The 237,000-nt window shown below is 55.8% G+C and overlaps 78 protein-coding genes and 2 non-coding genes across 80 annotated transcripts; 38 read left to right on the top strand and 42 right to left on the bottom strand.

The window, feature by feature from the left end:
- Window positions 1–5,075: 5,075 nt before the first annotated feature.
- On the bottom strand, window positions 5,076–6,074 carry BDP81DRAFT_1625 (uncharacterized protein). The gene has a single exon (XM_060582054.1). It carries the CDS (start codon window positions 5,916–5,918, stop codon window positions 5,223–5,225), a length of 696 nt encoding a protein of 231 aa, XP_060451314.1. The 5' UTR covers window positions 5,919–6,074; the 3' UTR covers window positions 5,076–5,222.
- Window positions 6,075–6,920: 846 nt separating this feature from the next.
- BDP81DRAFT_306181 (cutinase transcription factor 1 beta) lies at window positions 6,921–9,052 on the top strand (the record flags this gene model as incomplete). The annotated part of the gene is made up of 2 exons (XM_060583251.1): window positions 6,921–7,337; window positions 7,436–9,052. The coding sequence occupies 2 exons, from the start codon at window positions 6,921–6,923 to the stop codon at window positions 9,050–9,052; spliced, it is 2,034 nt and encodes a 677-aa protein (XP_060451313.1).
- A 254-nt stretch (window positions 9,053–9,306) lies between these two features.
- On the bottom strand, window positions 9,307–10,760 carry BDP81DRAFT_1621 (S-adenosyl-L-methionine-dependent methyltransferase). The gene is made up of 5 exons (XM_060582048.1): window positions 10,714–10,760; window positions 10,295–10,647; window positions 10,105–10,242; window positions 9,611–10,030; window positions 9,307–9,546 (listed from the first exon to the last, which is right to left on the bottom strand). Exons 2-5 carry the CDS (start codon window positions 10,552–10,554, stop codon window positions 9,528–9,530), a joined length of 837 nt encoding a protein of 278 aa, XP_060451312.1. The 5' UTR covers window positions 10,555–10,647; window positions 10,714–10,760; the 3' UTR covers window positions 9,307–9,527.
- A 479-nt stretch (window positions 10,761–11,239) lies between these two features.
- Window positions 11,240–12,941, top strand: BDP81DRAFT_401390 (fungal-specific transcription factor domain-containing protein; the record flags this gene model as incomplete). The annotated part of the gene is made up of 2 exons (XM_060588806.1): window positions 11,240–11,801; window positions 11,848–12,941. The coding sequence occupies exons 1-2, from the start codon at window positions 11,729–11,731 to the stop codon at window positions 12,939–12,941; spliced, it is 1,167 nt and encodes a 388-aa protein (XP_060451311.1). The 5' UTR covers window positions 11,240–11,728.
- BDP81DRAFT_412339 (uncharacterized protein) lies at window positions 12,941–14,416 on the top strand. The gene is made up of 2 exons (XM_060589210.1): window positions 12,941–13,292; window positions 13,342–14,416. The coding sequence occupies exon 2, from the start codon at window positions 13,395–13,397 to the stop codon at window positions 14,058–14,060; it is 666 nt and encodes a 221-aa protein (XP_060451310.1). The 5' UTR covers window positions 12,941–13,292; window positions 13,342–13,394; the 3' UTR covers window positions 14,061–14,416.
- Window positions 14,417–17,497: 3,081 nt separating this feature from the next.
- Window positions 17,498–18,714, bottom strand: BDP81DRAFT_444039 (uncharacterized protein; the record flags this gene model as incomplete). The annotated part of the gene is made up of 4 exons (XM_060591777.1): window positions 17,498–17,697; window positions 17,760–18,228; window positions 18,410–18,580; window positions 18,691–18,714. 4 exons carry the CDS (start codon window positions 18,712–18,714, stop codon window positions 17,498–17,500), a joined length of 864 nt encoding a protein of 287 aa, XP_060451309.1.
- Window positions 18,715–19,054: 340 nt separating this feature from the next.
- On the bottom strand, window positions 19,055–20,999 carry BDP81DRAFT_388212 (uncharacterized protein; the record flags this gene model as incomplete). The annotated part of the gene is made up of 4 exons (XM_060587070.1): window positions 19,055–19,568; window positions 19,652–20,099; window positions 20,190–20,902; window positions 20,959–20,999. 4 exons carry the CDS (start codon window positions 20,997–20,999, stop codon window positions 19,055–19,057), a joined length of 1,716 nt encoding a protein of 571 aa, XP_060451308.1.
- Window positions 21,000–21,772: 773 nt separating this feature from the next.
- BDP81DRAFT_388211 (uncharacterized protein) lies at window positions 21,773–23,367 on the bottom strand (the record flags this gene model as incomplete). The annotated part of the gene is made up of 3 exons (XM_060587069.1): window positions 21,773–22,302; window positions 22,479–23,029; window positions 23,081–23,367. 3 exons carry the CDS (start codon window positions 23,365–23,367, stop codon window positions 21,773–21,775), a joined length of 1,368 nt encoding a protein of 455 aa, XP_060451307.1.
- Window positions 23,368–25,029: 1,662 nt separating this feature from the next.
- On the bottom strand, window positions 25,030–26,439 carry BDP81DRAFT_412337 (Alpha/Beta hydrolase protein). The gene has a single exon (XM_060589209.1). It carries the CDS (start codon window positions 26,233–26,235, stop codon window positions 25,273–25,275), a length of 963 nt encoding a protein of 320 aa, XP_060451306.1. The 5' UTR covers window positions 26,236–26,439; the 3' UTR covers window positions 25,030–25,272.
- Window positions 26,440–27,073: 634 nt separating this feature from the next.
- Window positions 27,074–27,553, bottom strand: BDP81DRAFT_412336 (uncharacterized protein). The gene has a single exon (XM_060589208.1). It carries the CDS (start codon window positions 27,536–27,538, stop codon window positions 27,086–27,088), a length of 453 nt encoding a protein of 150 aa, XP_060451305.1. The 5' UTR covers window positions 27,539–27,553; the 3' UTR covers window positions 27,074–27,085.
- A 1,672-nt stretch (window positions 27,554–29,225) lies between these two features.
- Window positions 29,226–31,992, bottom strand: BDP81DRAFT_388208 (uncharacterized protein; the record flags this gene model as incomplete). Its single annotated transcript, XM_060587068.1, has 4 exons — window positions 29,226–29,285; window positions 29,355–30,111; window positions 30,163–31,114; window positions 31,173–31,992. 4 exons carry the CDS (start codon window positions 31,990–31,992, stop codon window positions 29,226–29,228), a joined length of 2,589 nt encoding a protein of 862 aa, XP_060451304.1.
- A 1,231-nt stretch (window positions 31,993–33,223) lies between these two features.
- Window positions 33,224–35,929, top strand: BDP81DRAFT_412334 (acetoacetate-CoA ligase). The gene is made up of 5 exons (XM_060589207.1): window positions 33,224–33,411; window positions 33,468–33,983; window positions 34,028–34,741; window positions 34,786–35,418; window positions 35,464–35,929. Exons 1-5 carry the CDS (start codon window positions 33,301–33,303, stop codon window positions 35,620–35,622), a joined length of 2,133 nt encoding a protein of 710 aa, XP_060451303.1. The 5' UTR covers window positions 33,224–33,300; the 3' UTR covers window positions 35,623–35,929.
- On the bottom strand, window positions 35,725–39,178 carry BDP81DRAFT_401384 (heterokaryon incompatibility protein-domain-containing protein; the record flags this gene model as incomplete). The annotated part of the gene is made up of 4 exons (XM_060588805.1): window positions 38,499–39,178; window positions 36,844–37,872; window positions 36,646–36,771; window positions 35,725–36,359 (listed from the first exon to the last, which is right to left on the bottom strand). The coding sequence occupies exons 1-4, from the start codon at window positions 38,956–38,958 to the stop codon at window positions 35,725–35,727; spliced, it is 2,250 nt and encodes a 749-aa protein (XP_060451302.1). The 5' UTR covers window positions 38,959–39,178.
- A 256-nt stretch (window positions 39,179–39,434) lies between these two features.
- Window positions 39,435–41,827, bottom strand: BDP81DRAFT_412331 (tetratricopeptide). Its single transcript, XM_060589206.1, has 2 exons — window positions 41,335–41,827; window positions 39,435–41,287 (listed from the first exon to the last, which is right to left on the bottom strand). Exons 1-2 carry the CDS (start codon window positions 41,429–41,431, stop codon window positions 39,519–39,521), a joined length of 1,866 nt encoding a protein of 621 aa, XP_060451301.1. The 5' UTR covers window positions 41,432–41,827; the 3' UTR covers window positions 39,435–39,518.
- Window positions 41,828–42,998: 1,171 nt separating this feature from the next.
- Window positions 42,999–44,468, top strand: BDP81DRAFT_486249 (eukaryotic initiation factor 4E). The gene is made up of 3 exons (XM_060595201.1): window positions 42,999–43,086; window positions 43,136–43,972; window positions 44,019–44,468. Exons 1-3 carry the CDS (start codon window positions 43,055–43,057, stop codon window positions 44,188–44,190), a joined length of 1,041 nt encoding a protein of 346 aa, XP_060451300.1. The 5' UTR covers window positions 42,999–43,054; the 3' UTR covers window positions 44,191–44,468.
- Window positions 44,469–44,902: 434 nt separating this feature from the next.
- On the bottom strand, window positions 44,903–46,540 carry BDP81DRAFT_305869 (ubiquitin carboxyl-terminal hydrolase; the record flags this gene model as incomplete). The annotated part of the gene is made up of 1 exon (XM_060583216.1): window positions 44,903–46,540. The coding sequence occupies one exon, from the start codon at window positions 46,538–46,540 to the stop codon at window positions 44,903–44,905; it is 1,638 nt and encodes a 545-aa protein (XP_060451299.1).
- A 521-nt stretch (window positions 46,541–47,061) lies between these two features.
- BDP81DRAFT_456348 (uncharacterized protein) lies at window positions 47,062–50,881 on the top strand (the record flags this gene model as incomplete). The annotated part of the gene is made up of 9 exons (XM_060593156.1): window positions 47,062–47,456; window positions 47,498–48,171; window positions 48,223–48,292; window positions 48,337–48,366; window positions 48,414–49,212; window positions 49,375–49,635; window positions 49,669–49,942; window positions 50,085–50,172; window positions 50,212–50,881. 9 exons carry the CDS (start codon window positions 47,062–47,064, stop codon window positions 50,879–50,881), a joined length of 3,261 nt encoding a protein of 1,086 aa, XP_060451298.1.
- A 118-nt stretch (window positions 50,882–50,999) lies between these two features.
- On the bottom strand, window positions 51,000–53,867 carry BDP81DRAFT_362880 (WD repeat domain-containing protein). The gene is made up of 3 exons (XM_060586455.1): window positions 53,649–53,867; window positions 53,571–53,598; window positions 51,000–53,524 (listed from the first exon to the last, which is right to left on the bottom strand). The coding sequence occupies exons 1-3, from the start codon at window positions 53,823–53,825 to the stop codon at window positions 51,051–51,053; spliced, it is 2,679 nt and encodes an 892-aa protein (XP_060451297.1). The 5' UTR covers window positions 53,826–53,867; the 3' UTR covers window positions 51,000–51,050.
- A 249-nt stretch (window positions 53,868–54,116) lies between these two features.
- Window positions 54,117–55,742, top strand: BDP81DRAFT_307008 (uncharacterized protein; the record flags this gene model as incomplete). The annotated part of the gene is made up of 2 exons (XM_060583328.1): window positions 54,117–54,152; window positions 54,198–55,742. 2 exons carry the CDS (start codon window positions 54,117–54,119, stop codon window positions 55,740–55,742), a joined length of 1,581 nt encoding a protein of 526 aa, XP_060451296.1.
- Window positions 55,743–55,831: 89 nt separating this feature from the next.
- BDP81DRAFT_1508 (kinetochore component CENP-S-domain-containing protein) lies at window positions 55,832–56,523 on the bottom strand. The gene is made up of 3 exons (XM_060581906.1): window positions 56,354–56,523; window positions 56,179–56,302; window positions 55,832–56,100 (listed from the first exon to the last, which is right to left on the bottom strand). The coding sequence occupies exons 1-3, from the start codon at window positions 56,384–56,386 to the stop codon at window positions 55,922–55,924; spliced, it is 336 nt and encodes a 111-aa protein (XP_060451295.1). The 5' UTR covers window positions 56,387–56,523; the 3' UTR covers window positions 55,832–55,921.
- Window positions 56,524–56,810: 287 nt separating this feature from the next.
- BDP81DRAFT_412319 (trafficking PGA2) lies at window positions 56,811–58,144 on the top strand. The gene has a single exon (XM_060589205.1). It carries the CDS (start codon window positions 57,277–57,279, stop codon window positions 57,727–57,729), a length of 453 nt encoding a protein of 150 aa, XP_060451294.1. The 5' UTR covers window positions 56,811–57,276; the 3' UTR covers window positions 57,730–58,144.
- Window positions 58,145–58,571: 427 nt separating this feature from the next.
- Window positions 58,572–61,006, top strand: BDP81DRAFT_444026 (complex proteins associated with Set1p component shg1-domain-containing protein; the record flags this gene model as incomplete). Its single annotated transcript, XM_060591776.1, has 2 exons — window positions 58,572–58,769; window positions 58,820–61,006. The coding sequence occupies 2 exons, from the start codon at window positions 58,572–58,574 to the stop codon at window positions 61,004–61,006; spliced, it is 2,385 nt and encodes a 794-aa protein (XP_060451293.1).
- Window positions 61,007–62,915: 1,909 nt separating this feature from the next.
- BDP81DRAFT_444025 (family 17 glycosyltransferase) lies at window positions 62,916–64,081 on the bottom strand (the record flags this gene model as incomplete). Its single annotated transcript, XM_060591775.1, has 2 exons — window positions 62,916–63,081; window positions 63,132–64,081. The coding sequence occupies 2 exons, from the start codon at window positions 64,079–64,081 to the stop codon at window positions 62,916–62,918; spliced, it is 1,116 nt and encodes a 371-aa protein (XP_060451292.1).
- A 2,743-nt stretch (window positions 64,082–66,824) lies between these two features.
- On the top strand, window positions 66,825–68,720 carry BDP81DRAFT_1455 (triose-phosphate transporter). Its single transcript, XM_060581887.1, has 5 exons — window positions 66,825–67,330; window positions 67,384–67,451; window positions 67,500–67,505; window positions 67,553–68,184; window positions 68,234–68,720. The coding sequence occupies exons 1-5, from the start codon at window positions 67,263–67,265 to the stop codon at window positions 68,612–68,614; spliced, it is 1,155 nt and encodes a 384-aa protein (XP_060451291.1). The 5' UTR covers window positions 66,825–67,262; the 3' UTR covers window positions 68,615–68,720.
- Window positions 68,721–69,003: 283 nt separating this feature from the next.
- On the top strand, window positions 69,004–70,249 carry BDP81DRAFT_1437 (uncharacterized protein). Its single transcript, XM_060581863.1, has one exon. The coding sequence runs from the start codon at window positions 69,236–69,238 to the stop codon at window positions 70,139–70,141; it is 906 nt and encodes a 301-aa protein (XP_060451290.1). The 5' UTR covers window positions 69,004–69,235; the 3' UTR covers window positions 70,142–70,249.
- A 108-nt stretch (window positions 70,250–70,357) lies between these two features.
- BDP81DRAFT_305705 (ubiquitin carboxyl-terminal hydrolase) lies at window positions 70,358–72,490 on the bottom strand (the record flags this gene model as incomplete). The annotated part of the gene is made up of 1 exon (XM_060583195.1): window positions 70,358–72,490. One exon carries the CDS (start codon window positions 72,488–72,490, stop codon window positions 70,358–70,360), a length of 2,133 nt encoding a protein of 710 aa, XP_060451289.1.
- A 455-nt stretch (window positions 72,491–72,945) lies between these two features.
- On the top strand, window positions 72,946–73,667 carry BDP81DRAFT_486237 (Alb1-domain-containing protein; the record flags this gene model as incomplete). The annotated part of the gene is made up of 2 exons (XM_060595200.1): window positions 72,946–72,979; window positions 73,030–73,667. 2 exons carry the CDS (start codon window positions 72,946–72,948, stop codon window positions 73,566–73,568), a joined length of 573 nt encoding a protein of 190 aa, XP_060451288.1. The 3' UTR covers window positions 73,569–73,667.
- A 311-nt stretch (window positions 73,668–73,978) lies between these two features.
- On the top strand, window positions 73,979–75,391 carry BDP81DRAFT_444020 (splicing factor, Prp19-binding domain-containing protein; the record flags this gene model as incomplete). Its single annotated transcript, XM_060591774.1, has 1 exon — window positions 73,979–75,391. One exon carries the CDS (start codon window positions 73,979–73,981, stop codon window positions 75,389–75,391), a length of 1,413 nt encoding a protein of 470 aa, XP_060451287.1.
- Window positions 75,392–75,528: 137 nt separating this feature from the next.
- On the bottom strand, window positions 75,529–77,603 carry BDP81DRAFT_456334 (DNA polymerase alpha/epsilon subunit B; the record flags this gene model as incomplete). Its single annotated transcript, XM_060593155.1, has 3 exons — window positions 75,529–75,699; window positions 75,746–77,066; window positions 77,113–77,603. The coding sequence occupies 3 exons, from the start codon at window positions 77,601–77,603 to the stop codon at window positions 75,529–75,531; spliced, it is 1,983 nt and encodes a 660-aa protein (XP_060451286.1).
- Window positions 77,604–77,884: 281 nt separating this feature from the next.
- Window positions 77,885–79,114, bottom strand: BDP81DRAFT_388189 (C2H2 type zinc finger protein; the record flags this gene model as incomplete). Its single annotated transcript, XM_060587066.1, has 3 exons — window positions 77,885–78,263; window positions 78,315–78,835; window positions 78,884–79,114. The coding sequence occupies 3 exons, from the start codon at window positions 79,112–79,114 to the stop codon at window positions 77,885–77,887; spliced, it is 1,131 nt and encodes a 376-aa protein (XP_060451285.1).
- A 2,405-nt stretch (window positions 79,115–81,519) lies between these two features.
- On the top strand, window positions 81,520–82,429 carry BDP81DRAFT_1411 (uncharacterized protein). Its single transcript, XM_060581833.1, has one exon. The coding sequence runs from the start codon at window positions 81,614–81,616 to the stop codon at window positions 82,367–82,369; it is 756 nt and encodes a 251-aa protein (XP_060451284.1). The 5' UTR covers window positions 81,520–81,613; the 3' UTR covers window positions 82,370–82,429.
- On the bottom strand, window positions 82,303–83,814 carry BDP81DRAFT_412305 (2-nitropropane dioxygenase). The gene has a single exon (XM_060589204.1). It carries the CDS (start codon window positions 83,544–83,546, stop codon window positions 82,491–82,493), a length of 1,056 nt encoding a protein of 351 aa, XP_060451283.1. The 5' UTR covers window positions 83,547–83,814; the 3' UTR covers window positions 82,303–82,490.
- Window positions 83,815–84,027: 213 nt separating this feature from the next.
- On the bottom strand, window positions 84,028–85,928 carry BDP81DRAFT_412303 (uncharacterized protein). Its single transcript, XM_060589203.1, has one exon. It carries the CDS (start codon window positions 85,524–85,526, stop codon window positions 84,195–84,197), a length of 1,332 nt encoding a protein of 443 aa, XP_060451282.1. The 5' UTR covers window positions 85,527–85,928; the 3' UTR covers window positions 84,028–84,194.
- Window positions 85,929–86,545: 617 nt separating this feature from the next.
- Window positions 86,546–88,407, bottom strand: BDP81DRAFT_388185 (myosin-like coiled-coil protein; the record flags this gene model as incomplete). The annotated part of the gene is made up of 6 exons (XM_060587065.1): window positions 86,546–86,701; window positions 86,789–87,235; window positions 87,301–87,544; window positions 87,591–87,739; window positions 87,788–88,059; window positions 88,242–88,407. The coding sequence occupies 6 exons, from the start codon at window positions 88,405–88,407 to the stop codon at window positions 86,546–86,548; spliced, it is 1,434 nt and encodes a 477-aa protein (XP_060451281.1).
- Window positions 88,408–89,442: 1,035 nt separating this feature from the next.
- Window positions 89,443–92,504, top strand: BDP81DRAFT_306729 (peptidase M16C associated; the record flags this gene model as incomplete). Its single annotated transcript, XM_060583301.1, has 2 exons — window positions 89,443–89,729; window positions 89,777–92,504. The coding sequence occupies 2 exons, from the start codon at window positions 89,443–89,445 to the stop codon at window positions 92,502–92,504; spliced, it is 3,015 nt and encodes a 1,004-aa protein (XP_060451280.1).
- A 1,231-nt stretch (window positions 92,505–93,735) lies between these two features.
- BDP81DRAFT_1339 (uncharacterized protein) lies at window positions 93,736–94,531 on the bottom strand. The gene has a single exon (XM_060581772.1). It carries the CDS (start codon window positions 94,301–94,303, stop codon window positions 93,830–93,832), a length of 474 nt encoding a protein of 157 aa, XP_060451279.1. The 5' UTR covers window positions 94,304–94,531; the 3' UTR covers window positions 93,736–93,829.
- Window positions 94,532–96,212: 1,681 nt separating this feature from the next.
- Window positions 96,213–97,623, top strand: BDP81DRAFT_456331 (ornithine decarboxylase; the record flags this gene model as incomplete). The annotated part of the gene is made up of 2 exons (XM_060593154.1): window positions 96,213–96,507; window positions 96,557–97,623. The coding sequence occupies 2 exons, from the start codon at window positions 96,213–96,215 to the stop codon at window positions 97,621–97,623; spliced, it is 1,362 nt and encodes a 453-aa protein (XP_060451278.1).
- Window positions 97,624–98,659: 1,036 nt separating this feature from the next.
- Window positions 98,660–102,725, bottom strand: BDP81DRAFT_1316 (endonuclease/Exonuclease/phosphatase). The gene is made up of 4 exons (XM_060581746.1): window positions 102,538–102,725; window positions 99,900–102,486; window positions 98,930–99,854; window positions 98,660–98,880 (listed from the first exon to the last, which is right to left on the bottom strand). The coding sequence occupies exons 1-4, from the start codon at window positions 102,577–102,579 to the stop codon at window positions 98,802–98,804; spliced, it is 3,633 nt and encodes a 1,210-aa protein (XP_060451277.1). The 5' UTR covers window positions 102,580–102,725; the 3' UTR covers window positions 98,660–98,801.
- Window positions 102,726–104,495: 1,770 nt separating this feature from the next.
- On the top strand, window positions 104,496–105,073 carry BDP81DRAFT_388181 (uncharacterized protein; the record flags this gene model as incomplete). The annotated part of the gene is made up of 4 exons (XM_060587064.1): window positions 104,496–104,504; window positions 104,570–104,583; window positions 104,666–104,691; window positions 104,757–105,073. 4 exons carry the CDS (start codon window positions 104,496–104,498, stop codon window positions 105,071–105,073), a joined length of 366 nt encoding a protein of 121 aa, XP_060451276.1.
- Window positions 105,074–106,735: 1,662 nt separating this feature from the next.
- On the top strand, window positions 106,736–107,784 carry BDP81DRAFT_412289 (uncharacterized protein). The gene has a single exon (XM_060589202.1). It carries the CDS (start codon window positions 106,770–106,772, stop codon window positions 107,712–107,714), a length of 945 nt encoding a protein of 314 aa, XP_060451275.1. The 5' UTR covers window positions 106,736–106,769; the 3' UTR covers window positions 107,715–107,784.
- Window positions 107,785–108,608: 824 nt separating this feature from the next.
- Window positions 108,609–110,790, bottom strand: BDP81DRAFT_307434 (protein phosphatase 2A regulatory B subunit; the record flags this gene model as incomplete). Its single annotated transcript, XM_060583366.1, has 5 exons — window positions 108,609–108,942; window positions 108,991–109,289; window positions 109,338–110,294; window positions 110,346–110,696; window positions 110,767–110,790. The coding sequence occupies 5 exons, from the start codon at window positions 110,788–110,790 to the stop codon at window positions 108,609–108,611; spliced, it is 1,965 nt and encodes a 654-aa protein (XP_060451274.1).
- A 2,345-nt stretch (window positions 110,791–113,135) lies between these two features.
- BDP81DRAFT_337151 (RNA polymerase III transcription factor IIIC subunit-domain-containing protein) lies at window positions 113,136–115,650 on the top strand. Its single transcript, XM_060585969.1, has 4 exons — window positions 113,136–113,519; window positions 113,574–113,910; window positions 113,958–114,035; window positions 114,083–115,650. The coding sequence occupies exons 1-4, from the start codon at window positions 113,271–113,273 to the stop codon at window positions 115,495–115,497; spliced, it is 2,079 nt and encodes a 692-aa protein (XP_060451273.1). The 5' UTR covers window positions 113,136–113,270; the 3' UTR covers window positions 115,498–115,650.
- Window positions 115,651–115,845: 195 nt separating this feature from the next.
- On the bottom strand, window positions 115,846–117,934 carry BDP81DRAFT_456326 (BCS1 N terminal-domain-containing protein; the record flags this gene model as incomplete). The annotated part of the gene is made up of 2 exons (XM_060593153.1): window positions 115,846–117,336; window positions 117,413–117,934. 2 exons carry the CDS (start codon window positions 117,932–117,934, stop codon window positions 115,846–115,848), a joined length of 2,013 nt encoding a protein of 670 aa, XP_060451272.1.
- Window positions 117,935–120,466: 2,532 nt separating this feature from the next.
- On the bottom strand, window positions 120,467–123,741 carry BDP81DRAFT_444006 (peptidase M16 inactive domain-containing protein; the record flags this gene model as incomplete). The annotated part of the gene is made up of 3 exons (XM_060591773.1): window positions 120,467–120,655; window positions 120,711–122,925; window positions 122,975–123,741. 3 exons carry the CDS (start codon window positions 123,739–123,741, stop codon window positions 120,467–120,469), a joined length of 3,171 nt encoding a protein of 1,056 aa, XP_060451271.1.
- Window positions 123,742–123,995: 254 nt separating this feature from the next.
- On the bottom strand, window positions 123,996–124,254 carry BDP81DRAFT_412277 (uncharacterized protein). The gene has a single exon (XM_060589201.1). It carries the CDS (start codon window positions 124,221–124,223, stop codon window positions 124,002–124,004), a length of 222 nt encoding a protein of 73 aa, XP_060451270.1. The 5' UTR covers window positions 124,224–124,254; the 3' UTR covers window positions 123,996–124,001.
- Window positions 124,255–125,290: 1,036 nt separating this feature from the next.
- On the top strand, window positions 125,291–128,308 carry BDP81DRAFT_456324 (uncharacterized protein; the record flags this gene model as incomplete). Its single annotated transcript, XM_060593152.1, has 9 exons — window positions 125,291–125,458; window positions 125,511–125,829; window positions 125,882–126,064; window positions 126,113–126,270; window positions 126,318–126,690; window positions 126,740–127,259; window positions 127,307–127,426; window positions 127,478–127,680; window positions 127,767–128,308. The coding sequence occupies 9 exons, from the start codon at window positions 125,291–125,293 to the stop codon at window positions 128,306–128,308; spliced, it is 2,586 nt and encodes an 861-aa protein (XP_060451269.1).
- A 4,188-nt stretch (window positions 128,309–132,496) lies between these two features.
- Window positions 132,497–136,542, bottom strand: BDP81DRAFT_412270 (phosphatidylinositol-specific phospholipase C). Its single transcript, XM_060589200.1, has one exon. The coding sequence runs from the start codon at window positions 136,308–136,310 to the stop codon at window positions 132,897–132,899; it is 3,414 nt and encodes a 1,137-aa protein (XP_060451268.1). The 5' UTR covers window positions 136,311–136,542; the 3' UTR covers window positions 132,497–132,896.
- A 4,140-nt stretch (window positions 136,543–140,682) lies between these two features.
- BDP81DRAFT_412266 (uncharacterized protein) lies at window positions 140,683–141,191 on the bottom strand. Its single transcript, XM_060589199.1, has one exon. The coding sequence runs from the start codon at window positions 141,181–141,183 to the stop codon at window positions 140,698–140,700; it is 486 nt and encodes a 161-aa protein (XP_060451267.1). The 5' UTR covers window positions 141,184–141,191; the 3' UTR covers window positions 140,683–140,697.
- An 8,609-nt stretch (window positions 141,192–149,800) lies between these two features.
- On the bottom strand, window positions 149,801–150,321 carry BDP81DRAFT_401352 (uncharacterized protein; the record flags this gene model as incomplete). The annotated part of the gene is made up of 2 exons (XM_060588804.1): window positions 149,947–150,321; window positions 149,801–149,891 (listed from the first exon to the last, which is right to left on the bottom strand). Exons 1-2 carry the CDS (start codon window positions 150,087–150,089, stop codon window positions 149,801–149,803), a joined length of 234 nt encoding a protein of 77 aa, XP_060451266.1. The 5' UTR covers window positions 150,090–150,321.
- Window positions 150,322–151,893: 1,572 nt separating this feature from the next.
- BDP81DRAFT_1064 (uncharacterized protein) lies at window positions 151,894–152,782 on the bottom strand. Its single transcript, XM_060581429.1, has one exon. The coding sequence runs from the start codon at window positions 152,593–152,595 to the stop codon at window positions 152,056–152,058; it is 540 nt and encodes a 179-aa protein (XP_060451265.1). The 5' UTR covers window positions 152,596–152,782; the 3' UTR covers window positions 151,894–152,055.
- Window positions 152,783–153,690: 908 nt separating this feature from the next.
- Window positions 153,691–154,595, top strand: BDP81DRAFT_1052 (uncharacterized protein). Its single transcript, XM_060581417.1, has one exon. The coding sequence runs from the start codon at window positions 153,770–153,772 to the stop codon at window positions 154,406–154,408; it is 639 nt and encodes a 212-aa protein (XP_060451264.1). The 5' UTR covers window positions 153,691–153,769; the 3' UTR covers window positions 154,409–154,595.
- Window positions 154,596–159,212: 4,617 nt separating this feature from the next.
- On the top strand, window positions 159,213–160,152 carry BDP81DRAFT_1043 (uncharacterized protein). Its single transcript, XM_060581406.1, has one exon. It carries the CDS (start codon window positions 159,507–159,509, stop codon window positions 160,029–160,031), a length of 525 nt encoding a protein of 174 aa, XP_060451263.1. The 5' UTR covers window positions 159,213–159,506; the 3' UTR covers window positions 160,032–160,152.
- Window positions 160,132–161,127, top strand: BDP81DRAFT_412250 (uncharacterized protein). The gene has a single exon (XM_060589198.1). It carries the CDS (start codon window positions 160,470–160,472, stop codon window positions 161,049–161,051), a length of 582 nt encoding a protein of 193 aa, XP_060451262.1. The 5' UTR covers window positions 160,132–160,469; the 3' UTR covers window positions 161,052–161,127.
- Window positions 161,128–172,194: 11,067 nt separating this feature from the next.
- BDP81DRAFT_456322 (palmitoyltransferase PFA3) lies at window positions 172,195–173,877 on the bottom strand (the record flags this gene model as incomplete). Its single annotated transcript, XM_060593151.1, has 3 exons — window positions 172,195–172,485; window positions 172,587–173,644; window positions 173,730–173,877. The coding sequence occupies 3 exons, from the start codon at window positions 173,875–173,877 to the stop codon at window positions 172,195–172,197; spliced, it is 1,497 nt and encodes a 498-aa protein (XP_060451261.1).
- Window positions 173,878–174,449: 572 nt separating this feature from the next.
- Window positions 174,450–176,743, bottom strand: BDP81DRAFT_412242 (uncharacterized protein). The gene is made up of 3 exons (XM_060589197.1): window positions 176,604–176,743; window positions 176,527–176,554; window positions 174,450–176,471 (listed from the first exon to the last, which is right to left on the bottom strand). Exon 3 carries the CDS (start codon window positions 176,271–176,273, stop codon window positions 174,726–174,728), a length of 1,548 nt encoding a protein of 515 aa, XP_060451260.1. The 5' UTR covers window positions 176,274–176,471; window positions 176,527–176,554; window positions 176,604–176,743; the 3' UTR covers window positions 174,450–174,725.
- A 1,687-nt stretch (window positions 176,744–178,430) lies between these two features.
- Window positions 178,431–181,801, top strand: BDP81DRAFT_456320 (SNF2 family domain-containing protein; the record flags this gene model as incomplete). Its single annotated transcript, XM_060593150.1, has 3 exons — window positions 178,431–178,494; window positions 178,605–181,509; window positions 181,573–181,801. The coding sequence occupies 3 exons, from the start codon at window positions 178,431–178,433 to the stop codon at window positions 181,799–181,801; spliced, it is 3,198 nt and encodes a 1,065-aa protein (XP_060451259.1).
- A 1,162-nt stretch (window positions 181,802–182,963) lies between these two features.
- On the bottom strand, window positions 182,964–184,325 carry BDP81DRAFT_968 (lipase). The gene is made up of 3 exons (XM_060596537.1): window positions 184,005–184,325; window positions 183,835–183,950; window positions 182,964–183,784 (listed from the first exon to the last, which is right to left on the bottom strand). Exons 1-3 carry the CDS (start codon window positions 184,152–184,154, stop codon window positions 183,034–183,036), a joined length of 1,017 nt encoding a protein of 338 aa, XP_060451258.1. The 5' UTR covers window positions 184,155–184,325; the 3' UTR covers window positions 182,964–183,033.
- Window positions 184,326–185,960: 1,635 nt separating this feature from the next.
- BDP81DRAFT_935 (uncharacterized protein) lies at window positions 185,961–186,683 on the top strand. The gene has a single exon (XM_060596509.1). The coding sequence runs from the start codon at window positions 186,058–186,060 to the stop codon at window positions 186,508–186,510; it is 453 nt and encodes a 150-aa protein (XP_060451257.1). The 5' UTR covers window positions 185,961–186,057; the 3' UTR covers window positions 186,511–186,683.
- Window positions 186,684–187,354: 671 nt separating this feature from the next.
- BDP81DRAFT_486217 (glycosyl hydrolase family 3 N terminal domain-containing protein) lies at window positions 187,355–190,991 on the top strand. The gene is made up of 5 exons (XM_060595199.1): window positions 187,355–188,000; window positions 188,106–188,339; window positions 188,395–188,588; window positions 188,644–188,732; window positions 188,780–190,991. Exons 1-5 carry the CDS (start codon window positions 187,744–187,746, stop codon window positions 190,643–190,645), a joined length of 2,640 nt encoding a protein of 879 aa, XP_060451256.1. The 5' UTR covers window positions 187,355–187,743; the 3' UTR covers window positions 190,646–190,991.
- BDP81DRAFT_388164 (uncharacterized protein) lies at window positions 190,923–192,435 on the bottom strand (the record flags this gene model as incomplete). Its single annotated transcript, XM_060587063.1, has 2 exons — window positions 190,923–191,478; window positions 191,555–192,435. 2 exons carry the CDS (start codon window positions 192,433–192,435, stop codon window positions 190,923–190,925), a joined length of 1,437 nt encoding a protein of 478 aa, XP_060451255.1.
- A 1,219-nt stretch (window positions 192,436–193,654) lies between these two features.
- BDP81DRAFT_443997 (ribosomal protein L34) lies at window positions 193,655–194,122 on the bottom strand (the record flags this gene model as incomplete). Its single annotated transcript, XM_060591772.1, has 2 exons — window positions 193,655–193,970; window positions 194,028–194,122. 2 exons carry the CDS (start codon window positions 194,120–194,122, stop codon window positions 193,655–193,657), a joined length of 411 nt encoding a protein of 136 aa, XP_060451254.1.
- Window positions 194,123–194,620: 498 nt separating this feature from the next.
- Window positions 194,621–196,036, top strand: BDP81DRAFT_443996 (peptidase family M48; the record flags this gene model as incomplete). The annotated part of the gene is made up of 2 exons (XM_060591771.1): window positions 194,621–195,565; window positions 195,617–196,036. 2 exons carry the CDS (start codon window positions 194,621–194,623, stop codon window positions 196,034–196,036), a joined length of 1,365 nt encoding a protein of 454 aa, XP_060451253.1.
- Window positions 196,037–196,235: 199 nt separating this feature from the next.
- Window positions 196,236–196,661, bottom strand: BDP81DRAFT_388161 (uncharacterized protein; the record flags this gene model as incomplete). Its single annotated transcript, XM_060587062.1, has 4 exons — window positions 196,236–196,319; window positions 196,374–196,504; window positions 196,560–196,572; window positions 196,626–196,661. The coding sequence occupies 4 exons, from the start codon at window positions 196,659–196,661 to the stop codon at window positions 196,236–196,238; spliced, it is 264 nt and encodes an 87-aa protein (XP_060451252.1).
- A 665-nt stretch (window positions 196,662–197,326) lies between these two features.
- Window positions 197,327–198,022, top strand: BDP81DRAFT_388160 (60S ribosomal protein L38; the record flags this gene model as incomplete). Its single annotated transcript, XM_060587061.1, has 4 exons — window positions 197,327–197,356; window positions 197,434–197,467; window positions 197,649–197,777; window positions 197,967–198,022. The coding sequence occupies 4 exons, from the start codon at window positions 197,327–197,329 to the stop codon at window positions 198,020–198,022; spliced, it is 249 nt and encodes an 82-aa protein (XP_060451251.1).
- A 583-nt stretch (window positions 198,023–198,605) lies between these two features.
- BDP81DRAFT_443995 (uncharacterized protein) lies at window positions 198,606–199,394 on the bottom strand (the record flags this gene model as incomplete). The annotated part of the gene is made up of 1 exon (XM_060591770.1): window positions 198,606–199,394. The coding sequence occupies one exon, from the start codon at window positions 199,392–199,394 to the stop codon at window positions 198,606–198,608; it is 789 nt and encodes a 262-aa protein (XP_060451250.1).
- Window positions 199,395–203,327: 3,933 nt separating this feature from the next.
- On the top strand, window positions 203,328–204,893 carry BDP81DRAFT_307175 (mevalonate kinase; the record flags this gene model as incomplete). The annotated part of the gene is made up of 2 exons (XM_060583341.1): window positions 203,328–203,537; window positions 203,610–204,893. The coding sequence occupies 2 exons, from the start codon at window positions 203,328–203,330 to the stop codon at window positions 204,891–204,893; spliced, it is 1,494 nt and encodes a 497-aa protein (XP_060451249.1).
- A 457-nt stretch (window positions 204,894–205,350) lies between these two features.
- On the top strand, window positions 205,351–207,222 carry BDP81DRAFT_307190 (prenyltransferase alpha subunit; the record flags this gene model as incomplete). Its single annotated transcript, XM_060583343.1, has 3 exons — window positions 205,351–205,402; window positions 205,544–206,242; window positions 206,339–207,222. The coding sequence occupies 3 exons, from the start codon at window positions 205,351–205,353 to the stop codon at window positions 207,220–207,222; spliced, it is 1,635 nt and encodes a 544-aa protein (XP_060451248.1).
- Window positions 207,223–207,543: 321 nt separating this feature from the next.
- BDP81DRAFT_388156 (nuclear transport factor 2 domain-containing protein) lies at window positions 207,544–208,147 on the bottom strand (the record flags this gene model as incomplete). The annotated part of the gene is made up of 2 exons (XM_060587060.1): window positions 207,544–208,010; window positions 208,102–208,147. The coding sequence occupies 2 exons, from the start codon at window positions 208,145–208,147 to the stop codon at window positions 207,544–207,546; spliced, it is 513 nt and encodes a 170-aa protein (XP_060451247.1).
- Window positions 208,148–208,456: 309 nt separating this feature from the next.
- On the top strand, window positions 208,457–210,357 carry BDP81DRAFT_307388 (methionyl-tRNA synthetase; the record flags this gene model as incomplete). The annotated part of the gene is made up of 3 exons (XM_060583361.1): window positions 208,457–208,643; window positions 208,709–209,976; window positions 210,049–210,357. 3 exons carry the CDS (start codon window positions 208,457–208,459, stop codon window positions 210,355–210,357), a joined length of 1,764 nt encoding a protein of 587 aa, XP_060451246.1.
- Window positions 210,358–210,695: 338 nt separating this feature from the next.
- On the top strand, window positions 210,696–210,796 carry BDP81DRAFT_t27. Its single transcript has one exon. It is a non-coding gene; the product is annotated as a tRNA-Ser (tRNA).
- Window positions 210,797–211,102: 306 nt separating this feature from the next.
- Window positions 211,103–211,218, bottom strand: BDP81DRAFT_t1. The gene has a single exon. It is a non-coding gene; the product is annotated as a tRNA-Ser (tRNA).
- A 122-nt stretch (window positions 211,219–211,340) lies between these two features.
- BDP81DRAFT_836 (N-acetyltransferase) lies at window positions 211,341–212,550 on the top strand. Its single transcript, XM_060596364.1, has 3 exons — window positions 211,341–211,517; window positions 211,620–211,699; window positions 211,816–212,550. The coding sequence occupies exons 1-3, from the start codon at window positions 211,496–211,498 to the stop codon at window positions 212,455–212,457; spliced, it is 744 nt and encodes a 247-aa protein (XP_060451245.1). The 5' UTR covers window positions 211,341–211,495; the 3' UTR covers window positions 212,458–212,550.
- A 93-nt stretch (window positions 212,551–212,643) lies between these two features.
- On the bottom strand, window positions 212,644–214,172 carry BDP81DRAFT_477123 (pyridoxal-phosphate dependent enzyme; the record flags this gene model as incomplete). The annotated part of the gene is made up of 3 exons (XM_060594806.1): window positions 213,896–214,172; window positions 213,665–213,821; window positions 212,644–213,610 (listed from the first exon to the last, which is right to left on the bottom strand). Exons 2-3 carry the CDS (start codon window positions 213,748–213,750, stop codon window positions 212,644–212,646), a joined length of 1,053 nt encoding a protein of 350 aa, XP_060451244.1. The 5' UTR covers window positions 213,751–213,821; window positions 213,896–214,172.
- A 478-nt stretch (window positions 214,173–214,650) lies between these two features.
- Window positions 214,651–217,575, top strand: BDP81DRAFT_401333 (uncharacterized protein; the record flags this gene model as incomplete). Its single annotated transcript, XM_060588803.1, has 2 exons — window positions 214,651–214,662; window positions 215,863–217,575. The coding sequence occupies 2 exons, from the start codon at window positions 214,651–214,653 to the stop codon at window positions 217,573–217,575; spliced, it is 1,725 nt and encodes a 574-aa protein (XP_060451243.1).
- A 317-nt stretch (window positions 217,576–217,892) lies between these two features.
- BDP81DRAFT_362819 (DNA polymerase alpha/epsilon subunit B) lies at window positions 217,893–219,876 on the bottom strand. Its single transcript, XM_060586454.1, has 4 exons — window positions 219,687–219,876; window positions 219,305–219,620; window positions 218,280–219,228; window positions 217,893–218,212 (listed from the first exon to the last, which is right to left on the bottom strand). Exons 1-4 carry the CDS (start codon window positions 219,728–219,730, stop codon window positions 217,971–217,973), a joined length of 1,551 nt encoding a protein of 516 aa, XP_060451242.1. The 5' UTR covers window positions 219,731–219,876; the 3' UTR covers window positions 217,893–217,970.
- Window positions 219,877–220,147: 271 nt separating this feature from the next.
- On the top strand, window positions 220,148–221,374 carry BDP81DRAFT_401331 (ABC transporter; the record flags this gene model as incomplete). The annotated part of the gene is made up of 1 exon (XM_060588802.1): window positions 220,148–221,374. Exon 1 carries the CDS (start codon window positions 220,535–220,537, stop codon window positions 221,372–221,374), a length of 840 nt encoding a protein of 279 aa, XP_060451241.1. The 5' UTR covers window positions 220,148–220,534.
- Window positions 221,375–222,052: 678 nt separating this feature from the next.
- BDP81DRAFT_456312 (Mis6-domain-containing protein) lies at window positions 222,053–224,550 on the bottom strand (the record flags this gene model as incomplete). Its single annotated transcript, XM_060593148.1, has 8 exons — window positions 222,053–222,969; window positions 223,020–223,137; window positions 223,183–223,446; window positions 223,506–223,682; window positions 223,730–223,853; window positions 223,909–223,980; window positions 224,032–224,407; window positions 224,469–224,550. The coding sequence occupies 8 exons, from the start codon at window positions 224,548–224,550 to the stop codon at window positions 222,053–222,055; spliced, it is 2,130 nt and encodes a 709-aa protein (XP_060451240.1).
- Window positions 224,551–225,214: 664 nt separating this feature from the next.
- Window positions 225,215–225,959, top strand: BDP81DRAFT_412213 (uncharacterized protein; the record flags this gene model as incomplete). Its single annotated transcript, XM_060589196.1, has 1 exon — window positions 225,215–225,959. A coding segment is annotated over exon 1 (418 nt), but the record flags the coding sequence as incomplete, so codon positions are not given.
- Window positions 225,960–226,390: 431 nt separating this feature from the next.
- On the top strand, window positions 226,391–227,642 carry BDP81DRAFT_412211 (uncharacterized protein). Its single transcript, XM_060589195.1, has one exon. The coding sequence runs from the start codon at window positions 226,848–226,850 to the stop codon at window positions 227,196–227,198; it is 351 nt and encodes a 116-aa protein (XP_060451238.1). The 5' UTR covers window positions 226,391–226,847; the 3' UTR covers window positions 227,199–227,642.
- A 1,334-nt stretch (window positions 227,643–228,976) lies between these two features.
- BDP81DRAFT_388148 (acetyltransferase) lies at window positions 228,977–230,673 on the top strand (the record flags this gene model as incomplete). The annotated part of the gene is made up of 3 exons (XM_060587059.1): window positions 228,977–230,378; window positions 230,433–230,576; window positions 230,627–230,673. 3 exons carry the CDS (start codon window positions 228,977–228,979, stop codon window positions 230,671–230,673), a joined length of 1,593 nt encoding a protein of 530 aa, XP_060451237.1.
- Between the last annotated feature and the right edge of the window lie 6,327 nt (window positions 230,674–237,000).

The following is a 237,000-nucleotide window of genomic DNA, read 5'->3' as shown; positions in this document are numbered from 1 at the left end:
GGAGATTTTGACAAGCGATGGTGGGTGAGCTTTGCTGCTTGGTGGAGGAGGGGCGTGCCGCGTGAGAGGGCTGCAAGCAAGGGCGAATTCGGACATCAGGATCGGAGCAGGTCGGCGACCCCACCCTTCGCCGGCCGGGTGGAGATTTCGCAACGAAGTGGGCCAATCTACCGGCGTCGTCGTTGATTGGCCGGCTATGCTGTCCCACGGTTTCCCTCCACCTTGTGTGGGGGAGCTGCTTGCTTGCTCCTCGTGTCCTAGCTCCTGTATTCGTACAGCGTGACGGCTTGCCCCTGGAGTTGTCAGCGGAGGCTAGATTTTGTGCCGAATGTATTTTCGTGATGGCAGTGCCTCGAATGCTCCGTGGGAAGGCTGCCGATCCGGCTGCGTGCCGTGGCGATGGTAGGCACAGTATCTGGCGGAACTCTGACGGCGGCCGTTGTTTGCCGTTGCATTATCGTGAAGTCATGGATGACCAACTGGCAATGCCGTCCTGTTACAAGTGCGGTGAGTGAGGCTCAGAAGCGCCCCTAATTTTGGGTCAACATCCAGGATGGTCTGGCCGGCTGGTACGGAGGCAGTCTGAACCATTGGATACGGCATTCGTCATACCAAGAGGCACGCACGCCCGGCAAGTGGCATCGGAGCAAAGGGAGTGCGTGTTTCGTCAGGTGGATTTACTGGGGCTCCTGGGTCTAGCTGACAATGGATATTGGGACCTGCGACGGTGAAGAAGAGTGCCAGACACAATAACAACTAAACCAGACGAGACGGCGCGATGCAGATCTTCTGCGAAACGCCCATTGGATCCGTTGGTCTTTTTGGCTTAATCTTGATGCGTTACATCTGTTGGACATTTTTACTTGCCGTCAAGGTTTGGACGGAGTCAGTCAGGACAGGCTTTTTTTGAGATGGATGGCCGGGATGTAGGGACGGGAATTGCACGGTTGTACAGTACGTACTGACATCGGCATGCGCGGACGCGGTGCTGTCGAGTCGGCGCCAGGGACCTTCGGCCGGGAGAAGGTTTTGGACGGACAGGACGCAGGGGTGGAACGTTGACCGAAACATTGCGCCCACCGGGGTCAGGGCTGCACTTGGGTGAATATTCCACCAGTGTTTCCCATTCATTCAAACCGTCTTGACATTTGGGCCAGTTGGTGCTGCTGCTCGCAGTTCGAGACGTGGAAACGGGATCGTGATCGCGTCCTGTATCTTGTGTGTCAAGAGTGGATGGACGAAGAGAGCAGCTACCTTTGCAACAGGGGTAATCCACTCCGCAGTCCCGACTGTTGCCGAATCCAGCTGGGCGAATGGAGATATTTCCAGGTGTGCAATGGGACGTGATTGGGCGCCCGCCGGTGCAAGGGCATCGATTTTGATTACGGGAGCGGTTGAATCGGGAATTGTGCATCTTGTTCTTTCGGATTAAAGGGCGTGTGTCGTGTGTCGATCCAACGAGACGACGGCAGGACGAAACCCTGATGGATTGGGGCAAGCGAGAGCGAGGGTGTGGGCATTCGAGAAGCCGACTTGGTTGAAGAAGCCGACTTGAGCACGGCCGGCTTCTGGGCTTCTGCGGCCACCTTCTGGTTAATTAACGTGACGGCACTGACCAGTGATTCATGATGCTGCCGTTGTGCAGAATTATGACAGAACAATGAGGCTGGAGTGGTGTCCTCAGACGCCGGAAAGACGCCAGACACGCCGCCCATCGCTTGAGGCTGGAGGCGCTTGACTGGCTTGGGACACTTTTTCCAGAATTCTGCATCGGACACGGTCCTTTGGTAGTAACTGGCGAGTGACGAGTGGTGACTAAAGGCAGGCGCAATTGACCCAATGGCACGGGTGCAGTTTGAGATGAGGTGTGAAAAATTGCAGAGCGGCTCGTGATGCTTTAAAGTTGGAGGGGGCCACTGGGGGAATGAGGTTTACGATAGGCTAAGGATTATGTAGGCGTCTCTGTGGTTGGATGCTGCGGTGAGCGGAGGTGGACTGCTTGTGTCTGGGCGTGATCCTGGGAGCCCACACCGGAGCTGACTCGATTGGACCTGACTCGCGAGGCTGGCGCTGGTTAGTGATATTACTACGTAGACTCTGGTAAATAGTGACCCGGGAGGTGTTGGTACCTACTGATGAGGGAGAAGCCTCAAGGAGTACTTCTTCCAGCCTCCGAGGGCAGCCAACGGCACGGCTGCAGGTTCGTGATTGGCCGTTCCCACAAGGTGTGAGTGACGATGGAGAGAATGGGGGGTCAAGGGCCTGGGTTGCTGCGTTCAGCTGGAGGCCGTGGAGGAAAAGGTCATGATCCCTGGACGGCGATTCGTCCTCCTGAACCCTTGGGTTCCAGGAACTCTGGAGACTGGAGTAACAAGGTTCCCAAGAACCCAAGCCTCATCAAGCCAAGGCTTTGCCTTTTTCCTGCTGTCGTCCGGGCCTCGTCTTGACACATACGGAATTGGGAGAAATGGATCTGGCGGAGAAGTTCTGTCGGATACGGGGCCGCGGGAGGTGGACTAGGAAGCTAGCGGGTAGCGATAACAAAGGTCGGTGTTTTGCGGTGAAGAAGATCGGTCTGCTGGTCTGCTTGTTGTTTTTGGGGCCGGGTCTTCTTTCTGGAGAAGGTCAAGTTCTAGGCTGTGGTATGGAGGACCATGGTGGTATGGCGGCATGGCAAGGAGGCTAGCGTCGATGCGGCAAGGTCGACGTGTTGCTGAGACACATCACACTATCCGTGGATAGATAGGTACGGCAGGCATGGGTTTTATGGGACCCTCATTGATAACACGAAATGGTAGGAGGCAACTGGAGACTCTGGACCCTGGAGGCAAGTGGTAACGACGGGAGACAAAGAGGCCGCCTTCCCATCTTGTCTGGGCCCAGGAAGGAAGGAAGCAACAAATGTCATTTGTTTAAAGCAAGTGCGGGTGGATTCGAGAGTAACGGGAAAGGACGACGTACCTAGGTACTGTGTAGACACAGGGCATCTAGGGCAGGAGGGGGATCGGGGGCAGGATCGGCCGGGGTGCGGCGCCAGACTGCCAGTTGCATACGGGCGGGAAAATCAGGTATTGCGCTCATGTACGAGACCGCAAACTGCAAGTCGACACCAATCTTTAATGCAGACCGGCGGCTGTTGCCACGATGGGGACTTGATAGTTGACGGGCGCAGTAGAGTTTTGGGTTCTTAGGGATGACTTGCCTCGACGATCTGTGACAACCTGCCCGGTGAGAGAGAGGTAAGGCACCCACCCCACTATGGGAAGCCGCGGCGCCCCTCATGTTCAACCCCCTTCCCGAGCGAGCCCCCCCCAGAGATTCGCAACTGCCAAACGGCCAACCCCAAAGATGCAAGCTTGGCTGGAAAGGGGGCAGGGATGGTGGGAGTTGTGATTACGACATCTGCAGTTAGACTTCACATGCGATGATGCCGAAGCAAAGACAGCGGGCGCGGCGGCTGTTTTCGGTTGTCGATTGTCTGCTGATGCGCTGGACGTGGACGGGTGTCGAAAGATGAGGTCAGGTTGCGTTTGTGAAAATGATAGAGTTGGAGGTTATGATGTTCGGCGCAAGTGGTTGGCTAAACCGGCCGGATGGATGCAACACCAACACCACCATCAGGAGAAGCACACGCGAGCTTCGCCGTGGCGGACAGGGAGGCGCTGGATGAAGAATCCCCATGGCGTCCGTCAGTCTGTAGGCAGTGGTACCGTGAGGTAAGCAGTCACCAATGGAAGACTGCAAAATGCAGACCTGCTCATGTAAGAGCGCCCTGACATTGCGCAGCGATTGCGCAGTGCGGCTTGGTTCCACGCTTCCCTCTCTTGGCCAATCTCGGTCCAGGTCCAACGGCAGGCCTGGAAAACACAACGACGTCCCGTGGTCTCTGTGTCACTGCGCTCGATGCAGGTCACGGGTCATCGGACAGACAGATTTGACAGCTCTCGGGGACCCGGGGTCAAGGCGTGGAATGGGAGAGAATGGCAAGCACAAAATTCGGTGGAAAACAGCATCGTGGCATCGTGAGCAGTCGAAGAACTTGAGGTGAGGGAAGGTGAGGTACTTCGTGGGGAGTACGTACTATCTCCCCGATACGTACTCCGTACTCTGCACCAAAGGTAAGTAGGTACTCCGTACCAAAGTCAGACGCTCCGTCTCATCCAGCATCCTTGTCTCATGCCTGACTAACTCTTTCCCACTTGTTTCTCCATATTTTGCTGCTTTGCACTTGTTCCTCGTTAGCTTCGTTTCCCCATAATTCGGGGTACGTACAAGATCCACGTCGTGCTGGTCGCTGGTGATCCTGCTCTAATTATTACCCTCCTGCCTTTTTCCTGACCTTGCCAGGTGTAGAATGGTGCAGCTGGGCAGCTGGGGAGGAGCAGGGTTGTTCCGCCTCCCTCGTTTCTTCGCCCGGCCTAGTCTCGTCAATGGATCGGAGAGTGAAAGGAGCCAAAAAGAGGAGGAGGAGGGGAAATGGACAATGGGGCCGCCGACCAGGGCCGCAGGGGGGGGTGTAGACACAGTAAAGCTACGGATACCTCGTGGGAATTCCAGACGAAAGAAAGAGAGTCCGTTCCCAGTTTCTTACTTTCCCAAGGTGTGTCAAGCTCAGCCTGCCACTTCGTAGCAAAAAGATTGATCCCAATGGAATAATATAATACCTCGCCCATCCCCTTCGCACCCTTGGACCCCACATTCCCGCTTCTCCTTTGCTGCTCTTTTTCCACCTTTTTGCCCGTAGCTCCGGCTTTTCTAAACATTTCGAGCTTGAAGTTGCCTCCTCCTTTGCATCTCCAATTCCAGACCATCCCCAAGACAGCATCGACCGTCAAATCACGAGACACACGCCCCAGACACACCACACTCCAATCTCTAACCAAGAGTCGTCCGCACTCCATTCCGCGCGGATCGAATAGCAGCAGCATTTAGTATCAGGCTTGGAAACATTCAATGCTCATCTCAACGCAACCTCGTTCCGCCTTGTTCTGTTGTTTACGTTTGTGTCCCACGCCTCGACGAGGATCTATCGCCCCAGCTTTGACAACTTGTACGCAGAGCTCACCTTTGACGCCTGGTGCCCGTATATGCGAGCCCCTTACATCTGCAAGTCGCTTCCATACGTATTAAGTCCTTTTGCCGGAGCAACATAACGATTCTTCATCTTTAAACTCGGCCCATTTCCCGAGACTGACGACGACACCCCCTCGTCTACTTTACCCCTAAGCAACCGGCCTGAACAACGAGCAGTCTCTAAATAGGAGAGACTGCTTGCGTGCCGCGACAATGGCGACCGAAACTACCACCACCACCACCGCGCCCGCCCTCGAGGCAACGCCCGCCCCCGAGCCGGCCACCGATCTATCGGCGCTGACGATGGCGACCACGGAAGAGCCTGCCGAGGCTGCCGAGGACCCGAAAAACGACGACGCCAACGACACCTCGGACCAGGAGCAGAGCAAGAAGCGCTCTTCATCGGATGCGGACCTGAAGGACGGAGCTCCCCCAACCAAGATCACGAAACGCAGAGCCGCCCGCGCTTGTGTGAGCTGTCGCGCGCGCAAAGTCCGCTGCGACGTGGTTGAAGGCGCGCCCTGCGGCAACTGCAGATGGGACAATGTCGAGTGCGTTGTCCAGGAGAGCCGCCGACGAAAGTAAGTTTGACCCGGCCGTCTCAGTTCCCCCGTGTGTCCGTGGCGGAACCTTCGGCGAGCCGTATCTTGCAGGCCGCAAACCCGCATCCTCGCGCTCACCACGGTGCCTCGGTACAATGCCGAGGCACAATGCAGGCGGACAATTGGGGATGCACGACATGACGCCCATGGGGAAATCCCCAAACCCGCAAAGTTGACCCCCCGCTGACTTCTTGGCGCGTTTGTAGGAAGAACTTGTTGACTGCCAGCACGGCGGGGCACCATGTTGTGGGAGCCGAGGCACAGTTGCGCTCCAAAGGCGCGAACCCAATCAACATTCACAGCAGCGCGGAACTGCGCCGACCCAGCAATGCCTCGGTGGCCTCGGTCAACGGTTCCATCGCCGCGAACCCCGTCCCCGCATCCTCCGGCCTGCCCTTGAATGCGACGTCTGGCCTTGGTGCCGGCGCTGGAGCAGGATCTGCTACTGCTGCTGCTGCTGCAATTGGAACCGGAATTGGAATTGGCCCAGGTGTTCTTGGGGGCCTGTCGGTTCCCGGCGGCTCTTCAGACGGAATTGAGGGTCACGTTCCGCACATGATCTGTAAGCTTTTTTTTCTTCGCCTTTCGTCTCTGTGTCGCACAATTCTTTTTCTTGGCCCTGCAACACTTGTTTTTTTGTTTTTTTGGAACACCTTTTTAGCGTGGGAATCTTTGTCAATTCCGCACCGCACATTCAAATTGCGCCCCCTGTTTGTCTGTCTTCTGCCCGTCGTATTTTTTTGTGTTCCTGGTTTTGCCCATCGCTGCCCAGTCCGGGGGGCTCAGACTGGGGGAGGGGACGGAACGGGGTAAAGTATGGAGGGGCGTCTTGGGACTTTTCCTACCCCGTGACCTGGGGCCTTTCTCCGCCTTTCCTCGTCAAGTCATGGCGGTTTCTCCTGATTTCTTCAGCGTACCCCTCCCCCTCCGTTCCGCACTCCGTCCGCCGCCCCAGCTCCGTCCCTCCCACGTCCCCTTAGCCTCTCACACGTAATCCACATTCACATGCCAGCCCTCTCCAGTCATTATCATCACATCCAACCCACCCAGACCAAAGCGGTCAGTGTTTTGGGACGACTCGCTGACCACGGGACCTTGTGAATCTTAGATCAACGATCGGGTTACCGTCATGACAGCGCAGCGCTGCTCACCAAGCTGCAGTCTGCTGCGGCCGCAGCGTCAGCAGATGGCAACTCTCGTCGCCTGTTGTCGAACCTGCTCGCCCAGGCCTCTCTCTTTGGCGGCATGGGCGGTGCAGGCGGCGCTGGCGACGGCCGAACGAGTCAATTTCTCGCCTCCCTCGAGGAGCCCGACCTCCACGGCCAGCTCCCGGCCTATGTGAAACCACTACCCGCCAAGATCGCCCAGGAGGATGTCACCTACCTGCACGCAAAGGGTGCCCTGACTCTGCCTGCGCTGCCGTTGCAGAACGCTCTGCTCCAGGCCTACGTCGAATACGTTCATCCGTACATGCCGCTGCTCGAGCTGTACGACTTTTTGGCCATCATCAACGCTCAGGATGGGCTGTGCGGTCAGATCAGCCTGTTCCTCTACCAGGCAGTCATGTTTGCCGCCACGGCCTTTGTCGACATGAAGGTCCTTCGCGAGGCGGGATACCCGACGCGGAAAGCCGCCAGGAAGGCCTTCTTCCAGAAGACGAGGGTAAGTGGCCCGTCCCTGAACTCTCTTTGACACCGCACTAGCGGCACGGGGGTCACCCCCACGCCCACCATCTTCACATGCTAAACATTCGTGTGTAGTTGCTCTACGACTTTGACTACGAGTCGGATCGCCTCGTCCTCGTGCAGGCTCTTCTCTTGATGACGTACTGGTACGAGACCCCCGACGATCAAAAGGACACATGGCACTGGATGGGCGTTGCCATTTCGCTGGCCCACACCATTGGCCTGCACCGCGACCCGGCCGCGACGAGCATGCCGGTTCGCAAACAGAGGCTGTGGAAGCGCATCTGGTGGTCCTGTTTCATGCGCGACCGCCTCATCGCCCTGGGCATGCGCAGGCCCACCCGCATCAAGGATGAGGACTTTGACGTGCCGATGCTGCAGGAGAACGATTTTGAGCTGGAGATCCTGTCCGAGGAGAACAAGGTCATCCCCGCCGAATGCATGCTGCTCCGCGACGTCTCGATGCAGCGGGAGTTGGCCGCGTTGTGCATCTCCAAAGCTCAGCTGTGCATCTGCATCAGCCACATGCTCAAGGCGCAGTACTCTGTCCTTATCCGGGATAAGATGCGCCCGGAGAACACCGTCAACAGCACCATGATGCTGTTCCCGAATAAGAAGCTCGATAACGTCGAGAGTGTCACTTCGGTGGACCTGGAGCTCATGGCTTGGGCCGACACTTTGCCCGCCATCTGCCAGTACAGGCCCCTGACGCCCCTCGATGTCAAGAACGGGCGGTCGACCGTCGCAGTTCAGCGCACCTTGCTGCACATGGTGTACTACACGACGATCTCGGCCCTGCATCGCCCGCAGTTCCTGCCGTCGTCCCCGGTCCATGCACCGACAACCTCCCGGCAGGTGCAGGAGATGTCCCGGCTCCGCGTCCGCGACGCCGCGATGCACGTCACCCGGATGGCGGCAGAGCTCCACCAGCTCCGCCTCGAGAGGTATCTCCCCACCACCGGCGTTACCGTCATCCTGCCGGCCATGATCATTCATCTTCTGGAAATGAAGAATCCCGTCTCGCAGTCCAGAGACCGCGCCACTCGCGGCTTCCGCCAGTGCATGCGCGTCATGGAGAAGCTGCGCGAGATCTACGCCGCCGCCGACTACGCTACCGGGTTCCTCGATGCGGCCCTCCGCAAGGCCGCCATTGACATTAACCTCCAGCAGACCACCGCGCCCATGACGCAGCAGAACCTCAAGCTCGCCGAACCGACCTTTGGCGCGCAGACGCCCCCGCCCGATAACCTGCCGTACATGACGACCGGCGAGGCCCTCTTTGCCAACAAGCCGAATCCCCAGCGCGAGTTCCTCCCGCAGACCATCAACGCCGCAGCGCTCGACTTGTCGGCCCAGAGCCCGCCGCCGACGGAGAAGGATCACGAGTCTTCGCTTGAGGCCATGACGCCCAGCGCCAACGGCAGCTTCGGCAGCACTGAGGAGCCCGGCCCGCTCGACCTCGAGTTCTTGCAGACGCAAGAGGAGATTGACTGGAATGCCATGACGGGGACAGAGTTTGATGTTGATCAATGGCTCCAGTTCCCGCCAGAGGGCGTCAACAACACAGATGACGGGTTCATGGCGAACGTCTTTGGGGAGGACGGCATGAATGACGCCATGAACTGGGCGGCGGCTGGTGTGGACACGACTACAAAGGACGACGGTGTAGCTGAAACTGCCACTCTCGCCTAATGCGTATGAACTCACGTTTTGCGCTCTTTGCATTTTTACATTTTCGGTTCAACACTCGCATATAGACTCCTTTGGGAGCATCTTTGCAGATTCACGATGGGATTTTCTGGTTGGAAGCATACTTGCACTACATGGAGTCGGGATAGAGCAAAAAAAGGGAAGCTCGATTTTCCTGGATGGGTTTCGTGTGTGTTAATGAAACGGCGTTTTCGGCCGGAAGGATTTTCTCAGACTGGGAGGGGCTCATTGGAGTAGGGGGGTTTGCTTGGATACCCTCATGCGGCGCCTGGTATTTGTTCAACTATGTAGTCGTGTAATGATGGCTTTGAATGAGAACATGAGTTGAAAGAAGTGTGCGTGGCGTTTGCATGTGACTGGCATTGTTCATGGTTGTGGCGCGTGGGGGTCGATTCGGTCTGGGAATGACCGAAGCATGGATGTTGCGGGGGCTGTGTCACTGGGACGCCTCAGGCTTTCAAGCCCAAATAGCACGACTACCGCACGTCAGTCTTGCTGCTGCCACCTCTTCAACATCATCAACACAGTCAGTCAACTCACAGTGGCCAGTACGCGTGATTCCCACGATCAGCGAGATCTCTTCGCACCTCGGCGGCAAAGACGTGCAACTCCTCCTCCCTCCACCCGTGTACCCGCGTCATGGGCGCCATAATCATGCCGGCCGTATTGCAGGCGAGGTTCTCGCGAGTCCAGGACCCGAGCTCTTTGAGGTGTGGATCGCGGGGCCAGCTTTTGAGGGGCCAGATGAAGCGGCGGTCTTGGATGTCTACGAAGCCCGTGTCCCTTACGAGCGTCGTGAGGTCGTCGAGAGGGATGAAGGGGCACCCAAAGACTTTGAGGGCCGAGGAGACGTAGGCGAGGGATCGGGAAAAGGCGTCGCTTGTGGATGTCGAGCTGTCTGCGCGAACTATTGTCTCTTCTACTTCTTGGAGCTCAATGTAGCCGCCGGGGTTGAGGTTGCTGCGCTGCTGTCAGTACAAGATCGATGTTGATTTGGTAGGATCGGCGGGTTAACGGGATGAAAGGCGGCGTACTCGTAGCACTTCTTAAGGAGTTCGGTCCAGTTGCGCACGCTTCCCGACATGCCGCGGATGTGGATGTAGTCGAAATGCCGAGCGTAGATCCACTCGTTGTCGAGGTCGTCTACTTCGGATTGAACGTTGGGCGGGACGCTGTTACCGTAGTGTCAGTACACTTCATCTCGGTGGTCCTCATGAAACGCACAACTCTGGTTGCGTGGCCGATAGATCAAAACCGAGGACATCCGCGTTGGGGTGCTCGTCGCCAAAGTCAATACACCAAATACCGGTACCCGTCCCAACGTCGAGCACACGGCCGCCCTTCCACTCCGGATTATTCGGAGGCGCGAATCCCAGCCTGTTGTCGAATGTGAGGAGGAATAGGTGGTGCTGGAGGTCTAGCCGGTTGACTTCCAGCTCGTCATTTGGCGAAAAGTATTCTGAGGGATGTTTAGGGCGGGACATCAGAGGGCATGGGTTTGCGACTCACTGTCTTCCTTGTAGCGATGGTATGTTCTGCCGTTTTCGACACGATAGTCTATAATGGAGCTTCGGAGACTTGTCGTAGCAGAGAAATCGTCCCAAGGTGAGCAGAAGGACGACCCGGTGTATGGCTCAACTCACATTCCCAATGGTCGAATCCGTGTCGCCCTAGTCAGTCATGTCACGCAGTCTCGGATGTGATCTCCGGCATCGCCCAGAGACCCCCAAGGCACGCACCGGCACGTCAGGCTCAGGGACGAGGTCATCTTGTACATTCTCTTCAGACATGCTCGCTTTCTCATCGTGAGAATAGAAGCGTGGTGTTTCTCTCATCCCGGAGACGCTGGCCCCTCATCTGAAAGTCCGCGTCGCCTCGGATTCGGAAAGCATGTTAGTTGGGGGATGCGACCAATACGACGCGGCGAGTCAAGGCACCCTAGCGGGGCGGGTCCGGAGTCCTAAACTTGCCGCAAGACGGTTGAGATGACAGCTAATCAGATGTGTACCCCCTCTTGACACTCTGTTTTGGCTGACGAACCTGCCGGCATATCGTTGGTGGTTTTGTCGCGTCGCCCAGAGTCAAACGCCTTCAGAAGTCGAGCTCACATCCCTGCACCATCGTCGGTCTGCTTATCTAATCTCGGTGAGCATCCCCGCATCTCCAACGGAGCCCCCCTTATCTCTCCCGATAATGCGGACCGGGGTCTTCGGCGGCGAGTCGGAGGACACTTTTGTTGGAACCTGCATCTACCATCACATCAGTCACCCGAGCATGATCTCATGGCTTTCCCACCAGACCATGACCGCGACGTAGACCCACAAATCAAGCAACATGGCCGGCAACGGGACCCGGAGCCGAACCGGATGTCTAGACTGTCGGCGGCGGAAGCGAAGGTGCGATGAAGGGAAGCCAAAGTGCGCGAGCTGTCGCAAGCACGGCGTCGCGTGTGTGTACGTCAAGTCGAGCCAGTCTTCGCCATCCAAGTTTCTTCTCTCCGTGGCATCTGGCCGCTTTATCGCGCCGTTGGAATCGCCGGCGAGCGATTCCTTTGTGAACCTTCGAAGCGATGAGCTGGCTCTCGTTTGTCAGCAGTACGCGGACGGTCCTAGAGGATAGTTGGTGGACTTGCCATTGTCTCAGGGGCAACCTCGACTCATGCCGGCTCTGAGTTGGCTGCCAAAGTCAGGCACGCTCGCCGGTGGACGAGAAAGCATGATGGTTCAGTACTGTAAGTAGTCGAGGTCTACACCAGACAGCCGCTCTGACAAGATAAGACTTTGAGGTCATTAGCAACAGCCGGGTATACGTCCCTAGCGAGAGAAACCTCTTCAGGACGTCCATCATGCCCATCCTCCTCAGCAGCAGCGGCCCTCTCTTTTCTACCGTCCTGGCATTGAGTGCGGCGGAAATGGTCCGGAGGACCCCGCAAGATGGGGTGGACTATGCCGGTGCAGCCATTCGATACAAGATCAACGCCTTGACACAGCTGCAGTCGAAGCTTGACACCGCTATCGAGGCAGAGGAGAATCTCCTGACGTGCGTGCTCCAGGCCTCCTTGGAGATAGCTGAAGGGTCTCGTCCGTCGTGGTTGAGGCATCTACGGGGTGCTCTGGCCATCATGGACGCCCACGGCGACTGGATCACGCCCGAGTGTGCCGCGCTCGTTCTTCAGTATTTTCGGTTTCGATACATCTTGATGAAGACGACCGGATGCAAAGCGCCGCATCTTGATGGACAGACCGACGACTGTGACGAGGCCATCGGACGTCTCGAGCGGCTCTTGCCAGGTCAAGGGACGTTCCAGACGATTGACCCTCAGATCGGCTGTTCGATGGAGCTGGTTCAACTAATCAGCATGGTCTCGGCAGCGGCTCGGAAGGATGATGGATACTCGGAAGAGGGATCACGCCTCGAGAGACGTATTCGGGAGTTGGACTTCTCTGCTGAGAGCACGCACGACGACTACCTCGTCAAAAGCGCCGAGTGCTTTAGGTTCGCTGCTCTGATATACCTCCAGTTGATAGTTTATGGAGCTACTGTACGGACTCGGGCGATCCCGCAGTTATTGCAGACGCTGCTGGATCGTCTTGGCGAGGTGATTGTCGAGGATCAACCCCAGCGATCATTCCCCATGTGGCCGCTGTTCATCGCTGGGTGTGTCAGTTCTAGTGACGCACATCGCAAGGCTGTGCTTGACCTGTTCAATCTGCTGGACAGCAAGTGGCCCATCAGTAACATATCGACGGTGAAGAGGGTCGTCTGGACAATCTGGCAGACGCGGGATTTTGACAGCGGTGGTGCAACGTCCGCAGATCAAGACTGGCAGGAGATTATTGACAAGTTTGGGTGGAAGCTTTCTTTGTCGTAGGGGGGGCGGGGGGCGGTGAAGAGTAAGATCTCGGTTGAACGTTGACGAGGTGAGGTTGAGACTGGGAGGTAGAGCACGTGGAAAACAATTGTGGCTGTTTTGTGCAGCCGAGGAAAATAGGAATCTGAGGTAGAGTCGTGCCTTCCCAAGCAGTTCGACGAGACCCAGGTGTTTCTTTCTCCCCCCCCCTCCTCCCCCTCACTCCTCGGACAGCTTCTTTCCCACACACCTTACGTTTTCGCACGACTTTTTCGCTTCTTCTCACTCTATACCTGGCACCCATACCCCTCCATCAACATCAAGCATTTCGATATTAACCGCCGAGGAGAGGACTCCGCGTCGGAAACACAGGTCGGTTCGTGAACTGGGGTTGATCGGACACTACTGACTCTGATGGCAGGACCAAGTCAGATCAACGAGCGCATTCCAGCCAAACTATTTCACCCGGTCAACATGGACGCTTTAGAAGCCGCTTTAGAAGCCGAACTCGAATCTGACAACCGGCGAACCAATATCATGCCACGGCGCTGGAGGTTGCCGGCCGATCAGAGACGAGTTCGGCCCAGCAGATCAGAGGACGTGGATATGAGCGAACTAGCACAGGCTCGCAGGGCAAAATATAAAGAGTTGATGCGAAAGAAGAAAGAGGAAGCAGAGGCAACAGCGGCATCATCATCCCGCGCCCGAGTCGACAACATCGATGATCCCACCCAAACCTCCAACAACGCCCCAGGCGCCACTGCTGCACACAACGGCCAGCAAGCCACCGGTAGTCACAACAACAAGCGCAAGCACGACGAGCCTTCCGAGCGGTCGCGAAAGAGGAGAGGCGCGCCAGCTGCCGCCAGCGCGGAGCCGATCGGAGGAGGGCCGGCCGAATCTCTAAAGGCTAGATTCACGACAGCTACAGATCAGTTCTGGAAAGCAGAAGAGGAGAGGAACCAAGCGAATGCAGACAAGCTAGAGGCGTCTGAGCGGAAGTGCGAAGAGCTTCTTCAGAAAATCGCGGAGATGACCCAGGACAGGGCGACGCAAGCCCGGAGGATCGCAGAGATGGCACAGGAAAACGCAAGGCTGGCGCAGGAAGTCGCGACGCTCAAAGCCAACCCACGCATCTGAACGCAGTGAGGACGCGTCGGGATAAGTATTCTCGACACATGTGGGCTGTACAGTTGGACGAGTTCGATTTCGGCGTACATACAATATGCCATCAAGATCAGAAACACATACAGTGTATCCACAGGAGGCTCACCTAGCATCGCATCGCAATCTTCACACAGAAGATTAAATAGAGATGTGCATGATGGCTGAGCTGTACATAGCTTGACTATGTGATATCTGACGAGTTACAAACAGTGGCTTTTCGACGAATGGGGCATTGGAAAGGGAAGTGGTCTTCAAACAGTAGTCCACGGAGCCCGGTACGCCTCATGGCAGTATTTCCTAGCCTAATCAATGAGATGGATGTCAACGGCGTTTTCTGGAAATGCAACTTGTCCCAGTGCTACCATGATTGTGATCTCTCACGTGCTGCAGTAGACTATCTGGGGACTTGAACCCGTGGAATGATATCGTAACACTGATGATGATGGAATGTCACAATAGCCTCGCTCGACATACCGCCAAGCTAACTACTCTCGTCGACTTTCCAAGCATCCTTGCCCCCTCCGTGTCCAGGTCTACGGAAAGGCTGAGTCTATCAAAAGACAACTAAGGTCTAGGCCCCTGCGGTCCATTCAAAACTTTAGGGCAAATGAAGTAACTACAAGTTTCGATCCGGTTTGGCTTGTTGTGCGATGGCTGCGTTTAGATGCGCGAGGAGGCTTTGCGTTATTTTCTCCTAATCCTGACCTTCATTGCGCCTAGCGATGTTGACCAAGTAGTCGTTTTGAGCGGTGAGCGTTGAGTCTGGGAGAGGTCATTCCATCTGAATGTCAAGTGATATTTGTCCCCGATTGAGGAAGCGTGTATGGAGCTTACCGAAGGACTGAATCGGCCTCAGTTTTACTTTTGCTTCTATTCCATTTCTTTCTTTAGGGAGACTGAGGTCGCGCCATGTGATGAGTCGAGCCCCTCCCCGCCGACTGTTGAAGAGGTGCGGATACCCAAGAGCTTTGCGTACAATCCTTCCCACATCTTGCCAGATCACACACAAGACGAGAGGCCAGCTTGGGAACAGCGCTGTCTGTATCGCATCGCCCAACCTCGTAATAATTTACATCACCTTCGATGAGTCGCACATGTCTCCAAGTCATCCGCCTTGGCCTATTTCGTTAACCTCATTTCTGCTAAATCAAGCTTGGCCATCTGGAGCCCCGTTCCCTGACATCCTTGGACCGGAACATGGAAGCAAGGCAATTACAGCGCTTGGTGACATGGCACCGAGGGGTAGGTATCTGTCTTGGAAGTCCTTGGTCACCAAGACCATGCCTCGTGAGTTGGCTAGCGACAGCCTGTGGAGTTTTCTAGAAAACTCGTGCGCAACGCTCGTCCGCGGAAAAGACGCTGGTAGTGATGACGGGAACCCTGAAGAAAGTCAAACCATGGAGATATCTTGAGCGATATTGTCTGACCAAGAGCTTCAGGGCATGCGTCACAAGGTTGTTTGACTTTACAGTGAGGGACTAGCTAACATCGAAATGTGCGGGCTCTTCTCCGAGTCTCGACAGAAGTTTTATGGAACTGGACATTGACGGCACAGCACTTCTACAAATGCAGACACTCATCAGTCACTTTTTCCCTCTCTACGGCCAGGGTGTTCACGGTATGTCGATACTTTGCGTGTGATGTGAGGTCAAGATGGTCAAAGTGTCTAGTTCACGATTACCTATCTGAGAAGTCATAGCATCTCCGTTCCCGGTGGCTCATCACGACGCCCATCGACTCCAGCTTACACAGATCTTCATCGAGTGATGGATACCTCCACACACATGCTGGGCCATGACATTTCCGCCCCGTCTAGTCAATTGGATCATCTCTGGTGTGGGTTTTGCAGTCTGAATCTAGACAGCCGAGGAAGGGCACCCTGTTGGGTCACGTGAAAGGCGGTGAGGCCTTGAGTGATTGAGGCCATCACGACACGTGAGGTAGGCTAACAAAAACAAAGCCTGGGACCCTTCCCTGCCTGGAAACTTCTCTCTCACACAACCCTTATCAAACAAGCTCATCTCTCCACCTTCATCGGCCCAATCACTCCACATTCAACAACTACATTCTCAAGCACCTCAAGATGGCGGAAGATAACGACAAAACGCACAACGCAGTCGGTGACACTGCGTCGGGCTTCATTCCGCGCCCAGGATCGCCCGTAACCTTCGTGAAAACCGAGCCACACCGTCTCTACGTCAATGGACGCTACAGATATATTCAGCGCTTCGTGAGCCTGAATGCCCCTCCCAGTCCCGACGCCCGCCTCAACGCCACTGTGGAATACGAGGACCATCAGACGACCGCAGACAAACTCGAAGCGATGGGTCAATTGTGCGATGAGCTCCACAGAGAGAACCAGGAGCAGGCCGAAGAGATCGCAAAGCTAGCTCGGGACAAGGCCGAGTCGGCCAAGGAGATCGCGAAGAAGTCTCAGAAGCTCGCAGCGCTGGCCCAAGAGTTCGCACAGCTGGTCTAGAAGTTGGTGGACAAGGAGACCCTCCCACGCAACATTCGTCTGGTCAATCAGGTCATCATTAAGGGGTTCCACTCCAAGTTCAGGCAGCCGGGGCATTCCATTCAAATTGGGATAACTTGTTGAGGTCGGAGTGTCAAGGAACGCAGTCGTGGAGTGGGATGGGTCAAGGAGAGAGGGCACGGCCAAGTGGCAATCAACTCAGATCAAACAATAGAGCAGGCATGCCTTCAACTACTCAGTAAATTAGAACCGACGTGCTCCCTGAGGAGATCCTGGTCACGAAATTGATACCCCTGACGGCCTTCCCGTGACCCTGCGCTTTTTCTCGGGAACTGACCTCTCTGTGTGTCAAGTTCGGAGCTTCCCGTGTAATTCCTCGAGGTGACGCTACACGAGATAAAGACATTCCATCCACCACTCTTGTATTCACCGTAGCATTTGGATCGAAGACAATCAGGACGGCAGACCCGTAATGGGAGGGACCGCGCATATGCATACGAGCTCGCTGAAAACAGTTCCCTTGCCTGGAGGCAGGGGCTGACAATGCGCCTCGCCACTTGCATAGGTAGGATGATAGTACAGTCTCCGGCCAAATTGAGACTTGTCTCACGGAATCAACCTTCATCTAGATCACGAGGCGCAAGAGAAGCCAGTGTTGGTGGAAAATAAAGGTCGATTAAACGGCTCTTGCTATCTACTATCTAGGGCAACGAGCGAATGAAGAACTGCGTGTGTCTGTGCGTGCTCGAATGTGTCGTTCCCATCCCGATGTAGCTCTCATGATGAAGAAGCGTTTGACCCTTCGCCATGATTCCTCCATCTTGTCCTGATCGCAATAGCATGCCATGCGTCCACCGCCGAAACCTGAATGACCCATCTGGAGTAGCCACCAAGTGTCGAGTCCGTTTGACACCATGAGTGGCCGCTGTGTCTAGATACGCGAAGAGGCTCTGAGCATCGCGAACTCTTGCTCTAGATCCACGAGTAACAGGGCTTGCTTCACGACGAGCTTTTCAAGTCTCGCCTTTTCCTGAGCATGCTCCTCGATCTTCTTCTGAAACTCCTCACGCTCCCGCTCCAGCTGTTTCTGGGCGGTATGTACTACCGCCGCCGTGTGGGCTGCAATCTCCTCTAACAACGGTTAGTTTTCTCTTTCAATGCTTCTCGGAAGATTAAAGGCTCGCTATATTTACGCTCATCATGTTCGAAACCATCGTTTGCAGTAGCGGCGTCCGACTTCATGTAGAGCGCGGGGTCCACTCTAATAAGAACGAAAGCGCAGTATTCGGCTCTGTCTCCGGTTCTGTCGCGACTGGTCTGCTGGTTGACGAAGGCCATTTCTGCTTCCTTTGCCTTGATCGCATTGTTTGTTTCGATAGGCAATCGCTGAGAGCCCCAGACAACGTAATCGGTATGACCGAATCCAGCGAGCATCTGACGGACTAGCTCGTCGAACATCTCGATTCGGAAGATGAAGACGCCGTCATCAGTCGTGTAGTACCCCTCATCGTTGGCTTCCAGAGAAGAGGGGAATGACGAGTTTCCCCAGTGGTTGTGAAGTCTCTCGAACTTTTTCCGAACCGCTTCTTCGGTATCCGCGATGACCCTGTCCCTGTTCTCCGAGGCCGCCTGTGGGCGCTCTTGCTGGTGGGATTGCTCCATCTGCAAACTTTTTTAGGTGAATTCGTGCGACGGATAGTCAGGTGGTTCGTTGAAGTGCTGTGTTGGGTATTTGGATTTTCGTGTCGCAGACGTGGCGTAGGCAGGAAGGGCGATGGTCGAGAAGGAATGCCAGAAATCGTCCAACTCGGAGAAAAATTGCAACTTTTTCCTCGCCTCCTACAGGGAAACAACGAAAGTTTGGGTTAGGGGGAGGGATGTTGTGAGTTGGAGGTGAGAGGTCGAGGGCATAGAAGGTGGTAAGGTAGGAGATCTGGTGAGATGGGACGCCCTGTGGTGCCTTGGACAAACCCACGCCGGAAAATCCCACTGGTTCGAGCGTGAAGAAGCATTTCTTAGGTGCGTGTATTTACCTTGGGTGCTTTGATAAGGTATCAGTCGTTTTTGTTGGATTCAATGGCAGTCTAAAAAAAAAAAGCAACTATCATCACTCATCGCACATACACGGTAGATTTGACAGCTGGACATTTTGGATTTGCATTGTGAGGCTTCTAATCGCAATCGTACTCCATTGAACCCCAACTCTATTGAATTGAGAGGACATGGTTAGAATCAATCGGAAGGCTGCACGCCTGTCCGCTTTATCATGCCTAACTCGCCAATGCGCCCGTCGACAATCGAACAGCTGCTTGCTGTCCGTGGAGGGTTAAGCCAACCATTCCCAGAATTTTGCTCCGCTACCAGAGACGAAAGGATGCTTCCAATTGCCGAAGCCAGAATGACACTCTTCCCAACAGGTAAAGAAATGCTGCACGCAATTTCCAGCATATTTCAAACATGCGCCTATTCCTCATAGATCATGCATAGATCACGGTGAATAGATGTCCTCCCCCTCAAGATGTGTGTAGCGGCTTTCATCCTCGGTTTTGATGTTGCCGACAGAATCCTCCTCATTGATATCGCTCTTGACGTGGTTCGCTGGGCGTTGTGGGACGTCGTCGGAGTCATCAGAGGAGCTTTGCGAAGAACTGTCGGAGTCTTCCGAGGTTTCCTCCATGCCTGGGACGGGGATCATATCCGAGGTGGCTCGAGAAGTTGCTGCCAACGTCGCCGTAGCATTACCCCGAATATCGCTGCCGATGCCATGATCAACTACAGGCGGGGGGCTGATGTGACTTTCCGTAGCTCGCGTGACCTTCAGGTCCCGCAGCCCTGCCTCGAGTTCTGCTATCCTTGCGTCATCACGAGCGCTTTTCGCCTCGGCAGCTTCGAGTTCTGCGATTCTTACGTCATCACGAGCGCTCTTTGCCTCGGCTGCCTTGAGTCTCTCTCGCAAGATATCGACCGCGACATCCGAATCCGACTCTCCATTTTCCTGGTCACTGTCTGTGCCCAGTCGCTGCGCCCTTCTCTTGCTCTTTTCTCTCTGTGTCGCCGAACTGCAATGAGCGACCGTCTCAAGTACAGTGACAGATCCGCCTTTTTCGGAGGATTCTTGTGGTCGCGTGAGTCGCGGGCGATTGTGTATGACTTGTACATGGGAGCGTTACGAAACACTGGCATCCCTGTTGTAGATACCAGGTTCACAGCCCTCACGAGGAGGTTGGCCTCGTCGTTGCTCACCATGTACACCACGGGCTGAACATTGTTGGAGATGATGCGTTTGGCTGACGTATGGCCCCGGAGCAACTCAATCCTTAACATAAACTCGGAGAACAGTGGGATTGCGTGGCCGCTATCCTTGAGTCGTTTCCGGACCGCCTTGTGTATCTTTGCCGGGTCTCTGTCTATGCCCTTGTACTCTTTGACGACCTGCCCGAGTACCACAAAGAATGGATCTTTGTTGGGGAGCGAGATCTGCCAAGTCCTGCGGTCGTTTCTCAGCATCATGCTTGAGTACTGCAACGCCAGGACTAGCAGCTTGTAATTCTTGTCGAAGAGTGGATGGGTTGTCAATTCGGCCATTCTTTTGCAAAAGACGGCAGTCCATCGGTGTCTCTTACCAGCGTCACCGCCTCGGTTCTGATCCCATTCGAGGTGGTGGATAGATGAAATGAATTCCATCGGTGACCTGCGAAAAAATCCGAATGCAACCCTTACTAATGCCGGGAAAGCTGAAGGGTCTTGGTCGAGTAGAAGTTGCTGACTGCTGCCCTTTTCCCAATCCTGTGTAAGCTTCACTTCATCTTCGGCGGCCCAGTCCTCGTCATATTCGGGCTCTTCTGGAAGAATTTGATTAATCTCTTCTATTGTGACGGGCAAAACGTCCCTGTCGAGCTCCTCGAAGACTTCTTTGGGTGTTCTGCTGTGGACCTCTTCATGAAAACTCTTCTCGTCATCTATCCATTGCAGGTCTGTGGTCATGAACAAGGACTCTTTGGCCTCGGAGGCCTTCGCTTTGCCTTTGCCCCTGCCCGGACCCTTGCTCTTTCCGGTTGGTCTGGTTGCGGTTGTGTTTGCCTTGGCATTCGTACGAGCCTTCTCACGCGGCGGGGGCTCCTTGCCTCCATCAGACTCTTCGCTTCCATCAGACTCTTCGCTTCCATCAGACTCGTAGCGTCCATCGTACTCGTCACTGTCAGGCGTCCAGTCTTTGTGTTTTCTTGTCGGCCTCGTACCGGCAGATGCCTTGCGCTTGTTGGCCCTCTTGGCTGTTTGGAGATGTTTTCTAGGAGGCTGGTTGCTCTCCTCTTCTCCTGAGCTGCTGCTGCCCTCGCTGGAGGACACATTGGCGGGCGTTTCTTTTCGGGAACCCTTGCGTGCGTTTGGCACCTTCGTGCCACCTTCGTGCCACCTTCCCTTGCGCGCGGCATGTTGATGTTCGATGGTGGTCGATAATTGGAACAGTATGAAATTGGCTGTGATGTGAACAAAGGTAAGGTAGGGAGCAATTGGTCATGGAGTGAGGAGGTAGGTGAATTGTGCCCGAGAAGGTGATGGTGGAGCATGGACTGGAGAAAGTCAACTTGGCTACAATCCCAAGTCATTTTTTTACACACCGCCCTCAGTCCTAATTAGGCAGCCTAAAGAGGATACTGTAATTGGAGTCAGGAGTCTCGCGCCTCTAGCAATCGGTACGGAATATTTTCTAGGGCGAAGAGGCCCCCTTTAGGACGAGAATCTCATCACCTGTCGTTAAACTTGACCCCAAGGTTTGGGCAGCAGCGCCTTTAGAGTCCGTGCGGGGAGAATTGGATCGTCCAGTCGGATGCACTCCGGCCTTGCGAAATTGCCTCTTTAGGGAAATGGGGCTGCCCTAACGCAGGTACCTACAGTACCTCGGAAAGTGGCACCTTGATCAGCATGGACTGAGACCTCAAAGCAACATAGCGACCAGGCCCTTCAAGAATGAAGAAGATACCGACACGTCACAGGGATTCAGTTTGTAATGCACAGTGTCATCATATTACTATCTCGTCTACAAGAAAACTCTATCCTGGGGCCGGAGGACAACGCAGGATTTGCCAACACCATCGGCCATTTTGACATTCTGTAGTGATGCGCGATATGGAACCGTGGTTCACCGACAGCATGCTTCCATCTTCGTGCAGGACGTCGAAGGCGGAGAGGTTTTGCACGACCATTCTCACTGGTGGAGATCATGACGTGGAGCGTCGTGATCGGATGTGTGGAAGGCGCCCTGAGAATTGGAACGCGCTCTCTTCCGTGACGGCTCGGCATGAGTTTGCCGTAGTTCAGAGATTGACTTCATGATCTCTTGATGTCTTCTCTCGTTGGCCTCGTCCACATCCTTGATGGCATCCTTGAAGAGGTTCTTGACACTCTCATCCACTGCCGTGGTAGACTCAGCTTCCGGAAGCGCAGCCTCTTGCTTGATGATCTGAGGCTGACTGTGTTGTTTCTGAAGCTGTAGTTTGTCTTTCAAGCGTCCATTCTCCTTCAGCTGGCGTTTTTTCTGCCGTTTATATTTCCGAAGTTTGTGCTCATTCTTCTTCTGTTGTCGCCGAAGTTGTCGGTTTTCTTCTTCGAGCTGTTGAACCTTTGCCTCGAGTCCTGCGTTCTCTTGATCTTGATTGATCTGCTCGTTTTCTGTGACTTCAAGTGCGGGCTGCGCTTCGACTTCGGGTCGGAATTCGGCTGAAGTGTAGACTTCAACTGCAGGACGAGATTGAGACCCGCCTGCCTGCCTGCTCAGCCTTCATGAACTGCGCCTCGATCCTCCGATATCCCAGCCATGCTCGCTTCATATACTCTGGCAATTCCTTGGCCGACGGAGGGTCAATGTCAGAGCGGATGCGATGATCCAGAATCTTGCTGGCCGTATGTTCGACTGGAAGGAAGGCCGCGTAACCCCAAATCGTCTGTCGCATCAAGGGCATCGATGACGGCCTTGGCGTCGACAACTCCCACGGGATACACCCTCTTTGACCGATCTTGGATGGTCGTGTTCGGGCTAGACTCTTGTATAGTCTCGAGACTGAGGAGGAACTCGGAAAAGATTGGGATCACTTGACGATCCCTTTTGAGCCGACTTCTGACTTCTTCGTGGACCTCCGCAATTGGCGTGTCTCTCATCTCTCCAATGACTTTTTCAAAGGTTTTGAAGAATAGGGTGTCGTCAGGTCTACTGAACAGCCAGGGGAGAGTGTCCTGAGTGCGCAGAATGACGGCGTATTGGAGGGCCAAAGTGAGGAGCTTGACGTCCCTCTGCCAGAGGGGATGGATCGCGATGGTGGCGATTCTCGAAGTGAATTTGACCGACCAGTGAGGTCCGACTGCGTCTTTTGCATTCGTTTCCCACTCAAGGCGGTACTTTGGCGATATGATTTCAAACGGCGACGCGTTGAAGAGTCGCACGAGAACCTTGAAGTTCTTCGGCATACTGCTATCGCCTCCTCTCATCGCGTCATTGTAGCGAGGATCGCTCAGTCACGCTTGCTGCAAGGCTGCCTCCTCATCTCTGGTCCAGTCACTGGTGAATGCAGAGTCTGGGAGAGTCTCGGGTAGAATGGCGTCAAGCTCCTCCTTGGTGAGCGGAGGGACCGCGTTGTCGAGTCCCGCAGCAATGGTCTGCTTTGTGATCGCTTCGATGCGATCCTCAAACTTGTTCCAAGTGTCGCCCTTCTTTCCGGCGATACAGGGAACTACCGCTGCTGTTGCTTCTGCTGCTGCTATCTCTGCCGCAGTGGGTGGCTTTGCTGTTCCCTTTTTGGGTGGCATCTTGGGAGTGAGGTGTTGAGGATGGCTTGGTCGTTTGCTCTCGACAGCGACCGGAGGTTGCCAAGTTCACTTGGAGGATGCGTCGGTGGTAGATTACTTGGATCCAAATCAGACAGGCGGGGCAGTGATAGAAAGCATCCGACTGGACCCTACTATAACCTTAGAACGCCGCACAGCATAGTACATGTACCCTGAATACTAATGTACGCTTTTACTACAGTAGACTAGAATCCATTCGACCTAATAACTTAGAGTGGATAAAAAGAAAAAAGCCGTCTTTTTTTAGTTAAGCTGAACCCCCTTTTACCCATGTCCATGTCGTGATGGCTTCAACCATCTGTGGCCTCACCGCCCATCACGTGACCTCGGTTACATACTCACCGAGACCCATAAGTATCTGCATGCATCCCCGAGCGCGACCATGTCGAAGCTCGCATGTATCTGTTCGTAATTGGACTACACTACCTAGCCATAATGCGCCTTGGCCAGCACACCTCTAGAGACACCCCCTCAATACCGAGACCGTCTCGCTCCTGTCTATTATGGACTGGACGTTGACAGACGGGTTGAGCTATCGCTGCTTCTCTACTCTCAAAGTCACAACAATAGAATATCACGTAGGGACAGGTCGGCTCACGACCGGGTGTGTCAGTCGTGGTCAATTGCGCTCCCATGTATCACAGTCACTTCGGCATGGCACGTTGACATTGTTCAGCTGTATTGTATTCAGTCTACGGGATTTTTACAGCCTCCCGAGTCGCTTGACAGCGAGCCCCCTTACGATAGCTCGATTGATTCGAGACTGCGTTTCCTCCCTTAGGACTCGATTGAGACGAGCCTACAGTTCCTTGTGACGTCTATTCCGCCGGCACCAATCTTCCCATGATCTTGGAGCCCAGCATATCGTCAATTTCACCCTCTTTGAAGTTGTTCATGATCTTCCATGCCCAGTCCCCTGCTTCTTGGCGATTATACTCCGTCAGACCATCGCCGTTGCATTCAGACCATCCCTTTTGGACGGCCACCGCTGTAAAACTGGCTTGTAAGATAGACTTGCCAAGCAACTAACAAGACATAGTAGGAATCAAGAGATGCTTGATCAGGAGAGATGTCTATCCGGCTATAAAAGATTGATAATTAGTAATTAGTAGGACCCAACTTGCCTAAGTTACTCGGAGATATCCCTAACTCGACCTTGTGCCTGGTCCGATGCAGGCGGTCTTAGAGGAATGTTTTGGTGTGTCCGACAACGTCATTCCCACAGGAGCCATATGGCTCTTGTTGGGTATCTATCGTCGACATTGCCGCACATTCAAGCAGGGCGGCCAGCCGGTGACTACTCGCGCTCAAGGTCTCATGCAAATCAGTCTCACGAGATGCACTGATATTGAGAACAAGGCCCAAGAGATTCAATCTGCTTTGGGACTTCAGGTACCAATGTTTCCGATGCTCTTCCAAAAGGATGTGGAATCCATTCAACTTTACATGGTCCGCGCCTGGTTCCAAAACTTATGCCACAGTCCCGTGAAGCATAAGCCAGTCAACATCTGGTCTGAGTGTCGCGTCTCGATAGACAATACACATGGCACAGTCAGGGTGACGTTTGGCCATGATGTTCCCTTTCTCGCTTTCAAGATGGAAAAGACAGGCGGAACAGTGTTTGGTTGCTTTGCGACTACGGTTCCTTGGACAATCTTGAGGATTGCTCTCGAGGCCTCGGTGATTTCGTTGTGTGACCTCGAGGCATACTAGGGTTTCAGTTTAGGAGAACCGACAGGATCGTCTACCAAGAATGATAGAAATGAAGATAGTCTCATCGATAAATTCGTATTAAAAAAGTCTGCGTTCCGTTCACCGTGAAAGAAACAAGACGCCGTTGTCAGAGCTCCTAGATAGCACATCTTTTCAAAACCAATCCTCATTCAACCAACTCCTAAACATGTATACCGCTGCTAGCCACTCTCTTGAGAACAATGGGAGCCAGTGAGATATCTCACGGCTGATGGCACGAGGATGATCCTCTTGCACAAAGTGAACTCCAGGGCCCAGGTAGACGCTCCGAGTGTTTCGCAACTTCTTCATCAACTCCACTGCCTTTTCTTCACCAATCGTGCCGCCAGGAGTGACCCAGAAAAATAATTTGGGCAGCTCTGCCTGAAAAAGCCAAGCCATGTACTTCTCCGCCATCTCTGCTACGTCATCAGGCTGCCCTCCGATGGGAATCTCGTTAGGAAACCGCCAAAGTGGCTCGCGGGAAGCTGGGTCAAGGAACGGACGACGGTACTCCGTCATCTCTTGTTCAGAAAGCGGACGAACGAAACTCCCCGGCAGGATCCTCTCAATGAAAACGTTTTGGTCGATAATCAATTCGCGTCCAATCTTGGGTTCTCGGAATGGCTTGAAGTTGTCGGCCATGGCTTTGGGCGCCGTTTCCCAGCTGGAGGAAGGGTGCATGAACTCCATCAGGGTCAGTCCAGCAACACGATTCTCGTGACGCCGGGCCCAGTCGAAGCCGATAGCGGAACCCCAATCATGTAGGACGAGTGTGGTCTTCTCTGTTGGCAACACCGCATCCAGGAAGGCGTCGAGGCATTTCTGGTGGTCGGCGACGCGGTACTCGAGCCCGGGGACCTTGCCGGAGTCTCCGAAACCGATTAGATCCGGTGCGATGTAGCGGTTTTTCCCATAGACGTGCGGAATGATGTTGCGCCAAAGATAGGACGATGTTGGATTGCCGTGAAGGAAGATGGTCGCCGACCCGGGCGAGGAGCCGGTGTCTACGTAGGCCATGTCGCTTCCGAGAACATGAAGTATGCGTTTCTCGAACGGTAAATCGGCTGAAATATCGTTTTCGGGAGTAAGAGCCATCTTTGCGTTGGCGTAACGAGGCAATGGAGCAACTGAGAGAATCTTGGGTGGATTTGATGAGAATCAAGTACAAGCTCCTTGGGTTGATATCCCGATATCGCCATGCAGTGGACTTCCTTCCTATAAGTACTTTTCCAAAAGAAGATGACCAAGTCAGCACCCATGAATTTCTCTTCTAATTGAAATGCGCTGAAGAACCGTCCGGTCCGGGCGGGCTTGTGGTCGGGTCAGCACAACATCCCGAATGCGCTAGCTCCCGTGCCTTGGGCTCCATGACAGACATGAGAAACAGCAGCCCCGAGCAACAAGTAGTAGCTTTTGGTCGTTATATCGGGCGCGAAGGCATTATTAAACAAGAGAGAGGGAGTGGGGACATCTCCGAGTGACTCACACAAGTTGGGTCTCACAGATTACTCATCAATAGTCCTCTGTGGCCCGATGAGCATCTCTCCTGATCGAGTAGCTCTTGATACCCATCATTTCAACCAAAACTTTTCAAAGTTCCATCTGCTGGATCAAATTTACAAGCTTTAGCGGCTCCATGGATCTTTGTCTATCCCTGTGTGTCAAAACGAAATCCCATTTGGCCATCTTTTGAGCTGCCCTCTATAGTAACACTGTGATGAAAACCCAGACTCCTGCGTGGCTGGGGCTTCCCCTAACTACCTCATGCCGCGCTTGAACTCCACGACCTAGTTGATCTAATAGTCGAGGCCGTCAGCTCCGCCGCTGTCATGTCTAAGGCTGCTGCGTCGAGAGTAGCCGCGACCACCTCGGTCCGGAGGGGAGCCTCCACGACCACCGCGGCCACGCATAGTAATATGGCTCTCTTGAGATAGACCGCCACGATTCATTGGGGAAAGACCACCACGGGTCGTCGGGGATGAATTTCCACAACCGCCTCGGCCACCGTGTTCACGAGAGAGTCCGCCCCGAGCACCGCGATTATCAGGGGAGCCACCGCGTCCACCGCGTCCGTGTGTGTAGTTGTCATCGTCGTGAATTTTGTTGATCTGCGATGAGTCGACGCAACTATCTCGACCTTGTTAGTTTGCATGGCTTGGGCTGCCGACAACGATGTGACCACCACCAGTGTCTGCTTTTCCGGTGGTTCCTTGGGAGACGATCTCGCCCTCGACGAGTTGTGTCCTCCTTCCATCGGGGTAACAGTACCGAAAAGTACGGGCTTCGTAACAGTTTGTGCCTGCTCAAGGCTTCGGGGCTTCCCTTGTGCAAGCGCCACGTTCTTCTCAACCGCCGGCACAGCAGCTTCGGGTAAGCAGCTGAATGGGTTCACAAGCATAGGGGTGGCTGCCACATGCTTTCTGTTGCCGGTAGTAGAAGAAGAGTTGACAGTGTCCTCTGACGATGCAAACGCGTCGTGAGATCTCTTCTCGGTCTCCGTTTGGACCCACTGGCAGGTGATGAGGGCGCGCATGTTGCCGTTGCCAGGGCACTGGATTTTATATTGCGACAGAAATACATCGAGGGCTTTAGCGACGCTGTTCTGGATGTGTAGCCCGTCGTTGGTAATCAATACCATGTCGTGGTTTGGACTGAGTCCTGCCGCTATCTTTTGTATCTCCGACATGGCTGTGGAGGATGGAGTTGGTATCATTTGCGCAGTGGGCATCTTTGAATGGACCGGGCGCACCTAGTTGGACCCTGTTTTGTTTGCCGGGCGGCTCGATTGAGGACATTTCGTTGCGATTTTGGCAGTAGGATGTTTGTTGTTTCGGGTGAGGTGAAGTGAGAAAGAGGAAAGAAGACGTCGAACGCAGTTTAGTGGACCGAAGGCACTCAGGCGGCTCAAAGGTGAAGCTACACTATGGTACTGAATATTCACCCGCGAAAACAGTGAAGACGGTGTTGTGACAAAAAGAGCCACATCGAGCCTCTCGCTTTACATAGGTAGCCCGAATAGGAATCGAGGAGAATGCCCGAGAAGCAACAAGTCGGGAGGTAAGATAATGAAAGGATCCGAAGAGATTGACATCTCCAACACGAGCGCCGTGTGGCTGCAACTATATAACCGGAAAAACAAGGCGGGCACATACCCCATAACACAGACGGAGCGAAGTCTGCGATCGCATTTCTCAAGCGTTGAGCCTCTGCGAAACAGGCGGGTATGTTTGCGCAGGCTGCCCTTGGACTTGTGGGCGAAACCGTCCCTTGCGAAGCTGCCGTATCCTTATTATTTCTCCGCCAGAGACAAGACCCTTGGACGTATTGAGCTGCCTTGGTGTTCCATGTTCACGGCGACAGAGGCATCCAACTTTTGCCAGCAGCCGATTAGCATGCGGAACTTCGCCAGAGAATGAGTTCACTGGCAAAGGAGAGTGCCAGATGACTATTGTGTTTTTCCCCATTGTGCCTACGCTGGAGTGGAGAACCTGCCGCTGGAGCGTTGAGTTAGCGGTGCCACATAAGGTACCTATGCCGAAAGAGGCATTCTCAGGAATGAATCCGACTGGACACGCATCCGGCCCCACACGGGCTTCAACGGCGCGGTCTGAACCGGAACTTACAGACAAATTCGACGACACCCGATCATTGCCAAATACTTTTGGTGGCGGCATTACAACGATCCCACATTCCCTTGTACTCTCCCAGGCTTACAAGGTAGCCTAACGGGTTTGAGGGGTTGTCTCAAGTCCCATTCGCACCACGAATAGTGTTGCCTGTAGTCAGTAGACTTGATCTAGGTATCCAACGAGGAAAGTCTATGGATGCCTAGGTTGGAGAAGGAATCTAGACTCCCTTTGAACCAGACGTACACAGCCAAGGTCATTGCGGACCCCCTTACTTGAGTATTCGGCTAGCCCTTTTGAGAGGAGGGACCCGACGGAGTACGGTTACGATTAGAAGCCTCACAATACAAATCCCACGTGTTCCGTATTCAGAAATCGTGACTACCGTGCATGTGTGATGAGTGATGACATTATGGAATGTCTGTTTAGTTAGAATGGCTGAGGAGATGTACATTCACTTCACGGGTGCATCAAACTGTAGAGAAACGTATTCATGTTGACAGTGCCATTGATCCACGACTACTATTCAATCAGAACATTCAGCCAGGCCCGAGCTCGGAACAAAATTGCTCTACCCTCCATCGCCACCATGGTAATCGTCCTTGATGGACCACGGAATGACCACTGTAGCAGAGTAAGCTTGCAGCAGTCTGGGTTGACGAACCAGCAGACCTTTTTGGCCGTGTTAAACATGACGCACAGGGGCCATCCTTGCCTCCTGACAATCTCGCATTCGCCGCTGTAATCGCCATCTTCCGCTGGGATTGTCAACGTCAGGTACTCCGGATAAGTGGGATCTACGTCATCCACGGCCGCGATCTGACGCGCCTCGTCCAGGTACCGGTGACTCTGAACCTGACCGACTCCCCAACGAGTGTGGAAGACTTCCGAGACTGCCCATATCGCTGCTTCCACAGGAATGGCACCCGTCATGGGAAGTTCGGCGACTCGGACGCGAGAGGCATCGATGACCCAGCTGACGAGACGGACGTTGACATAAGGCGCTTGCGCGAGGCGCATTGTCAGTCCCCGCATCAGGGCGATGCACTCATTCTCAAGCCATACTTCTTGATGAACGGAGATGATGAGACGCCGCAGGAGCTCGTTGGCACCCAGGTCATCAAAGTTGTAGTCTGGTTTGTTCGAGGCCCAAGTGCCATTGACCACCCAGAGATGAGTCTCCGCATGATTAGCTGCAACATCGCCTTCGACGATGGCAGACATGATGCCCTGAATGACCGAGCCAAAGAAGAAGCTTGTGCACCGGGTCTCAAACGTCTGGAGACGTTCTTCGAGATCGCTTTTGCCCATTACAACCTCTGACTGAAGCGACTCGACATTTCCTCTGAGTTCAGTATTCGAGGCCCTTGAAATGCCGAGGCGAACACCCTCTTACCTGAGCTCCCCGACCTTGGCATCATACTGGGTCGTCTTTGTGACGAGCTCTGCTCTCGCGGTCTGGAGATTGGCTACCGTGATATTGTGCTGTGCCCTTTCCGCTTCCAGGTCCGATCGCATGCGCTCCAGTTTCTCGGATGCGGTGTGAAACCACACATCGTATTCTCTGACTTTTTCCTCGTGCTGTTGCGCCACATTCACCAGCTCAACACCATGGGAATTCTTCAGAGACGTAGTGGCCTCTGTATGACTGGAGGACACGGCATCGGTCATCCTAGTCTCAATCTCCTTGATTGCCTCTTCGTGAGAGGTCGCATCATCGGACAGCCTCTTCTCCGTGCCCTTGACGGCATTCTTGTGAGCGGACTTGACCTTGCCATGGTTGGAATGGGCCTCCTTCAACTTCAAATCCAAGTCTTTGACGGTAGATTCGGCCTTGCTCAACCTCAGCTGCATATCCCTGATGGCATTCCCATGAGCAGAGTTGGCCTCCCGGTGACTCGAGACGAGGCCTTTGTGATCCGCCTCGAGCTTTGCGTATTCACTCTTGAGAATGTCGTGAAATGACTTGAGATCTAGATACTTGCCGCCATTGGTCGTTTCCAGTGTACTCTCGTGAGCATAGTCCTCTCCAAGTTCCCTCAGCTTCATCTTGACCTTCTTATTGTCATCTAAGAGATCCATAACCCTCTGTTGTTCTGTACCGAGGCTGTCTTGAAGATGCTTGATGTTGCTCTTGAGTCCCTCAGTAGCGCGTTCGTTCCGCTCACACTTTGGCTTTTCTTTTCTGAGGTTCGCCTCAGCAGTATCTGCTCGCAGCTCGAGTACTGCCTTGTGTTCCTTGAGGGAAGCTATCTGCGTCTTCAGACCAGTGACGCATTTCTTGAACTCGTTGCACATATCCTCTTGCGATTGGCCCTGGTCCATCTTACTGTCGTCTTGGTCTATCTCTGGCTCGCCTTGTGTATTCTCCGAGAAACTCTGCAGGGCCGACTGAAGGCTCTTGACTGAGCTCTCTCTGCCTTGCGGAGCCGAGCTTCAGTGTTGCGGTGGCCTTTTCCTGGGCCTCGCATAGCTCGAAGGAAAGAGTCGAGTTCTCGACTTCCAGATGGGTGAGCTTCCCTTTCACCTTGATCACCTCGGAGTTCTTTTCACGCATCTCAGCCACGTGCCTAGCCTCGGCGTCCTGCGCGTCGTCTGACGCGAGAGTAAGCCGATCGACAAGTGACCTGAGCTGCTCCGTCAACACTGGACCGTTTTCGCCTTGGCTTTGATAGCTCTCAGATGTCTCCGGCCGCCTCTTTCTCTTGCCATGCATCGCTGCCATGGCGTTGCCCTCGAGTCGTTCGAAAAGAGATTGCGTGCTCCGGAGATTGACGCTTCGTATCTGATCGCGATCCTCATCGGAAAGGTCCTTCGCCTTGTCCAACTCTTTGATGTAGGGATACGCAAACGCCGATATCTCGATAATGATCTCCATGGGTATCGCGCCCCCGAGTAGGTCATCGTCGTCGCCCTTGAGGGGCAACTCCTTCCACATCGACCTGGTCGCTTCTCCCAGCTTCCCGACTCGCCTTTTATTTTGCTCGTACGCTGCCGCTTGCTCGTTGAACGCCGCCACTGTCTCGACGCGGGTGAGGTCGTCGAGACCATTGAAGGTGATGGGCTCATCTCTGGCGAATCCCAAATCGGTTGCGGTATCGTCGAATCCACCCCGGACCACCTTGAGGCGAACCTTGACGTCAGCCAGGTAGTCGGTGCCGTCGGCTAACACCTGCTTATGTTGGGCCCCGAACACATTGAGGGGCAGGCTCGGTATGCCAGCCATGTTTTCGGACTCGCTGGTGTGGCTTTTCGTGTGGCTGCTGCTGCTATTTCTTGTGAGACGGGTTCAAATTCGGGCATGAGAAGACGGTACCTTGAAAAGTGCTGGATGTAAAATTTTCCTGTAGAGGTGACAAGTATGACAGAGTTGGAAGGGACGGTAGGGAATACAGGGACGATAGGGCCTACAGGGCCTACAGTGGCATCAACTTTGAACTTGAACTGATCCTCCTTCCTTACCTTATGGAAATTGAATCGAACCTTCCCTCTTCATGATCGCCGACTGTTTGCATTTTTTTTCTACAAGCTCCAAGTACAACACGCCCATCATTTCAGCCTCAAGCTGGAAATGAGATTCCAACATGAGCGCAAGCAAACCAGTTACCCAAGCGCTTCCTTCAAAGGAGATACCATTCTTCGACGGCTACAGGGCCAGCCTCGTCAAGGTACTGGATGCAGGGGACAGTGTTCAAGGTTTCTGCCCTTGGAACTGAAGCTTATCGAGTCGCGCGGCAATGGTCTGCTTTGTGGTCGCATCGATGCGATGCTCAAACTGGTTCCAGGTGTAATACAGGGGACTATCACTGCTGCCGATAGGAAGACTGACAAGTAGCCGTAGCACCTCGCCAGGTAATTCGAAGATCCATCTTCCAGATCCGTCTCTCATCTTGTGTGTATTTACTCTGAATACATTGGTGATGAAACCGGACTCTGGATAGTGGGCTCCAAGTTTGATGAATGCGAACTTGTCACATTCATCGAAGCCCCCTATGACAAGAAGAGCTCTTGGATGTACCAAGGTCTTGTGGAAGAACTTACCCTATATGGCCGCATTCGAGTCTCTGAAAGGCTACTGCCGTGAGCTGAAGCGTGGGAGCAAATCGCTTCGACGTGGAGCTCCCGATTGTGCAGTAGACGTCGTCGTGGCAATCGCACCACTTCATAGTGACGGGCATCGACGTGTTTCCTGCCCAAGGCTTAATGCAGCTTCCCAGTACTGCTGGAGTACGTGACACGAGAACGGTGACTGCTGAATGCGACGACGTTGATCGGCATCCCGTCGCATTCTCGTTTTGGAGCCGCGCCAAGCGGGCCGGATCGGCCCCTCTCGGCATGTTAGCTCGGGCCGCCAACCCCGCATTCCCCGTGGTCCACAACCCGAGGCAAGTCAACGTTGGGGAAGCGCGCCAAACTCCCCGATATGCCCCAACCTCCCCACGGACCCATCTTACCTGGTCGTCCCTCCCTCATCTCATCCACCCAACTCCGAACGACAGCTCTTGTCCCAACATCACACCTTCAATTCAACGACATGGACACCCACGAGATCCCCCGCAAGCTCTGGGAGCACCCGGACCCCAAGAGCACGCAAATGTACCAATACCTGCAATCGGTCAATTCCAAGTTCAAGCTCCAGCTCAAAGTCAGTATCCCCCGAATTCCCCCAAATAGTAGTCCGTCTGCTTACACGATTCCCAGACTTTTGACGACCTCCACAACTGGACTGTCGCTAACCGCGCCACATTCTACGGCCATCTCTTTGACTACGCCAATCTAATTCACCAAGGGCGTCCAACTTCGGTAGTGGACGAATCCCTCCCGATAGACGCCATCCCCAAGTGGTTCCCGGGGGTGCGTCTCAATTGGGCAGAGAACCTGCTCTTCACAAGAGGTTCGTCCGATGCAATTGACCATCATGGCACCGAGGGTAAGGAAGACGACAAAGTTGCTGTCACCGAGATCCGAGAAGGCAACCGCGGCGATGTGCGAAATCTCACCTGGGGCGAGCTACGTCGCGATGCAAGTCGTCTGGCAGCAGCCTTGAAGGCCAGGGGCGTCAAGGAGGGCGACCGCATCGTCCTTGTCGGTGCCAACTCTATCGAAACACTACTGGTGTTTGCAGCAACCACATGGTTGGGTGGAATCTTCAGCAGCTCATCTACGGATATGGGCGTGAAGGGTATCCTGCAGAGGACCACGCAGGTCGATCCCAAAGTACGTCAATCCCCACTTCCAAGAACCACACTCACACATGCCAGTTCATTTTCTTTGACGACGCCACGGTGTACAACGGCAAAACGGCCGACCTTCGAGATAAGATGACCGAGGTCGTCTCCGGCATGGGCTCGTGTCCTTCATTCTCCGGTCTCGTCTCGATCCCGCGCTTCTCCAAGCCCTACGATGTTTCCTCGATCTCCAAGACCGAGACGTGGTCCAAGTTTCTTAGCTCCTCAACCTCGGCAGCACCGTCATTCACACGCATTCCATTCCACGCACCGTTCCTCATCTACTACTCGTCTGGGACCACGGGTATCCCCAAGGCAATCGTGCACACCGTCGGTGGCGTCATGCTCAACAGCTTCAAAGAAGGCCGCTTACACGAGTCAATGTCCCCTGAGTCCGTCACTCTGCAGTACACCACGACCGGATGGATCATGTACCTTGCCAACGTGGCCGCCCTATTATCGGGTGCACGTGTCGTCATGTACGATGGCTCGCCTTTCGTCCCCGATCTTAAGTCGTTCATCCGCATCCTCGGCGAGCAGCGTGTGACGAAACTGGGCATTAGCCCGAGGTGGATGTTTGAGGTTGCCAAGAACAAGATTAGCCCGCGGGAGGTGACGGATCTCAGCTCGCTGAAGATTGTGACTAGCACAGGCATGGTTCTTTCTGACCAATTGTTCGAATGGTTCTACGACGCAGGGTTCCCGAAACATGTCCATCTTGCTAATATCTCTGGTGGCACCGACATTGTAAGTCTCACAGACCAGTCAAACTTCTTTTCTAATGCTTGCAGGCCGGCTGCTTCGGTATGGAGAACCCCCTTGACTTTGTCTACGTAGGAGGAACGCAGGGCCCATCACTTGGCGTCCCCATCGCCATCTACGACGCCCAGTTGCCCGATGGACCTGGCGAGGCCGTACCAAATGGCACACCTGGTGAACTCGTCGCTACCGCCGCTTTCCCCAACATCCCGTGCTTCCTCTGGGGCGACTCGGCACCCCCGAAACTGTCATCGAGCTCGCCCAACTTCGCTTCTGCCGCCCCCGGTTCCAAGTACCACTCGGCATACTTTGCTCGCTTTGATAACGTCTGGGCACACGGCGACTTCTGCTCCATCCACCCAAAGACGGGCAACATTTCCTTCATGGGACGTGCCGACGGCGTGCTGAACCCTAGCGGTGTTCGTTTCGGAAGTGCCGAGATTTACGCCGTCATTGAGCGGAACTTTTCGAACAAGGTCGTTGACAGCTTGTGTGTTGGGCAAAGACGTCCCACCGATAACGACGAGAGCGTCATGCTCTTCCTGATGATGCGCGAGGGTGAGAAGTTTGACCGTCAGCTGGTGGCCGAGGTCAAGGACAAGATCCAGAGAGAGTTGACAAAGAGGCATGTGCCCAAGTACATCTTCCAGACGCCCGAAATACCGGTGAGTACTATCAAACCTCGTCTCTGGATCATACTAACAAAACAGACGACGGTCAACCTTAAAAAGGTCGAACTTCCGGTGAAGCAAATTGTCTCAGGCCGGACCATCAAGCCAAGTGGCACGCTTCTTAACCCGCAGAGCCTAGACTTTTACTACCAGTTCGCCAAGATCGAGGAGCTGCTCGCCGGTAAGGAGAAGCTGTAAGATGACATGTACAGAAGACATTGGATCTAGAGCGATATAGGATACCAGATAGAGTACAGCTCACCCCAGAATCAAAGATACATCCTCTAGAGGCAGCCCCTCTCACGCCGCCTTGTCGACACGTCCACTTGCGAGGCGGTACGCAACCCCATCGATCCACTCCGCCCATAGCACATTATACACCTCTGTGGTCGGAAAGGGGCGCGAGAATAATCCGGTAGTCTTATCATAGGACCTTTCGTAGTTTCGCACGCGGCAGATGGCGACCAGCTCGACCTCCTTCGCAGAAGCCCAGCCGGCATCTAGCTGGGAGAAGTCTTCAAGTTGATCCTTATTGTGCAACCGCAGAACCCCGATCTTTTTCTTGTCACTATAGAGTGAGACGTCATTCTTTTCGCCTGTCTGAAAAGCAGAGACGGCCGCGCGCCGGGTATCGCAGCTAATGTACAGAGTCTGCTCTGGCATGAACGGCTGAGTCGATTCCTGAATGTCTGGCACGGGGAAAGGCCAGTGCCAAGGATGCTCGTGTTCATGTTTAGGCTGGCTGCTGTGTCTAAAGCTGTACATGTGGCACCCATCGGGATAAAGCAGTACATTCTGGTCTCCTCCCTCGCTCAATTCAGGATCGGCCACCTCGGCAATGTCTTGTCGAGTCCATCCTGGTGGCAGAGGCCGAGTAAAGTCCTTGTACGATTGGCGATTCTCGAACCAGGAGGGTCGAATTCTTCGTTTCTGCGCTGATTCCGGTGTGGCACAGGCATACCATGTCGTGATTCGTCTCTTCGATCGAGTGAGCCCACGAACTCGCTGAACCGGCTTCGTTGCATCCGATGGAGACCAAGCCCTTCCATCCCACCCAGGACCAGGATGGAAGACCGCATGGGCCAAGCTGGCTTGCAGTGGTGCGATCAGAGAGAGTTCGTCGTTGGAGATCAATTTCGTTCCAGCATGGCGTCCAACTGAGTGCCGCTTCAAAGTGCATTTCCGGGATTCCGTATAGAAACCCTCCGGGTAAGCACCGACTGATGACGTTCAAAAAGCCGCTGATACTGGGCAGGGCATCCTCCTCATACGTAAGGTCTCTCGGGTTGTAGTCTTGAATCAGGTTGGAGAAGGAGCCGAGATTTGGCATCCCGCGCATGATCTCGTCTAAGCGGAAATCAATTTACTTGCCAGCCTCGACGCCATGGTGAAGTTGCTCCTCCCACACGCTGCACCGACACATCCAGTGCAAAGAGTTGTGACTAATGATGAGGCGCCGTGGGGACATGTTGAACTCTTGGTATGTCCACGCGCGCTTGTGATAGGCTCCCCAGCTGGCAAGGCCAAAATAGTCGTGCTTATCGCGGATGAAGTGTTCGTCGCCGAAGGGCACGAACCCGTAGTTGTCATCATCTTGGTTTTTGGGGGTTGATATACCCTGTAAACCCGGGAAGCCATCCTCGGCGTCACCATCAAGTGCGACGATGGTGAGCGAAGCGTTTGCAAATATGGCGGCCATAAGCTGGAGCTGCTGGGTGCTCTCGGCTTCACGCGCGTGATCGATACAGAGAGTGGCAACCCAGAGGTACCGCTCGCCAATGGCAGACGTCAAGTGCACGGCGTGACACACCATGGGTGCAAGCTGGGAAGCGATGGTAAGGTCGTCAATGGCAACGGGCGTCTGGAGCTTGGAGATTGTGTCGGGGAGGATGCGCAAGCCGGGAGCCTTGCCCCAGCGGTAGCTCAGCGTGACGTAAGATTCGCACCTGGCTCCTGGGACGAGGCATCGCTGCTCAGTGTCCACCACCCAGGCTGGACGTATCAGCCAGATCTTGACGGGATTGGCGCATTTGGGGCCGTGGGAGGAAGCGCACTGCTTCTTCCAAGATGCCACGACGCTGGTATCGATCCACTCTGGGTCCAGGATGCGGGCGATCCCTGGGTGGTTTGGAATGGACTCCCTTTTCAGGAGCAAGAAATTGGCATATTGCACGCCGGTGCTGGTGGATTCTTCAAAGGTGAGCACGCCTGGTCGCTGGAATTTGATGTCTATGTCGGCTGGGTTGCGGCCAAAGAGTGGCCTTCGTTGATTGCAAAAGTTGTGGAACGATTTGACGAGTGGCAGGTGTCTGCTACATTTTGAGGAGAGTGCCTCCTCGAAGGAGCCTAGGTTGACGTAATCGAAGGGGCCTAGGGTGACAGGATCGCGGTCTCCGTTGCTGGGAGACGTCTCGAGAAAGGTCCAGATTCGGTGGCAGATATTGCAGTCTGACGTGTCATTAGAGTGCGCGGTGGTTGGCACAGCCTGCAAGGAACTTGAGTCGGAAACGTCAGTCCTTATGTTCAGCGACGTTCGAGGTATACTGACCTTTCAGTAATCATGTCACAAGCTCAAGATTTCTGGTCGGCGTAGCTCAGACATGTAAAGGAGCTACGAAATGCTAGGCAAGGGGAATCGAATCGTCCCTTAGCCGCTGGGGACCCCACCGAACCCCTCATCAGGAGGCATCCTCCAAGTTCCAACCTACTTTAAGTCGAAGTCTTCCAGGACGAAAACATGCACGTCGACAGCGAACCAATCGAAGTTGTCCGCCATATCACAAAGTCAGGCGGCCGCCCTTCAAACGGCAACATGCATTGCCAAGACGTTGCGGCGCAGTCCAGGTAAGCAAAATCTTCGGGGTATTGATCTATCTTAAGTACAGGCCTCACGGCAATCTTCAAACCACGAGCACATCAAACCCTCGACAGCGCAACCTCCGGACCAACATACTCGGGATATTTTCCCCCATGCGCGCCATACCTCCAAACCATATACCCAACCGTCCCCGCAAGACTACCCAGCCCAGCCGCACCACCAACAACCCTCACACCAAGCGCACTCCCCTTCATACCCGCCGCCCTCGCAATCCCAAGCGCCGCAACGCCCGCCGCAGCACCACTGTACGTCCAGTCATCCACTTCCAGCTGGCTCCGGCTCTCCATCAGCCTCCACGCGCGATCGCGCCACTCGATGTCTTCGCGGCCGTACATCCTCGCCAGCATGGTGACGCCGGTGAAGCCTATACTGATCGCGCTGGCTGTGCCTGATTTACGGAGGAAGGTGTGCAGTCCTGACGATCGGAGCGCTGCCGTTGCCGTTGATGTTGTTGTTGCTGATGTGGGGAACGGAGCGGCGGCGGCTGGCACGGGCGTTGTGCCGCGGATTCGGCTGGCGACTCCACTCGCGGCCGCGATGCCGAGACCCACTACGGTGCCGGTTGTGTAGCCGCGCGTGAGAACGTGGACTGTGAGGATTGTGCCGGCGAGGGGCTGGTCTTCTGCGTAGGCCGTGTGGGGGAAGTAGCGAGACATGGTTTTTCGTCCTCCTTTCTTTTTTGCTTTTTGGGAAGATGGTTTGTTGGAGCTGACAGAGCCGACAGCTGACTGATGGACAGTTTAGGAGGAAAGGATTTGCCGACGCGCAACACAATCGTGAGATGCAGACTGATGGTCAATTGAAAGTGACAATCTTCATACCTCAACCTCCAGACCCAAGGCACCTTATATCACAGCTCGCGCAAGCCACCAGCCCACATGCGGCCGCATGCCCCCCAATCTAGCGGGACGCGGTCGGCGCAATCCCTCCGACTTTGTCAGGCTGTCAGCACGCCGGGGTATTGTCCCGCCGCGGAATCCCACACTAGCGAGCGAATGCGAGGCACCACACCCCCGACGAATGGGGTCAATCGCATTCATCACGGAACCAGACTAACCCACAGTGGCATGACTCCCAAAGCCACGTTGCTTAACTGAACTCACCACCAAAAGCTTCACCACCGCAGAGCTGATCGAGATTCATAGGTTTTTATTATTCATTAACTGATATCTATGCTGGCGGCTGCCTTCAGATAACAGTACTGTGCCGCGTCGGGCTAATCATCATCAGTCATCTCCATCAAGCTTTCGCCTTTTTCGTCCTCGTCCACGAGCACCCTCGGCCGGCCGACCTTGGCCTTTCCTTTGGCATCGCGCCGCAGCTTCGGGAGCTTGTTGGATATACGCTCCCTGGCGGCCGCCTTGCCCATCTCGAGCTCCTGCTCAAACGCCTCCAGCTCGTCGCCCTCGGCAACGTCAATCGTGGACGTCTCTTCCAGGGCCTTGTTTAGCAGCTCCGTCGCTATGCTGTCCTGTGGGTTAATCGCGAGCGCCTCATGCAGCGGCACAACGGCCTTTTCTGGACGTCCCTCTTCAAGATAGATGAGCGCTTTCGCGCAGAATATCGTCGCGTCCTTGCCGCCTTGTCGCAGGACCTCGTCAAACTCCATGTGTGCGTCCTTCCACAGTCGCAGGCGACGGTATGCATGTGCCAGGTTCGTCCTCGGCGCCAGCCACGCTTGCGGGTCAGAGTCAATGTCGGCGGCAATCTTCAGCGCCGCCCGGAAAAATTGTACAGCATCTTGCGGCTTATCTTGGTGATATTTGACGACGCCCATCTCGTTCAAAAGGAGGGGGTCCGTCTTGCACAGACCGTAGGCCGTCTTGAGGAACTCTTCCGCCAATGTCATATTGTTGAGTGCGTGGTTCTGCATGCCTAAGAACACCTGCGGCAAATGCGTCCCCATGAAGAGCCTCGCTGCTGTGGAGTATGCCGAGATGGCCTGGTCGTGCTCACCCTCGGCGGCAAACGTGTGTGCGAAGCCGATCCACGCAGGGCCAAAATGCGCATCCATCATGCTGGCCTTGCTGAAATACCGACGGGCCTCCGCAATCTTGTCGATTGAAAAGTAGTATATGCCCACGGCCAACCACGAGCAGGGCTCTTCGGGGTGGTTGTCCGCCAGGTCGTGCGAGACCAAAAACAGCGCATTCTTCATCTTGAGCTGATACAGACATGCTAGATGCAGAGGGTGGACGCTAAAGTTGTACTTGTCGTCCTGCAGAATGGACTCGGTAATGGCGAGGGCGTCTCTATACCGACACTGCGTGTAGAGGAGATCTGCCTTGGCGAGGAGTAGGTCTGGGTTGTCCGCAAGACGGTAGTGCGTCGACAGAGAGTCGCATGCCGCGGTGAATGCCGAAGGTTCCCTATACTTTGACAGCCGCGTTGTGTAGAGCATCTTTGTGAACTCTGCCGCCTCCTGTGACGATGACACATCCCCAGAGACGCTGATGGCGTCAAAGTCGAGCGACTCGAGAAATGCCCACTCCTCGTCGGGCGACAGCAGAGCGTTAGTCATGAGCTGCTGGAACGCCTCAAAGCACTGCACGTCGATCCGCACGGCATCCTTGTAGCACTCCTTGGCTCGGTCAAAGGCGTTCTGCTTGGCGTAGCAGATGCCTCGCAGGTAGCACATGGCGGCTTCGTATTTCCGGTTCGTCGCTTCCTCCTCTGCAGCCTCGTCGCGGGCATGTCTATCCCTCGAGCTTCCCTTGGGGTGGCCGACCGCCCTACCCAGGGGCGCCGTATTCTGTTGCTTCCGCTTGTTGCTCGCATTGTTGATGAGGTGCGTCGGGTTCCGCTCGCCAAGGATGGCCAGGGCTTCGTCGAATCTCGACTGCTTGACGAGGCAGTGGGCCGCTAGGTATCGACAGGAGACATTGCGGGCGACGAGGTCCTGTTTTGCGAGAAAAGTCTGGGCTCGTGTGTAGTTGCCGGTAGCAAAGTGGACTTGAGCCAGCCAAAAGGCGTCCTTATCGTCGTCTGTCCACGTTAGACAGGGCAGAGCGGGCGCCGGGAACCTCACATACTGGTCAAGGCTAGCAGCTTGTCGCCGATGAAGATGGCGGAATCGTATTGGGCCTTGTTCAGGGCATCCTGTCTCCATTCCCGCAGGAACTTTTCCATGGCGAGGCGGCGAGGCGGCGAAGCAACGAGGGAGGTGGCTAGATCGTGGGCATGACCGAGTGGTGTATGTGACAGAAGTGTGGCGGGTTCGAGGTTGACGTCGGGATGCCGATCAACGGGGTGAGGTAAGCGCGTCGTGGGCTCAGGCGCGACGGGAATCTGCACTTTCTTTTCTTTGGATGACGGGCAGGAATTGGAGGGGACGTGGATGCACTGTGCACCGGGCGCCGCCAGGGGTGTGGGCCGAGTAAATGGCGGGGTAGGCCAACCAGAGGGCGTCTTTGGGTCTCTCCCAGGCACACCACGTGGTTGCCGTTGATGTTCAGCTGTTGCGTCTTACAGCGTTGATCTGGCTTACCTAGGTATCTTATGGCATCAAGTATTGCCCAGGTGTCTGTAGATGGAGTATCTGTAGATGGCGTCTTGCATCTTGTCGCCAGGTCGAATGTTGTCGTGAGGCTCTGGCGCTTAGACGGCACGACGCTGCAAAAATAGCACGTCAACCGCCACCAAAGCTTGAGCTGAGGTGCGTGGGTGCCCTCACTGACAGCACTGCAACTCTATCATCTATGACTCCATTGTGGCCAATGCTAGCTGGGTAAGCCGGCAATTGTTTCAGGCCATGCACGCTCTGCACTTCCCCATCCGACCGTTGAGGTGCTTTTGACGACAAGACGCCGCCATCCCAAGTGCCGGGGGCAGACTACTGCTCGTCAGTGATGAGTGTCTAGACGGGTATGCGAGTAAAGGCATGTCCGCCCAATCCGAGAAATGCAAGTGGTGAAATAAGATGGTTGGGTGTTTTTGCTGGCGCTGCCCTACCAAAAGCTACCCGCGCCCAATGCTTGGTACAAAGTACGGACGGCGGGCGTCTCCAGCCCCGAGCCTTCAAGAACACCTCGCTGTGACCTCACTGTGGTGCGCCGTTCCAGCGTGCCCGCGTGCCCCCTCGCCCCCTCTCATTGGCCCAGGATCTCCCAGTGGACCCATCAGGGGTAAGGCTAACCTGGGCTAAGCGAGGCGCTATCGCTCAATCCGCCATCGATAACAAGGTGACGACTAAGGTCGAGGAGGATGGGGCATCAGTATCCGTACTCCGTATTATTTTTTTCTCTTCAAGCTGTTCATTGTTCCCCATCAGTCGATAATTCGCCTTTCTCACTCCCGCCTCACAACATCGCTCAAACACTGCAAAAAATCAACAACGTCTGTAATACCCACACACACGCACACGCAAACTCCCCTCGAGATACCACCGACGCTACCTTGCTCTCCAACCGAAAGAACTCCCTCCCCGCCCCTTGGTCATACCTCACCCCCGCCGAAGCTCTCGCACGCCGCTGTCTCTCTCCAACTGCCATCGTCTCCTCTCTCCTCTCTGTGCCTCCGTCTCCAACCCGCCCCTGCAGCAGGCCCTCGTCGACCGCCAACGCCCGCCAACGCCCGCCAACGCCGCCATCCCGACCTCATCGCATCCCAACTCCTATCCGCCCTGTCCCAGCCGCCACAACTGCGACCATTAACCGCAAACCGAGGTGCCGCCGCCCTTGACGTTTTGAGGGATTGACGAGACCAAGCCAAATTCACCCCTCCTCCCCCCGGAAGCCGTCGAAAGCAGTCCTCATGGATAACAACCTATGGACCCGCCGCACAAAGTAAGACTTTCCTTCGTCCTCCCTGCACCACCCACACTAACACCTCCAGCTCTGGCAAGCTTTCACTCTCGACAAATGGTAGTCCCGCGCCGGGCGGTGACGCCAACCGAAACGGCTCCTTTGCCAAACGATTCGGCGGCGATACGTCCTCACACGGCGGCAAATCAAATCCATTCAACAACGTAACGACCCCCGGCGCAGGCGGCATGGCGTCCCCCACCGCCGCCGGTGCGGCCAACGCCTTTGGCCTGGGCTCCGGCGCCTTCGCCTCCTTCGGCTCCGCCAAGACCCCCAAGTCCCCCGGCAACCCGTTCGACCTCGCCATGGGCAAGATGGGCGCCAAGGCGGCGACGTCGCACGACCCGGCGGCCAAGGTGCCCTCCATCGCCCCGATCCCCGAGAGGAAGGCCCTGGGCTCGCAGCCCGCCTCGGCCCGGACGTCCTCGGAGCAGCTCCGCGTCCACCCCCTCAAGTACGAGTGGGTGACGTGGTGCCGGCCGCCCCAGCCAAAGGGGCAGCCGTACCAGGAGTACGCCAAGTCGCTGACGCCAATGATCCACTGCAACACCGTGGAGGAGTTCTGGGTCGGCTACCCTCATTTGAAGCGGCCCTCTGAGCTGTCCGTGGGCTGGGAATACCACTTCTTCAAGCGGGGCATCCGCCCAATCTGGGAGGACGAGGAGAACAGAAGCGGCGGCAAGTGGGTGCTTCGTCTGAAGAAGGGCATCGTCGACCGGTACTGGGAGGATACCGTGTTTGCGCTCCTCGGCGAGGCCTTTATCGACGCCAGCGAGGAGGTCTGTGGCGGTGTGGTGAGCGTCCGCAACGGCGAGGATATCATCAGTATCTGGACCCGCTCGACCGGCGGACGCGTGCTGAGGATTCGGTAAGCATCCCGGCACTGAGGACCTATGTCAAGCTAACAGCCGCAGTGAAACGTGGAAGTCGTACCTCAAGTGCCCGCCCAACACGCAGTTCGAGTTCAAGTCCCACGACGAGAGCATCCAGCACCGAGCCGCCATCGAGGAGTCCCGTCGCGAGAAGCAGCACGACAAACGCGGCAACAAACAGACTACCGAAGAGCAGAAGCCCGCCGCTTCGTGATCGGAGCATTCACACCCCGAAAAGCAACGACCCCTTCTCGCCGGGAAACGCCACACCCAACACCTCGTTGCATTTTGTTTTGTTCTCTCTCCAAAGCCATCTTTGATGTTTATTTGTACACTATTGGATCCACTACCCCCCCCCTTACGACGGATCTTCATAGCATTCGGGTTTGTGAAACTCCGACAAAAAATACACCTATATGGGGGAAAAATGAGGAAGCAGGTTTGGAAACATTGGAGACGGTGTGCTGTTTTTATCACCACTTGACGAGGGACTCCTGGATGAAGGGCTCGCTGATGAAGGGGGGAGATCGAAAGGTGTCCCCCTTTTGGATTTTTATCGATCTCGGAAACGGGAATCGGCAAAGCGGTCTGTGAGGAGGAGGAGGGAAATGGAACGGGGGGTTAGCGGTCAAACGTTTAGCGGTCACGTTTGTTTTATGGGTTGCGACCACGCGGGCAGGTCATGGATCATTCCCAATCTTCATCATCTTTTTCGGGAGGTGTACACTACTTGCGATCAAAGTGTCGCATGCTTCGGTATGCTTTTGTTGGCTGCTGGATGCGCGGTCCGAAAGGCATGGGCCGTATGGATAGTCCCAAATGACTACGAAATGAGCTCACTTTGGACGTTCCAATGACATGACGTGAACTGGATGACATGGCATTGATGACGGGACGGACGCCCGCGGTATCATTAATCGTACAATCTACGCTTTCCTGGGCGTCCTCCGCCTCTCCCACACCTGCAAATACGTCTCGCCCAAATATAACAGCTCGCTCTGCACCTTCTCCACAAACAAATCCTGACAAGACACCCACTCGTCGCGGCTCTTATCCTTCAATTGCACCTTCCACGTCTTGCGCTCCTCTCCGCTGTCCGCGACGTCCTCCTTGGCGCGCACGGCCTCGTGGACGACGTTGGCGACGAGTTCGTACCAGATGGGTTCGCCGGGGGGCCACTCGCCCGGGTTCGGCTCGACGTACGGACTCACGTCGAGGCCGCGCGGGTCAAACGTGACAATCGTGGGGTTCCGCTCTGAAACGAACTTGTTCTGGCTGAAGCGCTTGACGTGGAGGACGAGGTAGGGGGGTAAGGGGTGCAGCAGGCGGTACCGCTTGCGCTGGGCGAGGTGTTCTTGCGCGTGGATGCCGTCGTACTTTGAGAGGATGGTTGTGAGGGGCACTTGCGGGATGATGTTCTTTTCGAGCTCGTCTTGGAAGAGGGGTGCTGCGGGGAGGTCGAGGGTGAGGAACATGAAGCGGGACGACGTCACTGAGACAGCGGCGTCTTCAAAGCGCAGACGGTCGCCTGCGTCGGCGCGCGCTGTGATGGCTTGCGATTCGACCTTGAGCTTCCCCTGGAAGATGCGCTGCACGACGGAGCTGCCGGGCTTTGTCTTGGACCCGCCGAGGCCCAGGTGCAGATTATTCAGGAACCATGACAGGAACTCAACGGGGTCGGACTGCGCCGTCAGGGTGTAGCGCTTATTCGATAGCAGAGAAATCTCCTGGAGCAGCTCGTGGGGGGAGACGTGGGCCTTGAAAGCGCGCGGGTTCCAGATCTTGCGGACGAGGATGCCGAAGCGCTTGGCGAGCTCGGAGCGGGATGAGAGGTCCTCCAGGAGGCAATAGTTGCGCAGCGGCGCGACGTGCGCGAGGGCCTGGACCACGACGTTGAGGTAGTCGTTTTCTTTCAGGTTGTTCATGCCAACAAAGCCGGGTGCGTATTCCCTCCCTGCGAGCGTAAAGGACGCGCGCAAGGGCGTGCGGTCGAGGGCAGCGACTTCGGGCTTCGTGTAGCGCGGGTCCGAGACGAACTTGATGTCGTCGAGGGACTTGGACTTGACCTCGTAGCCTTCGGGGAGGACGTAGACCTTCTGCGTCTGCATGTTGATGAAGACGTGGTGATTCTCGTCGAGGGCGTGGAAGTAGGCGTGAGATTTGGGGCCGCGGCCTTGATAGTAGCGGCCGCAGACCAGACACGCGTAGACGTTGATGTTGGACAGGCTGACGGAGCAGAGCTTTTCGAAATCAAAGTCGAGGACGTTACGGTCTATCGTGTCGAGGTAGAGGTCGTCGTAGCCGTCTGTCGGCGCCGATTGGCGGATCGGCACCGGTACCGGCGCGTCTTCCTCTATGTCGCTGTCATCGTCGTCGTCTTGTGGTATTTCGGCGGCGCCATTTGCGGGTGTTGCGCCGTCCGTCGTCGTCGCTGTGTCGTGCCCGTTTTCGAGTGAGCCGTTGGAGATGAGGGAGTCGACGGTTCGTGAGCGTTTCGACGCGGGTGAATCGATCCCTGCGATTTCGTCGAGGGGGTCCTCGGCGTGACGTTTTCTGTGCGCCATGCTGTGTGTGTGGTTTCTGAAGGGGGTATCGAGTGTTGTTGGTGGCTTCCTTGCGGGTGCGAGGCTGAGGTCGCAGGCGTGGATTGGTGGTTGCCGTTCAGGCGTGGAAAAAAGTCGCCAGTCTATCGCTCTAGGTGCACGCCCCCACCGTCGGAAGCCACGCCCTGAGCTTCAACGACCTCAACCAGACATCACCCGTTACTACACGGCCATAGACGACGAAAAGCTATGTGCGATGGAATATACACCAATCCCAGCTACACTGGGTTGCCGAATCGCCAGAAGAACGTCTCGGAGGATGCTAGCGCATGCAGCGGATGCATGATGGCCCTATCAGTGTCGCTGCGTTATCATTCAATGGCATCATCCTCGGAAGCGCCTGACCAGATGTAAGCCGCAGCCTGATCTTGAAGCGGGGGGCTTCTGCACTTTTCCCCTCAGGATATTAGGACTGGGTGGTTTCCACTCGAGCAACGCTTTGCGAAAACGAATCTTAGGCGTTCGAACGGCAGCAACTCACCATGGCCGCTTCTCCGCCACGCCGTCGTGAAGACTTCACTGTAGCAGTGATATGCGCCCTTCCCCTCGAGTTCGACGCTGTGGAGTTGGCCTTCGATGAGCTATGGGAGGAATCCGACCTTGGTCTCGGCAAGGCTGCTGATGACGAAAATAACTACATGCTGGGTCGAATCGGCAAGCATAACGCTGTTCTTGTCGTTTGTGGTATGGGAAAAGTGAACGCAGCGAACGCGACTGCGCGCCTTCGGTCCAGTTTCGGGCATCTCAAGTTAGCCCTCTTATGTGGCATATGCGGTGGGGTGCCCAGTGCAAACGGCGATGGGAATAAGCAGCTGGGAGACGTCGTCATCAGCAAGAGTTTATTCCAGTACGATCTGGGACGACTCTTCCCAGGCCGGTTCGAGCCAAAAAAAACACCATACAAGACGCCTTGGGCAGGCCACCCAGAGAGATTCGGTCCCTGCTTACTGTATTCGAAACTCATAGGCAAAAACATCGCCTACGACAAGAAATATTTAAAGGTCTGACAGAAATCCAAAACAAAGCAGTCAAGGAGAATTACGATGTCGACTACCATCGACCAACATACGGAGACGTGCTCTTCCAACCCGACTACATGCACAGGCATCGGAAACACACACAGTGCTGCTGCAACGAGACCCTGGCCTGTGAGCAGGCAACGATAGCTACCTGTGATGACCTCGGCTGTGACACCGAATGCCGAGTGCCTCGAAGACATCTTGAGAGTCAGTCTGGAATTCAAACTGGGCAAGAGAAAGCTCCTGTTGAGCATCAACAGCCTCTTACATTTATTGGTTCGGTTGGAACAGGGGACACCGTCGTGAAGTCTGGCAAGGACCGAGACCGGATTGCGAGAGAACACAGCCTCGTCGCCTTTGAAATGAAAGGGGCTGGAGTTTGGGATCAATTGCCCTGCATCATCGTCAAGGGGGTATGTGACTATGCCGACAGTCACAAGAACAAGACTTGGCAACACTATGCCGCGGCAACAGCTGCTGCGGCGGCGAAGGCCCTGCTCCATCGCTATGCTCCAACAGTGGCACCGGTTGAGCAGGCTACACGAATTGAGACGCCTGGCTTCTCACCAAAGTGTAAGCCGTCAGTCTCCTACGCTCCCGTGCGATCATACTGAGAGAATACAGTTGAAATGACACGTGTCAAAAATCCCGGATTTGTTGGCCGAGAAGAGATACTCAACCGTATCAAACAGCTGTTCGGCACACAGACTGGCCTGGTCACTCGAAATTGTGTTCAAGAGTGGCACTCAATGGGCTTGGTGGTGTAGGGTAAGAGCAACTCTCTATCACTCTGAAGCAAGGCTAACATCAAGAAGCAAGACGCAAATTGCATTGGCGTATGCCTACTGGGTACATGAGACTTTCCCTGAAGCTTCCGTCTTTTGGGTTCACGCTAGCAACCATCAACGATTTCGCCAGGCTTTCACATCGATCGCTCAAGTATGCGGCATCACGGGCTACGACGAAAATAAGGCCGATACCCTTCTTCTGGTGAAGCAGTGGCTTGAGAGTAAAAAAAGCGGTCGCTGGCTACTAATCATCGACAATGCCGACGACAAGGAGACTTTCTTCACGGACTCTGGGCAAGACGGCATTAGCACAGATGTGTCAGCACTTACATCGGAAGGGGGACTAGGTCGCTTCATCCCTGAGTGTCTCCACGGATCCGTCCTCATAACGACAAGGGACATGCAGACAGGCCTAAGGATGGCCGCGGGAGTTCCTCCAATCAAAGTCAATGAGATGATCGGTGCTGAGGCTGTTGAGCAGCTGCGGTCCTTGCTCCCGAACCAAAACATCTTTTCATCGGAAGCAATCGCGTTGGCATCTCGACTTGAGTACTTGCCATTAGTACTAGCGCAGGCAGCCTGCTTCATCTTCAAAAACTCCATGTCCATCAACGACTATGTTCAACTACTGGACAAGAGCGACTCTAGATTGGTACGTCAGCTGAGCGAGCCTTTCGCGTCAGTAGGGCGAGACTCGGAGACTCCCCATGCGCTGACGGCCACCTGGTTGATTTCCTTCCGTCAAGTCGAAGAACGGTATCCTTTGGCGGGCAACTTGCTTTCTTTCATGAGCATGTTTGATCGCCAGGCTATTCCCAAAGCCTTCGTCGAAAACTACTGCTATGAGCAGCTACGCAAGAGATCGAAATCTAACGACGACGCGGACGATCCTTTTGAGGGGGATTCCGGCATTGGCTCCGACTATAGTTCTACCGCCGCCACAGGGTCTAGTGCCGGTTCTGAGGCCGGTTCTGATGCCGGCTCTGAGGACGACTCCGAGACGACTTTGGAAGTCGCAAACGCTTTGGGGATTCTCCAAGCGTTTTCCTTCATTTCTCAAGCGAGTAATGGAACTTACGACATGCATCGACTCGTGCATTTAGTCACGCGCAAACGTCTTTTGAAGGAGAAGAAGATGCCGCAACTTTCAAGCGAGGCTCTTGGAATGATGGCTCGTGCTTTTCCCTATGGATGCTTTGAGAATCGAGTAACATGTCTTGCATATCTACCCCATGCCCTCGCCCTTCTGGTACGCTGAGATCCTCAATCTGACGAGGTAAAGATCCAAACCGGAGAGCTACTGTACAATGTGGCCGGTTACTTTGACTACCTAGGGCAAGATTCGGAGGCAGACACGTATTTGACACGAGCATTGGAACTACGGAGACAAGCACTTGGGCAGGAGCATCCTAAGACTCTTAAGACGATGGGCAACTTGGCATTGTCTCACATAAATCAAGACCATCTAGAGGTGGCTGTTGAGTTGCTTCTGTCTACACTGGAAGCCCAGAAGAGGCTGCTGGCAGAGAGCGATAAAGACGTACTATACACGCGCCGTAGACTTGCACGTGCGTATTTACGACAAGATCGCCTTAAAGAGGCAAAGAAGTAATATTTGGAAGCACTCGAGCTCTGTAAAGGAGCCGGGGGGGGGGGGGGGGGTGTGGGGGGGTAAGGAAAGCATGTCACACATCTTAGCCGAGCTTTCGACTTTGTACTTTAAGCAGGGGCAGTATGAGGAGGCAGAGAAGCTGCAACTGCAGGTACTAGAGAGAGATAGAGAGATGTTCGGGGATGACCCTGGGACTACACTTTGGACCATGAGGGAGCTAGGGAGGACGTATACAGAGCAAGGCCGTCTAACAGAGGCAGAGCAAATGTTCTCTCAGGCGCTCGCTCGAAGCAGGGCATTGGTGGGCGAGGAGCACGATGAAACGGTACGGACCACGTTAGATCTAGGAAGACTCTATAGAAGTCAAGGTCGTCTAGTAGAGGCAGAGGAGCTTTTCCTGAAGATGCTAGAACTACGGAGAATTACGTTAGGCGAGGAGCATAAGAACACAGCATGGATCATGGGAGAATTGGGATTCTTATATTCTCACCAACTCCGGCTGGCAGAAGCGGAGAAGTTACAACTACGAACGTTGGAAGTAGACAGAAAGGTTTTACGGGAAGGACATGTTGAAACTTTAATACAAGAGAACAACCTCGCCTGGACATGGTGGGATCAAGGTCGGAAAGAGGAAGCGATTCAGCTGATGCGTAAGTGCGCCAAGGCTCGAGAACGCGTTCTTGGTCGACATCACGAACACACAAAAGGCTCCCTCGAATCATTGTCACACTGGGAGAAAGAGATGGACACGGAGCACAGCAGCGACAATGAGTCGGGGCACGGAAGCGAAGACTCTAGCGAGGACGAGGAGGAAGACACGTATGCACGTTCATACGTAGGCTCCGATGACGACTCGGATGATGGCGAAGGAGCACGCCTATAGAAACTCGTCACTCAGAGCCATAGCGAACATCGAATTGCAAAGCCCGCTCTACCCAAGTCAATTGTCAAACGCTAAAGGCGTAATCAAATCAAACCAGATCACCAACACAAACCAACGTAAAACCAATAAAATCATTCTCTATTTTGAACTCCTACATCTACTCCTCACATCACATTATTATGACATCCGCCGCCGCATCCTCCATGGCCACATCCTCTATCGCGGGGGGCGCGAGACTGTCCATCTCCCGCAGGGTATATTCCACCAGGTAACTCTCGTCCACGAGCTCGTCCGTCCGCCTGTAGTGCCGCTCGGTGTACACCCGCAGCGCGTTGAGCACCTCCTTGAGGCTCCGCTGGCCCCGCGCGCCCTTGACCGAGAGGTTGGAGAACTTTGACGCCGGGTAGCTGCGGACGAGCGTCCAGAGGATGCGCTGCGCGACGGCGGTCGTCCGCGCGTTGGTGTTCCAGTCGCGGAGGCGGAGGAGCAGGGTGAAGAGTTGTTCGTCGGAGAGGGTGGCGAGGACCTGGTCGACGGCTTTGAGGCCGCAGAGACTGCCGGGTTCCGGGGCCGAGGTGACGACTGACGTGAAGAGGCTGAGGAGGCGGCCGGGGTGGTTGAGCTGGAGGGCGAGGACGATGGCCTCGCGGTAGGAGCCGTGGTGGATGTGGTTCTGGAGTTCCTGCTCCTGCTCGATGAGCTTCTGGGCGGCTTCGGTTGCGGCGGCCTGGGATTCCGTGGTGGTGTCCTTCCAGAAGGTGACGAGGGCGTCGCCGTCACCCGAGACGATGGTGTTGTCTTCCGGGTGAACGGCGAGAGCCCAGATGCGGTCCTCATGGTTGTCGAGCGTGGTCTCGCCCTCGCCCGAGTTGGCGTCCCAGACCTTGACGAGGCCGTCGCTGCCGGCGCTGGCGAACTGGAGCTGCTTCTTGCCCTTGCCCTCGGACTTGGGCATGTTGAGCCAGGCGACCTTGAGGACGCTGTTGGAGTGGCCTTCGAACGTGCGGATGCACGAGTAGTCGTTGAGGCTCCAGAGCTTGACCGTCTTGTCGGCGCTGCCGGTGAGGACGACGCCCTTGCCGGCGACCTGGCCCTCGTCGCCTTGGACGGCGGGGCATCCGGCGGGGGCGAATTTGACGGACCACACGCCGCGCCTGTGGCCGCGGAGGATGCCCTGGACTTCACCTTCGGCCACGGACCAGATCTTGACCATTTTGTCCTGGGAGGAGGAGGCGAAGAGCTGGCTGGCGGGGTGGACGTCCATGGCGTTGATGTCCTTGTCGTGGGATTTCCGGGTGAAGACGGCGCGGGAGCCGCCCTTGCGGGTTTGCTGGGGTTCCCTCGGAATCTCCCACTTCTTGACGGTCTGGTCCTGGGATCCGGTGAAGAGGAAGGGCGGGGGGTGGCTCAGGGGGTCCTTGAATTGTGCTGATGCTTCTTGCGGGGGCTGCTTCGGGAGTGCCACGGCGCCGACTGATTCCGTGTGGCCAGTGAAGGTGGCGTAGCATGTGTAAGAGTTGTTTGCCGGGTCAACGCGCCAGAGACGAGCGGTGTTGTCCTTTGCGCCGGTGGCGATCCAGTGTCCGGACCAGTCGACGTCCAAAGAGACAATGATGTCGTCGTGGCCCTTGAGCAGCGCGATATCCTGGCCAAAGTACGTCTCATCTTCTGACGAGTCCTTGACGGAAACGATGCGAATGTCCTCGGCGTTGGTCGCCAGCGCAAGCAGGGAGCGATCGGGCAAAAGGTAGTTGAGATCGATGATGGAGTCGTGGGTTCCGGAAATCCGTCTAAACGGCTCCATAACTGACCCTTCAACGGCATCCTTCTCCGGCACCTTGTACAGCGCCAGGGTGTGGTCGACCTGGACGCACAGGATAAAGGGGAGCTCGGGGTGCGAAACGGCACTGACGACGCCCTCCGCCTCGGCCTTATCCGGCTGGTCCTTCGTGAGCTCGCGGCCCGTGTCGGTGTCCCAGATGCGGAGGCAGCCCTTTGCGCCGGCGGAGTATGTCAGACGGCCACCATCGACGAAGCCGACGGCCTCGACGAGCTCCAGACACGGCACGACCTTTCTAATCTTCCACGACCGCGCATCCCACCAGATGATTGTCTTGTCTCTGCTGGCTGTGACGATGGCTTGCTGTTCGGGGGAGTAGTCGATGCCCTGGACGTTGGAGACGTGGGAATCAAGGCTCGCGACGGCAGCGCGCTTGTGAAGATCCCATACCCGCACCTTGCCGTCCTGGCTACCGGATACGAGGCGCCAGTTTGTCGTCGTTGTCGTAGTCTCTTCCTCCTCGGCCTGCTTCGCTTTCTTTCCCTTCTTGCTTGCGTCTCCCTCGTTTGACCGCGCAGCGACCTCGAAGAAGTGCAGAGCCGAGACCAGAACGCTCGGCCCGCGGAAGGTGTGCGTGACGTATCCGCCGGCAATGTCCCAGACCTTGATCGCTCCGTCGGTGCCTCCGGTCGCCAGGAGGGTGCTCGTTCGGTCGACGGCGAGGACGACGACGGGGGTTCCGTGGGGCTTCAGCGAGCGGGTCAGCTTCGCCTCGATTGTTCCATCTTCGGTGGTCTTGAGGGCGTATATCTTCATCGCGAGCGATCGGGAGCAGATGATGAGATGGGAGCCGGAGGGGGTCACTGCGGCTGTTAGATCGGGGGTCGGTCAGGTAGAGATCGTACATACAGGTCAGCGTCGAGATTGTTTCGCCATCCTGGGAACACTGTCAGCCGTGCATCTCTATGAAAGACTCGGGGCGCATACTCCTTCAATCTTTGCCAGATGCTTCCCGTTGGAGGGGTTGGTGAGGATGGCGTCCTCGCCGAGGGGGGTTGCGAGAATCTTGGCGCCATTGTCCAATGCAACGGAGCCGCCGGTGAAAATGGGCCGAATGGCTCGTTCAGGCTCGAACGTCGTCTTGAGGGGCTGTTTGCTCGCCATCTTGTCGGTCTATCGAAGCGGTGCAATCGGTCGCGACATGCGGCAAGCAGCGGTTCGTCCCAGATTATTTTTTTTTCGTCTGGCGGGATGACGGCTTATCGATAGCGTTATCTTATCGGACCCGCTCACCTGCAGGAGCTCTCCAACACCACCATGGAGCTTGGTATGATCAACTGCGTTTACAGACATCCATCTTCAAACCTGTGAATTGATCCGACGTACCAAGACGATCTTGACCACTTCTGCAGCACGTAATAAGCTGCACATGTGGTCGCCCATCCACCTCACAACATGACGAGACTCGGTCCATTGACCGCGCAGGCCCTAGTCAGTTCTCCCCAACTCACCACACGACCCAACTAACCCCCCCAGGGCCGCTCGCCATTTGACGATGTGGTCGACGGCGAAGGCGAAGATGACCCACATGCGCCGACCCAGCAGTACGATAACCGCGGACGGCCGGTCAACCCCGAGACGAAACGGATGAACCGCGACATGGTGCGATCCCACAACGAGGTGATGCAGGTCATTGGCGTCGCCGAGCCGGACAACACGCCCACCACCGCCGAGGTCGACTCCGTGCGACGATACTTCAACTACGAGGATGCGGTGGGCACGCGGCTGCTGCGGTTCGGGCGCGCGCTGGAGATTGCCGGTGTCTGGGGTATTAACGGCATGCGACTGCGCATTCTCCTGTACAGGCGGTACGCCGACATTTCCTTCTTCGAGCTCTTCCAGCACGAGCGGAGCCAGCGGTCGATATCGTCCGCTCTCATGACGGGTCTGCCGACGTTCCTCAGCGGCCATGTCTTTAAGATGGCCACTTACTGGTTCTACCCCTACCCGAGGAAGAACAAGTTTGTCAACACCGCCCTGTCGTACATCAGGGTGCACCTGCAGCTGTATGTCTTTCTCCAGAGGCTGGACATCATTCCCTCTGCGAGATGGTTCCCTTCTTTGAGCTTCTTCATCCCGGGCTCGCCCTCGTCACCCATTGCAGCGCCGGCGCCGCCAAAGGACTTTAGCCCATCATCGCTGGTGCAATACGCCGGCGCGTGGTGTGTGAACTCGATCCCCTTTATTTCGTACGTCATCTGGGGTCAGATCTGGACCGAAGTCACGGGTCACCTGTGGCAGGAGTTCTACGGACGACTGCCGAATACCGTCCACCACCGGAAACCTCCACCGCCGCCGCCTCCACTACCGCCGGTGACGATTCCGGAGACGCCGGAGCCGGTTCCCGACGTAGACCGTCAACAGCCCGAACCTCTCTCTGAGCTGAGGGGTGAGGACATCCTCGAGGACATTCCCCCGGAAGCGGAACCTAGCGACACACCGCCCGTCCAGGCAGTTCGCCGACCAAGCGCCTTCTCAGCTAGGGGCGACGACTACGGCAGTGACGACGAAGAGGACGGCGGCGTCAGTGCAACGCTCATCAGTTTCGACGTGGAAGCAACTGACTCAACCGATGCGCCTCCCGGGCTTTGGTCCGCCGAGTTGCGACCAAGCACGGGGCCGGATTCTGGGTACGGCGCCTCCATCCAGTACATGGACACCATGTTGACCAGACTGCCGGCGTGTCTTGCGTCGGACATCTTCACCGTGATCTCGGGCTACGTCCTGGTCTCGCCGTACGAAGCCGTCGCGCTGCGTCTGGTGGCGAGGTCCTACCGCGAGAGGATGGGCCTGCCCACCTTTGACATCCACGATACCAACATCTTTAGCGGCATGACGCTGCGGGGCGTGACCAACTTCCTCGGGCTGGAATTTTTGCACTTGGTGATTGCGGGTGAGCTGTGGGCTCTCATCACGGGCCTCGCGCAGTGGTTCCACATCACGGAGGAGGAGTGGAAGCTGTGGAATGAGATTGAGGAGGCCGAGGCTGCGGAGGAACGGAGGCGTCGGGGGCAGATTTAAGTGTGTGGGTTGGCGTTTGGGTGTAAAGTCACCGGGATAGTTCGGCGTCTGGCGTATGCATCACGAGATACCTCAAGCACAATAGTCTTTTTCAACTCCTTCAACTGAAGTGTTCGTAACGTTCGTTAATTTGGGGGTATCAACAGTGCACCGGTGGTTCATTCCGTCCCACAGCTAGATCATCTCTTCTGCTTGCCTTTCCCCTTTCTGAGCTTCTCCGCCTTTTGCTCCTCGACGAAGCCTCGGACAATGTCGAGCAGGTCCGGGTTCTTGCGGGCTAGCAGGACGACGTCCTCCGTGTGGACCGTCGATCTCCGCGCGTGCCGACTGAAGCTCTCAAGGTCGGTGGCGACTGACTCTGTGGAATGGTTAGCATCGCGGGGTTCCAGATGGACAAACTGGTCAAGAGGGAAGAGACGAGAGAGCTCAGGCTCACCAATCTGTGCCCAGACCATTTCGGTCAGCGCGGCAATGTACTGCGGTGTGGCGTTGCAGTTCTGCTTGATTGACTCCTCGTCGACGATCTTGCCGACTGCGAACCAGAGCGCGGCCTTGAGACGCTGGGCATGTGTTAGCTATGCTTTGTGTCCTTAGGTGTTAGTGTGATTTACCTCGCGCTCGTCTTCGTTGGACATGTCTGCCATCTTGACGACTTCTGATGGGAGTCTGGATGTCTTTCCCACTTTACGCGACAGACGCGTCGCGGGGATTTAGTAGGAGGATGCTGGACTGCGTAGGTTGGTACAAGTGGTGTCGTCCGTTTGCTAATGCCACAACAGATCGAGATGCCGTTCTAATCTCGATGTTCCAAGGGATCCAGGCTATTCCTCGATAGTCACACTGGCGATCGACTGTTCGAAAGGTTGACCATGTCGTCGAGAGCGGAAGGGTCACATGATGTCGCGCCCCTTTCGTGAAGATGATGACTAAGCTTCACAGGCCTGAAGCTCCAGCAAAGGCTTACACATCAGTCCAGAGGGGCAATGCAAGGCTGCTATTCACGATTTCTCGCCAACAGGCACCTCATACATCAAGTCCAACATGGACAATTCAGATTTTAAAAGAAAGGCTCCTTAGTCACCGGTGGATTGGCGCTGACAGAGTGCTCTGAAGCCGTTGCCCATCAGCGGGTGCTTGGGGGGATCACAAAAGAAAACGCGCTGTGACATCACTGGACGAACCCCCTGTAGGACCCTGGGCCGGCCGCTGAGCCTCCACCGTCCAGCGAGGTTCTCCATTGCCGTGCCGTCAATTGGCCAAAGTTAGCGGGCTCCCTCAGGTGGGGCCTTCTGCGCAATTTTGACCGCGCGGGCCGGCTCTTCAACGTCGCGATATTTTCTCTCGGCCATGGCTTACCATCTTCTCGTCTCTATTTCCTTCTGTCGTCGTCCCTTCGAAGCCGCACCTCATCGGAGCCAAACTACCCTACGCTCTCAGTCAACAATCCCACGATCATCCATCCGAGCGCACCTCGCGCAACCTCCAACCAACCATCAAACAACCAACCTACGGAAACCACCCCACCACCGCCAAGATGTCCGCCGTCATCAACCTCCTCAACACAATCTGGACGCGCTTCAGCACCAACCTGCGCGGCACCCTCGAGGGCATGTCCACAGAGAAGTGGATCCGCCTCGTCATCATCGTCGGCGCCTACTGCCTGCTCCGCCCTTACCTGATGAAGCTGGCCGGCAGCTCGCAGATGAAGCAGCACGAGACCAAGCCCGAGGACGAGTTTGACGGCCCCAAAGCAAAAGTGCAACCCAACACGCTGCGCGGGCAGGTCGATATCCCCGAGGATAGCGACGATGAAGGCACGACCCAGGCCACGGGCGCGACATCGACGTCTACCGACTGGGGAAAGAAGGCGCGCAAGAGGCAGCGCGACGTGCTCAAGAAGATGATTGATGTCGAGGAAAAGAGGCTTGCTGAGCTGCAGGAGGACGATGAGGATAAGGACATTGAGGAGTTCTTGGTAAAGGAGTAGGGAGGTGTGGTTTGTTTGGAGCGGGCTGTTGGATGGCGTTTTGGGCTCTTGACGGTTGATTAGCATCATTAATACCAATGTCGGTGCTCGGCTCTGTCTATCTGGTTGTTTGTGCCGTCGTGATGGGGCATTTGGAGTGGCGGTTGATGACGTCCATCGTCTGTGGGCAATCCTGGAGCATGAAAACGAGTTGATGCGATACCTCAGGACGTGTCTCGCACTTTATGGCCCGTCGGTTGGACTACTCGGGTCTAGAAACCCCAAAGGATTGTGCCCGAGGATGAACTCCTGTCGGACCTCTAAGTGCCATCTGATTCCACGCCTTCGCCAGTGACACCGTACCCGATGACTCCTCGGTGCTTCAGTCCCTGTCTTCTAAATCCATGCCCGGCTGCCAAATCATCGGAGATTCAAGCCTCTGGTCGGATTCAAGACCAGCACCCATCTCCGCTCCGAGCAGAGCCTCACCATCAATCTGGCGACCTTGCTGACCACCAACGCTAGGACCAGCAGCACAAGACAGGGATGGGAGTTCTACTAAACTTTCCCCTGTGGCCTCCACTTGACCAATGCACCTCGCTGAACTGCACTTGCTCCGAGAACTCGACTTTCCAAACGCGTCCCACGGATCAAGACCTAAGAATCTTTCTTGTTCACCAGCATTTTCCAGCCCAGTCTTGCCCATTCAATGGCAATTGCGCCACTGGCGACAGTCTCTGATTGATTGCTCGTCGCTGAGCACTTACTACACCGGCTCGACAGACGCATGTGACGAACCGATTGCGACACCCGCTACAAACGCCAGGCGCAACTGCGAGATGGCTTCCGCACTCCCAGCCGTCATGGCTACTGCCTCATCCATCGACCCGGCCGCGTCGACGTCGACCGACTCCCCTCCTGCCTCCAAGAAGTTCAAGGCATCCGACCTCCCTCTACCATCCGCGACCAGAGCCGCCATCGAATCCCTGGCGCACAGCTTCAAGAAGAAGGGCGGATACGACGCCATTCGCAAGGAGGTCTGGGACAAGTTTGCAGCGAGCGTGAGTCTTGATTGAAATTTCATCGCACGACAAACAACTAACCCGCGCAGGACTATGAGGCCCAAGTCACGAAAGCCATCCTCGAGGTAGCCGAACAGGAAGTCGAACGCAACCCCGGCCAGCTCCTTACCCTCGACCGAGGCAAAGCCGCCGCTCTGATTGACGGCGCCCTCGAGCGCTCTGGCGTGTACCAAAAGGCAGAGCGGGTCATCACGCAACTCATCGATAGGGCGTCAATCGAAGAACGCATGCGACAGCTGCGCCGCGTTGACATTGGCGAAGACGAGGCTGCCGCAGAACAAGAGCGGGGAGCCAAGACGGACGAAGACTACCACGCAGAGACGTTGGCGAAACAAGCCGAGCGTGAAAGGGTGCGCGAAGAACTGAGACAAAAGGAGGCCGCCATCGAAGAAGAGAAACGCAAGATTGCACGGGAAGAGCGCAAAAAGGTCGAAAAGGAACGCGAAAAGGCCGAGGAGAAACGCAAGGCCGAAAGAGACGCCAGGCGTGCTGCCAGAGAGAAGCTCCAAGCAGAGCGTGAGGCCGAAAGACAGGAGCGCCGCCGCCAACGAGACAAGGAGCGGAGCCGGGACAGAGACCGCGACCGTGACCGAAGCCGGAGCCGCAGCCGCAGCCGCCGCAGGGATAGAGATCGCGATAGAGACCGTGATCGGGACCGCGACGACCGCGACCGCGACCGCCGGGAAGAGCGAGATCGCAAGCGCAAGGAGCGTCACGAAGAGACCGAGGAGGCCAAGCAGAAGCTCTCCCAGGAGCAACTCGAACGACTCGAACAGGAAGCCCTTGCGGATCTCCTCCGAGAGAGCAAGCGAAGCACGGCAAAGCAACCCGAGTTGGAGATTGACGAAGCGCTGGCACCACCTCCTAGGAAACTGGCTCCCGCGTCTGCAATCATGCCCTTCAAGAAAGTTGCGTCCTCGCGAGACTCGCAAAAAGCCTCAGAGTCGAAGAAGGCTGTAGAGGTGAAGAAGGAAGCTCGGGATGCCAGCGTCGCTGCGACACCAAAAGCCGACGCACCGGTTGTCAAGGCTAGAAGCCGCAGCCGGTCACAGGCGACTGGAAAAGACCGTGAGAAGGACAAGGACGGTGATGACGATAGACGACGGACTAGAGACGACGACGACCGCCGTAGACGTGATCGTCGGTCTAGATCTCCCAGACCGCGTGATCGATCCCGCGACAGGCGTGACAGGTCGCGCTCAAGACCCCGACGCGATCGCAGCAGGTCTCGTCGACCCGAAAGGCGGGAGAGAACCCCCTCGCGCACTCAATCCAAGACTCGCCGTGACCGAAGCAGATCTCGCACACGCCACGACCGCCGCGATAGGAGTCGATCTAGATCTCGCGACCGGAGAGACCGTCTTCGTACCGACAGGCGAGACCGCAGTCGCTCACGCCGCCGCGAGAGGAGCCGCACTCGGGTACGCAACGATCGCAGAGACCGCAGCCGTTCTCGTGTGAGGGCCGACCGCCGAGACAAGTCACGCTCCCGCTCCCGGACCCGCAACGAAAGGAGAGACCGAAGTAGGTCTCCACGACCTGACCGGCGCGAGTCCATCCGCCGTGACCGCAGCCGCTCTCGCCCTCGCCGGGATCGCTCTTCCGACCGGAAGCCCTCTGAGCGCGATCGCAAGAGTCGGTCTCGCTCGAGGCAGCCTTCTCCGGCCGTGCGATCTACTCCCAGGCTGGAGCGAGACAAGGACGAAAAGGAGGCTACTAAGATGGTCGAGGTCCGCAAGCGCGAAAAGGAAGCCAAGGCGTACCTTGCCGCGCAGCGTGAGGCTCGAGAGAAGGGCATGCCGGTCCCTGGGATCGACGATAAGAGAAGCACGGGGGATCGCTCGCCTGAAGCAAAACGCAGGCGCGACTTGGATGAAATTGATCGGTATGTGCCTCCCGGCAGAGACAGAGAGCGACCTCACGACCTGGCCCGGGATGACGAGCGTCGTCGGAGTCGCTCGCGCAGCAAAGATCGCGAGCGGGACAAGGACAGAGATCGCGTCAGGGACAGGGATCGCGACAAGAGAGACAGAGACCGCTCTGGAGATCGACGGGACCGAGAGAGGGCTAGATCAAGAGATAGAGATCGGGATAGGGACCGCGATCGTGATCGTGACCGTGACCGCCGCAGCCGGAGAGACCGCAGCGTCTCGTCGCGGAGGGATAGACGCGACCGAGACCGGAGCCGGAGCCGCCGAAGGAGTAGGAGTCGCTAGTTGCCTCTGCGCCCGGCGGGTTTGGTTTGTCTGGCCAAGGAGGGTTAATGGGAGTGCCGGCCTAGGGTGCGGGTACGGGTACGGGATGACGTTGGGTCGTCTCGGGCGTGAATAGGGGTTATGGAACATCATCACATGGCTCACTATGGCATAGAGCTGGGACTGTGGCATCGGTAGTATCAGTAGCATCAATCGCGCACGATAGCCCGCAGGATAAGCATCACAAAGTGAAGTTCGATTCTGCTGCGGAAGCTTGCTCTTGGCTGTCGTTTGAGATGAGGCTGGACAAGAGGCAAGTCTGTCGTCTCTTGTGCGACCCGCCGCTCATCCCGCTCCGACCTAACGCAACGGTACGGCGGCTAGCGTCCCGATCGGAAACACCGCGCCGAACATACCCCACAAAAGCGGCCTCGGCCCGGACAAGCGACCGGAAACCCGGAAGTACAGGGGTTGGTTCAGACCCGACCGCCCGCACGGCGCAAGCTGTCATGGGGATGGAAACGCGGCAGGGTGAAGGAGACTGTTGCGGGCGGGCGGCGTATCCGAGAGACCTAGAACCCTGCATGGCATCCTGCCTATGTCCGTGCCCACGCCACGCCACGCCAACGCTTACACTGCACAGTAAGCCAAACAGTGATGTTCCTCGGGATGATGGGCACGAAAGACCTTTCAACTTTCCGCCCATTTCGCCTCATGCAGACAGTCCAGCGAGCACAATCCATCCCTTGAATTCATTTTCCACTTCCAGAATACAGTAATGGAAAGACGAGGCGTTCGGATGACTGCGAAGAAAAAGAGAGAGCCCCACTAGCATGACTCAAAAGACTCGAACGCACAGTCTGGCCCCATCAGTTGCAAGTGCGAGATTCGGGGCAGAACTTTTCGGTTTCGCGAAGCCATTGGCAGTGGCACAAGCTCTGAGGCGTCGAAAAATCAAAGTTTCCCTACAATACAGCAAATTGGACCCCCCCAATTTCCTGTAAACCCCGTCGGAAACCTTACGCCGTACATTAGCCTTGCCTTCAATCAGTCTTGGTCTTGAGACGATGACAAGTTGACCAGGGTTGAGGCCATTCCCCAAACGCCTTCATCCGTGGCTGTTTCGAATAACCGTAAGTTTGTAGCTCCCTTTAGACAACGTCGCAATGCCTTTATGTCTCTATGCTACACAAGAAAGAATGAACACAAAATAAACTCTGACACGGTAAACCAGCTTCCCAATCGGTTCGGTATAGTAATCATTTCCCGGGTCCACTCGCCCTCTCTATCCTCTCAAGTCTCACCGCAACCTCACTTTAAGGTTTCCCAAACACACTATAGCGAAATCGAATCTTCCCTGAAAATAGCTGCGCATCCCAATGACACGGTCCAGGTTCCAGCCCTGCTACCGTTGGATCAAATAGTGTGCCGGTGGGCGGCCCTACAAAGATTGCAAAGATCTGTATGGGCCAAATCCCCAAAACGTCGTCTCAGCCTCTCAGGAAAGGTCCCGGCGGTTCCGTCTGGGGAAACTCTATTCTGGCTTCTTGGAACATCATCTGGACTTTCTTCTACGGAGGGCTCCGTTCAATTTCCCAACGTTGCCGGCGGACGCGCAATTTTGCTATACAGTCCGCTTGCACGCGCGCGCGCAGTCCTCTGATCAAGCTTGGCACTGTCGCCGCGCATCACACAGATGGGGGCAAGCCGAGGATGGCGCCATTCATAGACAAGCCATGACGGCTTCATAGCTAAGATGAAGATGAGCGGCCGAATAGATTGGAATGCCGCGAAATCAAATAGTACAAGATGAAGTAGACAGAAGGAAAAATGTCTCTGTAGGTCCCTTCCCACGGGCCACAGGTTATCCAACGCCCCCAAACGCCTGTAGTCCAAGTCTTCCCACCCAGCCACACGCCTCGAGCAGCAATCAAGCTGAGGAAGTTGAAGTGTCCTTGGGAGTGTAGTCCCTAAAGTTACCATTGAGCGGATCGCGGTCCAGCAGGTACTTGAACTTTTCCGAGTTGCGCTTGACGTAGTCCGGCACATCGTGGTTCTCCTCGATGCGGTCAAAGTTGGACTCGCCTCGGCCGAAGCTGCCATGTGTTAGTTTATTCTTCCAAGGTCAAGGGACAATAGCACTTACATGTCGTGACCGCGGCGGGCCACGGAAACAATCCAGTCAGGGTCCTTGAACTCGGGCTTGTTGAGCTCTGCGTGGGAAAAGGAGTTGATCTTCTGAGCCATCTCCTCGACGGTGCTGAAGCAGTAGCTGCAGTGCCAGCCGCCCTGGTTGAAGTGGTGGTCTTGGGCGTTGTGGCGGAGGTCGTGGGGGAGGACGGTGTCGACGCCGCGGTAGACGGTGGCCTGGGGGTGGTTCCAGTCGTTGCGGGAGAGCCACTGGTACGAGTAGTAGTATATCTTGGAGTGGATGGAGACACGGGGCGGGATCTCGCAGTTGCGCAGGGCGCGGAGGACCTCGGGCTTGGGGATCTCGTCCACGTCGGAGACGATGAGGATGTCATCAATGGAAGCCTGCTGCGCGCCTTCGAGAGTGGGAATGACCTGCTCGTACATGGCGTTGCGGCTCTTGGCCTCGCGGTCCCATGTGCTGCTCTCCTTGAGGGCCTCGAGGTCCATCTGACGGAGAATCATCTTGTCGTGCCACGGCTTGAAGAGGTCCCAGTTCTCCTTGATGTACAGCGGCTTCTGGTTGTCGGTGAAGGTCAAGGCCGACTCGAGAATGACAAAGTAGTCGACGTAGGGAGCCATCTGGCCCAGACGGACCTCGAGCATCTCGACCTCGGTGTTGATGAGGAGCAGGTCGTACACCTTGCGCTTGCGGACCAACTCAGTGTTGGCCGGCTTCAGGCGGAAGTGGTCACAGTACTCGGCGGCCTTTGCGGGAGGGAGGACCTCGCTGTTGCCGGCTTTGGCGAGGCCATCGTACGGCGTGCTATTTGGGTGTGTGATCTTGCGGGCATGCTCGGCAACCTCTGTGTGAAGATCGAGGCGCCAGACAAGCCAGATGAAAACGAGGGAAGCAATCACGGCCAGATACTTGATCTGGTGACTTGATGTTGGTTTGCTCAACATGGCTGCGGTGGGTATAAGCAAGGTGACCGGGAAGAAGGTGGAACGGAAAGGATGCCCCGTGAGAAAACCGCTCAAAACCTTGAGCTCAAAGATGAACAAGACCACAGAGAAGAGAAGACCAATTGGGGAACAGCAAACTACCGGCCAACTCGTGCGAGCAGTGAAATAGAAAATGAGCGAGGTGAGGGGTACAAGCTGAACTTGTTGAACTCTGCGAGGGACACACGTTCGGTTGGCCTGAGCTCCTTCAAAGTTCAGACCTGGCGCCGTGTCTGAGTCGTCGGTCTCGAACATTTCAGAGGTCGATCCTATAAGTGCCTTCGTCCGTCATGCTTGTACATTTCTAAGCCCGCCGAGCTGAGGCCCCCCCCCCCCCCCCCCACCTTGAGTCTGGACAGGGGTCACGCCGCTGTGTTGGAGCCCTTTGGGGGCCATGCCATTCGAGAACGTGATAGCGAGAACGTGATAGCGGGAATGTAATCACCGAATGCAGTACCCGTGGCGGAGAGGGCGATGCCGCGATTGACGCCAAGTTGAACCAACATACAGCCGCAGGAACGTGTAGACCCGCGATGGTACGGGGCTATCATCCACTCGTACGAAGTAGACGGGACGAGCGGACGGCTCAAGGGAGAAGGTTGACGTGCATCAGACCCTGGATCGGTGTTGGGATGAGCATCTCAGGCGGCACTGGCACGCAGATGCTATTCGCACGCATACTTCCGGCAGGGAGGCCGCGCCGCTGCAGTGTGAATGTCCTCATTCAGAGCCGATGCAGGGGGCGGCCATACCATCTTGGCGCGTAGATAACGACACTCGGTAGGCGACACTTGTCAAGACTCAAAGACTGTCCCTTGATCTGCCCTAGCACCCTTAGCCTCTCCGTTCGTCTGGGTATGGTTGTGGTCCTGTGGTCCATGGACTCTAAGTCTACGGAGTAGAGACGAGCCTGTGGTTGCAAGCGGGACGGTGCGGGATCCTCGGGGGCGCGCTTTGTGATGATTGTGGTGTTGTGTTCTAAACACATTTCGGTGGTGGCCCGAAGATGTCTCGATTAAGGTTCCGCTAGTCTTGTGATGGACATGGGTTGAGCCTCACCACCTTGGTGATGATGGTCGGCCCATCTAGACGGCCAACGCGCTGGACATGTACCACGCGACGACAGCCCAGGGCCCAGAACAGTATCGCGAACAAGGACAGTCTGAAAAAGAGAAGATGAGCTGTGGTGCAAAGCAATCGAAAGCGTCGTCGGCATTGGGTTTCCCTTGGAGTTACACAGCACGAGCTGGATGTCTGTCATCCCAACGCTGGCCACAATGTCTTGGATCCGAGAACCGGGTCGAATTTGTGGTGGCAGCCAAGGGAGCTTGCTTTCTCCCGCATTCCGGCAATGGCGAAATGGTGTTGGAATGCGGATACCGAGCTATGAAGCATTACATCGTGGTCGATGATGGTGCCTGTAGTGTTGATGGCGACGATGGCCGTGGGTGATGCAAGGGAGCGTGGGGGAGATGAGGCCACTAGACGGCTTGGCGGACGGTGGCACAAGCCACAGGCGATCCCTCCGTTACACAAAATCGGTTATGCAGAAGGTGGGCACTGGGGCACAAGACACTGGCGGTGCTTGTGCAACCTCGCCAACTCGCTTCCAACGACGTGGTTACCTAAGCTTACCTAAGGGCCTTACATAAGATCCTTACCTAAGCGGTGTACTTGTGCCATGTACGAGGTACTTGTGCCGATGATGATCTAAGGATGCAGGAGATGAGTGCGCTAAGTTTAATGCTTCCTTCCCCCTGGCCTCTGAGCTTGATTAAAACATGACAGGTGATGGACGGCCAACGGCACAGACAGCGAGCGCCCCAGCACCAAGTCGTCAATCCGCTGCATCGCGGGGCCGAGCCAACAAACTCTCAGGAATTGGGACTGATTCCATTCCGTGTAGGGAGTAGAAGTGGTGTTTCCCCTTCCCTCGCGTTACACGTACCCCCTTGGCTCAGCCGTTGTGTCTTGCATTGTGCCTTTGTCTCGCCTTGCAAGTCCCAAGCCCGTCGGCACTCATCTCAAGCTTTCAAGCGCTCCTTGACTTCTTTCCCCCTTCCTTCTGATCATCACCACTCTGTTGTCTGTACTGCAACTCCCGCTGTTCTTTCCCTTCCTCATCCGAACACTTCCACTCTCCCTTGGTCCCCTGAAAGCCTCGAGGTAAATTGCCTGCCACAAGGTTCATTGGCAAATTCCATCGCTATTGCACGACACGTTGCTCTTCTGAGCCTTCTCTACCTCTACAGTCTGAGCCTCTGAGGACCCGACCACAGTCCGGACGCAACCCATCTCTCCGGACAATCACCAACTCTTCAGAACCGTGTCGTGATCGTAGCATCTACCGCTTCATCAACTCTATAGACTGCCGGGCTGCAACCAACATCAACTCTCTTGCAACACTCCAACCATCCAACCACAACCACAACCACAACCAAAGACTGGACAGACTAGAGACGACCAGGGTCTCACTTCGCTCCCTCCACGTGCCGGCCGCCCGACTTTAGCGCCCCCCAAAGTCTTCCCCCCTTCTCCGCCAGCCTTTTTCAGGCCCAGTGGTCAGCCCAGTCCAATAAGGTGCCCCGTCCTATTTCGTACCATCGCCAGGTACATTGCAGCCAGCAGAAAACACGAGAAAATCCACGCTGCAAAGGGGGCTCATTCGGGTCCCTAAGGTTCCTTTCCTCCTTCGTGCAAAGGTACCTTACCGTACTGCAGGCACCAGTCCAACAAACGGCGCAGCGCTTCAAACATCCGCCTGCCGCCACACACCTTGCAGTCTTCACCCTCTTCTGTTCCTCTGTTCATCATCCGTGCCTCTCTCACCCTTTTGTCGCCTTCTTGACCTGCAAGGTGGTTCGCACTTTGCATCCTCTCCTCCATCTTTTCTTCTCGTCTTTCCCTGTCGCTTTCTGTCGCGTCGCTGCTGCACTCCATCTCATGCCTTCCGTCTGACGCAACAACCCCATCCTTTCCTTCCCACCCGACGCACCCGGCCCACCACCGACTCCAGTCCCGTTGTCTACCGCCGTCTCCGCCGCCGTACCCTCCGATCACCCGCCGTCGCTTGGCCTTCTTGGACTTCATTGCTTGTTTCTATCCCTGTCACAACACCTGACCATCACCGCGCAACGCAACCATGAGTACGCTGCCGACCACCGAGAAGCCTGTGGGCTTCAAGGCTCTTCACCCGGCCTTCTTCATCGCGTGCGTATTCATCGTCAGCCTCGCCGGGTTCTTACTAACTAACACTTTCACAGGAGCTGGATCTTCTTCTCAAACTTGACCATTCTCTTCAACAAATGGCTACTTGACACAGCCGGCTTCAGTAAGCACCCTTTCGTCCCTCTCGTTGACCATCGCTAACCACCCGCAGAATACCGTACGTCTCTCCACCAGACCCTCATTGCTCCCACTAACATACCCCAGCCGTGATCCTCACATTCTGCCATCTCGTCTTCTCCACCCTGGCAACACAGGTGCTGGCCCGCTTCACCTCCCTCCTCGATGGCCGCCACAAGATCAAGATGACGGGCCGCGTCTACCTGCGCGCCATCATGCCCATCGGCGTCCTCTACTCGGGCTCCCTCGTCTGCTCCAACCTGGTGTACCTCTACCTCTCCGTCTCCTTTATCCAGATGCTCAAGGCCGCCGCCCCCGTCGCCGTCCTCTTCACCAGCTGGTTCTGGGGCGTCGCCGACCCCTCCATGAAGACCTTTTACAACATCCTGCTCATCGTCGGCGGTGTCGGCCTCGCCTCCTTTGGCGAAATCGAGTTCTCCTGGATCGGCTTCATTTTCCAGATGGGCGGCATCATCTTCGAGGCCATCCGTCTCGTCATGATCCAGGTCCTCCTCAAGGGCGACGAGAACGCCCAAAAGATGGACCCCCTCGTCAGTCTCTACTACTACGCCCCCGTCTGCGCCGTCATGAACTTCTTTGTCGCCTGGTTCAGCGAGTTTAGCAAGTTCAACGTCGAGGACTTCAACAAAGTCGGCTTCACCATGCTGCTCCTCAACGCCAGCGTCGCCTTTGCCCTCAACATCTCCAGCGTCTTCCTCGTGAGTGCCCCTTGGCTGTTCACAGACAGACTATTGCTAACACCCCCAGATCGGCAAGACGTCAGGCCTCGTCATGACCCTCACCGGCATCCTCAAGAACATCCTCCTCATCGTCGTCTCCGTCCTCATCTGGCACACCAGCATCACCGCCCTGCAGTTCGTCGGCTACGCCGTCGCCCTCTTCGGCCTCGTCATCTACTCCAACGGCTGGGACCAGCTCAAGGCCTCAGGCGCCGGCGCCGTCACCTGGTCCCGCAACGTCTGGAACTCGCACGCCCTCGACGAGGGCCGCCTCTCGCCCCTCCTCCGCCGCGCCATCTTTTTTGGCCTGCTTACGCTGATCACCCTCATGGTCGTCATGGGCTTCGCCTACAAGGGCGCCGCGGCGCCGGCCGACTGGTTTGCCAAGGTCAGCACCGCCAGCACGTAGATGCCTTACTTTTTTCCTTTTTTCCCAATCATCAAAGCCTGGAGTTTTGGGACAGCGCGTTGTGTACAAAGAGAAGACATTTGGAGTCTGAAAAATGCGCGACATTGGACGGGAGGGGGGGAGTGTTGGCTGGCTTTTCAAACGCGCGGGGTTTTGGGTGGTCTTTGGGTCTAGACCACTCTTGTAATATTGTATATCATGAGCAGCAGGCATCACATGCACAGCTTTAGAATACATGATCTGAATGAAGTGTCCTCCCCGTCTCTCTGAACCCTCGAGTCTCTAAACCCGCAAGACGAAGTAGCGTTTGGAGATGGGCAGAAGATCAACATCGCAATCCATTGGCCTATCACAAGGTTCGTAACCTGCAGCCAAGGCTTACTAAACTATGGAAATTCAGCCCAACGACTCGCAGATCGCGTGCCATTGAATTCGTGCGCAGCGTACGCAGCGAGGAAGCCCCTTTTCTTTCCGACATCCAGGGACGACCCGAAGTGAACGAAACCAACTGGTGCCGCACAGCCTCAGCTGTACATCTCAAATCTCAAGACCAGTCTCTTCCATCGCAACACCTTTCCAAGAACCTACCTACATACACCAGTCCCCCCCAAAGGAAAAAAAATGAACTTCACAACCCACCTCCTAACCACCACCCAACCCCTCTACCTCTCCTCCACAACCTCCGCCTTCCTCGCCGCCGCCGCCCGCGGACAAGTCCCAAAACCCATCCTCGGCCGCTGGCTCGCAAACGACAGGCTCTACATCCACGCCTACATCAAAGGCGCAAGCCGGCTCCTCGCGCTGCTGGACCTCCCCGACGTCGTCGCCACTGCTCCCGAAGCAGGAGGTCAAGATGCCTCCGAGCTTGACGCTGGCTCTGTCCCCGTGACGGAGAGACTCCTCGCCTGGCTGATCAAAGCCCTCGTCAACGTCCGCCGCGAAGAGAAATTCTTCATCGACGTTGCTTCGCGCTTCGGTGTCGATGTCAACTTGCCTACTGCGCACACGTCCGAGAGTGGTAGTGCTGGTAGTGACCGGCGGGTAAGCAGCGAAGACAAGAACGCAGGCCTACGCGCCTTTGAAAGACTCTTCAGCGCCATCGACATCACACCTTCTCAAAGTGCACTTCTCCCCTGGCTCGCTCCCGCTGTCCTCTTCTGGGCAACAGAGAAATGCTATCTCGAAGCCTGGTCCGGCGCAAAGGCCATGATTCCTTCGTCTGCCTATGATACCTCTACCTCTGCCTCTGACGCAGACCGAGCAACCAACACAGACCTAGACGGCGGCGCCCTAAGAACAGAATTCATCCCCAACTGGTCCAGCCCCGAATTCAGAGCCTTTGTAGACCAACTCGCTGCCATCATCGACGACGGCGTAAACGAAGCCATCCGGCAGCACGGCGAGGCAGCAATCAAGCCCGAGCTGGAGCGAGCTTCGGCGACGTGGAGGGAGGTCTTGTTAGCGGAGAACAACTTTTGGCCTGAAGAGATGGAGGAGGGTGGGTCGAGGGAGGTTCCCTCTGATTAAAGCTCACGTTCATCAGACCCTCACTTTCAACTGTGTACTGAATTAAGCTATGTCATTACCCGATCCCATGACCTTAGTAGCCAGAGCAATCCCCAGAGCTCAGTATCCGCGTCGCGAGCGCATGGTATTACCGCGGAGTCCCAACGCCATTCGCTATGCTGTAAAAACGACCAAAAAAGCAACCATGTGCCCCTCTCTACATGCAGAACCGAGCACTCAGACGACAATCATCTGCGGTCCTCGCTCGGTCTGGTTCTCTGCCAATTCATCGTCTCCGTCCCCCGGCAACGGCACAGACCGCGCCTGCGAGACGTCTCCCTCGGCAACAGCCACCACAGTATCGGCCGCCGGCATCTCGTCATCGTCTTCATCTTCCGAAACCTCCTTCACCGTGCAGGTAAAGGCGGGCTTCTCCACCTTTGGCGTCTCCTCGTCCTCTGCGTCCATCGCGTCTACGTCCTGAGCCGTCACAGCCTCTACGGCAGCAACCTCGGACGAAGGAATAATATTGGGATCGACACAGTCGTAGAATAGCATGAAAACGTTGCCCTGCGCCAACAGCTCTTCTTCGTCAACCTTGCGGAGCGTGTCGTCGCTGAGGCGCCACCAGTCCATCTCCGCATCGGGGTCGTCGTCCAGAGTCTCCGACTTGGGCGAGGTAACCTCGTCGCCATCGCTCGGCGGCGAGTGTCGAGGGAACTTGCGGTAGCAGACGTAGTGCCCATTCTCGTGACGACCATAGTGCGTGACGACAGCCCGCAGCTCGTAAATCGGGCCGGTAATGTACGACTTGCGCTTGTCGCCGGCAATCATGGAGGACCGCGGATCCAACAGCCACTGCTCCTCTTCCTCCTCCAAGACCGGCGAAGCGGATCCGTCAGTGGGACTTCGGCCACCCGTTTTGCTGGCACTACCCAAACACCACGGACCGAGGTCCAACGTCAGGGGGAACCGGATTCCCGACGAGTTCTTGTACATCATGCCAGTGTTCTCGTCAAACACGGACCTGTTCATGTGGACGGCGAGACTCTGCGGCGGGCGAGCAATGACGGCCTGTTTCGTCTTTGTTGACGAGACTTTGAAGTTGGAAGGAAACTTGCACTTTCCCGTGAGCGTCTTGTCCTCGAAATCGTCCTCTTCCAGCGCCTCTTCAACTGCCGCCAGTCGCAACTTTGGCTCCTTGAGCTTCTGCTCGTCAGTGTACGATGCTTCCGCTCTCTCGACGAGAAGGGTCAGCAGTCTCTTTGCTTTCAGGAGCGTGCATTTGCCACACTCGACGCCCTCGATCGACTCGATATGGGCGTACGCGTCCAGTAGCTCGTACAGATCGTGATCGTTGCCGCCCACATCCAAACTGAGAGTGAGGCAGTTGAAGGGGATCATGGAGAGCCCATCAGAGTGCCCGCACTCCACGCAGGCCACCCGTTGAGCGATGAGCCCCTCGAGGGGGTTTCTCAGGGACTTGGAAGCCGCGCTAATCTTGGACGCCGTCGACAGACTCTGGTAGCCGCTGTCATCGCTGTGCTGGCTCGTCGCAGTGTCGTCGTTGGCGCAATCCGATTCGAATCCCGATGACTTGACCGTCGCCTTGGCCACCTTTGCAATCTCTCCGTCTACCTCGTCGAGCAGCTTTGAAAAGTATTCCTGCGCATCCTGCTGTTGCCACGTGCTCATGTTCTTGAGCGAGCCTGGCGTCCACAACGTCTTGCCGTAGTTTCGAGCGCTGTTGAGGTCCTCAATCAGGTTGCGCAGGGTGTCGACGGCCTCGACTTTGCGGCGGTCAATCTCGGGGTCCTGGACTGGATCGGCCAGGTATTTCGGAAAGGGTTTCAGCGAGGCGAGCCCTTGGAGAATGCTATTCTGGTAGCACGAGTTGTCGAGGTTCCCCAGGCCCGGCGGGTAGTTGCTGGAGCCCTTGAGGCTCATCATGGCCCCGGAGACGGACGACAGCCCTCGAATGCCGGCTTGCGAGACCGTCCCCATGATGCCTCCCTGTCTGTCCATGCCGAGAATCTTTTTCAGGAGCGCACTCTTGGCCGCATGTGTTCTGGCTTGGTTCTGGAGCATCGGTCGCGGAACGAGCGGCGGGTGCAGCCAGGCTTCCAGAAGGGTCAAGGCGTCGTGGGGGATGAGCCAGACGATTACGTGCCAGAGGGTCCGAGAGGCGTGGGAGAGTAGGGTGGTCGGAAGGGAAGCGCCGAAAACAGAGACGAGCGCTGTGAGGACGAGTGCAAAGAGGGACACGACGACGCTCGGCTCCGTCAGCCTCGTCCAAATGGTCTCGTCGACGTGAAGTCGTCGGTGGTAGTCGGGTCCGCCGTAGGAGTGCTTGGTCGGGGGGGAATTCATAGTCGGGGTTGTGTGCTGGTGCTGGTGGGATTTCGAAAGGGACAGCTTCAGGCGAGCTTCTGCAATGCAATATCGGAGAGGCCACGCGCTGCCATAGCGAGGAGGGTGATCGAAAGGTGTCCAGTCGTGGCGATACTCGCTGATTAAGTGGTTGTGGGTGAGTAAGGCCCTAGAATGTCTGCAAGGATGGTGTTGAGGTGTCGCACGGCAGTGCAGCGCTCGAGACGGAAAGTAAAGACAGCAAAGAAAGATGAGCGGGACCGGGGGTTCCACAGGGGCAAACGCTGCGACAAGGATTGGTCAGAGAGCGGGTGGCCCCAAGGCTTGTGATCGTCCCCGCTGTTATCGCGATAAGATAGCATGCATGTCGATAAGGAATTTTATATCCCCCACACCGCGGGCGAGTCTTGAGATGCAGTCTACACCACCCAGAACTCGACAAAACGATTGCAAAGATGGCGAAACCGGGCGTTTCGAAGAAGAACAGACGTGAGCATTGTCTATTCACATAAAATGATGTCGTACTAACACAATGGCAGAACCCTCGGTCCACTCGAGAGCCGCGAGGCGCGCGACGGACATCGACATCGACACCGACAAGTCTCTCAAGGAAGTCAAGGCCCCGGCCGCCGCGACCGACTTGCGGCCGTCGGTCCTCAACGCCCAGCACAACTCTGGCGTGTCCAAGAAGAGCAAGAACCGCAAGGCGCAGATGAGCGCCAAGGCCAAGGAGAGGAAAGAAAAGGCGGCCGACCGCGCCGAGGCCATCATGGGGCGGACCTCGGAAAAGACGGAGAAGAGCAAGACCAAGGCGCGGAGTATTCAGACGCGGAGCAAGCAGTGGGAGGACATCAACAAGGCGTCCATCGTGGCCAAGAAGTTTCCCGATGAGGAGGATCTCGAGGTGGAGCAGAGGCAGACGAAGAGCAGGACCGTCGAGGTGCCTGCTGGCAAGGACTGGGAGACGGACGAGGAGATGGACGGCGCTGCTGATGATATCGCTGCGTCTGCGCCTGCTGCTGCTGCTGTGTCGGCGCCTCCCCCGGCAAACGACGATTTCGACGAGGAGATTTTGTAGTCCGTTGTCAGTTTCTGTTCAGGTTGCCCCGAGAGGTGGTCCTCGGGCTATGAGACTCATGATAGATACCCAATGATGTTGACCATTCTGCCACACATATGCAGGCCCTTAAACTCTTCGAAAGCCTTCATGCTTTTGTCCACGCCCATCTATTTTTTCACGCCTCCGGTCGTCACACACTTTGACGTCCAGGTTGGAGGGGTCAAAAGCTCTGCGGCGGCGCCAGGTCCACTAAAAACGCTAAACTTACAGGGCCACCCAGCGGGGAAACACTTGTGCAGTTCCGTCCCCAATCCGCCAGGGGACCTGAGGTACACCGTACCTGAGCTGAAAACGCTACCTTGCGGCCTCGATTTTCAACCGGACGTCATCAACCCAATTCACCAGCCGCGACATCCACAAACCCCAAGATGCCACCCAAGCGCATGACCGCGAACCCGGTCAAGCCGGGACGCTACTTCCCCGGCAAGGCCGTCCCCCAAGAGGACTCATCAGATTCAGACGCGAGCGACGATGAGAAGGCAGACGACGACACAACCAAAACCCGCGCGATCCCGCCGCCGCCAAAGGCATCGAGCGCCGCCAAGATCGCCAGCAACCTCAGCAAAGTCAACCTCGACGAACGGAGGCGCGAGGCGCAGGAGAAGGAGAACCAGAGGATAGCGCGCGAAAAGGCGGAGCGGCTCGCGGCGGAAGAGGGTTTCGTCACGGAAGAGGAAGACGAAGCCGACGAAGAGGGAGACGAAGAAGAAGAAGAGAGCTCCAGCGAGGAGGAAAGCAGCAGCGAAGAAGAAGCCCCCCGCAGACTCATGATCCGCCCCAAATTCGTCCCAAAGAACCAGCGCAACGCCGCCAAGGGGGGACAGTCCTCCGCGCCAAAGGACGACGAGACGCGCCAAGCAGAAGAAGAAGCCCGCCGCAAAGCCGCCGCCGACGCCCTCGTCGAAGAACAAATCGCAAAAGACCTCGCCGCCCGCGCCGCCGGCAAGAAGCACTGGGACGACGACGAGGCATCGGGCTCCGACGTCGACACGACAGACGATCTCGACCCGGAGGCCGAGATTGCGGCCTGGCGCCTCCGCGAGCTCAAACGCGTGAAGCGCGAGCGCGACCGCATTGCCGAGCAGGAGGCCGAGTACGCTGAGCGCGAGAGGCGTCAGAACTTGACGCAAGAGGAGCGCGACGCCGAGGACGCGGATAAGATTGCTGCGCAGCAGGACGAGAAGGACGCCAAGGGCAAGATGTCGTATTTGCAAAAGTACTACCACAAGGGCGCATTTTACAGCGAGGAGGCGAAAGCGTACGGGCTTGATAAGCGTGATCTCATGGGCATGCGCATCGCGGATGATGTCAAGGACCGGAGCGTGCTGCCGGAGTACCTCCAGAAGCGCGACATGACGAAGCTGGGCAGGAAGGGCGGGACGAAGTACAAGGATCTCAAGAGCGAGGATACAGGCCGATGGGGCGAGTTCGATGACCGGCGTGGTGGCGGGGGTGGTGATCGGAGGAGAGGCGGCTTCGACAGGCACGATGTCGACGAGCGGTTCCGGCCGGATAACGACCGCGAGGTCAACGGTGCCAACGCTATTCCCTTGGGTGACCGCAAGGCGCCTCCAGGTGGTGGCAGAGGTGACCGCGACAGGTACCGCGACGATGACCGGCGCGGGGGAGACAGGGACGACTACCGCCGTCGCCATCGGTCACGCTCGAGGTCACCGCGCCGCGACTCGCGAGACGACTACAGGGACAGACGGAAGCGCAGCCCCTCCCGCGAGAGGGAACGCTACGACAGCGACAAGCGGAGGCGCGTGGACCCTAGATAACTTTATCGTCATGTAAAATGTATTAAGAAGCGTATCCTAACCAGGCTCACTACGAGCGCATGCTGAATATACCCCCCCCCCAAACTCCGAGGCCCTAGAGGAAAACCCTGCCGTCATACACGTCGTATAGGTGCGCTTTAAATCTTCTTGATCTCCACCCTTGCGCGCTCAAACACGCCGTGGCTCGCCATTGCCCCCGACTGGCCCGCGTCGGCCTTGGGGGGGAACAGCGTCAGGCGGGCGTACGTGCCGGCGCCGCGTCTCTTCGACAAAGAGCCCGGGTTGATCACGAGGACACTCTCGACGACCTTCTTCTGTCAGTGTAATTCCACAGTCAAGAGTCACAAGATTCACCTTGGCAAACGGGGGCAAGAAGCTAGGCGCCACAAGCACATCAGGGCGAACATTGACCATCTCGCCCAACTTCAAATAACTAAGATCCAGCATGGCACCGGGCGGGATCCCCTCCTCGGTTCCCGTCTTGGGCAGCTTCTGGCGGTCCGTCGGCGGGAAAAGGGGGAAGAAGTGCCTCTGCTCCAACAGGTACCTACTCAGCCTCGACAACAAGGACGGATCTGACGGACGACCGCCGACGAGCTCCTCGTGCCGCAGCTGCCAGAGGACATCCTGCGACGAGATCCCCATAACCATCTCGTTGACGGACAGCGTCATCGGGTTGGTGACGATCCGCGCTGTCTTGGGGAGGCCGAGCTCCTTCTTCAGGACCGAGTCCTGCGGCCACGAGACGTGCTTGTCGATGACGTCGCGCACCGACGGCACGAGGAGGATTGTGATGCTGGGGTTGGCGGACACGAGACGGTTCAGGGCCGGGGAGAACATGTACTTGAAGACTGTCGACATTGTTGCCGTGTCCGGGTCGATGACGGCCTCCTCTGGGAGGTCAAAGTCGCCAGTTGCAATCAAGGGGTGCTCGCTGTCGATGAACGGACCCGTCATCACAAGCGCATCCGCATACGTATCGGCGGCTTGGTCGCACAAGGCGTGCAGCGGTTCAAAGTCTAGGTTGTCGTCCGCCGTGTACGGCCCGGAAGCGTAAAGAACATTCAGGGGCGCCGGGTCCGAGTCGGTGTCCATGGCATCGGGATCGCCTCGCAGTTTCTCGCGGTGGGCAGCCAACGCAGCCGGCGTCGAAGCCGCGTTCGGCAGTAGCGGCACCTCGAGCACGTCCTCCACGACAAACTCGTTGCCCGAGGTGTTGATGCCCCTGAGGGCCACAATCTGGCCGGGGAAAAAGCTGAACCCCTTGTTGCGCATGTTCAGGGGCGCCCGCAGACCACCGCCCACCCGCCTCGACATCTCGAGCACCAGCGACGCCGCATTCAGCTTCCCCTCGGGCGCGTCCGAGGCGATGCGTCCGACCGCAATCACCTCTGTCGTGCTCTGGCTCGCTGCGTTGCCGAATTCTGAATAGTCCAGCTTGTGGTGTTCCTGGACGATGTGCATGAACTCGTCTATCCTGTCATCGAGGATCTCGGATGCCTCTGACAGCTTCATCGCCAGGGGTTTGTACGCCAGCTTCTTTTGGTCTGATGCCGCCGTCAACTTGATGCGGGGTTCGGGGTACGGGCAGATTGGCGGCTCGGGAGCGTCGAGGTGGTCGTTGAGCACTTCCACCGTCTCGCCGGCGTTCTGTCGTTCGTTGAAGGAGCTGGGTCTGCGGTGGTCAGCATCTGTAGGAAGAATGGGGCCAGCGTCCTTACAGTGACATTGCGTTCAATTGCTCCTCCATCTTGGTAGCCCCCTTGTAGTCTGGCGAGCTCGAGGGGATCTCGGCCTTGACTCGTGACATTGTCGGCGTCTCGTGCGTCTTCTTCCGCAGACTGCTCGGCTTGTTCAGCCTTCCTGACGCCGGCGTGCTGGGCACCAGTCCATCCAGTATGCCAAAGACGTCGCCGCCGCCCCTGCCGGCTCGCGGGGTGCCATGACTGCGCTTCTCCGTCTTGATGTGCGTCTGCTGTCGGTTGCTCTTTTCCAGTGCATCCTGAATGTCCTTTTTGAAGTTTCGCACGTGCACAATGTCGGGATTCATGGCGTCCATGTCCATCTTGATGCAAAAGGACTCCCATTTGTAGAAAAGGTCCTCGGCGGACAGGTCGTGCAGGCGCAATAGGGACTGCAGCTCGGTGAGAACTTCAGGCTCAAGGGCCTTGTCTCCCGAGGTGAAGAACTCCTTCAATTCCGCTTCCGCCATTGTTTCGTCGGTTGGTGCTGTTGTACGTGCCTTGGAGTTGAGCGCCGGGAAGTTTGACGACGGAACATTTAGGTGGGACGCGACGAACGCGTCTTGGTGGGATGGCGCGTAAAGTGATGGCGGGGCATACAGTGTGTCGTCAGTTTGCACGGTCTTTCAACGACACGCCCTGATCGATGTCACTGGACGCTTGATCAATCCCTGAATTCGATTCTTCTACGGAGTACTTTGCTATGAAACCATGCTTCGCTATCCTCGCTCGTGCAAATCACGCAACTTGACTACCACACAATATTATTGCGAGCCCAGTTCTCCTGACGGCCGGCCTCCTGCTTCGCCATGTAATTCTCAGTGGCCGTCTTGGCCATCCGAGACGGAGCGAACTTGATGACGGCCTCCGTGCTGACCTCATACTTAATAGTACCGTCCTCGTGCTTAACGCCGAGGTCCGCCATGCCTCCGGTGAGCTGGTCGAGGTAGGAGCGGTAGTTCTCAGATTTGCGGATGCTGCACCGGGTCGACTCCGACTCGGAGTGGGCGGTCAAGGACGACGCATCCCTGAAGTAGCGCAGACAGCCGGGGCACTGCAGCTTGGCGTTGTAGTGCGAGGCCGCCGACTTCATGTGGGTGATGAGGGCGCCGCTGCTGGGGAAGGTCTTCCTGTTTTGGGGTCAGCACTGTTTTCTCGCTAGGCAGGCAGGGGCCACGAACTTGCAGGACGGCTGAGGACACTTGTACTTGCGCGTGAGGGTGTTGTAGTACTTTCTGGGGTCGAAGAGTCGGTGGGATGGGTCGTTGATGTCGTCCACGGCCGGCTCGCGCGGCTTCTCGCTGCCAGCGTCCGACTGCGCTCGCTGGATACTCTCCAGGCTTTCCTTGGCGTCCTTCAGGTGGGGAAAGTCCTTGGGCCTGAAGAAGGACGGATGCGCCATGTAGGCCTTGTCGTCGAACTCGGACTGCGCGTCCACGGTGGACATGGCATCGAGGTTGGACTGAGCCTCAAAGGCGGACTGGACGCTGGGGTGGGACACGGGGAAGTAGTCGCCGAACTGGGAGCCGCTGCGCTTCTCGAGCTCATGGGAAAAGGTGAGCTTCTCTGCCCGGTTCTGGTCAACATCCCCGCGGCGAATGCCAGGACACTCGTTGTGCTCAAGGTGTCTCATCCATCCAGCCAACCGGACAAACGTCTTTTGACAGCCGGGGCAGGTGAGGTTCTGCTCCTGCGGGTGGGCCTGTTGTCTTTAGTCCATGTTCGGTGCTGTAGGTTTGGTTGCACTCACCTCCAGAATATGCTTGTTCAAAGCATCCTTGCTGTTGAAGTCGCGGTTGCATACGGAGCAGTGGATGTGAGTTCCCTCGGTTAGCATCGCCATGCGCTTGTGTCCCATCAGCTCCTCGAAGCTGGGAAACTTTCTGTCGCAGACGTCACAGAAGACGGCCTCATGGGGGGCCGGCTTGCGAATCAGAGGCCTGCTGGACGTGGCGCTGGTGACGGACTGGCTGACAGACATGGTGGTGATTTGAACGGTTAAGTATTCCGAACGATTGCAAGGTTGCTGAGAGGGCCGGAGACTGGCTGGTCTTGAGGTATTGTGACGAAGGTTGGAGCCTTTGAATATCTGTGTGGCCGAGGGAGAAGAAGAGAGGCGATTCTGAGGACCCTGGTAGGCTTTATAAGCGAGAGGGTTTGGACTGCACGACGAGGAGGAAGGAGGGACGTAGGCAAAGGGAAGGAACGAGTCACTCTCGGCCCCTTTTCAACGACGGATGCGAAGTTTATTCCGTCTCCTTCGGTTGCGTCTACTTGTATCGCCACGGCCAAATGCAACTGGTCTCGCCAGACATCAAAACCGGTTGCAATTCGTTGGAAAGGCGCATTGCGGTTGCCAAAATCTTCCGCCTGGACTTCTCAAGGTTTGCTTTTCGAATCTCGGAGTTTCGCCCTTGTTCAGCTGCAATCCTCTCTGCTTCCTCTTTGATGCGCCGTCGATCATCGGCAAGTGCAGGAACAAGACACTCACAGTTAGGATGAACCGGTATCGTTTGGCTATTTATATGTTAACTCTGCTCAAACGCTGATTCCTCGGGCGTAAGGCGGTGATCCTTTGGCTATTCTCTTACGAATAAGCCAGGAACATGGCCATCCAGAACCGGGCGGTGCTATAATAGCGGTTTACGCCTTGGGATCAACAAACATCAAACAAATCTTGGCTGTAAGGAGACCGTCGAAGACCGACCCGGAATTCATCACAAGACGAAGATCTCATAGATTTCACTCCGCCCGGGTGTGTTTGGGGTAAGGGCTCAAGCGATCAGCAGTGCTCCCATTGTATAGAAGTCTCGTCCGAGCCCCATGGGGCTTCCTCCTTCGAACTCACGTCTCGTTCCGAGAGCCAAGACCTACGAGGGAACCAATTCCAGATGGAGAGAAGCAGTCCACAAGAACCATCAAAGAGGTCACAGTTTTTTGGAACAAGCTGAGGTGCGCACAATCCTGAAGCCCCTCTTCTGCGTCTCGTTCCGGCCAAACTTAGTGGGCAACTCCAGATCAGCAGAGACCAAACATGAACCACAAAATCTACGTTGGCTGACCCATCTCTTGGAAATAATCCCTCCAAACAGTTCAGGAGAAAGTCGACTGCAGGACAAGTTGAAAGGCACGGCGCGTGGTGCGTCCAACGAGCCTCAGCCGGTTGATCACCCACTCGAGCATTGTGTGGTCTGACGGACATCAAGAAATCTGAGACGTCCTCATCCAAGAGCATCCAGTCACATCTTTCATCAGGCACATCTGCCCCTTTTCACACCTCGGCCAAGTCCCACGGTCCAAAAGCCTTGAAAATCCACGCCTTCACATGCTTCGTGGCATCGAAACCGAAGATGCGATCCCAGTGCCACATTGTCTCGAACAGCCAAGCTTTGGAATCGCCATGTGTCGTCCGACTGGAATGCTGATGATGCTGACCCTGTCTCGGGTGACTCGGATACAGGCCGTTTGAACCGCTCCCTGGGGACTGCGTTCCCAGCTTGCCAACCTCCCGACATCCGGTCAGGTGCAACGGCGAGACAGAAATGTCTAAGACAGTCTGACGTTTCTTTGGCGTGACATTCGATATCCAGGCAATTGAACCCCTCCACCTCGCCCAAAGTTCCATGGCCATCATCGAATACAGGGTTGCCGCGGCTGGCGCAGAAGTTCTTCAGGATGGCGGCAACTCTGGTGCGGACCTTTCATGCCGGACGCAGGCAGAGTGGCAGCAAAATCCTCCATATATCGGCGCATACATCGAGAAACGCCACACTGATGGCGTAAGTTGACGTGTAACCAAGCCTTCCGCGCCTCGCCGTGTATGTGGCCCAGATCACATCGATCTACTACGACACCATCCGAGACACAGCAGCACCATCACATCAAGTGAGAATATACAAATAGGACACTCAGAGCACCTTGGTATCGCTCACCACAGCGAGCGCCTCATCCATCGACCAAAGATTGAGAAAAATCTCTGTTGCCGCCCAGTGTCCCTCTTCACCAGAACAAAGAACACTCGCCCACCAGCCCCCTGCACTAAACTTCGTCTGGACATACTTCATCAAAGAGACGAGCCCACCAGCCACTCGCTCCCACAGTCTCCGCGGAACGACGACGACCGGGCTGCCCAGATCTAGACCGGAACCCGCCAAGGCAGCGTATCGCCGTTTGGCTAATCCTACTTTGTGGCTTGATTCCGCGCCGGTGGCACCGCAGCCCCGGGTCTCGCAAACAAAGCCATCTTGAAGTTCAGCGACCTCTCTACCCGCCCTGCCGCCCGAAGATCTCATTCCCGCTGGCCATTGAAGATTTGATCTGCCGAATTGAAATAGTCTTAAGGCGAAGGTCCGCCCCCTTTTCGCGCTGACGACCTAGTTGCGAGATCCGCGCAAGAAAATAGGAGAGGTCGGAAAGAAAGAGCCCCTATTCCAACATACAAATACCAACTTCACACGCAAACCCGCACTCTCCCTTCGCAATGTTCGCCCACAAGCTCAAACGGGATGCACCAACCCGTCCCACCTCCGAAATGCCCCTCCCCTTCCTCCCCTTCGTCTTCCTCGCCCACTTCACCCAAACAGTAACCTCCGTCCTCACAACCGAAGCTCACCGCACAACCGCAACCCTCACCTCCCACCTCGAAGGGCTCCGCCTCCAGGCCCGCGGGCCCGAACACTCCTTCCACCACTTCCCCCTCCTCCCCGCCGAGCTCCGCCTCAAAATCTGGCAACACGCCTGCGACCACCCGCGGACCCTCCTCGCAACCCACGCCCCGAACCCGGCCTTGCTCGCCGTGAACCGCGAGGCGAGGTACGAGGCCCTACGGCGGTACACCCTCGTGAGGCTAAACACTTGGGGCGACAGGCGGATCTACATTGACTTTTTGCGGGACAGCATCGCCGTGGTGGAGGGCAAGGGGGGTGGCGGGTTCCCCATCCGCGGGGCGAGGCATGTCATCGTCGTGTGCGAGGAGCCGTTTCGAAACCCGGGGTCGTGGTTGAAGTGTCGGTATCGTGCTGGGCTGGAGACGTTGACGCTGGTGTTGAGCGGGACGAAGACGGGCGGCGGCAGGGTTCTTGCGCCGCTTCCTGAGATTCGGGAGTTGTGTACGCCCGAGGAGGTTCAGGCGAGGCTTGGGTACGAGAAGGAGGAGGCGGAGAGGATAGGGGAGGAGGTCAGGACGTTGGCGGAGGGGTGGGGGAACACGCGGATCCGTGTGGGGGAGTTTGTCTAGGTTTCCCAGAGACGGAGACGGAGGACGAGGATGAAGCGTAATGATCTTATCCGACACGACATCACAATACCCATTTCATATGTAGTCAATTCTCAACTCGTACAACATCGTACACCACATCTCAAAGCCTACTCCGTCCCCCAAGATAAACCTCCCCAAGCCGCAACTGCTCAACCGCCTCCGTGACCATCTCCTCCACAATCTCCCCCGCCGGCTGAATCCTGTCAATCGCACCAGCAACCTGCCCCATCAAATGCGGAATCTCAATATCCTCCCTCCCCTGCTCAAAATCAAACTCAATCGGCACCGTCCCGCCCTCCGTCAACCTCCTAATCTCCTCCGGCCGCGCATGCCACCCCCGGATATACTCATTCGTCTTCATCCTCAACGGCCGCCCACTAATCACAAGCGTCCTCTCCGTCCCCTCAAACCCGCACGACACAACTTCCTCCTTGTGCTCCTCGCTACAACCCGCCTCCACGCTCGCCACGAACCGCGTGCCAACCCACACGCCCACGGCCCCCTGCATCAACGAACTCGCCAGACTCCTCCCGTTATACATCCCGCCCGCGGCAACGACAAGCGCCGTCGACCCCTTGAGCATCGGTGGGCGATACCGCCTCGCGACGTCCACCACCGCGGGGATCAGCACCGAATTCGCCACGTCCCCCGTGTGGCCCCCTCCCTCCCCGCCCTGCGCACACACGATATCAACCCCCAACTCGAGCGCCTTCACCGCATGCTTTGGATGTCCCACCATGTTCATGACATAGATCCCCGCCCCGTGCAACCTCTCAATCACGTCTTTGGGGGGCACCCCGACCGCGCTCACAAACAGCCGCGCGCCCGAGGCGATGGTGATGTCAATCAGCTCGTCGAGCTTGCCGCCCGTGTAATCGTGGTTCGTCTTGCGCGCGTTCCCGCCGACCTGCGGCAGCGCGAGGTCTACGCCAAAGGGGAGATCGGGGGCCTTGAAATTGGCCTTCATCTCGGCGATGATCTCGCGGAGTTGGTCGGGGGTGTACTGGAAGCCGCCGATGACGCCTAGGCCGCCTGCGTTGGAGACGGCTGCGGCCAAGGGACCGCCCGAGGTGCGGGCCATGCCGGCGAGGAGGATTGGGTGTTTGATGCCCAGGAGTTGGGTTATGGGTGTTGTGATGGGGCCGGAGGGTGCCATCTTGTCTTGGTGTCTGTTGTCTTACACTGGTCTTGGTGTGTTGTGCTGGCAGTCGTGCTCAATCTGGTATCCTACAGTGTCAGGCGAGGAAGTGTACAAAACAAGCGTATGGTGATGAACAAGGCAAGAAACGCAACGAGAAGCCAAGGATAAAAAAAGCTTTAATGACACGCTTGGAGCTAGTCGTCGAGAGTCGTGCCGAAGCACCTGGGTAAATCCGGGGTGAAGAGTGTGGGGTTGGGGGGAGCTCTGTTGCGGGGAATTCACACCGAGGCAATTGCCTTGTTGGGACAGCAGCTCGCCCGCCCGTGACCCCGACCTCCTCCCCCAGTTTGCCCCAGCTCCGGCCCCGAGCGGCACTGAAACGGGCAACCACAGCGGCATGTGAGTCGGCCATTCTCTGTCCCGTCCGTCCGTCCTCCGTCACAGACAACAGACCCGACATTCACACGGGCTGTCAAGCAGTCACAACATCACGACACCCAGGAAAAAAAGTCATCAACTGACATGCGCCGCGCCATGCGCCGCTCTATTTGAAATGCTGCCCTCATCTCCCTGCATTGGTATCGTTATGACATGATTATCTTTGGCGTCGTCCAACTATTATACAACACACTTCACAAGGTACACGTCCACCACGCACTCCGTCTATCGAAAGCTCGGTAGACGCGCCGGGACGAACTCCTCGGTCCGTATGTACTGCTCTTGCGTGGTGGACCGAATGACCGGCGCGTCGTCGCCGTGCGTAGACCTCGGCGGCGATCTTTGACTCGGCGAGTCTGACACGTAATCCACCTCGTCGGCTTTGGCGTCTGAGTCCGCCTCGGACGTTGTTGGCCCCTCGGAGCCGGCATCGTGCAGGCCCCGTTCCGACGCGAGCTGCAGCGCCGCCTGTCGCTTGCGTTCGACCTCGTCGTCTTCCTCCCTCCTGATGCGCTCCTCTTCCATCTGTAGTTCCTCCATCGAGGCCTCCTCCATTGATGGTGCAACTGGTGTATCCGGCGTCGTGGGCCCGCTCGTTGAGCTCCTCCGTACGCTGGGACTGAGCATGGAATGGCTAGAATCAATCGTCGCTCTCGACACCGTTCGAGACATGGGCCGTCCGTCGGCCCGCCGTTTACTCTTGCTCGCCTTTGTCCTGCTGCTGCTGCGATCGTCCCGGACCTTGTCCAGGACCATAAACTCGTCATCAAACGGCACGGCGTCTTCTTCGCCTTCGCCGTCGCTGGGAAACAAGTCGCCCCGAGACCGGTATGAATCCGACGAGACCCCGGACCCCGTCGTCCCGCTGCGATTTCTAGTCTTGGCGGTCCGGCTCTGAAAGACATCATCGTCATCGCCGTCGTCCGAGTCGTGTGTAAGCAGAGGCTCCGTCTCGCCCATGCCCATCTCGCCGTGCTGTCGCGGGTGATCCTGCAAGTCCGCCGCGCTCGGCTTGTAGCGGAGCGTCTTGCCCAGCTTCCACGGCAGCTTACCCAGGAACCCAATCGGTTGCGTGCTGGGGATGACGGTCGGATCCGACTCGAGCGCCTTGCTCCCTCTGCCCCGCGTGCCGTAACTCATGCCGCGTTTCCTCTTGGGCTGGTCCTGCTGCACCTCGCCGCCTCCGCTCCCCGTGTTGTTCTTTTGATGTTGCGACCCTGTGCCCGCGAGCAGGCGGTCCCAGTCGTCGTTGCCCCAGCCACCCAGGAACCCTCCGCCCTCGTCCTCGGCGTACCAATCGTCGTAAAAGTCGAAGCTGTATTCCGCCCGTCCGCCCGCGCGATCTCGTTCTCGTCGCCTTCTCGCCCGCTCCTCGCGGTCGCCGAGACACGGGTTGGCGCATTGCTCGAGCGAGGCGGCGAGGGAGGCGAGACACGGATTGATGTAGTGGTGCTGGAAGCTCCAGATGCCGGCGGCCGCGTTCTCCGTCACCTCGCCGGCGTTGTGTGAGATTTGGTTCCATCGCTGGCGCAGCCGCGGGTCCTCCAAGAAGGCCATATTGGGTGATGGCGCTGCTGCAGGGTCTTGAGGGATGACGTCGCGGGCATCAAGAAGGGAGGGAGGAGTGAAGTTGGGGATTGTTTTCAAACCGATCGGTGGCGGCCTCGACCTAGGGCTGCAGCAAAAGGGAAAATTGTCGAGGCCCTCGTATCGAATGGCCGGTGATGGAAAAATACAATCAAGGGCGGGCGAAAAGTCCAAAGGTGAAGGGAGCCATGGGACGTGGATTGGGCGAGTAACGGTTGGTTTCAAGTGCGCCGGAAACAAACGCAGCCTCACCTCAGCTGTCAAAAGTTGGGCTCAACATTCCACTGGTTGCAGCAGGCAGGCAGGCGCAGGCAGTCAGGGTGTCAGGGTGTTGGTGGGTGGCAGGCAGGCGGCACTCCATCCCTTTGGGGGGGCCCTTGGGGGTTCGCTGCAGCTGCGGGTGCGGGTGCGGGTGCGGGTGCTGATGCGAGTTGGACTTTCGGATTGTCAAGGTCCAAGGCACGTGCGTCGGCACTGTCTGTGGCTGGTGGCGCCTTATCTCAGGACCTTCGGGACGGATAAGGCACCTTTAGGTGGCATTGACTTTGTGGATCCGGGGAAATTGCAGACATCCCGCCAGGTTGCTGACCAACTGTGGCTTAGCCTCTGGAGCGAACCCCTGGAGATCGACGTCACTCCTTCAAGGTATCGGAATGCATCGTCATTTATAAACTTTGGTTCTCGCAACGTCCATCTATGTTTTGACTTTGGGTACAGTTCCCGAGACTCGGTAAACTTTACGAAACACGGGACAGAGAAGGCACGTGGAGATGTTATATTCCGAACCACTACAGACGCCAAAACGCTGCTACTCTAGACAGAGCTTGCCAAGGACCATGATCATCTCAACCCCTGTGCTTGTTCGCTCGTAGAAATCATGACGGCAATGCTCATTTCCTCATGCCTGCAACAATCCCGTGTACCCATCGAGAGAAGTCAATGAGTGCCAGGCCGTGGCCAAAGAATGCGTGAAGTCGCACAAAGGTGTCCTAAGTGAATGCCCACACCAGCGCATTCAACTTTGCCTGACAGAACTTCCCAACACGTGAAAGAACACGGCCAGTCTTCTGCTTGAGCGTCACCTGCTTCTTCTTCTTCTTCCTATGATGCCACATGGGCAAGATGGCAGCCGTCTCGCTGGTGGACTGAGCATCATCTGCATCGTATGCAGGCGTAGCCCCCGAATTGCTCCGTCCGGATTCCTAATGGCCGTTTGTTGCAGCTTGGGGTACTGGTGGCCTCTCTGGACCGTAGGGCCTGGGTGGTTCTGGCTCTCCAGGTTGGGGCTCCTCCTCCGTGTCGTCGTCAAACTCGCTCGGATCCTCTTCGCCCTCCTCCTCGTCCGAGTAGTCGCTGCCGTCGCCGTCCATGTGGCCGTTGCTGTCCGAGTAGCAGCTCTCCAGCGTCGCCGCCATTCCAGGCGGAACCTTGCGGCCCTGCTGCTGCATCTGCTCGATGATACTCCTAAGCTTCTCGGCTCTCTTGGTCGCCTCGGCAGCCTTCTTGCGCCAGTCCTCGCGCTCCTCGGCCATGCGAATGATGTTGGCATTCGTCGCCTCGTGCTTGCGCTTCATTGTCTCGTTCTCCTTCTCCAGACGCTTCGTCTTCTTGGACATGTCCTCCATCTCCTTCCGAAACGTCAAAAAGAGGTCGTTGCTGTTGTTGAGCGTGTCCTCAACCTTGATCTGTCAGCAAAAAAAGCTCAGCCTAACCTCTGCAACCAGCGTTTTGTTAGTCATCATACCTGCTTGAACTTATCAACGTAGACGTTGAGCTGATTCCGAAGCTCCGTCTCCGTCTTGGTAAAGGTCTGGACCTGCGCCTGAAGATTCCGCGCTCTCGTCGACTCGGCTTCCGCGAGCTTCTTCTCTCGTTCGTAGCGCGCCATGTTGTATTGCACCTCCAGCTCCTTGGTGCGCATCGTGGAGTGGAAGTGCAACTCACGCAACTCGTACTGCTCAATGAACGACTTGAACCGGTTCTTGAATCTGCAGGGTGTTAGACGTGTGACTGTGACTGCAGACAAAAACATACAAGGTGTCGACGCTCATGTCCACAACCTGCTTCCGCGGATGGTCCTTTTCTTCTTGGATCCCCTCCAGCTTGGCAAGCAGGGCCGCATGCTTCTCGTCGTATGCTGAGCTGTTGTGCTTCAGGTTGTCCTGGAGGGTCTTGTTCTCGTTCTACACAAGGTCAGCCGTGCCCCGTCTGCCGGTCAGGGGACCGCAAACCTTGTACTTGTTGTTGTCCCGTTGCAGTTCGCGGCAGAGCTTCTCAAGCTTCTCCTTCAGGCCGACCGTTTTGCTGAGCTCGGTGCGATTCGCATCCTTTTCCTTTTGCAGGGCATCCCCGCGTTTCTTGTTCTTCTGGTTCTCTCGCTCAACACGGCGCATGTCGGCTAACAGTTCGCTGGACCGACGGGTGAGGTGCTCAATCTTTTGCAGATCGCTCATCTTTGCCACCTGTTGGGCCAAATCGCGGTTCGCACGCTTGACCTCGCGCTCTGTTGCCGTTAGCCCTGTCGCCCAAGACATGGACCCGAACGAATCCCCAGCACGGAGAGGCTCCTGCCCTGCGTCTAGTCATCACCACAACCCTCGCAGGCTTGGGCAATAACCATTGCACAAACGCACGCGACATGATTCGGCCCCTCCGGGAGGGGTAAGGATGGGAGGCGGTACGCACCAATCTCAGCTTCCTGATCCTTCTCTCCAGCTGATTCTTGCTCTAGCTGCGAGATGCGTTGCGCGAGTAGCTTTGCAGACTCATTCGAGTCGACAGCCTTCTTCTGCTTTCCCTTCTTCAGAGACGCCGCCGGCGGGTGGGCGTGACCATCTTGACCGTTGGACATGTCGGCGTCGGCCTGGCTGAGGGGCATCTACTCGGCGGGCAAGAGGGGCAGTGGTTGTGTGTGGGTGTATGTTCCTTGCAGCCTTGTCGTCACCGACGAATTCGCATCCGTGTTCGATCGATCGAGCGGGTCGGTGTGTGTCGCAAAATCGAGCGGGCGTCGAGTCCCTGTTTCCCCGCGGTAGTCTCAACCGCGATGTTCGGAGGCAGCAGTCGGTTCGTGTGCTCTCGTCGCTTTCCCCCTCATTGACCTCCTTTGCAGATTTTCGACGTTGGCACGGGACGAGGAACGACGGGCTAGGGTGAGGTGTAGCGTGTGTCTGCGTGTGTCTGCGTGTGTCTGCGTGTGTCTGCGTGGTTCAGGCGTGCGCATTAGAAATGCCACTGTACTCGAGAAAAACGGGTGGAGGAGAGACTTGCTGCAGGGCCTCGTACCCGAACTTGTCGAGTACTTCTTTGGGTCCGGGCCGACCAAGCCAAGCAGACTCACTTTGGTATGCCTAGCGAATAATCGATACGGATGACGATATTGAGTAGGGTAAAAATGACCAATTGCCCACGATCCCACTGGTCGCCTTTGGTTTCGCGATTTCCCGATTTCCGTCCGTTGGCAGCGTGGAAGGGAGGAGAATAAAGTGCAGCTGGAGAAGGGCGAACGAAGGTACTTGCCTAGCGGACAGCGTCCCAATCTACCGGGCGGCGTCGCTGTTGTTGGTTGCACCGTGTTAGCTGCTCGTTAATGCGTTACGCAGGCCCAGGCCCACTGACCCGGTAGTGCCTCAGAGAGCGTTTTGATGAATATGGGACCCCACATGCCCTGTGTGATGACGAATAGCGGCGGACCAGCGCCGACCACGCCTAAAAATTTCCAGCACAAGTCAGCCGGGAGCTGCGAATCGCCTCCTGCGCTCCACAGTGGTTCCTGTTGTATCCGTAGGCCGGCCAGTCACTCTCAGAACGAAGCTTCCTTCTCTTCCGCCTCTCCCTCTGGACCATGAGGCTCTGACCCTCTGCATTCAACTCACACCCGTCCAACATGTTGCGCAACGCCGTCAACACGGCCAAGAAAGCCGTGACTGAGCTCTCTCAGTATCCCAAGCCTGGCGACAAGCTCCATGGCTTCACACTGCTGAGGACGAAGCACGTGCCCGAGCTGGAACTGACTGCTCTTCACCTGCAACACGACAAGACCGGCGCAGACTACCTACACATTGCCCGCGACGACAGCAACAATGTCTTCTCCATCGGCTTCAAGACGAATCCCCCCGACGACACGGGTGTGCCCCATATCCTGGAGCACACCACGCTGTGTGGTAGTCAGAGGTGCGTTCCGTGGTCCCCATGCTTTGCATGCCATACTGACCATCCAGATACCCCATCCGCGACCCCTTCTTCAAGATGCTGCCGAGAACGCTGTCCAACTTTATGAACGCCTTCACGGCATCGGACCACACCTTTTACCCATTTGCGACGACCAACTCCCAGGACTTCAAGAACCTCATGTCGGTATACATGGATGCGACGCTGCACCCTCTGCTCAAGGAGTCCGACTATACCCAGGAGGGATGGCGCATCGGACCGGAGAACCCGCAGGCGGCCAACGGCGAGGAGAGCGACCTGGTCTTCAAGGGCGTCGTGTACAACGAGATGAAGGGCCAAATGTCGGACGCCGGCTACCTCTTCTACATTCGGTTCCAGGACCACATCTTCCCCGACATCAACAACTCTGGCGGTGACCCGCAAAAGATCACCGACCTGACGTACGAGCAGCTGCGCAAGTTCCACGCGGAGCACTACCACCCGAGCAACGCAAAGCTCTTCACGTACGGAGACATGCCCCTGTCGGACCACCTGCAGGAGGTCAACGCCCAGCTCAGCGCGTTCGAGAGGATACAAGAGGACAAGACGATTCACCAGCCGATCAACCTGGCTTCTGGGCCCAGAGAGGTCAGCGTGGAGGGCCCCCTCGATCCCTTGGTGGACCCCGACAGGCAGTACAAGACGTCCGTCTCCTGGATCATGGGAGACTCCTCCGACGTCGTCGAGTCCTTTTCCCTGGCGCTGCTCTCTACTCTGTTGATGGACGGCTACGGATCTCCTTTGTACCGCGGGCTGATCGAGGCCGGTCTTGGAACAGACTTTAGCCCCAACGCCGGCTACGACAGTTCTGCAAAGCTGGGCATCTTCTCCATCGGTTTGACTGGCGTCCAGGAGGCCGACGTGCCCTTGCTCAAGTCCGAGGTCCAGCGCATCCTTCAGGAGGTCCGGCAAAAGGGGTTCGACAGAACAAAGATTGACGGATCCCTTCACCAGCTGGAGCTGGCGCTGAAGCACAAGACGGCCAACTTTGGCATGTCCATGCTCCACAGACTCAAGCCCAAGTGGTTCACGGGTGTCGACCCCTTTGACTCGCTGGCGTGGAACGACACCATCTCGGCCTTTGAGACCGCGCTCGCCAAGGGAGGGTACTTGGAAAGCCTGATTGACAAGTACCTGTTGAACGACAACACTCTGTCCTTCACCATGTCGCCGTCAACCACCTTTAGCGAAGACCTCGCTCGCGAGGAAAAGGAGAGGCTAGCCTCCAAGATCAAGCAGGCATCTCAGGACGCCGGCGGTGACGAGGCGGCCCGCAAGAAGTTTGAGCAGCGCGAGCTGGACCTTCTCGTCGAGCAGGGCAAGTCGAACACGGAAGACCTGAGCTGCCTGCCGACGGTTCACGTCAAGGACATTCCCCGGAGCAAGGAGCCCGTGGTTGTCCGCGACGAGACGGCCAACGGCGTCAAGATCCAGTGGCGCGAGGCCCCGACCAACGGCCTGACCTACTTCAGGGCCATCAACACCCTAGAGAATCTGCCGGATGAGCTGAGAGAGTTGATCCCCCTCTTCTCCGACAGCATCATGCGCCTCGGCACCAAGGACATGTCCATGGAGCAGCTCGAGGACCTGATCAAGCTCAAGACGGGGGGCGTGTCTGTGGGGTACCACTCGACGCCCTCGCCCACCGACTTCCACCAAGCGAGTGAGGGTTTAATGTTTACGGGCATGGCGCTGGACAGAAACGTCCCCGTCATGTTTGACATTCTGCGCAAGCTCGTGCAAGACACGGATTTCGACAGCCCGGAGGCCGCCCTGCGCATCAGACAGCTCCTCCAGGCGTCTGCCGACGGCGTGGTCAACGATATTGCCTCATCGGGCCACCAGTACGCCCGCGGCTTCGCGGAAGCTGGGCTTACCCGGAGCGCCTGGTTCAGACAGCAGATTGGCGGCCTCTCGCAGGTCAAGCTCGTCACGTCGCTTGCCAATCGGCCCGAAACGGATGGTCTGGTGGACGTCATTGACAAGCTCAAGCAAATCCAGAAAATCGCGCTCGCCGGTGGTAACTTCCGCACCGCTCTCACCTGCGGGGCAGAGAGCACGGGCGCCAACCTCAACGCCCTGACTAGCTTCATGTCAACTCTCCCCAAGGATCTGCCCCTGCCGTCGACCTCCCAGCCCGCGACGCTGCAGAAGAACATCAAGTCCTTCTTCCCGTTGCCGTACCAGGTCTATTACGGTTCGTTGGCGGTACCCACCGCTTCGTACACGTCTGCGGACGGCGCGCCGCTGCAGATCCTGGCGCAGCTCCTCACCCACAAGCACCTCCACCACGAGATTCGCGAAAAGGGGGGTGCCTACGGCGGCGGAGCGTACTCGAGGGGATTAGACGGCCTCTTTGGGTTCTACTCGTACCGTGACCCCAACCCGCAAAACACGCTCTCCATCATGCGCAATGCCGGCCAGTGGGCCACGGACAAGGCGTGGGCGGACCGCGACCTCGAGGAGGCCAAGATCTCCGTGTTCCAGGGCGTCGACGCGCCTCAGTCGGTCAACTCGGAGGGCATGGGCCGGTTCCTGTCCGGCATCACGGAGGAGATGAAGCAGACGCGCCGCGAGCAGCTGCTCGACGTGTCCAAGGACCAGGTGCGCGAGGTGGCTCAAAAGTACATTGTCGACGCTCTCGCCAAGGAGGAGGAGAGAGTCGCCTTCTTGGGCGAGAAGCGCCCGTGGGTGGACGGCGCCTGGAAGATTCACGAGATGGACATTGGTTCCGAGTAAGCCACGAGGCCCGCCGGCTTGTATAATAACGACCGCAGGAAGGTGTACTTTCCGGTCAAGATCTGTAACCATATCTGTACAGCACCCATGTGTAACATTATACCCACCTCCTGAATAGAAGCCAACTGCATGAGGTCCTTTCTTCTTTTGGGTCTTTGTTCTGCTATACTTTGAGACCGCGTTCAGATACGATACGTCTTCCTGCCACTCTCAATGGCTTGGAGACCACTAGACAACGCAAGATGAAGAAAGATTGAGCCAGGGTAGCCTGTTTGCAACTTTGTTGTAGACGGGATAACCGGCCAGAGGCTCGTGCTATCAGACCCGACATCCTCAGCTTTGGATCGTTGGACTAAGGCGCAGAGTACATGCGACGTTGACTTGACGTGCTGGTGAAGGCCGGTGGTGGACGGGTGAGAAGCGGGAGACGGAACAGAAAGCCAATCAGGTGCGGCCAATTACAAGTCGGCAAATCTTGGCTGGGTGACCTGAAAGGGAGATGCTCGGATGGAATGTGGAAAAAAAAAACGAGGCAGAAGAATAGAAGAGAAGCCAATTGGCTCCAGAGAACAATGCCCCGCATACGTCACCCTTAAGACACAGCGCCACAACTTGTTATTCTTGCAAAGTTGAGGTTCTGGGCGGCGGGCTCAAGGCGGCTTGTGAAGAGGCTTGGGGCCTTGGGAACTTGGGGACGCCGCGAGGGCATCCCGAGTGGATGTTTGATGGGAGGCAGCCCAGAGACAACTCGGGATTTGGGGGGTTTCTGGGCAAGGGGAGAGCAGTGCCGTGACTATCCGTATGCGCGGTGAGATCTAGAATGTGGTGGTGTGGTGAGAAAGGCACATGCTTCTTCTACCTGGGCCAACGTTGCCGACTGGGCCGTCTTTCACGTCCTTCGTCTTAAGTGATGCGGCCGTTGGGAGACGGACAGAGTGCCATCGACAGTCAGCGATTTGTGACAGAAGCTAGAGCCATCCCATCCCATCCATCACGGAGAGCGTACGGATACCACGCAGAAGCTTCCCAGTTGAGCTGGTTGCCTTTGAACGAGGTCAAGTGGCATGGGAAAAACCAGGCTAATTGTGGTAACTGTCCGAGTGGAACATTGCGTTGAGGGAATTTTTCTTCCCCTCTGTGAGGACACAAGCGAGGTATACAGTAGGCGACGGCGGCAGCACAGGTCTCGTTGCTTTTGCCAACACGGGTGAGATGTTCCGTTTGTCACGGAAACTGCCAACCGGCGTCGTTGTCCTTTTCAATGTTGGACTCTGCGATGGAGAACGCGGCGTTTGAAACGGACAGTTAGGGTTGGACATTCTCCATCACAACCCACAACCACAACCAACTCCGAGGTGTTCAACGCTCCGGGAAACTTGGAAGAAACACCGGGTACCTAGCGAACTAGATCCGTCAAGTTTGACAGCAGCGTCAAAGGCTAAAAAGCTAGTGAAAAGCTGGGGCAAGGGAAAATGGAACCGGAGGGGCGGGCGAGGATGACAGCAAGACCAGTGCTTCTGGAAGACTGGGACTGCCAAATTGGAATTGGAGCTGGGAAGACGCGTAAAGTTGCGGTCTGGGAAGTTTACCGATGGGGCAGCGCGATCGTGATGGGCAATCGAGGGGCATTGTACACTCCATAGCATACGGCACCTACACGGTAGGAGCACGCGAGAAGTGGTGGCTGGAAGCAAGTTTGGAAGTTGCAACGCGGTCCTGCATGAGATTGACGGGGAGAGAAGAAGATCAGAGACGGTCAAACAGGCACTGAGCCATTTGGCACATGGGATATGGCACATGGGGGGGGGGCTGCGGTGAATCGTGATGCATGGCAGATGGAGCTGCAAGCAAGCACAGACGGCAAGCAAGCAGCAGTTGTAGGTCTAGGAAGTACCAGGTCTCGCGACTGGACGATTCGTAATGGTGGATGAATTTCCCAGCCATAGCCAACCCTCCAAGTTGAGGCCTTCCACATCCACACCCGCTGGGGAGGGATCCATTGACTTTGTACTTTGTAGTCTCCCCCGATGGAGGCACTGCAGAGCGATGGGCTTGCCCTTCACAGGGAGAGAGAGACATCCACTGCGGTACCTCATTCTGCATGTTCCGGTGTCTGAGCTGCAGGGGTGACAGACCGATGTACTCCATACATGACCTCACGCTGAAGAATAGGCAAACAGAGGCTGGAAACAAAGTATCCAGACTCTGGAGGGCTGGAGCTTCAAAGGCGGACAGCATCCATACCGGGCCTCTCCTGCTGATTCCTATCCCCTGGACAGTTGGACTCGGGTGGGCCGGGTACAAGTTGGAACCAGAGCCTCTACTTCGTACTGCGGTGCTTGGAAGTTGAGACTTGACTTTCTCGGACCGTTGTTTGCCAATTGTTGGGTACGGAGAGAGAGACTTGAGATTGCCAGCTTCAGGCTTCAGGCGATATTGAAACTGGGTACGACGGGTACTTGGCGGGCGAGCATCATTATGGAGACGGCTTGAACCTTGCCGCGAGGTACCTTGCCTTACATCAGCATATCAGCACTGGGACTTTCCAGACAGCATGGCTGTGTGAGTGCACTGATGAAGCCGGGTAGGGGAAAATTTTGAAAATTTGTGGGCAGCATGGCAGGTTGTGGTTGTGTGTGGCATCCCGGGATCCACTATTAAGGTACCAAAAAGAACCTGGAAGACAGACGAAACCTGAACCCTCCTCCGGGACCTCCACGCCGTCACAATAAAAAACAAGTCCCCCCCGCCACACACTTACCTCCCGGAACACCAACTCAAAGGTTCATCGTCAACCCGCAACACGCAACAGCTCCCGCTACTCGCAACATTGCAATTGTTATCCAGATACAGCTGCCTGGACCTTTTGGTTTCGACCCTTTCGTCCGGTATCATTTGTCTCTTGGTGAGTCAACTCCCGACTGTTTTAAACGGAACCACACGCTGGTGGCGCATCCTCCCGAGCAATCACATGGCATCATCATCGCCAGCTTTTGCACCGCCAGCTTTTTTGTAACCTACACGCATTTGGCCCAAACCACCACAAAAAAATAAAACCGCTCTCGCAACAAACCACTTGTTCCTTTTCCCCCTTTCAGCATCACAACCACCACGCCCGCATACCGCATAAACCGCTTATACAAGGAATCCTTTGCTAACCCGTTGTCTCTACTTTGGTAGATCTTTATAAAGATCAACCCCCCCCCCCTTTCACCGCCAGACTTAGCCTTTGGTCAACTCAAAGGCACCACAGCCCAACACGGCTTCTCTGGCCGTGAGCTTCGTCAGTGACCAAGATTTCAGCGTACGAAAGACTCGACACATCGTCAACGCCATCCCCCCTCCACCGCCTGCAGTCGTCTAAGCAGAAGCTCGAGTTCTTTCTTCTCGACGGTTTGCTTCACCAGACGCCCCCGTCCAACCCCACCCCCAACCAGCTGCCGCATAAGACGGGCTCTGCAGCTCTTCCTCTCGCCGAGGGGGAGTCGAGAAGACCTCGTCAGATCACTGAGGGATCTGTCTGCTACCGCTTTCGACCACCCTAGAACTCTCGTGTTCTAGCTTTTTTCCATTCATCAACCCACTAGTGACAGACAGCATCAAGACAACTTACTTCTGCCCACGCGTCGAAACACCAGACCGACCACCACCCCACAAATCTCCATCTCTTCACACCACCACCACCATCACGCCGTCAACCGCTTGGATATGGTTATGGCAACAGCCGCGATCGAGCACTTTGTACCAGCTACTATCAATTATGCTAGTACCTACCACCAACCGATCCTCAAAACATCGCACTTTGCCAATCACCACGTCAAACATGGCGTGATCAACCCCAAGCAGCTGATTAGCGATGCTCTCCGCCAGCGTGTCGAGAGCATCGACCATGAGATTTGTGAACCAGGCGACGAAGACACCTTCTTCGTCGGTGATCTCGGCGAGGTCTACCGCCAGCACATGCGCTGGAAGCTCAACCTGCCGCGCGTCAAGCCCTTTTATGGTGAGTTCCCATACAAGCTGCCTGAGGAGTCTTCACTAACCCCGCCCAGCCGTCAAGTGCAACCCGGACCCCAAGGTCCTGCAGCTCCTCGCTGCCCTCGGCACCGGCTTCGACTGCGCCTCCAAGACGGAGATTGACCAGGTCCTCGACATGGGCACCGCCCCCGAGCGCATCATCTACGCCCAGCCCTGCAAGACCAGCTCGTACGTCCGCCACGTCAAGGCCATGGGCGTCAAGCAAATGACGTTCGACAACGCCGACGAGCTCCGCAAGATCGCCAAGCTCTTCCCCGAGGCCGAGCTGTACCTCCGCATCATGACCGACGACGAGTCGAGCCTGTGCCGCCTGAGCATGAAGTTCGGCGCCGCAAAGGAGGCCACCAACGAGCTCCTCGGCGTCGCAAAGGACCTCGGCCTCAACGTCGTCGGCGTCAGCTTCCACGTCGGCTCGGGCGCCTCCGACCCCATGGCCTTTTACAAGGCCGTCTACGACGCCTACGAGGTCTTTGAGCAGGCCCGCGCCTACGGCTTCGAGATGAAGACGCTCGATATCGGCGGCGGCTTCTGCGGCGACACCTTTGAGGACATGGCCGCCGTCCTGCGCGGCGCCCTCGACGAGTACTTCCCCGCCAGCAGCAACGTCAACATCATTGCCGAGCCGGGCCGCTACTACGTCTCGGCCGCCTTCACCATTGCCTGCAACATCATTGCCCGCCGCACCGTCGACGACCCCAACCTCGGCGAGAAGCGCTACATGGTCTACGTCAACGACGGCCTGTACGGCAACTTTTCCAGCATCATGTTTGACCACCAGCACCCCGTCGCCAAGGTCCTCCGCACCGGGTCCCTGACCATGTACGACACCAGCGCCGCCAACGCCTGCCCGGACGGCGAGGGTATCCGCTACTCCGTCTGGGGCCCCACCTGCGACGGCATCGACCGCATCACCGAGACCATCTCGTTTGAGCACGAGCTCGACGTCGGCGACTGGCTCTACTTTGAGGACATGGGCGCCTACACAAAGTGCTCCGCTACCAAGTTCAACGGCTTCCCCGACTCGCACGACGTTCTGTACGTCTGCAGCGAGCCTGGCGCCAAGGCCCTGCTCAACATGTGAACCTTGCGTGGTGCATCTTCAATATTTTGTCGTCTACTTCATTTTGGAATTTCGAGACTGGGGACATTTGGAAAAAGGGGGTGAGAAAAAGGGAACAAAAAATTTTCATAGACATGGAGGGAAAAAAGAACTCCGGCCCAACAGCACGCATTGTAGAAATGTAGTCATTCACTTCAGAGGTTGCTATCAGAGGTAGTCCTCGTCTTCAGCTTGATAGAAAACATGATTGGAAATAATACAGTATTCAAGGGCCAAAATCCGCTGCAAGCTATCCCTCTCTGTGCCATGTGTCTGTGTCACTCGTCCATGTGTTACTGAAGTTGAACGTCGTGACCGGCAATACAATCCGAAAGCCCCTGACTCGTTCCGCCACGCCCACGAACAGCACTCGTGCAGCACTCATGCAACTTCGACGTCCAGGACGAAGGATCGAGGGGGTTCACCCTTCATGCAAGGTACGGAAACACCACTGTCACTTTTGCTCGTACCTCAGCTGCAGGCTGCAGCAGTGATCGGGTCTAAATATGCATGGGGGGAGGGGAGGGAGTCGCGGCCCCCAAATGTCTTGGCCACAAGTCACAATCTACACCATCATCATCAATCACACAATCTTGGATCAATCTTTTTCTTCTTTTCTCATTACCCCTTTTCAACTTATTCCATGTCCGTCGCCGGTTGAATCTCCTCCCCTACCCCCCCCCTTTTCTACTCGGTGGCCAGCACACGCAACGCAACAAATCCGCATCAAAAAAGAGGGCTCTGACTCTCCATGATAGCCTCTTCAGTTGCCAGCTTGCATACGTTCGTATCGTGATTGAGCCATTGATAAGTGCCATGGAAACTCCCCAAAAGCTTCTCTTGCTCTCCCTGTCTCTGTCTAAGCTGCGCCATTAAATGCCAAAATTAAAATAAAAAAGTCGTGAGACGCTTTCAAGAGTTAGGTTTTTTGTTGTTTTGCAATCATGCATTCCGTCCGCTCCCCCCCTTTCGTGATTCCCTTTTTTCCGGCCTCCAGGCCAAATTCGTTACGTTAAGAGATAATCCTCTAAACCCCCCGCCAACCATTCATCATGAACCATTGTGCATCATCCGACTTCATGCTGATCCCGTCATCTAAATTAACCCCCCTTTGGCCCAGAGTAGTCGTCTGTACGTTCGTGTGTGTGGTCCGCAGCAGCTCACGCGGCCGCTTCAGGATGGATGATGCTCCGCGCCGTGGCTTCGTCATAACCAATGACATTTGTCAGGTATGCCATCCTAGACCTAGTCAGTACGTCGTCTCATCCCGCAGCTTCTGGAAACTCACTTGTCATTGTCAACCTCGGTCCATTTGAGGTCCTCAAATCTCTGCTGGCAGTCCATCCACGCCATTGCCCGCGCCTTGGGTTGGATCTTCTTGACCGTAAACTTGAATCTGCCCGTGACGGGTCGGTGGTCGGAGACGCGCACTTCGTGTCGTTTGTAATCCACCTGCTTGATCCTGCCGCCGCCGCGGTAGAGCAGCCGGTCGCACCACGCCGGCGAGCGCTTCTTCTCGCTCGTGTCGTAATTATCCGTGCCGACGTCGTACTTGTACGTCGGCGCAAAGGTGATGGGCATTTCTTCAAACGCACGCAGCTTAAAGGCAGGGTTGCGCCGTCTGGCCACCAAAAGTTGGTCTCGCTCGAGAAGCTTGGCGAGATTGTTCTGCTTCACTGCGATGACGACCGTGTCGCGCGACATGGTGTCGATGCGGTAGTTCAGGTCGCCGTTGAGCAGACACAGCTCGTGGTCCAAGATCATGGTGCCGTCTCCTCCGCCGACGTAGCTATCGAGTCGAGCGCTAGGATCTCGCTCCGGCGGCAGGATTTGCGCTTCGAGAATCGCGGCAATGTCGTTGTGGCGACTGTTGGCCTGCGACTGGCCCGCTGCCAAGTGACAGTTGATGAAGCACATTGACGTGTCGTCCACCATGAACCGCACGACGATTGCGCCCTTGTTGCCGTGAAGGCCTCCCATGCCTCGCTTAACTTCTGCTGCGCTCAGATTCTGGATCCGATCTCTAAGCGTCGACTTGACAAAGATGCAAGTGAACAACCCAACCAGCGTGGCAGTGTGGAGCAGATGATACAGACAGTCCGGGGGCATGTAGTCGTCGAGGCTCTTGAGGAGGAAGTCTCTCCAGTCGCGATACTGATGGCTCATGCGCTCCTGGTCCGAGCCCTCCTTCTTCTTCACCTTGAGGAAGCGTTCTTCTACCGTTAGCTTGGTTTTCGATGGGGGAACGGGAAACTTACTAGCTGTCGCCGTCTTGTCTTCCAGGTCCACCAGCTCCTGGAACCCAAAGATCAAAATGTCTGGCGAACTGTTGGACGTGAGCAGGCTCTTGATGAACTCGGCATCTTCTTGTGCGTATCGCAGACTGTGAGGCGTTGAAGCACCCGCGTTCCACGTCATGCACAGCACCTTGAGATCTTGGAACTCGCAGTACTGCGTGTCCATGGCCTTCATCTCCGCCTCGTGCCAGTCGTCCTGCAGCAGGCCGTCCCAAACGCGGACCATGTTGTCGGCGCCAAGGGAGATGACCTGGTGGCGATCCAGCCTGTAACAACTCGATACGTCCGAGACGAGCTTCACGACGGGGTTCTTCTCGTGAGCCTGCCAATCCTTCTTCTGTGCCCAGGGCGTGGGCTCCATGTCATAGACACCAATCTTGCCAGTGTTGAAGCCTGCCCAGAGGTGATCGCCAACACCCGCAAGAGAGTTAATCTTCCACGAACTCAAGTTGACGAGGCCTTGGCATGAAAAGTCCTGGGTGTTGTAGATGGACACCTTGCCATCGGCGTGACCGAAGAATACCTTGTTCGGTTGTGACCGCACTTGGGTTCCCGAAGTCACCTCGCCCGCCGTGTCCTGGGCCAGAGCGCGGACCAACACTTGGAATTGGGTTTGTCCGTCTGACGATGGCGCAAAGACACGAATATCTTTTCCCGTCGCGTGCCATAGCTCGTCCCCAACAACCATGGAGAACGAATGGCCCTTGGGTAGGCGGAAAGCTTGGTGGGCGTTGTTGGTCAGATCCGGCGTCCCAGTCTCTTCGTCCGGGGCCCAGACGAGTAAGCCGCCATTCTCATCCAACGACCACATCTCGTTGAAGTGGCGGTAAATCTTGGCAACCTCGTGACGGCTGTGAGCTCCTGGCTTGTTCGCAACCACGCTTTGCGTCGCAATGTCAGCTTCCATCAGCTCGCCAAAGTTGTTTCCAATCCACAGTCTCTTTCCTTCCTCGTCCACATTCAAGCCGGGCTTGAAGGCCACAGCCGTAGCCTTGATACCTTCGCCGTGGGCAAAACTCATCAACAACTCGCCGTCCCGCAGGTTCCACACCCGTGTCAGGTGGCCAGTCGTGCAGATGAGATCGCCGCACACGTCGAACGTCCGCGGGTCGTATTTGGTCTGGATTTCGTGCATGCCATGTTTTATGTAGGGCGGTCGTCGGTTGACGTTTGCGGGGTCCGGGAAGTTTGGTATGTTGCCGTTGATCTCGACCTTTGACGTGTTGCTGGAGGGAATCAGAGACACAGTCGGCTCGGGCGGTGGTGGTGGTTGCGCAGGCTGTACGTGGGCGGGCTGAACGTGCTGAACGTGCTGAACGTGCTGAACGTGCTGGACAGGCTGGGGTGGTTGAGGAGGCGGCGGCCTTGGTGACGTTCGGTCTGTCACCGTATTGGCACGCCCCGGTAGCCGTGATGGGGGCGGAAGATGTGTTGTTGTCGGGGTCGAGACGATTCGCTTGGGCGGTGGCTGGAAGTCGACCGAATGGCTGACGGAGTGGCTGACGACATGGGTGTTGATGCCTGCCCTCGGAGGCCGCGGAGGCGGTTTCATCGTCACGGGCGGCCGCGGCGGGGGCTCCGCAACGGTCTGCGGCCTCGCGGGAAGAGCGGGTACACTGGGCCGGTCACCCGTAATCTGCGGTGTGATCTGACCCTTGATGAACCCATTCGTATCCTGCTCCCGCTGGTTTCTCTTCGTCATGATCGAATGATGAACGGGCGGCGGCGCGAATCCGACATCTAGGGGTCTACCTCTCTGGGGCGGTGGTGGTTCCGTCTGCGCTGCGAGCGCCTTTGGCCTGGTGGGGAGCGTTGGAGGGGCCGGTTCGTGAACACTATCCGGGCTCCCAGGCGGGCTATTAAAGGGAGACGTCTCTTCCCTGAGCTTGCCCCTGATATCAACAGCCCCGATTTGATGGTCTGCGTAGTAGGGGGCTTTTGGCTGGTCTCGCATCGACGGCTTTTCGGCACGGTTGATTGGCGGGGGCACGGCGGGCTTGTTGTCCCTTCGTATCTCGCCAGATCGTCTCGGGGGCGGTGGTGAAGGCGGCTGTGAAGCAGATAGTCTCGGCGAACGTCGCGGATCGAGCGAAGGGGTGTGCGGCCGACTTGGGATCTTGAAGGCTCGCGAAGTGGTTGGCGTGGTGGGGGTGGAAGAGCCGGAGTCGGCAGCGTTTAGAAAGGCTGGCGCCTCGGCGATGGAGAACCTCGAGATGGAGTTCTTGGGCGGTGACTGAGGCGGTTCTACCAGGACCGAAGGAGCTTTCACCGGCTCGGGTTTCAAAGTAGGAGGAACACCCAGGGAGCGGCCGGGGGAGCGAGGGACGGGCTCGTGCAGAGGAGGCGGGAGTGACGGTGACGAGATGCTCGCGCGCTCACGGGGTCTCGGGGGGATCGGGAGGCTTTCGGAGGAGGCTTTCGCATCTCGAAGGAATTCTGGCTTCGGGGCCGGAGAGATTGTTCGGGGTGGGGAGGGACCAGGCGCAGCGGCAGATTCGCCATTCTTGTTCATGTTCTCGAACTTGGCCCTCAGCGACGAGACGGGTTTCTGGGGGTCTGGTCAGCATGGCAGCATGGCGGGGGGTCACGGGCAGCGTACAAGTGATGAGCCATCAGGCCCATTCTGAGCGGGAGGAGCCATGGTTGTAGCAGAAACGACAGCGGGAGCCCAGGGTGCCGATACCCATTACACCCACGCCTGCAAGTGTATCCTCATGAGCCCTTCAGCGGCGTGTGGTCTGTCGGCGGCTTAGCCAAGCAGAATGTGTTGGTGGTTATGGATTGACGAGGTCGTCGAGTGTCGCAAGGATGCGTAAGCGGGCGTGAGAGCGAGAGTTTGTTGCGCGCGTGTGGTCGGAGAGATTCTGACAAGTGGGATGGACGGCCGTGCAAGAGGGCTGAGGAGCATAATGATGCTGGGCGGATGTTTCGAAGCTAGTGAGATGCGAATGGGAGCATGGCCAGGTTGAGGCAGCGGTCGTCACGATGGGCGCGTTGGAGGTGAGAGGGAAAGTTGAGATTCGGGTGTTTTTCTGGAGCGGTGGTGGCAGTAAGGAACGGGAGGTTGTGATTGACGACGAAGTGGCATTGCAATGGCCCCTTGGAGCAATAAGATTCCCAGCCGTAGCCCGTACGGAGTAAGGTACTGCGTCGCCGTTTTGCTGGGACGGCAGTGTGTGGATGGTGTACCTGATTCGCCGGTACCTGGGTTGGCTGCCAGTCTGGGGGATGAAGGGAAGTACCCTTCTCCGAGATGAGGCAGGGCAGGTGGGCAGGCACGGCAGGGAAGGGGAGGGGAGGGAAAAGGGAAACGTATGCTAGGCACGTAGGCCGCAGTAGTGCTTTGCGGCGCCGTGCACACCTCAGGACCTGATGCCACTGGATGGAGTGTGAGATGAAGTGGTGGGTGGTAACCGACACTGACAGACTCCAAGTCACTTCACCCAAGAGTGCCAAAGTACTCCATAGACAGAGGGGGAGGGGGGGGGGTAGCGGTACGTGGTGGGATGTACGTAAGGATTGAGGGGACTCGCCATCCAAACACTGCCGTCAATTACGACTTGCGCTGCGACGTGCCGTCGTGCCTGTCCCGCCGCAGCATTATGGCCCGTCTGGGCTTAGCAGTCCCCGTAATGACATATGACCCTGCCAAGGCCCAGGTAAGTGTCTCCATCTCTGCCAGCCTCACCAGTTGTGCCCAGGGTTGAGAGCCCAAGAGGAGACTCAAGAGAAGTCGAGGTACGGATTACGGAGGCCCTCAGCCACAAGTGGAGGAGAGGCACTTTGTCGCATGTACCTTGCTTGCGGCTCGGGATACAAGGGCCGCCGCCGTTGGCCTTGGTTCCTGAGGAACTTCAAGGTTGGACACTAGTCGTTCCGTAATTAGGCGAATCCACAGCCTGATCTGCCGCTGGACACCCCCTGTGAAATACGTCCCTCGCAGGCGTGGCAGGCAGGCACAGCACAGCACCTGTCCCGTGCCTGGGGTCTGGGACTACGTACCTGCTTACCTCAGCTTGAAGCCGTGAGCCGACGAAGCTGGTACCTTGGGTTGAAGGATCTCTGTTGTCCCTCCACCCTGGATTACAGAATCTGGATGGGAATTGTTTCAACCGCCATAACGGGGTACACGGCACGGCTTGGGTCTCTCTGATGTCTCCTTTCGAGTTTTAAGCATTGCCATATCATTAATTCGGTCCAAGATATTCTGTCGAGTGTCTCTGTCTGGTCAGTGTCAGCGACCGTCGCTAACCTCTTTCATCTTTCGGGGTCCACAGCTCGTGTGCACGGTGCAGAAGGCCAAGCAAATCGGGGATTCTCAAGCTCTATCATCAGACCATCCCACTTTCTACAGTGCGTCCTCATTGCTCAGTGGCAGCTTGCGCTCCGATCGACCGGGTTCACAACGTCCTTGAGCCAGCTCAGCTACCTTACCCGACAGGGCTACTTTTTTTTTCTTTCTTTCCTTTGCAGTCTTGTTCAGACCAAACAACACAACTCTCGACTGCTACAAACCCGTCTGTCCAAATCCTCAAATCCTCACATCCCACCGCAAACATGAACACCGTAAGTTCCTCCTCGGCCGTCGCACATGGTTTCAAGTTCTTGGCTGACATCAAGCCTAATCCTAGGTCAAATCATTCTGGTAGGCTTGACTCGTCGTCTCTCGTCGCAAACCGCTCTCCTCGTCGATCAACACCACTGACTGACACCCTCTCGTCTCGCAGGCTTGGATGGGGCTCCCTCTGCGCAGGTACGTCGTCACCTGAGCTTTTTGACTCTTGTTCCAGAACCGCAGCTAACGTGTCGCACTTACAGCCGGCGGAGCTGCCTACTACTTTGCCAAGCAGAGCATCAACGCCGATCGTGCAGCCCGCTTCGAGGAGCAGCGCCAGAAGAAGATGATGGTCCAGTCTCTTGAGTACGGCGACAACGGTCCCTCCCAGCCCGGCTCCGCGTCCGCCATGGCCGGAGCTGCGCGCACCGATACCGCCGGCTCCCCTAGCCAGGAGTCCAGCTCCGATCCCGCCCCGACCCGCCACGCCCCGGCGACCGAAGCGCAGCGAGTGACGGAGAAGAGCAAATACGAAAGTAGTACGCCGTTTAGGAGTACAAAGGGAGATCGATTCTCATAGTTACGGGACCAAGACGGTGGATGGACCTCGACCAGCCCCCGAGCTCGTGTAGTATAATTGTTTGCTCGGCTGGTTTTTGGCTGTACATTGTATCATTGAGGACGACACGAAGAGACGATGTCCTATTTCTCGCGTTTGAACTTGTCGGGATGCTTCGCGTTGGTGATTTGGAACCTCAATGTCTAGAGCGTGGGAGGCAGCTTGTCAATGATTCATTACATCGACGACTCCGTTATTGAATCCAAACACGCATCACCCTCGACGGCGAAAGAAGAACACTCTAATCACTCAACGAGCCCCTCAATTACCAGCCTACGATTGGTCGTTCTGCATCGGCGAGGTGTGCGCAATTGCCTCAACCACCAACACCTGAATCCCGTTGGCTTCACGCATGAGGTGGCCGATCGGCGCAAACCGCTAAGACACGAGCCACTGTTCGCACTGGGCAGATGGGTCCTTCCGGAAGATGCCGCAGAACCCCCGATTCGAACAGACATCCAGCCTCAATCCGAGCTAAGCCACATTGGCCGTAAGCACCCAGCTGTCGCGGCCGTTGTAGCTTGTGGCTTTTTTGCTCCTCGCAGCTTTAGCTTCGACCTCGACATCCCACTTCAACCTCACCTGTCACTTGTCTGCCTGCTCTCCCAGATCCAATCCCAACCAGCAGGCATGCGACCGGGTCACAATGGCGAACCCTGAGCTAGCAATAGCCAAGGCCTCCTTCAGCGCCATCCTCTTCCGCAAAGAGCCCGTCTCGCTCACCAGGCCCGAGATCGAGAGCTTCCACACCCTCCTCCACGACGCGATACACCAGTGCTCGCCCGCCAACGTTCAGGTTTGACGCCCTCCAACGGCCTCTACTATTGCCGCTGTCCTTTTTCTATCCACCTTTTCCATCTGCCATGTGCGCTCCTTTGTGTGGTTGCAGGTCGACTAAACTCCCGCCGCCTCTCTTTAGAAATGCAAGCGCTGGATCCTCAAGAACCTGGTCCCCTCGCCGGCGCGCGTCACCGCCGTCGGCAAATACCTGGCCGCCCTCTCCAACTCCTTTCCCGATGACGGCAAGACGAAGCCCTCCACACGGAGGAAGCGTCTGCACATCCTCTACGTCATCAACGACGTCCTCTACCATGTCGCCGTGCGCGATCGGGACGCACGCTTCGCGACAGCCCTGGAAGCCAGCCTGACGCCCCTCCTCCACGGCGCCGCCAAGTTTCCAAACTGCCCCAAACACGCGAAGAAGCTCGAGAATCTGCTGGCGCTATGGGAGAAGCATATGTACTTTTCCGCGACCGTCATCGACGACCTGCGCGAGACCGTCAAAGAAGCACCTCACGGCGGCAAGGTGTCAAAGGGAGGAGGACAGGGCCAGACGGGGTCGAGTCTCGGCGCGAGACCAACCAAAGATGCACCCTACACGATCCCCTCGATCCACGGCGATCCCAACGCGCCTTGGTTCGATCTCCCAGCCGCGAATTGGCTGCCGCACCTTACGCCCAACTCGACGAAACCCATGAACCCAGACATGATCAAGCCGCTGCAGCTCGCCCCAGGACCGGCGGACAAGGCCCTCGCCAAGGCGGTCAAGGACTTGCTCGCGGACGTCGAAAGGCTCTACAACCCAGGCGCGCCCCCGCAGGACGATCAGCAGCAGCAGCAGCAGCAGCAGCAGCAGCAGCACGCCGACCTCAGCGAGATGGGCGAGCGCATCGTTCTCGACGAGATCACGGGCGAGGTCGTCGACGGGGAGACGTACTACGGGTGGTCCCGCAGGTTCTGCGAGAAGATGAAGCAGCGAAGGAAGAAGACCAAAGGCGGAGCAGCAGACCGCGGCCGTGGGCGGTCCGACTCCAGGAGCCGTTCTCGGAGCTCCTCCCGCAGCCGATCCAGCAGAAGCGATTCCCCCCCGGCCTTTAAACGACGCAGACTGTCGCCGGACTCGCGGACTCCTAGCCGCAGTCGGAGCCGTGACCGTCGACACAGTCCTCGGCGGGGCAACCGTTACGACTCGAGAGACTATAGCAGGTCCATGTCCCGGTCAAGATCCAGGTCGAGGTCGCGTCCTCGGTACAGATCAAGATCAACCTCGCGCGATCGTGGCCCAGCAAGAGATGGCGATAGGAATAAGGGCCGCGCCAGTGCGAGCAGGTCACCACTACCACCACCCGACCGCAACCGGCACCACAACCCTCCAGAGTTTGGGGCAGGAGGCCACACCACCGGCTGGGGACAACCGCAACATCACCATCTTCAGCCTCCTCCGCCGCCCCCTCCCTCAAGCTACAACCCCCCGCAACCTCAAGCCTTCCCGCCGTACCCCCCGCCACTACCACAAGCGGCCGGCGGCTTCGGTCACTTCCCACCGCCTCCGCCACCGCCTCCGCAAGGCTACAATGGTCAGTGGCCGCCGCCGCCGCCACCGCCTCACCTCGGCGGCCCCCCTCCACAGCACGGCTGGGCTCCTCCGCCGCCGGGCCCAGGGGTTCCGCATATGGGTGGCGGGTGGGCGGCACCTCCGCCTCCACCGCAGCAGCAACAGCAGCAGAATCAGTATCAGCAGTACGGACGAGGTAATGGCGGAGGCTACCGTGGACGAGGGGGCAGGGGTGGAGGCTTCGATCGCGGCAGAGGCGGGTGGTAGTCAAGAAGACAGAGAGAGAAACCTGTAGATTAGCAAAATACACGCCATCAAACATGACACGAATACCGCAGAGACAACGCTTCAAAGCGCATTTTGCGTAAGCCGTTTTTGTTACCCAAGTCTAAAATTGTGGCGGAATCTTCGCCTGTACTCATTCATCGTCCAAGACAGAAATCAAGGGGGGTAGACCACCACCTCTCGATTTCTCTCGCGAGCTGTTTTCATCCGCTCCCCGGCTCGGGTTGCAGTAAAGCTCACGCAGGAAACAAAAAGGGAAAGCCGTGTCTTCCCCCCCAAAATTCCGTCCTTTGTACGCCAGTCCTATCTTTTCTCATCGTCCGCCTGGTTGTGCTTCCCTTTCCTCTCCCCTTCTTCCCAGCACACCCAACACAATAACGTTTTTTTTGTTCGAGCCCCCTCACACCAAAATCTTTCACCCCAAAAACGGCGGGCGGGGAAACAACTCGATCTCGAGTCGAGGTTGTATTCCACGCAAAAGAGAAAAAACAAAAGAAGTGACATCATGAAAATTAAGTATGTTCCCGGGGGCGGCGAGGCCCCATCCCTAGAGCACGGAAGCCTTTCTTTCCCTCCGCCTTGAGTCGTTTCCTGGGTGATCCTCTGAATCATTCCCTCCAGCATACAACTCATGCATGAGTTTCCCCTTTTAAAAAATCCCCCCTCAACCGGTTGAAGGCGTATCATTCAGTGATGTCGGTCCCCGTCATGACTCCTCGTCCGCCTCGGCCTTTTCTTCGCCGTTCTCTTCCGCGTCCTAGAATTCGTTAATCCATGGTCCAACAGGTAATGCTGCGTCACGAACAGAAAGCAGCGCAAAGGCACGTTGAGCAGGGGCAAATGACACGAGTAAAATCATGCGTGGTTGTGGGCTGATCATACCGAGTCTTGTTGCTCTTGCCGACGATCCCTGCGATCTCCATCCTGCAGCTTAAGAGAATCTAGTCGCTTCTGGTTGTCCTCGGTGCCGTCAACTTCGTCGACGCGGGAAAGAGATCCGGCGTGGGCTCTACCCGCAGTCGGTGCGCCGTTTGCCGATCGCCTTTGCTCGGCCTGGTCTGAGATTGAAGCCCATTTCCTCTCGCGCAAGGCTTCTCTGGCTGCGGCACTGTTCTGCTGCTCGGTGTAGTCGTGAGAGCAGTCGTCAAATAGTTGGGGATTGATCTCCATGAACAGCTTCATGGCGTTGTAAACCATGCCGTGAATGGTGCTGTGGATGGTTAGCAGGTCCTAGGTCTGTCGAGCGTGTGTAACTCACCGGTTCCAGTGGCCCTTTGAGTTTTCGTAAAGCGGCGCAAACATGATGGGCAGGATGATCTCAACATTGTCGCTGACGAGGTTGCAAAAGTACTCGTTGTTCCAGAAGTAGAGGGCTCGCTCTGCCACCTGGAAATGGGGGCTGGCGACAGACTTGGCGAGTTGGTGGAAAAGAGGCTCCTGAACCTTGGCAAACTCGGCGGGATCCATGACTTCGAAGATGTCTTCGACCTCGTTAAGGAACATCACCTCTTTTGTGCTGTTGACCTTGGGCCAGTATCGCAAGAGTCCGAGCACGACCTACACGTGTTAGTTCAGTCCACGACGGAATGACCGGGGGGGGCTCACCTCTTCCGTCAGTGACGCGTCCTTTTCGAGGAACTGGACAATGCAGTATGCCAACTGAGGGTGGTACATGCTGAGACTCTTGACTTTGTGCAATGGTATCAACACCCTTGTCAAGAATGTCTTGTGCTCCTCCTTCAGCGGCAAGGCAAAACCGTTGATAATGGATCCGAGTATCTCCAAAAGTTCGGCGATGCCATTGAATCTTTCCGTCTCGTAGGTGAACTGGAAGAAAACGTTGTTGATGGAGCGACGGATGAAGGACCGGAGGTTGAGGAATTTGCCGTAGATTCGGTGCAGGGTTGTCTTGAGGAAGTCCCTCTCGCGCGGGTCCTCGGAATCGAAAAGCTCCAGGAGCTGGAGGACGAAGCTGTGGTCAATGTAGGCTTTGGCAATGTTGGTGTTGAAGTCCTGGCTCTCGATGAATCGGAGAAAGAACTCGTAAACGACCTGGATATGGGGCCATGCAACCTCCAGGACGGGCTCGTCTTCCTCGGGATCGAACGCTTCACCCTGGGGGTTCATCGGCGGGGGAATAGGTCGGAAGAGGTTCTTGGCGAACATTTCGACGACTCTGGGGTACATTGGTTCCGTGATGACTTGGCGGTTGTTAGCTACGTAGTCGAGCAGCTCGTGGAGCGCCAATCGCTTGATCTCCTTGGACTTCATGTCACCGCTAGCATCGTTAAAGTCAAAGATGACATTGCACTGATCAATCTTTTGCATAAACAGCTCCTGACGACGGTTAGGGGGCACCTCGTGGAAGCCGGGTAGCTTCTCGAGCTCGCGGTGAGCAGAGATGTCGAATCTCGAAGAGTGTTGTCGCTTGGGTGTCCTCAGACCCTCGGGGACGTCCTTGGGGGTCTGGTGGAGGCGATCGAACATGAGCGACTTGGTGCCGGCCTTGGGGGGCGCGAGATCGTGCGGCATGGTCTCCGCTGCACCGGGAGGTGGGACATGCTGAGAGTGTCAGCGATCAGCAACGTCAACAACAATATGACGATGTCTTACCGGAGCACTGGGGCTGATGATGACAGTGGGCGGCAAAGTTCCATGACGGCCTGGAGAACCTCCACCGTTAGCACCTTGGGCTGCACCCGCAGAGCTGAATCGGTCGGCACCTTGCTGGTTGCTCAATGGAGAGGGCTGGTTCGCGGTGCCGTGCTCTCCGCCAGCGTTGTTAGGAGGCAGGGGCTTGTTGCGGGCGTCGGCGAGGTTCGTGGTGGAGGACGAGGGTGTCGGGTTGGGTGACTGGTTGGCATCTCGGCCTGACCCAGCACCGCCGGGGGATGCGGTGCCATCTTTGGCGTCCTTATTCTTCTTAGGCTTATTTGGGTCTTTGCCGCGCGAGAGCTGAGCATGCTGGGTTGTCAATATCGTGTTCAACAGCGGGATTGGGCTTCAGGGGCCCGGGTATTGACGGAGAACTCACCACCCTCTGGCTGAAGCGCTTCATTGTGGACGTCACTGTAGTGTCCCTCTCCGTGGGGCGACAGACTCGCCGACTCGAAAGCTGCAACTAGAGACAGTATACCGCAATGGACGCAGGTCCAACGATTCGGGATATGGAGGAGCGCAGGGCGAACGACGGTCGAGGTGCAGGTGGTGCTGCAGGGGGTAGTATCGGCCGGGTCGTCGAATGTGGGCAGTCGATGCGGGCGGGTTGGTAGACGGCCCGGATGGTGAGCTGCGCAGTGAATGAAAGGTTAATGCGTGGGCGCGGTGGAAGTCTAGGCGGTAGCGAGCGCGTCGGCAGATCGATGTCGACGTGATGATGAAAGGAGGGCGTGGGCGTCGCTGTCGCTGTCGCTGTTGCTCGGCGAGGGCTGGGGTTGGGTTGTCAGGAAGGCGTCGCTTCTGGATGCGAAGAGCAGGGGGAAGCTAGAGTGTCGGATTGGCGGGTGAGTTGCGACAAGGGAACGACCCATCAAAAGTTGGCAGATGAAGGGAAGTTTGGAGCGATCGGGCAGCGAAAGGAAGAGAGCCAGACGCGAGAGGTTCTTGAGAAGGTAGATGGGGGGTGGAATCTCTGGATCGTCGGTAAAGCTGAAGTTGTTTGCGGGGCCCAGGTGTGAAGTGTGAGACGACGACGCGGGACCAGAAAGCCGACCTCCCCTAACGTGCTAGCGGCGGTGGAAATATTAAGGTAGAGAGCGAGAGACTGAGGTGCTGGTGGACAGCTGGAGACGGCCCAGTGATGCGCGGCAGCCAGCCAGGAACAGGCCTTGACACTGGGAGGGCTGTTGACGCGGGGGGGGGGTTAGGGTTGGAGTTGGAATCCGAGGGGGATAGAAAGGGTTCAGATAAGGCAAATTTGACAGTTGTTCAATGACAGAATGGGTTTGGAAGAAGAAGAAGTGGTGATGAGGATGCGCATTGGGACTCCAGATAGAGACACGCAGTCGGCATATGGTGCTGTTGTAAGAGGGGACAGGAGGGATGAGATTGACGAGTGGAGGTCGAGGCTGTGGGCAGACCGCAGTGGACAGTGGAAGGTGTGGTCTGGTGCTTCCCTTCCCGGCTGCATCAGCAACCTAACTGGACAGACTGCAGCATACCACAATCGCACCTACCTTACTGTGCAGGAATTGGGTGGGAACCGCGAGTGGGTTTTGGGCTGTTGAACTGGCACACTGGCACACTGAGGTGGTGACTGGATACAGGACAGTCGCTGCGAGGACCACAAGCTACAACAGGGCACCACGAAGCAGCAGCAGGCGTGCAGGGCCGACCGCAGGTGCTATGCAGAACGGATGGGGTAAAGGGGACTTTGGTACCTCCCTACTGCGAGTGATAACAACTGTCGCCGACTGCCACAGACTGGTGGCTGTGCACGGATGCTTTCAGGATTAGGTAAGATAAGTCGCCCTCGTCTGGTTGGACAGCTCTGCGTGGTGCCTCTTCGTCTTTGACGACTCTGATTGGCGGACTGGGAGCTGGACCCTGGAGCTCAATTTCTCCTGACGGCCGTAGTGTTATTCCGGAGGATTTTGACGGGTCCGGGTCGGGTCACTGCACCTCCTTGGCCCCCACAGACCATCTCCACACAAAGACATCACAATGCACACAGAGCCAAAGATCATGACAGCACACTGCCAAGCCACGCACCCAAGGTGCCAAACTGAAGAAAAAGGGTCCCGTTTCGTTTGAGCCGTGCCATTCTTGACCAGACACACACTGTGATAACATCACTCCTGCTACGCATCTGGATAGGTACAGTATGTACTAAAAGCGCTGCAAGTCACCTGCTAGCCCTTGCAGGGACCTCTCCTTGGGACGCATCCCGCCATGTGGGCATCATCACATCACCATGGGGCCCAAGCTGCCTCAGAAACAACCGTCGCCCAGTTCTTCGGGAACAACTCTACAACTGATCAACATTGGACGAAAAAAAGGGCCAGCTGAGCCATCTGAAACGCGAATACGTCCGTCTCCATTCCTGTGAGACTCTACATCGCTGTAAATAGAGTTGATGGGGTTTCTTGATGGGAGAATCATCGCGTGTCTTTCACATCCTTATCTGTGTCTGAGACGACATTCATCTGATGTCTCTTTAGTGATGCCACATCAAATCTAGCAAGACATAAACTTCGTGACAACTTTTTGTCGGTTTCCATCGCGCCTGCCATTGCGCGAGCTCTACAGTGCAGGGACTCCATGCCGCCCAGAGCACCCGCTGAAAATGCAGTGACCATTCGGGACGGGCTACACTTCGCACCGTGCATCAATTCAACCTCAGTCGCTCAGGACGGCATCAAAATTCCAGTGACAGCCACGGGGTGACCAGAACGGCATTCGGTCTCGCCAAGCGCTTCTCCTGGGACATCTTCCATTACACAGTCTTCTACGGCTTCCAAGTCGGAAGCAGCCAATCAATTGGCTCCGACTGATTAACCACCACCAAACCTCAACCCAAGTGTGTTGATAGACCCCAGCATGCAAGCCGTCGCCATGGACACCCAGGACGAACCCGTCAATGATGAGACGGCGCAAGAAGGCGTAACCGTGGATGCGGCCCCAAAAGAGACGCGCAGTGGCCCATCACCATCCAGCAAAGACAGCAGCAACTCGGCACCCCGATTCTCGATCCCCAAGAGGACCATGGGCGCTGTCGAAATCCCCATGGTTGTCATGAACCTGGATCGGACAGAAAAGGCGTTTGGCAACGTCTCGTCTTTTCAGAATGTGTGTGTCGCGGCGTCCTCGAGGGTGTCTTTCTGATACTGACGCCATGTCCAGATCCTTGATAGTGAGCGCAACACAATTCCCTTCTATCTCAACCCAGAGAGCCCTTTCCGCAGACCCATCATGTCTCACAGCGCTACGAGCCACAATGTGGTCTTGAAGGTCACGGTCCCGAAGCGGACCGGCAGGAAAAGGAAGCGAGGGACGGATGGGCCGTGGGAAGGTGAAGTCGACATGCGGGATGTGCCCAGAGCCAGCCCGACAGCCGAGGCGATTTACTCCAGGTCGCGGCTGGACAATCCAAAGCTCCTGCGGCGGAAAATGCGAGACAACATCGACAGTTACGGTGTAGAAGCCGTCGGAGTCATTAAACACACCCACCGCTTCAGAGGTAAGGACATGCGCATCGACTCGTTTACCCAAACTGACAAGAGACAGGCATGGCGGATTTCCACTGGGGCCTCGAGCAGTCTCCTTTTATTTCGAGGTTCATGAACCAGGTCATGCCTGGCGACAGTAAGTCGAGCTTCAGCGCTGGCCGAGTCGTGCCTAACAAGCCACAGTCACCAAGATGAGGGACTTCAAGTTCATTGACGGCGTCGACAAGGGGCCAAACGTTGATATTGTGCCGCCGCCCGTGTGGACGCCAATGACGCTTCCCTTCATCTACAACTACTCCCAAAACCCATATGTCCGCACCGAGCTCGACCAGACAGGCCAGGCCCAGCTCATCAACACCCAGTTGCCCACTCTCATCGGCTACTTCCTCAAAGCAGACCAATATCCCATTCCGCCTGGCCCGCAAACCCCTTACGACGGCTCCGACGAGGAGGTCACCTACTGCATAGCTCGCATGCTGGAGGCGATGGAAGAGCGGCCCATTTGGACGCGGCGGTCCCTGATGAACAAGCTCGGGTCCGTTGTCCGCAACGCCAACGTCATGAAGCGCTGCGTTGGCTACGTCGGCTACCAATTCCGTGGCGGGCCCTGGCGCGATGCCATCATCAGGTACGGCGTCGACCCGCGCAACGATCCCTCCTTCCGAACGTACCAGACAATGATCTTCAACATGCGCAAGCTCCAGGCTGGGCACATTGGCGAGACATGGCACGCTATCCGCAGCCTGCGCACCGAACAGCGCCAGCCCCAGGGCGACAACCACGAGTCCCACGTCTTTGACGGCAAGTCCTACTGGACCGACGGCAAGGTCTGGCAAATTTGCGACATTACCGATCCCCTGATTGCAAACATCTTTGCCACGGCGCCGCAGCGGCCCGAGGTCGACATCTACAACAGCGGCTGGTACCACCAAGGCACGTGGGCCAAGGTCAAGGGCATCATGAAGACCAAGATGATTGCGATCCAGTTTGGGCGCAAGCTCACGGACGACGACTTTGCCGGCATCTATGAGGTGCGCGACACAACGCCGCCGCCGGGTTCCTCGAGCGTTCACGTGCCGCTACCCGACCTCGAGCTCACCGACGCCGAGAAGCGTGTGCTGTACGGCCGGCGGTTCAAGGAGCCAAAGAAGAAGCGCAAGGGCACCGCGTACCGCGTCACTAAGTCTAACGGGCCGCGGGGTGTCGCTGCCGCCGCCGCCGCCGCCGCGGGGCGCAAGGCTGCCGGTAAGGAGGATGAGCTCAGCGCGGAAGACAGTGACGAGGACGACAGCGAGGAAGACATTGACTATGATGGCGATGCAGATTACGAGCCCAAGAGGCGGGTCTTTGCACCCGTGCCTGGGCTTGATGAGGGTATGGAGGAGGAGGAGGAGGAGGAGGAGTACGGTGACGAGGACGATGATGGAGAGGGCTACGGGTATGACGCCGACGGTGAGAGGTATGATGAGTACGATGAGGGGCTTGTCGGAGAGCCAGTCGTCTATGGTGGTGCTCGTGAGCGGCGCGGCGTTCGGTTCGCAGACCAGCCCGGCGATACGGACGTGGATGCGGCGTATCCCTCGGAAGTCCTGCCTTGATGAGAATAGGGGTGTGTCAATGTAAGTGGTGTGGTGAGTCCTCAGCCCAGAGATGATCACAGTGGCTTAGGTTTGGTTCAAAGTTGAGGCAGAGGAGTCCTGGCAACGGGTCATGCTGTATTATGCTGTTTACAAACTAGGCCGAATCTCCCATCTCGGATGTATTCCCATGCCCATATCTTATGCTACCGTATTCCGTTGAAGCACTCCCAGAAGCCTCAGATCGGGAGACCAAAAAGAAAGAAATTTACTAGTCCTAAACTAGCGCGGCAACGAAGACCGCACAAAACGTATACGTAAGAGACACCGCGAGAGAGACACCGCGAAGGAGAGACAGAGAGAGATCCCTCACTGCACCCTAAGCACCTTGGTCTTATTCTCCTTCTGCTGCCTCATCCCCTCCACCCACGCCGCTGTCTCCCGCAGCGCCCGCCGGGGATCCTTTTTCCGCTTCAGCAGGAACCCCTGGATCTCGGCCGGGCTGAAGTGGCCGTCGGGGATCAGGGCGCCAAACTCGTCGGCGATGCGGCCCAGCTCCTCGCCGTCGAACTCGTGGCGCTTCTTCTCGGCTGCTGCCGCCGCCGCTGCCTCTGGTGACGACGGCGAGGAGGAGGAGAGTTGGTCCGCGGGTGAAGGGAAAGAAGACTGCGTAGCCGAAGGAGTCGAAGACGCTGATGCGGACAATGGTGTGGCACTCGACGAAGAACCCGCACTCCCTCCGCTCCCATTCACAACAATACTCGGCTTGGGATTCGTAGGCGGCGCCACGTGCCCGTCAACCCTCTTGGCCGGACTCGCCCCGTCAGCCTCGTACATGCGCTGAAACAGCTCCGTCGCCTGCGCCGGCGTGGCGTTGGTGAAGCCGACCTGCAGATCCACCCGGCCGGGCCGGATGAGCGCCTCGTCGAGGGATTCGGGCTTGTTGGTCGTCATGACGAGGATGCGGCCTTCTTGGGATGCGACGCCGTCGATGGCGTTGAGGAGCCCGGAGAGGGAGATGCCCTTTTTATCGTCTTTGGATTCTTTTTTCAGGGCGCGCGCGAGGTCCGAGACTTTCCAGTCTTCTTTGTTTGTTGCTGCCGAGGCCTTTTTGCTGTTCTCGTCTTTGATATTGTCCTTGTTGGATTTATCGTCACTTTCTTTCGTGCCGTTGGGGCCCCCGGCAGCACCACCACCACCACCAGAGCCATCAGCCTCGTCTTCGACGCGCGCGAGGCCCGCGGTATCGATATCCTCCAGCAGAACAACACACCGCCTCGGCAGCGAATTAAACAACGTCCCCAAATCCTCCTCCGTCAACGTCGGCTCCAACAGCGAAATCACAAAAATATCAAGCCCAAACACGCCCGCGAGCGCAAACGACAAACTCGTCTTCCCCGTGCCCGGCGGGCCATAAAACAAATACCCCCTCCGCAACGGAATGCCGCGGTTCGCGTACCACCGCGGCGTCGCGGGGTGCAAGTACTCATTCATGTCAGCCATGACCTGCGCCTTTTGCCGCGGGTCCAGCACGACGGTGCGCATCGGCCGGACGGGCCGGTTGGCGACCTGGCTCCAGTTGTACCGCCCGCCGTAGCGGCGCATCGGCGCCGGGCTGGGCCGTTTGATGGTTGTGCGGGCGTAGTGGTCCTGGTAGTAGAATTCCTTGACGAAGCGGAGGAGGTCCTTGATGGGCGACGGGTTGCGGCCGAAGCAGGAGACGATGAGGTCTTCTTCTTTGCGGAACGTGCCGTAGTTTGATTCGCCGTCAAAGACAGATTGTTGTTTGCGGTGGAGGCGGAAGTAGCTGTTCTTGTACCAGAAGCCGTGGACGCCGACGGCGGGGACGTATCGCGGGGGCTGTACTTCGGTATTAGTTACGTTCTTGAAACTTAACTCGTATTAAATGTTGTTATGGAAGAAGGGGGGGACTCACAGCTTTGGCTTCTTGATTCGAAAAGTTGAGAAACTCCGTCGCGCCGCTCCCGCTCCCGGCAATCGTCCTCGTCTGCAGCGCCTCGAGCTCCTCCTCCTCCTCCCACGCCGTCTTGCTCACCGTCTCGGCCGTCAGCGAGCGGGAACTCGCCATCAGCGGCTGGAGCGCCAACCACTTCATCATGTGCGTGTAAATCTCGTCCGTGCTCGAGATGTGGATGGAGCTCATGAAATTGTCCTGAATGAGACGGAAGACGGCGCCGTAGGCCTGGCGGCCGACGCGGTTCGCGGCCCAGAAGAAACCCGCGAGCGTCAGAATCAACGTCGGGTCGATGCCGAGGTTGGAGCCGATCATTTGGTACAGGAGCATCAGGGAGCGGACGACGGGGTTGAATTGTCCGCCGAGCATGGGCAGCAGGCTCTCCATCATCTTGTTGTTGCCTGCTGCGTAGCCTCCTCGTCCGCCCGTCATGTTCTCCGCCATGGCGGTTAGGTTGCCTTTGAAGAGGGTTGAAAAGTCCATCTTGCTTAGGTCTATCATGGCGATGGGGTGGCAATAGGATTGCTTGGGCGACAAGATGGATTGCAGACGCCCTGCCTGTTTATATATGTTGACAGAGACAAACTAGGCGCCAGAGGCAGAAGTAGTAGAGTTGTGGATTCAAAGAGTGGACGTTGAAAGAGGCAACTCGAGTGAGCCGCGTATCTAGTTAGGCAATCGTCGTATTCGTGCCTAATCCAGACATTGAACGGGAAAAGTCCTTTGCATAACAGAGCAACTGAGAGTACGCGCCACACTATAGCCTTGCAGTCGACTCTGCAGAGTCTGACAGAGTCGGAATCCGAGACTGCGGAGGTAAGCAGAGTTGCCTGGAGTGGCGAATGAATTTCACGGCCTCTGCCATGGTGAACCAGACTAAGACCAATTTGCGGCTCTGTGATTGACCCGATGCAACGGCTCTAAACAGGTGACTGCAACAGAGACATAAAGAGTGTGGGGGGAGTGTACGTCGATGGGTCAACGTCATCAGTCGTTTTGCTGTAAGCCTGCAACAAGAGAAACCCACATTCGCGGCAGGCAGTGGAAGAGAACCTGTGCTGCTGTACCACCGGTAATTCAAGGTTGCACTTGCAGTTGGAGTGTCATGTCCGGGGTAGCAACTTGCGAATCAACCAAGTCACATGTGACTCATACGATCTAGATCTTTGCGAGACTGAGACACAACATCCCAGCAACTACAGTGACTGTTCATCAGAGTTGAGATGGCAAAAGGGTCGGCAAGTCGGCTCCGAGGGATTGTCAAGTTCAAGACCGAGTTGCAGTGTCTCTGTTGACGCTTAAAAGGGGCGAAAGATACGAAGAGAAGTTGTGGGACTCAATGTTGACAGGGTCCAGCACCCCCTAGGAATAACCTGAGTCTTGAGGCCGCCGCAGTTCCATGGCCGTGTGGCTAAGGGCGCTGGGCCGTTTCTGGCCGTCACTGCATGCTTCTGCTAGTGGAGGCCTCAGGCAGATGCCGTCTTATCCGGGTAACGGTATCCACAACGGCCGACACGGTCGGGTAGGGTCCATTTTACTCGGCGCTGGTGGCTACTGCAGCCGGTCCGGGATCTGTTGACCTTCCGGCTGCCGGACGATGAAGCAAACTAGCATAAGGTAATGAGATTATTTTATTTGGCAGCATCGCGAGCTGACTATGCTTTCCCCGTAATTATTTCCAGCAGCATGGGCAATGATCGAGACGCCTCCTTATGCCGAATCCAACAGTCTTTCTCAAGTCCCTAGTCACTCCTGTTCGCCTAGTCCCGTCAATTTCATCTTTTCTAGTTCGCCATCCTTCCTTCTACTCACAGTTCACTTGAGATAACACTGCAGCGCACACCTGTTCCCGCCCCAGTTGTTGCTAACATGCTTAAACTTGCCCCCCTCGTTCATCCCAGCCCGCGCGCAGGGCAAATCGCAGTCCGAGTCCTTGTAGGGGTCGCTACCGCCGTTGGCATCGTTGCAGTTGTACCACGCCGCGACGCTGAGCTTCTCGTACTTGCACAGCGGGTCTTCGCTGATGAGCTCTATCGACTGGACGCCGACGACGCCAAGGGCGAAGAGGGCCGTGAACTTCATGTTGGCCCAGAGGGGAAGAGAGACGGGGAGATGTATAGATAGAATTGCTTAGGTTTTGGATGTAGAGCAGTAACTTTTGAGACTAATGTGTTAGTTCCTGTGGATCGAAGCGTTTGTATATGAACTCGTTGGGTTCGGGTTGCTCCCACTTCCCTATGTCAACTCAACGCAACCGCGGGTGTGTAGATCACAACTACTGCTATCAAAACTTAAATAGAGTAAGGTGTATGTTAAGTAACTCGTAAAACTCTTCTACAACTGTACATGGCTATTTTTCGTATTGTCCAAGGGGTTGCCCATGGCAGACAAGAGGACCAAGCTACAAGAACGACTGCAAGTAACAGGGCGCACGCGAGTCGTGTTTAATCTTCCAAGCGGAACTCTTCAAGACCTACACGGCCCAAAAGACCCTGGAAACGCCCCAGGAACGAAACCGAGGGCACAATACGCGCCTTCTACCGGTTGATAATGGGTTTCAGACTCTGAGCGGCTGCATACCATGGAAATTCACGAGTCATTATAAGTGCTCGACTTCGCATTAGGTCCACTTCCCGCTGAGGATTCCATGATGAGTAGGGTAATGATGATCTACTGGAAGGTACTCTATCCGGAACGCTCTGCCGTCGATACGAGCGCGACCCAAGAAACGTTGTTGTCTTCAATCCAGAGAGCCGCCCGAGCTGTGGCAGAACGACAGGACCTCGAGGTCTACAGGGTTGAGGGCAGTGCCCCTGAGTACCATCGCTTGGCTATCGACGAGAAAGCTGCTCTGATGATATCCTAGCCATTGTCAAAAGGCCAAAGACGATGGATGGAACTACTTCAGTCAAAATGTTGATCGACATATCTTGAACAGGCGCCTCTGATATTCCAGCCTACACACGAAGGATGCTCAAGCTGTCAGCTCTATCAATGCTAGTCTAGAATGCCCCTTTAATCTGACTCTTCATCACTGTCGTCGCCCTCACTATCGTCCTCTTCGTCATCATCACTCTCACCGTCCTCGTCATCTTCGAGCTCCTCCTCGTCCTCGTCACCCTTGAGGCCGTAGTCGTCATGGAAGTAGGCGAGCTGCTGGACATCCGTCTTGTAGCCCATCTCCTTGAACGCCTTTTCAATGTTCTGTAACAATACGTCAGTAAATGTTCGTTGTGAAACTGCATCGTAAAAAACATACCTCCTGCAAGATCGGAGCGCAGGTAATGACAACATTACTCTTGCCAGGCTTGAAAACAGGCATGACGAGCTCCTTGAGCACCGTCTTGATCTGCTCGTCCGTCACGTCCCGGACGTCCCTCATGACCTTCTTGTGCCAGTCCAGCGGCAGGCTCCGTACGACGCCGAGCATAAAGTTCTGCGCCGCCGACGACGCCATCGTCGACTGCTCGTCGGCGAACTGCACAACAACCTGGCTGATGGCGCCCTCCTTGAGGTGGCGGTCAATCTCGACCTCGCCCTCGGCGATCTTACGGATCGTCTCGCGCGACACGGCAAACGCCTTGCTGGCGTCCGGCGAGCGGTACACCTTGTACTGGATCACGCCCGTGTCGAGCTCGCGGCCAAAGTACGAGCCGTACGCGAGCCCCTGGCCGCGGACCGAGTTCCAGAGGGGGCCCTCGGTGGTCTCGAGGTAGCCAATGGCCACCATGATGGCCGGGAGCCGGGGGTCGTCAAAGGACGTGATGCCCTTAGCCGTGCTGACGCCGTAGGAGCTCTCGGCTGTGGTCATGGGCACGATGGTGGCGCCGACGGTTCCGGGGTTCTGGCCCTCCTTTGTGAGCAGGGTGTGCGGCTTGATGATGGGGAGCAGCTCGTTGGAGCCCTTGAGGTTGTGGCTGAGGATGTCCCAGGCGGCCACGGGCTCGGGCAGGCGGGCGACGTCGGCCGTGACGAGGATGCGCACGTTGTTTGAGGTGAAGAGGGACTTGCGCAGCTGCTCGAACCAGGAGAGGACCTTCTCCGGGTCAGAGGCAATGAGCTTCTTGAGGCGACGCAGGTAGATGGCTCTGACGAGTGCCCGCTTGGCAACCGAGTAGGACTCCTTCTTCATGTGAATCGACATGTCGATTTCAGATGCCATTGACCTACCATCACGCTTCAGCTCGGGGATGTCGGCCAAGTGCTTCTGGACGCCCGCCTTGAGGCGCTGGGTGTCGAAGACGCTGTCAAACATCATGGTACGGATCCAGTTGATCACGGTGGAGTACTTTGCAGCCTCGATCTGGAACTGGATCATGACGCCGTCGGGGTCGCCGTAGTCTCTTGTTGAGCGCAGACCATAGCTAATGGTGTCCTGCTCCAACTCCATGACAACCTGCTCGAAGCCAACCTTTTCTCCATCGCGCATGATGGGTGTGTTGAAGAAGTTGTCGTTGAAGATGGGCAGCAGCGGCTTCAGCTCGATCGGCACCTGCGATGTACCGAGATAGACCGTCAGGTGCACAAAGTTGGTTGGCACGCTCTCGAACTGGATGAAGAGGGGATCTTGCCCTTGCTTGGCGTTGTCAATGACCTTTTGCGCCGCGTTGTCGACGAGACCGAGGCCCTTGGCCTTTCCAGACCTCGCCGTGTCAGACTCTATGAAGTGAATCGACTCGGTACCAGGGACAGCCCACTGATCAATCACGGAGGCCGGAATGGGCTCATCGTTCTTAGCCTTGGCGGCATCGAGACGCTTCTTGAGGTCAGCCAGGCCTTCGGCGCCAAGCTCCTCCTTTCTCTTTGCAAGTCTCGCCTCCTCTTCGGCCTTTTGCTTCTTTGCGAGCTCGTGGGACGGCTTGCCGAGGATGGAGACGTGGGGAGCATCGGACAGCCACTTACGCAAAAAGTCCCTCCATTGAGCGTCGGTCCACTTCTCGAGCTCCTCGTACTCGGACAAGGACTGCAAGTCCTTGAGCGTCGAGCCATCACGCTTGCCAAAGAGGTAGTCTGTGATGATGTTGTTGGAGTAGAAGCCCTCAGACTCCTCGGCCTGGAACTTGACCTGAAGGCGTTCGCGATGGATGCATGAGGTCAGGTACGCCATGTCCAAGGGCTTCGATGCCACTTCCATTAGCAGGTCGACGAGCCTCTTCTCGACAAACTCCAGCTTCTCCGTCTCGACACCAGTCGGCTGGAACCAGATGACGGAGTTGGGCCGGGCATCCCACCAGTAGGATACGGAGCTTGCAAGCTCCTCCTTTTCGACAATGACATTCTCGAGAATTGACACAGAGGAACCGCAAAGATATGTCAGCAACACGTTGAGTGCAGACGTCTCGATGGTGTTGGTGCAGTTGGGGCCGTAAAAAGCCACAGTGATCTCGCCGACGGATTCATCCTCTTCGGGGAACTCGGCTGTCGTTATGATGGTCTCCTTGAGCGCCGGGGGCTGTGCTGAGTCGATCCAGGGTCTGCAAACTCACGTCAGCATGGTTTATTAGGCGTGGGGGACTGAACTACCTCTTGAAAGGGGAGTCCAAGGGCGGAAGGTCGTCCTTGATGCTCTCCTCGAACTCGTCAAGAATCTGCAGCAGCTCGTTGTGGTCCGCTTCGCCAATGATGACCACGGCGAGGTTGCGGGGCTGGTACATGTCACGGTGGAATTGGCGGATGCGATCAGGGGTCAGAACCCGGAGGGCCTCGGTCATGCCTCCGGTCTCGTAGCGGAAGCCCACGTTCTCCGGGTACAGCAGTCGGCGAGCGCGAAGGTCCATGATTTCGGCGCTCTTGAACTGGACAGCCTGCATCTCTGAGTAGACGACACCCGCATCGTTGCCCTCGCCGTCAATGTGGTGCACTTCGGTGATGCACGCCTCGTCTGTGATGACGGGCACGATGACGTGCTCGAGGTACACTGGTAGGATCTGGGAGAATCCTTCCCAGCCAGCGCTCTCCAACGTGTACGCGGTGTGATCTGTTGCAGTCCAGGCGTTCGTTCCAGAGTAGGCTCGGGAGGCCAGCTTGTCGAGAAGTCCCTTGTAGCGGTAGTTCTTTGAGCCCATGAATACCAGATGCTCGAGAGTATGGGGGGCGCCTGAGTCGTCAAAGATCTCGGTTGCGAGAGTGAAGTAGCCGTTGGTCTTGGGGCCCTTGCGGTCGGCTACAATAACCTGCATGCCGCTCCTCTCCGAAACATACTGGCTGATTTGGCAAGGAGCATAGTCCGTCTTGAAGCTCTGGACTTTGCGGAACCGCGGCTGCGGCTTGCGTTGCTCCTCAGGCGACATGGTGTGTGACTTTGCTTTGAACAAGCTTTGAAATGATCTGAGAAAGGGTCAGCTTGGTGTCTTGGTCGAAGACATTTGTAGGAACTAGGACATCTTATGGAGACGTAGGAATGGGCATCAGGGCAGGGGTTTGAAGGAGTCATAAGCAAATAGTTTCAAAGCTCTGAGGGGCGAGCCATAACAAACGCAGCTGAAGCAGGGTAATACGAGTCTCATGATGAGAGCTGAAGCTCTTCGCCCAAAAACAGGACGTCACCCAACTAGCTCTTGAAAACGGGAGGGGGAAGAGAACCAGACAACGGATAGATGCAGAAGTTCGTATGACAAACGGCCATACGTCCGTGAACACCATGGCACCCAGTCCGAGAAGAGACATACCCAGCTCTGTTGGATAAGATGTGCCCATGATGGGGAACAAAACAAGCCGCCAGAAGCGCAACAGCTACAGCAAGCGCCACTTGACTGGCTCCAATCTTCAACATGTCGACGTGTCAGACACGGGAAGGATGCCCTCAGACGGTTTGGGCTGAGCTGATGGTATGAAGCTCGCAGCCTCGGAGTGGTGTAGTGCAATGCGCCATGGTAGCCAAGCACTTGACAGGCGAAGAAGAGAGAGAAGCAGAATGACAAGGGGCCAATCGGGGAAATTCACTTGAGCGAAGAAGGCGAGCGAGACGGGAGGAGAAAAAGGCGCAGCAGCTTACCGTACAGAAACCGGCTTTGCCAGCCTGATGGACAGAGATGAAGAAGACCAATGAGGCTTCCCGAAGCGTATTGGCCAGCCCGTGATAGGGAACGATGTAGCGGTTACCTAACCGCCGCCACGAGAGATGTTGACTCAAGGATGGAGGGGTATCGACCGCACGGGAAAAGGAGCTGATGCTGAGGCTTACAGGCGGTCCTCAGGGGTAGGTATATATGGCTGAGCTTTGGTTTCCCGTTGGTGGTTTGTTTTGCGAGTTACCGAGTTTGTCGGTTCGTCGCGGGGCACGAGAACGTGAGAGATGGTCGCTGGCCGTACAATGAGCGCACTGAGCCATCTGCCTGCCCCTCCAAAGTCCAGGGCAAGGGACCAGTGGAGTTTATCTTTATTTATTTATTTTTGATTTTCGCAAGTCATCGGCGGGGTGGCGGCTCCCGATTGGCTCCTTGCCGCGGGAGAGCACGTTGGGTCAAGCGCCAGCCGCTCGGCACAAGGTCGGATCAGACGCGAGGTACGTACTGGGGGCCGACATTGAATTGTGACGTGGGTGCTTTCGGGACAGCTATGCAATCCAGTGTCATAATTGACCGTAGCTCATCGCCTGGTTTTATGCGACATCGCTTCTCGACGAGGCAAAGTCCTCCTGTCGCCCATTTCTTGGCTACGTATCTGCAGAATCACGACGTCTGAACTCTGGGCGAACCATTCGAACTGTGTATCCACCGCATTCCACTTCCTGCGAACCGACCTGACTTCTGGCGCCACCCCCCGACCGAAACGGCCCCGCGATATCTAGAGCTTCGAGAAGCCACACGTGTGACCCGCACACGACGGCGGAACGAGAAGATGGCCGTCGAAACAGATCAGAGCGCCTCTGCGCAGCTCGGAGAGGCTGTTGTTGCATTTGCGCTCGAGGGACACTTCCCTGACGAGCAGGTGTCATCGCTGTCGCTGTCCTCGTCAGATCTGTCGCCTGCGATCGATGCGCTGGAACGAGCCAAGGGTGATTTGGAGGTATGCGAGGGCTACAGCGAGCAACGCCAACCTCTTACTGACGCATGCGCAGTCCGAAATCCACACGATAAACGAGGAGACCAAGGGCGACGTCAGCTCGTGGGTGCACAATGCGAAAACACTACAGGAAGATATCTTGCGATCCAAGAGGCTGGCCGATGATATTGTCCGACAATCGGAAGCGCCGCAGGTTTCAGGAAAGGCGATACAGGATGCAGAGGACCACATTCAGTTTCTCGAGAAGGAGGTGCTATACACAAACCAGCTGCACGAAGCCCTCAGGGGTATCCAGCATGTCAACGAGCTCTTAGGGGAGGTCGAGCAGGCGATGAAGGAGCGGCGCATCATCGACTCGCTCCGGTGGTTGGAGAGTAAGAACCGTTAATCGCATTGAGATCAGGGCGACGGGCTAACGCTGTGCAGAATCTTGGACAGAACTCGATGCTGTCCCAGTCAACAAGAAGGCATGTCGAATCATGAGGCTTCTCGACGTGAGAGCTTTCGAGCTAAAGTCACACGTTCACGACGTTTTCGACCACGTGTGGGCATCGCTCGTCCACACGGATCTCGAAGCCGGGTCCCTGGCAATCTACAATAAGTTGGATGGTACTTTGTCCCCATCTGACTAGATTCACAGGAAGCTAACAGGAACAGACGAGCAAATGACGCTGTCAGAAGCCATCATCGGTCTCCAAGCCTACAAGGAGGTTGAAGACCGCATGTCCAAGCTGTGGCACGATGTTGACAAGGCCATTGTCTTTCCGCGAATGGACGCTCAAGCTTCATCACTGCCGTCCATCCGCGAGACTGAAGTAAGCCCCAGAGATAACGTGGTGACCCAAGCACTAACACCAAGCAGAACGTTGTGGAACTGAACGGTCAAGCTGGAAGATCAATCGACGAGTTATTTGCGGACCTCCAAAAGGTGGTTGAGTTCCTGGCCAAGAGACTGACACCTGATCTCCTCATGTTCTTCAGCCCCATCATGATGAGCGACCTGGTACCGAGGCTCATCTCAGTGTGGCTCGACTCAGAAGTGCCTTCGAATCTGAAAGACCTCGGGAGGTTCCAGGCCGTAATCGAATCTGCGAGGCGGTTTTGCGAGGTCCTTGAAAACAACGGCTTCACTGGGTTTACGGAGCTCAAGGAATGGGTTGGCAGTGCGCCGTCAATATGGCTTGCAAAGTGCAGGGAAACGGCCCTTGATTCGGTGAGGGTGCAAATGTCAAACGGTGCGTCACCCCGCGTCTGCCCCTTTGAGACAATGCTAACGCTGCGTAGGCCTTGGCACCACGAAACAAGTCGAAAAGGTGGAAAAGCAAATGGTATCACGTTCCGAAGGCAAGGAGTTGACGGCGAACGGTGTAGCCGGCACCGTTGCAGAGGATGACTGGGGTGCAGAATGGGGGGTCGACGACGATGAAGAGCCGCCAGAAGTCAAGGACGATACTCAGGAGGAAGATGACGGTGCCGACGCATGGGGGTGGAATGATGAGGAGCAAACTACGGAGAGCGCACCGAAAACGACTGCGCCGGTCGAGGAGAAGACGGCAGACGACGAGGATGACGCAGCCGACGCGTGGGGTTGGGGGGATGACGATGCGACAGCACAAACGGAGCCGGAGCCGAAGCCTCAAGCACCAAAGACGCAAACGAAAAAGCACAAGACGGTGTCTACTGAGCCAGATGAGAGCAGGGAGATGGTTCTCAAGGAGACGTACCACATCTCCTCCATGCCGGAGCCGGTGCTGGAGCTTATCCTGGCCCTGCTGGAAGACGGCGCGGCTCTGACCCAGCCAGAGTACGTTGTGAGCCTTACCAACTCGGTGATCCTTCTAACATTCGTAGGTACGAGAGCAGCCCAGTGGCAGCCGCCGCCCCGGGTCTCTTCAGTTTGCCGACGTTCGCATTAGCCATGTTTCGAGCAGTGTCGCCGCATTACTACTCACTCGACATTGGCGGGAACATGTAAGTTTCGATCCTAGGGGGAACATCCTTTCAAAGCTGACCAATGTCGAGGTTCCTCTACAACGATGCCATGTACTTGTCCGAGAAGCTGGCTGATTTGGCATCAACGTGGAAATCACGCGAGGACCTGACCGCACGCGCCCAAAACATGCTGCGCATAGATAACGACATCAAGAGCCTGCAGAAATTTGCGACACGCGCATACACTAACGAGCTCGGGTTGCAGAAAACGGTGCTGCGAGATCTGCTAGGAGGTACGTTGTGTTCTAGCCTGGGCTGAAGCACTTTGCTGCAGACTGCCGGCAGTCATTGTGACTTTGGGCTAACGCAAGACGCACAGGCGATCAAAGTCTCATGCAGCAGGATGAACTGGACAGTTGCGTGGACTCGGCACTAGCGCGGGTCAGATCCATGGCGGTGACATGGGAATCGATTCTGGCACGTTCGGTGTGGTACCAGGCGGTGGGGTCGCTCTTGGATGGCCTGTCGTCCAAGATTATCGGCGATGTCATGGACGCGTCGTCCATCGGACAGGACGACGCGTACGGGATCGCGAAGCTGATTGCCAAGGTCACAGAGCTCGACGACCTCTTTCTGCCGTCGCGGACCACGACCACGACCACGACCACGGCGGGGTCGGCCGCGGACGAGATACCGACAACGGCGCAGTACGCAGCCACGTGGCTCCGTCTCAAGTACCTGAGCGAGGTGCTCCAGTCCAACCTCAATGAGGTCAAGTACCTCTGGTGCGACAGCGAGCTCAGCCTGTACTTTTCGGCGGACGAGGTCGTGGACCTCGTTGAGGCTAGCTTCGACGCTAATCCGCGGATGAGGGAGACCATCCGGGCGATTCGGGAGACACCAAGCCCCGTGCACGGCTAAGGGAGGGGGGACGGGAACACCGGACGGTTGAGCCGGAGGGCCCGGGCGAACGGCGCAAGAGCCGGAGCGAGATGGAATATGGGATGATGGACTCCGCTTGGGGCTACGAGTGACGGGTGATGGGGGGGGGAAGGGGCCAAAAAGAAGGCTAAAGAAAAATCTTTTCCAACGCGAAGAAGTTGGAAGAATAACAGACATTTAGCGTTTCTGGTGTATTGTCCAATTTCAAGGTGGCTATGTTGCCCTCCAAATATCAAGCGTCGTTATTCCCCCCCCCCCCCCCCCCCCAGATTCAATTTATCCATCTCAATCCAACCTAAAACGGGCTTGTACTCTCACCTCCCTTCCAATCGTTCTAAGACCACGCCCGACCACCACTGTCGATTGCACCCCCCCCCCCCCCCCCTGGCTTTAACTTTCCGTTCCTTTCTCCACACGCACGCCCCTCCCCCCTTCCCCCTTCGTGCAGGTTGCAGCTCGGCCGTCTCCACATTCTCCAACGCGCGACGCTGAACCCTATCGGTCTCGGCACCTTCCACCCCAAATCTCCACCTTACCCCAAATTTCTGGTTATTTTCTTTTTTCTTTTTTCTTTTTGGTTGTCTGCTTCTGTGGTTTGTGTGTTTCCCATCTCTCATTTTGTCTGTGGTATGACTTTTTACACTTTTGCCCGGCTCGCCCATTGCGGTGCTTTTACATTTCGTAGGTGAACCATCAGCGAGGTAATCAATCACAACTCAATGCAGTCAACGTACTCCATCGTCTCTCAACCCGAAAGTCGGGACCTTCAAACACCCCCCGGAGGTCCATCGTGATCGCCGAGCAAGCCTGGCCTTTTCGTAGCGTAGCATTCTGGCAAAACCTGGAATCCGCCCGCTCCCCCCATGCCAACGTCGCATTTCCCATCATCTCTCTTATTCTTTTCTTTTCCGTCGATCACGATCTAGTACATCAAAGGTCCATGACCCCCGCCTCCGTCACCCCTTTCCTTTCCATCAAGAAAAATGTCCGGTGGAAAAGAAAAGAACAGAAGAGAGAGAGAGAGAGAGAGAGAGAGAAAATCTCGTTCGCGATAGGAAATTGACTTTTCTCCGTGTAATCCCTGTTCGACAACCATCAAGGCCTCTACTGTACTTTGTACGGATACTTCCCGGAGCAGTTCTTCCTCTTCCCCCTTGGCCTCAAACTATCGTCAATTCACTTTTTTTTTTTTTTTTTTTTTTTTTTTTTTTTTTTTGCATTGCTCCTTCCCCCCCCTCACAAAAACGACTACTGTACTCCGTGTGGTGTACGGAAGAAGCCAAGAGAAAGCCACGGGGACGGGCTGCATACTCAAATCGGTCCATGCGTATACTTTCTTGGCTGCTCGCGCAGTTGCAGCTACGGAATAGACAAGCGTGACAAGTACAGCTGCGCAGTACATACTCCGTACTCCGTACTGATCGAGAGGGAGGGCAACACGGCGCAACCCCTCAAACAGGATTTGAGATTCTGCCTTGCTGCCGATCACCGCTGCCCGTCAACATCCCTACCCTGTCATTCTCAAATCCACGTCTGCCTTCTTCTTCTTCTTTTCTTCCATTGTCTCCCCCCCCCCCGGGGTTCGTCTGCGCCATTGCGCCACAGCCAAATCATAGCCCCCCATGGCTCTCTTCCCCCCCCCCGCATCGTCGCATTCTCCTTCGCGTCCACGTCGTAGTGTACTTCGCCACCCGCGTAAAAGGACGTGTCCCTCCTCACTCTCCGCACGTACCCAAAGGTCCCCAAACCATGCCATTCCTCCGTCTGGTCTATTTCATCCAGCCACCACTCTGACAGTGACCTGTTTGATCACGTTCCTCCTCATCTTACCCTCATCTAGCCCAAAGTATGTGCAAAGGCAGCAAAGGCAGCAAAGGCCAAGCGGAAAGGGGAATTCTGCCTATTGCCTCGTTTCTGTCTGGCATCCTACGGAGCCCCCTCCGGATGTAGCTCCGGAAGACACGGCAAAATCGGATAGCACTGGTTGACAACGATCATTGGTCAATTCCATACTCCTCCATCCTGTAGCCAAGTGTTTATTCTTGCCGGCAAAGCCGTTACTCTCGCGCAGTCGTCGGGCACCTTTACCTCTTGAACTCCCCCCTCCCCAGAATGCCCCAGACACACACACACCACGGCCCGGGAAGACCATTCTCTGTCTCTCGAATGCCCTTCCGTCCATCCTCCCGGATCCTTGGTTCAACCCATGTCCCTAGCAAGCAAATCCCCACCCCCCCCCCCCCCCCCCCCCTCCCCTCTTTGAAAATGAAGATGGAGTGCCTAGGTAAATCACCACGGCGTAATTCTCTGTACATGAGACAAGTCTCTAGTTTTGTAGGAATTTTGGCGTGCAACACCACACGCACACGCCCCTAGCAAACAACCGCAGAAAAAAAAAGAAAAAAAAAAGGGAGCAACGCAAGAAATTTCTCCAGCACGGAGATTGCACATGTTACACCATCCAAACCCAAGGCGGGAATTTCCACCACATTCCCCCTTCCCCTCTTCCTGCACCCCGGATCTTCCAGACTACATACACACATACATATCCGTACATACATGCACAGGTACACACCGTGACACCCAACCCACTTGGGTCCTCCAAAGAAAGGGAAAAGAAAAGCCGCAACGAAATCCATCGAACCATCCAACCCACCATTCGACCCCAATCAGAAGGAAAAGTCTGGAGAGAGCTTGAGCACGGGACACAACATACGCTTTGCCTGCCATCCGGCCCGGCCGCAGAGTCTCCACCACTCCATCCGGGACCCCGTTCGCGTGCCCTCCCCCCCCCCCTCCTCTTCTGCAAACCGCAAGTGAGGAAACTCTGGCAAAGAGAAAATAAGGAAAATGAAGAAAAAAACCCCCCAAAAAAGCCAAAGTTTAATGTCCCCCCATACGCACGCAAGAAGTAGAGGCACAATGTCAAGTCATGTTCAGCTCCACAGTACTCTCCTTCACCACACTTGCTCAACCTTGCGGCTGCAACTTATCTGATATCGATACTTCTTGGTAACGCTTTCCTGCTGGACCATTTCGTCTGTCTGCCTTTAACCCCCCCGCGTATACGTATTCGCAAAACAGTACCAAGTCCTCACTTTCCTGCCACGGCAAACTTGCGACGTCCTCACACACAAACATCCCCCTTTCCTCCTCCTCCTCCTCCTTCTTTACCCCTTATTCAGTTTAGACCTCCCCCAAACATCTGCCAAACTGTGCTCGTCAAACCTTTTTCGAACAAGAAACCCAAAACCACACAAGACCGCCAAGCCCATTACGGCATAAGCCTCTACCCTTTCACAAGGCAGAAAAGATCCCACGACCCTTATAAGCATTCCAGTCAGACACGCAACGGTCTTAGCACAAGGTTCATGGTTCTGCGTCCTACATGCCACCAAGCCAGGTCCAGATATACAGATAGATAGCAGCACCCGTCGGGGTAGTCATTGATATTAACATGAGCTTCTCAACTAGAGCTCTGTCTTTGCCTAAAGAAATACCAGTTTGCCTTGTTTCGCCACAATCAGAGAGGAACAACCTTCCCCGTTCCCCAATCGCCTCCACAGCAGCCTACATTCCAGTACCCCCTCGTTCATCCGCCCCCGCCCATGCCCCCAAAGCAGCCAGACAAGAAATGCCCTCCTCCGCACCGGTCCATCCATTCCAGATGACTATGCTTCATGTCAATGCTTAAAAAGGAATACCCCAAACCATGCTAACTAACCCCAGCTTGCGGGACCCGTCCTGGTCCACGATTCCTCCCCATTCGCCAGGAGGAACTCCTCCCCGTTAATCAACAAACACCTCTCACGAACCGGCCCCAGGCGATGCAAATGTATACGCAGAAAAAAGGTGAGTGGTAGTGAGTGGTTCGTGTACTGTGGGTCCTCTTTCAAAATCGTGAGAAACAAAGAAACTTTTTTTCCTATGGTCTTTTCTCGACTCTTGCTTTCATCATGTCGGATTGATCCCATTTCTATAATATTCCTGTCCCTTCCTGACATGTGGTATATGCTGTGTCCTTTCCCGGTTCAAAAAGTCGACGCGCCGCCCGGCCTTCGTGGCTCTCGGGGGGTGGTGACGGTTATGCCCTTATTCGCCGTCCCAATGAATAAATCCCACGAACAAATGAAATAATGAAAAAAAAAAAAAAAAAAAAAAAAAAAAGGTTTCCCGTTGGTGTCCCGTTGGTATCCTTAGGAAAAAAAGTCCTCGCATCCTTCAAGGAGAGCGGGCGAAGCGAAAGAAAAATAGTCGTAGACTACACCAGGAAGTTCTTCCTTCATGCCAATAGTACGCCGCAGTCGAATGCCAAAGGGGGTATTGATAGCACATTAGATCCAAAAAAAAAAATGGGCGCGCTGGGAATTCTGTCTTTTGGTTTCGGCCGTGTCGTTTCGCCCCAGGGGGTACTCGAGCCCCCCCCCCGGGCATATGTCGTTAATTCTCTGTCGATACTGATACAAAACTTGGGGAATGGAAAAAAGAAACAAATTTATGCCAAGAAACGAAGGTGGTGAGGCCTCAGCATGGTACAGAGAAGGGACGGCCCGTTGGTCTAGCCGTCCTAGGTCGCCTTTTCCATGCTGGACTTGGGGCTAATGTTGTTGGATCGAGTGCCGAACGTGTTGAAGACTCGTCCGACGCCACGGGACTTGCTGGTGCCCGTGGACTCCGGTTCCTCCGTGTTGCTGAGCAAGACGGTCTGGACGGAGTCGATGTTGATGCGGCAGAAGAGAGTAGAGAAGAGGTACTGTTCGCCGTTGTGGTCAAACAGGGGGAGGGTGCGGTAGCCACGCTTGAGGCCGTTGAGCTTGGCAGTGTGCGTCGCCACCGGCTGGCGGTCGTTGTAGCTCTCACCGTTGTGCGAGAGTTTGACCGACCAGCGAACAAAGATGAGTTCGGGGAACTTGGTCGTAACCTTGAAGGTGAACTTGCCATCGAAGATTGGGTTGAAGCCGTTGCCCTGAATCACCTTGGTGCGGAACAGCAGAGGCGTATCCGAAACCGAATGCTCGGCGTCCGTGTCCTTCTTGTCCCTCTTGTCGCTGGAGTGGAACACCTCCACCTCGACATACGGGTCGACCGTCTTGTTGTTGGGCATGCCGTTGGGGCGCATGAGCTGCTGGGCCGAGATGACGTCAATGGTGAAGGTGACCTCCTGGCGTTCCCGATGATGGCCTTCCCATCCGGGGGGCATCACCTTGATCTCGCGCAGCTCCTTCGGCTTCAGGACATAGCCGGATCTGTCGGTGCCGCTCTCGTACATGGCCTGGTTGAGTTGCATGCCGAGATCGAACGTCTGCCAGTTGAGTGCGGCCATCTGCACGCCCTTGCGCCAGTAGCCGATCGGGTTGAAGTTGTTGGACGTGATTCGGGTGCGATCGGGGTAGACGCGCATGAGGTATCGCATGTTGTGGAGCTGGATGGCTCTCTTCTCCTCCTTGGATCTGCTGTTCTTGTGGAAACTCGACTCCATAAAGGAAAAGATGTGGTTGTACGCCTTGGCCTCGACGGCGTCGAACCCACCAAACTTGAGGCCGGCACAGTACACACCCAAATCTCCCAGGACCTTGACCGTCTTGTTCGAGGACCGTCTAGGGGGCATACGCTCGCCGGCGCTGTCGTTGTCGCTCGTGCTGCTGCTCAAGGCGTCCTGGACCTCACCCTCGGTAATGGTGTTGACACGGCTCTTGCTGACAAGACGGCGGGAAGGGTGGCTCGGGCTCAGGATGGGGCTCTGAGGCAGCGACTGGGAGGGGACGATGCTGTTGTCCAGCTGAACCGGCTTGGTGTACGGGGAGCTCAGGCTGTTGCCGCGTCGGCGACCGGTCGACTCGGCTGGCTTGGTAGGCTCCGGGGGTGGCTGCGGGCGCTTGACCTTGATGAGCACTCGCTCCTTGAGCTGCTCGGGAGATGGGAACTTGTCGGAGGATGGATCCAGGGGCGCGGTGACAAGGCGAGCGCCAAAGGTCTCCTTGATGATGCGAGCCATCTCAGATTGTTGCGCGGGGTTGCAGTGAACCTCGAGGGAGATCCAGAGAGGGTACTTGGTGTTGACAAAGGCGTACTTGTTGATCGTGGTCATGGTCTCCTGGAAGCTAATCGAAGTGGTGAGCGTACGGCCGTGGTTTACCGTGGGGTTGCCATCCGGACCATCCCAACAATCGACCTCCACACAACGGCAACCGCGGACGAGCGCGGAGATGTAGCCCTCGACGCTGGAGAGACCGGCGACTTGTCGACCCATCAGGTAGGTATTGTGAGAGCTGGAGATGAGGTACTCGTTCAACGGACGGTCGAGGGTGTAGTTCTTGGGCTCCTTGTGGACGGGCAGATTGTAGGTCGAGGTCAGGTATGCTGCAAAGGCGGCGTCGCCCATGCGAGGGCTGTCGACCGCCCACTCGAGCTTGTCGGAATCTTTGGCGTGCTTACGTGCAAACCTGCTATACGCATTTTCCCAATACGAAGGTGTCTCAGGAGCCTCGACATTTTCTCCCTGGGTGTCACGCAAAAATCGCTTAAACTCCTCGAAAGTGAGGCCGGCTGCTGGGTTAGCCGCGATCTGGTTGTAAATGTGGCCAATATCATCACGCTGCTTCATCAGACCCACAAACTTCTGGAATTCAAAGAAGTTCAGGCGACCAGTGCTGGTGCCAGTCGCCTTATCGAATTTATCAAGCAAATCCTTGTGCGAGGCATGAATGTGGAGATTCCGGCAGACCCGCTGGACTCCCTCCAAGTCGATATCACCGACGTCGAGAGATAGCGTCTTTTCACCACTCTGCCTAGCCATCTCTGTGAGCCAGTAGTCGCGGATGGCCCGGTCGTTAAAGGCCATCAAAGACGCCATCAGATCCTGTCGGTGCTTGGAGATGGCCTCGAGAGTAGTCACCCAGTTGTAAAAGGTGCTGTCGTCGTCGGCGACCAGGTGCATCATCTTGGTCTTTGACGTGCCGTGCACAACGTACATAATGGAGAACCAGCGGGCTTCTTCAGATTCTGGTACGCCGTAGTCGAGACGGTACTGTCGAATGTCGGAACCGGTCCTAATCTCCTTGATGTCGTCAATGTAAAGTTCCTTGTCGCGCTTCTTATCCCAGGAGATCTTGGCGGCGTCGGGCTCCAGAACCAGGATGAAACGCTTCTTCCAGTTCTTCTTGGAGACCTTCCTAATCCAGGTGCCCTTGAGCAGCTGGAAGGGAATGACGGGTCCGGCGGTGGTGTTGGAAGGGGAGGTGGAGCCGGCCAGAGACGCGGTGGTGCTATTCGAGGACGACTCTCTCAGAGCCCCGTCAAGACCACCAATCAACGACCTGAGATCGTCCATCTCATCAATGATTTCGTCGTCAGAGTCGCTATACGCGGCAAGGTCGGGCGGGGCCGTGTTGTTGCTGTCACTCCTCCGGCGGAGCATACCGGGGCCAACACTGCCGTCACGGCTGTTGGGGGCAGCGGATGAAGTCCTGCGGCGGGTGAACCTCGCCGTGGCTCGGTTCGACAGACGCCGAATGATGTTGTTGCTTTTGCTGACGGCCTCTGACATGGCACTAGGACTGCCAACCAAGGTCTGTCCGAGTGAGTTGTCACTCGTTTTCCTTGAGATGACGGACTCGGGCAGGGAGAATGAGCCGGCCGAGAACTGGTCGTCCACAAGCTCACGCCCCCGGTGCTCAGGAGAGGCCTGGAGGGAGCTGTTGCTCGTCATGACAGCGTTCTCTGGAGACATGACGGGCGAGCCCTGCTGAGAGCTTGAGGCCGCGGAGGAGGCGCTTATCGCTGAAGCTGGTATTGTGAATTGTTGTTGCTGTTGTTGCTGTTGTTGCTGTAGGTGTTGTAGGTGAATGTTGGAGGGGAGGTTCGTATGTACATGGCTTGGACGTGTGCGTCTAAACTGAGTAGACTGAGGTGGCATGGTGGTAGTAGGTTTGGAAAGGGGCAGAGGTGTAGGCAACTGAGTAGAAGTAGAAGTAGGAGACATGGTGAGTCGTGGGGGTAGCCTTCGCTACACGCGGGTTTAGAGAGAGGTCCCCGCGGCGAGATCCTAGGTGGATGATCTGGCGTTTTTATGAAGAAGTAGTAGCTGCTTGAGACGGCATCCTTGGAGAGTGTGGTCGTGTGGAACGGCCCGTAGAGGGATAGAGAATGCGGGGGATGCGTGGGAGAAGGTCGACCCTGAGATATGAAGGTGGGCGTTCCACACACACACACACACACACACACACACACACACGGGGCTGTCTGGCAGGCAAGGGTTCGGTCCAAGAAGGAAGCAGCAGCCGTGGGGAGAAGTGATGATCTCTGCTGCAGAGTCGTGTAGGTCGCCGCGCGGTGCGATGCGATGCGGCGCACCAGAGGTCCTGACAGACCACACGGGTGGTAAGTTATGGCGCGGGTGGTTTCGTACTGGTACACTGCAGGCGGACCAGCAGTTTTCTAGTCAGGCGTAGGCCGTAGGCGTGGCAGGGCGGACGAGCAGGGTCGGACTGGGCCAATCGTGATGGCAGGTGTCCGTCGTTTCGTCTTTGGGAGTTCCGGCCTCTGGGTTTGGGGGTTGCTCGACAATGTGCGGGCCTGCGCAGTTGCTGCGATGGATCACGGCGGAAAAAAGGGCGAGTTGTGATGTGGCAGGTGTTGTATGCAAGTGACTGATTTGGGTCTATTTCCAGGTTGGGGTCGACGGGACCGACAGCATTGGCAAGCCGCTATGCAATGATCCCGCAGCGGATGGTCGTTCGTTTCTTTCTTTCTTGACACCTTTGCTTTTCCCCTTTTTGCCAGCTGGTTGGAGGTTCCGGTTGCAGTCCTAGGTCGCGCAGGCTCGTGTCCGGCAAGAAGAATCGAACGTTGAATCGGGTGGGAGGTGGTTCGGCGCAACGAGAGAAAGTCTTGGGTGTGGTGGTGATTTCTCGGGAGGGTGCGCACGGCGCAACACGCAAAGCGACAGTTGCAGATGAGTCAATGGGCAGATACCTCGGGTCGAGTGCCGGCGCGCAACTATTTGAACACAATGAGTTTTTCAGTTATTTCTTGTCTTTACGACGTTGAGTTGTTTTGGCGAGTAGTGTGTTTGTGCGTGTGGGAAGAGGTGAGGGTTGTGGTCTGTTGTTATGTAGTTGAGCAAAGCAGCAAAAAGGAGCGTTGCAGGTCAGACGTAGTTGGCAGCGGTGGTTGTGTGGTGACTGCGGTGGGTGGTGGTGGTGGTGGTGGTAGTGGGTGTAGTAAGAGCAGTGCGGGTGCTGGTGCGTATGAGACTGGGCTGGCAGACGGTCAGGACGGAAGGTGTGGTGGTGGCCAGTCAAGTCTTATGTGGGCGGGAGTGGTAGTTGGGGCCCGGGAAATTATGAGTAGACGGAGCGGGAAGGAGGCATAGCCAAGAGCTTTATTTTGGAGTAAGGGCAGAGGTCAGGGTCAGGAGAGAGAGAGAGAGAGAGAGAGAGAGAGAGAGAGGGCGAGGGTGAGGGTGAGGGTGGAAACGAAGGGAAACGAGCAAGAGTACGGGAGTACGGGGGACCAAGAGGTGTAGAGGTGTAGAGGTGTGTGTATTTGTAGCGAAGAAAGTACCAACCCAAGTATCCTTGAGGTGTATCCGTACACCGTAAGGTCTGGTAAGGTATGTGGACAGTGGTGCTGGGCAAGGTTGAGCAGGGTACCAAGGGACAGAAAGCCCAGGTGAAGGAAAGGTAGAGACACCGAGGGGAGTATGGCGTAGAGTGACTTGACAGGGCTCATTCAGAGAGCGAGCGAGCGAGAGAGTGGGAGAGTGGGAGAGTGGGAGAAAAGTGTGGGAAAGAGGCTAAGAGAGACTCAGTTAGAGAGACAGAGACAGCAAGACACACACCTCTCTGTCTCTCTGTGTCTCTGGCTCAGAGAGAGTGTGTGTGTTTGCAGGGAAGGCGTGGAGGTAAAACGGGAGCGAGCCAAGATGGGCGCCCAGATGGGCGCCCAGATGGATGGGTAGGAACAAAGTAGGGTACATGGGCATGGCCAAGTATCTCTCCATACAGCATCATATGGCACGATACAAAGGTACATTGCACATACCGGGCGGGAGGCAGAGGAGCGTGGATGGGCGCAGGAGTGTGGACGCAGGGGCGTGTTGTACCTGATGGTGTAAGGCGAAAGATGCCGGGGGGATGTAGTGTCCGTACCTAGGTATGGACAAGACAGACAGCAATGGCTCAAAGGTTTGTGGGTAATGAGGAGGACCGGACGAGGAATGCGAAAGAAGGATACACGCACACGCGGGCCAAAAGTGCAAGATACGGGTACCTTGGCAAGGCGCAGAGTCGTCAGGTACCTTCTATTTCCTCTTTACAATTCCATCCGCCTTACAGACATGCAGCGCCTTAGATACATGCCCGGACCGGTGCCGCCAGGTCACTGTATCCGTAATGGAAGCGAAAGAGACCGACAGACACTGACAGAGACAGCCAGAGAAATAATAAAAATTATAAAAAGCGGATACCAAAAGGGCAAGAGGGCAAAGGCAAAATAGAGGGAAATGGGAGGGCGACGCCGCGACGGGGCGTGAACTGGGAGACAGCGCTAAGCTGTTCGAAGCATCTCAGTGGAAGCTATCCGCAAGATACGTATCTTTTCTGATCTCAAGGAACGTATCCCAAAGGTCAGCCCCACCACGTCCATCCCGTCACTTTCATCCATTCGTCCACCTCCACTGCCAACTGGTACCTAGGTAGGTCTTTTGCAGTGTCTCTCCTTTCTTCCGTGGCATCCATCTCTCTCTGGATATGTTTGTTGTGTCTACCTTCTACGGGGCCTCCTCCGAATTGGTTTCCCTCTGTTTTCCATTCTTCTCCTGGAATTGGCCTCTCGAGAAAGCGGAGACACGAGGCTGGCCCGATGGCGAGACTGACCCGGCTGGGCTGGAATTGAGGGGCGCGGCCACGGAAGGGGGGGAAATGGGAGAGAGAAAAAAAAAAAGTCACAGTCACACAGAATGTGGTGGACCGCAAGGTAAGGTAAGGTAGCGCACAGGGCCGAGATGGAGACGCTGGGCGTCACTTTGCAATCGAGGTTTGAATGGGACATCAAAATGGGACATGAACGTCTCCTCCCCCGGTGGGGTACGTACCTGGGCTAGCTAGCGCCCTGGCCCTGGGACGACGTAAGGTATCGTCGCCCCCCTGGGACCTTGGGTACCTTACCTGGGGCAAGATGGAAGAGAAGAATCCCGACAGGGGGGTAACAGAGTGAGTGGCAGGGGAAAGGCACGAAATTGAGCAGAAGGGCTGCACCACTGCAGGGCAGAAACCTCCAGGTCGACAGCAACCACTGACCCAGCGCGCATCCGTACGCAATACGCAATACGCAATACGTACCACGCAGTATATACAAAGTACCATGTAGTGCAGCAGCGGCGGCAGAAGGGCTCATGCGCAGAAGATGAGGAACTGGGCAGAATTCAGAGAAAGGGAGCCTTCCACCGGGGATTACTACCAAGTACCTAGAGGGAGACAAGCCGAAGGACAGCAAGAAAGAGAGAAAGAGGGGGTGTCGTTAACATGACGAACAAATGTATGGACGGACCGTCGAAGGAGACTGAGAGTGAAGGCGAAAGGAGAGGAGAGGGCAAGCAGGGAGACGCCGAAAGAGACGGGGGCCACCGGTCGGTCCTCCCACCAGCCCAAGAAAACAGAAAACCCAAGAGGACAGGACAAAAAAAAAAAGAACCATCAGAAGAAGGGGCAACGGCAGGAAAAAAAAAAAAAAAAAAAAAGGGAAAAAAAGGGAAAAAAAAACCCCCCCTTCAGGAATATGGAGGACAAGACGGGGCTCACGACAACAGGGCAGGGGACATGGCATTCTCTGCAGTACGTACCCTTTTGCAATTCCCATGCTGCGTCCTGCGTAGGTATTTCCCCCTTCCCGGGCTCCGTCATGTCATGGGCAGGCCACAAGCCGCCAGCCGCAAGCCGCAAGCCGCACGATGGGCTTCTGGGGAAACTCAAGGGAGGCCTGATATAGAAGGAAAAAGAACAATTCCAATACCAGGAACCGCTGTTGCTCCGGCTCATGCTGCTCGGCTTGCTTGCTGCGACCGCGCTGCTCTCTTCCCTCCTGAGGACAAGGTAAAGGTAAGGATCAAGGTCCGTCCAGACGACGACAACCTCCAAGGTACTGCGGTACTGTACCGGCCGGGTACAACGCCATGTGCACCGCTCTCATCCAGAACAGGGGTCCTGCTGGCATGGAAAAGGAGGGAGGGTGTGCGAGATGGATGACTCCTCTCTCTCTCTCTGTCTGTGAGAGAGACAGCAACAGAAACAGAGACTTTGGAATGTCTTGTGCGTCCCCCCGAGACCACCGCCCGGGGACAAGTCAGAAGCAACTGCCAACGCCAAACCTCAACGCCAGCAGCACTCAACACACACGCCAGACTCTGTCTCGCCTGTGGCACAGTCGTCGCGGCGCATCTCGCCATATTTCCACCTCATTTGCCCCCCCTCAGGGGCTGCGTGCGTACGAAGTATTGTCTCGTCCTCTTTTTTCTTGTATTGCCTCGCCCGTTGGATCATCAATGACACCCCGTTTTGACGAAACAATCTCCTCGTCCCGTCTTTGGTAATCTTGAAATCTTCCTCCCGGGCAGCAGGATTTTGGCACACACCCACGCGCCACGGCAAGAATAACCTCGACGGTTGCCTTGTCTTGTGCTCCCGGGTTCGTAATCCAAGATGCAGCATGGCAGCATGGCAGCATTCCCGTCCTACCCGCCTTACGTTGGCCTTGTCGGATCCTGCCAGCTCTGCCCTGTCTTGTGCAACCCCGAACGTGACTGCGGCTGCTGCTGCGGTGTATATCCATGTCGAAGCCAGCATTGGCGGCGCCATACTATCGCACTTTCAACTTGACATGTACAAGGTGACGGCAGCCAAAGATGCACTCATCCGGGTCCTGCGAGACTCGAAACTTCCGTCTTCCTTGCCAACAAAAGGAATGTCTTCCGTGCGGCGTGCGGCGTACGGTGGCCTCGGCGGACGACGCGGTACACCTCGGAGCCTGGCTCGCTGTGAGATGAGCAAGGTGGGATGAATGGCCAAGTACGCAGTATCCGTGTCACCAAAAGTTTTTACTGTTGAGGCGGCAATGTACAGTACCTGCGTCGAGCGTTGGAGAAAATAGCCCAGGACAGGATTAGCCCTTTGCCATGCGCGCTCTGGGGAGATGAAAGCCCATGCTCGGGCATCTCAACAAGGCTCAAGGGACCACAGAGTTGAGCAAAGGAAGGCAAAAGGGCAAACGTACCGACAACTTGGCCCTTGGTTAGGTACATTTGCGACGTGCCACAACGTATCTGTACAGAAATAGGTACCGGTATTTTCGTATTGTCTGTATCTGTACGTAGGCAATCGAATTGCATGAGCCGCCTGGCAAGATGATGCCTTGCTCGACGGCGTCCAAGAAAAACAACGTACGCAGTACTCTGTACACGGCCGCATCAACAGGTACCGTCGGTGACGAATGAGCCTGTGAGGTCAGTCTGACATGATGATCCCATGTTTGTCGTCCGCTAAAACTAGGTGCCGAGGAACCGTAATTGGTGTCTTGTTTCCCCCAGACTCTATTACGTCGACGCCCTTTCTGCACGCGCCATGGCAAGCCGCAAGGTCGCTTTGATGCGTTGTGCTCTGTTGCTCGTTGCCGTCGTCATACAATTGCCCGTACCGCCCTATCTTGATTGTTGTTGCATCGCGCCCTGGCCTTTGGTGACGATGCGTTAATGCGATACGTGTCACCCAATTTCCCGTGCTTTCTTGCTTTCCTCGACTTGCTGGTCCGTCACCCATTCAGAACGTGTGTTTCTCGTCTGATTTTGGCATTTTCCCTCGCGTGCCGAATCTCCGCTCTTCTGCCGTCGTCCTCATCCTCGTCGATCACAGGGAACTTGGAGCTTTTGTCCCAGCGTCTCCGCCTTTTGTCATGTCCAGCTGACCTCAACCTTTCTCTAGCTGTTACAAAGTCAAAATGTACACAACTTTGCCCTTTGATTCGACCATCAAGGGATTTGCTCATTTCGATACAGGATCGGCGGTTGATTGTTGCTCATCAACAGTCCAAGAACCTGGTAGACCCGGTTGCATTCCAACGTTAATGTCGCCGAATGCTCAATGTTGATCTTGGTTGTTTCTGCTCGCAGCCTGGTCTCTTCAGACGCAGCGAGTGGTCATCGTTGGCTTCCTGCGAGCAATACCTACGCACATTCCGCGCCAGAAATATTCAGCTGGTCTGCACCACCCGCACTCGGACGGCGTGGTCAGCCGGTTGTCGCATGCGGCTGTGGGGGGGGCGTGAGTGACATACCCAAGGCAGACTGAGGACCTGGAGCTGTCGTTATCGAGTGGCCGACGTCGAGGTACAAGCTCGCTGCAAGCCAGTCTGTCCTTCACAGTCATGATAACGCTGCTCTTCTCATGACTGGCCCTCGTCTCCATCCTTGAACCATTCCATCGCGATCCTGAGATGCCGTCTGCGACACGCAACGCTGAGCACCGTTGAGCAAGGATTCTCCTCACAAAGCGCCGCAACCAGTCGAGGTGACCTGCTCCCACGTTTACGTTCAGCGGTGACCCACGCCCCCGTCTCTCGGTGTACCGGGACTCATCTTCTCATTACCTCAGCACACAATTGCTCTTCCCCACCACATTGTTCCTGTCCGGATCAAACGTCTGGGTGTAACGCTTCCAAGGTGAGCACTTGAAAGCAGAGCGGTGATCGGTAGCTGCCTACAATGGTCATCCAGCAGGGTACACCCTTCGGCGCTCGCTCCGGCGATACTAAAGTTGTCTTCCCCGTGGTGCTTTGGTACCCCTCAACCCCATAGTCTGGAAGCGCCGGGACTAACGTCGCGGAAACGACGGAAGAGACTCCTGTAGACTAGTTTCCTTGTTTGCATTGGTAGGGAGGATTTCTCGTCTCAGTGAGTTTGTGGCGGGCAATTGCAAGAAGGCTCGACGTTCGCCTCTACAGCTCTGTAGATATGCAGCCAACGGAGGACACCCGGGACCTTGAGACGACCAAGCAGAACTCTAATTGTCCACTTGTGTTGCATCCTGTGGCAGTAGCGTGTGGCTGGTCATCGCAATCCGTGGCACACGGCCAGAGACGCACCATCAAGAACTGAGGAAAGGGCCCTGATCATCTGCGAGTCCGAGTGGCTATCGAGCCGTTTGATTGGTGTCCCCCTTGCCGTCAAACCAAGCTCGTCCTTGACTCCCTCGACCAAAGATAGCAACGAGTCCTTGAGGACGGAGACCCTGACTTGCCCTGTTGCGAGACGGTGAGACCTGATCAACAGAGCCGCTCCAGGGGTGCCATTGTGTGTGTGTGTGTGTGTGTGTGTGTGTGTGTGTGTGTGTGTGTGTGTGTGTGTGTGTGTGTGGTTGTTTGGATGTGGCTTCCGGGGCCGGAACAGCCACGCAGTCTTTGGCGACAGGCGCCGCCTCCATGGGATTCCACCGATCAACATGGGATTATGGACATTACGGGGATTTCGACAGTAGATCGCTGTCCACTGGCGCTGGTGGGTAACGGTCGCAGGGTTGGGCGGTTTTGCTTCATCCCCCCCCATCAGCCTCCATTCCTTTTGTGAGTCACGAGCGTTGCTGTTTATTTTTCTGTTTTGGGGGGTTGAAAGACAAGAGGGTTTCTTGATGCGTCGACGGCCTCTTGTTCTCAACCGACCCCATGGTTGCTGATGCTGCGCGAACAGGGGGTACACTTAGGTGCAGCTGCTCAATCCGCCCTGTTGGGACTGCTGTCAGTGTCGGGCACTCTCTCCATCCTGGCTCCATATATGAGTGATCCGTCGCTATGGTTAGCAGTCGCCCGGCCGCCGTGTGATCTGGGTGTGCTGCGTCGTCCGGCGCAATGCGTACGGGAACTTGTCAGCAAACTGACAGAGCAGCCAAAACAGCCCCTGGGGTCCAAATCCAGACGTGAATATGCTCAGCAGCATGCATACGGAAAGGACCCCAAATATCCCAGGCTTTGCTGCGTCCTACATCGCCATCCTAACCCTCATCCCTGGCGAATATTCATCATGAGTGACGTGGCATTCACAAGGTAGATTCAACGGCTGGCTCGCTGACATGAAGTCAGAGTCGCCCTTATCACGCAATCAGGTAGTCGGTCCTCTTCTTCTTGTCGTCAATGGTCCGCTGAAAGCGACGGGTGACTGAGTTTGACGACGATTCACTGCCGCATCAAGGCTGCGCAATTCCTTCGTCACAATCACTCGTTCTCGGTCAGACGCAGCCGGAACCGGGAGGGGAGACGTGCGGCTACGTACAGTACGTCGTCGTTGATATTGCGATTTGCTAGAATGTCATGCAGCAGAAGAGCCGAAATGCAAGCTTGGTAGGGAACCGTGGTTGCGCAGGAATGCGAGTTGTGGGGTAGGTAGCATCGCACAGAGAACTCCGGCAAGGGAGTGGGACTGAGGAGTTCGTTCTGACTCTGCTCTCTCGTTCTACTCATCCCCTCAAACGTTGGTTAATGAGGAAGAAACGGCCGCAACCAGGGCGCCAGGTTCAGAGCTTTCTCTGTCAAGAATTCTGAGAGCCTCGTGTGTAGTGCTGCCGCCATCCATGATCTTTGGTGTGAAAGCCACTCTTGAGGAGGTTTCGAACGACTAGAGCAGGGCGAGCCACACACTCTCTTCCAAGAATGGGCGACGGACCGCCACCATCAAGGAAGATCAGAACGCGCTGCTTGACAGTCCGGCTGGCCGCGGAGGCGGCGCCGAAGCCATTGGGGCCAAATGAAAGAAATTAAAAGTTGGCGACCTTGGTATCCGCAGAAATCGTCATCCTGCGTTTGCGTGTCCGGCCTGCGGGCATTGTCTTGGTTGCCTCAGCACAACCTTGGCTGGATAACATTATCGGCTCTCTCTGGCGTCTGTATTGAAGGCCGTCGCGGCTGTTCGGATCTCAAGCGAGAGCTGGGCAAGCAGTTGGTGATTGTGCTAATTCTGAGGAGCTCTGGGCGTGCCTCTGATGGCATTCTTCGAATCAAATCTTGGCCAGCGTAGCAAAGGGAGGGGCGTGTGGCTATCCGAGCCAGTGCTCCTGTTTCAACGGGCAAGATGTGGTCGAAGGACCATCGCGAATGGTGCAAGTACCCGTCCAGTACAGTACTTCGGCCTGCCTCAAACATCGAAGCCCGCTTTGCCCAGCGAAACCATTCCGCATCAGACTGGCGTGAATGGCCAAACTGAGGTCGAGCAGGAGGGAAACCAGTCGCGGTGGAGATGAGAACTTGACAGGTCCCGTCAGATGGCTGACAGTATGCCGTCTTGTCTTTGCCCGTCACTCTGGGCTTTTCTTAATCTGCATCGTGTTACTGATGCGAGGGGTGTTTAGTGGCTGCTCGACCCCTCCACCAACTCCGCAATCCTGCCCTTGCGAGTAGCCTGTAGGTAGCACGCCGAGATGAGACTTGGGGGACGTCCTCTCGTGGGCACCACCACCAATAACGCAACGGAGCTGCTGCAGCATCGCATCTGGGGACGACCATATGCAGCCTTGCCCGCGGCCCCCTGCCCACCACGCAACTCCGCATCATCGGCGCCGGAGGGGCGTCACCTGAGCAGAGGGGATTGGTCAACTGGCGCTCGATGACTCCTGCGAGGGCGGGTACACACATCTCGCAGCAAATCTGCTGTTTCTGATGCGCTGCTGGATTCTGTTGCGTTGCTGGCGTGTCTGAGGCGCGTCCTGGTTACCCTGCCCTGATGCGATGCGACGATCAAGACACGTTGGCTGTGCTGCGAAAGAACGATAGCCAACGAGCTGGGGAGCTGACCGGCCGCTCAACCTGGTCTGTCCTGCAGATGACTGTCTTGCGGCGACGGCGCTGCCGTCGTCCTTCACTGCCTCGTGTCTTGAGCCTTGGCTGCGCTCACCACGCTTCTATCTTAAGCATAACGCAGAGAGAAGCCGTCCAGCAGCCGATCAAAGGTGTTGAGTCGGAAGCTACGGCGCTAGCACCGCGTCCGTCGGGCTCCTATGCGGCGGGCAAATCTTGCTAGCCCGGGGGGCCGACCTGCTGCGGGGTTCGAAGAAACCGCGGGCTACCAGGGGCGTGGTCGAGGAATGCCGAGTTTCTCCCAACTTGCGTTTTGGCTGGATGGACGCTGAGAAGTGCATCACACCGACATTTGCTTTCGCGAACGAGGCTGGTCATGTGGTGTTTTCTGACAACGTGCCTTAGTAGCCATTTGCCCGTACAGCACAATGGTATGCAGTAATCAGTCGCTTGGCGATGAGAACGCGGCCCGACGGTCTTGACTCCAATGGACGAGCCAGCAAGCGCTGTCATGCCCCGAATTCCAAGCCGTCGACAAGTCGGCAGATGCATTGCTGCGCGATGCAGCCAGCGCCAGCGTCATGTATGTCATTGGCACTTTTTTTTTTTAGCCCGGCCTGTCGCGCCTTTCTGCGTGTGCCAAACCTGCGATGGGGGGATGGATGAGATGAACGCGGGTTAGACCGGGTTTCAATGGCTTTGAAGCATGCAATTGTGACTGCTATATCCTGCTGAGCCGGTAACAGTCTTTTCCGATCAACCGCCCAGCCGCCAGGTAACGAAACCCACCCGGCCGAGGAGTGATAGCCGCCGGATGGTTCCCTTAATTGCGAGTGATATTGCGAACGACAATAGCTGAGCCCACGCAACTTTCCCTGTCTGTGTTGCATTTGCGCAGGCCTGTCGACTCGTTGCTCTACTTGTTCCCCATTGCTTCTCCATTGCTCGTGTTTGATGAGCAGACTGACGTTGCGTCCAACATATCAGTCGGCCACGGTTCAGAGACACGTTGAAGTCAATCGGCCGAGACGACCCCTGACGGGGCCACCCACCTGCCTGGGCCTCTAACGTCCCTGAGCGCGAATAATGAGTCGTCTCGCACAACGGACAGGGTGTCGGAGTCATTCAATTTTGAGCCTCGTCCTCTCCCGTTATTAGGGGTCCTTGTCGAGTGCGATTTTGTGGACTTTGAGCGGAACTGGAACACGGTGGTGGTGTCTCGTGGACGATGGTCCCCCCTCCCCTTTCTCGGAGTTTGACTCCGTAACCAAGGGTACGGATACGGGTTGAGGGCGGCAGACCGGTAGACTGCTCCCGTCCCTGGTTTTCTCTTGTTTGGCGCCGAGACAGAGGGTCGGCTCAGTCAGGTACGCGTGGTTGAAACATGGGAATGATAGGTACGGTGAGAAAAGGAGGGTCAATACGGCAGAGATCCGGGAGGGCGTGATGCGCCGATCTTGTCTGTGAAAATCGATTTTGTTGAAGAAGAGTTACACCGTTGCGAGATTCAAGGTGTGCGGTCAGATGGAGGGTCGAAGCTGGTTGGTCGATTCTCTGGTCATGCTCTTTTAGCCCCTGCACTGGGTGCTTCTCACCGCCGCCACGTTGGGAACAGAGCCTCTCAAAGGTGGGTACGAAGTAGGAACTTTGCAACTTTTGTTCGGAGGACAGCGGTGACCACACCGTTGGTACAAGAGCGTGTGATATGATGGAGCGCCTCCGGCAACGATGCCTTGGTCGACGACAGGACAGGAGCAAGCGATCGACGAGTGGTGGAGGTGACTGGGCGAGTGAAAGGCCGTAGACAAGCGGCCAGCAAGTCACAGTCACACCACAGGGGCGGAAATAGTGTCAAGGCCCGGGGAAAAGCAGTCATCGTTGGGCTCCCATTGGGTGCGGCCCCCTGGAGTGACGTAGTTTTCTCGAAGCCGGTTCGAAGGTTGAAGACGCGTCGAAGGGGCACACAAGAACCCCAATCCCGGGCAGTGACAAGCTGAAGTGGACAAGGGGGAACAAAGAAGAGGCACAAAGTGCAAAAGGGATCCGCAATCTGGGCCAGTGGTTTCTGGGTATCCGGTGCTGAGGAGAATCCCGGGCCTCCGAGCGGGCAGCAAGCAAGCAGCCCTGCGCTGCACCGAACCGCAGCCGAAGGGGCCCCATCCCCACGTCGGGCTGGTGGTCGAGGGTCCCTTGTCGATGGATGGTGTTTCGTTCTTGGGGTGCCGTCATCACGGTTGGGACTTGGGAGAGGTTGCAATCTTGGAGAGGGAGAATGGTGGGTCTCGTGTGATTAGGTAAGGCAACAGATATCATCCTACCTAAGCCCAGCATGTGTACGGAGTATGGGAAGGAAGCAGGAAGAACGGAGTACGTACTGCGACTAGTGTAGCGACGGCAGGAAGAACGAATTTAGCAACCGCTAACTTCTGAGAACCCCTCCTTCCCGCCTCTAAGCTCCAGAATCCAAGGACCAAGGACCCTATGTACTCCGTACTTTTATTACTTTTGTGTGTCGGACTTCATCACGCCTTGGTTGGGAGATGCCTTCAGAGGAAGCAACAATCTATGTGTTGTTTCCCGCGTGCGGCGTGGATGGAGATGGGAATGAGACGGCAGTCCCTTTCCCACCCACTCGGCGCGGTACGATGCGAGCGGTGTGGTGTCTTCCTTCAATTGGTCTGTGTGAACTGTTGCCGCCAAAGCAGCAACCTCCATTGCGATTTTGAGATTGAGAATCGCGCCTTGCAAGTGTAGCACTGTAGTGTACGAAGTTGTGTAGACGAGAGACGGCGCCGCCGAAGTTGCCCATCTCGACAGCAGGGGTAAGCCATTGGGCTATCGACATGGGAGCATGGGGGCACGCAAGAGAAGGAGAAACCGAACGTCTTTGCTCGCGTCGCAACAATCATTTTGGGGCCTTGGGCTCTGTCTCTGGGGGGCCATTGCTCCCGTCCCCTACTAAAAAATTTTTCCAAAATGGGGTCACGAGGGCCTTTCCCAAACACAACCTCGTCCCCCCCGGTCGCCTCACCCAAAGCTGGCAGTGTCACACTTTTTGACTACTTGCTCTTTTACTCTCTTTTCACGACAAATCGGATGCCGACAAGGCAGCAAATCTCCCGTCCTCCCTATCCCTCGTGAGGTATCCTATTCTCCCGATCCCTCCGTCTGCCATCTCGCCCTTGGCCAAAACGCGCACACACAGTCGTACAGTTAGTTCACTGGCAGTCTCGCACACCCATTCTTCTCCCTCGTCCCAATCGCCAGGGTAGGGGACGAGGGGGTGGCATATCGTATCTCTGAATCGAGGCCATGAACCCCCCTGCTCTCGTCCAAATAGCCATTCCGCCCGTCTAGTTGGATACCACTCTGCCACACGCGCTTACTTGTCTTGCGTCCTCGTTTCTTCGGCGCTGTCGGGAGGGCTGCTCACATGGGCTCAAATGCACCTTGCACGTCGGGCCCAGGCAAAGGGAGAGGAATGGGAAGGTATCATGAGGGACTGCGGTCTGCGGATGGTCATCCATTTGTCAACCCTGGTCTTTGACCTCAGAACTCATCACTCGCCCCCAATCCAATCCAATCCACGCCGTCCCGCGCCACGCCATGCCATGCCATGCTATGCGATGTTGCTTCGCAGCTTCAGTCTTTTCCTTTTTGAGCAGAAGCGAGTCCGACGAGATTGCCCACGCGCCAGCGGAAGAGGCCCAGCCCGAGGGTGTCTTTCACCACCCTTTTCGGCGTGTTAGTCGGGGCGATGATGCCCGAGAAAATGGCGCGGTCCTCACTTCCCGTCGCCCTTTGGACCGCTCCAGATCACAACTGTTGGCATTTTGGGGGCGACAGCCGCTGCAAATGCGATTGAAATCATGCTCTTGAGCCGAACAGTTGTTGAATCCTCACGGCCGGAATGGTCAGACGACGTCGCCATCGCCAAGTTGGTCCTTCTTCCCTTTGCTGGAAGCACACGCCTCCCCCATGTGACATATGGGCCATCTTGGACAACCCATGGACCGGAGAGTCAGGCTCTTGACAGCTGAGGTGCGCGCCATCTTCATCTCCTCTGTCGCAGCTTGGGCAGTCTGGGGTCTCACATTGCGAGTATCCCCTTTGCGGCTCGGCGCTTGCCCCATGCCACTGGGGCAGCCCTAAGCGGAGCAAGTGTTCTACTTTGACTTCGCCAGTACGGAGTAGTGTTTTCTATCTTTTCATTTTTGGGCTGCTTTGGGGATATTTCTTGTGCTACGGAGCATCTCAGACGTGACCCCGTCGCACCGCCAGCCGCCAGCCGCCAGCCGCCAGCCGCCATGTCTGGTGTGGGGGATGGACCATGGACAACACACGTGCTAATCCCCTGGGCTTTTGAGTCTTGACACGGCGCTACTGACAAGCCCCAAGGAGATACACATGTCCTCGGAAGTTGCCAGGCTGTGCCACTCGAAACCTACCAACCGCAGTTGTGGAAATGCTGGAGCCTGGAGAGATGGAGTTGCGCCAGAGCCCGCGGATACGGATACAGTCTCATCGGTTGCCAACCAACAAAGCAACCCCGGCCCCCTCGGCCCCCTCGGCCCTCGTCTACGGAGTACGGGAGTATTCGTACTTTGTACCGTAGTCTGTACGGAGTACAGCAATCTCCATCCATGAATGGGCTTGTGGGCTTGTGGTCCACATAGAGACAGCTCACCCTTTCTTTTGCTACACAGACACACAGAGTACACAGTATCGTCCATGGCACGATTGATGGCAACGAGCCCGTTTCATCCGCCCGTTGCCAAGCATGACGGCAGGATAAACCCGCAAGCAAAGCAGACTAGCTGTGAGGCAAAAGAAAACAATTCCGGTTAATGGCCGCAAACCCGGCGGGGAGCTGGCTTGTTGGAAAGAGTCGAGCACCAACCAACAAAACGAACAACTCCGAGTTCCTTGTTTCTTCTGCCCTATTTTACAGTCCCGTCATTGTCTCGGGCTGTCGACCCGCGTTTACTCCAGTTTGCCGTGGGTTGACCTCATACCGTTCGACGATCGCTCCGTGGTCGCCTTGACCTCGGCCACGCTGTCATCTTGCTGGCTACATTGGGGGACGTCTCCGTTCCTCATGATGCCGACTTGCCGTACCAAGCCTTGTGGAAGGTAATTTGGAGGCATGGTCGCGCGGGTGCAGCCCGTAGCCCGCTTGCCCGCCACTTACAGTCTTGAACTTGGACATGCCAGGAGTTGTGAGGGACTGCACGGCTCACACACCGTCATCAGCGTCGGTACGAAATTCCATTGTCTGGTTTTGTTCGGCGCTGTGCCCTACTGTGTACGGAGGACGGATACCCTAGACAGACAAGTATGTATAGTGCTTCTTTGATCAGGACGACCGTTGCGTTTCCTCCCCCCCGGCCCGTCTCGTATCATCAGCCGCAGCCGCCCAGCACCACAACCGCACCCGCGCATACCTTAATTTTACAGTACCTGTCTATGAGAAACCCGACAAATCAGACCCAGCCGACACAGGGCACAATAGCAGCATGTCTCGTCCTCAGCGTGCGACTGCGCTGGATATCGGCATCCCTTTACATATCGTAGCCCGGCCGGTTAAGGTACCTAGAGGCACTTTTGGCATGCGCCGTTGCGAAAGCCAAGCTTTCCAGTCCTGCCTGCTAGCCCTTGGCACGTTTTGCGCGGGCGGGAGTGAAAGCGGTGTCTATGTTCGCTCTGCTGCCGACTCTCAGACCTCGTGTGTTCTCCACGCAGGATATCACTCTCTCGAGGGAACCAACAAGGGCTCTGGTCGGCTAGCTTTGGAGACTGCTGATCGTAACCGGCGAGGGAGGCTACCCGACGTCGACGATGGTGACACGAGTCCAGTCGTCTCGTCCAGTGCAATCTCAATTTTCTGTCAGCTGACCCTAGACAATCTGATATGTTTTTATTTTGCTGCGAATCAATTTTTTCAGTCCTGGGCGTTTCATGCGCGGGCCGAATCCACCCCATCTGAGAGGCTCGAAAGATGAGATTGAAGCCAAGAGACTAGGACGGAGGAAATCAAGCGGCCGAGAGACAGAAAACAGAGACACTGGTTGACTGCATCGCATGATGGACGGCGGATCCGAGTGGTTCCCGAACGCCTTTGATTCGGTTGCCTTACGGGACCAGCAGCAAGGCAATGCCTGTTCGTAACAGCAAACAAAAGAACAAGACGTGTCGGACCCCACGAATCTGTCGTGGATTTGCATGTCTCGCCCCGAGGGTCGTCTTGTGCGGCTTGCTTTGAACGATCGGCGCGCATTGAGCATGATGACCAACAGTCTTTTCATCTCGCGGGTGGGTTTAACAGGCTCCCTCCGAGTGCGGATGTCTCGATTCTTTCCTCCCTCGAGTCCCCCTCTACTCCGTACGGAGCCACCAGTTGCGGATGGTTTGATGGTTGGCCTGGCAAGCCTTGTCATTCAACCTTATCCGTCGGTTTCGGTGTGTGTTGAGGCGGACTCACGAAAGGGCTCCAGCCTCCATCTCAGCGTTTCCACCTAACCTTGTTGCCAAGCCGGGCTTCTCGTCTCATTGCTCGCTGTGGCTCTTTGATAGTGCTGTTTCTTTTCGTATCCGGCCGTTTCCGTGTAGTCTACCTTATAATTGCCAAAGGCTAAGTCTCGTATGCGGCTTACTGATCAGCTTTCTCGCAAAAGTCTTCTCTCATCTTATCTAGAGGGGTTGGTTCCAGGGTTCAGCTGTCCAAAGAGAGAAAACTGCCCCCCCCTCCCCCCCCCCATGTTTGTGACTCGCCATTTAGGTTAGTCACAACGGGTTGGCTTGAGGTTTTCCCTCTTGTGCCTCTTGGGCGCATATCCTGACCCTCAACGTTGAACGTTGTTCCAGGGGCCCTGCCAGACCGATGATTCGGAATGTTTGCTCACATCATTGTTGGCAGTTGCCCGGTTCCTGGCTGTTCTCTCCCGGCGCGGTTCCCAACGCTCCCTTGCCTCATGGGGAAAGAGGCCGTTCCGATCAGGCACGGCCAAGGGACAGCAAGCACGGTGTCCCGGAGGCCGGTGCCTACCTTCCCAGTGCCAGTCCATATGTGCATTGTGCGCACCTTGAGAGTCTGGCAGTGACAGATAATGGAAGGTCCAGTGTCCCGGTGTTCCTTCCTTGCAAGTTGCTGGGTATCCATCGCATGGATCCGATGCTTTCTCCCGACTGAGCCTCACTAAAAAGCAACGACATGAACTTGAACATGCCCTGCCCTGCCCCATGCGGGCTGGAAGAAACAAGCCAGTGCCAATGACTTCACCCATGACGGCAAAGCAACGCGACATCACCATCACTGGCCAATACATCCTAGGTTGCTTTGGATCTTGGATCCCGTCACCGTGTCGCCGTACGGCCGGGACCTTGGTCTCTTCCGGAAACACACTGGAAATAGCCTCTTCTTTCAACTTGCAACGTTCCTCCAACCCACCCTGACGCTACATGCAGTTCAACCATGCTGTGGCTCCCTCGCTGGTCTTCCGTTGGCCCCCAAAAAAGTGATGCCGCGGGGGGTTTTTTTTTTTTCTTACTCGAAACTTGGTCGTCGTCTGCCTCGCCTGCGCGCTCCCAACAGTGTCAGACGCAGTGATTCAGATGGCTGCCGGCATAACGTCCCACCAACATGCGTCAGGCAACCTCCATCAACATTTGGCCAACGCATCCATGCTACAAATCCCATCCATCCTGATTTCCCGCTGCTCGCACACACATACACGACCTACGCATATCCACGCCCTCGAGTCACTGAAATGGGCGCGGGGGACGACCTTGCCCATGCATCACTGCACCCATCTTGAGAGGGGCTGGTTGGAGAAAGACCCAGTCGGCCTATCGGGATGCCACCGTAACCTTGGGCGACACTCACACACACACACACACACACACACACGCCTTGGGTCTCACGCGCAACCCTCAGCTTCCCCTGGTCGCCAGGCGGGGGGAGTCATCTCGAGAATTCTGCCCACCCCAGCAGGCTATCCGTACTCTCTCTCTCTGTCTCTTTTTTCCTCTAGGCGACGAGGCGAGCGACGAGCCCACAGCGATTGCTACGACTTCAAACACATTGTTCAGCGAATGTGGTGCTTTTGGCCCTCGCTGATGAGATCGGCCATGCTCCTTAATCTGACCGACGTTGTACGGATGCAAGCTCGCGCGCACATCACTTGCGGGAAGGCCCGTTGTCTGCTTACTCCGGACTGCGAAGGGCGGGACATGGCCTGCCACGAGCAGTGACAGTCTGACAGTACTCCGTACACAGTAGGAACTCTTGTCACATCACAATGAAGCCATCGGATGCCTCCCCTCGAGCCAGCCAGCCTTGTAATGGCATCAGCTTTGGTCGCACATCGAATGTGACTGACATTGCGATGCACGTCTTGTCTGCAGCTCCCGCCGTACCGTCTCCTTGGTGTCTTTGGGAAATTTGCCCGCGCCTCGATTCGTTCACCACTCAGATGCGACGCCGTCACCTTGTCAGACACACCCGCCTGCAGGCTCGTCGCATGTCTCTGATCGCTGACCTGTCACTGGAAGCCCCCTTGGCCGAACAAACAACACCAAGGCCAAGGGGTTGCCGCCATATCCTCGACGACATTGCAATTTCTCCATGCTCGATTTGCAAGCCTCGGCCACCAAAGCAAGAGTAAGACGCGACACTTGTGCGCGAGAACCAAACAAACACTCAGGTCCTTCACATTGTCCAGCTACCGAAAAAATATCAAACGAACCCGTCCCTGTCAGATCATTCCGGCTTGAGCCTCCGGCGAGGGATGATCCCTTCAGACACTTTCGACTTCTCAACCACACGGTGGTGTATGCGCAAGGTCATTGGCAGTGGGGCATTTCTCTTTGCATTTGGCTTTCTCCATCTTCCTCTTCTTCTCTCGCTCTAGGATACCGTCGCCCACAAGGTCGTCGATGCGACCACAACGAGGAGATTCCTGTGGGGGTTCACGATTGACTGTAATCTTTGCGCCTGCAAGCCAACATTGCGAAATGCAGCTAGACCTAATTGTCACGCAAGTCATGCCTCTGATAACGAGAGCTTGTGGGGGGACAAGACGATACTGCGGATGGTATCGGACACCACGTTCATCGCGCTCGACGGAGAACGCGGGTAGCGTTATTTCAGAGAAAGAGGATCGTCTGGGGGGGAGCACCCCAGCTGCATGATCCTGCAGGGACGACAGCGGACAGCGGGCATCTTGGAAGTTCGTCGTGGGATCTTCACTCGTGAGGTCGAGTCACCCACTGCAGGACAACACGCCAAAGCATCTGATTGAGCGCCATTCTCTCGTAGGACCACCGTGGATCCCGATGCAGCACTGCTTGGTTCACCATTCGCGCGGGTCGCTACAAGCCTCCGAAGTCACTGCAGCGGATGGCCAGCATCGGCCGCCCTCAGATGACACCAATCTCGGCGGCTGGCGTTCTTTGACTAGAAAATGCATGCGTCTCGGCGATATTCTGTTCCTTCGATTCAACCCATCTTTGAGGAGTACGATGGGCGCATGGTCGCATGGGTCGTTGGATGGAGGAAGGATGGACGACGTTTCATACAAGTACGCGCCAAAATGTCTTGACTGGACGACTTGCCCGATTAGGACTCGAGATGAGGCACCAGCCTGTCAGAACGCTCGCAACACCAACCCCCTGTGTTGCTCCGGAGTTCGTCTCGGACTGCTCGGGCGTTCTACTTCGTACTGACACTCACAGCATGGCAGCAGCCAATGTCACTCTTCGGTTTGGGGCAAGCCACCAGCGTGCCAAATTTTCCCCCTTTTCTTGCACCACATCTGCCACCTCGGCGCAAATTTGCCCCTGTCCTTCGAGTTTGCTTCTTTGATTTTCCATGGGCGAACTCTATTCGATCAACTCGCATGGACCTCGCTGCACATCATTTTGCGTCTGGGCATGGGTGGCACGGCGCAAGTTCTCACCCTCAATAAGGGGTCATCAAGATTGTGGGGATTGAGCACATTGTGATCACTCACTGGAAACAGCTGCCTGTCTTTGATCTTCTGTCCGTACGGATGTCTCTCAACGGCTCCATCCGGCATTGGGAAAACAGGATGGCCATGGAGTCGTTTCAACTTTTCAGCACTTTCCATGATCATCGTAGTTTGGCAACGGCTCGTGACTGACACGGCGGTCAGAACTGGCACAGACACACGCGCCTTGTGCTCAAAGTTCGGTCGATCCTTTGGGCTGTGCCTGACTTTCCCCAGATTTTTATTGCGCCGAGCAAGCAAACCCCTCGCTCACTGCGCATCGTGCCGATATTGTTGTCTCATTGTTTGCGTTCTATTCTAGTCGGATGGGTACAATGTGCGGATACCTGTGAAGGAATCAAGGGGCGTGTAACCCGGTGTTCCGGCTTCTGGGCCAGATGCCAAACCCGTTCGCATAGAGGTAGGGCATGGTTCATCGCTTGAAAGCCAAAAGCCCAATATGTTCCTCTCGGCGCGCGTTGGAATTACAGCCAAAGCGCGTCCGCGGATGCGCCCCGGGAATCCTTTGTGAGAGAACAGATGGCACCCGCTCGCGAACCACCAGCTTGCGTCTCACCTCACCCTGTCTTTGTGCCGTTCGATATTGCGACCCGGGCAGCCGGGCTGGCGGGAAATTTCAGACATTGACCCCTGAACTTGCGCATCACGGCACTACCGAGTCCCGACAAACAGCGACGAAACCTCCGTGAAGGCATTTGGCATCACTCTGACGATCCACGGCGACTGTTTTCTCCAGCCTCCAGGAATAGATGCTGGTCAGTGGCGCCTACGGATGCGCGTCTCACGTAGAGTGCAGTTGGTGGCCCCTTAGCGATCGCAATGACACGATGCAAACGCAGGGCCAAAATGGAGCTTAAGCAACATTGATTATGGCCAAGGGTATCTGAAGCCAGGTTCTGGCATATGCTTGACATTGTCACGATATTAACAACCGGGGCTACGCTGGCATAGCTTCAAGCAAACCGTTGTCAGCTATAAAACAGTAGCGCTATACCGTGGACTGACTCAATAAACAACAAGGCGATGCCGCGTCGCGCCGTGTCCGCGCATCCGTCCCCATTAGGGACAGTAGGTGGTTGTTTGGACTACGACCACTGTTCTTGTTGAAAAGCCGTGTCGCCGCGGCGTGGGTTGGCTAGCATGAAGCTGGGCCCGGGGAACTCTGGAAAGCTGGGAAGCGGCTTGTTCGGAACGAGGGCTGTTCACCGCGTGCCTGGCATTTGACAAGAGTGTCAACAGCGAAGTTCCTTGAGAGCAAATGGGCGCAGGTCCTTCTTACTCGTCCTCAGCCTCGCTCGCACCGCCGGATGGTGGCAGAATCACGCGTGGCTCCAGTAGAGATGCAGGAGTATCCCAGTCACGACTCACGATAGGGGCCGCGTTGCTCGGCATTGCAGCAAGTTGCTCGTGCGCCTACCTACTGCTAAAGCGGCGGAAGCAGCACGAACGTGGAAGATGGGGAAAAGAATGCCCGCGCAGTCGAAACGGCGAGCCAGGTCCCCTGAACCCGAGCGATAGATCATACGTATACTCGTACAGAGTACCTTGCTGATGGTCGTCTCGGGTTCCTGAGCCCGCTCGTTCAACTCCTTGCGACTATCAAACGACGAGCACGCCATCCAAAGGTTCAGTCCTTCTTCTAGAAGGCTTCCATCCAACGTCTCAATGCCTCCCATGCTACCTGGGGGACTCGGTGAACCTCAGCTCCGGGCCCGAACCCCGGTCGGCTGGTGCAGATCACTCCGCAGACGGTCCTTTACCTCGGGGCTGCCGTTGTTACTTTTGTCGTCTTGTTGGTCTCCGTTGACGAATTTCTGAAGCTTTCTTTTTTCTACTATTGATTGTGGGAACTCAAGGTGAGTGGCCCCAAATCCTCCACTCCACAAGACGCTCCCCCACCTCTTCAGCGAAATTCCCGTCTCCATTTTCTCCAAATTCTCAGTCTCCATCCGTCTGGAAAGGGTAGGCGGGCAATGTTTGAGGAGTGTGGAGTGGCTGGCGTGCGGCTAGGGAATTATTTGGGGCGGCCGAGGATCCCGTCCACCGCGTCTCACGGCGCAACGCCGTTATCTGCTATGAAGAATCGGGCGGCATCGTGGTGGACACTCTCTTCGAGGCCAAGTTCCCAGGGCGGCTAGCGTTGGGCGCTACTCGTGTTCTCGTCGTATTTTTTTATTTTATTTTTTTCTTTCCAACCTTGCCCCCAAGCAGACAGCAAACATGGCAATCCAGGGCGCACACATGAATTCGCCCGATAGCTCCATACGAGGGCTTGAGTGCGCGGCGTGCCGCTGTCTTCGTCCGCCACCCCACAAAGTCAGATGTGTGTTTGTGTACGGAAGTACTCTAAGGTCTTCCTTGGAGATGCCACCTTACTTTGCCCTACGCTACTACGTTGATGAGGAGAGCATGAACAGGCCCCCCCCCCCCCTCCCAACTATGCATCCGGGATGGCACGGGGCAGCCTTTGCTGACAGAGGACTGCAACCCACGAGACAGGGCTTGACCCGAATTGCACGAGCCCGGGTGCTGCTTGCGCTTGGCCCTGGGCAATATCGCGAAGGAGCCACTGGGTTGGATAAGGTACAACCGGGGCGCGATGCGGAGCTGACTGCGGAGCGGCTGTTGCTATTCTCGTGCGGTGGCTTCCAATCCGCTGTCGCTTCTTGTCGTGCCGAGTGGGGTTCAAACTGCAGATACACAATACTCGAGATGACCAGATTTGGGGGTTGAACCTGAGATTCCTCCAGTTTCGTTGTCGTCGAGTTATGTTACCATCCACAACGGTTCTGACCTAAGCAGCTTGTCGGCTGTATCATCCCGCATCTGATCTTTCTCTCATGAGACTGCATCGGTCTGTCAGAGTACCTACATGAAGAGTGGTTGCTTGACGCCAGGCAAAGGTAAAGTCACACACATCCATCTCTCTCGAAATTGGTACTAATTCCTTCGATTTGCGGTGCCTTGCTGCCCGCTAACGATAAACGGCCTTACCTTCAGACGAAGTCGCCCGGGGGGTGTGTATTCGGGCACGGCCGAGCGAGTCAATCCTCTAGGATAAGCGTTGTGTGCTCAGTAAACTCTCGTCAATCAACCCTTTGGTCGAGCTCCACGGGTCGGCCAGGCAGACGTGTTCCGAGTTTAGCATGGCTCACTTATTCGTCGCACAGCTGCGGAATCACGATGGACCATGGGTGCTTTCCATGCTTGTCGTGGCCCATTGCTACAACAGCTCGCCTCGCCGTACCGTGAGGGGGGCATTTGCTGATATAGACACGTTAACACTGGGAAAAGGCCGCCCTTGAATTCGATATACCACGATGCGGAAGCGAGCTTTCAAAACTCCGTGCTGTTGTGTTGTGGCTGCCCGATCCTGGCTGTCTGGATATACCGGGCAACGTAGCCCGTTTCCCCGCGTGTCCCAGCGCAACACAGCAAGATTGACGGAGGGCAGTATGGGATGGCATGGCCGTTCTAAAGGCATGGATGGACACCTATCCCATACGCGCCTGCGTGGTGTACATTACCTTTCGCTGCACGCACGCACCATTGAGCTTCTCCGAGCACTCATCTCGGAGAGAGCCAACCCTTGCTGTGGAGATGATCGCAATAGAGGAAACCGTACGATCCCACTCCAGAGTCAATCACGTCTCAAACGCCGGCTTCAGTCTGCAATTGCAGGACGAGGCGGCCCAAAAACGACGCTGACAGATTGCAAGGTGCACTTCCTCCCTCTTGGGCCATGCGGAAACTGGCTGCAACCAGCCGACTGCTCGTCCCCAGTCCACGATTATGTGGCGTCCGCCCTCGAGCTATGCAGCCACCTCGTAAGGATGGGACACTGAGAAGACCCAGTCCCCAGCATATGTTTTGACGCCCCCAAATCCTCGTTCCTCCATTGTGGTTCCGTCGAACGGATTGTTATTTGCACCGGGCGCCGGCCTGGACCGTAGACGGCCGGGGAAAATGGAGCTGCCGGCCGCCGCCGTGGCGCCGAGTGGGAACTTCACGATGGCCTCACGTGCACGCCTCCGACTACACCACCAGTCTAGCTCTGACGGCCTCTCCCGCCACCACTACAATTATTCGCACCTAGAACTCATTGCCTGCCGCCGTCGCGCCTCTGATGAGAAGAGAACACCGGCCGCCGAATCAAGAGGTTTCGTCTCGTCAGTTGCCACGCTGCAGCAGCCTGCCTACATAGATAGACCGGGCCCCTGAATCCGGTAGAGTCCGTCTGTTCCAACCGCAAGGCGCACCCCTCCGCCCTCAACCAATATTCCATGCCGCACGAGTCTCCGGATCAGGCAACTCAGGCCAGGGTCTCCGGCGTCCATATACGGAGGTCGGTAGTCGGCTCGCACCACTCAACACCCTACCCGGGCCGGCCCCTCCTCAACGTTGCTTCGCTGGCGGCCAAGGTGCCTTTTGGAGCTTTGCGACATGTCATTTTTGTCGTTTCTTTCTCGACAGAGGGGACATTCGCAAACGAGAAGAGGAGGCGGTTGGAAACTTGGTGCCGTAGTAAGCCTGAGAGGGGCTTCAGAGACACGTTGCTACGCCGGTCAGTCTTGGAATGTGCAGCTGTCCCGATGCGGTCGCTGATGATCACGACTTATTGCCTGGTCCGCTGCGGAACGCGTCTCATGGTGGCTCAGGTCTTGTTTCTACGATGCAACGGCTGCTTGCATGGAGAAGCCACCTTGCGCCGTGTCTGCAGCGAAAGCTGTTTGCTACGCCTCTCTCACGCCGCCGGCTCACCGACGTTCCCTCCCACCCTGTCTGACAATCCTCCGCCTTACTGCTTTCTTCACCTCGTGCAGCCTGCAGATGTACACCAGCGTCACGGGATCCCCTTTTGCTGATTACGCTATTGATCTCATTCTAGCCTGCGCTATTGCCGTGCCCTGGCCGTCTTTCCTACGTACCAAAAGACCGGGGGGGGGGGGGGGGATTAGAGGGCAGGTTTCAGTGCACGTCGGTGAGGCGGACGACAATCCGCACTCTTCACCGAATCACGCGGTGCTTTCCTCATGCTTGTACGACCTGAGCTGTCAGCTCAAACCACCGCTCCTTGAGCCACCAACCCGCATGGCCCCCGCGTCTCGTGTTGACGAAAAGTGATTGCGGAGTGGCCTCGAGACGATGTTCTCCTGAGCCAATGTGCCTAGTCACCTGAGGATGCCTTCTCTTTCAGTCTAGGTGGCTTCAAGCCGAAAGCAGGGACCCCATCCCTCTTCATAAGCGAATTGGCTGATCCAGCTACACAGCATATCGCATCTTGTCTGCCTCACGCATGTCAGCAAAGGATGGGGGGATTTGGCCCCCTCGTGGATGGTGGTTTATGAGCTGTCATATGCTAATCCTGTGTCTTCAACACCTTTTTTTTTTTGGTAACCCAGGCGAGGTCATCAGAAGATGGAACCGACTATGCAGCTTTTCCCTTTTGCTCATCCTGACCAGGTGAGTGAGCGTCGGTTGAGCAGGCAGCGACGCATGGGGGAATCTGCGGCGGTCTGCATCTGGCATGCTCGCGTATCAGTACCTGTGTCGAGACAGCCTGCTGATAATGCTCATGGTTCATCAAGAAAGGCGTCGGGGTGCGGACTGCCACGTCACAAAACGGGTGAGAGCTGACCCGTCGCTTTGTTTTCTTATTGTCTCTGGTTTCGATGTCTTTTCTTTTCCCTGATGCGTGTTGGTTTTTTGAGACAGGTCAGATCTGACACTCGTTGGACGCCAGGTCAGTAGCAGAGAGAGAAGGGCGGGTTTCGGTACCATTTGCTGTTGGCAGCGTTGCAGTCACACTGCTGAAAAGGCCGTTTGATCGTTACACGACTGCGATCGCCCATGGCGGACCATTTCGTGGGCCATGGTTTTGACCAACCCCGAAGCGTGGGCGGACGGCGAAGGCAGCGGAAGTGCCACCCACAACAACAACAACAATAACAACAACAACAACAGCTGCCGGGAATAGAGAACCTTCGATATGGCGCGTCCCGGCAAGACTACGCGATGAGCGGCGGGACTCTCCTGCTCGACACTGGGGGTTTTCCCCTCTCAGGGGCCATGTACATCGGGTACCGGGATCGCGCGGTGGTCTCGATCGACACCGACCGCCTGGATGTTGGTGCCCCTATCTATCTCCTTTTGGAGAGGGCATGTTGCCATCATTGGGAAACTTCCGGCCCCTTCACCCTCCAGCCACCTCATCGACAAAAGCACCCCCCCTGGCGATGATGGATTGCATTGTTCACGTGAGCATGTCATTGGCAGAACAAAAAGGAGCGGGATGGGATGCTGCCGAACAGATTCATTACAAAGTCCATCGGGAGCGGAGCAGCAAGGCAGGCATGCACTGCATTCCTACTCATGCAGAGCCTCACTTCTGATGTGAGAGTTGCATCGAGGCCCGGCGGTGCGGAGCGCGGAGCATCCCTCCCTCCCTCCCTCCCTCCCTCCCTCCCTAGTGCTACTTCTTTCTTCAACGACACGTGCCGCGTGGTGAGCTTGCCTGATTACACGGCGGGAATAATGACGGTAGGCCGCAGGAAGGCACGGACATTTGTCAACGGGAAGAGAAGCACTAAAGATAACGAAGTAACGGATACGCAAGAAACCATTTAGGGGAATACGTGCTGATGAGAAAAAGGGGAGGCAGCCGGACCAGTGGCCGCGGGAAGCTTTTGGTGAGGGCAAAGCTGCAGAAAAAGACCACCCAGCTTGGAGAGCTTCCTGATGGAGGGTAGATGCAGGCCGGGGGGGTCATGAGCAAGGGGCGACGAGGGTTCTGCGGGCTGGTCCTTCTTTAGCGAACGGTTTCCCCTAGTGCTTTCGTCAGCTTTTGTTGTAGCAACGGTTACACAGCGCCGTTATCGAGCAGGGGGGGGGGTGGTAGTGATGGTGCCAATGGACTGTTATGGGGGGTTTAGGTATTGGAGAGGCAGCCGTTTGGCAAGACTTGCCGAGGAACGGCGCGCGGACGCGTCTAATCGAGGCAGGATGACAACTTTTTTTTGTTTTTGGGATGGTTGACAGCGGGCGATGGAAAGAGGAGGAGGGTAAGCTTCGATATGAGTCGACGTTGGACGACAGGTGAGGGATATGTCGGTGAGAAGGTTACACCTGACTGCTCACCTTGAGAGAGAGAGAATGGCGTCGGGGCCGTCTGGGGGCCCTTGGGACCGTTGGCATGGGGTTTCTGGACCGGTTGGACAGGGGTTTGATGACATGGGGTGGGAGAGGCCGGGGGGGCCGCTCTTCTACCTACACTACGGAGTACTGTGTATGCTCGGCAGATGGATTGGGTGAACCTCTCTTTCCGGACCCTCGTCCGTCGACCGCACCCCGTTCGCCGCCGCCGCCTCGCCGGCAAGTTTACAACGCAGGAGAGGAGCATCCCTCTATCCCCCCCCCCCCGGTCCGCTGCTTATGGGTGCACGGATAGCCCGGTGTTCTACAGATGCTTCGTGCCGGGATTCACGTGGGAATAGGGCGGCGGCGGCGTTATTGCGGAGGGAAAGAAGGAAGGGGGGTTTTCGGTGGTACAGGTACAGATGCAGATGCAGAGTACAGCACAGGATCGCAGGAGGAAGTCCTGATGGTTTGGTTGAAGCTGTAGGGTTTTCGAGCATGCTGCCGGCTCTTTGGGCGACGTACAGGAACGGAACATGGTTGCCTTTTTGCCTCTCCTTCGGCAAAGAGTGAGGTGAGGTTCATGTGAGGTGAGGTCAAGGCAAGGTCAGAGGCATGCGGGTGAGGTCGCAATAGGAAGATTGAGAGTCACTCGGAGCTCGGAAGTTTTGTTGGCTGGAGCTGCTGGGAGGGGTGCGGTTCTAGTGGGAGTTGATGGGGGATGTATCGTGAATGTAGACAACGTAGAAGAAGTATCTTGAAAGTCACAAATGTCACTGATGTATGTGATACTGATGGTCCCTTGTTTATGGTGGGTTGAGGGTTGAAGCTTGAGCTTGAAGCTATTTGATGTCCAAGTGCTGCCTTATCGGGAATGGTGTCAATGTTTTTTTTTTAGAGCGTGGATATCTGGATCTGCCTAGCATAGAGGAGGGTGTGTAGATATGTGTGTGGGATGATGATGGTCTTTGACGACGATGACTGGGGAAGGATATTGATAGCCCGGATGTTTGCCGAGCATCCTGGGGAAAAGACCATGAGACTTTGAGGAACTTGATATCTGATGCTTGTAGATGCTTGCAGGGTGGCGGTAGTTGCTCATTCTTTTAGTCTAGGGGCCAGTGAGTAAGACTTTTGGATTTCAGATATCATGTTGCGTTTCCTGCCAACGGGCGCGTCAGAGGATCAGCGGGTGGCATTAGGATTTACGGGTTGATGATGTGAGCCTTTTTTGTGACCTGCGACCTGTTGAGCCAGCCGTTACGCGCGTGTTAGTCCTGTCTGTCTGGGGATCAACCTTGTGTCTCCGTGGCGTGTAGATATTCTTTTCCGAGTCAGACAGGCGTGAAATCACAAACGAGGGGGGGGAGAATATGACAGGCAAAAGGCAGCGGCCGCGAGACGGATAGAGATGAGGCATGGGTTGGACGATCAGGCGGTTGATGGCGCCATCGAGGTTGAACATTGTAAGAGAGAGAGACAGAGGCCCCGTCGAGTCATCCCAACGGCCGAGAGATGGATACATAGGCACACAGGCTGGGAGAAGGCTCGGAAGTAAGAGACGCAGAGACAGAGTGGGATAGTGTACTTCGTACGGATAGTGTATGTGTGTGTGAGATGTCGGCTAGGGGGCATGTTCACCGGTATGGGGATACGTTGTGGAGCAATGGGGAGCTCGTGTGGGTATTTGGAAAATAAGTGGGAAGGGGCGGGGGACTGGTTTGGACGCCGTGGACGGTTCTTTCTTGGAGTTTGCGAGAGGGAATTCGTCTTTGTTGGATTGTGTAGTTAGTAGAGTCCAATGTGCTCCTCGTGGGGTCGTCTACTGTTTCTGTCTGATTTGACTCGAGTTGTCTCGGCGGAGTTGTGGTTGAGGCTCGGGGAGGGAGAGGGACCGTTTCCCCCGTTGACGCATGGAGCTTGGGGGGTGCGTCGTTCCAAAGTGGAGATCATGGGCAACCTTCGAGGGCGAAGTTTGCTGGGAAGGACGTGACATGATGTCTGATATGGTTGGGGGGACATAGAGGGGACAGAGGAGACAGGTGGTGGATCATGGAGCTCCATGAGCTCGCGTGGGAGGCCGTTGAACGCATGGCTCTTGGTGCGTTTTGGGTTTTTAGTTGGAAGATGCTAGATGGAGTCACCGCTCCCTCATGGTCCGAGATAGAGATTGGATTCTGCCCAGATCGATACACACCCGTCTATCCTCGTCGTCTTAGAGACTGGGAGTTTCCATGTGTGGTAAATGGCGTAGCTTGAGGAAACGCGCATGTGAATTGAGCAAGCCGAGGTGGCTCAGCAATGCTACTACAGAGGTGTCTGAATTTCTGATTACCACCAAAAAGTTCGCGTATCTATCTGTCTTTACAGCTTATCTAGCTTTCCCTAGAGATTTCGACATTGATCTGTAGCGTTGAGATCCGCATTCGAGGCAACAGAGGGGGACATTAGAGAGGAATAGACTCGGGCGATTAATGTATTCGGTGCGCTTAATCTTGCATTTCCTAACCTTGCCATTGCTCCCTACGTTGATAGCCGGGTTTGCTAAGGTTTTCTGACATCCCCAAATGCCGTTGCCGAGCGATATTGACGAGATGCGGAGGAGATGAGATGTCGCATAGTATCCTTGGCCGCGCGGCTGGCATGGACGGATGTTCCTGCCGGGATGCTGTATATCTGAAGGGGACTTGAGATGTAGAGGTTCATGGCGCTTTCGGCCGTTATTCTGATGGGGATAGCTTCCGTTCGAACGCTGGTGTAAGACCCGGCGGCCGACTCGAGTTTGATTTTCATGTCCAATTGTCTCAGTGAGTAGCATGTCTCGAGCCGTGGCATCGCCATCAGTGAGAAAATGCGCAATATCTGAGGGGGCGGGAAGACACAATTCCAACACGCAAGTTTGCCTACGTAAGTTGACGCGTTGGCGTGTTTCGTTTGAGCGACGACGACGAATAGGGGAGATTAAACGGAGTCTTGTGTAGATGGAGGTCTCTACTCTCCCATCGGCAATGAGTCTAGTGGGGATGAGGGATCATGGGGAGGTGAGGGAAGCGGACTGGACTGGGATCATGGGTTGAGGTTTGTTTTTTTTGCGTGTAGTTGCTCGGTTCGATGGCCTGCTGTGGTTACGCTCATCGACGGGATGTGGAGCCCACGATGTTGGAGGAGGGGCGGATGTTGGCGTGTATGAGTGATACCGGGGGTGCGGAACGGGGTTTGTCTTTTGGTGGAGGGCGAGAGAAGTAGAAGCGAAAAAAGGGGGATATGTTTGAGAGTTATTAATGTCTTTGAGAGTTTCTTTGGGTCAACGGTCGACGATGTGGGTTTTCGGGGCATTCTTTTGATGACGAGTTGGAGTGGGCACGGGGGGCTTGGATTGATGATGTGTGGCTAACGGAATAAGAATATCGACGGACGTTTGGGTTTGATGGAAAGATCAGAGGGTGTTCATGTAGGCTCAATTGGGGGATTTTCCTGACGGGGATCAATGGGTCATTGAAGTTCCATGGAGTTTTGGGATAGTTGGGGTTTATCAAGAAGACCAGGCTAGTTCGTCCCTGAAACTGTTGGTTTGTAAATTGCAAAAAAGGGTCATGTTTCCTTTTTGGATCGGATGGCAGAAGTTTGTCCTCGGAGTATTTTTACTTTCTTCTTTTAGAAGGGGGGAGCAGTGGAAAAAGAAAAAAAACCCAGACCCGGTCTAGACCTCAAAGACCGAGTTTGATCCTTGCGGGAGTTGTAAGATGGAAACGAGATGGTTGACTCGAATTGGCCCTTTTGATACTTCGGTCAGGTTGCAATAGCCGGATTGCCATGGCGAGGGTTTCTTGTCTTTTGGGCTTTGCTTTTTGTGGAACTCGATGCGAAGTATGTGAAAGATAACGGATGGAACGGCGCCGATCGGAAGACATCATCGACTGTCTGCTCGTCGACATAGACACTCCGTCTGGATACAATAGCTCAAGGTGTGATTCGAGAGAGTTTCACGGCGCGGACTTCACGTCATGGTGGACCTATGATTTGTCTGCGATGCACTGAGTAAACTTGCTTTGGTGTAAGACAGTCCGGTAAGGGGGCATTCTCGCATACTGATGTGTTATGTTTATGACTACGAAGCCGTCGATGCCTGATTTGCCTTTTGAATGGATGAAGATCAGAGAAGGCAACGACTTCGGTGTTTCAGGGGAGCTGCGATGTCCGATTGCCGTTGCTCCGAGTCAACCTGTGACGCGGCTGTACGAGTTGCTCGACCTGTCACTGGCTCTGGTCAAGCCGCAGTGTACGGAGGTCAATCATGAACCCCTTGAATGGAGGCATCTGTTACATTCAACAAGTGTGGTGAGCGGCTCGTTGTTGTATCCTATGTGCTAAGCTTGAGCATGTCCAAGATTAGACAACTTCGTACTTGTTAATATGGTCCTACTTGAATATGAACACCCCAACAGGCTTGCGTACGAAAAATGTGTATCAAGGTAATATGATGCTGTACCTGAGCCTGGGCAAGAACAGCGAGAGATATCCTCGCCAGCGAGTACCTGAGCGTCTATATTCCGCATGGCCGGTGTGTAGATGTCAGCTTCGATTGGGCTTGTTAAGTACACAAATAAGATCTGATCAGCCTGAGATTGAGGTCTTCTGCTGAATCGAAGTCTCTGAGACTAGATGGTGGAATTTACAGAGCCTTGATGAATGGCATTTGTAGAGAGTCTGCCTCGCAAAAAAATGGTAGAAACCACGTCTTCGAGGGGCTTCCCGCACTGATAAACTCCTACAAGGTTTCTTCTCAGAAATACAGACTCCCTCTACGTATACCATTAATCCCAGTTTCCAAGTGTTGCTGATAAGCCGACAGTCCCTCATTTGGTCCTGTCTGCCTTTGGATGTAAAATGAGTATATGGCTACTTGATAAGTCTTTGGCAGACGTATAGGATTGTATTTCGCACTCTCCGCCTCCCTTTGATACTGATACTCCATTGAATACTAGGCGGACAAGGGAGGCCTCTAGATGCCTAGGGAGATACAACTGACAATCACTAGGCTTACCTTCTCCAGCCTCGTTCCAACTACTTTCTCATCTCGTTGCTTCGTCTCATCCCTACATGCGGCTGACATCTTGTTCCACCCCTTCTGCAACGCCTGCCTACTCAACACCGCCGTCAATTGTCAATCAACCACGATGGCAGGTACCACGGACGTATATGTACGGGGCAGCGGCGTTATGTCTTCCTCCTCAGGTATAGTCACGGACTTTTCGTCTCGAGATATTCACCTTAGTATGTCACAAATTGGCAAAGGCCCTGAAGGACATTCCGTCCTAGATCTTGAATGAGGATACTCACTTGTGGTGATTACCAATTCACGATGTGTCACAGGACTGGAGTAAGAAGCACGCGAGTCTCAAGGGTGCTTATTCCTGGCAATATAAAAGACGTACCGGCCTCACTCAAGTTTGTGAGAGGTGTATGCAAGGTAGACAGAGCATGCCGTATGTCGAACGAGGTCAATGAGCCACCGTCATGGTAATCAAACCTTCCCTAATGTGGTTGCCCTTCTTGGAGACTACACCGGTCCGGCAAACCCTCAAGTGTAGAGCTAGCTATATCCTTCTCAATGGTGACAAAAGCTATGCGGAAGAGCTGAGAGGAGCTCAAGCTGCTACCTTCTCTCTGTGGGTGGGAGGAGAGGTGACCGATCTACGAAGCTTCTTGTTCATGCTACAGCCTCGGCTAGCAGTAATGAAACTCCTTTCTGATCTCACGTAGCTCTAGAAGAACCCCAACCATAAATCCTCCGGTCTTCTTTGCATGCATCGCGGCAAGCGAAGCATCTCTGAAGTCGTGACGCTTTATCAGATCGGTCTCATTGCCGACCGGCGTACATTCAGTAGCTTCGCACGATGACCGGGTTAGGACGATTTTGGTAGTCCCGGAGGAAGTCGTCATGCTGGGGGGGGGGGGGGGTTGGCCGTGATAAAGATCCGCCGGGGACAAATCTCAGCTGTGAGCGGTCCAGCATCCATGGGCGGAAGCCGCTGCCCGTCTGTGAGTCGAAGATCAGATGGGCTTCGTCTACTACGCGCACGTCTATGTGGGCGTGTGACTTGAGGCGTGATATGTACGCCTTCCAAGCGGCGCCGCCGAGGTGCTCAGGCGAGAGGATAAGGACCGTGGGTGTCACTGATTGGGACGCAGAGAAAGTTCTTTCCCACTGCATGCCCTCCCGTCAATACGTATACTCCTAAGAATACCTGACAGACTACGAGAGATCGTGGACGGTCGAGGGAGCAAGTAAGGCTGATCTCGATTACTAGCCCACGCCGGTTATACGCTCCTGGCTATGTGGCTAATCTGCGAAGTTCTAGATCAAGGCCCTCGACGCCGACGTCTGTCGTGAGGCATCCAACTCGCACGAGAAGTACCGTAGAGTGCATCGAACTCCAGAAGGCGAAGTTCCAAGAATACGCCCGGCGTAAGGAAGACCAGATTGGCGTGCTGCGCACTGATGTCGGGGCACTCCAGCGAAAGCAAGACAATCCCAGGATGTGTGTTCGGCTCCAGCACGCCACAAACTTCGCTAAATTCCCCGGCTTGGTCGATGGCTGGTGAAGAGCGTAAGTTTGGTGGTCAGACTGTGCTCTTTATATGAAGTCCGTAGATGGCCTGGCGTCCGCTCGGAGACCATGGTCATCAGCAACCAGTCTACAGCAGTTTGCGGACAGGAGGGAAGAAATACGAAATTCTCAAGGCTGTTCTTCAATAGCAAGTTAAAGGATGCCCTGATTCTGATGGGGCTCATGAGATTCGACCATGATACCCAGACATGAGAAACTCGTAGGTTGGACGAGGGTAGTAACCCAGGACAGAGATGTGTCTTTTTGGTAATCGCCCCTCCCTGTCTGCGGAGAAGAATCTCTTTTGAGCAAGCCTCTCATGGCAGGCTTGGATATCACTGTGACAAACAAGCGAGAGGATATTTGCGAGGTGAATGTAGAGCGGTGAAGGCCCTGGTAGCAATGCCGAAAGTAACTAAAGCTGACGACTCTCTGTCCGGCTCGAGGAGGTAAAATCGACAGATCCATGAAGCGTGTTGTCAAAGCTCCTAAGATGTTGTCAAAGCCCCAAAGCCCCTAGAAGTGATGTCTTTTCCGTAGTCTCTACTCCTGGAAGCTCAGTAGACAAAAGGAAGCCCCGTCACTTTTAGTCTCGCCAGAGTCCAGCAGTCATTGTCGGATCGCATAGTGGTGCACAAAGTAGGTCTACCGCGAAAAGCACGTACTGCCATCACGTTCCCGTGGCACGGGGAGATCAATGTCGTCGCTAATAAACTTTTTAGGAAAGCCCAGATACTCGACATGCCGGACGTCGAGTATTGTAGTGTAGATGCCGGTGACGGCTCTGACGATCATTTAATGGGGGAACTCCTCGCGAAGGGTCCTGTCGTCTTCTATGGCTCGTCATTGTTCGACGCCGAATCCGTGAAAAATCCCCAGTAATCCATGGTCAGAGACTTCACCTCTCTTCACCCCTTGAGCAAATGCCCATTCTGGTATCGACCCGTATCGATATTGAGGTAGTTTCTCGCGTAAACACCAGCCGTCGCGATCCGCAAACGACTACTCTTGAATGGAGGCAAGAATAGATCTGGCAGTAACAAACAGGCGTACAACTCGGGCTGTACCACAGAAATCACACGTCCCTGAAGGGAACTCAAGAATGATGTCACAATCGACCAACAGCTTCTACAATCACTGAATAGAGAGACCTGAAGCGCGAGAAAGGCCCAGAGTCTCCAGAACACCCGGCGAATCCGCCAAAGGGAACCTGTCCGCATTATACCCTCGACGATCATCACCGCCTCATCCGCGCGAACAACGCCATCAGTCTGCCTTGGTTAGAACCAGTGGGTTTCGTTACGCTTGCGTGTAAACTCGGGATATCGCCGTCGACAAAATCATAAAGCCACTGGGCTATGGTATGTGACTCGGCATATCTACTAGACTCAACAGCAGCAGACGAATACTACAAACGCCTCTAGAAACCTTCCTTCACGTGCGGAACAACCGTGCTATAAACTACCAAGTCGTTTTTGAAATGCATGGTGGGATTTCCCCTAGCCTAGCGTGGGATACTCTCATGTGTAGCTCAGTTGAACTCCTTAAAGCCGGTTGAGAGACCTTTGACAAATACCGAGCCAAATCCTTTGCATCAGCCTGGAAACTCTCCCATAAGGTTCGAACTGAGTAGCTTTGTCACCGGTGCCTTTCTCAGTAGATGTTGTCCAAGCCTGCACCGCAAAACAGCCCAATAACATGGCTGTCGTGTGACGCGCTTGAGACAGAGATTAGGGTTCCAATATACCAATATATTAGTTTTCACACCATAGGACGGAAGAGAACCCAGTCGCACTCCGATGATGGATGAAGAGATTTCAATTCCGCACAAGTGCTACCAAACATCATTATCCGTTCCTAGCAGAGAGGGGAAGAGAGAAACCTCCCAATCCCCCATCAGGAAACCCAGAAACACCCAAAACACCATCTTGGACTTGGTTGAGAAAAGGACTTGAAGAAGGAAGGGAAAAAGAAGAAGAAAAGGCGTCAATGATACATCTCAAGAACTTCCCCATCCCTTGGAGGAGTTCCGAGTTTTAACCCCCCTTTCAACCGTAGACTTGTGAAATAGAAACAAAAAAAGCCGTACATGAAATGCGTTGTACACTTTCTAAAAAACCCTAGTGACCTCCAGAGTCCCTGCTGACAGAAGATTACGCTTTCTGGATATCACTTTCTAAAACGCTCTCTCTTTCTCTCTTGCCCCTATTTTGAAAAGGTGTTCCTCTCACTCTCTCTTTGCATCTTGTGCTCCTCCACCATCTCAATCCACATCATCATCGTTCTCAGGCTGGTCCCTAAACGACGGCGACGACGGGCTATGCTTCCTCAACAACCCGCTAGCACCGCTGCGTCCCCACCCACCATTGGTAACGAGATTCAGCGCGCGGTGCTCCGCCGCCGCCGGATCCTCCATGTCGAGGTCGCAGTCGTCCAGCTCGTCCTCGAGCGCCCGCCCGCGCGGGCTGAGCTTCCGCATGGGCATCGACTCCTGGAACCCGTCGGCGTACAAGTTCGGATCGCGGCCCAGGACCCGGTCGGCCTTGGAAGGCGTCTTACGCGAACCGTTGGCGGAGGGGGGGGAGGGGGCGAGGTGAGGTAGTGTCGGCCCGCGCCGTCGGGCTTCGTCGGCGGTTGCGGCGGGGCCTCGCGCACAAAAGTCAGGGGTTCGTCGGTGCCCCAGCCGGCGTTGATCTCGCGCGCGCGCTGTTCCTGACGTTCCCTGGCGAGACGCTCGCGGGCGGCCAGCCAGGTGGGACTGGCTTCCCAGGCCCAGCCGTCGCCGGTGGTGTTGCAGACGGGGACGAACCAGAACAGGGGTTTCGGGCCGAAGAGGTGCAGGAGGTTCCGTTTCGCGCCGAGATCGAATGCGTTGGGGAGCTTCTCAGAGTCCTGCTCGTCGAGGTACTCTTCGTAGCGCTTTTTCGCGCGCTCGCGCTCCATCTCTTCGTACGACTGGTGCGTGCCGGGTCTCGAGGAGCCTCCGCCCTGATGGTGATGACCGCCGCGGTATTCTTCGCCTTCTTCGGGTCGCGTGATGCCCGGGAGTGCGTTTGCGTGGATGTCGAGGAGCTGTTGGCCGTAGGCGGGTAAGGGGATACCCTCGCCGTTGTGCTGGGCGACGAATTGGTGCTTCATTTGCTTCTTCAGCGGCGAGAGGTACCGCGTCTTCTCCAGGCACTCGATTGTCGTCTGGCCCCTGCTCGCGAGCAAAATGTGCCATCCCGTGAAGGCGCCGACCACGATGCCGATGATGCCGGCGATGACGCTGAGGATAACGTAGTTGATGGGCATCAGCGTCTCCACGTACGTCGTGTTGTTGATGACCTCCATGTACACCCAGCTGCCGGAGACAAAGAAGCTGTAGAAGCAGAAGAGCGTCGTGTAGATGAGGAATAGCAGGAACGCCTTGTGGTTCTTCAGGCCGATGCAGGTCGCGAGCCAAGGGCAGTGGTGATCCATTTTCAAGACGCAGCGGCGACAGGTCGAGCAGTGATGGGCGCGGTCCGGTTTCCTCGCCTGGCACTTTTTGCAGAATCGGAGCTCGCCGTTGGACTTGACGGTGAAGGAGGTGGCGGCGGGGGGTGCCTCGGTCGGTAGCGTACTGTAGCCATTATCGTTGGTCGTGCTCCCGGGACTCGTGAAGACGGCGGTGGTGTAGGACCAGTTGAGCAGGCCGTAGAGGAGGATGGCGCCTGCGGAAGACGCGGAGCCTGCTACAGATGCATCGTTAGAAAGCGGCGGGCGGGCGGGCGGGCGGGCATCATCATCATCGGCGGACCAGAACAGCTAACTTACCGAGCCACGAAGCTTTGGAAGGCAGGGACCCGATGGTGACATCCACCCAGACGGCCCAGGTGGTCAAGCCATAGACGAAGAGCAGAGGGATGTAGGTCGCGAAAGTGCAACAGCAGCGTTCAAGCTTTCGCGCCCAGCGACGAGACATGATTTCGGAGGACGGTTGTGGACGAGCAAGATCCATCCATTCACTCGAAAGGGAAAAGAGAGAGAGAGAGAGAGAGAGAGAGAGAGAGAGAGAAGCAGCTAAGAAGGGGAAAGGATCATGGCGGTCAGGGACGGAAGAATTGCTGGTCGATCGATGGCCACGAGAAAAAAAGGGCCCGCGAAATGGTACTGGCAATTGCTGCGTTGGCTCAGCTCAACAAGCCTGGTTTGTGATACGGATAGTCAGGGGGGGGGTTAGAGGCACGAGCAGGGGACCCGGGTGGGTAAACCGCCCTGTGGATTCGTGGAATGCAAGGCAAGCCGCAACCTGCTGGCGCACCTGCAGCTGTGAGCGTCCCCTCCCGCCGCCGTCTTACGCAGGGAGCTGAGGCTGAGCCGGGCTGGCCCCACTCCGCCCTGCCGTAGGCTGTGGCGGTGTTTTAGTCCCCGTCAGTGGCCCCAGTTCCCGCCCGTGTTCCGCAGAAGACAGTGGGCCGTTTGCTTGGTCCGCGCCGACCTGCATATCGATTTGCTTCCGAGAAACCTCACTTCTCGGCGTCATATCAAACCCCCTCAACGGACTGTGATATTATGGTATTTGTCAACTATCTACCTTAACGTCAACCAAATGCTGGCAACCCCGTCCTTTTGAATGAGCAGACCCGGCTACCAGCCCTATATCCGAGGTTCCACCATAACGCCGGTCCTCAACCTGACTGGAAGAAACGAATAGGATGGTCTGGCCAGTGACCAAAGACCACCACGCTTACATCTCAGTGAAACACCGTGTACCAAACCCTCCGTACTCCTAACGTCCTTAACAAGCCTGTAGTTGAGAGCATCTCGTCCTTAATCGTCGCGGCCTTCAACGACCATTCCCATTGCGTTCGGAATACCAACCACGACCTTGCCTCTGGGGACCCGAACATCCTTGACCTGCATGCAACCAAAGACGTTGATCTCGCGAATGTTGGGGCAGCTTCGGAAGATGCGCCCCAAAACGAAATCATCCACCTCCTCGATGAAGCTGATCTCGAGCCTGACGAGGTTGCGGTACTGGTCTTCGTCACAGAAGGCGTCCTCAAACGCCTCTCGCTTGATGTGACGACAAGCGTGGATGTTGAGATTCTTGAGCTTCTTGCCGGAGTGTTTCATGAGGGCACGGAACCCGTCGGAGCAGAGGCCAATGCCATCCTCATTCTCGCGGGGCTTGGTCGAGTCGCGGTAGCGGCACTTTTGGAGGTCAATGATCTCGATACCGGGGTTTTCCCACTTGTTGAAGAGGTCTGCAAAGCCCTCGTCCGTCATGTGCTCGCTGTCGGTGATGCGGAACTTCTTGAGGGAACGGCACGTGTCCCTGATCGCAGTCAGCACCTCGTCGTTGGCCGTGGGCATCTTTTTCAGGGAGAGCGTCTCCAGGTCCTTTCCAACACCGAGGATCATGTGGACCAGGCTCTTGGAGGTGATGTCGTGCTGCAGGTGGAGGCCAAGGTGCTTGAGGGACTTGATGTCCGCGATCGACTTGACGCCGACGTTGGTGACCTTTTGGTTGTGATAGACCTTGAGGCGATTCAGATTGGGACAAGTCTCCGGAAGGATGGCGAGCAGCTCGTCGCCAACGTGCTTGTCTGTGTAGTAGACCTGGATACCTTCAAGATAGGCACCCTTCTGCTGGACGAACTTGGTCCAGCTCTCGTCGCTGAGGAGGTTCGCGCCGTGAAGGTTGAAGTGCGTAAGCTTGATATCGCGACTCAGAAGATAGTCCATGACCTCGTCCTTGAACTGGATAGAGTTGCGAGCCTTGAATCTCTTGAGGTTGGGTGCTGTCTGGAAGATGCTCTCGAACTCGTTGGAGCCCAGCTTGGCACCGTCGTAGATGTGAAGGACCGTGGTCGACGGCTGCACGAACAGAGGCAGCGTCACGGGGTTCAGCAATCGACGCTTGGAGAAGAGTCGCGCAATCTTGTCCACCACCCTTTCCGGCAAATCACCTAAGCTGTCGGCGAGGTCTACATTCCTGGCCAGAGTCTCGATGCAGAGAGTGGTCAAGTTCTTGGCGCCAGTCTGGTACGTGCCGTCGAGGATGTTGCTCTGTACCTTGCGGCGCTTGCCCTGGCCACCGACGGGCTTGCGAGGCTTCTGCTTGCCCTTGCCCTTCTTGGCAGCCTCATCCTTGCTGCATTGCGCGCAGAGCAGACCGCCCTCGGGACCACTCAGTGAGTACGCGGTGACGGTGAAGCGCTTCTTGCAAATGGCGCAGTTATCCATCTGGCCTGGCAAGGGTTGGGCCATCTGATCGAGTAGGGCGCGTGCTATGTCGTCCTCATCCTCTGATTCTATACCCCGTTGCTTCCGCTTCTTGAAGGCTTTGGAGGCCTTGATCTTGGCGATGGCCATCTGCTCCTTCTTCTGACGTTTCGCCTTCTCGGCCACAGTCTCATTGCGGCTGGACTGACCAGGCTCTGCGGAGGGGCCGGCCTCGGCCTCCTCATCGTCATCTCCGTTGGCATTGTCTGCTTGGTTCTGGGCGGCAGCAGCAGCAGCACGGCGCTGGTCTGCATCCCGGCGAATCTGGTTTGCCGAGATGTTGTGGGCCTATGAAAGCACATTGTCAGTTTGCACAGGTGGCCAGTCTATTCGACATTCTTACAGCAAGGTAGTCGGTCAAAGCCGATTGTCTAGATTTGTGTCAGTAGTGAGGTGTGCATTACGGGTGGAAAGACTCACGGTCCAGAGATGTGGCGGCCGGCACGGTTATTGCCTTGAGCCTGATTCTGAGGAGCAGCTTGACCCTGCTGAGAAATTTGGTTCTGCTGAGCCTGAGCCTGAGCCTGAGCCTGAGCTTGAGCTTGAGCTTGAGCCTGGGCCTGAGCCTGAGCTTGGGATCGACGAGACGGTCTCGCCATTTTGGCGGTGGATTTTTGTTCTCCTTATGCAGTGTTGGATGACTCGAGCTTGGTGAGTTGGATCGAAACTTTTTTTTTAGAGCTGCGGTTGTGATGAAATTCGATCCTGGGGTGGTGGTGAAGTCGTGAGAAATCCCTTCCGAGTAGGTGTGGCAAATATGTCTGAATTACAGACTAGCCAAGGGGGGAGGGGCGACAGCGAACACCAGAGGGTTGATGATTTGAAAATAGGCCAACGTCCGGACCTTTTGTTGGAGAGAAGAACGAATCCCAAGATGCGAAAAATCACAATTGTCAACAATGCCGTGATGCGCCAGGTCAGGGGCAAATTGAAAGGGGTGACAAAGAAGCAGCGTCTTCTGGAGTCGTCTGGTTCCTGGATCGATACGCCCAGACCAAGTGTTGGAGGGTGAAGTTTGTGGCACACTGTACAGGTGATCGCCAATCTCTCGAGATCAGTGGGTGGAATCAAGGGTGTTGGTGAGGATGCACCGTATGAAAGATGCAAGCGACAGTTCAAGAGGCTAAAAGGTACCTTATTAGGAGAGTATTGGCAGACAGGCAGCAGGGGTTTAATTGAGGCGGATCCACAACAGCCGTGGGTTACCTGCCTACCTCACTAGGTGCCGTGGGTGTCACCTAAACTCGAGGGAAGGAGCCACAGAGCCACTGCACCGGAGTCGTCAGGGAACAGATCGATCGCCCAAGTCGAATCGTCACACTGGAGCCCCAGGGACATGGAGATCGGCCATCTGCCTCTGCATCCAATGCTGCCCTTTCAGTCTTAATATGTGTTCCCCCTGGCTGGTGAAACTCCTTCTGAGGATGGTTTTGTCTGCCAAGTAATCCATAGGACATTGCCATTTTTCATCTTTCGTTGAGGGGAGCATTCGCTTCGCCAGGGACCTTGACAAGCTAGCTTGAATCCCCATCACGGAACGTAAATGTGCCTTGTAAGCATCAACTCAGCGACAGAACGTCCATGTTCACACCATCGCCTAGATCCCAGCCAAGATAACAAAAAACTTAGGTTGTCAATTCCAGGTCGGCTTTAGGCAGTCGCCCCTGCGTCTGGGCGCCTTCCCATCCCTGACAAAGAAGCCACGTGACTTCGTGTGCAGAGCCCGCCATTGAAGGGCGCGTCCTTGATCCCCCCAGGTCCCCTCCTTCCCGTCCTGTCCCTCTTGTCTGAGGTGAGGCGGTCCTTCTCAGCTTGCCTGACCGAAAAGGAGTCGCCAGTGGCAAGTCCAATTCTTTTTTCCCCTTTGGCCCTCTTCACCACCACTTGCCTCTTTTTTTTTTCTTTCCCTTTTCCCCATCACCAACCGGCAGACTGTGGCCTCTCTACTCCGTACCCCAGTCTACAATTCGTCCCTTTTCCCCTCCCTCACCAGAGGTACCCAGATACCCCAATCATCCACCCCCTTGGTGCACAGTCTCCAAGCTTCTTCGGCGATAAGCTGAGACTGTTCGCCACCACTTGCCGAGCTTTGTCCCGTCCATCCCAACTTTCTTCTCACTTCAACCGACGCCAAACCTTCACCTCTGTGTGAAAATACCGGCAAACCTCATTTTTCCCTCTCAATCTTGAGGTCGCAAGTACACAAAATTCACCTCACTGCACCACAAGGTTATCATCGCCGTCAAGATGACTGGCCGCCGTGGTCGCCCTTCTCGCGCCCAGAGAGAGAGCCTGGCCTCCACTCGAAGCAGTAAGTCATTGGTTTTAATTTTATTTTCCAGCCTGCACATCTCGTCGCCATCAACTTATGGAGGACTGTGTGTGCAAATAAAATAGATCGATAACTAACACACCTGATAGACTCACCTGACCCTCTTGCTGTTGCTGGTCCTGGTCCTGGTCGTCTCACTAGATCTGCGTCGAGCCGGAACCTTGCAGCTGCACCTCAGCCTGCGACTTCCGCCCCTTCGACTGCCAAGAGAGGTCGAGGTCGACCTAGCAGAGCCTCACTGGCCAACGACTCGGCTTCCTCAACTGCGTCTGCATCTGCTGCTGCATCTGCCGACCTCACTTCTGCCAGTGAGGCCTCCACTCCTGCTACTAGCAATGTCGCTACACCTGCCCCCTCTGTCTCCCGCTATCGCCCTCCTGTATTGCCTGCAGCTTTGAGAAACCCCCAGCTTGGATCCCAGTCTGCATCCAAAATTGAGGTCCGGCTTCCCACTGCAGCTGAACTCAAGGAGCGTGCTCTGCGTCACAGCGAGTTTTCTATGCAGCCGGCCAAGCGCAAGGTCGGAGGTGGCTACTACGATGATGATGACGACGAAGAGGATGAGGAGCCCCCTGACAACGATCGCGATGCCATGGTTGCTCGCCGCCTCCAGAAGGAAGAGAACAAGAAATCCACTGCCTCTTCCAGCCTGTCCGATGCCGCCCTTGCTCGACGTCTCCAGGAAGAGGAATACGAGATGGAGGACTCTGATGTCCCCCTTGCCACTGGTCGTGGCCGTCGTGCGACCGCAGCTGCTGCTAAGGCCACAGTCAAGGATAGTGACGACGACTCAGAGGACGTTCCGCTTGTTTCTCGATCCAAGCCCAGTGGCCGGAGCCGGGGTAGACCCCCCAAGAACGCCGCTCCTCTGCAACGACCTGCGAAGAAGCAGAAGGTTGTGGTCGCTGATTCGGATGATTCGGATGAATCCTCAGACTCGACGGGGGCGGATGAGCTTAGCGACCTCTCGGACAACTTCTCCGAACTTGAGGATGATGATAGCAACAAGATCGCCAAGAAGGCGAAGGCAAAGGGCAAGGGTAAGCAGCCAGCAAGACGGACTAGAGCTTCCGGTTCGGCCCTGCCTGCAGTCCCTGCAGCCCCCGCGATGCCCCGCCAACTCCATGACGACGATGACGATGCTTTGTCGAGCCTCTCTAGCGGCGACTTTGACGACTCGGATTCCTCTGACGACGCGGCCGATAGTGACGGCGGCCTCCAGAACGCCGTGGCGGCCCAGTCTCGTGGTCGCCGCGCCTACCAGCGTGGCAACAAGCGCCGCGGCATGCTTGAACGCGCCAGGTTGGAGAACAACCATCCTGAGCTTCTCACCATGTGGCAGGACTTGGAGGCTTCGCCGGCGCTCAGACCTGACAAGATCGCTCAGCCGCCGCAGATCTCGCGTCAGCTCAAGCCCTTCCAGCTCGCGGGTGTCGCTTGGATGATTGAGATGGAGAAGACCGACTACAAAGGCGGACTTTTGGGTGATGAGATGGGTCTCGGCAAGACCATCCAGGCCGTGTCCCTGGTCATGTCCGACTACCCCCAGAAGAAGCCATCCCTCGTCTTGGTTCCTCCCGTTGCTTTGATGCAGTGGAAGAGCGAGATCGAGTCCTACACCGACGGCACCCTCAAGGTCTTTGTCTACCACGGTACTATGAAGAACGCGAAGAAGATGACCCTGAAGGAGCTCAAGAAGTTTGATGTCATCATGATGTCCTACAACAGTCTGGAGTCCATGTACCGCAAGCAAGAGAAGGGTTTCACCCGCCCAGACGGTGTACACAAAGAGAAGAGCTTGATCCACCAGGTCGACTTCCACCGCATCATCCTCGACGAGGCCCATAGCATCAAGACCCGTACTACCATGACGGCGAAGGCTTGCTTTGCCCTGAAGACCTCGTACCGTTGGTGCCTTACCGGTACTCCGCTTCAGAACCGCATTGGCGAGTTCTTCTCCCTGATCCGCTTCCTTCAAGTCGCGCCTTTCGCGTCGTACTTGTGCAAGCAGTGCCCCTGTGCCGGCCTGGATTGGAACCTCGACGACGACCACCGTTGCCACTCGTGTGGACACGCCGGCATGCAGCACGTTTCCGTCTTCAACCAGGAGCTCCTTAACCCCATTCAGAAGTTTGGCAACTTTGGAGAGGGCCGCGAGGCTTTCCGCAAGCTCCGTCTGATGACTGATCGCATCATGCTTCGTCGTCTGAAGAAGGACCACACCAACTCCATGGAGCTCCCCGTCAAGGAGATCTATGTTGATCGCCAGTTCTTTGGTGAGGCGGAGAATGATTTCGCCAACAGCATCATGACCAACGGCCAGCGCAAGTTCGAGACGTACGTCGCCCAGGGTGTCTTGCTCAACAACTACGCCAACATCTTTGGTCTCATTATGCAGATGCGTCAGGTGGCCGACCACCCCGATTTGATCCTTCGCAAGCACGGAGAGGGCGGTCAGAACACACTCATGTGTAGCATTTGTGATGAGCCGGCCGAGGATGCCATCAGGAGCCGCTGCAAGCATGACTTTTGCCGCGCCTGTGCTAGAAGCTACCTGTTGTCTGCCGAGGAACCCGGCTGCCCCCGCTGCCACATTGGCCTGGCCATCGACTTGGAGCAGCCCGAGATTGAGCAGAATGAGGCTGACGTCAAGAAGTCTTCGATTATCAATCGAATCAAGATGGAAGATTGGACTTCTTCCTCCAAGATTGAGCTTCTCGTCCACGCACTTCACAAGCTTCGATCCGACAATGCTTCGCACAAGTCCATCATCTTTTCGCAGTTCTCGTCCATGCTGCAGCTCATCGAGTGGCGTCTTCGTCGCGCCGGTATCACCACAGTCATGCTCGACGGCAGCATGAGCCCCGCGCAGCGCCAGGCGTCCATCGACCACTTCATGACCAAGACTGAATGCGAGTGCTTCCTCGTCTCTCTCAAGGCCGGTGGTGTCGCTCTCAACCTCACCGAGGCGTCTCGCGTCTTCATCGTTGACCCGTAAGTCACCATGTCTCACTACTTTTACCATCAAAGTCTTGGCTAACCAATACATGTATGTAGTTGGTGGAACCCTGCCGCCGAGTGGCAGTCCGCCGATCGTTGCCACCGCATTGGTCAAACCCGCCCTTGCACCATCACCCGTCTCTGCATCGAGGACTCGGTCGAGAGCCGCATGGTGCTGATTCAGGAGAAGAAGACCAACATGATCAACTCCACTGTCAACGCCGACGACAAAGCCATGGAGTCTCTGAGCCCCGAGGACATGCAGTTCCTGTTTCGCGGATCTTAGACACTTTGCTTGTCGACGAACTCTTTTTTCTTCATTGTGTTTTACCGCAAAAAAGTGGATTTCTATGGTTTTCCCCAGGGTGGCGTTGCGGACAAGGCAGGACACACGGAAAGGATAAGGACATTTGGGACTCTGGTTCCCAGCCCCCATCATTGGAGTCGGGCGTGCGTCGTTCTCTCTTCCTCCTATACCCCCTTTTCGATTTGCAAATGGATGGCATGATGGTACCGCGTTCACGGATGGAACACCTTTTGCGTGTATGGGGATGACCCATTACTCTAGGTAGAGACTCCCTCAGCGTTCAGCTGGGTGGCTCTTTGTTGCTCAAGGAAATTCAATCTGGACAGTAGGTTCAGATATCAGGTATCAGTACTTCTTGAGATGCAACATGAATGACTAGTGTACGGCGAGGAGCCGTGGAATAGATTAGCCGGTCAGTGGACTAGCTGGCCAGCAATGTCAGCATCCATGGGACCATGATACGCAAACTCCGCACGTGGGTGTCGGGTTATGTAGGTACGTTATTTACCAGGATATCCAATATCCAGGATTCCAGATAGACGTCCCAGGGTCCCAGACTCCCCAATGGTCACGATCCCCACAGCTTCAGGTGAATGAAATGGTTCGTTCTGGGAAACTCTATCCTGGACCATACATAGTGCACTACCACTTTTCGCCCGTCGATGCCAAGTGCCAATATATACGTAACACAACCGTTGCAACGCGCCGTGCCATTCTTAGTACGGAGTACGATGGGAGTTGAAACAACGAAACACGCGGTTGCCATTAAAAGGACACTCGATTTGGATTACGACTTTGCTCGATCGGGTACCGCGCGTCTTTGGTTGACAGACTTGCGAGTCAGTCGACGACAAGGGGTCCTCCCTTTCGTGTGTTCGGACTCGGTACCCAGTCCGGGTTGCGTGCATCGTGGGTCACTGGATTCACAGCTATTCAGATGTTCAGAGGAAAAGAACTGTTGCGGTCTCAACGCCAGGCAGACGCTGGGCGTGGATTATGTACTATACTATTGTGTACGTGAATATTTTTGACGATATCTCCTCAGCCGCAATGGCTCGGGACATCCCTTGATGGTATCCTTTTGATGATGATGATGATGATGCTTCCCCCAAAAACTCCAGAAGCCCGCTTCCCTACCCTTCATAACATGGTCATGCCATTTGAATTCCTTTCGTGTATGTGGTATACAACATACCGGCGTCGTGCCTTCTTTACTCCTCAAGCGACGCGGCGTACTCGATATCCTGCTGCGCCCAGGCCGTCAGGCGCGCAGAGAGGCCCTCGTCCGAGACGTCCTCTCTCTCCTTGATACCGAAGCCGTCCGTGCTGCAGGCGCCGGTCCGGCGGAGGTAGTACTTGTGGGCGTCCACGTCGAGGCTGGACGTGCCGCCGTTGCACTTGGTGTTGGCGGCGCCCTCGCAGACCTTGATGTCGGTGATGCCGTAGTCGACGGTGGTGGCGTCGCCGGTGGAGAGCCAGTACTCGGGGCTGGTGTGGCGGTAGCCGAGGAGGATGGGGGGCAGGCGGGGGATGGGGTCGTCGACGTGGGTGACGCGGTACTCGGCTCCCGTCTGGGCGGTGACGAAGTTGGTGAAGGCGGCGTTGCCGACGCGGGGGCTGCCGTAGGTGTAGATGTCGACGGGGTAGCCGTCGCGGCGGAGGTCGGCGGCGGCGATGGTGACTACGGCGCCGCCGAGGGAGTGGCCGGTGCCGATGATGGTGTAGCTGGGGTTGGCGGCCTTTGCGGACTTGACGGAAGCCAGGAGGGAGTCCTTGACTTCGTCCCAGCCGTTGGCGAAGCCGGTGTGGACCTTGCAGCCGTCGACAAAGTCGCAGTCGTCGAAGCCGAAGAGGATGTTGGTGATCCAGTTGCGGATGTTGCTGGAGCCGCGGATGGCAACGACAATGTTCTTTCTCACGGGATCCGTGGCGACGAAGCCCTGGAGGCCAAAGACGAGTCCGCTGGGAGCGTGTTAGCTAGGTGAGAAGTCAAGGTTGTTTGATCGACTTACGAAAAGGTTCCCACAATCTTTCCTCCGTTGGCGGTGACATCGGGACAAGCATCGGCGCTGCAGGTGATTGATGCACCAGCGGCGGCCTCGCTGTTGCAAGAGGTTGCTGCCACCATCTATGTTACATGTTAGCACACGCGCTCAAGTCAAGAAGTCTGGGCATGTCCTACCTGAACGTAGTACTCAAAGTTGGACAGGTCGGCGCTCGACACCGTCACGGCTCTCTCGTCGAGAGCAGCCACCGGGGCCCTGGCATCGAGGATGGGAGATGCCGAGACTGCGGCAGACAGCAAAGGGAGAAGAGAGAACTTGGCCAACATGATGACGGTAGACGAAGCAACTCAAGACAACAGGAACAGGGACGGAACTCGAGGACTTGCTCGTAGGGCACAAGGAACAGAGAGACAAGGCAAGCTACCGCCCTCCAGCTGCCGCAACGTCTTATACATAACGAAGAGAGCAACGAACGGAGCACCGGGGTAACGAGGCCAGTGGATCAACATCGAGTCGTACACCCCCAGACAACGGTCCGTTGTAAGGGTTGCGGTGAGTGTCCACCACGTCTCCAAGACTCCAAGTCAAGCATTCATTGCTCGGGCGAGGTTGGGGGCCGGCAAGCAAACCAACTCGATATTGGGGATATGCGAGCCAGGGTGAGGCTTCTCACGCTAGAGCAAACAATACGCAAGACCGCAACATTTCGCGGTTTCTGGCAGTCGCTCCGCCTCTTAGAGCAATCTCGCCAGGCACAGAGCGGTGGAAATCGGCACTAGAAGCGCCAGTTGCGAATGGAAGAGATGCGTGCTTGGAGAAGGCGGTTCCATACTCCATTAGCAGGGGGCCAAGCTCAAGAGGTCCTACCAGGGGGGGGGGGGGGGCGGCAGTGCGGGATAGACAGCTTTGGCCATTGGGTGGCCTCGTCAGGCGAACCAGCGGACAAGACCTGGTCCTGGCCAATATAGCCAAGTCATGGTACCAGTCAGCGGTTCAGAGTGATTACTAGCAAGCCTCGAGTGATAGAGGGGAGAGAGATAGGTCTTGAATTCGTCCAACCATGAGGAACAGAATCCACGTGGGTGTGATGAGGTTGATGGACCGTCAAGGTGGTAAGGAAGCGCCCGTGCGGTCAGACATAGAGACAGAGACATCTCGATCCTTGAGTGGTGTCGGTGGTCACTGGTGTAGCGTAACGACTGAAGGGCGGGAGACAAGCAATGAGAGTTTCTGCTCAATACTTCTGAGATCCTGGGGTGTCATTTGGCGCCACGTGAGCCAAGCATCCCCATAGTGGGCTTGCCGCTCATTGAACGACGGCGACTGAGTGGATGGTTCCTGGACGGCGACGAGCCGGGGTGAAGCTGGGCAATTCCCACTTCTGTTGGGCTCTGTCGAAACAACAGCGTCCGCATCGGAAGAAGTTGTTAATGAAGCTGGCCGAATGGTCCTTGTCCGAACGAACTGGTGGTCAATTGCGGTCGGCCGATTGTTGGAAGAATCCCGCCGGCCCCCGGGCGAGTCCCTGGACGAGGCCCGCAAGAGCTCAACAAAATGCTGTCAATATGGTCTTGTGCGAGTTTGATTTTTCCGATTAGTCTTGAAGAGTCGTAAGTCAAAGAGCCAAGATGCGAAAAATCGGTTCGGGGTTCTCGCGTCGTGATACGCGGCCCTCGATGCTGGAGAGCCGCTCTCGAGGCATCGCGCGGACGAATACTCCCGTACCACGGTCCGTTTCTCCCAATCGAGTATGGAGGTCGGACAGGCAGAACAAGTTCCAACTTTGAAGTTGTCGGCATTAAGGACACTATAGACAGACTATTGGCAAAGTATTTGCAAAGAAAAAAGCATGTGGATGGTGATTAAAGACGGGAAGATGCAGCTGAGATGGATGGCAGATGCAACACCAAAGCCACTAGATTGCAGTAGAGGATGATGAAGGTGGGATGAAATGCTTGGAGAGTTGGGGTCGGCGGCAGCGTTATGTCATGCTGCTTCCTGCCGCGTCTTGGGAGCTGAATCTCGCAGCTTCCTTATTGTCTCTAGGTGTGCGGCAGCTTCATGCCGTCCTTGCCAGCTTCTCTGCTCCGTAGACTCTTCCTCCTTCATCCACCCACCCACACCTCCAACGGTCAACGGTCAACCTCCATCCTCGATTCTTCCATCCTCCCTCCTCTCCTCCACTCATCGTCGATTCGTCCCTTCTTCCCACCGGGCCACCCGTACCTGATGATCAGATGTCGACCTAGCAACGCGGGGTTGAGACATTCTAGAAAGAAAGGCTGTCATCCGGAGTCCGCGCCCACGAGACCTCTTCGTCGCCCTCCACCACGTACTTGGTCTCTTGGTCTCTTGGGCCAATACAACCTCGATGCCTCCCCCTCACGACCAGTTGACCAACCCGGCGATGTTGCAGCCATCAGCTACGACATATCGGACACTACCACACATCTCATTCAGCTATCACTGCGCCATCTCTCGAACCGACATTTGACCTTCTTCTTCCCAAGATTGCCGTGCCGCTTCCACAGACCTTGCCTTTTGATCGATTCCCGTTTTCCGTGCAGAACAAGAGCCGAAATCTGCGCTCCAGCATCCCTGACCCCTGCTCCTCGATCTTCGCCGCTGGACCGAGTTTGGGATTTCCGACCGCCTGGTGCTTTTCGCTTGCGAGTTTCCTAATCTCAACACTGCCCTAGACTCGATCTGGTGGACGTGGCAGACCCAAGCAGAGACCTCTTGGGGTATCACGAGGTCGGTCTTGTACCACCACTCCGATGCCACACACCCATTTGCCTATTGCATATGCACTTATTCAAGGAAATAGACATCTGTGGCCTGCCAGTGAACCACGCGCGCAATGCAACGCCTGGCCACAATCTAACAGCTCTCCCCGCGTCGGAGCCGAACCCGGATGAGCAGTATTTTGTTTTTTACAGTTTGCTGACCGCTCACAGCTCGCTCGCCAGGCATTTCCACCAAGCGCCCACCCTGCACGTAACAAGGGAGATCTTCACATCCATTTCGCATGTCACCTTTGATCGGCCATGTCGACATTTACGGTCATCATCGCCGTCTTGTCGACCCTTTGGGCCTCGAGCGCGGGTCTTCTTCACGGCTTAATCTTGCCATATCCACCGCTCCTCTCAACCGGAGTCGACGCCCTCGCAGAAAGCCCGACTCAGAACTGTCATTGTTCCCCGGGGACTTGCGAATGCCGTCGCTTAACTCCAAGTCCCAGGTTCCCACCTACCAACTCCCGCCCGAAGCGAGGCGGTTTCGGCCGCTAATCCGGTTCGACACCGAATCGATCCTTCGTACCACAAGACTACAACACAGAATCTCGAAAGGGTGGCATTTTCCCCGCCCTCCACTGACTTATCGCTGGCGCTGTCGTATCAAACCATACTTTGTCTACGCGACATGTCGATCGACCACTCTAACGCTCATATTTGACAAGCATAGGCCCGAACAATCCAGCACAGCTGCCCAAGGGAGCATCCCACAACCTTGATATGTTGCAATATGTGCCCTTTTCTAATGCTCTTGGACCCTTCTGGTAGCTATCAGGACATCATGAGCTGTCAGGTATGGCTGCATATCCCTGCGGTCAGTAGAGTCCACGGAGCTGCCAAGCGGATCGTCTGTTGTCACTTGCCTTCTATAACACGCGGACTTTAAGGGCCCGTGATTGGTGTGTATAGTCATAATGAGAAGTGAGAGCTACCTGTCCGCCAGTAGCCTGGATGTCCCGTGCGTGGTATATAAGTTAATGGTGGTGCTCGCGATGCCCCGATTTCTGTAGCTCTTGTAGGTCCGCTTGTGTTGACGTAGCTCTCTCTCTCGTGACCTATACCATTGGTTCGAGTCTAGCCTGTAAGAGCCTTGTGGCAACGAGACCAATCGACCGCCGCCATGGCAAACACATTCTCTGTCAAGTCCTTGGCCGTAACCCTCCTCGCAAGTCAGATCTCGTCCTGCGACGCTGCCGTGATATCAGTGAGATCCGATGTGCCTGCCGGATATGTGGCCGCGCCCTACTACCCAGCGCCATACGGCGGCTGGGCCTCGGACTGGACAGACAGTTATAGGAGGGCGAAAGCTGTAGTCGATAAGATGACTTTGGCTGAAAAGACCAACATCACATCCGGAACTGGCATCTTCATGGGTGAGTCTCAAGTACCTTCGTGAGCGATCTCGTAGAACTCGTTCAACTAACATGCCTAGGGTGCGTTCATCACTGACAACACAAACAACTCCTGCTAACTATGCCCAAGCCGCTGCGTTGGAAACTCTGGCAGCGCTCTCCGTGTCGGTTTCCCCCAGCTATGCCTCGCAGACTCAGCAACCGGTCTCCGTCAGGCCGATAACGTGACGGTGTTCCCGTCCGGCATCACGACCGGCGCCACCTTTGACAAGGACCTGATGTACGCTCGCGGCGTTGCCATAGGCAAGGAGTTCCGAGGCAAAGGCGCCAACGTCTACCTGGGACCGAGCGTGGGTCCCATAGGGTATGTCCCTGATGATGTGATCAAGTTGGCCATAGAACGCTGACCATATCACCAGTCGAAAGCCCCGTGGTGGCCGAAACTGGGAGGGCTTTGGGGCCGATCCTGCGCTGCAGGGTAAGGCTGCTGCTCTGACGATCAAGGGCGTCCAGGAGCAGGGTGTCATTGCCACGATCAAGCATCTTATTGGCAACGAGCAGGAGATGTATCGCATGTATAACCCTCTGCAGCAGGGCTACAGCTCCAACATTGGTACGTTGTCGATCCAGAGAGAAGCGGTGTTTGGTTCGTCGATTAACAACGACAGATGACCGAACTCTACATGAGCTGTACCTATGGCCTTTTGCGGATGGTGTGCATGCAGGCGTAGGGTCCGTGATGACAGCTTACAATGCGGTATGTGTTTTGCATACATCCTTGAGACTTCAGCTGACGGGAACTAGGTCAACGGTTCGGCATGCAGCCAGAACAGCTACCTCATCAATGGCATTCTGAAAGACGAACTCGGCTTTCAAGGCTTCGTCATGAGCGACTGGCTGTCACACATGTCCGGCGTCGGTTCCGCCCTCGCGGGTCTGGACTTCAACGCCCCGGGCGACCAGCAAGTTCCCCTGACGGGCTACAGCTACTGGATGTACGACCTCACCAGAGCTGTTCTGAACGGATCCGTCCCCGTGGACCGCATTAACGACATGGCCACAAGAGTCCTGGCGAGCTGGTACCAGATGGGTCAGGACCAGGGCTTCCCCGCGCTCAACTTCGCCACGGGAACCCGCAACAGGGTGGGAGATCTCTACCCGGGAGCCTTCCCCTTCTCCCCCAGCGGCGTCGTCAACGAAATGGTCCAAGTGCAGGAGGACCACTACCTCGTGGCCAGGCAGATCGCGCAGGAGGCCATCACCCTGCTCAAGAACAACGGCAGCCTCTTGCCCATTGCCACCTCGGCGTCGATCAAGGTCTTTGGCACCGACGCGATAACGAACCCAGATGGCCCCAACGCTTGTGCCGATCGGTCATGTAACAAGGGCCTGCTTGGCATCGGCTGGGGCTCGGGGACGGTTGATTACGTCTACCTTGACGATCCCATCACCGCGTTCAAGAAGAGGGCCAGCAACGTCACGTTTTACAACACCGACTCCTTCCCCTCAGTGCCGGCCCCGACCGCGGATGATGTTGCGTTTGTCTTCATTACCTCGGACTCTGGAGAGAACCAGTACGTCGTGGAAGGCAACAACGGTGACCGCAGTTCGTCTGGTCTCGACGCCTGGCACAACGGCAACAAGCTGGTCCAGGACGCCGCCGCAAAGTATTCCAATGTCGTGGTCGTCATACACTCTGTAGGACCTATCGTCGTCGACTCGTGGATCGATCTCCCCAGCGTCAAGTCCGTTCTGGTCGCCCATCTCCCCGGCCAGGAAGCAGGCGAATCCCTCGTCAACATCGTCTTTGGCGCAGCATCCCCCTCCGGCCACCTCCCCTACAGCATGACCAAGAAGGAATCCGACCTCCCAGACTCCGTGACCCAGCTTGTCGGCGGCTCTCTCGGTCAGCCCCAGGACACCTTCTCCGAGGGCCTGTACATCGACTACCGCTACCTCAACAAGAACGGCATCAAGCCGCGCTTCGCCTTTGGCCACGGACTGAGCTACACCGCCTTCACCTACACCGGCGCAACCATCAGCTCCGCCACGGCGCTCAGCGCAACTCCGCCGGCCCGCCCCGCGAAGCAGGGCATCCTGACATACACCGCGCCCATCCCCGACTGGACCGAGGGCGTCGCGCCGTCCGGCTTCAACAAGATCTTCCGGTACATTTACTCCTGGTGCACCGAATCCGAGGCCAAGGACGCCGTCGCCGCCTCCAAGACGGAGACGTACCCGTACCCAGAGGGCTACAGCACGGCGCAGAAGCCTGGACCCCCCGCCGGCGGCGCGCAGGGCGGCAACCCTGCCCTCTTTGACGTTGTCTTTTCCGTGTCGGTGAAGGTGACCAACACGGGCTCCAAGTACTCGGGTAAAGCGTCCGCGCAGGCGTACGTGCAGTTCCCCGGCGGCGGGCCCGAGACGCCGGTGATTCAGCTGCGCGACTTTGTCAAGACGAAGAATTTGGCGCCGGGAGAGAGTGCCACTGTGACGCTGCAGCTGACGAGGCGGGATTTGAGTGTGTGGGATGTGGTTAGCCAGAACTGGATCGTGCCGAATCCCACTGGGAGGTATAAGATTTGGATCGGAGAGGCGAGTGATAAGTTGTTTTCGGCTTGTTATACGGACACCAAGACGTGTGAGGCTGGACTGGCTAGCCCTATTTGATTTTTCTTGTGTTTAGTTATTCTTCTGAACTCTCCTTCGATCTATTAATGTGTAAGGGGCGTTTGATAGTTGTCGATTAGTAGCGAACAGGCTGTTAAGATCGAGTCTCCTGTAGAAAGAACGGTGTCAACGGCGACTGTTGTTGAATATGCAACTTTTCGGAATTTGATCACGGTAGTCTCAGTCTAATAATACAGGGTGGTATCTCTCACGACTACAATCACAAAAGCAGCTCCCAGACCAATACCCGATCCAACACCAGAGTCAGACCCAACTCTCAGCCCAGCATCATAACCATACCATTCTTAATAGCATCAATCTCCTTCTTGCCCAACGGATCCTTCTTACTAAAAGCATGCTGCTTCCTCTTCGCAGGCGTCCACGACGTAATATCCAAATCATCCCCGCCAATCTTCCTACCCTTCTTATACGACGCCAGCGCATCCGCCCACCCCCAAGGGTCCTCGCCGTGGTCCCCGGCGTCGGGCAGCTCCTCCTCATCATTGACATCCTTGACGAGGGCCTTGAGCCCGGGGACGCCCTTGAGGGTGATGCCGTGCTTCTTGGCATACGAGGCGACGTAGCTGTCAAAGTTCTCGGCCGTGAAGGGGAAAGGACGCTTTTTGGACTTTTTGTGAACGGTCTCGTCATGTAAGAGGTCGAAGCCGCGGAAGGCGGAGGCGGTTTTGAGCATGCCGGCCATGACGCAGCCTAGGTCCTGCACTTCCGAGTCCGGAGCGAGGACGCCTTCGCGCTCGAGGCGGGCGAGGGTTGCGAGGAAGAGGTTGCCGATGAGTTTTGCTGTTTCGTCGACGAATTCGCCGTCGTCGGCCCTGACACAAAGTATATCAATAAAACTCAAGCTCGCAGAGATGGAAAACACAACACGCGTGACAAGCAAAAACTTACATGGCAAAGTCACCACCATTAAGGTACCAAATAAACGGGCAAATCGCCTCGCAAATAACCCACTGCTCCCGCCAGTTGCCCTTGGCCTCCTCGTAGTCGAGCATGAGGTTCTGCAGGACCTGCAGCACGCCGTAGGCCATGTGGTCGTTGTACGTGTACATGCGGAAGCTGTCCGGGTCGCGGAGCTGGCAGTGGACCTGCTGGTTCATGAGCTTGTGGAAGCCGGCGTTTGTGATCACGTAGGGCGCGTCCGGGTGCTCGGCCGCGGGCTTGGTGCAGGGGCATGTCTTGCCGCCGTCGCATTTCTGTTTGGGCTTTTGCTTTTCGAGCTCAATGATGGCGAGGTCTTTGGAGTTGTCTTTGTCTTTGGCGTTGGTCTTCTTCTTGTTGGTGTTCTTGTCGGCTGCTTTGGATTTGGACTTGCCCTTGCCTTTGGGCTGAGGCTCTTCTTCTTCCTCTTCCTCTCCTCTTCTTCTTCCTCTCCTCTTCCTCTTCCTCTCCTCTTCTTCGTCCTCTTCCTCTTCTTCGTCCTCTTCCTCTTCTTCGTCCTCTTCCTCTTCTTCGTCCTCTTCCTCGTCCTCGTCATCCTCGTCGTCTTCCTCCTCGTCATCGCCATGCCTGGTGCCAAAGGGACATCGGACTACATACTCAAAGGCATAGGCAACCTCTTCGCAGGCCTTCTTGTAGTCCTCGTCGGCGTTACGTGACGCAGAGACAGTTGACCAGCGGGTGTTCTTGGCAGGCCACCGGTTCTTGCCGCGGTCGTCATCGGTAGCTGCGGGTGCAGGTGCAGGTGAGGATGCCTCGGCCTCGGGAGCAGTGGGTTTGGCCTTCTTATTGGCGCCGGACGCGGCTCCGGTTGAGCGTCTCTTGGGAGGCATTGTTGTGTCTCTTGGTTTTGTTTGTGTGGCACGAATAGATGTGTAAGTGAGTCTGACAGGGATAAGCTACTTCACCAGTAAATGAAAGCGAAAGAGAAGCTTCTGCTACAGCCACCTAGAGTAAATTAGAACGGGAGCTACGTTTTAAGAACCGTTGAACTTGTGTGGGGGTTCGAGCCACCGATGTCACTATCGAAAGTCAAAAAGTTGCTCAAGCTATGAGTTCATTGCTTTTTCATCCCGACGCGCGCAGAAAGCGTTTGAGCTTCCCTGACTGAGTATGACGAAATGTTGATCCACCCCGTGGACCCCCCATCCCTGGATGCGTCGAATCATGTGACATTCGTGTCGATCAAGATAACGTTTCTTTTCTCTCTATTATCCCTAAAGACTAAGGTATGCGGACAAAATGCCATTCGATAAGGTCTTCTTAAGTTTGATAGTATGAACTATGAAGGTGATGGAAACAGTGTCAATGGCCGGCCGTGCGGAGTAACAAGTCCGGTTTGCTTCGGGGCCGGAACCGGAGTAGCGCCGGCTTCACTGCTCACACTCTTTTCCCCTTCGGATCTTGGCAGGGGTGTGGTGGAAGAGGCACGTTACATGGGCACGATATGTTGGCTTTGAATAGACTCTGTGAAGTACGAGGCAGTCGTGGAACTAAGCGGGTTCGTTGGAGAGTGCGGACCGAACAGAATGCCTCGCGACAAATGTGCACATATACTGCTTTTCGTGTTTGCTGAACGTTCGCCGTGACCGATGGCACACGGTTGATGGCGTCTCGTCAGGAACACAAGCTCATTGCCCTATGCATTGAGAACCACGGCCGTAACTGAGCTTCGTAGACTTTCACCTCTTCAATATGAATTCTCGGGTGCACGTAGCAGATCTGCTTAATGCCGGGACTGTCAGCGAGCAACCTCACCAGGCCCTGCCGGCTGCTCCCGCAGGGTTCAACGGTCAACTACAAACTCCCTGGGCCCCGCTGGTTGATTTGTTGTACATTGGCTTCTTATTGATACATATTGAACACTACCTCACTCGGAGGCCCTAATGTCCGAGTCTTTATTCAGCCCGACTTGCGGCACGCCATTCCCTATACTGGCGAAACATTCGATGAAGGCCTTTCCTGAGACGATTGAGCCCTCCTGTCCTCGTCTATAGCGATGGCTCATTTTCCCTCCGACGGCTCTCGTAGTTTTATCCTCCCACGCTACATTCAAACGCCGAGCTTTGTGCGGCCCTTCTGGCGCCTCCGTGCAATAATCTTGCGTCCGTCCTTGGTCTTCATGCGGGAGACGAAGCCGTGTCTGCGCTTCTGGATCAGGCGGGTGTTACGGTTCATGGTGTTGCGAGGACCGCAGCGGAGCTGCATGGCGCCCAGGGCAGGGTGCTCCGAGATGGCGCTCGTGGGGACCAAGTCGGCGATGGCGCCGTCTGCAGTCGAGGGAGTGAACGGCGTGGCATTCGACCGGCGGAAGGCGGATGTGAGAGGTGTGATGGACGGACGCAGCGAGGGGAAGGAGGAGAACGTCCTATGGTGCCGGTTAGCTGCTGTTTGCACTACTACTCCTAAGGGGGTTATGGCACACCTTTGTGATGTCAATTGAGCGACGACGCGCACCGGCTGAGTGGCCGGGCGGGCAAGAAAGCTCCTCGCCAGGCTTGTGATGGACTGGCGCATCATCTTGGCGGCAGTTATGTGGCGGTCGTTCGAGCGGCGTGGAGCTCAAAGTGTCACCATCACCAGCTTCGAGATTTTGCGGGAAGACTTTCCTGCAATCGAACGGCAGTTCCCGTCGCTCATGCACCAAACGGGGTTTCCACCGTTCGGACGGGGCTTTCGTCTGCACGCAAGACATTGCATGAGGCGGGTGTTTCAGCCAATTAAAGTTGGGGTAAGCTTGAGTCATCGCAGCCAATGATCGTCTTTGCCGGCAGCCGCAAGCCCCGAACCGCAACCTGCCCGCCCCCACTTGGTTCCATTCGCTGGCTCACTGTGGACAGCTTGCCTGAGCTAACAATACTCCGTACTCCGTACCCAAGCTGTCAGACCCAGCTTGCGACAAGGTCCGGAGCCTGGCCCTGCTATTCTTTCCCTCCGTCTACAAACTCCAATATCTTCCATTCTTGTCCCTCCTTTGCAACCCCTCCGGAATCCGAAGAAAAGCAAAGAGAGGCCAACATGGATTTCCTTCAACGCCTCGCGCGGTTCTTGGACCGACCTCTCTTCCCGTGGAAGCGCCTCATCCTCGGCTTCTCGGTCGGCCAGTTCGTCTTTGAGAGCTTCCTCTCGCTCCGCCAGTACCAAGTCCTCAAAAACACCAAGCCCCCCAAGGTCCTCGAACAGGAAGTCTCCCAGGAAGTTTTCGACAAGTCTCAAGCCTACGGCCGCGCCAAAGCGGAATTCGGTTTCATCAGCGGTCTCTGGGGTCAGATCCAGAACATTGCCTTTATCCAATTCGACGTCCTCCCCAAGCTCTGGTCATGGTCCGGTAACCTGCTGCTGAAGTTCGCGCCGGCGCGCTTCTCCGGCGAGATATCCCAGTCCATCGTCTTCGTCCTCGCCTTCATCATGATCCAGCAGGTTCTCTCGCTGCCCAGCTCCATCTACCAGACCTTCGTGCTGGAGGAGAAGTTTGGCTTCAACAAGCAGACGCCCAAGCTCTTCATTACCGACATGATCAAGTCCCAGCTCCTCGCCTTTGTCATCGCTCCCCCGATCCTCGCCGGTTTCCTCTCCATTGTTCAGAAGACGGGCAACCAGTTCTTCTTCTACCTCTGGGCCTTCGCCGCTGGTCTCCAAGTCTTCATGATCACAATCTACCCGGTCGCCATCCTGCCCCTGTTCAACAAGCTGTCGCCTTTAGAAGAGGGCGAGTTGAAGAACGGCGTCGAGAGCCTTGCCAAGAGCCTGAACTTCCCCCTCCACGAGCTCTATGTGATTGACGGAAGCAAGCGCAGCGCCCACAGCAACGCCTACTTCTTTGGTCTCCCCTGGAAGAAGCACATTGTCATCTACGATACCCTCATTGAGAAGAGCGAGACACAGGAGGTTGTTGCCGTTCTGGCCCACGAGCTTGGTCACTGGAGTCTCGGTCACACCACGCGCCTCTTTGGCATCTCCCAGGTATGTCTTTGCAGTCAATCGGCTCGATGTCATTCACTAACTTTGCGACAGGCCCACTTCCTCTACATCTTTGCTCTCTTCTCCGTCTTCATCAGCAACAACTCCCTGTACGCCGACTTCGGTTTCCTCACAGAGCACCCCATCATCATCGGCTTCATCCTCTTCTCCGATGCGCTCTCCCCCATGGATACCGTCGTCAAGCTGCTCATGAACATCCTGAGCCGCAAGTACGAGTTCCAGGCCGACGCCTTTGCCCAGAAGCTCGGATACTCGGCTGAGCTGGCTAGATCCCTTCTCAAGCTCCAGATCCAGAACCTCAGCTCCATGGACGCCGACTGGATGTACGCGACCTACCACTTCTCTCACCCGCACCTGTCAGAGCGCCTCAATGCGCTCAACTGGAAGTCTACGGGCAAGGTCACGTCGGAGGAGCCTACCGTCGGCAAGACCTCTGGAAGAGACGAGTTGTAAAGGGGGTTGAATGTATAGAGTGCTTGCTTCTTTCACAAGCATCACCGGGGTTCACACTCCGCAGACATCTTTGTATTATTACTAGGTCACCCAATGAACGGGATGGTGACTACTCAGTCAAGGAAGCAAATGGAATCAATCGCATTAGGCATTGAAAGCAAAGCTAGACTTGTCTTCCAATAGAGCCAAGTTTCAGGGCTCACCGTCTCGGAGCTCTCATGTTGGCCAACACACGTGCCAGAAGCTCCTCTCTCGTGTCGTTCTCCTGCGGAAACAGGTTTCGCTATGATACATATAAGTAAACAATGACCGAGACGGAGAACAGAGCTGCAAATACCGCCGCGAGCCATCTCCTCATCTCCTCTCTGGTCCAATCTTCCGGGTTGCCTGTGGGATCCGCCCCGGCGGGAAACATGTCGCCACCGTAGATGGCCCAGACAGCTACGGCCGTGACCAAGCCACCGAATGCTGGTGACGGTTAGCGATCAATTCTGTCGTTGAACGGTATCGCACAAGGACATACCGAGTACCGCATTCTGTCGGAATGTTAGCAGGGTAATTAGACGAAGTCATAGTGAGAAATACGGACCCTGGATCTCATGGCATTGTCAAGTGGTGTAGGCATCGTGTCAAGATGTGGCGGTGCAGTGACAGTGTGTCTTGTGCAACAGAAAGCTAGAGCCTCAGGTTTCCTATTTGGCTAACAACGCGCCGTATATATAGTGATTCGGGGAGAGAGAGCAAAGAACCCCCTTTGAGCAACGTGTTATGCGACGTGTTCGTTTAAAGACTAGATTGAGTTGAAGCGTCGTCAACCCATGCCAAGGTAGGTACAGGCCGAGGGTCAGGTTGGGTCCAGCGCCACGTCTACCCCGAGAGCTTCAGGGTGTGGTGTGACGCGTGCCACAGTGACGTCCCATCTGAAAGTGGTGGTACTGCCTGTGGCTGTGTGGGGGGGGGGAGAAGAGGAACCCGACGGGACCCGACTCCGCTCCTCGGTGTGCTCGGTGACGAACCTCCCGACGGGGTCCAAGTTCCCAGCCCGCCCCGATAAGATAAGGTCGGAACCTCGCAATGTGCATGCAAATCGCCAATGCCAATCGTCGAGTCCCTCCCCGGCCGAGTACTAGAGCTGGCCCGTGCGTTTCACTGCCACAGGGGTCCATCCCACAAAATCAATTTTCCATCGAAAAAGAGCCCACGAAAGTCTCACGACAGCAACCACTCAATCCGACCAGACAAGACCCCCTCCTTCGTTGTCGCCAATCCCCCCCGAAAAATACCGCCAAGATGCCTCGCGAAATCGGTGATATCAAGCAGGTATGTTGTTTACGTTGAACTGTTGTTCGTGCAGAGTTTGCCGAGAGAAAATTGGCTAACATTTGCTGTTTCCGTAGTTCATTGAGATTGCCCGGAGAAAGGACGCTTCCTGTATGCTCACCTGAACCCCCCCCTTACTATCTACCCACCCGACGAAGCCCCGACGAGAATAAACGACCGTGTTCGTGTTCGCGAGAACGCAAAATGAACCTCGAGCTTTTGAAGGAATTGGGGAGAACTCTAGGAAGAAGGAAAAAGGACGGCATTTCTAACGCGTGTCCTTCAATTATAGCCGCTCGCATCAAGAAGAGCACCAAGAACTCCCAGATCAAGTTCAAGGTCCGCTGCCAGCGCCACCTCTACACCCTCGTCCTCAAGGACTCCGACAAGGCCGAGAAGCTCAAGCAGTCCCTTCCCCCTCGTACGTTATAAACCCCCTACTCTTCCACCGCCCTTACGCTTCGGCGCAGTTTTTTCTCTCCTATGCGCCCGAGCTTCGCTTTCTTACGGAACCTCTCGTGCGCAATCGAGGAGGAGAGAAAAGAGGAATTGCCAGGCCGAGGCGATTTGCCAATACAGGAAACTGAAGCTAACCACAATCCCCCCACAGAGCTCCAGATCAAGGACGTCCCCAAGAAGAACCCCAAGGGCAAGTCCTCCGCATAAGGGATTTCCGTCAAAAACGTTTCGAACAAAAAATCGTCAAAACTTAGCTTCGATGGGTCTATGAAGAGGGAAAAGAAAAGCATGAGTAGCCTGTCATGAGGTCAATGGAATGAAATTTTGCTCGTTCCTCCCCTGGGTTCTGTGTGTCTTTCGTGGGGCTATTGGCCGGTCGGTCTATCTGGGGAAAATGGGGAGATTTTGAAAGCGCAGTGTTTCGTTTCTCTCTTTTCCTTGTCCATCTTGAAAGAGGCGGTACGAGAGATGGGAGGGGCAAACCTGTGTCACCACATACATGGCGTCGAGGAATATCACCTAGGCAAATTTGCGAGATGAGATGGAGACTTTGTCAACTTTTCGTTGCTAGTCAGACATTTCCCGCCAACGAAGAAACCATTGAACACAACACAAAAGACTGCCACCACCCGTGCTCCTTTCTTTCCCTGACGGCTATGCTCCTCTCTTGCAAGCTCCTCTCTAGCAGACCGGACAGTACCAGTAGCACCCTTAGGCCATCTACCATCTAAACGCCAAAGGCTCCGCTCCGCGTCTCTGGTTTATCAACGTGTGTACCATCACAGGCACCTCACATGAGCCGCTTGTAGTGCCAAATGTCCGTCCCCGTCACAAACTCCTGAATACCCGCCCACTCCTTGAACCCCTCGTGCTCCGCAATCGCCTTGTGCTGTTCCACCGTCTCCCAGCCGCAGTACATGACATACTCCTCGAGGTTCTCGGCGGCCTTTTCGATCCGCCAACCGCCGCGGACGGGGAACGGCTTCGACGACTCCTCGACGACCCACTTGGCCTCGGCGTACTTCTTGACAAACTCCTCCTTCTTCTCCGACTTCACCCCGAACCGCCCAACGCTGAGCACCGGCGCCGTCAGGAGGGATGGCGGCTCGTCTTGCGCCTTCTTCTTGCCCTCTGCTTTGCTCTCTTCCTCGGGTGCCGGCGCTTCCGGCTGCTTGTCCTTGGACTCCGCCTCCGCTCCCGCAGCCCCGTCCTTCGTCTCTGAGGGCGCCGATGTGGGCTTCGCAAAGATGGGCGCGTCAATGTGAAAAAATAGCACGCTCCGCGGGCCCTCGATGTGAATGTGCGGCATGAGCTTGGCCATGACGTTTTGGTTCTCGGGTGACGCGATCCACTCCCCATGCGCCTGCGGCGAATCCCACTGCGCCGCCAGGAGTATCACGGTCGGGTCCTCGACCTGCTGGAGGATGGCGGTTCCGCGCTCTATCCGGGTTGGCGGCAGACCGGGCTTCTGGCGCAGAACCCAGGTGTCCTGAACGGTCTGGCAGTAGTCCATGAGCTCCTTGACCTCCTCGGTGAGGGGCTCCTTGAATTGGAGAAGGGCGAGCTCCGTCACGGCCATCGTTGCGAGCTTTTTGATCTTTAACGGCGAGGGAGGATATGGCTTCTTCTGTAGATTGAGATATTGAGTTGAAGACGGCAATTCCGGGGCTCGCGGGGCTAGCGGGAAGCTCTTCGCGCGGGGTTCGGTGCGGGCCGGGCGATAGTACAAGGGTACTTTGGAGCTCTGGATACAATGATACAGGGGAAGACGTCTCTCTGCTTGAGATGATGTCTCGGGAAGAATCTTAGGCCTTGCTCACGTCTTTGTGTTTTCTATTCGCTCAAGTCAGGATCGGGGCATCCAAGGAGATAATGGGGTGCGAAGTCCACATGGCGGGGCAGCGAGGCTGCAGGACGATATCGATGCAGGATGAGTGACGCTGACGCCCGGCGAGTAGCGGCACAGACGCGACGGTCCTAGGTTAGTGCAGGAGCCGGTAGCTTAGTGATAGGCTCAATTGTGTGACAGCCTAAAGCTGATATGCATTGTTCTACCGTCTGAAGAGGCCAAGCAAGCTTGACCTTCCCCTCAATGCTGCGATTTGGCTGGACGATTACCCCGCCGTTGCAGTAATGTGATGCTTCTGGGGCTTATACTTTCGCCCGTTGCGTAGAACTTTGAGGTTCGAAGTCTTTGATAGCTTTGCGCAAGGTCGCAAGCCGTTGCTTAAGCTAAGTCGCAATACGAAGAAGTCGGCTCCCATGGCATGTTGATGGAGTCAGGCACTGGCTAAGTCGGCATTTCATGGCTTGCTGAGGATATTCCACCTAGATTGACTCAAGTGGATTGAGCTTCTCAGTTCCCAGGTAGTCATCTGTGACATCTTGTAGATACAAATTGCAGATGGAAGCTGTTCATAAACTTGAGAACGATGTTCTTGACGATGCTCCATGTTCTGCGGGGTCATTTGCATCTGTGCAACTCCTTGGCATATGTTATCGTACACGTACATAGCAGCCGGTATGATGGAAATTGTGCGCTTGAAGCACTGGCGAGACGAGAGCTCGACAAGACTCATCACCGATTTCTGTTCCTGCCAAGCATTTGCTTGTTTCTGGCTATCGTGCTCGGCGATCGACAAGTCTCCTCAGGTGAGGAGAAAGACCCGCAAATGCACTGCGCAGTCTGCGCCTCGGTCGTCAAGCTGAAAGCTCCCCGGCACGCCCGGCGAGGGATCTAACGGCAAGGTATCGATAAGCCAACCTTCGTGTTCGTGGGTTCCGCAACGGCGCAAGCTGTGCTGTGCCGCTGGCAATGACTGCCTGCCGGCAATGGTTCATGTTTGGCGGAAAACGGTACTCCAGAGCACGGCCACTGCATTTCTCAATGAGCCTCACGAGAACACCGAATAATGCAGGCTGGGCATCGAGACAGTTGACCTAAGCCTTTCCGTTATCATGCGGCGATGCAGCCCATTTTCTTCATCCGAGACACGGAGCTGTCAAACGGTGAAGGTGTCACGAAATGGAGAGCCTTTGCGGCTGCTCCCCCGTTCCCCTGATATTGTGACTGCTGCGATGCGATGCTTCACCGCCTCGAGTCTCGGTTCTTTCCCTTTGTCATTCACGATGCAATCTCGCGGTTATTGGTTGGTTGGGTGAATGCATATCGAGTCCGTGATCGGTGGTGTTGGTCGCATCGGACTGCCCACGTTGGCCAGAGGCTCATGGCCGGGGTGAACTGCCTAGGCGGACGCCCTTGGAGCAGATCAGTGCTACCACAGCCCCTACCACGAACGAATAAAGGCATCAGACGAAACGACGCTCGATCTCAACAATGGCGACATGGTTGGCGATCTAGGGGTCGTCATAACTTCGTAGGCGTACCAGATTTCTGGCATTTCTGGACTGTTCAGCAGTCGTAAGCTCGAAGCCGTGCCGCAACTCGCAGCTTCCCAATGGTGGCTTGGAGGCGTCCATAGCTGTTGCCTGCAAGCCTGATTTGCTTGTGGTGTGGTGTTTGTGCGACCAAAGCTGCTGTTGAAGACTGCTGGTATTGAGCCGCGAGGATTGTTGCTTCAGATTGCTTCATTTTGATGGAGGGCCGGGTAGTAGAGGTACCATGCAGCCGGTCAGCATCAAATTGAAGCCTTGAAAGAACGGTTGATTGATCTGCTGTTCAGAACCGGTTAGTTGTCAGCTCGAGAGCTCCAAGCTGTCAGCTTCGCATGCGAAACGTCAGTCTCGAGCAGCTGGGCGTTGGATGTGGCGCTGTCAAAAGCTCCTGTTCCCCAACTTGGTGTGTTCAAGTCATGTCCCCCCACCATCAGGGCTGTGCAGGAGATGGAAGGTAGGTACTTTTCCCAATGCTGCCTGCCATGTTCCAAGTACCCCAAGTACCACAAGTACCACAGAACTAAGGCAAGAAGCAGGTCGCCTTCGATGGCCGCCCTCCTTCCACGGTCCCACGGATTGCACCCGCAGCAACCCCTGTCAAGGCAATCGGGTGCTTGCCGGGAAACTGCCCACCAGGCCGGGAACATAATCAGTCATCAGGGGCCAGAAGGGAGAGCGAGCCAATGGAGGAGCACCGCCGTCATGTTGGCACGGAGAGGTGCCGCAAGGGAAGCAAGGTACGAAGTACAGGCCATTCGAGGGCTTTGTGTTGGCTGTCAAGCTGTGTCCCAGTGTTGGACCCCAAGTTGTATTATTGATGACAAGTAAGCGTAATGACTTGACAGGCAACATCATCAATAACCGTCACGCGCACCAGACGGCAGCATAGCCCTTACCTACCTTACTTTGTGAGGCTAGCGAGTGCGTTTCGAGGACATCATTGTGCTTCTCCCGGAGCTGCGTTTCGTCCCAAGTCCCAACAAGACCTGCAGGGTGCATTTGCCATTTGTCCCAATGAGCAATGAGCATAGTTCCATCGAACACCCAAGGTACATCTTGGAGCTTCCAAAGGTTTGTCTTGTGGCTGGACAACCGCCACGAGATCTGGAAACATTCCACCCCCGGACTGGGACCCCCGTTCTCCCGCATGGCATCTAAATCAAGTCTCGATTGCGATGCCTTACCTTACCGTCTCTTCTGTCCGTTATGGAGACTGTGAGCACTCAAGGACGCCTGTTTCCCCTATTCCGTAGTCATTCTGACGGAGCACCCCAGTTTCCGTCTTGAATAATACAGTCTTCTCCCAAGTACCTACCATCCACCTCGCAACAGTCCGTAAGGTACCATAGGTACGCTACCTTGCCTACCCTTACCCCTTTGGTGATCGTCTTTCCCCATGTTTCCTGTCTGAAAAGTGACGGACCCAACTTCCTCGCTCCGTGACCCGTCGAGACCGTCTCCAGTCTCCTTGTCCTTGTCCATGTCGAGCTCCAGCAGCTACGCAACCACGTTGTCCGATTTGCGGCTTGCCCATCCACCACCCCCCGGAACCTGGGAAAGCTAGATTGCCTAACTGAATCCAGCGTCCCATTCTCTCGTCCTCTAATAAAAGTCGTTGGATTACTGTATTACCAACGACCTAGACCACTCCTTCTCCTCGAGTCCTGCATCCATCCATCCATCCTCCTGTCTCTCTTCTCTCACACACGCGCCGCTGATCGTCACCCGCTTCCGCTTCCGCTTCCGCCTCTCTTCTCTCATACTCTCTCCCAACAACTTTTTTCTGCTTCACCACCCTCTCTCTCTCTCTCTCTCTCTCTCTCTCTCTCGCGCGCGCGCGCTCTCCACCACTTGCGCCAACACCCACCCACCTTCGTCAAGTCTTCTATCACGACCCATCTTGCTGCCGCTGTCTCGATTCGCTCCGCTACCGCTACCACCCACCAATTGACCCCTCACAGCACCACCCATTCGGCATCCTTAGACGACCCTGACAGTTGGGCTATTCGCTGCCCCTAGTACGGCTCTCTGACAACAACTCGATAACGACAACCTCTTTCTGCTCCTTTCGCATACCTCGCTTCTCTTTATTTTGCACCACCCAGCAACGCGTCACATGGCTGTCTTTGCTCCAGAAACGCGAAACGGGGCTGACAGCATTGCCATCAATGGCATACCGCCCGCCGCCTATGTGAATGGCAACGGCAACCTGGCGCATCGTCTCAAAATGGAACGCAAACAGTCAACTCCCATGATGCCGGCCTTCATGGTCTCTGCACCAGGAAAAGTCATCGTTTTTGGAGAGCATGCTGTTGTCCACGGCAAGGTACGTTTGCGCCCAAACCCCTTTTTCCCTGCATCAATTTGGCCCATGTACTGACCCACGTCTGACCAACAGGCCGCAATCGCCGCTGCCATCTCTTTGCGATCATACCTCCTCGTCACCTCCCTCTCCAAGTCGAGGAGAACAGTCTCTCTCCGTTTCCCAGACATCGACCTGCAACATACATGGAATATCGACGACCTGCCATGGGCCACCTTCCAGCACCCCTCAAAGAAGAAGTCTTACTACGACTTGGTGACGGAGCTTGACCCGGACCTGGTTGCAGCCATCCAACCAAACCTCGCAGAAATATCACCACACAAGTCCGATCAAGTACGAAAAGTGCACCAAAACTCGGCCTCGGCGTTCTTGTACATCTTCCTGTCGCTTGGCCATCAGTCTTTCACGGGATGCCTCTACACTCTGCGATCAACGATTCCCATCGGCGCTGGCCTGGGCAGCAGTGCGTCGATCGCCGTCTGTCTGGCAGCGGCTCTTCTCCTGCAGTTGCGCACGTTGTCAGGCCCACACCCAGATCAGCCCCCTGACGAGGCTAGGTTGCAAGTGGAGAGAATCAACCGGTGGGCGTTTGTCTGCGAGATGTGCATACACGGCAACCCTTCAGGCGTAGACAACACTGTTTCAACTCAAGGCAAGGCAGTGGTCTTCCAGAGGACAAATTACAGCAAACCCCCGGCCGTGCGACCTCTCTGGGATTTCCCCGAGCTCCCCCTTCTCCTCGTCGACACGAAGCAGGCAAAGTCGACAGCATTTGAAGTGGCCAAGGTCGGCAAGCTGAAGAAGACGCATCCGGAGCTGGTTGGCAGTATCTTGGACGCCATCGACAAGGTTACCGTTGCGGCAGACAATCTGATTGGAAATGAAACATTCGACAACGAGGAGGAAGAAAGTCTACGAAAGGTGGGAGAGCTAATGACTATCAACCACGGATTGCTGGTCTCGTTGGGGGTGTCCCACCCGCGTCTCGAGCGGATAAGAGAATTGGTGGATCACGAAGGCATTGGATGGACGAAGCTGACTGGCGCTGGCGGCGGCGGTTGCTCCATCACTCTGCTGAAGCCCGATGTGCCCAAGGACAAGCTTAACCGGCTGGAATCTCAGCTGGAAGACGAAGGCTACGAGAAATTCGAGACAACGCTTGGCGGTGACGGTGTTGGCGTGCTCTGGCCCGCAGTCCTCAAGAACGGAATGGACGAAGACAATGACGGAGGCATGGAAATCGACCAAGAGAGCTTCCTGAATGCCGACGGTAACGAGGGTGTCGAGAAGCTGGTGGGTGTCCACGGAGGTGTAGGCGAGCGAGAGGGCTGGAAGTTCTGGCGCGTCGAGAGCCATTGATGAGGGTGCGACAAGCTTCAATCTGCTTCTACACTACCTTTTTTTTTTTCCAAACAGCCGTGCCATGGCGCAAGGCTGAGAAGATTTATTGGCCACATTGGGTTATTTGTCATACGACATGATAATATGAGGAGGAGAAGGGAACGCTTTGGGTGTGGCTTCATATATCTATTTTAATCGGCGCTGAGAGCCTAGAAGTCCACCTTGCGGTGCTAAAATTAATGCTTTGTTGATTGACACTGTTGAATGCGAGATGCATCCTCAATTGCAAGTGTCTTAGACCCTGGCGGCACTTTTTCCAACTGGAATATGTCTTGGGAGAAACCCGGTGTCGAAAAAATCCAGGGGCGTCTTCCCGTGGTGGGGTATTGGCCGTTGGAGTGCATTTTCCACAGCCCAAAGGTAGTCTGATCTCGCCGCCAGCTCAACCCCGCCATAAACCAAGCCAACCGCAGACATGCCCGCCAAATCAAAGGTCAGCTCCAAAGCCAAGGAAGCTGAGAGCAAGAGTACGTTGGCATCGGCCGTGTTCCTGTTTATCGGATCATACAGCTCCTCCCTCTGGACCCTTCTCGTCGCTCACTACCTCTGGCCCCGAGCTTTCCTCCTCCTCCTCCTCCCGCGTGCTGACTTAAGCTCTCCCGACACAGGCAAGCAGACACCATCATCCACCGCCGCCGCAGCCGCAGCCCAAGAACCACCAAAGACGGTCAACGAGCGCTCCCTCCACCGCTTCTACCAGACGAACCCGCACGAGCGAAAGCGAGAGGAGGCCGGCGGACTGCACAGCCTCACCCCCGCGGAGCGACAGGCCTGGGTCAACGCGAGCCTCGTACGCCGCGTAGCGAGCAAGGAGATTTGCCTCAACAACAAGGCGGAGCGCGAGTTCTGGAAGCAGGTGAACCGAGAGAGCCCGCCCATCCGCCGCCTCGACCGGCAAAAGACCACGGAAAAGGGTACCGCCGCCGCCGTCGTCTACGACTGGGGGAAAGACAAGAACGGCCGCGACGTGGGCGAGTACCCCCTCGAGCAGTTCGTCGCGCGCGCCGCCAAGCAGGCCCAGCTTACCGCGCTCGAGGTCTTACACAGGAGATTCCTTCAGCGGAGGGAGTTTGCGAGTGAGGGAGTCACGGACGCCGCCACGGGTAACGTCGAGGAGATTTCGAAAGAGGATATCCAGGAGGAGACGCAGAGGCGGAGAGAGATGTCGGCCATCAGGAAGGAGTTGTACGGCGACAAGATGGGACCGTACGCGACGGACCCGGAGTGGGACGACGTCGTGCCGATTCCTGCTGAGGAGCCCGAGGGCGCGCTGGCTACGATTGCTTATCCGGAGGACTACGCCGAGGGTAAATAATTCACAATTTCTGTCTCTTCACTATTTTGGTGTCTGCAAGCTTGCTAGTTTATGTTGGCGAGAGACTAACACCGTGTGTCCTCCACAGTCATGAGCTACCTCCGCGCCGTCATGGTCTCGGAAGAATACAGCCCGCGAACCCTCCGCCTGACGGAGCACGTCATCTCCATGAACCCGGCGCACTACACCGTCTGGCTATACCGCTTCAGGATCGTCCAGGCGCTCGAGATCCCCCTCGTCGACGAGATTGAGTGGCTCAACGAGGTCTCGCTCGAGCACATCAAGAACTACCAGATCTGGCACCACCGCCAGCTGCTGCTGGATCACTACTACGAGGGTATCAAGGCGACGCCCGACGAAGTGAAGCGCTTCGGCCGGTCCGAGACGGAGTTCTTGACGCGCATGCTCGAGGAGGATACCAAGAACTACCACGTCTGGAGTTATCGGCAGTACCTGGTGCGCAAACTGGGGCTGTGGAATCTGCAGGAGCTGCTATCGACGCAGAACTGGATCGAGGAGGACGTGCGGAACAACTCGGCGTGGTCGCACCGCTTCTTCCTTGTGTTTAGCGACCCGGCGAAGTCTACTGAGGGTTCGCACGCGACGGAGCACGACCCGGAAGTACCTTCCGACGTGGTCGATCGCGAGATTCGGTACGTCGAGGAGAAGACGCTGCTGGCGCCGCAGAACCAGGCGGCGTGGAATTACTTGCGCGGCGTGCTGGTCAAGGGAGGGCGCAAGCTCGAGACGGCCGAGGCGTTTGCGGGGCAGTTTGTCAAGAACGTTGGCGCGGAGGGGGAGGAGGATAAGGAGGAGGTGCGCAGCAGCCACGCTCTGGATTTCTTGGCCGAGGTGTTGGCGGAGAAGGGGCAGAAGGAGGAGGCGGCCAAGTATTTGGACCGGTTGGCGGCCAAGTGGGATCCTGTGAGGGCGGGATACTGGAAGTACCGCAAGCAGCAGCTTGGGGCGTGAGTTCTTCATTGCTATCAACGTTGCTGTTTCTATGAATCGAGACATCCCTTCTTCATCATGCACAAAACTGGTGGCCTAACTGTCGGGCCTCCTTCTATACTGCTGCAAGAGCATTGCTCTCCCAGACCGACTCCATTCTGAATGGCTCTTTTTTCATTCTGTATCCGAGTCAGTAGGCGAATAAAGAATAGGAGACAAGGCAAGACTCACCTCTATTCATGTGTGGTAAAGAAGCAAGCCCAGCCCACACGTCGTGTCGCTCGTCGTCGCTCTCGCTGTCATTCCAAAGTCAAGACCGAAATCCATCCACTACCCCCCTCTTCACAGCGCGCGAAAGTTCTGGCTCATAATCAACCACCGCCTCACGCCCCTCGGCGGATTCTTGCCAAACGTATCCCAATTCGGCACCAGCACAAACACCTCGTTGAACGTCTTGGCCGGCGCGTCCCTCCCTCGCCCATAATGCACCCTGCCCGTGACCTGCGCCATGATGCTGCACTTGGCGCCCTTTTCGTCGCCTTTCTGGAGGTGCTCGGGGCACCCTAGCGAAAAATCGCTGTTGACGACGTGGGCGTCGAGGGATTCGACCTCGTGGTGGACGTCGGCGCCCTGGGTGTCGAGCAGGGCGGCGTACTCGTCGGGGCCGCCGGGGAGGACGGCGCCGTTGATGGAGATGTCGGGCGGGGAAGGGTATTTGGAGCAGGTTGTTGTGTAGAATTTTTCGAGGGAGGCGCCTTGTTTGCGGCGGTTGAGGGCTTCGTAGTAGGCGTCTGCGAAGTTTGAGGCCGCTGGAGGGTGGGGGGGGGGGTGGTTGTGTTAGCTTCTATCGTGAAGCTGCGAAGTGAGTTTGGTGGGGGTTGGGAAGGGAGTTGGACGTACCGTCGGCCGAGGCCCTCATTTCTGTTTCTCGAGAGGGAAGAGACATGTTTGCGGTACTCTACTCGGGTCTTCAATCGTGGTGTGTTGAAGGAGGAAAGTTGATAGTAGTATTGCGTACTCGGCGGTGTTGTCGCAACACAATGGAAGGTTGAAAGGACTCGGGAAGAAGTTTGGCGGGGCAGACAGGGATTGTGCGCCGATAAGAGCTCTTGGCCGTTATCGATATACACAATTCGTACGGTGCACTTGGAGCGAGAGGAACATTGCAAGCTTTCGATTCATCACGCAACTCGCCCATCCCAGCTGTCGACGGCATGCTTCCCAAGCGGTAGGCTCGACGACAACAACAGGTTCAATGAGACCAGCAAGTTTATCCACAGCTTCGGCATTCCGCAGCCGCCGCCATGTCCCGGCGAAGCGATCATCCTGGGTCTGCCCCTCGTGCACCCACGGGCAGACATCGCGACGCCGTTTCGCGAGCTCCGACAGTAAGGGCGACAAGCCATACTACGTGACGACGCCCATCTTTTACGTCAATGCATGTATGTATAATCACCGTGAAGCGCTCTATAATTCGACACAGGCTAAAGGATTGACCCTCTCACAGCACCGCACGTCGGCCACATGTACTCCATGCTCCTAGCAGACGTCCTAAAGCGCTGGCAAGTCCTCAAGGGCCGGACCGCGATCCTCTGCACCGGCACGGACGAGCACGGCTCCAAGGTCCAGCAGGCGGCGGCGAAGCAAGGTGTGCCGGCCAAGGAGTTCTGCGACACGACGGCCGAGAAGTTCCGCAACCTGGCAAAGGCCATCGGCATGACCAACGACCACTTTATCCGCACGACAGACCAGGAGCACAAGGAAGCGGTGCAGCACTTTTGGCACCTGCTCAAGGAGCGCGGGTACATTTACGAATCCAAGCATGAGGGGTGGTACTGCGTCAGCGACGAGTGCTTTTACGGCAACAACGAGATTGAGCGGCGGGTCGAGCCACAGACGGGACGGACCATTATGGCGGCCATCGAGTCCGGGAACGGGGTGGAGTGGATCGAGGAGAAGAATTACCACTTCCGCATGACGGCGCTCAAGGAGAAGCTGCTGGCATTTTACGAGGCGAATCCGGATTGGATCGTGCCGCGGGCAAGGCAGAAGGAGGTGGTGGCGTGGGTGTCGAATAACCTCGAGGACCTGTCCATCTCGCGGCCGGTGCAGAGGCTGGACTGGGGCGTGCGGGTGCCGGACGACCCGACGCAGACGATTTACGTCTGGGTGGACGCGCTCATCAATTACATCACCAAGGCAGGGTTCCCGGGTTGGAGGCCGGGCCGCGAGCACGAGGGCGGATGGCCGGCGGACGTGCAGATCATTGGCAAGGACATTGTGCGGTTCCACGGTGTGTACTGGCCGGCGCTGTTGATGGCGCTGGATTTGCCGCTGCCGAAGCAGCTGCTTAGCCATGCGCACTGGACGTTGGGGAAGAAGAAGATGTCCAAGTCGCTGGGCAACGTGGTGAATCCGTTCTTCGCGGTCGACCGGTGGGGGCTGGATACGATGCGATACTTTATGATGCGCGACGGCGGGATCGAGAAGGATGCGGATTATGAGAACTCGCTGGTCGTCGCGCGGTATCAGAAGGATTTGCAGTCGACGGTAGGGAACCTGATGAACCGGGTGGCCAAGAGCAAGAAGTGGAAGCTTCGGGACTCGGTAGTGTGGGCGGCGGAGAAGAATGGTGGTGCGTCGACGAGTCACAATGTTGAGGGCAGCGAGGGTTTGAAGGCGTTGATTGACGAGATGGCGCCGACCATGTCGAAGCACATGGACGAGCTGAATCCCAACGCCGCCATTCGGAGCGTTCTTCACGTTCTGTCCGAGGTATGAACAAGCACAGATGCATCGGGGTTCGACTTTGCATGATGTCCACTGCTAATCATGTACTCTTTTTAGGCAAACAAGTACATTTCCGCCGCGGAACCGTGGAAGCTGGCCAACTCGACGGATCCCGAGGTCCAGGCCGCGAAGCACGAGGTCATCTACTACGCGTCGGAGGCCGTCCGCTCCGCCGGCATTCTCCTGCAGCCGGTGATGCCGACCAAGATGGGTATGCTGCTGGACATGATGGGCGTCGATGCCGGTAAGCGCCGCTTCGAGGATGCGGTGTTTGGGAAGGATGTGACGTACGGCACGCCCGCGGTTGATCTGGGTCGTCCTGGGGAGTTTAACAGCCTGTTTCCTCCTCAGCCGGCAGAGAATTGAGTTGGGAGGATGTCTGGTCGGGAAGCTGTTTTGAGACAGGTGCTCCCTGGGTGTCCTGTGTAAATAAATGTACTATCTCCGCTGTTGGTGCCGGTTGTAAGATGATGTGTAGATATTGTGGAAATCATACCGAACGAAGCTCCTAGGGCCTGGGTCAGCTGGAGTGCGATTCAAGGGTTCTTTTTTGAAGGTGATTTAATTGCTTCAGGGTCCATTCGAGATTGCTCTGGCGTGTGAGGGAAAGTAGTGAGGTGGTTGAGAAGGCGTTCCTGATTCACCTTTAGATACGGCGCTACTTGAGGCGGCTGATGGCCGAGATTCTCAACGAACAGTCACTAGTCAAGGTGCCAGAGTGGTTAATGGGCTGCCCTGCTATCAAACCTTGATTCCAGATTAGGCAGTGGCTTCGGTCGCGCAGGTTCGAATCCTGTCCTTGACGCATTTGCGTTATCTTTTGTATTTTTCACTAATTCTTGCCTCTACTGAGTTGAGGATTGACTGGATTTCTTTTTTACTTTATCCAGAAATGCGGAATGGTTGTTGTTATTGCTCTGGTTGTGGGTGGCTGGCGTCTTTGGGCGAGAGCATCTGTAGTGGGGCCATGTTCTGAGCAACTCTCTCTCCTAAAGGAAGCTTTCGCAGCTACACCAGTTCCGTCGTACAAAAACATTCACTCCCACATTCATCGTCAACTGACCCTGCAAGTCTTGGGAAATTCTGAGACCAAGCCAAAAAGAAATTTCACCGTCAACGACAAGATTCGAACTTGCGCGACCGAAGCCACTGCCTCAACTGCTGGAACAGGACAAGTCCTGACGGATCCGTAGCAGGGCAGCCCATTAACCACTCTGGCACGTTGACTTTATTTGCAGCTGTGAACTGTGGACTCTCCAGGCCAGAACTCCATCCTTTGACCATCGTACACCTGTCTCAGCCGCAGGTTACCCCTAGGTCTGCGTTCCCCCCCTCTTTTTGGACGCCTGCAGGAGAGAAGAGGAGCTCGTTGTGGGCGAGACCGGCGGGGTGCGTTTTGGCTTTTGCGAAGTGGGCCTGTGAGAGGGAACAAGCAACTGTTGCTGCAGCTGCAGTTGTGAACTTGTGAGGGACGAAAAAAAGGGCGACTTATGCAGAGTGCACAATGAGGTTGAATGAGCATACAGGCATGTACCGCGTCCGTCACGCCATCTTTCTCTTCCTGAGAGACACGGAGTGATAGATGCCGCGATATGTTTTAGGATGACATGCGCTTACACGCAGAACAGCCATCGTGACGCCGAGGGTGACTCTCGTCCCCTACGAGGCCAGACATGTGGAGCGATATCATGAGTGGATGAGTGATCCGGTCAGCTCAACAGCCCGCAAACAAATGCCATTACGTTTGAGTCATCCAGTGATGATACAGACTTGTGGTGCAGAGGGCATGAGCAGAGGACTAACTGCCCGATTCCGATGATACAGGATATCCAGGAAGCCACGGCGTCAGAGCCGCTCACGTTGGAAGAGGAGTACGAGAATCAGCAGTCGTGGCGCACCTCTCACGACAAGCTCACTTTTATCATCTGCCAGCCTCTCGAGTCATCGACGGCGACCACGGAGGCCGCGCAGGCGGGTGAGGTCGATGCTTCGGAGCGGATGATTGGGGACATCAACTTCTTCATCTACCCCTACGACGACGACGATGACGACGAAGATGCAGAAGGTCAAGTTGCGGCAAACGAGGGCTCGTACGTCGGCGAGGTGGACGTCATGGTGGCCTCCAAGGAGCACCGCGGCAAGGGCATCGGTCACGCTGCCGTGAAGACGCTGTTGACGTACGTTCACCGGAACAAGGCGCGGATCCTCGAGGAGTATGTCCGGGGAGAGGGCAAGGGCAAGGGGGACAAGAAGGCGCCGGCGCAGCTGAAGGGCTTGATGGTGAAGATTAAGGAGGGCAATGCTGCGAGTATCGCGCTGTTTCGGCGGCTGGGGTTCGTGCAGAAGGGGGAGGTGAATTATTTTGGTGAGATTCAGATGGTTCTTGGGGACTTGGATGAGTTTGTGGCGTCTGATGCTGGTGTCAAGGCTGCGGATGAGTATCGTGAGGTCTCGTATTCTAGATAGATTTTTCGATGCCGAGGAATATAACCCAGCAGCTGTCTACAATCATGTGTGTCCAGTCTTATCCTGTTCTCATGTCTTCTAAAGTTCCGTCTCGAATCTTCCGGGCAGAGTCTATCCCCGGGGTATACCAAAGCTGGTCCCTCCTTTTATTTAGTTCAGGTTTCCTCCCCCTCCTGAAGGACGATTTCATGAAGCATCGCCGTATTTTGAACGGTATCCGTTCAACATCTCCATAGTGACGTTCGAGCCGCCGCACACAATAAGCACAATGTTCTGCCTCGCCCACTCCTCATCCGACATGCCCGCATCGAAATGCTTCCTGAGCGCGCCGTTGTAAGCCGTCGCAATCGTCGCACCACAAGCAACCTCAACCACCAGCTGCGCATCATCAACAAAGCGCACACACGCCAGCGCCGCCTCCGCATCAGTGACCGTCACGCTCCGGAACCCGGGCGTGTCCCTCGCCACCTCCCACGCCCTCGCCGCAACGCGCACCGCACCCAGGGACCCCGCAATGGACTTGATCCCCGGCAGCGTGACGTGCTCGCCGGCGAGCACGCTGGCGTTGAGGCTGTCCGCGCCGACGGTCTCCACGGCCATCAGCCGCGGCTCTTTACCGCTACCGCCTGGCCACTGGTTCTGCGAGACGCCCTGCGCGAGACCAGCTAGCAACCCGCCGCCGCCGACGGAACACACGATCCCGTTGACCTCGACCTCGTTCCCCGGCGACGACGATTCCGCCGCCAACTGCGAGACGAGCTCGTCGGCGATGGTCGCCGCGCCGTCCCAGACGTGCGGGTGATCAAACGGCGGGACGTACACGCCCGCGGGGTCGTTGCCGAGCATCACCTCGCGGAGGTGGGCGTCTGCCTCGGCCCAGTTGGCGCCGATCTGGCGGACGTCGGCGCCGAGGAGGCGCAGCTTGGAGATCATGAGCGGGGAGGTGGTCATGGGCACGACGATGGTGGCCTTGCGGTTCAGGGCGATGGCCGAGGTCGCGCAGGCGAGGCCGGCGTTGCCGCCTGAGGAGCAGTAGAAGTGGGATTCTTGCGAGGAGGGTGCGGAGGCGGCGGCGCGGACCATGAGGTTGCCTACGCCGCGGGACTTGAAGGAGCCTGAGGGTTGGAGGTTTTCAAGTTTGAGGTAGATGTTGCTGGGTGGTGTCAGTTACAGGACGGTAATCAAGCAGGCTCATGGGGCGACTTACCATCCTGCTGCGCGGGACAGGCTCGCTGATGCGATGCATGGTGTTTGGATCCATGGCTTCTTGGTGTCTGGGCTGAGGGAACCCATTGTGGCGGATTTGGCAGTGGTGGAAGGAAGGCTTGGTGATGGAGGCTTCTTCTGTGGTCTGCCTTTACGAACTGAATTAGAGTTAGCCGGTGGGATTTATTATAAGAACAGGTTGGCGAGGTCGGAGTAGTAAGTGGGTACATACATAAGTCCCCTTGTTGATGGGCCCTTTTGCTCTGAGAATTTGAGGTTCAGATCTGATGATGTTGGTGAGAATGGAATGTGAAGGATGAATGTCAAGGGTGAATGGTCCAAGAGACTCGTTTTTCGGAGACGAAGCGCTAATAGAGTGTTCTCTACGGAGTAAACCGGCGTTATATTCGTAAAAAGTCACGTTCGCAAAACGTTGATAATGCTCAGACTGGCATCAATCATGTATTGACTTCTCTGTTATAAGCCGACGATTTCCCTGAAGAAGCTTCTCGATACCTTTGCCAGGGCGCGCTGAGTGCAACTACAATTGTCAAGTTACTGCATTGAGTCAAGTAAAGGGCGCACCTGCGGATGCGGGTGCACGGGGCCGGAACAGGGGTCCGACGGCGACCGGTACCGGGAAGCCGAGCCGGGGCACTTCAGCATGCCCGACCTCCGGACATGTCGACAACAACAGAGCTGACGTCCGGCCGTCATCTTGTGTACTACTTAATCGTTGGTCTACAAGTAGAAGAGACCTAGTCGCAAAGTGTGTTCTAGGGAATAGTATTTTACAGCCGTCGTGAAGTAGTGTTAGCTGTACGTGAGGAGATGCGTTTGGAAGAGATGGGAGCATGGAGGGGACTGTTGGAGGCGTTGAAACTCCCCAACGTGAATCTGATGCAGATTGAATATCGGTCTATAGCCAGAGAAACAGACTTAGACCCTCTCATCATTGTCACAATTCAAGCTGGGTTCCTTGTCAATATGACTACTAGTGTGAGAGGGTGTACATCTGACGGGAATGATTATTCGTTTTTGTCCGGCCTCGCACCTGCCCGAACTCCATCCCACCTGCATGAATGAATACCTTACACAGGAACATGCCTTCATATACCCCCTCAAGCCCATTCCCGTCACCACAAACAGCAGGCGCCCGTCTAGGCCGACGGGTCAGGTCAAACTAGGATAGGTAGGGGAGTAGTTAAAGGTCAATATTCAACAATTATGCCCACAGCCTACTCGACGATAGGCTCCGAGTTCGAATCCTAGCATGAGCACCAAGAGATGTAGCCCCTAATCGCCACCGGGGGGGTGAACTCTTTTTTGTCCCTTTCCAGAATATCTACTCTTATAAAACTTGGCTACTAGGCTTTAAAGCACCGTCCCCTCTTCATTCTTTGGCAAGAACCCATCTCGTAAATTCAAACTTCCTCGGCTGGCGATAGTTTGCCAGTCTAAGACTGCCTCGGAAACCACTTTTGCCAAAATTATTCGCATTGATTTCATTGCACCCTAGAAAAGTACCCATGACACAGGCAGAGCTCTTTCCGGGCATTCTAAAAGGTATGCCTTCCCTCTGAATTCGATGATCCCTCTTTCCTTCCTCCCTGTGCCGTATAAGAGACGTCAAGTGCTTATTTCACGAGACTGTCTTCCAGCTCCATTTCACCACCAGCACCTTACTGGAATCCCACTTATTTCACCAAAATATAAATCCACCCAGCCAGTTTCGCTTTACTCATCACTGACTTCATCCCCAGGCAGCTAATTCAGCCGAGGTAGGTGGTAAGCAGATCGTCACTATCACCGCTGCCAAGGATCAGAGCAGAAGACAGCGCGTACTTCTCAAGACGGTTTCGCTCCCAACAACTTTCCTTTACGTTGCTACTTTGAGTGGCTTTGTTCTTCACGAAAACACAACTCCAAACTTAAATCTCCTTTCCCTCATCCATCACCACTTCAAAGGTAGCCATTCTCTCAAAGGCAGCAAGAGGCCTTATGATTGCTGCTTCTCATTCAAGTTGATCAGCTGACTTCTTCTTGCTCTTTATACTTTGAAGACAAACGAGGCTTGCCTCTCGGGCATTTCATCTACACCGATCTGAAGATCTCACCAAAGCACCATCTAAGAAGGTAAGCAAGCTTTGCCATTTGAGCTTGAGGGTTGTGAGCTCTTCCCCTTACTGACTACAATAGCTTCTACTGAGGGCTTTTCCAGCTTCAAGCCATTTGGCACAGAAACTTATAGAGACATACGCCCAACGACCTCAAGCACAAGTCCTCTTGCCGATTTCTGGGGTACCAAATTCAACTTCAGAAACAACCAGTCTGGGGCCTCATATCAGTTGCAACATGCCTCCGTCCAAGATCTCCAGCGTGGCCAAGAGTTCCCGTGTGGGCAAGAAGGCGGCCACCACTGGTGTACCTCGAAGCAAGTCAGCCGGGGCCGCATCTTTTAAAAAGAAACAGGGACGCGCCTCGGCTAAAAAGAAAGAGACTCTCAAGCCGGCTGAGGCTACAGTCGTCATCGCAGGCCATAAGAGAACCATTGCCGTTGTCGAAGAAGACAGCAATGATGATGACACAATTCAACCCATCAAACGACGCAGAGCGGGCGGTAACACCAACGCTTACGATTACCACGCTGTTCGCGAGAAGCCTCCGCCGCGTGATTACGGAGCAACCTTTGCGAGGAAGTCGACGGCCCGTTTCACTTGGGGCGCTCCTGACTTCCCTCCTCCTCCCCCCCAGTCTCAACTTGCTCGCAACAAGGACAAAGAGGTAGTTCGCCCCGGAAGCTGGCAGGCGAGAGCAAAGTCCAGCCGCTACAGCGGCATCTTATCAAGAACAGCTACCCCGGAGTCAGAGCCGGAGCCGGAGCCCGAGAGCCGCACTTGCCCCTTTCTTCGAATCCCCCTTGAGATCAGGGAGGATATCTACAAGTACATCTTGGTCGCCGACGAGCCCATTCGAGTCCGGCAGGGTTGGTCTGCAGTCTACCCCCGGAACAGACCAGGCATCCGCACCGACCTCCTCCTAACCTGCCGGCAGGTCAGAAGGGAGGCGCTCAACACCCTCTACGGCGAGAACACATTCCTCTACCTCCTCCGCGACGCCGCAGAACCCCCTGCGCTGAACGCGCAGGGCGAGAACGAAATCGTGGTCCAGCACCCGCTCGCCAACGACGCCCTCTCCGACTACGAGGCAGACAGCGCAGACGAGTACTCCGATGACGACGACCGCCTCCCCGCATCGTCTTCTTCCCTGGACAACAACTACACGGGAACCGAGATCGATGTCCGCCGCTTCGGTCACAAGTTCCGCAAGCTCATGATCGTCGCCGAGCCCAACCGCGCCGAGGCGTCGTACCGCCTCAGCATGGCCAACGCCATCGACGTCTTCCGTCTCCTGCGGCCCATCCGCCCGCGCATCCACACCCTCACCATCGACATCACGCCCCAGCGCGACCCGGGCACGGGTGACCTCTCCTTTCTCGACTTCTTCGAGCGGTCCTCCGAGGTCGTGCGCACGCTCCGCGGCCTGCCATGCCAGTTCATCGAGATTCTCGTCAACACGGGCGTTAGCAGCAGCGGTGTCGGCGGCGATGGCGAAGGTAACCAAGAAAAGCGAGGCCAAGAGAAGATCCGCCTCAACATGAAGTACGCGGCCAACATCCGGCGCGCCAAGCGCGGCGAGAAGGACCTGTGGCGGGACGACCGGGTCATGCAGTCGTACCGCAGCGCCAAGGCGGGCGAGGCGCAGAGGAAGCTCGAGTCGTTGCCGGCTGCGATTCGCAAGATTTGGGAGGGCTCGAATGGGCGGTTCAAGCGCCGGCGGGTGGACTTTGATGACGATGATGATTGTGATGACTATGGGGAGTTTTTTCTTTTTCAGGATGATGACTTTTGATGGCGTGGTTTTGCTGCGTCTAGGCATGGGCTTGCTTTGGGTTCTTGATTTTGGTTTGCGGTGCGTTTTTGCAGGGAGTTGCGTGAGAACTTTGATGCTGGGACAGGAGACGGCGGTGGCATTTGGTCTTCTTCGGATTCGCAGATGCATAGGGAGAATACTCCTGCAGCCCCTTTGAGCAGGCGATTGGCTCATAGAGCCTCTACAGCGTTTGATTTCTTCTTCTTTAGACCTTGGAACATTGGAAGCATTAATTCAGAATCTCCGCTCCATCACAGAGATACTTTTTTCATTTTTCTTCATAGCTCAGGGGGGGGGGGGGGTATATCAAATCATAAACCTTTTTGTATGCTCTCCTCCACAGCCATTCCTAGCACTCTCTCTCTCACTGTCCGTCATGATGCCGCTGCTGAAGCTGACGCCGCCGTGATCTTGACCTTTGAAACCTCCAACGTCTCCGTGTCCACCAACACCAGCTCCTTGGTCTCCGCAAAGGACGGCACAGTGATGAGCCGGACCTGCTGCCCGTCGCCGCCCTCAATAACCTTGGTAGAGAACTCGGGCTGGCAGCCGACGAAGAAGAGATGCGGCGCATTCTTCATGACGAACGGGTCGTCGTCTTGAAAGGGATAGGCCCCTAGAATGAGAGCAGTCAGTTGTCTGATTATCCACAAGGCAGTGAAAAGGGGTTTGTAAAAACTCACAAAGTGTATCCGGCGCCGTCGGCGCACTGCACCGCCACCTACACATGGCCTCCATCATACCGAGCCGGTCGTCGCTGTCGACGTACTTGAAGACGTCGTCGATGTTTTGGCCGCCCGTGCCGAGGACCCTCCAGCCGTCGACCTCGCCTTCCCAGGGGTTCGTCGTGGTATCGAGCCAGCCCGCTTCTTTGGCGTCCGGCGCGGCGCAGTAGGGCCGCGAGCGCGGGAACATTGCCGCATGGATCGGTTGCTGCGGGTAGCTTGCGTTGGCTGGGTCCTGGGTGCCTGGCATGAGGGTGACGGGGAGGGAGGGGAGGAGGTCGGCGAGGAAGTCGTCGAAGAGTTGGCTTGGGAGCGGGTTGTACGCGCTCGCATCGTAGCCGTATTTTTTGTTGGTAGTTGAGGCTTTGCTGCTGCCGTTGGTTGTGCTGGTGGTGTTGTTGTTTGTGGTTTCGGTTGCGGCGGCGGTGGTGTCGATTGAGTTTCCTGCGATGATGAGGCGGGAAATGGTGGTGAGTTCGGATTGGGTCGCTGGGGAGAGGGCCTCGCCGAGGAGGTATTCTTGGAGGAGGGAGAGTTCGAGGGCGTAGGAGGCGCCTGTGCCTGAGAAGGAGAGGCCCGAGACGATGGCGATCTTGGAGGAGGGGCGTTGTTGGGATGGTGTAGAGGTGGTGGTGCCGGACATGTCGTGATCTTCGGAGGGGTTGTCTGCGAGGGTCCAGCGGGTTGGTTGGGGCGCAATGTCTGGGAACTTTACGTCGAAGACTTCGAGCTCGCCGTTTGCGTTTTCGGAGCCCATTACGCCGATGATTGTGCCCGTGACGAGGTGGATGGACTTGAGGATGTCGCCGACGAGGCGGATGCGACCCGAGTCGTCTTCGAGCATGATTGTGTCCTCGTCTTCGTCCGAGAAGTAGCGGTCCGTGGAGATGGGAGCAGAGATCCAACGCTGTGATTCTTTGTTAATCCTCCACATCATGGGGTGTAGCTTGAAAAGGGGAGAGGAAAGAGGTCAGGGGACGTACATCCTTGGAAACGTCCTCCAAGATATTGGGCTTCAACGCCATGTCCATATAGACCGTCCCCGTCACCCAGCACAGCTCGCCCTGACGGACGTCGAGAACACGGTTCACATGACGGGCCTCCTCGCCGCCTATGACGGTGCCATCCCATGCCTCGGCTGCGACTGCGTCGACGGCGGGCCGGATGGAGGTGAGGCGCAGGAAGTAGACATCGGCATACTGCTGCTGGTACGAGCGGTCCTTGGGGAGGTCAAAGGTGTGAAGGGGTTTGTAGGTCGACGGGGCGCGGACGAGATTCGACGAGGATGCGGTAGCGTCGCTGTGGTTGTGAAAGAAGCTGGTCAGCTAACTTCTATACGGAGGGGGAGGGGCGGGTTGAACGTACGCTGGCTTTTGGAGAAGTCCGGTGGCTTCTTCGAGGGTCACCATTGCAGAAATGGTTTCTACTTTTCTTGGTACAGTTAGTTGTATGAGGGTTGATTTGGTGTTACTGAGCTGAATGAGGCTTTTGCGCGGTGTCAATTGACGTGGTGGTTGTCTGGAGCTGGGATGTGAATTGGATGCGCACGTGTGACGCGTCGGAGGACTTTGGGGGTGGTGAAAGTCGCGAATTTTGGCGTTAATTGTGGTTGGGTTGGGAGGGGCTCCGTGCTTGCAAGCTCCCTGTGGCTTGCTCCCCCGGGGAGCAGCCCCGCCCCGGTGCTTGGAGCGGCCCGGAGAGTCGGTTCAGGGGACTGTGCCCTCCGTCCAGTCAACCTGCGGATACCTGAAAGTCAATTGGATGGCGGGGTTCCCTTGCTCTCTGCTCCATGTGTGTGTGTCATCGACGCCCTCTGGAATGAGAATGAGGGGCACTTTTTTTTTTTCTCTCTCCCTCCCCCGCCATCCCGCCGGGCTGTAGTTAACTTGGTTGCTAATCTAATGCGCGGTAAAGTGTTAAGACACGCGGGTTTGGCAGCGCCCAGGCGGTTCTGGCCTTGGCACAGTCCCTCGGTCTCCGTCTTCCCGTAGTATCGCCGGGGGGTCAGGTCATGACGCCTCCAGTTTGTGGGCGGTGAGAATGATGAATCGCCTACTTTTTTGCCCTTGCGCTCAACCTCCCTCTCTTCCTCCCCGAATATCTTACGCCTCTTCACGACCAAACTCATACACTTTTCCTTCTTCTCCAGTTTCGTTGCTTTCTTTCACCCTTCCTGCCTAGGCTCTCACCCTCACCAACACAAAACCCTCACAATGGCTCAAAAATCGCCCACAATCGAGGTGACAAACCTCAGCTACAACTTCCAAGACTCGAGCTCCGGCCTCAAAAACATCTCCCTCTCCGTCCCCTCCCGCTCCCGCACCCTCCTCATCGGCGCCAACGGCGCAGGCAAAACCACCCTCCTCCGCCTCCTCGCCGGCAAGCGCCTCGCCCCGCAAGGCGGCATCTCCATCGCCGGCATCGACCCTTTCAAAGACGGCCTCGAGGGCGTCACCTACCTCGGCCTCGAATGGGTCCTCAACCCCATCGTCCGCACCGACATTGGCGTCCTCGAGCTCCTGAGGTCCGTCGGCGGCGACGCCTACCCGGACCGCCGCGACGAGCTCGTCAGCGTCCTCGACATCGACACCGCCTGGCGCATGCACGCCGTCTCGGACGGCGAGCGCCGCAGGGTCCAGCTCGCCATGGGCCTCATCCGGCCCTGGACCATTCTTCTGCTCGACGAGATCACCGTCGACCTCGACGTCCTCAGCCGCGCAGAGTTCCTGGCTTGGCTGCGCCGCGAGACGGACATTCGCGACTGCACCATTGTCTATGCGACGCACATCCTCGACAACCTCGCCGGCTGGCCCACCCACCTGGTCCACATGCACCTCGGCACCGTCCGCGAGTGGGACACGGCCGACAAGTTCATCGAGGGCCTCGACGGCTCCACGGGCAACAGCACCCTCGGCGAGCTGGTCCTCGGCTGGCTGCGCAAGGATCTCAAGGACCGCGGCCCGAGATCGCAGGCGAGGGTCGCGCCTGAGGGTAAGACGTATGCGACTGGCGGTGTCGGAGGCTACGGCGATGAGTCTGATAAGCTGAAATAAAGCTTTGTCTTTGTTGATGACGGTTTGACGAAGTTTTGGAGGAGCGGGTGTTGGTTGGTGATGGGGAGTGATTCAACAACTGTCTTTTGTTTTGGATATTTTCTGTCTGCATTTTTGCTAGAGAGAACGGCGTCTACGGCACTCAACTGCATTAGGGACGGCGTTTGTGCGTTTTTGGGGTTTCAACATTGTGATGCAGCGACCAGGGGGTCGTTTTCCGCATCGGTGTGTCTTTCAACTTAGACCACGGCATACAGAGAACGGGAAGGACCAGAGCATACGGTAAAAACGAGACGAGGGGTGGGGGGCCAAGAGGAGGCACTCTCAACCAGCCTTGCTCGACGGCGGCGTTTGGTCATGTAGCAGACCTCTTCAACAAGAGGAGGGGAGGGCACAACCCTGATGGGCTTGTTTTCTTTTAGGATTTCCACGGCTTTAGAGATACCCTATGTCTTCAACCAAAAAGGGGGGCGTGACGTTTGGGAGGAGGATCAGCTGTTGACTCAACTAGACAGATATGAGAAAGTCATGCAATAGAATGTCAGAAAGACATCTACTTTGAGGTAGCGCTACTCATCTCCGAATAGGGGGTATCATAAATGCATGCGTCCTGAGCCTGTTCCTGGCGCAATATCTGCCAGGCATGAGCCGAGTCGTGCTATGAAAAACATGATGTCTCTACGTAGCGCTCTTAGAGCTCATGAGGACCTTCATCGTGTTCTTCATCAGCGATGGTATACCGCCCAATCCCTTGCCCTCCAATGCTCGCAGCACAATGATCCTATACTCGGACCAAGTGATGCGCAAGCCCCTGGCATCTGCCAACCTCGCCAGACTGTTTGACGTCACCGGCCCCGCGTGTCGTGTAGAGATGGCATCCTCATTCGCAGCTAGCTCACGGTCCTCCAGCTCGCGGATACATTCAATGGCCTGCAAACTCAACAATGACGAATAGGAGAACCCAAACAGCGTCGGAAGGGTGAGGTCCATGCCCAGGTCTTCGACATATCTGCGCAGCCGCTGTGTGACGGGGGGCGCGCTGAGGCAACCGAGAGCGTTCTTATCGCCATCGTTGAAAGCCTTGCCGCGCCAGAGGCAATTGCAAATGTCCATAAGGTACCCGTTGAAATGGTTCACGTAGCTCGGGGCATACGTCGTCGGCTGCCGCCTGGACATGGCCATCTCGAAGCCCTTCTTGTATATGGCGAGGACGGTGCACAGACGCGATACGTTTGCTAGGGAGTGGCTGAAGAAGAGAAGGTAGATGAGCTGGGCCGGCGGATTGGCGATGCGAAGGAGAGGTTGAAGGGTAGCGTCAGAGATACTGGCGGCAGCCTGCTCATAGAGGTCGAGGACGCCGCCGTGGACAGCGGCGCTGGGTGAGGCTTGGACGACGTTGAGAGCGATGATGCTTGCGTGCTCCATGACTGCGAAAAAGGCACTGACAGAGGCATCCTTGGGTATTTGGTCGAGTGAGTTGAGAACAAAGGTCCAGCGGCGAAGGAGGTTTTGGTAGAGTTTAAGTAGCGCTAGCTGCGACTCGGCCGTTGGAGGAAGACACTTCTCCAGCGGCTTCAGAATCACATTGTACAGCTCTGCTACATAGTCAGCAAATGGACGAGACAAACGAGATGGGGCCGCTTGCCATCAAACGCCACGAGAGGCGCGTACTGGAGAATGCCGAGGATGGAATCCTGAGCATCAACGCCGTTCCATGTTGTGAATAATTTCGTCAAGAACTGCAAGACGACCGGCGGAGTTTCCTGTATTGTCAGCGAGGCTCCACTCGGGTGGTTTATCACACTTACTTTGACGCGAGCCACGTACTCCTCCAGCAATTCCATCGTTTCCGCAAACGACTTGTCATCGACATTACCGTTAAGCACGTCTTCAAGCACGGCATCAATCCAATGGACCACACGCTTTGACGCAGCGTCATCCTTTTTCAGGGCGACGAATTTCTGCAGAAGAGGGTCCGCTAACACAGCCGCGAGCTGATTAGGCAGCTCAATCTTCTCGACTGTCTGGGCAAGACGATCGGCGCTGTCAATCTCTTCCAGAGTGACGGAAGTCTTTCGTACTTGTCAGCCACGCACATCGTTGTCTGGCTGGCTCTTCGCGAAACACCTACCTCTGTGGCTTCCGAAGTATAGACAGGAGGGAGATTTGACGACTTGTTGCCGCGGGCCCGCAGAGCCTGATGGTTGACGCTGAAGCCGTTCTGGGGTTGACCGGCTGCTTCGGCAGTCCGTTGAGAATGGTCTCGTTGGATCTGATTCAGCCTTTCGCGCCATTCCACGTCGGGGTGCTATCAAATCAGTACGAGTAACTTCCGAATGTCGGAGCACTTCTCACCTTAAAGGCTGACGCTCTACCCCTCAGCGCATCGCTTACAATGATTTCAGGATAGTAGTCTTTGAAAACGCGGAGGAGCCCTGTCAATGCTGGATCATTTCCTGTCTGCCTGGAAAGGTTGAGGCTGAGATGTATAATTAGCGCCGAGAAGTATCTGCGAGTACAGAGGGACAACTCACACAGCTTGAATCCTAAAGGGCCGAACGTGTTTTCTGCGTGTGATCAAGGCGAGCAGATGGCAAAGTTGCGGTCTGGGGTCGTATTAGCCCCTTTTCCGTACGCATCAGAGGAAGAGTCCCTACCGAATGGCTGCCGTGTCGAGCAAGTTGAACAGAACGGCGTATGCTTGCGACAAAATGGCAGGTTTCTCAATGACATGGTACGCCATGATTAGCCATTTCAGAATATTCGACTGCAGGACCAGGGAAGGCTTCAGTTCCCCGTGGCCCAGGCATCCCACAACCCTCAGGACGACATCACTGGATAGCCGAGTAGCAGGGTAGAGGTTCTTCAGTATCGCGTTCAAGCTCGCCTGATCCAACAAGTTTGGCCTCGTGAGCAGATCGATGAGTTCGCTCAAGGGCCCGGGAAGAAGGCCATTTTCAAAGGCGTATGACGCGACCTTCTCAACGGTAGGCTTGATATTGGTGGCGCGCCTTTTCGCAGGCAGTTTGGAAGCTATATGGAGAACGTTCGGGTCAATTCACGAACTGCATGTGTTGCGAGGGGTTCAACTCACCCTCAACAACATCGCCAATCAGGAGGTCAACGTCAAGGTCCACGTCGATATTCATAGACGTATCGTTGGTGGTCGAAGCCATTCTACCTGGTAGTTCTGTTTCTTGAAATGGCGGCACGAAAAGAGTGCCGAATTTCCAATGGATGGACACAATGTAGCGACATTAGATGAGGCAGGCGGAGTCCAGCGTCGTCAAGGGTCAGCATGGGTGACAGGCCCGAGCTGTCATGAACGGTAAGTAAGTGACAGACGCGTCGCGGGGGGTCAGTATCAAGGTGAGCGCGTCCAGACCGGGAAAATGGCACCGTGCACACGGACCTTGTCACTTTTATGGGGTCTTTCTTCCCATTGGTTACATATGGCCGGTGTGGGTCCATTCTTCGGCGCCCAGCGTCCGGGGTCACTGGCCGGAGCAAGCTCCTTCCTCAGCAATTCGCTAAAACAGATGCAGGCCCAGAGCCGGAGGAGCAGCAGCATACGGCTGCTCCTACTCTAAAGTCTGTACGACAGGACAATGTGTTGGATTCGATGTGGGGGGGCTTTCGGTCAGCAGTGTCCGTAATGAGGGCGAATGCGCGCGAGACAGGGAGGCATCAGCATCAGCAAGCCTCGGTGAAGGGTTGGGCGAGGCCGGGCGAGGCCAGGCGAGCCCCTGTGTCATTGCACCGCTGTAGGTCCTGCGGGTAAATGACGAGCCTGCAGAGAAGGCATGCTATGACCTGAGAATCTGACCACGGTTGAATTTGCCTCGGGTTGATCGATGGATATCTGCTCCGGTACGGGGTTCCTTTGGCGATTTGGACCCCAAAGGTTTGTCTCGAGCGGTCTCGTCGTTGTGGGCGGGGAACAGCAAACGGACAAGCCTCAGCAGTTGCAAAAGATGCTCACCGGTCTGGGAGTATCCAATTGCTGGCCATTGACGTAGTGGCAAACCTTCCGGACCGTAAGCGGCGCACATGTCGTCTTGGCTGCCATGGCTGCCGCTCATTTGGTCTCTGGGATCCATAGCGGGGGAACTTCCGACTGATGTGAGATATGAGGTGCAGTCATCCAAGAATCGAGAGTTGCAGGCTTGCAGCAGGTCATGGAAAAAAGATGACGAGGACGATTCGGCTCGGGTTGCGAATGATCTCGTCTCTACCCGGCCTGCTCCTACCCAACTTTTACGTCGTAACTACGGGGTTCGGGTAGGAACTGTGGGAAAGAGGCAGGTACACATGCACGGCAATGACAAAAGGGAAGGAAGAGGGATATTCATCGTCTTATTTGGGGTTACACAAGGCAACTTGAAAGCATCATCTGCTGCAACTGCGGTCTGCAACTGGTTACTGGGAGTGAGGAGAGAGGAGAGAGGCACTGCCCCTAGTAAGGTGAGGTAGGAAGGTATCAAAGTGGACTTGCTTATACAGTAAGGTGCATGATGACCCTGTATGACAGGGTACCTCTACCTGCCTTTCCGTCTTTTGGAATGGAGACGAACGACTCTGTTCTTTTCATCAGGAAAAGTCTGAAGAGAAAGTGGGAGAATGCCATGAACATGTAAAAAAGTCTTGATAACTCAGGTATTCGAAACGGGTACGGATACGGTACGCAGAAACGTATCAATCGGTAAACACCCTGGACCGTTAGGTACCGTACGTATCCGTACCACGTACCCGTTCCAGAAACGCCCGTACTCACCGTTGTATACCGCCATCCTGACGCTCCGTCCCGCGAAGTTCCTGCGTAACCTCTGACCTCGCGCCTACGACCTTGGTTGCTTACCTTGCTTTCGCCGACGTCTCTCACCGTAACACCAACACTGCTTACCTTACTTTCGACAACTAGCTGCCTCTCAATGACAGGGTTGCTTCGAAACAACCTGCAACCTCCAACAGTCGCATCCTGCACAAATACTACTGGACCCAACATTGCCCTCATCTGGTCAAGCTCGCTGACCGAGGCGTCAGAAGCGCCTCATCCCTAACATAATCTAGTGCCATATTTTCCTGCTGTTCCACAAACCGGCTACGCAAATGCCTCGCAAGAATCCTTCTGTCCTCCGGGCCCCGTCACATCCTTCAGTGTTTCTTACAAACCTCCACCATGGTGCGCGAGGTCATTCTCGCCTCCACTTCTGACCGCATGTTTTGTACAAGACCACGGTGACCGAGCTGTCGATTCAGGTCTCATGACTCCTCGCTGCACTTTGGTTCGGTCACTGACATCGTTCCAGGTCCGCGTCAATACGGGGTACCGCGTACAGATTGCCCAGCAGAGACAGACTGGCGCCATGTCCGGGCCTTCCACAGTGCTTCCAAGTTGTCGTACTCCATCCATGTTCTCGCCTACGTCTCTCCCTTGTTTGACCAAATCATCCGAGCGACGACTCTGTTCGCCATGTGTCTTTCAGCTTTCTGGCTCTTTTGCTCACATATCATTATCAGTCGCGGCCCGATGTCTCCACAGCCGAGAGAGGACCGAATGAACCTGGGCATCGCCCCTGTTTGTGCCGCCTTTTGCTCGTCCCTTTTCGTCGGTAGGATTCTCCCGGTAAACCCTATTTTTCACACCCCGACAAGCACACAAACTCCCCCCAAAGCCGGCCCTGCCAGACCACGCAGTCTTCTATATTTCCTTGGACCTTCTACTTTCAGCGGGCCTGTCCAGGGCAGTTGTTGGTCGGGAGCTCCAAAACCATGGCTATGGATGGCAGGCGACGATAGCAAGCCGCAAGCGGGCTTCGACTAAGTAGCGGCGACTTCGCTCGGACGAATGATCGAGGCATGCCGCATACATCGATAGCTAACATTGTTCGATCTTGACTTCTCTCCTCGGCTGACTGGACCACCTCCTCCCACTGCCGTGGGGGCTTTGCGACCTTCTGTGACGGCGTAGTGCTGTGAAGTCCAATCTATCGCTGTCATGGGCTTGGCTCTGTGTCACCTTTCGGCCGTCATGTGTAGTAGCGTCTGCTTACCGCAGTGCCCATCTCACCTCACCTTACGGATACCTCGAGGTGGTCACTATACGCCGCGCGCCGCACGCCGCATGCCGGACGCCAATTTCGTCTGCAGCAACGTTGTGTAACCTTCTCTAATAACCCTCATGTTGCTAAGTAGCATTTGCAAGGCTCGGTTGGTGGTCAGCACATCGAGGTAAAAGATCCGTCCGTCAACGTTCCGTTATCCCCCTTCCATCCAAGAGCAACTTCATCCAGAGTAAGCTAAGGTGACGGACGTATTACCGCTCCGTACCGCGCCGGTTACATCGGATCCATCCGTCCATTCATCCTTCCCTCCCTCCCACCATTCCCTCATTCCATGGGTACACACACACACACACACACACACACACACACACACACACACACACACACACTCTGTTTCTCACACCTCTACAACCAACTCGTTTATTGCATCAGTCAGACGAATGTCCCCCAGACCAGAAACCACAGAGCCCTTGATTTGGTAGCCTGCTAATACAGAGACCCACCACCCACGGTGAGAAAGCGTGGAGGCCCCTCAACATTAACCGCTGGGCGTCTTCTCACCTCTTGTCCTACCTTGCTCTCACATACCCGTTGTTCTCAGCATTCAAGTTATGCATCCGCTGATGATGCCTCCATGCATATCCTCTTTCAAGATTTCCCCCTCCATGTTGCCCATCTGTCCCCATCTTTGTGTAAAATCCGGCTGACCAGCTGTGTTGTGTTGTCCGTTCGGCCTTGTTGTGCCCTCGGCCGGTCGCCTCTGCTGCACACCCCACTCTCTCTACTGCTGCCCTCACGCACTTCCTCCCACACCTATCAAGTTAAAGATCTCTGTTGAGTCTATCGCCCTCTTAGACTCGGCCCTGCTCCCAGCCCTTCGAGGTATGTGTAACCAGTCCTCACATTTGGAAATATGTGTCTTCTAACATTTAGTCTGGTTACTCCCTCAAGACTTGCTCGTTCAGATGCCAGGTGCCATCGAGTTGATTGACGCTTAGTCTGTTAAAGTTGAGAGCCAACAGCAAACAAAGTTTCGCGACAATATCGAATAATCGAGTATACATTTTTCAACTTTACCTGCCTTCGACATCGATTCTGGTTTCTTCTTCTGCTCAAGCAACGCAGAGAACACGCCGAACCGTTGCAACTTACGTCTTCCTCGCCTTGACGTGACCTAGTGCTTATCGTCTTACATCCGGTCCATCACTCTAGTCCTCTCTAGCCAACACTGTCACTTCAATCAGCTAGACGCTTTAACATCAGACGACTGCGCTTCTCGGTCGGCTCATCGACGATAACCGCAGCCGCCGTGCGCTGGTTCGCAACATCGTGGCAGAGTGGACCTGGTGACGGAACGAGCAGCAAGCGAACCGTCTCATGCCGTTCGTATGGAATTCCTCTTACACTGGCCTAGTGAGTCCAAAAGTCTTTGCTTCCTATCTGACGCTGAATCACCTTACACGGCGCTACTTTGTGTAACCTCGCGCTGACTTGAGATAGGGATGAGCTGAAGACAGCGCACTTGACTATCTCCGCCATGAGGTATTCTCCGGAAATGCAGATCGATCACCATGTCACGTCCAAGAAGAGCCCGAAGTCTACACAAACTAACCCTACCATGTTACTATGGGACCGACAAGACTGTATCCCCTTGGGGGAAAATCTATCGGAAGACGACATAATCGTTCTGCTCACGCCAGTTGTTGTTCCTCACAACAGATTCGCAGACAACGACAAGGATCCCTTCGAACCATTGGGCCGTGCCATTGCTTCGCGGCACTCATTGGTCCGCCATGTTCCATACACGAAAAGAGGTGGCATCACCAACGTCCACTACGAGTTCATCAAAAGGGCGAAAGTAATCGTCTTCGTTATATCTGGAGCCCATATAGACGATGATGTCTCTCAAATCGACTTGGCAGATGCTGCACGAACGATGGCAGACGAGCGGCCGCAGATTGTAGTAGCCTGCTGCAACCTCCAAGCCCAGAACCTTCACGTCGATCACTTTGCTACGCTTGTGCAAATCGCAGGCTATTCACCATCTGAGCTGGAATCCGCTGCTTCCATCATCTTTGACGACGTTCGTCCACTTACCATCAGCGCAGTTCGCGTACAAAACCTCATCATCGCCCCGAGAGCTTGGGATGTCGAAGTCTGCGGTATCGATATGACCCCTATCCATCAGTTGTGGACAGAATGCCTCCCACCCAAATTTCACCTCCCACAATACTTGCTTGTCCTGCTCCTGCAGAGAGATGGCTTCTCCAGGCACTACGTCGTACGCGAACCAGAAAACAAGCAGATTGTGGGCTTTTGCGCTACATTTACCACATATCCAGATGGGGGACAGGATAATCTGCTCGGCTCGCTAGCAGTATTGATCGTCAAGAACTCATATCGCGGAAGAGGAGTCGGATTAACACTCCACAACTATGCACTCAAGCAACTCCAGAGAACTCGGGGCGTCAACAGGCTGCAGCTAGGATCAGCCTTTCCACGCCTCTTCTACGGCGTGCCGTCTGAGTTTTTCTCGAGAGATTGGTTTTCACGCCGAGGGTGGAAGATGGATGGGTTTCAACCTGGCCAAGGACAGGAGGCCTCAGATTGGCTCCTCAGATTTGAAGATATGCCCGCAAAAAGCTTTTCGTCAGCTGGTCTGACTTTCAGGCGATGCGACATGATGGAGTACCACCAGGTTTTAGACATCGTCAGTCGGGATGCGGCTCGCAAAGATAATATGGGATGGCACGACCAATACTGCATCCTGGACGGCACACCTCATGTCGAGGATATCGTCCTCGGTCTGGAAGGTAATACTATCGTAGCTGTTGCTTTGACCTACATTCCCAATTCTGGGAGTCCAGCCGGCAACGACCTGCCGTGGGTGAGAACTATTGGCGCGGATGCTGGGGGCGTAACCTGCATTTGCATCATAGGTTTGTGGTCACGCTGAAGAACTCTAATGGCTTTCCCCGCTGACTACGATTCAGATGACCATCCCGAAATGGTGAATAGCCGGGACTCTGTGATGATCAGGTTGCTCGATACTTGTGTCAAGTTATTGGCCGAGCAGGGCATGCGGCAATTGTTCATCGACGGCATGAAGGGAGCGGATGACGGTTTCCAATCGCTGGGTAAGTGCGATGATTGAGCGAGAAGATATCCTTCTGACTTGGTCGAATAGGTTTTCGACAATGGGCGCGATATAAGGACGTCTGGCGAAAGGTCTAAGATACGTTTTCGACTTCCCAAGAGCCAGCAAACACTGTACCGAGATGCGGTACCTCGCACTTCATAAGTTCTGCAAGCGATGTCCAGAAGCCATTGAATTCCGTGGTGCGGTACAGCCGACCGGAGGACCTCGGATACCAAACGTTTCTTCCACATTCACTCATGGAACCTATCCAATGTCAACCCAAGTTGATAAAACACTGACAGCCCGTATTGGCTCGTATTGAAGAGGGCCCGGCTAGTCAAATCGGCACCAGCCACCAGCGCGTATTGAAATCGAGGACCGCTGCTCGAGATATTGCACATTAATGCCAGCAAGATTCCTAAATCCAGCAACGGTGTGACTTTGTTTCAATGCGACTTCAGAGAGATGACTTTGGGATAGTCAGCAAAACGCCCAATCGCCATTCTTGGCTTGCTGACCATGGCTGATACTGGCACATCATGAGCCCCCGTGGCACCTATCATGCCCATCCCTTGGGATGCAGATGCTTCTTTTTGGCTCAGACCAGCCAGCCATATACCACCCTCCCAAAACCCACCTTCCCCTCGCCACGTTTTATTCATCGTCACATTGAGATCAAAGACACGCGCGAAGCGCGATCTTCTTTCTCAAGCTTCGAAGGGCCTTCTCCATTGGCTAGATATGTATGAAGTTTTGACGGCATTGCTATGGCTCAAGAGCACAATGCACGTGAGATTGGTCAAGCACGTCGAACAGCTGATTGGTTCATCTTCACTCTTTGGGCCTGCTCCGACTGCCCCGATGAAGACGGACTGCCAAGCCCCAACAATATCTCTTGGCCATTTCTATGTCGACATAGGCACAGACATAATAGTCAGAAGGCATTCCGAACATGGAACAAACCACGCTGATAAGAGCTCATATCAACGACGCCGATCAAACGTCGTTTGGGCATCTTATGAAGAATAGCTTTGATCTTCACATCATCAACCGCAATGAGTAAGAGGCCATTGAGGCCCAACCGATTATCACGTAACATGTCGCTTGCAGTCGTGCCAGACACGTCCATCGGTAAGCTGCGCCATAGGATTATGGTGTTGGCATCGTCGATCACGCAGGCCGAATACCGGGGAATCTCGTTTTGAGTTAATTGACTCTCAAGCTCGAAGCCATCCTAACGAAGAAAGGATGTCACTCAATGGTCCGACATATGCCTACACACAGACCCTCCGGTTTCCATTACATGGCATGGCCCCTAGGGTATACAAAACTGAAGACTCCCCACGCTCCCTTGAGTCCCTTTGACTAAGGGCCCAAGGGGGAAGAGAAAATCGGTGGATTGTTGACCGGGAGCAGCCGAGCCAAACCGACAACTCCTTTAGTGTCCGGTATCCCGGTCATGTCAGCGGGGTTATCTCCGTTTCACGGCCCAACCAGTCCCCTCGAGTAATATGGCAACCAACCGACCACTCTGGTTCCCCAGATCCCTGGTCACAGGTACCGTCTTTTTTGGTGTCAGAAATGCACGTTGGATCACACCCAGAAATGGCTTAGTAAATTTGTCTTGTTAAGCAATGGCCCCCCCTCGCCTAAACTTGCCGGGCAAGGAGTTAGACATTACCAGTTTTTGCGCAGCCTGATATAGTATCCAGCGCAAGGCATGGTAAAAGAGTTGAATCAATACATGCCGTTTGCACAGCGAGCTGACCATGGTTTCACAAGGATGTGTATCCGTATCAACTCAACGAGCTTCAACGCCAGACAACGTACAATTTACGCCATCCCAATTGTCCGATATGAAGATGGACCGACCTGAGGCGTACATAACGGGGGCGGCAAATCGGCCCACTCCTGCCGGAACGCCTCCGTGAACCATACGGCTGACGAACCCAGATTTTGTTGGCGGGGAGGCTCAGAGCAGTGTAGCATAAGAGGCACACACTTGCTGACATGGCCGTAAGATAGGCCAGTTATTTGGGGGACGAATCCCTTGATTCCCTCTAGACCCCAAGCGGCACAGCCAAGGTCGGGAAAGCCCCATAAACCTCGGGCGTCGATGTGTGCCTTTTACTCTCACTCTCACCGCCGATCCAAGCACGTCTTTCGGTTTAATCATCAAGAAGCATACCTAGCTACGGCCCTATCAAGCGAATTAGTGTATGTATGAGTGTGCTTATGTGTGTGACGGACTTCTTTCTTCTTCGCGGTTGCCGGCGCACCAAGAAGGCTATCCTATCCCAGCCGGCACGACTGACGAAAAGCTGACGCGCAGGGCGCAAAGCCAGGGGGTGAGAGACTGTGATGACCTATGGTGAGAAAAGGAGGGGATGGGAGGGGAAATGGTGGGCAATGCCGCAGCCGCCTTTGAGTGACCGCCACGAACACACCACATGAAGTGTCGGCAACCCACTCGGATCATATGCTTGTGCGACCAAGACTTTACAGATTCGGGCGCTTGATGCGGCAAAGTGGGCACGAGGTTGTCAGCTCTTTTACTATCCGGAAAAGTAGACAGCTCCTTTAACACCGTCGATCGAGAGGCGCCGTGGCAGCCAGCAGCACATGAAGATGGCTTACGGAAGTAGACTCCGATGGCAAGACTGGGTGGGGGGCTCAGATTATTCTCCCCCATTGTGCCGCTATCAAACTACCAAAATGCCCGTCCCCCCGTCCCCCGATCCCAAAGACAAAGAAGAATCGGGATTGCCTGCCGTCCTTCATTGTCTTCTGGCAAGTGTTCCCCCGACTTCCGGCTCCCAAGAGATTAGGAGTCCCTAGCTACTGCGTCGCACCGTCACAGGACGTAATCGGGCGCTGGACAGAACATGTTTCCCTTGATGTTTAGATCCTCGAAGCGGCCGCCTTTCGGGACGCGAGTGTGACCGCCCTTGTCTACAGTTGCACTATCTTCTGGGACATGAGATCGATCTGTACCATCGCCTCGTGGGGTTGGATTACCTATACAAAGGAGCCCCACCGCCGCCGCCGTCGTCGGGATCCGAAGATGGTATCGGAGGATGCCGAAAAGCCCTTGCAGGATGCTGAGAGCTGAAAGGGGACGGTGATGTGACACAACGGCCATGGCTATGGTGCATATGGCATTGCCTGTTCTGGTTCATCGTGCTTTCTTCGTGGATACGACTGAGTCAGTGCGGGAGAGTAAGGTTGGCCAACAAGCCAGAGCGTGTGACTGACGGTTACTGGCCAAGAGGTCAGAATGCAAGGAGACCATCATCACTTGATAAGTCTGATGTGAAAGCCGAGAGAGAGAGAGAGAGAGAGAGAGAGTCCCCTCCTTCACAATGGTTCGAGTGATATTCACTTGCCAAGGGAGAAGATTGGACAAAAGATCAAACTGCAACCCTGTATACTAACTCGCCAAGATGTGTTATCTTTCTTATAAGTGATGTAAGCCGTGAGATTCTTTTCCTTGGCTTCGTGGTTCTTCAACAACCTGGCGCGCATGTTTGATGACCAACAAAGTCACGGCTATGCCACGCCAATTTCATTCCACGAGCTCCAAAACTAAACCGCGGAGAATCCTCTGTTTCGCAAACTACATAGCTCACTACGTATCCTTCAGCCGCCGAGAACAGCGATGTACTAGTATACGACCACATGTCTGAAAATGCTTAAATGTATTAAACTCGATTCCTCGAAGTGTCTGTCAATGAAGAGGTCTTCATGATAGGTTGAGTACGGCTTGGTGTAACGGTAGGACGTTGAAACTGTTCTTTATCGTGAGTTGAATCCGGCGAGCAGAGCCTGGGAGCGAGTAAAGGCGTCTAGTGCGCTGCATTTGCTTTTGAAAACAACCCATTTCTTATCTATCGATTCTATGGATAGAATCTCATAGAGAAGGGGGTAGAAAAAGCCGCTCTGTCAAAGAAGAAACCTTGTCCTACCATTGAGAAATCTAGAGCGGTCGAAGGGGGATTAGTGAGCCAATGAGCGTCGTGACGGATGAAATGGTGCTGGGCGTTGGGGGCGGGGGGGTGCGGGATCGCAACGTCGATTTATACAATTTTGACTTTCTTGGGACACGGATGGACCACGGGCCTAGAACGTGGTCTCTGTATCCTGGACCCGATATCGTGGGATTGAAAGGAGGGGTAAGAGGGAAAGTCTACGAGGTATCTTGTACATGATCGTGGGAATTTTGTGGCGTTTAGCTTTGAAGTTTGTGGGCGTTTTTTGGAGTTTGTGAGCATTCTTGGCTTTCGTCTTGGCTTTCGTCTTGGCTGTCTGTATAGTTGATCCTATAACGATTAACACCTTCGTGGTTCCTGCGGGCATTGCTTTTTTTTGATATAGCCTGGGTCTGAGATTGGGAAGCTGTATAGCAACCCCTCTTGGTCGTCGGTCCCTGTCGCTTGATTAGCATACCCCCGGTCAAAGGAGTTGGCCGATTTCCCCTGGATTGATTGACATGTCTCTTTGAGGACGGAGCGTTTACTCGTACACTTTGACCATGTGCTTGCAAAGTCTAGGGCGGTATAATCTTGTAGGAAGAGCGATCCGGGCAGGCTTGACTATGCTGATTGCGGTCCGTCCGAGATTCTGCTACTTCTACTACTACTACTACTACTACTACTACTACTACTACTACTACTACTACTACTACTACTACTACTACTACTACTACTACTACTACTACTACTGCAGTTGCGACTGCTTTCAAGTGATACTACAAGCCTCAACACACGTGTGAATAAGGCCCGACGTTCCAGTTGTATGGTTCGGACGATGTCAGTGATTTCAGCTTACTTACAGAGTCAATTGTGCCGGGGCCTAAATGGTGGGTGTTCTGAGCCAAGCTGTCGCGAAGTCTTCTCAGCGGGTTTGGAGAAAGTCTAGCAGAGAGCGTCACTAGAAATGAAAGGGATTGTTTCGAATCGCAAGTCCCAGTCGACGGATGTACAAGAAGGCATGGCTACATCGAAAAGGGTAATCGGGTTCAGTTTGCGATGTTCCGATGAAGTGCGACCAAAGCTGCTGTTGCATTGGATCGAGAGAGTAAACGAGAGAGCGACAGAAAGCAAGATTAGTGAACATCGAAACGCCAAGGGACCATGCTTCAAGTGTCAGAGTGCGAATGTTTCTTAGACTGACGGCGGCGTGTTGTTCGTGTTGATAACGCCCGAACTCGATGTTCTGACCTCAAAGACTTTGGAGAGGCGGTGTTAGGTAAAACCGAGTGCCAGAGCAATGATATACTGAACACAACTTGATATCGGACCGACGGTGGTGATTCCCTCCTCTTGGTCCATTTCGACGATGCATGATGATGGCTGTCGTGAGAATAGTTGGCCGCGATGTCTCGTTTGAAATCCGAAAAAAGCCTCGGTTACGGTGGTTGTTAGCCACAGTAAGTACGAAGAGAAGCATGCAAATACTGAGCAGGATATCCATTGCTGCTCCGACTTGCCCAAGCGTTCTTTGTGTTGTGCGTAAATGACCTCAGAATAGATGACAGTATTCGTGAAACAACTATCATCGTGTGTCATTCCAGTAGAATTGATTCTATCATCGACTCTGTCGCGGTTTTGCCTAGTATCTTTTCGATCGGCACGAAGACGATGCCGCAGAGGGTCAACGGGGATCGTTTAGATGTCGCGGAGGTCGTACTTGGATGTCGGATCGTACATTTACTTACCGGAATCCATGATATCAAATTGACAGATGATTCTACGAAGCTTTGATTTCGTACTGTCGCAATATCGATATATGATTGCTCATGTATCCAGCCCATCATGAAGAGACAGAAGGCGGAGCTCGCTCAGCAATCGACATCGTTGCTGTGTCTCCTTTGCTCAGTGTATGAACTTGGACGGGAGATCATCCATCGCGAAAGCCTGCCATTACTGCGTACCATTCCAAGCCCGTATCAGACGTGGGTGGGCCAAAAGCTGATTATTCCCCTGCTGTTTGATGGCTGACTCGAGTATGGTTGTACTGAAAGTTGGTGAAAGAGAAAAGTCCAGAGGCATCCTTGAGACTACGACTTGTCCGGCGGCTGGAATTCTTCACTCATGATCATGGTTTCTTGACTGAGAGGGTCGCCCACGTTGCGAACATTCAACAGACGGACTCAAAGTACCATTAAAGCCCCGAGAATGAGAAGAAAGTCTTGTCAAGTTAGTCGCGGGCATCGAACGCATCGATTCAGCACCCCATGGCCCTCAAACCTACAGGCTAAGTGAGCACATCGTTGCAAAAGACTTCGCCGGCGCTGTGACAAACTGTATGGTGGCGCAGCTTTATTGGGTGGTGGTGTTGTATTTGTTGCCAAGCAGCAACATCACCTTTCGGAAACCTTTACTCATTCATGGGGGGAAAGCCTCAAACTGCCTCTTAGGTGG

This window comes from Colletotrichum phormii (genome assembly GCF_030913505.1).
Source record: "Colletotrichum phormii strain CBS 102054 chromosome Unknown BDP81scaffold_1, whole genome shotgun sequence".
NCBI lineage: Eukaryota > Fungi > Ascomycota > Sordariomycetes > Glomerellales > Glomerellaceae > Colletotrichum > Colletotrichum phormii.
The sequence above is the reverse complement of the archived record's forward strand: the minus strand, read 5'-3'. Positions and strand labels throughout refer to the sequence as shown.

What these genes read in the sequence shown, in the direction of transcription:
- BDP81DRAFT_1625 (XM_060582054.1), bottom strand. Translation starts at nt 5,918, where the DNA reads ATGGTGCCCCGCCGTGCTGGCAGTCAACAAGTTCTTCCTACAAACGCG.
- BDP81DRAFT_1621 (XM_060582048.1), bottom strand. Translation starts at nt 10,554, where the DNA reads ATGTCCCGCCCTAAACATCCCTCAGAATACTTTTCGCCAAATGACGAG. An exon ending in TCGGCCACGCAACCAGAGTT is followed by an intron (nt 10,243 to 10,294) that starts GTGCGTTTCATG and finishes CTACGGTAACAG; the next exon opens with CGTCCCGCCCAACGTTCAAT. An exon ending in CTCCTTAAGAAGTGCTACGA is followed by an intron (nt 10,031 to 10,104) that starts GTACGCCGCCTT and finishes ACAGCAGCGCAG; the next exon opens with CAACCTCAACCCCGGCGGCT.
- BDP81DRAFT_412339 (XM_060589210.1), top strand. Translation starts at nt 13,395, where the DNA reads ATGGACGCTTTAGAAGCCGCTTTAGAAGCCGAACTCGAATCTGACAAC.
- BDP81DRAFT_412337 (XM_060589209.1), bottom strand. Translation starts at nt 26,235, where the DNA reads ATGGCTCTTACTCCCGAAAACGATATTTCAGCCGATTTACCGTTCGAG.
- BDP81DRAFT_412336 (XM_060589208.1), bottom strand. Translation starts at nt 27,538, where the DNA reads ATGCTTGTGAACCCATTCAGCTGCTTACCCGAAGCTGCTGTGCCGGCG.
- BDP81DRAFT_412334 (XM_060589207.1), top strand. Translation starts at nt 33,301, where the DNA reads ATGGACACCCACGAGATCCCCCGCAAGCTCTGGGAGCACCCGGACCCC. An exon ending in AGTTCAAGCTCCAGCTCAAA is followed by an intron (nt 33,412 to 33,467) that starts GTCAGTATCCCC and finishes CACGATTCCCAG; the next exon opens with ACTTTTGACGACCTCCACAA. An exon ending in TCTCTGGTGGCACCGACATT is followed by an intron (nt 34,742 to 34,785) that starts GTAAGTCTCACA and finishes TAATGCTTGCAG; the next exon opens with GCCGGCTGCTTCGGTATGGA.
- BDP81DRAFT_412331 (XM_060589206.1), bottom strand. Translation starts at nt 41,431, where the DNA reads ATGGAAAAGTTCCTGCGGGAATGGAGACAGGATGCCCTGAACAAGGCC. An exon ending in CAAGCTGCTAGCCTTGACCA is followed by an intron (nt 41,288 to 41,334) that starts GTATGTGAGGTT and finishes TAACGTGGACAG; the next exon opens with ACGACGATAAGGACGCCTTT.
- BDP81DRAFT_486249 (XM_060595201.1), top strand. Translation starts at nt 43,055, where the DNA reads ATGGATAACAACCTATGGACCCGCCGCACAAA. An exon ending in CTATGGACCCGCCGCACAAA is followed by an intron (nt 43,087 to 43,135) that starts GTAAGACTTTCC and finishes TAACACCTCCAG; the next exon opens with CTCTGGCAAGCTTTCACTCT. An exon ending in GGACGCGTGCTGAGGATTCG is followed by an intron (nt 43,973 to 44,018) that starts GTAAGCATCCCG and finishes TAACAGCCGCAG; the next exon opens with TGAAACGTGGAAGTCGTACC.
- BDP81DRAFT_362880 (XM_060586455.1), bottom strand. Translation starts at nt 53,825, where the DNA reads ATGGCGAGCAAACAGCCCCTCAAGACGACGTTCGAGCCTGAACGAGCC. An exon ending in ATCTGGCAAAGATTGAAGGA is followed by an intron (nt 53,599 to 53,648) that starts GTATGCGCCCCG and finishes CAGTGTTCCCAG; the next exon opens with GATGGCGAAACAATCTCGAC. An exon ending in AACAATCTCGACGCTGACCT is followed by an intron (nt 53,525 to 53,570) that starts GTATGTACGATC and finishes TAACAGCCGCAG; the next exon opens with TGACCCCCTCCGGCTCCCAT.
- BDP81DRAFT_1508 (XM_060581906.1), bottom strand. Translation starts at nt 56,386, where the DNA reads ATGGCAGACATGTCCAACGAAGACGAGCGCGAG. An exon ending in CCAACGAAGACGAGCGCGAG is followed by an intron (nt 56,303 to 56,353) that starts GTAAATCACACT and finishes ACACATGCCCAG; the next exon opens with CGTCTCAAGGCCGCGCTCTG. An exon ending in AATGGTCTGGGCACAGATTG is followed by an intron (nt 56,101 to 56,178) that starts GTGAGCCTGAGC and finishes ACCATTCCACAG; the next exon opens with AGTCAGTCGCCACCGACCTT.
- BDP81DRAFT_412319 (XM_060589205.1), top strand. Translation starts at nt 57,277, where the DNA reads ATGTCCGCCGTCATCAACCTCCTCAACACAATCTGGACGCGCTTCAGC.
- BDP81DRAFT_1455 (XM_060581887.1), top strand. Translation starts at nt 67,263, where the DNA reads ATGAGTACGCTGCCGACCACCGAGAAGCCTGTGGGCTTCAAGGCTCTT. An exon ending in CACCCGGCCTTCTTCATCGC is followed by an intron (nt 67,331 to 67,383) that starts GTGCGTATTCAT and finishes ACACTTTCACAG; the next exon opens with GAGCTGGATCTTCTTCTCAA. An exon ending in ACATCTCCAGCGTCTTCCTC is followed by an intron (nt 68,185 to 68,233) that starts GTGAGTGCCCCT and finishes TAACACCCCCAG; the next exon opens with ATCGGCAAGACGTCAGGCCT.
- BDP81DRAFT_1437 (XM_060581863.1), top strand. Translation starts at nt 69,236, where the DNA reads ATGAACTTCACAACCCACCTCCTAACCACCACCCAACCCCTCTACCTC.
- BDP81DRAFT_1411 (XM_060581833.1), top strand. Translation starts at nt 81,614, where the DNA reads ATGTTCGCCCACAAGCTCAAACGGGATGCACCAACCCGTCCCACCTCC.
- BDP81DRAFT_412305 (XM_060589204.1), bottom strand. Translation starts at nt 83,546, where the DNA reads ATGGCACCCTCCGGCCCCATCACAACACCCATAACCCAACTCCTGGGC.
- BDP81DRAFT_412303 (XM_060589203.1), bottom strand. Translation starts at nt 85,526, where the DNA reads ATGGCCTTCTTGGAGGACCCGCGGCTGCGCCAGCGATGGAACCAAATC.
- BDP81DRAFT_1339 (XM_060581772.1), bottom strand. Translation starts at nt 94,303, where the DNA reads ATGTGCCATATCCCATGTGCCAAATGGCTCAGTGCCTGTTTGACCGTC.
- BDP81DRAFT_1316 (XM_060581746.1), bottom strand. Translation starts at nt 102,579, where the DNA reads ATGGCTCCTCCCGCTCAGAATGGGCCTGATGGCTCATCACTT. An exon ending in GGCCTGATGGCTCATCACTT is followed by an intron (nt 102,487 to 102,537) that starts GTACGCTGCCCG and finishes CCAGACCCCCAG; the next exon opens with AAACCCGTCTCGTCGCTGAG. An exon ending in ACCGAGGTTGACAATGACAA is followed by an intron (nt 98,881 to 98,929) that starts GTGAGTTTCCAG and finishes GACTAGGTCTAG; the next exon opens with GATGGCATACCTGACAAATG.
- BDP81DRAFT_412289 (XM_060589202.1), top strand. Translation starts at nt 106,770, where the DNA reads ATGGGCGAGCGCATCGTTCTCGACGAGATCACGGGCGAGGTCGTCGAC.
- BDP81DRAFT_337151 (XM_060585969.1), top strand. Translation starts at nt 113,271, where the DNA reads ATGCAAGCCGTCGCCATGGACACCCAGGACGAACCCGTCAATGATGAG. An exon ending in ACGTCTCGTCTTTTCAGAAT is followed by an intron (nt 113,520 to 113,573) that starts GTGTGTGTCGCG and finishes CGCCATGTCCAG; the next exon opens with ATCCTTGATAGTGAGCGCAA. An exon ending in ACACACCCACCGCTTCAGAG is followed by an intron (nt 113,911 to 113,957) that starts GTAAGGACATGC and finishes GACAAGAGACAG; the next exon opens with GCATGGCGGATTTCCACTGG.
- BDP81DRAFT_412277 (XM_060589201.1), bottom strand. Translation starts at nt 124,223, where the DNA reads ATGTTGAAGATTGGAGCCAGTCAAGTGGCGCTTGCTGTAGCTGTTGCG.
- BDP81DRAFT_412270 (XM_060589200.1), bottom strand. Translation starts at nt 136,310, where the DNA reads ATGTCTCCTACTTCTACTTCTACTCAGTTGCCTACACCTCTGCCCCTT.
- BDP81DRAFT_412266 (XM_060589199.1), bottom strand. Translation starts at nt 141,183, where the DNA reads ATGGCGCCGCCAATGCTGGCTTCGACATGGATATACACCGCAGCAGCA.
- BDP81DRAFT_1064 (XM_060581429.1), bottom strand. Translation starts at nt 152,595, where the DNA reads ATGACAAGGCTTGCCAGGCCAACCATCAAACCATCCGCAACTGGTGGC.
- BDP81DRAFT_1052 (XM_060581417.1), top strand. Translation starts at nt 153,770, where the DNA reads ATGGCTGCCGGCATAACGTCCCACCAACATGCGTCAGGCAACCTCCAT.
- BDP81DRAFT_1043 (XM_060581406.1), top strand. Translation starts at nt 159,507, where the DNA reads ATGCGGAAGCGAGCTTTCAAAACTCCGTGCTGTTGTGTTGTGGCTGCC.
- BDP81DRAFT_412250 (XM_060589198.1), top strand. Translation starts at nt 160,470, where the DNA reads ATGCCGCACGAGTCTCCGGATCAGGCAACTCAGGCCAGGGTCTCCGGC.
- BDP81DRAFT_412242 (XM_060589197.1), bottom strand. Translation starts at nt 176,273, where the DNA reads ATGGCCATCGCCAAGATCAAGGCCTCCAAAGCCTTCAAGAAGCGGAAG.
- BDP81DRAFT_968 (XM_060596537.1), bottom strand. Translation starts at nt 184,154, where the DNA reads ATGTTGGCCAAGTTCTCTCTTCTCCCTTTGCTGTCTGCCGCAGTCTCG. An exon ending in ACTTTGAGTACTACGTTCAG is followed by an intron (nt 183,951 to 184,004) that starts GTAGGACATGCC and finishes CATGTAACATAG; the next exon opens with ATGGTGGCAGCAACCTCTTG. An exon ending in AAGATTGTGGGAACCTTTTC is followed by an intron (nt 183,785 to 183,834) that starts GTAAGTCGATCA and finishes ACACGCTCCCAG; the next exon opens with CGGACTCGTCTTTGGCCTCC.
- BDP81DRAFT_935 (XM_060596509.1), top strand. Translation starts at nt 186,058, where the DNA reads ATGATCAGATGTCGACCTAGCAACGCGGGGTTGAGACATTCTAGAAAG.
- BDP81DRAFT_486217 (XM_060595199.1), top strand. Translation starts at nt 187,744, where the DNA reads ATGGCAAACACATTCTCTGTCAAGTCCTTGGCCGTAACCCTCCTCGCA. An exon ending in CCGAGCGTGGGTCCCATAGG is followed by an intron (nt 188,340 to 188,394) that starts GTATGTCCCTGA and finishes CCATATCACCAG; the next exon opens with TCGAAAGCCCCGTGGTGGCC. An exon ending in TGATGACAGCTTACAATGCG is followed by an intron (nt 188,733 to 188,779) that starts GTATGTGTTTTG and finishes GACGGGAACTAG; the next exon opens with GTCAACGGTTCGGCATGCAG.
- BDP81DRAFT_836 (XM_060596364.1), top strand. Translation starts at nt 211,496, where the DNA reads ATGAGGTTGAATGAGCATACAG. An exon ending in GAGGTTGAATGAGCATACAG is followed by an intron (nt 211,518 to 211,619) that starts GCATGTACCGCG and finishes CACGCAGAACAG; the next exon opens with CCATCGTGACGCCGAGGGTG. An exon ending in ATGAGTGGATGAGTGATCCG is followed by an intron (nt 211,700 to 211,815) that starts GTCAGCTCAACA and finishes CCGATGATACAG; the next exon opens with GATATCCAGGAAGCCACGGC.
- BDP81DRAFT_362819 (XM_060586454.1), bottom strand. Translation starts at nt 219,730, where the DNA reads ATGGTGACCCTCGAAGAAGCCACCGGACTTCTCCAAAAGCCAGC. An exon ending in TGGAGGACGTTTCCAAGGAT is followed by an intron (nt 219,229 to 219,304) that starts GTACGTCCCCTG and finishes AAAGAATCACAG; the next exon opens with CGTTGGATCTCTGCTCCCAT. An exon ending in GACGGCGCCGGATACACTTT is followed by an intron (nt 218,213 to 218,279) that starts GTGAGTTTTTAC and finishes CTCTCATTCTAG; the next exon opens with GGGCCTATCCCTTTCAAGAC.
- BDP81DRAFT_412211 (XM_060589195.1), top strand. Translation starts at nt 226,848, where the DNA reads ATGTGTCTTTCAGCTTTCTGGCTCTTTTGCTCACATATCATTATCAGT.